Source organism: Camponotus floridanus, unplaced genomic scaffold (genome assembly GCF_003227725.1).
Source record: "Camponotus floridanus strain SB8 unplaced genomic scaffold, Cflo_v7.5 scaffold155, whole genome shotgun sequence".
NCBI classification, from domain to species: Eukaryota; Metazoa; Arthropoda; class Insecta; order Hymenoptera; family Formicidae; genus Camponotus; species Camponotus floridanus.
The window spans coordinates 150278-395756 of record NW_020229276.1 but is presented as its reverse complement, the minus strand read 5'-3'; the positions used below and the strand labels follow the sequence as shown (position 1 = coordinate 395756).

General features: G+C 30.1%; 15 protein-coding genes and 1 long non-coding RNA gene across 28 annotated transcripts; 12 read left to right on the top strand and 4 right to left on the bottom strand.

The window, feature by feature from the left end:
• Window positions 1-13846: 13846 nt before the first annotated feature.
• LOC105257020 lies at window positions 13847-17595 on the top strand. 2 transcript variants are annotated; one of them, XM_025406805.1, is made up of 5 exons: window positions 13847-14071; window positions 14473-14761; window positions 15244-15421; window positions 15495-15875; window positions 17427-17595. In XM_025406805.1, exons 2-5 carry the CDS (start codon window positions 14518-14520, stop codon window positions 17494-17496), a joined length of 873 nt encoding a protein of 290 aa, XP_025262590.1. In that variant the 5' UTR covers window positions 13847-14071; window positions 14473-14517; the 3' UTR covers window positions 17497-17595. The 2 variants fall into 2 exon arrangements, with proteins under 2 accessions (XP_025262590.1, XP_025262591.1); XM_025406806.1 differs by lacking the exon at window positions 17427-17595 and adding an exon at window positions 16075-16124.
• A 1605-nt stretch (window positions 17596-19200) lies between these two features.
• On the top strand, window positions 19201-30977 carry LOC105257021 (aminopeptidase N-like). Of its 2 annotated transcripts, none has more exons than XM_025406813.1 (12): window positions 19201-19276; window positions 20050-20548; window positions 20667-21134; window positions 21241-21424; window positions 21755-21917; window positions 23308-23389; window positions 25135-25490; window positions 27660-27937; window positions 29636-29835; window positions 30023-30343; window positions 30429-30498; window positions 30657-30977. In XM_025406813.1, exons 2-12 carry the CDS (start codon window positions 20070-20072, stop codon window positions 30804-30806), a joined length of 2751 nt encoding a protein of 916 aa, XP_025262598.1. In that variant the 5' UTR covers window positions 19201-19276; window positions 20050-20069; the 3' UTR covers window positions 30807-30977. The 2 variants fall into 2 exon arrangements, with proteins under 2 accessions (XP_025262598.1, XP_025262599.1); XM_025406814.1 differs by having other exon boundaries at window positions 30620-30659.
• Window positions 30978-33798: 2821 nt separating this feature from the next.
• LOC109610404 (aminopeptidase N-like) lies at window positions 33799-42917 on the top strand. The gene is made up of 11 exons (XM_025406812.1): window positions 33799-34290; window positions 34408-34878; window positions 34985-35168; window positions 35506-35668; window positions 36759-36840; window positions 38659-39020; window positions 40234-40511; window positions 41700-41896; window positions 42099-42404; window positions 42492-42561; window positions 42720-42917. The coding sequence occupies exons 1-11, from the start codon at window positions 33938-33940 to the stop codon at window positions 42867-42869; spliced, it is 2616 nt and encodes an 871-aa protein (XP_025262597.1). The 5' UTR covers window positions 33799-33937; the 3' UTR covers window positions 42870-42917.
• A 3381-nt stretch (window positions 42918-46298) lies between these two features.
• On the top strand, window positions 46299-56512 carry LOC105257017 (WD repeat-containing protein 20). Of its 3 annotated transcripts, XM_011267355.3 has the most exons (5): window positions 46299-47025; window positions 47630-47812; window positions 48659-50122; window positions 52957-53029; window positions 53895-56512. In XM_011267355.3, exons 1-4 carry the CDS (start codon window positions 46756-46758, stop codon window positions 53005-53007), a joined length of 1968 nt encoding a protein of 655 aa, XP_011265657.1. In that variant the 5' UTR covers window positions 46299-46755; the 3' UTR covers window positions 53008-53029; window positions 53895-56512. The 3 variants fall into 3 exon arrangements, with proteins under 3 accessions (XP_011265657.1, XP_011265656.1, XP_011265655.1); XM_011267354.3 differs by lacking the exon at window positions 52957-53029; XM_011267353.3 differs by lacking the exons at window positions 52957-53029; window positions 53895-56512 and having other exon boundaries at window positions 46300-47025; window positions 48659-51093.
• A 2163-nt stretch (window positions 56513-58675) lies between these two features.
• On the top strand, window positions 58676-61862 carry LOC105257016 (aprataxin and PNK-like factor). Of its 3 annotated transcripts, none has more exons than XM_020029303.2 (6): window positions 58676-58694; window positions 60026-60100; window positions 60343-60519; window positions 60582-60799; window positions 60871-61209; window positions 61312-61862. In XM_020029303.2, exons 2-6 carry the CDS (start codon window positions 60086-60088, stop codon window positions 61640-61642), a joined length of 1080 nt encoding a protein of 359 aa, XP_019884862.2. In that variant the 5' UTR covers window positions 58676-58694; window positions 60026-60085; the 3' UTR covers window positions 61643-61862. The 3 variants fall into 3 exon arrangements, with proteins under 3 accessions (XP_019884862.2, XP_011265654.1, XP_019884863.1); XM_011267352.3 differs by lacking the exon at window positions 58676-58694 and adding an exon at window positions 59669-59735; XM_020029304.2 differs by lacking the exon at window positions 58676-58694 and adding an exon at window positions 59682-59735 and having other exon boundaries at window positions 60337-60519; window positions 61312-61861.
• A 138-nt stretch (window positions 61863-62000) lies between these two features.
• Window positions 62001-63998, bottom strand: LOC105257015 (translin-associated protein X). Its single transcript, XM_011267351.3, has 2 exons — window positions 63838-63998; window positions 62001-62969 (listed from the first exon to the last, which is right to left on the bottom strand). Exons 1-2 carry the CDS (start codon window positions 63848-63850, stop codon window positions 62116-62118), a joined length of 867 nt encoding a protein of 288 aa, XP_011265653.1. The 5' UTR covers window positions 63851-63998; the 3' UTR covers window positions 62001-62115.
• A 19120-nt stretch (window positions 63999-83118) lies between these two features.
• LOC105258522 (integrator complex subunit 9) lies at window positions 83119-89224 on the top strand. Its single transcript, XM_011269814.3, has 11 exons — window positions 83119-83399; window positions 83856-84050; window positions 84201-84363; window positions 84438-84679; window positions 85265-85511; window positions 85936-86116; window positions 86211-86446; window positions 87623-87834; window positions 87952-88137; window positions 88295-88489; window positions 88620-89224. The coding sequence occupies exons 1-11, from the start codon at window positions 83391-83393 to the stop codon at window positions 88737-88739; spliced, it is 1986 nt and encodes a 661-aa protein (XP_011268116.1). The 5' UTR covers window positions 83119-83390; the 3' UTR covers window positions 88740-89224.
• A 97-nt stretch (window positions 89225-89321) lies between these two features.
• Window positions 89322-92633, bottom strand: LOC105258521 (FUN14 domain-containing protein 2). 4 transcript variants are annotated; one of them, XM_011269812.3, is made up of 5 exons: window positions 92357-92623; window positions 91597-91761; window positions 91307-91502; window positions 90894-91008; window positions 90410-90588 (listed from the first exon to the last, which is right to left on the bottom strand). In XM_011269812.3, the coding sequence occupies exons 1-4, from the start codon at window positions 92425-92427 to the stop codon at window positions 90931-90933; spliced, it is 510 nt and encodes a 169-aa protein (XP_011268114.1). In that variant the 5' UTR covers window positions 92428-92623; the 3' UTR covers window positions 90410-90588; window positions 90894-90930. The 4 variants fall into 4 exon arrangements, with proteins under 4 accessions (XP_011268113.1, XP_011268112.1, XP_011268114.1 ...); XM_011269811.3 differs by lacking the exon at window positions 90894-91008 and having other exon boundaries at window positions 89322-90588; window positions 92502-92633; XM_011269810.3 differs by lacking the exon at window positions 90894-91008 and having other exon boundaries at window positions 89322-90588.
• A 2044-nt stretch (window positions 92634-94677) lies between these two features.
• On the bottom strand, window positions 94678-98300 carry LOC105258525 (RCC1 and BTB domain-containing protein 1). Its single transcript, XM_011269816.3, has 11 exons — window positions 98204-98300; window positions 97560-97708; window positions 97290-97483; window positions 96602-96754; window positions 96240-96519; window positions 96043-96149; window positions 95696-95953; window positions 95324-95448; window positions 95130-95227; window positions 94921-95051; window positions 94678-94833 (listed from the first exon to the last, which is right to left on the bottom strand). The coding sequence occupies exons 2-11, from the start codon at window positions 97690-97692 to the stop codon at window positions 94693-94695; spliced, it is 1620 nt and encodes a 539-aa protein (XP_011268118.1). The 5' UTR covers window positions 97693-97708; window positions 98204-98300; the 3' UTR covers window positions 94678-94692.
• A 1030-nt stretch (window positions 98301-99330) lies between these two features.
• On the top strand, window positions 99331-176331 carry LOC105247921 (histone demethylase UTY). Of its 2 annotated transcripts, XM_025406807.1 has the most exons (13): window positions 99331-99566; window positions 100397-100653; window positions 101052-101160; window positions 159924-160102; window positions 161784-161912; window positions 166147-166330; window positions 167270-167485; window positions 168144-168302; window positions 169479-169665; window positions 169999-170316; window positions 171374-172972; window positions 174509-175102; window positions 175521-176331. In XM_025406807.1, the coding sequence occupies exons 1-13, from the start codon at window positions 99499-99501 to the stop codon at window positions 175815-175817; spliced, it is 4296 nt and encodes a 1431-aa protein (XP_025262592.1). In that variant the 5' UTR covers window positions 99331-99498; the 3' UTR covers window positions 175818-176331. The 2 variants fall into 2 exon arrangements, with proteins under 2 accessions (XP_025262592.1, XP_025262594.1); XM_025406809.1 differs by lacking the exons at window positions 99331-99566; window positions 100397-100653; window positions 101052-101160 and adding an exon at window positions 121360-122072.
• A 7568-nt stretch (window positions 176332-183899) lies between these two features.
• LOC105247922 (adenylate cyclase type 8) lies at window positions 183900-202650 on the bottom strand. Of its 3 annotated transcripts, none has more exons than XM_011252388.3 (20): window positions 202526-202650; window positions 201112-201160; window positions 199749-199996; window positions 199506-199663; window positions 199101-199290; window positions 197727-197911; window positions 197045-197243; window positions 194841-194999; window positions 194117-194346; window positions 193371-193507; window positions 192760-193081; window positions 191955-192158; window positions 191606-191703; window positions 190604-191134; window positions 188806-189141; window positions 187423-187660; window positions 186930-187056; window positions 186718-186824; window positions 184374-184637; window positions 184040-184258 (listed from the first exon to the last, which is right to left on the bottom strand). In XM_011252388.3, exons 2-20 carry the CDS (start codon window positions 201144-201146, stop codon window positions 184040-184042), a joined length of 3987 nt encoding a protein of 1328 aa, XP_011250690.1. In that variant the 5' UTR covers window positions 201147-201160; window positions 202526-202650. The 3 variants fall into 3 exon arrangements, with proteins under 3 accessions (XP_025262584.1, XP_011250690.1, XP_011250689.1); XM_011252387.3 differs by having other exon boundaries at window positions 201112-201270; window positions 202526-202619; XM_025406799.1 differs by lacking the exon at window positions 202526-202650 and having other exon boundaries at window positions 183900-184258; window positions 201112-201747.
• A 3227-nt stretch (window positions 202651-205877) lies between these two features.
• LOC105247923 (thiamine transporter 2) lies at window positions 205878-209938 on the top strand. Its single transcript, XM_011252390.3, has 7 exons — window positions 205878-206035; window positions 206220-206425; window positions 206503-206887; window positions 207106-207492; window positions 208265-208457; window positions 208551-208686; window positions 208748-209938. The coding sequence occupies exons 2-7, from the start codon at window positions 206306-206308 to the stop codon at window positions 208946-208948; spliced, it is 1422 nt and encodes a 473-aa protein (XP_011250692.1). The 5' UTR covers window positions 205878-206035; window positions 206220-206305; the 3' UTR covers window positions 208949-209938.
• Window positions 209939-213356: 3418 nt separating this feature from the next.
• LOC105247925 (serine protease inhibitor 88Ea) lies at window positions 213357-221036 on the top strand. Its single transcript, XM_011252391.3, has 4 exons — window positions 213357-213551; window positions 216958-217302; window positions 218551-218923; window positions 219878-221036. Exons 1-4 carry the CDS (start codon window positions 213414-213416, stop codon window positions 220465-220467), a joined length of 1446 nt encoding a protein of 481 aa, XP_011250693.1. The 5' UTR covers window positions 213357-213413; the 3' UTR covers window positions 220468-221036.
• Window positions 221037-224449: 3413 nt separating this feature from the next.
• Window positions 224450-229776, top strand: LOC105247926. Its single transcript, XR_888933.3, has 3 exons — window positions 224450-224618; window positions 227767-228089; window positions 229349-229776. It is a non-coding gene; the product is annotated as an uncharacterized LOC105247926 (long non-coding RNA).
• Window positions 229777-233055: 3279 nt separating this feature from the next.
• LOC105247927 (RCC1 and BTB domain-containing protein 1-like) lies at window positions 233056-236189 on the top strand. Its single transcript, XM_025406804.1, has 11 exons — window positions 233056-233142; window positions 233333-233475; window positions 233553-233740; window positions 234196-234372; window positions 234445-234682; window positions 234784-234914; window positions 234990-235241; window positions 235384-235508; window positions 235587-235687; window positions 235757-235887; window positions 235984-236189. The coding sequence occupies exons 2-11, from the start codon at window positions 233355-233357 to the stop codon at window positions 236122-236124; spliced, it is 1605 nt and encodes a 534-aa protein (XP_025262589.1). The 5' UTR covers window positions 233056-233142; window positions 233333-233354; the 3' UTR covers window positions 236125-236189.
• A 614-nt stretch (window positions 236190-236803) lies between these two features.
• Window positions 236804-243964, top strand: LOC105247928 (RCC1 and BTB domain-containing protein 2). The gene is made up of 17 exons (XM_025406811.1): window positions 236804-237017; window positions 237332-237474; window positions 237596-237800; window positions 237985-238143; window positions 238224-238476; window positions 238589-238719; window positions 238842-239099; window positions 239368-239489; window positions 239708-239717; window positions 242033-242182; window positions 242255-242510; window positions 242623-242753; window positions 242830-243081; window positions 243210-243334; window positions 243421-243521; window positions 243591-243721; window positions 243815-243964. Exons 4-17 carry the CDS (start codon window positions 238063-238065, stop codon window positions 243953-243955), a joined length of 2142 nt encoding a protein of 713 aa, XP_025262596.1. The 5' UTR covers window positions 236804-237017; window positions 237332-237474; window positions 237596-237800; window positions 237985-238062; the 3' UTR covers window positions 243956-243964.
• Window positions 243965-245479: the final 1515 nt, after the last annotated feature.

The window sequence follows — 245479 nt, the reverse complement described above, 5'->3', positions numbered from 1 at the left end:
AAATAATAATTATTGTCCGTAAAAATCACAATTATTAAATGATTATTTAATATTTTAAATCCCTATAATTTCATCGATTTTCGATTAAATTGTGTATTTAGAAAGATTGAGAAAACTTAAAGCATTGAATCGAAATATATTTAATTCTAATATTATATTCTAATATTATACAGAAATATTGTAATAAGTATCGATGATCGAGATATCACAACATAATCTTTATCCTCTTTTATGTATAACCTGTTTAAATTTTAATCGCGGTAATCAATGATTGCGATTTGATAAAGATTTATCGTTGCGATACTGTTTCATGTCGCTAATTAATTTTTAATTAATTAATTTTTATTAAAATTTATAGTAAATTATGTTTCTATACTAATTGTAATCATGTTTAGTAAAAAAATACAATATGCAAAGCGTTTCTTACCACTACTTTATTACTTGAGAGTCATCGTACGAATGATGATAAAGCGGCACCGTATAGCGCGCTACTGTTTATATTTTATATTACTAAAATCAAACATCATGTTATCGATAATTCGTTACCGAAATATTTTATATATTATAAAATATACATTAACTAAAATATTAAATTATGAAAGTATTTAATTTATTGATAGAAATTGATTATTTATCAAACAATTCACGCAGTCTTTTGTAATGCTAATATTTGCGTCTATAATTCGATTGTTTTACTTCGCGTTCTTTCATATCCCAAATTATATTTAAATTATCAAGTAGAACGATAAAGTAACGTATGAAATATATTTGTAATTCTAAATATTAAAATAATAATTATTGTCTGTAAAAATCACAATTATCGAAGTAATTATTTAATATTTTAAATCCCTATAATTTCATCGATTTTCGATTAAATTGTGTATTTAGAAAGATTGAGAAAACTTAAAGCATTGAATCGAAATATATTTAATTCTAATATTATATTCTAATATTATAGAGAATTATTGTAATAAATATCGATGATCGAAATATCACAACATAATCTTTTATACTCTTTTATGTATAACCTGCTTCAATTTTTAATCGCGGTAATCAATGATTGCGATTTGATAAAGATTTCGATTGTTGCTATACTGTTTCATGTCGCTAATTAATTTTTCGTTAAGTAATTTTTATTAAAATTTATAGTAAATTGTGTTTCCATACTAATTGTTATCAAGTTTAGTAAAAAATTATAGTATACAAAACGTTTCTTACCACTACTTTATTACTCGAGATTCGCCGTACGAATGATGATAAAGCGGCACCGTATAGCGCGCTACTGTTTATATTTTATATTGCCAAAATCAAACATCGTTATCGATAATTCGTTATCGAAATATTTTATATATTATAAAATATACATTAACGTAAAATATTAAATTATGAATATATTTAATTTATTGATTGAAATTGATTATTTATCAAACAATTCACGCAATCTTTTGTAATGTTAATTATTTGCGTCTATAATTCGATTGTCTTACTTCGCGTTCTCTCATATCCCAAATTATATTTAAATTATCAAGTAGAACGATAAAGTATCACGGACGAAATATATTTGTGATTCTAAATATTAAAATAATAATTATTGTCCTTAAAAATTTCAATTATCAAAGTGATTATTTTATATTTCAGATCCCTATAATTTAATCAATTTTCGATTAAATTGTGTATTTAATTAAGAATGATTGAACACATTTAAAGCATTGGTCGAAATATATCTAATTCTAATATTATATTCTAATATTATATAGAAATATTGTAATAAGTTTCGATGATCGAAATATTGCAACATAATCTCTTATCCTTTTTTATGTATAATCTGTTTCGATTTTTGTTCCCAGTAATGAATGATTGCGATACGATAAAGATTTATCGTTGCAATACAGTTTCATGTCGTTAATTAATTTTTAATTATTATTTATATATCCCCTTTCAATTTTTAATCGCGGTAGTAAATGATTACAATTCAATAAATATTTATCGTTGTGATACAGTTTCATTCGTTAAATAATTTTTAATTAATTAATTTTTGTTAATATTATAGTAAATTATATTTCGATACTAATCATAATCGTGTTTAGTAAAAAAAATTACAGTATACGAAACGTTCCTTACCACTACTTTATTACTCGAGAGCCACCGTGCGAATAATGACAAAGCGGTAACGTATAGCGCGCTACTGTTTATATTTCATATTGCCAAAGTCGAACGCCGCGTTATTGATAATTACGTGACATTTATTATTAATAATAGATATGCAACAATAGAATTTAATAAGTTTCATATAACGTAAATAAACGTGGAAGAAGAAAAAGAATCATTAATAAAATTATTGATCGTTTCTTCGACTGTAAAAGAAAGTATTTGAACTACTTGCGCATTTTGTGTAAATTATCAAAGGAAATATTCAAAATGAATAGAATAAACTTCGAAACCAACAATTAAATTACTAAATAAATTGCGATTTAAAATTCGCGAGAAAACGCGACGAATAAATAATTCGACAATAATCGGAATATTCGATTGCAGATGCGCGAGTTAATAATAAATTTATAAAAAATTAATATGTGTATAACACTTATCATATTACAAGTTTCATTATAATAATTAATCATTTGGCTTTACATTAAGTTTAAAAACTATATCTACAACAAATTTTATAATGGACGAGCTATAAGAAATTAGAATAAGATAAGTGAATAAGATAAATACGTGTTATAAGAATAAATTAGCATCAGATGTAATTGATACAATTTTTAATGTTCTTTTCAATAAATTAGATAAAATTACAAGAATGATCTTTTCTCGATCTTCTTTCTTTATGATTAATATACTGTAATATTTTCGCATTGGATGCAATACATTTCAAATTTATTAAAAGTTATTTAATCTATCCTAGCTCATCCATTTTAAGGCAACAGATTTATCTACAATCTCTACCGTTACCTTAAAATTAAATAAAAGTTTTTATCACTCACCATGGCATTAATGTGCAGCAGCGGAGTTATCGTTATCCGTTATTATTGTAGTTGTTAAAACTATGTCTGAAACATACAAATATAAAATTCATTTATAACAAGGCTGCGGAATTTCATATCCGGTGTGTAAAATAATAAGGCAGATAAAAACACGTATGGGAAGATTTTATAAATTTTAAAATTATTTTTTAAATAGAAATTTTCATATTTATAAAAATCTTTCTCTCTAATTTTCTCTTTAATTCCTTTAAATTATAAGAACGAATTATTATGCGTACGATTTATAACAATTAATATACAAATAATAAATATTCACCATCAGATTGCTTCGCCGATGCAAGATGCCTCTACCAGGCCTTCTCCTCCTCTCATGTTGTTGGCGCGCGATACTTTGACGACACTCCCGCACTCGCGAACGATATTTTTATATCGTTATTTTCGTTATTTTACGCGCGATACTGAACGGCACTCCCGCACTATTTCGATTAAATGCGATTGAAAATTTTATATTTGATCGCGCGATGTATATACTTAATATGTATATACCTTTAACGGCACTCCCTAATATATATATATACCTAACGCGACGCGTTGACGAAGTGCTTGCCGTCCGTGGCACGTTGACGGCACCAACGACGCGAAAGGGTACTTAGCTTCCCTTTCAGGTACCTTAAGATTTATCATAAATAGAAAAATTTAAGATAAATCTCAAGACACCATCCAAGTACTAAGCCCTCCCACCGCGACAAGGTGTACCCCATGGGAGGGTTATATTATATATAATTTTATATATAATATAATATATATAATTTGGAATTTATTTTGTATATAGTATATAAACTTAAATTTACATAACAAGACCGTAAAACAAAATCACTAGGGTGATACTGTTTATGTTGTACTATGTTGTTGTTCATTGTTGAAATATTTTAACATATTAATGTATCTCATATATCTAACATATTAATATATCGTAAGATTAAAAGATCAAAATAATTACATGTTGTCATACATAACTATTGTTTAATTAACAAAGATTTAATTAATAAAAAGAATATTTAAAACATTGATCAAAATGTAGTTAATTCTAATATTATTAAAGAAATATTATAATAAGTATCAATGAACGATAATATAATTAATTCTCCCTAATACCCTTTTACGTATCCCATGTTTCAATTTTTGATCGAAATAATGAATAATTGCGATTCGATAAAGATATCGTTTCATGTCGCTAATTAATTTCTAATTAAGTAATTTTTATTAAAATTTATAGTAAATTATGTTTCTATACTAATTGTAATCATGTTTAGTAAAAAAATTACAATATGCAAAGCGTTTCTTACCACTACTTTATTACTCGAGAGTCACCGTACGAATGATGACAAAGCGGCACCGTATAGCGCGCTACTGTTTATATTTTATATTACCAAAATCAAACATCGTTATCGATAATTCGTTACCGAAATATTTTATATATTATAAAATATACGTAAAATAAAATTAACGTAAAATATTAAATTATAAAAATATTTAATTTATTGATTAAAATTGATTATTTATCAAACAATTCACGCAGTCTTTTGTAATGCTAATTATTTGCGTCTATAATTCGATTGTCTTACTTCGCGTTCTCTCATATCCCAAATTATATTTAAATTATCAAGTAGAACGATAAAGTAACGTATGAAATATATTTGTAATTCTAAATATTAAAATAATAATTATTGTCCGTAAAAATCACAATTATCTAAATGATTATTTAATATTTTAAATCCCTATAATTTCATCGATTTTCGATTAAATTGTGTATTTAGAAAGATTGAGAAAACTTAAAGCATTGAATCGAAATATATTTAATTCTAATATTATATTCTAATATTATAGAGAATTATTGTAATAAATATCGATGATCGAAATATCACAACATAATCTTTTATACTCTTTTATGTATAACCTGCTTCAATTTTTAATCGCGGTAATCAATGATTGCGATTTGATAAAGATTTCGATCGTTGCGATACTGTTTCATGTCGTTAATTAATTTTTAATTAATTAATTTTTATTAAAATTTATAGTAAATTATGTTTCCATACTAATTGTCATCACGTTTAGTAAAAAAATTACAATATACGAAGCGTTTCTCACCACAACTATATTACTCGAAAGTCACTGTGCGAATGATGACAAAGCGGTAACGTATAGAGCGCTACTGTTTATATTTTATATTGCCAAAGTCGAACGCCGTGTTATCGATAATTTGCTAAAATATTTTATAAACTGTAAAATATACATTAACGCAGAATATTAAGTTAATGAAGTATTTTAATTTACTGATCAAAATTGATTATATATTAAACAATTTATCACGGAACCTTATGTTATGCTAATTATTTGTATCTATAATTCGATTGTTTTACTTCGCGTTCTCTCACATTCTAAATTATATTTAGATTATCAAGCAGAACGATAAAGTAACACGGACGAAATATATTTGTGATTCTAAATATTAAAATAATAATTATTATCCGTAAAAATCGCACTTATAAAAGTGATTATTTTATATTTCAGATCCCTATAATTTAATCAATTTTTGATTAAATTGTGTATTTAATTAACAATGATTGAGAAAATTTAAAGCATTGGTCGAAATATATTTAATTCTAATATTATATTCTAATATTATAAAGAAATATTGCAATAAGTATCGATGATCGAAATATCACAACATAATCACTTATCCTTTTTTATGTATAACATGTTTTAATTTTTAATCGCGGTAATGAATAATTGCGATACGATAAAGATTTATCGTTGCAATACAGTTTCATGTTGTTAATTAATTTTTAATTAATTAACATTTATTAATATTCATAGCAAATTATGTTTCAAGACTAATCATAATCGTGTTTAACAAGAAAAATTATAATATACGAAGCGTTTCTCACCACAACTTTATTACTCGAAAGTCACTGTGCGAATGATGACAAAGCGGTAACGTATAGAGCGCTACTGTTTATATTTTATATTGCCAAAGTCGAACACCGTATTATCGATAATTTGTTGAAATATTTTATAAATTGTAAAATATACATTAACGCAGAATCTTAAGTTAATGAAGTATTTTAATTTATTGATTAAAATTGATTATTTATTAAACAATTAATCACGGAGCCTTTCGTTATGCTAATTATTTGTATCTATAATTCGATTGTTTTACTTCGTGTTCTCTCACATCCTAAATTATATTTAAATTATCAAGCAGAACGATAAAGTAACACGGACGAAATATATTTGTGATTCTAAATATTAAAATAATCAAACGACTCGGTAGCGTCGCGACGCCAAGTACATAAAAAATAATTATTATCCGTAAAAATCGCACTTATAAAAGTGATTATTTTATATTTCAGATCCCTATAATTTAATCAATTTTTGATTAAATTGTGTATTTAATTAACAATGATTGAGAAAATTTAAAGCATTGGTCGAAATATAGTTAATTCTAATATTATTAAAGAAATAGTACAATAAGCATCATTGATCGATATCATAACATAATTGATTTTTTTATCCTCTTTTACGTATCCCGTGTTTCAATTTTTGTTCCCAGTAATGAATGATTGCAATACGATAAAGATTTATCATTGCAATACAGTTTCATGTCGTTAATTATTTTTTAATTAATTAACATTTATTAATATTCTGAGCAAATTATGTTTCAAGACTAATCATAATCATGTTTAACAAGAAAAATTATAATATACGAAACGTTTCTCACCACAACTTTATTACTCGAGAGTCACTGTGCGAATGATGACATAGCGGTAACGTATAGAGCGCTACTGTTTATATTTTATATTGCCAAAGTTGAACGCCGTGTTATAGATAATTTGCTGAAATATTTTATAAATTTTAAAATATACATTAATGCAGAATCTTAAGTTAATGAAATATTTTAATTTATTGATTAAAATTGATTATTTATTAAACAATTTATCACGGATCCTTTCGTTATGCTAATTATTTGTATCTATAATTCGATTGTTTTACTTCGCGTTCTCTCATATCCTAAATTATATTTAGATTATCAGGCAGAACGATAAAGTAACACGGACGAAATATATTTGTTATTCTAAATATTAAAATAATAATTATTGTCCGTAAAAATCGCAATTATCAAAATGATTATTTTATATTTCAAATCCCTATAATTTAATCAATTTTCGATTAAATTGTGTATTTAATTAACAATGATTGAGAAAATTTAAAGCATTGGTCGAAATATATTTAATTCTAATATTATATTCTAATATTATAAAGAAATATTGTAATAAGTTTCGATGATCGAAATATCGTAACATAATCTCTTATCCTCTTTTATGTATAACCTGTTTCAATTTTTAATCACACTAATGAATAATTGCGATACGATAAAGATTTCTCATTGAAGATTTATCGTTGCAATACAGTTTCATGTCGTTAATTAATTTTTAATTAATTAACATTTATGAATATTCATAGCAAATTATGTTTCAAGACTCATCATAATTGTGTTTAACAAGAAAAATTATAATATACGAAGCGTTTCTCACTACTACTTTATTACTCTAATGTCACCGTGCAACTGATAACAAAGCAGTAACGTATAAAGCGCTACTGTTTATATTTTATATTGCCAAAGTCGAACGCCTTGTTATCGATAATTCATTGTCGAAATATTTTTATATTATAAAATATACATTAGCGTGGAATATTTAATTACGCAAGTATTTTTATTTATTGAGTAAAATTGATTATTTATCATACAATTAACAAAGCTTTTGTTATGCTAATTATTTGCATCTATAATTCAATTGTTTTACTTTGTGTTCTCTCACAGTCCCCTTTTCCCAAATTATATTTAGATTGTTAAGTAAAACGATAAAGTAAAACGGATAAAATATATATGTGATTCTAAGTAATAAAATAATAAATTATTGTCCGGAAAGATCGCAACAATCTAAGTGATGATTTAATATTTTGCATCATCATTCATTCGATTCTCGATTAAATTGTATATTGTTTAATTATAACAATAAGGATTGAGAAAATTTAAAGCATTGGTCGAAATATAGTTAATTCAAGTATTGTTAAAGAAATTTTATAATAATCAATGATGGATATCATAACATAATTAAATCTTTTATCCTCTTTTACGTACCCCGTGTTTCAATTTTTATTTGCAGTAATAAATGATGCGATTCGATAAAGCTTTATCATTGTGATACAGTTTCATGTCGTTAATTAATTTTTAAATAATTAATTTTTGTTAATATTTATAGCAAATTATGTTTTAATATTAATCGTAATCGTGTTTATTAAAAAAATTATAGTATACGAAACGTTTCTTACCACTACTTTATTACTCGAAAGCCACCGTGCGAATGATGACAAAGCCGTACAGCGCGCTACTGTTTATATTTTATATTGCCAAAGTCGAACGCCGCGTTATCGATAATTTATTGCTGAAATATTTTTATATTTTATACATTATAAAATATACATACGCGGAATATTAAATTATGCAAGTATTTTAATTTATTGATTAAAATTTATTATTTATTAAACAATTTATCACTAATCTTTTCGTTATGTTAATTATTTGCATCTATAATTCGATTGTTTTACTTCGTTTTCTCTCACAATCCAAATTATATTTAGATTGTCAAGATAAAGTGACACGGATGAAATATATTTGTGACTCTAAGTATAAAATAATAATTATTGTCCGTGAAGATCGCAATCATCAAAGTGATTATTTAATATCTTAGATTCCTATCATTTAATCGATTCTCGATTAAATTGTATATTGTTTAATTATCAAGGAGAAAATTTAAAGCATTGATCGAAATATATTTAATTGTAATATTGTTAAAGAAATAATATAATAAGTATCGATGATCGGAAGATTATATTTAATTCTCTTATCCCCTTTTATATATCCTCTTTCAATTTTTAATCGCGGTAGTGAATGATTACGATTCGATAAATATTTATCGTTTTGATACAGTTTCATGTCGTTAATTCATTTTTAATTAATTAATTTTTGTTATTATTTATAGCAAATTATATTTCGATACTAATCATAATTGTGTTTAGTAAAAAAATTATAGTATACGAAGCGTTCCTTACCACTACTTTATTACTCGAGAGCCACCGTGCGAATAATGACAAAGCGGTAACGTATAGCGCGCTACTGTTTATATTTTATATTGCCAAAATCAAACATCGTTATCGATAATTCGTTACCAAAATATTTTATATATTATAAAATATACATTAACGTGAAATATTATATTATAGAAGCATTTAAAGTTATGGATTAAAATTGATTATTTATTAAACAATTTGTCACGGGGCCTTTCGTTATGCTAACTATTTGCATATATTATTCAATTGTTTTACTTCATGTTACTTCATTTTACTCCGTACGTTCCAAACATCCTTTCTTCTTTTACGTATCTTTCGTTATTTTTCTTTGTGGCATTCACTCACTCACGAAAACACGATTTAATTAATCAAATACGTGGCGCACTTTGCACGAGACTCTCAATAATTATACAAAATAATCATACGAAACTTATATACGTACTTAAATGATAAAAGAGCAACATGACCTTTACACGAGATTAAAATCATTCGCTACTTGCTACAGCAATGAGTATGCTACTGATACGCATATTATATGCTGTATAATATACGAATTATAAGAATGAAAATATTAAAATAATAAATAAAGTTGTGATAGCAGTCATTTAATTAATAATTAATTTATGTTCACATTTTAGAAAAATTTGAAGTTTAATTGTTTGATTGTAACGCAAAATATTAAATTGTAGAAGTTTTTATATTTATAGATTAATTAAATGATTATTTATTATTTAAACAATTAATTAATATACGAAACGTTTCGTATCATTATTTATTGCTTGAATATCACCGAGCAAATGATAGTAAAACTGTAATATATAAACAACGCACTACTGTTGCCAAAGTCATGATTTTATTGATAATTCGTTGTCGAAATATTTTATGTACTATAAAATACACACGCGTAGAATATGGAATTATAGAAGTATTTTAATTAATTGATTAAAATTGATTATTTATTAAACAATTTATTCATTATCCTTTATGCATAAAATATTTAAATATATTATTGTGAAGCAGTTTATGAAATATTATTATCTATGTAAAAGTGTTAAATAATATAAGAATATTTTATTATAGATATTTTAAGTATATTAAAATAAAATAATCCAGAATATTTTATATATATGTTATACTAATATAATTTAAAAACTTAAATAATTTAGATAATTTACAATGAGAGAGAGAGAGAGGGAGAGGGAGAGGGAGAGAGAGAGGGAGAGGGAAAGAGAGAGAATCGTTATTGAGAAAACATGCAATATATAATATGATCTGAATATAAATGACATATATATATAATCTGAATATAAATGATAAATATGAATGATAAATAATTTATAAACTGTTTACCGGACAATGTTGCTTAGTACGTGGCCCAGTGCTTTTTAGACTTGCTTTTCCTCTTCTTCGCTATTTTTTCGTTGCTCTCACTTTCACTCTTGAAAACAAGATTAATTAAGATTAGTTAATTAATATTAGTATACGCAAAAATCGCGAGACATTTTGCACGGCATTCCCGATCGCGTAGTAATTACAATTAAAAGTTTAGCAAGTACTAATTATAATTATCATAGCGAATTATGTATATTTTAATATTAGTCATAATTGTGTTTTATCGTTAGAGAAAAAATTTAATATTATACGAAGTATTTCGCACCTTACTCTTCGAATGTTGCCGTGTGAATGATATCAAGACCGTACCGTATGTAAACACAGCGCGTCATACGCCGCCAAGACCGACCGTGTTATTATCCATTCACTGCTGATATATTTTACGTACTTTAACATATACACGAAATGTTAAAGTGTCTAAAAGTTTTAGGTTACATGGATTAATTAAATAATATTTGTTAATTTGTTAAATGTTAAAGTGTCTAAAAGTTTTAAGTTACATGGATTAATTAAATAATATTTGTTAATTTGATGTATCGCAAATCTTTTTATTATGTTAATTATTTCGATTTATGATTCGATTGTTTTGCTGTGCGTTTTGATTCTAAATTAAATAATTAAATTTTAAATAATTGAAAAATAGAACGAGATAAAGCGTGACGGGAATTATATTTTATTCTATAAATATTATTCTATAAATATTATTAAAGTAATAATTGTTCATAAACAATATGGACCACAAATGTTTATCAAAATATCTTCGTGTATCATCATTTGTGTGATAATAATTATGTCGCGCGTATCTATTAATAGTTTTGATTATCATATTATAAAAATTACGTATATTTCTCGTAATCGAATATTCCTATTATTATCGATTTATTTATTCGCGTTTTTTCGCGAATTTTAAATCGCGATTTATTTTGTAATTTAATTGTTGATTTACATTGAAGCTTATTTTATTTTTTCGTATTTTGAATATTTCCTTTGATAATCTACACAAAATGCTCTAGTAATGCAAATATTTTCTTCTACAATCGAAGAAATGATCAATAATTTTATTAATGACTCTTTTAATCACGGTTATATATATTTACGTTACATAAAACTTATTAAATTTTATTATCGCATATCGATTATTAATGATAAATGTTGCATAATTAATCATCGCTAATCGGGCTTGTCTGGACTATATCAAAATTTTTAGTAAATTTTATATTATACGTATATTTTAGAGACATTTTCGTGTATTAAATTATTCCATGTAATAAATAAAAATTATTTTGTATTAAGTTTCAAATTATATTATTAATTAAAAAAGCATTGGTCGAAATATTATATTTATATTAATATTTAATTCTAATATTATTAAAGAAATATTATAATAAGCATCGATGATCATAATATATCTAATTCTCTTGTCCCCTTTCATGTATCTCCTGTTTTAATTTTTATTCAGTAATGAATGATTACGATTCGATAAATATTTATCGTTGCGATACAGTTTCATGTCGTTTATCAAAAGTTAATTAATTTTTAATTATTAATATTTTTAGCAAATTATGTTTCGATACTTGTCGTAATTGTGTTTAGTACAAAAATTACAATATACGAAGCGTTTCTCATCACTACTTTATTACTCGAGAGTCACCGTGCGAATGATGACAAAGCTGTAATATATCGCGCTTGCTATACGTCGCCAAGGTCAAAACATGATAATTCTCTGCCGAAATATTTTACGTACTATATATACACACGGAATTTTAAATTATAGAAATATATTTTATTTTAAATTAATTATTAAATGATTAATGTATTACGGAACCTTTTGTTATGCTAATGATTTGAATTTATTCGATTGTTTTACCGCGCTTATCAGAAGTCAAATTTTATAATATTTAGTTTTGCATTTTTTAAGATTGACTTAGAGCGAGCTAAATAAATAAATGATGTTAAGAGAAGAAAAAGAAGACACATAAATAAATAAATAAGTAATAGCGTGAAAAGAGAAAACATACTAATATTTTTATATAATAAATTATTATTAATTAAATTAAATACTATTTATATGTTTATTTATATTATTTATATTATCAAAGAGACCTGATGTTATCCTCTGAGAACATTCGTGGACATTGGCTTTGCAGTTCATGTCCACGTTTTTAATGTCCACAGAGGGAGTATCGCTTCCAGGGATCATTCAAAAGCGCGCCATGACATCTCTCAGTCTTCTCTCTGTTAATATTATACGTTTATTGAGTTAAATGAAAGAACTATTTTCATTATTGGTTTTAAATAATATTAATTTTGTGAATTTATATCGACATTTGAATCTTTTTCAGACCTAACTTTAGTTTCATGATGAACCTTAAAGGCCCTAAGAGCCCTGACACACAAAAATAAGCAGTAAGAAAATCAATAAATCGGAATTTTTACGTTTTTTTACGTTTTAATATGAGTGCTCAATCATGATTGGTCGATTTTCTTATTGCTTACATCTTAAGATCACAAAAAACGTAAACAGTGAACATAGTCAGTAAGGAAATCGATCAATCACGATTGAGCAGTAAGGCAGCCATATTAAAACGTAAGAAAATAAGAATTCCGATTGATTGATTTCCTTAAGGTGCAATTTCACGTGCTGCTAAAATAAGCAATTAAAGCGACAAATTTATCGCACGTATTCCAACGGCTATAATTTTGTAGTTTGAACTGATTCAACTACAAAGAGAGAAAAAGTGTCGCTCAATTGCTATGTAAAACATTACTGCGCTGTGCTACCCTTTTCAGGTACAAAAATTTCCGCTGTAATAATTCAGGGACAAAAATTGTCATGTGATCATTTTTGTCGCTCAAACAATCGGTTTCAGCGGTTCATGAAAAAGCACCTTTATTGACTACATTTCATGGCTCTTAGGGCCCTGGCACACAAAAATAAGTAAGCAGTAAAACGTAGTCAGTAAGAAAATCGACCAATCGGAATTCTTAAGCCGGGTCTACAATGGCCATAGCATAAGGTTGTAAGCGAAATGAACCAAATCTATTTCCTACGGATTTCGTGCGTTCTATGGCGGTCACGCGGAATCACGGAAGAATTCTGCGTTCTTAATTCTGATTGCACGTCCGCCGTAGAACATACATAGTAGCTGTAGGAAATGGATTTGGTTCATTTCGCTTACAACTTTACAACCTTATGCTATGGCCATTGTAAACCCGGCTTTACGTTTTCTTACGTTTTAATATGACTGCCTTACTACTCAATTATGATTGGTCAATTTGCTTACTGATTACGTTTCATTGCTTACGTTTTTTTGTGTGCCATGGCCTTTACTGCTAACGTATTTTTGTGTGCCAGGGTCCTGCAGCTAATGGCAGAGAACTAGACGTGAACACTTATGTCTATCGTAGTCGTGGATGTAAAGAAAGGCAAAGAAAAACGTATATGCAAGTCTGTGCAAGTTGTACAAGGCCATTGTGTGATTGCGGAAAGTGCATCGAACGATGTAAGTAATATTAATATAAATACATTAAATTACATATTTTTGAATATTTTATAAGTAAATATACTATTATTGTTATCGAGAAAAATGGTAAATACCGATGCGAACTCGGTGAAACGCATATTCCCTTCGTCTTTTGCCAACCGTAGGTTGGCAGCAGTCGGGAGTAAAAATTAAATAAAAATAACTTTATTTAAAATGATTTGTCTTCATTTTGTTTATGGAAAAAATAATTGTCAAAATAAATAAATGTTATTTTAGGTTAGCCAATATTTTTCTTTGCTATTTCAAAATACATTGGTGAAGAAAATTTTCTTAACAAATTTTTTAAATTAATTTTTTTAACAAATTTTCTTTCTATTTTTTAAAATTTGTATCTAATTCTTAATTTGTTTCTTTAACAGAAAATTTATCTTTTTTACAACCGTTACTAAGAGTAATATAAAAGAATGTCTGATCATTTAAATTACTGCAATACTATTGCTAATTTGTCAGATAAAATCAGTACAGACTGCAATAATGGTTGTGAATCTGCATCTATTGATATTGAAGAAAAGAGTGGCGATGAGCTTCTCATTGAATTATATAGAGAACGTCCATTTTTATATGATAAAAATAATACCAGTTTTAAGGATTGCTTGATGAAACAAAATGCTTGGATTGAAATATCCAAAATAATGACTCAAATTAATGGTGAGAAATAAATTTTATTTATATATGATAAATCATATAATTAATAAAATAATAATGCTAATATATACACAAATATATATACAGGGTGTCCCAGTTATCTTCCGTCATCTTTCAAAGACAGATTCCTGGGATTATCTGAAGACGATTTTTCCTCAACGAAAATGTCGAGAAGAAGAAGAAGAAGACTAATAATTTTTGAATTATAAGTGATTGGAAATAAGGAGTTTTTCGTAAACTAAGTTTTGTAGAAATAAAATATTAACAAAACCACATTCTATGATTAATTTTAAATAGACTTAATTGCAAAGATATATGATGACAAAAATCGGGAACATGCAAAAAATGATGGCTTTCATTGACATTTTCGCTGAGGAAAAATCGTCTTCAAATGATCCCAGGAATCTGTCTTTGAAAGATGACGGAAGATAAGTGGGACATCCTGTATATATATAAATTTTTTTAATTTGATACTTTCTGTTTAGGTGACATATACACTCCTTCATATTGTCAAAAAAGATGCATCTCATTAAGGGATCAATACAGCAGAGAGAAAAGAAAAGCTGAAACTGAATTGAAAAATGGAAGTGCTGCTGCTAAATCTACTCGATTTACTTTTTTTTCACAATTAGCATTTTTAGATCATGTCATTAAAAGACGAAGGTAAAATAATTTATTAGATTAATTCGATTAATTCTTTAAATATATTTACACATAACATATGTTTTATTTCCAGACGCTACACTAATTGTGCAAAATTTCATTCAAGTATTATAGTTGATGAAGATAGTACCTATGAATCACAAAGTGCTACCAATGAATCAAGCAATGAAGAAAATGAAAATGTATATAAGCAGCACGTTCATAATATTAAAAATGTTAAGAAAGAAAATGAACTACCAAAGCTGAAAAAACGAAAAGTGAATGAAACAAGGGAATTAGAACAAACATTAGTGCAAATGAATCATAGAATTTCAAATTATATGGAAACAAAGGTTTCAACAGCCGATGATGCTTTCATGGAATTTATAAAAGTGCAGTTTAAGAATATTCCAGAACAGGAAAAAAATATAAGAAGAAAAATGATTATGGATGTTCTGACTCTACCATTAGAAAAGTAATGCTTCTTTTGTTTAAAGAAATTTTTTATTCTATAGTACAATATAAACACACAGATTCTTTTCTTTCTTTCTGTGATAAGTTTGATCTCAAAGATTAAATTAGATAAAATTTAATCTACCAAAATAATTCCTAGTTTGTAAAAAATCATATAAAAATTTGTATATGTTATTTTTGTATTATATTATAATATACAGGATGTATCTGAAATGATACATTAAACTTTAGGAGCGTCTATTCTAGAGGTCAAAATAAGATTTTTTTTCTTATGAACATGGGTCCGCAAATGAACCCTCCTCCAAGCTAAAATTCGAAAATGTGTGAAATTGACCAAACACCCGCAACGCAAATTTATTTATCTCTCAAGAGAGGATGATAGGTAACGTCAAAATCTTTTTTTCTTTTTCTGAAATACAGCCAATTTTTAATTTTTTTCCCTAAACTTTAGGTGCCTCCAGTTCGGAGGGAGGTTCATTTGCGGACTTATGTTCATATGAACATTTATTCTTCTTTTTTATCCAGAAATACGCTCCTAATGACCTCCCGCGGAATCCTTATGGAAAATGATTTCGGTCAAATGTTTTGAAACTTTGCAAAAAGATAGTTCTCAACATGTACATTAAAAGTGTCCATGGGCATGAAGCTCTAAAAATTCGAGATTTTCAGCTACAGCCATCCAAAGTGGTAGATTTTTGAAGGAGTTTGAACCAATAAGGTTGACTTTTGGACCAGAACTTCGCACTTTTTTGCATATTTATATAGTTGCGGTCGAGAGCTTTCCAAAACATCCTATGAAAAGCTTTTTACGTTGGGGAAAGTGAAAGTTATAAGTCCCTCCAAGTTTAAGAAATATAGGCATGTAGGAAGCATGAGAATTATCGAGACTATCTGATTTTTTGTGTTAAGTAGACTTCCTTAATTGTGTGTGTGTGTGTGTGTGTGTTATTTTATCCTCCTCTTTTTAAGTACAATCTTGGAACTGTTAATGGCAGAATTACTTTTTTTGTTTTTTTTTTTTGCTTTTTTGTTTTTCTTGTTTTTTTTTTGTTTTTTTTGTCCAATCAATTAAGACAAGACTATGGGGTATCTTTTTTTGTAAAACCTCACCCAACTAAGATAAGCTACCGTTGCCGAACTTCGGAATATGCTGCACAAATTCAAAAATCTACTACTTTGGATGGTTGTAGCTAAAAATCTCGAATTTTTAGAGCTTTATGTCCATCGACACTTTTAATCTACATGTTGAGAACTATCTTTTTGCAAAGTTTCGAAACATTTGACCGAAAGCCATTTTCCATAAGGATTCCGCGAGGTCCTTTTTAACACATACTTTTGACTCAGCCTGTATATATATATATATATATATATATATATATATATATATATATAAAATGTAAATAGTTTGATAAGAAGAAGTTTTGTAATATTGTTTGTATATATTTTTTGCATTTGATGTTATAAGTAACGTTTAATATAATAGAATATTTGTAATGCATCTATAATTCATATAATAAATTTATATTAATTTTACAATAATTTTATTTCACAGACTCCATCAAAAAGATTGCAAATGCAATACTCTTTTCAAGAAATTGCTAATAAACACGTTTTCACATTAAATAATCAATCCATGTAAATAATTATTATAATATATAAAAAAGAAATATATTCATATTGATCATGTTCAAATTATACGTTTTGTATGTTAGTAGCGTGAGAGAAACTCAATATATACTATAGTTTTAACAAATGTAAATTGTAAATAAAAAGAATCTATATATTTCGTTTTTTTATTTTACTCTTTTATATTATATATAAACTTTTATTTTAAATAGATAATTTCTTAATTATGTTATACAATCTAAAATAAATATATTACATATATATCTAGTAATATAATATGAGCAGTAGTACATATATGCTACTGCCAATAATACTAATACTATAGTGCCATATGTATTATATATGTATATTAGTATTATTGGCAGTAGCATATATGTATAGTATTATTGACATATATATATATTTATATTTATTTATTTATTTATTTATCTACATCTACACCTTTTCGAACATAATCATGCTGCCATTCTATTTCTCCAACTTCAAAGACAAAATAATATATAATTACAATCAATTTTAATTCAGTTTATAACATTTTTTTCTAATTAAATACTTGTTGGCTATTCCACTGTTAAAAGTTGCATTAAGAAACGCAACGACTTAAATAAACACATTTCTAAAAAGAGAATATTCAATATTTTTGCAATTATTTTATTATTATTTTGTTTCCTTAAGTTAGAAAAAATGAACAATTGAAAATTACCGAAAATTTTGCTGACACTTTATTGTTATCGCGAATGCGCGACAAATCCTTGGTATGTACATTTCAACACTGTTGGATTGCATTCGAAAACTTATTTGAAGAAGAGCAGCGATTGATTGTTCAGATTAGAATAAAAGGAGCAAAGATTTCTCTGTTCTGGATCAATGAAACGTTATATATATATACTATTATATACAATATTATACTATTCGATAAGAAAATTATATATTATATACTATTATATATTATACTATTCGACGAGAAAATTTTTAAAAACAACTTCGAGGAACATCGCGAAAATAACTAAAGCATGGTCATCGATGAAAATGTGTAATTAAAGTTTAAAAGAAATCAACTTTTCCAAAACATATTTGAAAAATAGGCTATATTTTAATCGCATCATTTCTTTATAGAAAATTACGATTCTAATTTGGAAATATATGAGAGATATTCGATCATCATACGTATAATATTTATTATTACAGCATTTCGTTTAATATTAGATTTAAATAATCAGCGTATTTCTTAAATTTAATCAACAACGAGCAATAGCTAAAATCTTTTGAAGGTCATTCAGGATCGTGATCTTGATAACATATGTTCTTAGAAGTTAAATTTAATATCAAGATTAATTGAAAGTTGTTTCGAACAAGCTGTCTAAAGATAATATTCACTTTTACGAAAAAGTGCTTAAAAAGTGTCTTAATTTTTGAGTCGCCAAAAATCCTTCTTGTATACTTCTTTTATACCTAAAATGAATCTTACAAAATTTGACTTAAATCGGAGCATGATCGTTTTCAGAAGAACAGCTTATTTTTATAAATAAAAGCTATTTAATGAAAACGAAATACAAGGACTAAACAAGTACATACATATTGAGTTCTATCGATGAGTAAGATATTCCTAATGTTATGTATAACCAAGATGATATTTACATGACATATGTATCTTCTATATTTACTATCAGGTATGCTGACAACGCCGTCAGTTTATCGTAGTTTGTTGAAGTGGTAAGATTGCGATTAAATGTTCAGGATTTCGATATTAAACTTGTGACTGTTTCAATTCATAGGGTAAGGCATTAAATAAATTTTCAATAAAATATCCCTCTAACCCTTTATCTTTGAATGTGCAAAAATGTGTGTAATAACAGAAAACGCTTTTATTTTATATATATATATATATATATATATATATATATATATATGAATGACACTTTAATTTAATTTTCAAAATTAATAACTTCTTTTATACTATTTTTAAATACTTCTTATCATTTGCATATATTGCAGCTAATGGAAATGAAGATATTTAGGCGTATATGATAGCATATTTTGATCATTTTGACATATAGAAAATGTAAAATTTAAGCTAAATTTATTTTTAATATTATAAAATTACTATATGTGTAATTAATTTTATATTATAGCTCTATAAAATTATCTAAAAACATATAATATTATCCGTGTTTTATTTTTTAAATACTTTTTAAAAAGAATATCTAGAATCCGTAGGATATATTAAATTGAGTATATAATGAATGAATGGAGAATAAACGATGAAAAAATTAATTCGAAATTTTTATTAATTCAGTTAATTTTATTCGAAAAGATGTGTTTTAAGAAATACTAATATAATTCTGTTTAGAATTTTGTCCGAATTTAATTTGCAATATTTGCTATTTAATTTCCGTTTTATGTTTGTTGTTCGTAAGTTTCTTTCTTTTTTTTTAAATTAATCGAATTTTTTTAGTGCCAATTCTCTTGCACATTTTTTCATATAAAAATCAATCGATTTCGGTAACCTTCATAAATTACTTATTTTTAATAAAGAAACGTTTTTACAGATATTCAAAAGAAATTTAACATGATATTCTTAAAACTATTATTAAGAAGTTTAATATATATTGCTGCAATCGCAATAGGGGATCCTACCGATGAAGTTTCGGAAAATACGAAGAGCTATCTATCAAATTACATTTCAAAAAACGTAATGCCAATACACTATAAAGTACAATTCAAATTTATTTCTGATTTTCTTTTCGGTGAATGCGAAATCATTATTTATATTATGAACGCAACACAACACATCGGTTTTCATATACCGTTTCCGATGAGTATAATCAGATCAGATTTAAAACAAATTAACAATAATGTCCCCTATGAAGCGAAACAAGAACTAGATTCAATATATGATGACACGATTATGCTTCATTATGACGAAGTCTTATTACATGGCATATATATTCTGTATATACGATTTCATATTCCTATTGAATACGTAACAGACACTTTCGCAACTCTGCACATAGGCAGATATGAAATAGTACATAGAAACACAGAAGAGTAAGTAAAGATATTGAATTATCAAAAATAAATGGTACATTTGTGTTTTTTTGTACATTCCTCTGCTCGTAATTGTCTAAAATTAGTCATTATCTAGCATGTTGTTAAAATGTGGCAGGTGGGTAATCATAACAGGTGCCCAGACAAAGCGACAGCAAATATTGCCATTTTGGAACAAACCAGATTTAAGAATTAGTTTCGACATTTCCATAATGCATGATCAGAGATACAAAGCTTTGTCAAATATGCCAATACGAGAATCTAAATTGATGGAGGATAATATGATGTTGACATATTTTTACAAGGCTTTTTTCACTATAGATGAAGTAGTATTAATGGAATCCAGTTTTCATAGGATTAACTTGAATAGCGCAACTAGCATGTGGTGCCGATCAAAATTGATACCGTATGTAAAATTTGCATTACATGTTGCTGAAAATGTTACTATATATTTAGAAAAGTATTGGAATAATTCAAAAAAAATTCTTGAGAGTACCCTTCTTTTCACCGAGAGAAAAGTGGATCATGTCGTAATCTCTGATTTAAAAGATGAAGTTAAGCAGACTTTAGGATTCGTTTTCTACAGGTAACATACATAATTATAAAAATAGATATATTATAATCAATTTATGTAAAAAATTATATTACTATCCAAAATTTTTCCTTCATTAACAATGGATAATGGTTTTTAGAGAAGCAGATATAATTTATGATGAAGAATTAGATCTTGTCGCTTCTAAAATGAGAATTGCACGCTTAATAGCACGTGAGATGATACAAAAATATATTGGCAATCTATTGAATCCATCTTATTGGTTTCATCAAAGGTTAAACGAAGGATTTATAATGTATCTTCAAGAATATATCATTGAGGAGGTTGTCTTACTAACTCTATGAATACACAATCAAAACAATTAACAGTTTAGCAATATAGACAAATTGTTAAATATTTGTGCAAATTTTTTTATTTCTTAAATATAAAAAATGATGACAATCCAGACTTTTAAATTTCTATAAATTTGATAAATAAAATTGAATAAGAAATAAATGTTCATTTATATATTGAATATATTAAAATTATATATTATGGAAAAATTTATATATAAACTGTATTTTTAACAATAGTACATAATAATATTATTTTATATATGTAAAGTTTTTTCTTTTTCATTAATTATAATCTTGATTGTATTGAATTGCTTTTAGGCTCTGCCAAATTCCCGGATGATGGATTTGTTTATAGTTCAAGTTCAACATGAATTACTCGATCTAAACTCATATATTGCTATAAACTTCGCTGTAGAATGTAATACCTATCCTGAAAATTATTACTCTTCTCTTTCTTTTCTCTTTCTCTCTTCTGTCAAAGGTATGTATATAATATTACGTAAAGTAAATAAATGAATAACCACAAACTTTTAAATGTTAATTTCATAAAAAGTGTGGTCATGTATAAGCAAATTTATTTGTAAAATATTTAATTTATTAATATGGTAAATATTTACATATGATCAATTTCCTCTGCAACTGTTCATGACCTTGATATATGTTATAAAGGCCAAGATTTTAGCCGTCATTCGTCATTTATTAAAAAGTTATTAACGAAAATATTTTAACATGAAGATATAAATCATATGTGATTTTTAAAGATTTTTTGGTTCATAATTTTGTTTTAACACAACAAGCTATAGCTAAAATCTTCTGAAGGTTATTCAGAAAGATGATCTTTATAACATATGTCAAAATCATTAATATTTGCAGGGGTTGATCATATGTATACATTTATTCTAAATATTTTGTATAATTTTATAATAAGTAATTTTTTTAAATTATAATTATACATGTATATATCTATCTACGGCTTCAAAAAACTTATGAAGCATAATAGAATAAAACATAAGACTTTTCAATAACTGCTTAAACAGAATATATATAAAACATAAAACTTTTATCAATTTCTTACATAATTGTGTAATATTATTTTACAATATTACACAATTACTTATTATTTTTACAAATATTTAATCATTCATTATTTATCTTAGTTATTAATCTGTTATAGGTCTGTTATTTTCAAAACTTGCAAATTACATATTTTTTCTTAAAAATAACTGTGTTTTCTTTACACCAATGGATTCCTCTCATTATTTTACACATAAAAGTATTAAGATAAAATAATCAAAAATGAATACCTTATTAGATATTTTATGGTTTTTGTAAAATTAAGAAATTATTTCAAGCCTTGTAACTCGAAAAGTCATCACTCAATGAAAAAATACTTTAATTTAGTGTTATTTGAGAAAAACTACAAGAAAATACAATAAAAAATAGAGGATTCTATTAAAAAAAACAAAGTTGAACTTTATATAACCTTAGCACGTTTACTCAATGTCAAACCAATAACACCATCTTATCCCTCTTCGAACTAAACAACTTATACAAATCATAAGACTCTCCAACAAGTGCTTAAACAGAATATATGTAAAACATAAAACTTTTATCAATTCCTTATATAATTGTGTAATTTATTATTTTTACAAATATTTAATCATTCATTATTTATCTGTTATTAATCTGTTATAGGCCTGTTATAAGTTTTTTTTCGTCGAAATGTATTTCATAATCTTTTATAACTTTAATTACTTAAATTCAATTACACAAATTTTATATTTAGTTTTAATTTCAGATTCATTTCATTGCGCATTGCAATAAAGATGTATTACATATACTACATTATTTTTTTCTTTCCAACATTACAGCATCCATTATATGGCGTATGTTAGAACGAACATTACCACCTAATATATTTTTCATGGGAATTAATAAATATTTGAACAATCAGTAAGTATAATATATTGCAATGTAATAATATAGGAAAAGAAAATCGAAATATATGTGATAAGTTTAACAATACATTTCTTATTTAACGTTTATAGAACGTAGTTATGTAAAATTTTTCAAATTTACGCTATTCTTTCATATTTATGAATTTTTGTCGATTGAATTTCAGATTAAATTTTCCTTAATAAATATGATAGAGATTTTTAAATTCTAAATTATAAACAATTCAAATTGAATAATATTTTGAGAATCTAATTTTACATAAATATACTAATATAAATGAATCTTTGTAATATAAAAATTACAACTATTATTTATTTAATCTTGCGACAGATCCTCAAAGATTAATAAATAAGTAAATAAATAAATAAATAAATATATATATATATATATATATATATATATTATACATTATAAATATATACAAAGTGGTTCAAAAGTCTGGAAATGGCCAATTATTTCCAAAAATAGTAATCCTATGGGAAAATGTTTCAGACCAATGTTGTAAGATGTAAAATGATTTATTTACTGATCGTATCAGTTTGACTTTGGATGTAGTTATAACTCCTATAGGGATAGACATTTATGCACTTTAATATAATTCTGTATATACATTATAACTACATCCAAGACCAAATTGATAAGGTCAGGAAATAGATTATTTTAAACTCTTGTATATGTGTATATAAGTTACAAAGTTAAACTAAATATCTCGGAAAATATACGTTTACAGAAAAGTGTTTCCAACAAAAGTTGTAGGGTTTAAGAAGATCTATATACTGATTCTATCAGTTTGACCTTGGATGGCGTCGTCAAGGTCAGGTCAAGGTCACATTGACTTTTTTAAATGACACCCCCTACATTTGATTGCATATTCTTATAGCTTAATTCAAGAGCTTTCCAAAACACTATAATAATGTTCATTTTTATTAAGTACTTTGCGAGTTATGAGGGTTGAAATAATTTCTTAATTTTACATAAACCATAAAATATCTAGTAAACCATTCATTTTTCGATTATCTTACCTTCATACTTTTATGTACAAATTAATGAGAGGAATCAATTGGTGTAAAGAAAACACATAGTTGTTTCTAAGAAAAAATATGTAATTTGCAATTAACAATTCCATATTTTTTCTTAAAAACAACTGTATGTTTTCTTTACACCAATTGATTCCTTTCATTATTTTGTACATAAAAGTATGAAGGTAAGATAATCGAAAAATGAATGGTTTACTAGATATTTTATGATAAAATTAAAAATATTTAATATAACTCGAAAAAAAAAAAAAATTAATAGGAAATCTTAATTAACTAAAAATATCAACAAATGATTATAAAAAACAATGTATACTACTACACACCAAGGTAAATGATAGAATAGTATATGATTTTTATAATTTTTTAAAATTTTTGTATATTTTAGTATTTATTTATTTTGTAATGTATATACATATACAACAAAAGTTGTTGTATGTGTGTATATATATACATATACAACAAAAATTGTAGGATTTAAAATTGTACAATTAATTTTATATATACATATATATATATATATATATATATATATATATATGTATATAATTATATTAAAGTTTTTAAAAAAATTTCTCTATAAAAGTACATTATCTTATAAATTAAAATATGAAACTAAATTATATAAATTATGATTTTTCTTTTTCATTATGCGCTGGTCAATTTTATATAGTATTAAAATTGCCATAATGTTAAATCTTATCTTAGATTCAATGACCGTAAAGCAACAACTTCCGATCATTTGTGGAACGCTATGCAATCTATGATGATTGAATTAGATTTCAACTATAAGCTTAAAAGCATAATGGATTCGTGGGCTATGCAAAGAAGATTTCCCATATTGGACGTGATGCGAGATTATTCTAGAAATGTTGTAATTATATCGGTACAATTTAACAACACATTGGATGAGGAGCAATATTATATACCTGTTACTTATACTACGGAGTCGAACCTTAATTTTATTATAACTTGTACAAATATTTGGTTAACACCATCGGATTCAAAAATTGAATTCTTTCTTGAGAAAAATCAATGGATTATTTTCAACTTACAACAAGCAGGTAAATATTGGATGATAAATTCATGTTTTCAGTATATATATATATATATATATATATATATATATATATATATACTGAAATATATATTTTATAATATCAAATATGTTTTTAGGCAAACGTTATTTGATTTTGTATAGATTTCCTTACACATACAAATTTCTAAAAGTCTTATTCAGTATCATATTTATTATCATATATCATATGTAATATAAGTTTAAAAAGTATATTAAAAATTACACGCGCACGCGCGTGTGTGTGTGTGTGTACAAAGTGGGCAAAATAAATTATTACGAGCAGGGATGGCACTACGGTCTCGCTCCAGGTCTGAATAACAATCAATCGGGAGGAGGGGGGAGGGGTAGGATTTGATTTAAAAAAAAAATTTTTTTTACTGGTTTAATTCATGCAAGAAAAGTTTAAATAAATAACCATGGTTCAAAGAAAATGACAATATATTAATTTATCTTTTATAACACAGCAAATGTATGCATTCTAATGTTATGCTTCTTTATAAATTTATTTAATACCTCTTCAGTATCTATATCAGTCATCTCATGATAAATATTTAACATTGAAATGTCATTTAACCGATCTTGAAACATTGTGGATCTTAGGTAGTTTTTTAATCTTCTAAGTGTCGAAAATGACCGCTCGTTCGTATATGAAGATACCGGTATGGTCATTAAAAGTTTGACCAATTTTGTTGGAGGAAAATTGATAGAACTTTTGATGCGCGCAATAAAAGAGAGAGAGGAAACGAGCGCCTCTATTCTCGCTCTCTTTCTAGATGTTGGCTTCACTCAATTAGACGGCAGAACAAAGGGGATTCGGAGTCCATGTATACTATGTCCATGGATAAAGTAGAATTAAAAAAAAGTAGAATTAAAAAAAATTATCCGTTTATGATTGTCAGGTCTGGATTTCCATACCTACTCATAAGTGAGGTCTGGATTTATCCAGACCATTCCTAGCGGTAGTGCCGCCCCTGATTACGAGTTTTTATTTCCAAATATATTGTTTTCAGAGAAAAATGTTTCAAATAAAAATTGTAGTATTTCAAAGAGGATATAAGTTGATATAGGACCGTTTGTAGGTGACGATTTTCAAGCTTATTTTGAGGTCAATTTTCTTTTTTTGAATGGAAATGGGTATTTTTTATATTAGAATTTGAAAGAATTAAGATATCCATGTGTTTTGTAATGAAAGTGAGCAAAATTCGAACGTGCTGATCACACAAAATCCTTCACATTCTGGTTTTGAATTCGATTGAGAAAAGAACATATAACCTGGATTTTGTGATTTATACAGGGTGTATCTGAAATGATGCACTAAACTTTAAGAACATATTCTAGAGGTCAAAATAAGACCTTTTTTTTCTTATAAGAACTCATAAAAACTTTTTTTTCTTATGACCATGGGTTCGCAAATGAATTCTCCCTTCCGAGCTAAAATTCGAAAATGTGTGAAATTGACCAAACATCCACAACGCAAATTTATTTATCTCTCCAGAGAGAGTGACAGGTCAAAACCTTTTTTTTTTCTTTTTCTGAAATACAGCCAATTTTTAATTTTTTTCCAAATTTTAGGGGGCTCTAGCTTGGAAGGGGAGTTCATTTGCGGTCCCATGTTCATAGGAAAAAATAGGCTTATTTTAACCTCTAGAATATGCTCCGAAAGTTTAGTGCATCATTTTAGATACATCCTGTATAGATTAAGTATTAAGTTAATATTTTTGTGAGATCAGCACTTTCGCGTTTTGTTCAGTTCCATTACAAAATACAAGGATATCTTCTAAATTGATTTTAAGAAAAATTTTCAAGACTTTTTTTACAAAATTAAATGGTCGTTCAAATACTGATATAAAAAATACCCATTTCCATTTAAGAAAAGAAAGTTAACCTCGAAAGCTTGAAAACCGTTACTTACAAACGCCCCTGTATCAATTATCCTCCATTATATCCCCTTTGAAATACTGTAATTTTTGTTTGAAACATTTTTCTCTAAAAATATTTAATATTGTTGGAAATAAAAATTCGCTTTATTTTGTTCTATGTATATTCTACATATATTTAAGATAAAATCGCGCAAAATGCATATTTAAACATCTTTTTCAATATAAACCAATTTAAAAAATCTAATAATTAATGAATGTAATTTGTTTTATAACAGGATACTATCGCGTTTATTATGATACCGAGAATTGGCGAAAAATTGCGCGATACTTAAATTCTGAAGAATATGAGAATATACATGTTCTCAATCGAGCACAAATCATCGATGACGCATTTCATTTTGCAATAGAGAAAAAACTTGACTTTTCCATATTTTGGGAACTCGCTAATTATTTATCAAGAGAAAAAGAATATATAGTATGGTATCCTATGATCAAAGCATTTGAATTTTTGTCGCATTTCATTCCATTATTAGAATTTTATCCTGACTTTAAGGTAAGGCTTTAGGTAAGGTAGACAATTATTGATATTTTAAATTTATTAAGCCAATTTATGATTTAATACAATAATTTTGTAAGAGATAATTCTTTAAAAAATAGATATATGAAGTATGATCTTAAAGAAATATTTTAATTATATATTATTACTTATCTTTGTTTTTTATATATCAAAGGTCAAAAATTTAATTTCGAATGTTTATGTATATTTTCTTTTTAAATGTAATAATCACTCTCACATTTTATAAATTTTGAATTTTTCCTATTACTATTTTCTTCTAATATTAAGACCTCAGAATTTATATTACAAGTCACAATGGTATAATTTTCTTATTCAAGTTTAGAATATCATAGAATACACAGTAACAATTATCTTTATTATATTAATTTTCTTGAGGAATAGAATGTTTACAGCGAATAAAAATTTGCAAACATTTTGCAGAGAGAAACTGACTTATAATTTTATAATAATTTTATTACATTGTATATAGCTCATAATAATCCATTTATAAATATTTGTTTAAAAAAGTTGATGTTTTACTGATTTGAAATATTAAAAATCGATGTAACAGATTTAAAATGAGAAAATAATTGATCATATAAATTCATCGATCAATATATAAATAAATCTAGTATTAAGTATACAAGTCCAAATTTGATTGCGAGTCACTAGTCATTGTTTCAAGTGCAACGTGATGTATCATTAATATAATTACACCGAAATCGTCTATTTTCGAGAACAATTAGATGTACATATTTAAGGATACATTGTATGTATAATCTCAGCAAAAAGTAGCTGGAAATTAATATTGACGAATATATCCACTTTATATTTTGAGTATGAGAAATTGCGTGGAATATTACAATTTGATCATAGCTACAGTGCAGAGATTATTATTTATTGTGTTTTTACTGAAATATCCCAAATTTTGTTAATCGAAATGATTAACTTTTGGCAGAGAATTTCGCCTTGTGACAGATAGATACATGAGTAACTTCATTGAATTATATTTAATATCTTTTTAATCAGTTAGTACTTGTATAATATTATTTGACCAAATATTTCCTCCGTATCTAAACTACACTTTTGCAAATTTTAAACAAAATTCTGAATAAGAACATTATTTCATGTGTTTTTGTCATTTGAATCGTCGTGGTTATACGTTTCCCATAAAAGAAACATGTTAATTCGGTGCAAATTATCCTTATAACTTGTGAACGCTTTAGTGAATCGATTTAAAAATTGTACTGAAGATTCTAAACATATGTAAAGAATTCTGTACAATTTTCATTAAATTCTCAATATTTTGAAAATAGGTATGAAACATTCTTAAATCATTTATATGTCTACTCAATGATAAAAGGAAATACAAAAAAGTTTTTATTTCTGAAACTATTATTTTTCTTCTTATTATTGAACTTGTATCACATAACATTTGAATCACTCATATAAACTGATATATATATCGTATATTAAGAATGTAGATCCATTTAGATACAAAATATGCATAGAATTAGTTAAATAAAAGATCGACTAATTTGTTATTATAATAGTTACCACTATATAACATCATAAACTTATTAAAATTAAAAATTCTAGTATACATATACATTTACACATACATTATATTTGTACTTGTAAATAATGTGAAATAATTGAATTAAAAAAAAATATTAAATTTTTATCAAATTTTAGGAAAAGTTAAAGTTTGAATTTTTGGAACGGAATATTCAATTCTTGCCTTGGAATCTATATACAAATAGCGGCAATGATCATACTAAATGTTTAAAGCAAGAACTCGCAAAGTGGAAATGTATTATAACAAATAATACTGTGTATACAAAATGGGCTACAAATAATTTGGAATGGCATCTATTAAATCGTAAAGAAAATAAGTAATACTTTTTACAATAATACAACAATTCTTTTTACTTGATATGTAATACTTTTGTATTATTTTTATATTATGCAATTAATAAATTATTTTTCATATCTATCAGAAATAATATTTAAATCAAACACTAAAGAAACTATTAACATAATTTTGTTAAACAATCTCTACTTCTTTCCTATCTTCTGTAGACTTTTGCCTGGATGGAAGAGTTGGATATATTGTAATGGATTGAAAATGGCAGATCGTAATATATGGGAGAAAATTCTTCAGAATTACATAAAAACTGATCATATAATTTTGGAATGCTTGGCTTGCGTTAAAGATCCTGAAATTATAATCAATTATTTAGAAATAAAATTACCACAAATTTTGTATTATTATCCTTATCACTTTAAACTGATACAGCAAGATTTTAACTTAAATGCTAATATTTTTCTTTTTACTCTTGCGAGGAATATTAAGTATATGCTTAAAGATTTATTAAATAATTTCAAAAAAATAAAACACAGGTAATGATATTATTTAATAAAAATGGACTACACAAAGACGTGAAAATTTATTGAATTAATTATAAATGTATTGTTTTGTTTTCAGGGAAGTCAATGATATTGTGACTTTAATTGTTATGATTAACAATGTGTATTCCAAGGATCAGTTGGACGAGGTAAATTAATAATGAATCAAATTTCTGTACTTATTTATTAAGTTTTTATTATAAAATTTACTTTTTATTATAATATAATTATGATATTTTTTGTATAATTTTTCTAATTCTGTTTATAAAGATATTCTGCATAATAGTGCGATATTAATCTATTTTAGATAAGCAATTTTGTAAAACATGAAATTGAAGCATCAATTCCAATTTTGAACATAAGAAGCATTATTCCCGATGTTGAACACAAAATAGAAACACGCTGGTTGGAAATTAAGAAGCAGATAGAACATTTTCAATTTTTGTACTTCGATTAAAAAACTGAAGATCTATAACGCATCGAAGAAATTAATTATGCAGCATGAATGTGTTTAAGACTCGTTACACTAACATTATTTTGGCCTTAAGCGAAACTTAAATATATATCTATCTTTGTATTAATTAATTTTATATACTACTACTAGATATGCATTAAACATTTAAGATATGTAGGGAGAAAATTTAGTATTTTTACGACTTATTAATACTATTTCAATTTTTAATTCTAGCTGAGAGTGAAAGAAAAATAAATAATCATGTTTTTTTCATTTGAATGAAGTTTTTATTAATATATATAGGTTTACAATATAATAAAAGTGTGGCTGTTCTTCCGAAAAGTATCATGCTCCGATTTGAGTCCAATTTTGTAAATAAATTCCTTTTAGGTATAAAAGAAGTATACAAGATGGATTTTCGTACGAATTCTTTGCGACTCAAAAATTAAGGAACTTTTTAAGCCCTTTTTCGTAAAAGTGAATACTTTTAGACAGCTTGTTCGAAATGACTTTGCTATATACATATTGTCATGATCATATCATATTCTCTCAAACATTAGAAGCAATTAATTTTTATTTAACTCACCAAAACAAAGCTTATTATATTATTTTTATACTGCTTATTATATTATTTTTATACTGCGTTTATCATTTTAATCGCCATAATAAAAAAAATTCAGACTTTGTAATCCGCAGTTGAATATTCCGGAATTAGAAATAATATTAGATATCACTGATATCCTTGGGAATAATATTTATATATGAGGTAACTATAAGATTAAAATCCCCGTAAGATTAAAATTCCGCTCATTACTAATTTCTCGAGCATGTAAAAAATGTTAATATATGACTTCCACGTATTCTGATGTTATTTATGAATCCTAGTCCTGAATACATATACATGTAAAATCAGATATGTGAAAAGTTCGGAAACTTCACTTATTTCCGTATGTTTTATTATCTAACATGTACGTCGATTTAAAAGAGATTGCATACAAGAAAAAGAAACAAGTAATCAAATAACCTTTTTAAGCATTGCAATGAAATTTAATAATAAAAATTGTTATTTCATTAATAAATCTAGTGACACTATGGAATTTTTGATATTTTCATTTTAAAATCTTGTAGATTATTTTTGTTTACTTTCTAATAAATCTTCGAACTTTGAAATATAATTACAATCAATAATATTAACTCCCCACACTCTATTATAAAAATTTTTTCTCACTAAATACTTATTGTTAGTCGTTTCACTGATAAACTTTGCATTAAAATTGCAAAAAATTCGACAAATTAAATAAACACATTCTTTCTTAAGAAAGGGAGTATTTTATATTTTCGCAATTACTTTATATATTATTTTGTTTTCATGAGCTAGAAGGAAAAAATAAACAATTGAAAATTACCGAAAATTTTGCTGACACTTTATTGTTGGCGCGAATGCGCGAAAAATCCAGTTGTACACTGCAACACTGTTGGATTGCATTTGAAAATTTATTTGAAGCAGAATAGCGTTTGATCGTCCAAATCGAATAAAAGGAGCAGGATTTTTCTATCGTCGGATCAACGAAACGTTATTCTATTCGAAAATAAAAAGATTCTTAAAAGTAACTTTGAGGAACACCGCGAAAATAGTTAAAGCATGGTCATCAATGAGAATGTATAATTAAAGTTTGAAGGAAATCGACTTTATCAAAACATATTTAAAAGATACGCTATATTTTAATCTCATCATTTCTTTATAGAAAATTGCGATTCTAATTCGGAAATATATGAGAGATATTCCATCCTCATACGTATAGTATTTCATATTATATATTATAGTATTTCATTCAATATTAGGTTTATATAACAGGTTTATATTTCTTTAATATACTATAATAAATTGATTTATAATCAATACTTTATCTATCGATTAATAATAATTGTATATTGTCATGATAACGAATGGCATCCTCAATCTCTCCGTAGCCAATTAATTTAAAACTAACTATATGTGGAAGAAAAGATTTTCAGCCACAACAGTCAAACGATCAAAATCAATATATTAACTTGAGTAAAACTTAATGCAGTAAACAGGAAATATAACGTAAAATATTTGAAATGATATGATATAGGCAACTCTCTCTCTTCTATTTATTTTACAGTAAATTCTTAAAAAGAGATAATTCTTTATGAAAAAATTGTAATATAAAACATAAAATATATATATATTATATATATATATATATATATATATATATATAGACAGAGATGGAGAGAGAGAGAGAGAGGAAGGGAGGGAGGGGGAGAGAGAGAGAGAGAGAGTGAAAATACAACTCCTCATTTTTGGTAAATGCTTCTCTAGATAAATTATTTTTATAAATAAGAACACTATTTAATGAAAAAGGAATACAAGGATTAAACAAGTATATACTTATTGACTTCTATCGATGAGTAAGATACCTCTAACTGTTATGTATAACCAAGGTGATATTTACATAACATTCATATCTTGCATATTTACCATCATATGCCGACAACGCCGTCAGTTTATGATAGTTTGTTGAAGTGATAAGATCGTGATTGAATGTTAAGGATTTCGGTATTAAACTTGTGGCTGTTTCAATTTATAGGGTAAGGCATTAAATAAATATTCAATAAAATATCCCTCTAATAAAATGTCCCCTTTTCTTTGAATGTGCAAAAATGTGCGTAATAACTGACAACGGTTTTATTTTATTAAACGACATTTTTCTTATTCATTATATTGTTTAATACACTATACTGTTTAATACACTATATTTCATCTTTTTCTTAAATTAACCGAATTTTCTTGATGCCAATTCTCTTGCACATTTTTTCACATAAAAATCAATCGATTTGCATAATCTTCTATTTAATAAATCATTTTTTTTTGTTTTTTTTTTTTTTTTTTTTTTTTTTTTTTTTTTTTTTTTTTTTTTTTTTTTTTTTTAATATTATAGAATAATCGTTTATTACAAACAGTTTCAAAAGAAATTTAACAGATATTCTTAAAACTACTATTAAGAAGTTTAATATACATTGCTGCAATCGCAATAGCGACTCCTGTCGATGAAGTTTCGGAAAATACGAGAAGCTATCTATCAAATTACATTTTATCAGAAAACGTAATGCCAATATACTATAAAATACAATTCAAATTTACTTCTGAGCTTCTTTTCGGCGAATGCGGAATCATTATTTATATTATGGATGCAACACAACACATCGGTTTTCATATACCGTATTCGATGAGTATAATCAGATCAGATTTAAAACAAATTAACAGTGTCCCCTTCAAAGCGAAACAAGATCAAGTTTCAACAGATGATGACAAGATTATTATGCTTCATTTTGACAAAGTCTTATTACATGGCATATATATTCTGTATATACGATTTCATATTCCTATTGAATTCATAATAGATACTTTCGCAACTCTGCACATAGGCAGATATGGAAACGTACACAATAGGACAGAAGAGTAAGTAGAGGTATTGAAATATTAAAAATAAATGGTACATTTGTGCTTTTTGTACATTCCTCTGCTCGCAATTGTTTAAAATTAGTCATTATCTAGCATGTCGTTAAAATGTGACAGGTGGGTAATCATAACAGGTGCCCAGACAAAAGAACAGAAAATATTGCCATTTTGGAACAAACCAGAATTAAAAATTTGTTTCGACATTTCCATAATGCATCATCAAAGATACAAAGTTTTGTCAAATATGCCGATACGAGAATCTAAATTGATGGAAGATGATATGATGTTGACATCTTTTTACAAATCAATTTCCACTATAGATAGTTTAGTATTAATGGAATCCAGTTTTCATAGGATTACCAACTTAAATAACGCAACTAGCATGTGGTGCAGATCGAAATTAATACCACATGTAAAATTTGCACTACATGTTGCTGAAAATATTACTATATACTTAGAAAAATATTGGATTAATTTCAAAAAAATTCTTGAATGGGACCTTCTTTTTACTGAGAGAAAAGTGGATCATGTCGCAATCCCTGATTTAAAAGATGAAGTTAAGCAGACTTTAGGATTCGTTTTCTACAGGTAATATACATAATTATAAAAATAGATATATTATAATCAATTTATGTAAAAAATTATATTACTATCCAAAATTTTTCTTTCATTAATAATGGGTAATGGGTTTTAGAGAAGCAGATATAATTTATAATGAAGATCTAGATCATGTTGTTCGCAAAATGAGAATTGCACGCTTAATAGCACGTGAGATGATACAAAAATATATTGGCAATCTGTTAAATCCATCTTATTGGTTTCATCAAAGGTTAAACGAAGGATTTATAATGTATTTTCAAGAATATATCATTGAGAAGGTAGTCTTACTAACTCTACGAATATACAATCAAAACAATTAACAGTTTAGCCATGTAGACAATTAATAAATATTTGTTGCAAATCTTTTTATTTATTAAATATAAAAAATTACAATTCTGTCTTTTAAATTTCTATAAATTTGGTAAATGAATTTAATAAAAAATAAATATTTGCTTATATATTAAAATTTTTATGGAAAAATTTACATACAAATTACGTACAATTTACATACAAACTGTATTTTTAACATTAGTACATAATAACTATTTTATATATGTACCAAAAGCGTTTTCTTTTTCATTAATTATAACCTTGATTGTATTGAATTGCTTTTAGGCTCTGCCAAATTCCCGAATGACGGATTTGTTTATAGTTCAAGTTCAACATGAAATACTCGATCTAAACTCATATATTGTTATAAATTTTGCTGTACAATGTAATTCCTATCATGAACATTATTACTCTTCTCTTTGTTTTCTCTTTCTCTTTCCTGTCAAAGGTATGTATATAATATTACATAAAATAAATAATTGAATAACCATAAATTTCTAAATGTTAAAAAATGAGGTCATGTATAAATAAATTTATTGTAAAATATTTAATTTATTATGGTAAATATATGATCAACCTCCGCAACTGTTTATAACCTGAATATACATCTGGATGTTTCATCTTAATCGCCACAGGCAAATATTTTGGAAAAATATGAAAGATACGGAAAAATGTTTCGGACAAAAGTTGTTTGGTTCGAATGGGGACATAAGATAGTGTCATTGGTTTGATCTTGAGTGAACGCGCCAAGGTCATATAAAGTTCAACTTTGTTTTTTCGTATGAAGTTCAACTTTGTTTTTTTAAATGGAATCCTTTATTTTTTATTGCATATTCTTACCTCCGAGAACTTTTCAAAACTTGCAAATTACATATTTTTTCTTAAAAACAACTGTGTTTTCTTTACACCAATGGATTCCTCTCATTATTTTACACATAAAAGTATTAAGATAAAATAATCAAAAATGAATACTTTATTAGATATTTTATGGTTTTTGTAAAATTAAGAAATTATTTCAAGCCTTGTAACTCGAAAAGTCATCACTCAATGAAAAAATACTTTATTTTAGTGTTTTGAGAGAAACTACAAGAATATACAATAAAAATAGAAGATTCCATTTAAAAAAACAAAGTTGAACTCTATATAACCTTAGCACGTTTACTCAATGTCAAACCAATGACACCATCTTATGTCCCTCTTCGAACTAAACAACTTATATAAATCATAAGACTCTCCAACAAGTGCTTAAACAGAATATATGTAAAACATAAAACTTTTATCAATTCCTTATATAATTGTGTAACTTATTATTTTTACAAATATTTAATCATTCATTATTTATTTGTTATTAATCTGTTATAGGTCTGTTATAAGTTTTTTTTCGTCAAAATGTATTTCATAATCTTTCATAACTTTAGTTACTTAAATTCAATTACACAAATTTTATATTTAGTTTTAATTTCAGATTCATTTCATTGCGCATTGCAATAAAGATGTATTACATATACTACATTATTTTTTTCTTTCCAACATTACAGCATCCATTATATGGCGTATGTTAGAACGAACATTACCACCTGATATATTTTTCATGGGAATTAATAAATATTTGAACAATCAGTAAGTATAATATATTGCAATGTAATAATATAGGAAAAGAAAATCGAAATATATGTGATAAGTTTAACAATACATTTCTTATTTAATGTTTAAAGAACGTAGTTATGTAAAATTTCTCAAATTTACGCTATTATTTCATATTTATAAATTTTTGTCGATTGAATTTCAACTTAAATTTTCCTTAATAAATATGATAGAGATTTTTAAATTCTAAATTATAAACAATTCAAATTGAATAGTATTTTGAGAATCTAATTTTACATAAATATACTAATATAAATGAATCTTTGTAATATAAAAATTACAACTATTATTTATTTAATCTTGCGACAGATCCTCAAACATTAATAAGTAAGTAAATAAATAAATAAATATATATATATATACATATATATATATATATATATATATATATATATATATTATACGTTATAAATATATACAAAGTGATTCAAAAGTCTGGAAATGGCTAATTATTTTCAAAAATAATAATCCTATAAAATGTTTCGGACCAATGTTATAGGGTTTAAAATGATCTATTTACTGATCGTTTTAGTTTGACTTTGTAGTTATAACTCCTATAGGGATAGACATTTATGCACTTTGATATAATTCTGTATATACATAACTATTGTACATTTAAAACTATTGTACATCCAAGGCCAAACTGATAAGATCAATAAATAGATCATTTTAAACTTTACAACTTTTGTTGTGTGTGTGTGTGTGTGTGTGTGTGTGTGTGTGTGTGTGTGTGTATACAGGGTGTCCCACCTAGAAGTGGCCACCCTCTTTTATCTTTTAAACTAAAAGAGATAGACCATAACAAATATATATGAAATTAAATAGCTTTAACTGAGCTTTATTGTGAGTATAGTGGTTGATTACAAAATTTATCTGTATTAAAGAATGGAGAGATATGTATAATTTTTTTATATTAAATGTAGATATTTTGATATAATAAAAGTTGTAGCGCTGTTTAAAACGAATATAACGATGTATGATTTAATGTATGTTAATATTTTACATATTACGAGATTTTCCGGCTTGAAATATCGCGGACGACGTCCACCATTTTATTTTCGGCCTTGCGATATAGCCAACTTCTGACTGAGTATCATGATTAAATGACAACATGATATATGTAAACCTCTAATGCGCGAGTCAGAAGTTGGCTATATCGCAGGGCCGAAAATGAAATGGTGGACGTCGCCCGCAATATTTCAAGCCGGAAAATCTCGTATAATATGTAAAATATTTACATTAAATCATACATCGTTATATTCGTTTCAAACAGCGCTACAACTTTTATTATATCAAAATATCTACATTATTATAAAAAAATTATACATATCTCTCCGTTCTTTAATACAGATAAATTTTGTAATCAACCACTATACTCACAATAAAGTTCAGTTAAAGCCATTTAATTTCATATATATTTGTTATGGTCTATCTCTTTTAGTTTAAAAGATAAAAGGGATGGTCACTACTAGGTGGGACATCCTGTATATACATATACAACAAAAGTTGTAGAGTTTAAAATTGTATATTTAATTTTATATATATATATATATATATATATATATACATACATACATATATATATATATATATATACATACATATATATATATATATATATATATATATATGTATATATTAGATTAGTTTTTAAAAAAATTTCTCTATAAAAGTACATTATCTTACAAATTAAAATATGAAACTAAATTATATAAATTATGATTTTCTTTTTCATTATGCGCTGATCAATTTTATATAGTATTAAAATTGCCATAATGTTAAATCTTCTCTTAGATTCAATGACCGTGAAGCAACAACTTCCAATCATTTATGGAACGCTATGCAATCTACCAGGATTGAATTGGGTTTCAACTATACGCTTAATATAAAAAGCATAATGGATTCGTGGGCTATGCAGAGAGGGTTTCCCATATTGAACGTGATGCGAGATTATTCTAGAAATGTTGTAATTATATCGGTACAATTTAACAACACATTGGATGAAGAGCAATATTATATACCTGTTACTTATACTACGCAGTCGAACCCTAATTTTACTATAACTTTTACAAATAATTGGTTAACACCATCGGATTCAAAAATTAAATTCTTTCTTGAGAAAAATCAATGGATTATTTCCAACTTACAACAAGCAGGTAAATATTGGATGATGACTTTATGTTTTCAGTATATATATATATATATATATATATATATATATATGTATATATATTTTATAATTTAAATATTATATTTGTAGGCAAACCTATTATAATTGATATAATTTGATTTTGTATGAATTTTTTACACATACAAATTTCTAAAAATTATTCAGTATCATATTTATTATCATATATCATATAAAAATTACACACACACACACACACACACACACACACACACACACACCACACACACACACACACACACACACACACACATATGTATATATATACAAAGTATATATATATATATATATATATATATATATGTATATATATACAAAGTGGATAAAATAAATCATTACGAATTTTTATATCCAAATATGTTGTTTTCAACGAAAAATGTTTCAAACAAAAATTGCAGTATTTCAAAAGGGATATAAGTTGATATAGGATTTGTAGGTGCGGTTTTCAAACTCATTTTGAGGTCAATTTTCTTTTTTTAAGCGAAAATGGATATATTTTATATCAAAATTTGAAAAGCCACTTAATTTTATGTAAAAAAAAGTCTTTTGAAAATTTTTCTTAAAATCAATTTGGAAGATATCCGTGTTCTGTAATGGAACTGAACAAAACGCGAAAGTGCTGATCTCACTAAACATTAACTTAATCTATATAAATCACAAAATCCTCAAGTTATATGTTCTTCTCTTAATCAAATCAATCAAATGTTATTTTCTCAATCAAGGACCAGGATATAGAGGATTTTTTGCGATCAGCACGTTTGAATTTTGTTCACTTGCATTACAAAACACATGGATATTTTAATTATTGATTTTAAGAAAAAATGTTCAAGAAACATTTTTTACACAAAATTAAATGGTCGTTCAAATACTCATATAAAAAACCCATTTTCATTTAAGAAAAAAAAGTTAACCTCGAAAGCTTGAAAACCGTCACCTACAAATATTCCTGTATTAATTTATATCCCCTTTGAAATACTGCAATTTTTGTTTGAAAACTTTTTCTTTAAAAATATTTAATATTGTTAGAAATAAAAATTCGTAATGCTTTATTTTGTCTTATGTATATACATATATTTAAAATAAAATCGTGTAAAATGAAAACATATTTAAACATTTTTTCAGTCTATATAAACTAATTTAAAACATCTAATAATTAATGAATGTAATTTGTTTTATAACAGGATACTATCGCGTTTATTATGATACCGAGAATTGGCGAAAAATTGCCCGATACTTAAATTCTGAAGAATATAAAAATATACATGTTGTCAATCGAGCACAAATCATCAATGATGCATTTCATTTTGCGATAGAGAAAAAACTTGACTTTTCCATATTTTGGCAACTTGCTAATTATTTATCAAGGGAAAAAGATTACATAGCATGGTATCCTATGATCAAAACATTTGAATTTTTGTCGCATTTCATTCCATTATTAAAATTTTATCCTGAATTTAAGGTAAGGGTTTAGATAAGGTAGACAATTATTGATTTTTTAAATTTACTATTAATCCAATTATTTAATCCAATAATTTCATTTCGTAAGAGATAATTCTTTAAAAAATAGATATATGAAATATAATCTGAAAGAAATATTTTAATTATATATTATTACTTAGCTTTGTTTTTTATATATCAAAGGTCAGAAATATAATATATAAATAAAAGAAATATAATATATAAATGTTTATGTATACTTTTTTTTTAATGTAATAATCTCTCTCATAATTTATCAATTTTGAATTTTTCCTATTACTATTTTCTTCTAATATTAAGACTTCAGAATTTATATTACAACTCACAATGGTGTATAATTTTTATATTCAAGTTTAGGATATTATAGAATACACAATAACAATTATCTTTCTTATATTAATTTTCTTGCATAATAGAATATTTGCGGCGAATAAAATTTTTAAAAACATTTTACAGAGAGAAACTGACTTACAATAATTTTATAATCATTTTATTACATTGTATATAGTTCATAATAATCCATTTAGAATTATTTGTTTCAAAAAATTGATACTTCACAAATTTAAAATATTAAAAATCGATGTAACAGATTTAAATTAAGAAAATAATTGATCATATAAATTTATCGATCAATATATGAATGAGTAGTAAGTTGAGTGTTAGTATTAGTACTAATATTAAGTGATATAAGTAATATAAGTCTAAACTTAATTGCGAGTAACTAGTCATTGTTTCAGGTGCAACGCAATGAATCATTAATATAATTACACCAAAATCGTTTATTTTCGAGAACAATCGAATCTACATATTTAAATCATTTATATGTCTACTCAATAATAAAAGGAAATGCAAAAAAGTCTTTATTTCTCAAACTATTATTTTTCGTATAATTTTTTATATAACTTATATCACATTTGATTCACTCATATAAACTGAAAGATACATATTAAGAATGTAGATCCATTTAAATACAAAATATGTACAGAATTCAAATAAATGATCGACTAATTTGTTATTATAATTACCACTATATAAAACATCATAAACTTATTAAAATTAAAAATTCTAGTTTCTAAAAATAAATATACATTTACACATACATTATATTTGTACTTGTAAATAATATGAAACAATTGAATAAAAGAAATACTAAATTTTTATCAAATTTTAGGAAAAGTTAAAGTTTAAATTTTTGATACGGAATATTCAATTAACGGAGTGGAATTTATATGAAAATAGCGCCGATGATCATACTAAATGTTTAAAACAAGAACTCGCAAAGTGGAAATGTTTTATAGATGAAGTTTGGTGCAGAAAATGGACCATTCAGCAATTGGAATGGCACCTGTTAAATCCTAAAGAAAATAAGTAATTCTTTTTACAATACTTAATACGTGATATTTTTATATTTTTATATCATTATTTTTACATTATGCAAATAATAAATTATTTATCACATGTATTTATCATATGTGTTTATCAAAAATAATTTTCAAATCAAACATTAAAGAAATTATTAACATAATTTTATTTTTTTTTTAAATCTCTACTTCTTGCCTATTTTCTGTAGACTTTCGCCTGTATGGAAGAGATGGACATATTGTAACAGATTGAAAACGGCAGATCGTGTAACATGGGAGGAATTTTTTCAGCATTACATGAAAGAAACTGATGATATAATTTTCGAATGCCTGGCTTGCGTTGAAGATTCTGAACTTATAATTAATTATTTAGAAATAAAATTACCACAAATTTTGATAAATCCTAACCGTCCAAACGAGCAAGATTTTGCTAATATTTTTCTTTCTACTCTTGCGAGGAATACTAAGTATATGCTTAAAGATTTATTAAATAATTTCGAAAAAATAAAATACAGGTAATGATATTATTTAATAAAAATATACTACACAAAGACGTGAAAATTTATTGAATTAATTATAAATGTATTGTTTTGTTTTCATAGGGAAGTCAATGATATTGTGTCTTTAATTGTTATGATTAACAATGTGTATTCCAAGCATCAATTGGGCGAGGTAAATTAATAATGAATTCAATTTCTATACTTATTTGTTAAGTTTTTATTATAAAATTTACTTTTTATTATAATATAATTATGATATATTTTGTATAATTTTTCTAATTCTGTTTATAAAGATATTCTGCATGATAGTGCGATATTAATCTATTTTAGATAAGCAATTTTATAAAACATGAAATTGAAGCATCAATTCCAATTTTGGACATAAGAAGCATTATTCCCGATGTTGAACACAAAATAGAAATACGCTGGTTGGAAATTAAGAAGCAGATAGAATATTTTCAATTTTTGTACTTTAATTAAAAAACTGAAGATCTATAAGGTATCGATGAAGTTATTTATACAGCATGCACATTTGAGATAATATAAATTTAATGATATTAATTATCCGTATTTAAATATATATATTTAAATAACCTTCTACTATAATTTTTTATTAAATATTTAAAAAATTGTGGTTACAAATAAATATATTTAAATATATTTTATCAATTAATTTTGAATTACTTTCATTTTTGGTCTCTTTTAATAATTAATGTCGCGTAATTAATCTTCGCTAATCAATCTCGTCTGGACTATGTAAAAATTTTTAATAAATTTTATATTATACGTATATTTTGGACTTTCGTATATTTTGGATTTTTGTATAATAAATTATCCCATATAATAAATTATTCTATATTAAATTTCAAATTACATTTTATATTAAATTTGTACTATATATTTTGTTATAATTATTTTATAATTTGTATATAGCATAAAAATATTATACATAAAAATATATTAAGCATAAAAATATTATATTAAGCATAAAAATATTATGTTGGTATAAAAATTATAATAAAAATATATAAAAATAATGTTAGCTATATTAAAGTGAACATAAGAATTCTTTATATTTTATATAAAGAAAAAGACTTAAAATATTTTGCACCGTCTATATTTTTCGAGTTTTAATTATAAAAACTTCAGAAGAATCAGTGATTAATTTGACAAATTCTATACATTGTATTAATAATTAAATTTTTAAATAATTAAAAAAATGATTGATAAATAACAAAGATCAGTTTACTGCTAATTAAGAAGATTTATAAAAATACGGTTTTGTGTTTTGTAAATAAAAAGATATAAATATGACAATGAGTATAAAAAAATATTTATTTCATCTTTGAATATTACTGTATCTTTCGCAATTGAATAATTTATTTACTATCAATTTACATACATAAGTATCTAATTGTTATACAGCACTACTGGTGCTACCGGCATTTCGTGCACGTAACAAAACCAGAAATTGTGCACATTATATATTACTCTCTGAGAACATCCATGAACATTGGCTTTGTAGTTCATGTTCACGTTTTCAATGTCCATAGAGGGAGTATCGCTTTCAGGGATCACCTAAAAGCAGGCCATGATATCTCTCAGTCTTCTCTCTGGCTTCGTAATTCAAGTCCACGTTTTTATCTCTACAGAGGGCATATCGCTTTCATTGATCAAGCAAGCTTTCAGATTTCTCTCTGTACATACATACGAGTGGGTGAATTTTATTAGGAATGACAAATATGAATCGTTTGACCAATCAAGAGAGAGAAATATCTGCCTCTTTAGATCGGATCTACAACAGTAAGATATTAAACCGTAAATTATTGATCAATCACAGTTGAACGTAAGAAGAATAAGATGAATATGATTGATTAATTTCTTACTTAAAGCTTAACGCTTAAAGCTTACTACATTTATTGTAGATCCGGCCTTAATTCTGATTAGTCAATCAAAACGTTCTAAGATATTTAGGAAATCGAGGTATATACGAAAGGAAATAGCGGTATATACGAAAAACCGAAAATAATCTTTCAGAAATAGTGCGTTCGCGCAAAACATCACGTGATTGCACGCGTCGATAAGATTATAAATTGCAATATGGAATTGAATTTGCTGTAGATTCATGAGGTTAATTTCTCTGTTTGGTTTTTCGATATCGTGCACGCGTATTAAAATATCAACTGAATTAAAAGGAAAAAGTTAATTTCCGTGAAACGAAAATAACTTCGAAATCAAAAATCATTAATTTGGAAGAATAAATCTTTTAAATCTATAGTCTATATAATTATAAAAATCAATTGTTAAAAACTATCTTCTTGACAAATAAATAGATTCAATAATAAATTTAACAGTAAATCTTTAATAGTAAATTTAACAGTAAATCTTTAATAGATCTTTAATAGATCTCTAATAGGTAAACATCGTAAATCGTTAATTAATTTTAATAATAGATTTAATAATAGATTTTTCTTCAATTTCTGACTGTCTATTGTTATAATTAAAATAAATAAATAGAAAAAAAATATAAAAATATATAAAAGAAATGCAAAAATTTTTTTAATTATTTAATTCTGAAAATTAAAAATATATTAGTTTATAATAGTTTATAATTTATATTACTTTATAATAAACGAATTGTAGAAAACGAGAGAGAGAGAAAAATTCTTTTTATTCCATATTTTTCTATGATAAAAATGTCTAAGAATTGGTTCTTTACCGATGTCGGTTAAAAATTAGCTACGCTTAACTAACAATAAGATCTGTTCGATAATTATATATAAAGAGCTCTCGTGGTCATTACGGTGATCTAAAAGGCGGACAATCAGCTGAATTACAATTCAGAGTTAAACGACATTAATGAAATCCGCACTTACAATAGTATTACAACATCGTCTACCTCGCTCCATGTATATTACATAACATTTGTCTACTATGCAATTATCTTCGATAAACTAAATTCTACAATGCTCGAATTTCGCAAACTCGCGAGTTGCGATAAAAAGATTGGCGGGCATTCCTGTAGGAGAGTCAGAAGACAGGAGGAAAGAAGAGAGAGAGAGAGAGAGAGAGAGAGAGAATGAAATATAGTTCGAAAATGGGATTCGATCGAAATCTCGTGGAAACATCACAGCAAGTGGAACGAACGACAACAACGGGAAGGAAGCGGCAGGCGCGCGGGAAGCAGGAAGGAGCGGGTGAAATTAATTGACCCTTTGCTTCGCTTGTTTACAAAATATCCGGCCCCTAAGAGGGCTCGCGCGAACCGCCACGCCGTGTCGAGGCGGATGACTTGGGATGCGCGCGCATCTCGATGATACCGCGGTTCCCAGTGACGTACGAAGGGAACAGCGGTGCATTTGGTGCATGTGTCCTTACGTACAATTATTAAGTACACAGCAATTGGAAATTTAAATTAATTAAATTAATTAAAATAATTAAATTAAATTAATTAAAATAATTAAATTAATTAAATTAAATTAATTAAATTAAAATAACAAATTAAATTAATCTCGAGGCAAAGTTTCTCATATTTCTCACTGAAAATTATCCGAGAGTCCCGCTTTCTTTTTTCCTCAAAGCAACTCTTCCACGTTAAACATTTCTTACGTAGCGTAAGGCTCGATCTATTCGGATAAATTTGCATATATGCATAATGCGTCCAGATAACCGTGATTAATGATATTGATTAATCATGTCGCTGTCACGTGTTGCCAACAATTATATTATCAACATGACAGTTGATTACATGAAAGATCGATGGACTTTTCCGCGATAGGCTCTAGCATCCTCGCTCGCGAATCACGCCGACTCCGACTCCCGATCGCTCGGGGCGCCGACAACCTTGGCGCGGCCCTGACACGAGCGTGAACCGCCGCCACCGTTCGGTAAACGCACTACTACACGAAGGGAGCCTCGTAGTAGTATCTCGAGCGCCCTTAACCGCGGTTCACGCCGTGTCAAGGCGAGAAAGACGGAGCTAGTCGAGGCAGAGCCGGCAACAGACGCGTTCGACGCTTTTCTTGGACGGAACGTGGTGCCCGGGGTGGCCGCGGCGAGTCGAGCGTGACAGCAGCTCTGACAGCGGCCGGCCCTCGACGGCCGGCGGAGCCTGTCTCGCGCTCCTTCGGACGAGCGCACGGGGCGCACGAGCGAGGGGAGTCACACGACACGAGTCGCGAGACAGAGACGGAGGCGAGAGGCGGACGACGACGTAAGTCGGACGGTCGATCAGTCGGACGACACGGACGGTGGCTGCACTCGGCGAGTGCAGTAGCAGCGGAAGGCTCGGAAAGCAGCGCGGCCTACGAGCGATTCCCCCTGCGTGTCTGATGAGCTCCTCCGCCGCGCCGCTGCTGGTGGTAAGATGGCTGTGCAGCTGGACGGAGGAGGGAAGGAGGACCTGAAAACACAGTTCGTCACGCGGGAGGGTACCTACAAGCTGATGACCCTGTCGGAGTACTCGAGACCGAACCGGGTCGGCTACACCAACAGCCAGGGCAGCGCGTCCGTCAGGGTGTCCTTCGTCACGTTGCCGGACCCAGCGGATCCCACGGGCGCCCAGGGTCTCGGCGACCGAATGTGCTTCAACTTCGGCAAGGAGCTCTACGTTTACGTCTATCGCGGCGTCAAGAAGGTGAGTCGGTCAGGAGACGTCGTCCTGAGACGAGGGACCTAACCTCGAGAGTATCACCGGACTCCATCTTTGCGGTTGGCTCGTCACCACGCCTCGCGACGAGGACGTCGCGTCCTGACGAGCCTCGTAGACAGTCAACTTCGCGAGTCATGGTCGCGGTTTTTTTTTCTTTTTTTTTTTTTATTCGCGAACGAACGACGAGATGACGTCTTGACACGTCAAACACTCGAGCGACACTTCTTGGAAATGTCCCGAGTATCTTGTAATCGTACAGATAATGATTGCTGATAATATTAGCATGTTACCATAATTCTTAGTATTTAGATCATTAACTCACACATGTGTTAACGTAAAGATGGAAGATTAATAGGCGAGATTGGTTTGTTATGAAGATCTTCCTCGGGACTAAATTGTTATGTAGAGACGCAGCATTTGAATTTATTTCCTTATTTAAGTAAGAAAGTAATTTGTCACTCGTCAAGTAACTAGATATATGATAAAATGTGAAATTTTTCTATTGTCGCTGAAAAGTAAATTTTATTTTATTGCTGAGATTTAGTCCGAGATACTTAAAGTTTTAATACTCATCATTGGAATGTTTCAGGCTGTGGACTTGAACAAACCAGTAGATAAAAAATTATACAAAGGGACTAATCCAACTTGCCACAATTTTAATCAAACAACAGCGACAGCTGATAGTGCTCCATTATTGGTGGGATTTTCTACGGGGCAGATACAATTGATCGATCCGATAAAGAAGGAACTCAGCAAATTATACAATGAAGATGTACGTAGAAATAAATTTTGCATGAATCATAAATTTTTTTTATCAGACACTAGAGGAAAACTTCTCTCCTGTATTGCATTTATTAGCCAGAGAGAGAATTTTGATTTCCTGCATTATATCTACAATCTATCTTATATTGAGATAAATAATCTGATAGTTCCAACAAGAAATTCTTTATGTAACTAGTACATATATCGTTATATTTGCAGTGTGTACAAAAGCTGTCGACACTTATCCAATCTCTGTGATATGTGTACGTTATCTTATTGAAATATGATAAAATGAAAAATGAATACTAGTTCAGTCGTTAATTTCACCCATTATATCTCATAATGACAGTATTTAATATTTAATAGCACATTATCCGGGCTACTTTTTATTGGTAGAGCCATGCGCTAATTCAATTATAACTCAATCAAATAATTAAGCTCAACAAGCAACATTACATAATTTTCCGCTATCTTCTCATAACAGATGGCTTAGGTGGAACGGTTGTGCTGCCTATTTTAAATACGTTTTAATGTCAATAAATGTGTGATTCATTATTTTTGTTTGATCATTATATTTTATGAGATATATGTGTACACTTAATACTTGTCTTCTCTTGACCCTCTACCGCTCGCTGTTATTTTCTAGTTACATATTGGTTTACTGTATATCTTGAATACTATTATTTTCTTTTAATTTTTATTTTTAGTCATCAATTATTATAACTTTGAAATAATAACATAAAATGTTATTATCACTAAATTTTTTAATTTAATTTATTAATATTAACTTTATAATATGCTTTGTCTTGATACGGGAATACAATTTTCTATTCAATAAAGAATATTTATATTTCAGAGGCTGATAGACAAGAGCAAAGTGACATGCATAAAGTGGGTTCCTGGCTCGAACAATCTATTTCTGGTTTCTCACAGTTCTGGTCAACTGTATCTTTATAACGAAGAGCTGCTTTGTGGCACCACAGCGCCTCACTATCAATCATTCAAGTCAGGTGATGGATACGCCATATATACCTGCAAGACTAAATCCACCAGGAATCCGCTGTATCGGTGGGTGATAGGTGCGGAAGGTTGTTGTATAAATGAATTCGCCTTCAGCCCTTGCGGCACGAATCTAGCTGTGGTATCTCAAGATGGATTTCTGCGCGTTTTTCAATACAATACCATGGAGTTGGTCGGTTCGGCAAGAAGCTATTTTGGTGGCTTTTTGTGTGTGTGTTGGTCACCGGACGGACGTTACGTGGTGGTCGGTGGCGAGGACGATTTGGTGACCATTTGGAGCTTCCACGAGAAACGCGTCGTGGCGCGGGGACAGGGTCACCACAGTTGGGTGAGCGTGGTCGCCTTTGATCCGTATACCACGTCCTACGGCGATCACGATCCTGATTTTAGCGGCTCGGATGACGAGACGATGCCACACAGCAATCACAATCACTTCCACGAGAAGTCGCACCGTCTTTCTACGACCTCGCAAGGCGGCGGTGGCGGCCACTCGAATCGTAACTCCTGTGGCTCCGAATTGAGAATGTCGGGTGGCACATGCTACAGGCTAGGCAGTGTATCCCAAGACACTCAGCTGTGTCTATGGGACATCACGGAAGATGTATTGAGGCAACCTGTGTGCGCCAAGCAAAGATCCTCCGTAGCAGGTACTACCAGCGGTACCCTGTCGTCTTCGGGTACGTTTAATAGTGGTAACGGGACAGCGGCGACGGCGAATCATCACTCGAACTCGAATGCTAAACATAATAACTCGAATAACGTAAATTTCAAAGAGAACGCGAGTGGTAATAATGAAAATAGTAATAATAGCACGAGCACGAACGCCGCAGTGGCGACCGTGAATTCGTTGACGCAGAGGCTAGCGGGTCTTGGTTTTGGCGAGCGTAAAGGTGATAATCACAAGAGAAACTTTAGTCTCACTATGCGAGGCGGAGGCACCGGTGCGGCAGCGGCGACAACAGCGGCCAACAACAGCACGACAGTCGTGCAAAACAATGGTGGCGATAAGGCGAGCACTGGAAACTCAACGAATACGACGAATAGTAGTCTGAACAACAGTGTCGGTGGGGGTTTAGTAGGTGGAACGGGGAATAAAAAGGTTAGTTCCGTGATGGACGATCCCATGAGATTGATAGGGACCGCCTGGTGTCCCAGGTTCGACGAGTGCCCGGTCCTCGAGCCGCTGGTGTGTAAGAAGCTGGCGCACGAGAGGCTGACTGAATTAGTGTTTAGGGAAGATTGCTTCGTGACGGCGTGTCAGGACGGATACGTGTACACGTGGGCAAGACCCGGCCACATGGTAGGTCCTCTCACGATAAGCAGCACCCTGCACAGGCCATCACACCATCATAGCAACAACCCTTACACTAGTAATATCAATTCCATGCGATGTAACGACCTCTGATGTAACCCGTTATCTCCAAATCGTTATTTAGCAAGCCCATCAAGTAGAGTCTGTTAGTCTGAAAAGTTAGTCCGAATCCTGTGTACATATATATATATATATACATAGAGTTAGAATTTAGAGTGATGATCGTGATGAAAGTGGCACGGGAAAATCTTGTAATACTTTGGAAATCGTCTTCCTATCGCCTGTCGTGGTAGCGGGAGGAAGTCTCGAAGATGAACGATAGTTTTTGCTCGGAAGTATTAGAACAAAATACACATTAATGAATTCGGTATTATCTTGCCGGGTGTTTGATACGACGATCGCGTCGCTGTTATTTAAGTTTTATATACTATGATCAGTATATATATATTTTCAGTATATATATATTTAATCTTAGAAAGAGAGAGAAAAGAGAGAATCCTTATTCAGTCTGTTTAAGTCTACGACTTAAGATATACATTTGCGTTTGAGTTCTATTAGAGAGTATTGGGAGGTGCCATCAAAGAGAAAGCATTAAGAATTTTTTTAGTATTTTTCTTTAAGTTTATATTGTGTATATAGGTGGATTACAGAAGTACATGGACGGACGATACTATGAGTGAACAAAAACTTGTAGCCTAAAATATACTTGTTATTATTAGATCCTTTAGACAATTTTAGAGCGTCTTTTAGTATTATTATATATTTTTTCATATTTCTTTATAAAGTAATAAATATATCTTTCGGATAAGTTTACCTTTTATTCAGAATATTGTTTCCATTTGATTAGATAAATTCGCGATATTCTCAAATCAATTAACAAATCTACTACTTAAAATGCATGAAATTAGATATTTCAAATTAAGTAGTGTAGAACGCGCGCACACATACTATAATTTGTTTTCTTCTTTTCAGATATATTAATATATTTTTTTATTAATATTGCATTTTTGCGAAAGATACGAACAAGCTTAATTTATATATATATATATATATATATATATATATATATATATATATATTACAGGAGTAGACAAAATAATCTGAACACCTGAAAAATAAATACTAATATATTTGTTTATTAATAAGATATTGTGCCACCATTTGCTTTTAATATAGCTTCAATTCTCCTTAAAAATAAAATCATGCAATTTTTAAAATAGTCTCTAATAGAATATTGTCCCATTCTTCTATCAAATAATGCCATTTTTCAAGATGATAACGTATTCATAGCTAGAAAAGCTCAATCTTGATTTGAATAGCATCAAAATTAACTTCAACGTCTTCTCTGGCCAACACAATTACTTGATTTAAATATCATCAAATCACTATGGATAGTTTTGGAAAAGAAAATGAGAAGCAGATTTCCTCCTTCAACATCTCCGAAGCAATTGGCAAATATTTTGATAAAATAATGAGACAATATTCTACTGGAGACTATTCAAAAATTGCATGATTCTATTCCAAGGAGAATTGAAGCTTTTACAAAGGCAAATGGTGGCCCAATATCTTATTAATGAATAAATATAGTATTTATTTTTTAGGTGTTCACATTATTTTATCTACATCCTATATATATATATATATATATATATATATATATATATATATATATATATCCCATTTAGATATTATTAATCCTATTCTAATATGGCTAGTGCATGCGTTGCGAATAAAGAACAGTCACGTGTGCTTGAGGTTCATTCATAGTATAGGCTGTCGTAAATACCTGTGCCTAATGATGGTCTGGTCAAGATATATCCTCGCGATGATTATTGCAAAATTACGCGAGCTAGGATAGATATCGAATATCGATATATTTATGTTTTTGGTTTGCATCCTCGAGAGCAATGTTGTTTGAGCCTTATGAGGCCTTGTGACAGGGCAGGCCCCTTTATTGAAGAAAGCCTTCTTCCTATTTCCTGTAAAGTGTTGTTAGCTTAGCTTAGCCAAGTATAAAAAAATCAACGGACAATTACTTAGCCGAACACTGTCGTCTCAGATTAACGATACGAGATGCGAGAATCTTTTGTTGGAAACGATGAATTTTGCCTTGTTGTATAATAAAGCGAAAATTTGAATGAACGATCGCTGCTTGCTTTTCGCTTGTTGAAATTTTGTTCAATCAAGTGCAATGCAGAAGCTCCAGGGAGAAAAACAGTCGGAAAAACATACATATGTTCAGTATACATGCATATATGATACATGTAAGACGATGTCTATTCAGAGTTTGCCGTCTCGCATGTTTTCTTTTCTTTTTTTTTTTTTTTCATTATACTTTTGTCAATACTAGGTCCTGATACTAGGGCTCGAATAGTATTTCCTGGCGTTTTGCATACAGCATTTGTATCCCACACTCACCTTTTCATTCTACAGTTTTGACCAAAAGTAAGCTTCGTTAAATTGTGTTCAAGTGAACTAATATGCGAATTTTTATAAGTCAAATTTATGGCAAATATTTTATAATTCAATTATTAATTAATCTTCATTCCTATTAATTCACACGAGAGTTTGATAATACATTACAATCACATTGTTTTAATGAAAGCAGTCTTTTACGCTTTTGGCCAACGCTGTGAATGCCTAACTAATTGCGAAGTTTGCGACATAAAATTCATTCTAGCTTTTTTTATAGCGCGACTTATATGATTTCAAAAAAAAAATGGCGCGTCTTTTATAATTTTAAACGGACAATGCTTGCGCTTATTTCTCAAAGCCGACAAAGCCGATTAATTCCTTTTTCTCACTTTTGATTGATCGGAAAGATTAATGTTCTGTACCACGCTTTGGCTGATGCAAGAGAATATCGTGGATGAGACTTCCCTGAGTTATCGCATGGTACGTATGACTTATCATTTTCCGTTCTATTTTGCTTTTTTTTTTATCGCTTGATCGGACTTTGTCATTGAGTAGAATAGAATATACACGCTCGAGTCGTATTTACACACATTCTTATCGAGATATTACTCGACGACGCTTTCGAATTTTACACTATGAATTGCACTATATTTTTCTCGACGCACTTGCCAAATTTTCATTATCCCCGAAAAGTTTCCGAATTAAAATGAATATGCATAAATTATTTACAATATTTACAATACTATTTACGATATATGCATAAACTATTTACAATTTCGTTACAATTTTTCATTTACGAGAGATTTTGAAAATGTTAAAAATAGGTACGAATTTTTTATCTCTTACAATTTATAATTAAATTAAATTAATTGAATGAAATAATTGAATTAGAGAAATTCAACGATTGTCGAGGCAATGCTTGTGAATTTATATTTTCAAAATATTCAAAATTATTTGTGAAAATATAAATTCACAAGCATTATTTTGACAATCGTTGATTTTTTTAAATTCAGTTATTTAATCAATTTATTTAATTTAATTATTAAATTGTTTAATTTTTAAACTATTATTTATTTTAATTCAATTATTAAACTATTACTTATTTCAATTCAATTTATTAAATTCAATTATAAATTGATTTTTTAATTCAATTATTTATCTAATTTATTTAATTCGTTATAAAATTGGCACATGTAGAAGGAAAAAATAAGTCTAATTTATAGAATAATAACTAGCAATATTTAATGTGAAAGCTTTTCGGGAATGATGTGCGTTCACACACGTACGTGATCGGCTCAGAAGCGCGTTAATGTCAGCGAAAGGCTCACACTGTCTTTAATTTCAGCCGGGGATCGGCCAGGTCGGCGGCGCCGCTCTCCACGTGGTTAGTCCGGCGGAAGGCGGCGGTACCATAGTATAGCCAGAACCGGACATCGACGTCGGTCCACCGCTGGGTCATCAGGAGGAACCGCAGAGCTCGTCGCGGGCGACCGAGGCGCAATTTCAGCAGGCGTATGTACGCCGACGTCATTTGTACTACGTGTGGCCGAGCGAGAGTTATTCCGATACGATTTAAGTGAGCGATTGCTCGGCCAGGAAGTGGACGAATTAAAATGAAAACTCGAGGGGAATCCGTCTCTTTGAAACCGAACATCTCAGCTCTTGAAAATTAGGGATTGACCTTTAAATTCGCGAAATTTTAGTTTCGGTATATCAGCAATATTCTATAATAAAGCAAATATGCATCGATTGTGCAATAGAAACTCTAGGCCGATATTCATAGTCCGTTCTTGTATTTAAGATCATCTTAGGTAGGGTTTAAAAAATGTTATACATTAACTGAACAGAATCTTAAGTCTTTAGAATCTTGAGAATCTTAAGAATCCAAGATTAGACTTAAGGTGATTTTAAACGTAGGAATTATGAATATCGGCTTTAATCAACTGATCTTAATAGAGAATCTGCATTCCCGGTAGTTTTGTTGTCAAAACAATTTTTAACGATATTAAATCTATAACGCCCGGTTTAGAAAATCAAAAGAAACACAAGTTTACGGATTCTTATAAATTCTTTTTAATTCGCCTACATTTTACGGGCCGCAGCTTAACGTTTAAACACCCATACACATTCACACATACAGTGCTTTCGTTTTGGCAAGTCGATCTTCCGGTGCATATCATTTCTTCTTCCTCTTTCTTTCCTTTCTGTCGCGACGATGACAACGTTACGCGACCTCGCGCCTCTTTCTCCGCAAAAATCCGCGGGGTCAGGGAAGCAATCTGTGTATACATGTACATACATATACGTGTGTATATCTGATGATCGTGGCAGATGCGTTGTATCATTCCAAATAAGCGGTAAGCGTAGTATATGCATCTCAATTGGCGGGACACGTGAGTTCCTCGACGCTACCAAGAGCATTTTTCCGTGTATTTATTATGTGAAGCGTTGAAATTTATATAGACTTAAATCACAGAGAGCCAACTTTAGGACAGATCGAAAGGATAATCTAAGCTCTATATTCCACATAAAAATAACTCGTTCTAACTTGCTCATACGATGCTATGTATTGAACAATCGAACAACACGAACGTTTATAAAATATATTTAAAGAATACTCTCTCTAAACGTTTTAGATATTCTTTCACTTGGATGACCAGAAGTAGCTACGGAACATTCCTCAAATAGAATTATTTTGTTAAATGATTTTTAATTGAAAGTGTGACTTGGGTCTCTATCATTCTCAGTGCTTCATTTATCGGTTGATTATTTCGAAGGAAATATTCCGCAAGGCCGCGCGCGCGCGCGCGCGATATTAATTAGCTTTTAATTTAAACATAGAAATATACGTAGGAATTATATATTGTAATTAATAACGAAATACACGCAGCGTTAATTTATATCATTCTAGAGTACCTATTCCCGACTGCTTATTTCGATTGCTTATGTCGATTAGCTTTGATTACGAGCATTCCTGCGCAATTTCAGAGATTAAATATCTATCTGTTATCATATTTTCGGCCTTCGAATGGTCCTTTATTTTATGCCGGCACAGTAATTCGTTGCAGCACCGTTTACTCAAATTTTGCTTTGAAGACTCGATGCAAAAAACAGGCTGTAAATCAAGTTCATCATCAGAAGTTTTTATTCTCAATCGAAAAAAAACTCGTTATAATTAAACTTGAAAAACTGGAATCGCACACATGTATATTTACGGAATATAAAATAGATATAAAGAATATATTTGTTTAAACAAATAAGATATCATTTAGATTTTCCTAAGGTTTTCATTTGTTTCCAGTATTTACAGCTTTTTTTACGTCAAGGCTTCTTTAATGTTAAAAAACACCTCGCTACGTTTCGTAACATGCAACGTACGCACCGTCGCAGAAATTCTATCAAGGCACTGATATATTACACCGATAAGAGGACCGATTCTCGATAAGACTTTTTCGTTTCGATATTTTCGTTCTCGTACGACGGTGGATTATACCGTATTTCGAGGCACGACGACATGTATATTATTATTTTAGCAAATGCAAGCTCGTTAAAAGTATGCTGTGATATGTGTGCTATATGTGAGGACATTGACAAATGATGCAAGCGATGAAAGTCACTTCCAAGCACTCTGTCGTGCATCGAAAATGGACGATCGGACTTGTGACGATTACACATATAACTAATAACTGATTAGTTTCTTATTTATAGGCAACAATCGAAGCCGGCCTGCGACACCAGACTATAATTCATCTAACGATTCTGCAAGAAAAGGGACGGATGAATCTAAACGAATCGAAAGAGATTTTTTTTTTCCGTTCGTAATGATTATCTAATCTTCGCAGATTGAAATCTTTTAATTTCTTTTTATCTTTTTTCTATTCTCGTGTGACATACTTAAGCAATCGATATGCAATCTAAACTGAATCATGACGTATAAGTGGGAGAGAGAGAGAGAGAGAGAGAGAGAGAGAGTTTAATGTAATAATTTTAAGTGAAAAATCTATTTTCATTTCAAGTTTTTTTTTATTTCTTTTAATAAGAGAAATAAACATGGAAAATGATTCAACGATTTAATTTTTAATTTAGAAAAATAGGATTTTGCAAAGTAAATTTATGCCGATTCTTTTACATTCATCCTCTTTTGCGGAGAAGACCGCGATCTATAAAGTTCCTATTTCGTAAGTTAAAGGACGAGCTCGCGCCTGATTTTCCGGCCGATGATTGATTCCTGGTGGGAAAGCGTTCTCGATTCTTGCACAGGACGGATGAAAAGCTCGTCGATCAACGAGGCTAAATGGATTTTCAGATTGTATATGGTGGACTCGTGCATGATGAGTTATCATATATTTAAAATATAGATAAGAGGCTCGCGCGATTTTGTTTCTTTTTTTCAGACGTGAATTTCCTTCTAAAAATTTAATATTTTTAAGATGAAACGTATCATATTTAATTGATTTCAAATGTGATCAGCAAAACCGATTCGACAACATATACTATAATTTTTTTCGAAGCCGCAACGACGTTCTCGTCATTATATAACGAGCAGGAAATTTCTCTTCATCCGAGACGAATCGAGACGAAAATAAAACGGATAATTCCAATATTGTAAATCGCATTGTTCTATATTAAGTCACAGGTGACATTTTGCGAACAATTAAGTAATAAGTCTCTCAAACTGCTGTAACAGAAGATATGTAATTCCTTATTAGATAGTAAATTGCATGTGCAAAACAATCTTAGAAAAATATAATAATACGCATTTTTTTATAACGATATCTTGGCAAATAATCAACTATTAAAATATCAAAATATGTGTATCACTCTCCATTCGTGAAAATATTTTTTATTTAAATTGTGCTTATGCAAAAAAAAGAATTCTAAATAGCGTGGTAAAACTAATGTACTCTGATATACACAAATTACAATTGTCTTCTGTTAGAAGCACTTTGGGCAACGAAAAAATGCCTCTTTGATTTACTAGTTTGAACTCGGATCGACCAGTGTGGCTTTCTGCGGTTTGGAAGTAGAAGGACAGGTGTTCCTATATATTTTAGTGTCATATATGACACTTCCTTCGGCTTTCACGCCTACGAAACGATTTTTCGATCGGTCTAGAGTTTCGAGGTATATGAACGAATTATGTACAAACGACTTACATTGCATAACCGGTTTACGCATAATCGATTGTCTACAATTCCGCGTAAAAGCGGTAGATGCGTAATGTAAAAAGGAACAGAAGACGCGTCTCTCGATTAAGATTACGAGAACACGCTTAATTCGAATATATATATTATATATATATATATATATATATATATATATATATATATAAATAGTAGCGACTTGGTCCAGCTGATTATATACATCCTCACTCATCGATAAGTAACCGAGTCTAGCATCTCTCTGGCAGTTTTTTATGAGACCTTTCCACGGCAAAGAGCTTTATGCATCGCGTCAGATCTGTACTGTACTTTTCGGCGCATTTCTCTTTGTTTGTTTATAAGCGTGTACATTCTTTGTAATTGTAAATGAAAAAGACATTTCATTGTTAAAGCTTGCGTGTTTCTTACTCTGCATTCGATTACTTTCCCTCTTCCTAAAATTCTCTCTCTCAACGTGATTTTCTTGTAGAATCTTTTTAAAAATTCGAGATTAACAATGTTTATATAGGATTTCTTCTATTTTTTATTAAATTTAAATTTATTGTTAAACTCTAATACGTTAGAGAAAAGAGAAAATTGATTGATAGAAATTTATTTTCGTCCAAAAAATTGAAAAAAAGATAGTTTTACGTTAAAATTAAAATATTGTAATATATTTGTAGTGTATTTAAAAAATGTAAATAATATTACGTAATAATTATTTATGATTCTATAATCATAGCCAATTATGTCCGGAATGTGTGCACATGTTGACCTGTCAAAAAGCTGCAGTCTTTTTTTTTTTATATAAACTGTATGATATGTAGAAATTTTTCTGGTGATAATCTCGAAATGTCCGACTGTTTCCGCGCATATTTTAGTATATCGTGTAAAAATTCATTATGACGAAGAAGCTGCAGATAGTGCGAGTGGATAATGATTTAGTGCAAAAGGCGAATTTGCAGATCGGCAATAACATCATCGGTCGAGGCGCTGCAACAGGAGTGAGTTATATCATCTCTATGCATCGCGCATTCATCAGTTTATAAAAAAAACATTATGCAATATAATTGCATCAATTTTATCACGCAACAGATCTCAATTCTTTCATAATATTCTTGATCGATCAATTATACATAAGATATAATAATAATTGAATTTTAATGAATTCATCTGGTTTAAGATATAAAATATGATAAGATCTATCAAAGTTCTTCCTGCATTCGAATTTGAAATTAGAGAATAAACAGTATGTCAGAATTTTTTATTTGAAGACATTTAATTGCGATCGTCACAAAATGTCAACTCATTCACGGTTACGCTCTTTGATTTGACGTTTGCCTTATTGACCATTAATTATCACGAGATGCACGTGTGTATGCATCATCATTAGATTATATATTGGAGTAAATCTTGTACCATAAAAAAAAGCTAGACAGATATGTGTATTCTTGGATGGATCTCTATCTCTTTTTATACTTATCACTTGAGTTAAAAACATTATTCGTCCAATATTTAATGATAAAAAGCTGTACGAAGCTTTCAGGAAATATTTTGGTTCTATTGATTAACTCTTGAATAGTAAAAATGTGAAAAATGGTGAATTATTTATTTTCTTTTCAAAAATATTCATAAATATTCATAAAATACATACATATATGATCGATGTTTTTGACAATGATACTAAATAATATCAATTAATCAGCGAATTCTTGACAAAGATAGCGATCCATTCAATCTTTTTCTACAAATTGGATCATCCACTCTTGAAAACTCGCTCCAATATTTAATTAATAATTAAAGAACTCAATGTGCATCATATGCGCTGATAATCGACGTATTTGTTCCAATTTTTCAGCGTAGCTAACAATTTTTCTGGATATTTAAAAAATATATAGCTGGTAAAAAAAAAATTTCACCGTCTTCTAGTTGCTCTTCTAGGTTCATCTGATACGCATCTTCAATACCGTTTTATCGATGACAGTATTTGCGCGACGCAATTAATGTTTGGAAAGCGCTAAAGTCGTATCACAATTAAATTCGCAGTACGTCGATTTCTGTTTAATATTCGAACGCATACAAATTCAACTTCTAAATATTCATCAATCGATTATTTCATACAAATAGGGAAAATAGATTATTAGGAAAATGCAGAGGAATTTTGAATTAGAAAAACGCGAATGACAGACTATTGGAATAGATAACTTTTTTCATTGATAATCTTTCATGACGTATATCATCACTTAATGACATATATATATAGCACATTTCTTTATTTACTAAAGGATTAAATATTGCATATTTTTCGCCTAACAAATTCCTGTTGTTATTGCAGTGCAACGATGGCCAAGTACTTAAGCATGCTGTAACCATCAATCTGTCACCCAATGATGAGATGACAATTAGTCCGGTAAGATTTTGTGACTATCATCTATTATTTATTAGTATTTTAGTAATAGTTTTCATCATTAATTTCTACATGAATTTAATAACAAACAGTGTAACAACTATTTAATAATTTACGGTATAATAATTTTCATATGATGTAGAATTGTTTTACTGATTTATTTTATTTTTTGAAGTATAATATTGCTGTGTAATATCGAGTCAATATCATCTCAGTCTTCTATAGAGATCATTTTTCAGTATTAGGTGGTGCCATGTTATATGAAACAAGCTGGATGTACACGATGGCAATTTCTTAAATTGGGAAGCAGCGTGCCGATAAAACCAGGTGATGTCTGCTCTCTACTGCCTGATAAATGTTGGTTTAAGGTCATCTCAATGCCAGACACAATGGAAGAAAATGATCAAATATTGAAGAGAAAGGTATAATAATTATTGACTTTTGAAAAAGGAATTTTGCAAGATATTAAAACATTATATTTCAGGCTGATGAGAATTTGAGTAATGAAGTAAACAGTAAGAAAGCGTGCTTGTCATCCAATGTGGAGGTTATTATATCTCCCAATGAAACTTTGAACGATACACATAGTGATAAGAATCCATCAAATGAGCATCAGAATTCTTCCATTAATGAAAATAGCGAGCATAATGATGATAATGATGATAATGCTAGTCTAGTTTTGCAAGAAGTTAATTCTGCAAGGTATTATTTCAAAATTGAAATCAATTTCATAATAAAAACATAATTATTTACCATTTTCCCATGGATTTTAGCTCTTTAGAGAGAAGTAATATGCTTGCAACAAGTTCTAAAATTTCGACAGATACTAAAGAGATAATTGAACCTTGTGTGGCTCAACAAAATGATAAACAGAAAGCAAAAAACGTCAATTTAACAAGCGAAACTATAACAAACATTGAAGAAGGAAAGAAAATTAAATGGGATTGTGATACTCATTTCAGTGATCAAATTGAGAGTCAAGCTTCTTCAACACAAAATAATCCTGATTCGCCTGTTACTTTGCATCAGAATCAAGCTAATGGACCAAGTAATCAAGTAAATCCTGTTAGAGTTGCCAGAGAAAGATGTACGTATGGTGCTCGATGTTATCGGTAAGTGAATGTAATCCTATCTCTTGTCAAAATAATTTTCTCAAAGTACAATATAATCTGGATGTCAAAAGTATGAAGCATCTTTAATAAATTTGTTCGCAGGAAGAATCCCAACCACAGGAACAATTACAGCCATCCAGCCGATTCCGATTACGACGAGGTAGATGATCGGGAGGAGTGTCCGTACGGTATAAAGTGTTATCGTAAAAATCCTCAGCACAAGATGCAATTCAAACACACAAGGGTACCACGTCGTCGTCGAAGAGCCGCCACTCCAATGCACTCAGTAATCGTCGATACCACGTTCGAAACAGATCACTCATCCACAGAAGAGTCTGTCGACGAATCTGATTATGAACCCTCTATGTATACAGAAAGTTCGGACGATTTGGACGAAAGCAGAAGTGAGTGGGAAGACGGCACAACGGGTTGATGATAAGTGTTAATGGCCTTCTCCTGTTACCATCGATTTCTACGTCATATTTTTGAGAGCATTCAAATTATAGATGTTTCTATATATTGGTAATGCAAATATTTTATTAAGAAATATTTATTTTTATACTCGGATTGAAAGGAATATATTATGCATCTATTTGTTTAACATAAAGAAGAGTATAAAAATGTTAATAATATATCGCAATCAACGTGTGTATTTTTATATTGTGGGGAAAATGTATAATTTTATTAATCTGATGCAATTTTTGAAATAAAATTTTTCATCTAAATGTTCAACATAATTTTGTAATCACTGTGATATTGTTAATTAATTTTTAATTATATTACAATATTAAAGTAAACATTATGAATTAATTTATTTATGAATTAATTAATTAATTATTTCTATCTTGCATCAGATTAATAAGTCTGCAATAATTAAAAATAACACGTATTAAATATTTTCGCCTATTAGAACGCTTGATATCCTTCATCGTCTTCAGTGGCATATTCCTCAGCAGCCACAATAGCCACATCTGCTAGCATATGTTTTGGAATTTCTGATCCTCGCACTTTGATAGTATAACATGCATTCTCCATTTTGGTCAGGCTTTGTTTGAGCGTGAAGATTTTTTTATTCATTTCATTACTAAATGCTACGCTCGTATAGCCCAAGAAGGCCACATATATCTTTCTGACGAAGTTACATGTCTGATAGCAACTACTTATATCGCCTATCGCCAAGTTATTGATACACTTCCGCATCAATTCTCCAGTTAAGTCAGCTATTCCCAGGATATAATCCGTCGGCGTAACCATGACTTTTCTGGTGATACTCTGCTCTGTCGAATCGGTTGGAGTCGTGTGATATGTCAATGCACTTTCCAGTTTTGTACAGTCTTGCATTTCACCGTTTTGAAGGTATTCATGGAATGTGAGTGCTTCTACATATTCTTCTAGACCAGCGCGATAGGCTCTGTGGAACTGATAGGCGTCTTGACCATTCAATTCATTCGCGATATCTTTGAATAGTGTCCGGGCCATGTTATCTAATCTCGACTTGGCCGCGTCTAACACAACATTTCGTTTGCTTTCTTTGTCAATGGTGTGTAGCAAAAAAATTATTCTCTTGCTTTCGATGCCCACGTCTCGATTGATCTTGAAAATCCTCTCGTAACGATCGTGTTTAGCATCCAACTCGGCTGCGTAACCGCGAAACTGTTGCACTATGATATTGTTATCGTCTATGTTCTCCAATACTTCCTTGCCCTTGTCACCGAGATTGATTTTGTCTTTATCATGATGTCCACGATGTCTCCTTCCTCCTGAAAATCATAGTATTTTGATGAATAAAGTTGAGGTACATTTAAGAAATTAAATATAGTTGTAAATGTGTGTACAAAGAAATGTTGTTGCAACAAATACTAAAGAAAAATCAAGTCTCAAAAATATAAAGTACTGATATTCGATTACTGATATATAAATATTATTATGCTATAAATATTACTATCTATAACTATGTTATATAAAAGATAAATACTTTTCATAAAATTAATTATTTTTCAGAAAATGAGTTTTTAATACAACATTACTTAAATAACAGATATTTGTTCTGCTACTATAACAATAAAGTAATATGCATTAACATTTTTTGGAAGACTTGCAGTTTTAATCAATTACAAATAATATTTATATGATAAACAACCTTACTGTATATTTCAAATTTTAATAGTAATTTGAATTATATTGAATACATAAAAAATAAAATAGAAAATAGATTTTCTTCTTTCCTCTAAATTAATATTCAATCTTAATGTAATGATGCTAAACATTAGAATGAATAGAGATACATGAAAATATATAATATTTTTCTAATTTCGAGGCACAGATTAATTATTGTAATAATAATGTAAGAAAACTGTAAGATTCGGTGTAATAATAATATAACCTATTTTCTCTTTCAAACTCAAGAAAGAAAATTTAATTAAAATCTTAATTAATTTAAATTTAGACTTCTCTCAATCTTAAAATCCATTTGTCAAGATTTTGAAAAGTGGGTTGAGTTTATCATTAAATAAATTTGACAGTTGTCATGTCAAGCACATTCTCACGTAGGAAATTGATATTGTTTACAACAAACCGATTATGTAACATGGTACAAAATAAAATGATGTAATGTATCGATTAATTTACCTTTTCCGGACATTATGATTTCTCTTGGTAATTTCGATCAATTTGCTTGTTGACAGTGATACAGGGTACACGAGCTCACTTGCGGATCGTTGTTGGGCAACATGATGTTAGCAGACGACAGTTTGACAGTTTCAACGATCTTTGCTTTGTAACAATAGATGTCGCCACTATATTTGTTCGGTTAAAGTCACTAGATTAACAAAGTACCGCAATTTTGATCTCAATAAGATAAGATGGAGCAAAAATGTCAAGGTTCGTTCGAACGTGTGATGCGCGTAAACATAATACACGCATGTGTGTGCGCCAACAGCTCTTTTAAGAAAATACTCAGGACTGAAACAGTTTCACCAACTGGTCAATTGACGAGTTTTTTGTATCAGTGATTGGTAGAACTGTCTCATATATGAAATAGTTGAATTGAACTTTTTTGAAAAGTTTATTCGTCGTTGTCGCGATATTAACGTCCGGAATAAGTGGAATATATTCGTAAGTTATATACAATTTTATTATTAATAAATAGTTGATTGCACTCGAAATACGATACTCGATTATATGACAGGAATCAAAATTATAAATTATTACTTTGTTGCAATCTTTACGAGCAATGATTATTCTTCTATTTCTATTTCGTTTCTATCATAATATATATGTGTACACACACACACACACACATTTAGAATTCTAATATAATAAATAAATATTCTCTCTGATATCATTTGATCTAAATATAATTTGATTCAGAACGCGCAATAAAACAATCGAATAAAAATCGGATAATTAACATAACGGAAATATATATTTTTAAAGTTATATACAAGTGTATTTATATACAAGTATATCTTTAAAGACACACACACACACACACACACACACACACACACACACACACACACGCGTACACGTACACGTACACACGGATTAATTATTTATTAAACACACATCTTTAAAGTCACACACACACGTACACGTACACACGGATTAATAATTTATTAAACACACATCTTTAAAGTCACACACACACTCACACACACACGTACACGTACACACGGATTAATTATTTATTAAACGATTCATATATTTCGTGAAGTTATTTCCATTTTTATTTGCAATTATGATCTTTAATAAAGATTTCTCATCATAATAAAAAAATTTTATATTGTTTATCAAAAGTTTAAATTAGATTTAAAAGTATATTATTGCCTCTTTTCGATAATAATTGATTATTTCACTGTACTACCTATTTCGTGAATAGCTATCATTACAGAGATCGCGTAGAGTTTGACAATGCAATAAAATTAATAATAAAATTCCAATAAAATTAAATACAAATTAATTATAATAATTAAATATAAATTTATTTATAATTAACTTTTTCTACGTTGAGAAAAGTCTTCGTTTCTTTTGGAATATCTTAAAGATTCTTTTAATTAAATTTTACAAAATATATAACTATTAAATTTATAGTATTTAATATTTAGAAATAAATAGATAATATTTCATTTTTATATAGATTAAGTATACGATATTATTTATTAAAAGAACTAATATATCTTTTATGGATCTTTTTGTTAAGTTAATTATTTAGATCTACGATTCGATTGTTTTACTGCATTTCAATCCGAATTATATATTTAAATGATCGAAAAATAAAACGATAATAAAATAATAAGCAATATATATCTATTTTAAAAATAGTGTATATAAATAATAAATAATAAATAATTTTTATAAATTACTCATCGCATGTCTCTGGCTGCTTCAGGCTCTCTCCCTGCTTTCTGACTGTCCGATACTTTTCCAGATGTCCTTTTCTTTTGTTGTTTCATCCTTTGTTGTTTCCTCGTAGCAGTCACGTATTCACTCGCGAACAAACAATTATATTTCAGTTAATTATATTTCAGTCATATACAGAAACAATCGCGAGACACTTTGCACGGCACTCCCGATCGCAAAATAATCATAGGAGATACGTATTTTTATAATATTATTATTATTTTATTATTATTGCAAGAGAGGAAAAATTACAATAATTCGCTCGATTTTTAAACAAAGCCAAAATCATGCACCACTCGATTCTTACACTAATTAACTATTTCTATTTGTTGATGTATAATATATGGATAATAACGCGAATCATAAGATTAAAATATTAAAGTAATGTAAATTGATGATACAGCAATCGTTTAATTAATATGATATATATGCATGCAGTTTAGGAAAGTTTAAAACATCGGGCGAAATCGAATTTTATTCTATGCAATGTTAAAGAAATAATTATTATTCGTAAAGTTCGATAATTGGAGAATATTGCGAGAAAATTTGTAATTTTTGCCCCTTTCGCTTCAATTTTTATTTGCAATAATGAAAGATCGCGTTTCGATGAATTTATCGTCGCCACAATTTCATGTCATTTAATAATTAATTATTTGTCAATTGTAATAGTCGAATTATTATATTTCGATCTAATCGCGATCGTACTTTTAGGAAAAGAATTCGATAATACGGAGCGGTCCGTATCGCTACTTTCTCCGTTGGAATGCGCCGTGCGAATGAGGGGAGGTCGTCGCGTATGTAAACAATAGCGCGCTACGTCACAAGGTCGAATGACGTGTTAGCTCGCTACGTCACAAGGTCGCATGACGTGTTAGCTCGCTGCCGAAATATTTAACGCGTACTGTGAGAATTGTATTTATATACAAGTATATTTTTAAAGTCACACACACACACACACACACACACACACACACACACACACACACACACTCACGTACACTGAGAAAAAAAGTTGTTAACTCGACTAAATCGTTTAACTAAATTATTTTTTTTTTAATTGAAATATCGAAATATTGAAGTTAAATAAATGTCATGTTAGATTTATAATAGTTAAATATTCCAATTAAAAAGATAATAATTTAGTTAAATGGTTTAGTTAACAACTTTTTTTCTCAGTGTACACAGTTTAATTATTTATTAAACCTCACGAGATGTATTAATCGTTTAATAATATAAGTGTATTTATATCCAAGTATATTTTTAAAGTCTCACACACACACGTACATTGAGAAAAAAAAGTTTTTGTTAACTCAACTAAACCGTTTAACTAAATTATTATTTTTTAAATTAAAATATTGAAATATTTAAGTTAAATAAATGTCATGTTAGATTTATAGTTAAATATTCCAGTTAAAAAGATAATAATTTAGTTAAATGGTTTAGTTAAGTTAACAACATTTTTTCTTTTACAATTAGTCTTTTCTCTGTCTATTATTTGATTGTTTTATTACGCTTTTAGAAAGTAAAGTTCTATAATGTAACTTTTAATTTTGTATTTCATATGAAATTATTATTTTAAACATAATAATTTTCTCTCTTTGCATTCTATCATGAATAGACATTTCCAACCTTTACTAAAAAAACTAAAAATATCCCTCAATTTTTTCTCTCTTCGGACAATTTATTTACATTTATATATAATTCTCTTTATTCCTTTAAAAATGAACATCGAGAACAAGGTACACGAGTATTGTAAATGTCAAAAAATGATCGCGCGAATATTATAGTTGTGAATATATAAAAATAAATGCAATATACTATGAATTTTCTACGTTATATATTGAATCGAAATTGCACAAAAGAGAAAAAGAAGAACAAGCCTATGAATAGACATTTCCATTTTTTATTAAAAAAAAAAAAATTAAAAATATCTCTCAATTTTTTCTCTTCCTTCAGGCAAGTCTACATATATGACCAATATGATTAATTGATTCCATCTTTATATATTTATCATTATGTGCTATTAATTAAAGCCGTAAACAATATTTCAGAAATCAAAGTTGTGCGAACGTTGCGCGCAGGAATGGCCATGTGCAGAAACGAATGCGCAGTGGTTCGGCCGCCATGTTGGCGCGTGACTGCTACGTCATACGCGTCATACGGGAATCGGAGTCATACGCAGTTACACGGATCGTCGTACGTCCGCATTTTTCGCGTCTTTTAACCGTTTTTAAACGAATATCGCGAGTGAACGAGCGTCGAAAGTGTCCAAGGATGATCGCGCGACTTTTATAGTGTGTCGATGAAAACGCGCGACAGCGATTTTTGACGATATTCAGTGATGGCGTCATTGCGAAGATGGAGCGAAATTGCGTCGCGTTATTCGGGCCCTTGATGATGATTATCGGATGCGAGCGAGTATCGAGAGTGCCGAATAAAGTGTCGCGCGTTCGCGTTGATGATATCGTGTGGATTTGTGTGCATCAAGATCGGAATGGGACGTCCCGAGGCGAGCGAACTGTCCCGAGGAGGAGCGGCCTGTGGAACAGCCGGTGAGTAGATTTGATATCATATTTGCGTGATAATTTGTGCTCATTCGACGCTTATACAGCATCGCGATGTCCCGAATTACATTCGGACAAATCGGCATCATAATTCGATTCGGTGCAATTCAAATAAAGTCGATCGCGTGAAGATGGTTATGCTAGAAGCGATTTCAAATTTATTTTGTACGCGCGCGCAATGCTGCACAGCCTATCTCGTAGGGCTGCCAACTGTTAAACGAAATTTGTTTGATCTAACCTAACCTAACCTAACCTAATCTCTCAGTGGCTTTGGATATCGAATGTAAATATAAGCGTATGCTGCCTGGATTGTATCATGCTTTCAAAAATAATATTTAATTATTTCATTAGTGTATTACATTTTATTACGTAGTATATTAATCGCATTAAATGTGCGACGTACAGTTTTACACATTTTAATGAGGAGCATATAATATAATTGGTTAGGTTAGATTAAATTAAAACAAGCTGCTGTGATTCATTTAACGTAATAGGATTAATTTGACGAATGTGCAGCTATTGAAGTTATATGATATTTGTGGACACATTTTTAAAGTAATCATGAGTGTCTTATCTCATCTTGATTATATGAAATTAAAATATAAAATATTTATGTATTCCACATTAATTATTCATTACAAGTACTATATTACTTTTCTTATATCTCAATCATATTTCATTGATGAAGCTTTTCATATATCGCAGACAATATGATACTGTGTGTGCAATTTTATACAGGTAATACATGGCACAAAAATAATTTGTTCTCAAGTATTGTGCGCATTTCTCAAAAATAAATTAAATTAAATTATTTTAAGTAAGATCCAAAAATCACTACATTGCCAGGATCGTATCTTATTATAACTGCGATATTATCACCTTTTAATATGTGTGCGCAGTATTACATACATAAAATATATATATTTATTTGAAACGTACGGAAATCTTTATCTTATATTTATAATATTTATGATATAAAAGAAAATTGCAACTCTAATGAAACAGAGCGGTGGAATAATTGGTTGATACTTATCCTGGTCTACAATATTTATCCTTTTTTCATCATTAGATTTTTGGTACTTTTTTTATTATACAGATGTTATCTGTAAATATAGTACTTGTAATGTTGCTTCTGTATCACTGTAAGCACACAAAGTGATAGCATTTGCAGGTAATTATGTTATACTTATATATCATAAGAAAGAGAAAATAAAATTAAAGTTGAATACTGAATGTGCTCTAAAGTAAATCTCATCCAAATAAATAAATGCATAAATGTGCGCTCCACATTCCTCATGAAAAAAATACATAATATTAATTTTTATGTATTATTATTTTTAGATTTTTATTCTTTTAAATTCTCTAGATGCACTTTTCATTTCTCCTCTCTTTCTTTCCAACTACCAAATATAGATCTATCATTTTTAATACAGATCTGTCATTTTTAGTGTACATTATTGCAGTAAGTGGAATAAAGAGCAAATCTTTTGGCGCATTTAAAATGTACAGGAAAGTTTTATCTGATGCGTTTTTTTCAATAGAAATATCTGAAAAAAATGCATACGTCTTTTTTAATTTTAGTCTTTCTAAATAAAAATTAGAATAATAAATTTGCAAAATAATTTGCTTTAATATATTTTTATTGCAAACATGAAGCAAAGTGCTCAAGGTGCATCACTATGAAAACATCGATAGAATAAAAAGTAGATCGTATACAAAAAAATTAAAATATTTACACTACATATTTGATATAGCATTTAATCGATATGTGCAGTAATACGATAAAATCTAATTTTCTCTCGAATTTTTTCACGAAATTTAAACTACTAAGAAAATATCAAACATTCAAATTGTTCAATAGTCTTGCGAAAGAAGCAGTTCTCGCTTAAAGAATCTTTAGAAAAAAAAGTAAAAAAATTCTAAAGAAAAAAAAGGACAAAAAATTTTAAATCTCACATCGATATTTAATTTTATACTAATATTTTTAATGTAACACTTCATTTATAAAGATTTTATTTTGTGAAACGTTTATACATAAAAGTACAATGATTATACGGCTTCTTTAATCTATTGTTTCATCTTCGCATGATTTTCGTTTATAAAATATTTGTGCCTCTGGATATTTTTCTCTGGAAGCTTTATGCAATGTGTGTAACCTAAATCTGTTAACGTACAAGTATTAGAGTAACGGAATAAGTATATGTAATTTGATTAAAAATACGTTTCTTACATGAATTTTTAATTACATATTTTGTTATACTACAAATAAAAAAATTATGCTTGCGCGACGTGATTTTAACAATTTACCGACATGCATAAAATGATGACTTTACCGGCACTCGAAAAGTATTTTGACTACGTAATTCTGGCGTTTAACGCGAATGCAGATGGCGATACTAAACAGCAAAGAAAGATGGCCGCATGAGTGAAACGCGAAGCGCGAAATATTGCATTTCGTATATCGTTCTTTGCGAAAAAAATGTGTGAAAGTGTTGTACGTATTCGCGATTAACAGTTCGGGATTGATACTAATCAACGCAAGTATAATTTGTCGTGCATTGGATATCTCTTCAAACTCTGTATATGAATCGCTCTCAGTCTTGTAAAATGCAAAAGTAAATATTATAAGATTTGACTTTGGAAAAGCGCGATAAAACAATCGAATCATTCGTAATTCATATCATTAGCATAATATACTATGAATTTTTTACGTTATATATTGAATCGAAATTGCGCGAAAGAGGAAAAAAAGAACAACCCTATGAATAGACATTTCCATTCTTTACTAAAAGAAAAAGAAATTAAAAATATCTCTCAATTTTTTCTCTGTTTCTTCGGGCAAGTCTACATATATGACCAATATGATTAATTGATTCTATCTTTATATATTTATCATTATGTGCTTTCAGAAATCAAAGTTGCGCGAACGTTGAGCACAGGAATGGCCATGCGCAGAAACAAATGCGCAGTGGTTCGGCCGCCATGTTGGCGCGTGACTGCTACGTCACTGCTACGTCATACGCGTCATACGGGAATCGGAGTCACACGCAGTTACACGGATCGTCGTACATCCGCATTTTTCGCATCTTTTAACCGTTTTTAAACGAATATCGCGAGTGAACGAGCGTCGAGAGTGTCCAAAGATGATCGCGCGACTTTTATAGTGTGTCGATGGAAACGCGCAACAGCGATTTTTGACGATATTCAGTGATGGCGTCATTGGGAAGATGGAGCGAAATTGCGTCGCGTTATTCGGGCCCTTGATGATGATTATCGGATGCGAGCGAGTATCGGGAGTGCCGAATAAAGTGTCGCGCGTTCGCGTTGATGATCGTGTGGATTTGTGTGCATCAAGATCGGAATGGGACGTCCCAAGGCGAGCGAACTGTCCCGAGGAGGAGCGGCCTGTGGAACAGCCGGTGAGTAGATTTGATTTATCATATTTGCGTGATAATTTGTGCTCATTCGACGCTTATACAGCATCGCGATGTCCCGAATTACATTCGGACAAATCGGCATCATAATTCGATTCGGTACAATTCAAATAAAGTCGATCGCGTGAAGATGGTTATGCTAGAAGCGATTTCAAATTTATTTTGTACGCGCGCGCAGTACTGTACAGCCTATCTCGTAGGGCTGCCAACTGTTAAACGATAAATTTGTTTGATCTAACCTAACCTAATCTCTCAGTGGCTTTGGATATCGAATGTAAATACAAGCGTATGCTGCCAGGATTGTATCATGCTTTCAAAATAATATTTACTTATTTCATTAGTGTATTACATTTTATTACGTAGTATATTAATCGCATTAAATGTGCGACGTACAGTTTTACACATTTTAATGAGGAGCATATAATATAATTGGTTAGGTTAGATTAAATTAAAACAAGCTGCTGTGATTCATTTAACGTAATAGGATTAATTTGACGAATGTGCAGCTATTGAAGTTACATGATATTTGTGGACACATTTTTAAAGTAACCATGAGTGTCTTATCTCATCTTGATTATATGAAATTAAAATAAAAAATATTTATGTATTCCACATTAACGTTATTCATTACAAGTACTATATTACTTTTCTTATATCTCAATCATATTTCATCGATGAAGCTTTTCATATATCGCAGACAATATGATACTCTGTGTGCAATTTTACACAGGTAATACATGGCACAAAAATAATTTGTTCTCAAGTATTGTGCGCATTTCTCAAAAATAATCAAATTAAATTATGTTAAGTAGGATCCAAAAATCACTACATTGCCAGGATCGTATCTTATATATATATTATATATATAAGATATTTATATAGATTATTATATATTATAACTGCGATATTATCACCTTTTAATATGTGTGCGCAGTATTAACATACATAAAATATATAAATTTATTTGAAACGTACAGAAATCTTTATCTTATTATAATATTTATGATATAAAAGAAAATTGCAACTCTAATGAAACAGAGCGTGGAATAATGGTTGATACTTATGCTGGTCTACAATATTTATCCTTTTTTCATCATTGGATTTGTTGCTTTTTTTATTATACAGATGTTATCTGTAAATATAAGTACTTGTAATGTTGCTTCTGTATCACTGTAAGCACACAAAATGATAGCATTTGCAGGTAATTATGTTATACTTATATATCATAAGAAAGAGAAATAAAATTAANTTAAATAATAAGATCGAATTATTATGCGTACGATTTATAACAATGGATATACAAATAATAATTATTCACCATCAAGGTTGCTCCGCCGATGCAAGATGCCTCTCCCAGCCTCCTCCTCCTCTCATGTTGTTGACGCGCAACAACTTTCAACGGCACTCCCGCACTCACGAGCGATATTTTTATATCGCTATTTTTCGGTTATTTTACGCGCGATACTAAACGCGCACTCCCGCACTAATTCGGTACGTATAAAAATTTGTGTCGCGCGATCGTATATATTTAAATATATATATACTATGTCCGACACTCCCGGTTTCAGGTACGAGCGAAAATCCCATTTCATTTCGCGGAGAAATCAATTTCGAGCCAACAGGTCGGGAATGCACGATACAACGAGGCAAAGATTTAAGGCCCGAACCGGTTAAAGAAGACGAAAAACGATTGACGAATAGAGTGAAAATAAAGCTTCACCAGCTCTTGTGTTCGCCGCATTAATTATCCTATCTCATATCGAACCTGGACCCGCTAAAGCACGATTCAAGTACCCGCACGGATTGCCTATATCACTAGCGCAGTACACAAGGCTGATAACGGTAAAAGAGAGGATACCCACATTTTTTTTTAAAAGCTAACATTCAAGCAATTTAGGAAAATGGGAGGGCAACCCCTTTTACGAGGCGAAAATCGTGCCTTAGGGGAATCCACTCGACTCCTCGACAGGGTTAACAACACGCCTAGGCGTTGTGGCTTAGAGTAGACGAGCAAAAGAGAAGACCCATTGACGACCATTTCGAACAATCGATCGAGTTCTAACCGATTGGGCCAAATCAATTGACGAAGCAAGAGCGGTTCATCACTAGCCGATCGAGCGCGAAGCTCGAACCCGCGCGCCCATGTACATTTTTATCTGGACCTACGTTTCTGCGCGGCCGGCATCACCAAGTGCCACGTTGCACAAGGCGCGAAGTACGTCGCAAAGCAACGACTCGATGAAACATCCCAGTTAGTTTGGCGTCGGAAGGAGAGACTCGTTTGACAAAAACGAAATTGGGATTTTGAAAAACGCGGAAAACGCGATAAACGCAGAATACTATAACGCGAAAACGCGGTTACGAAGCGCAGCCGTCCGCGCACGTTGACGGCACCGACGACGCGAAAGGGTACTTCGCTTCCCTTCAGGCACCATAAGATTTATCGTAAATAGAAAAATTTAAAATAAATCTCAAGGCATTCATCCAAGTACTAAGCCCTCCCACCGCGACAAGGTGTACCCATGGGGAGGGTATATTATATATAATTTTTTTTATATATAATATAATATAATATAATAATTTATAATTAATAAGTTCTCTATAAAAATTAATTAAATGGAGTGAGAGTAAAAGCTCTCAAACCTTTACTCTCACTCCATTTAATAATATAATATATAATATAATATATATATATATAATTGGAATTTATTTTGAAATATAGCATATAAATTTTAAATTTGCATAATAAAAATTTTCGATTAAATTGTGTATTTAATTAACAAAAGATTGAGAAAATTTAAAGCATTTACTCAAAATATATTTAATTCTAATATTATATTCTAATATTATAAAAGAAATATTCTAATAACGATCGATGATCGAAATATCAAAACATAATCTTTTACCTCTTTTATGTATAACCTATTTCAATTTTCAATCGCGTAATCAATGATTGCGATTTTGATAAAGATTTATCGTTGCTATACCGTTTCATGTCGTATTAATTTTTATTAAAATTTATAGTAAATTTATGTTTCTATACTAATGTAATCATGTTTAGTAAAAAAATTATTAATATACAAAACGATTCTTACCACTACTTTATGTTCGAGAGTCATCGTACGAATGATGACAAAGCAGGCAACGTATGCGCGCTACTGTTTATATTTATATTGCTAAAATCAAACATCGTGTTATCGATAATTCGTTACCGAAATATTTTATATATTATAAATATACATTAACGTAAAATATTAAATTTATGAAAGTATTTAATTATTGATTAAAATTAATTATTTATCATACAATTCACGCAGTCTTTTGTTATGCTAATTATTTGCTTCTATAAATCGATTGTTTTACTTCGTGTTTCACTCACATCCCAAATTATATTTAGATTATCAAGTAGAACGATAAAATAACACGTATGAAATATATTTGTAATTCTAAATATTAAAATAATAATTATTGTCTGTAAAAATCGCAATTATCGAAGTGGATTATTTAATATTTAAAATTCCTATAATTTCATCGATTTTCGATTAAATTGTGTATTTAGAAGGATTGATAAAACTTGAAGCATCGAATCGATATATATTTAATTCTAATATTATATTCTAATATTATAAAGAAATATTGTAATAAGTATCGATGATCGAAATATCATAACATAATCTTTATCCTCTTTTATGTATAATTTGTTTTCAATTTCTAATCGCGATAATCAATGATTGCGATTTGATAAAGATTTATCGTTGCTATACTGTTTCATGTCGCTAATTAATTTTTAATAAATAATTTTTATTAAAATTTATAGTAAATTATGTTTCCATACTAATTGTAATCATGTTTAGTAAAAAAATTACAATATACAAAGCGTTTCTTACCACTACTTTATTACTCGAGAGTCACAGTATGAATGATGACAAAGCGGCACCGTATAGAGCGCTACAGTTTATATTTTATATTGCCAAAATCGTACATCGTGTCATCGATAATTCGTTACCGAAATATTTTATATATTATGAAATATACATTAACGTAAAATATTTAATTATGAAAGTATTTAATTTATTGATTAAAATTAATTATTTTTCATACAATTCACGCAGTCCTTTGTTATGCTAATTATTTGCTTCTATAAATCGATTGTTTTACTTCGCGTTCTCTCACATCCCAAATTATATTTAGATTATCAAGTAGAACCGATAAAATAACACGGATGAAATATATTTGCGATTCTAAATATTAAAATAATAATTATTGTCCTTAAAAATCGCAATTATCAAAGTGATTATTTAATATTTTAAATCCCTATAATTTCATCGATTTTCGATTAAATTGTGTATTTAGAAGGATTCAGAAAACTTAAAGCATCGAATCCATATATATTTAATTCTAATATTATATTCTAATATTATAAAGAAATATTGTAATAAGGATCGATAATCGAAATATCACAACATAATCTTTTATCCTCTTTTATGTATAACCTGTTTCAATTTTTAATCGCGATAATCAATGATTGCGATTTGATAAAGATTTATCGTTGCTATACTGTTTCATGTCGCTAATTAATTTTTATTAAAATTTATAGTAAATTATGTTTTCATACTAATTGTAATCATGTTTAGTAAAAAAATTATAATATACAAAACGATTCTTACCACTACTTTATTAATCGAGAGTCACCGTACGAATGATGACAAAGCGGCACCGTATAGCGCGCTACTGTTTATATTTTATATTGCCAAAATCGTACATCGTGTCATCGATAATTCGTTATCGAAATATTTTATATATTATAAAATATACATTAACGTAAAATATTAAATTATGAAAGTATTTAATTTATTGATTAAAATTAATTATTTTTCATACAATTCACGCAGTCTTTTGTTATGCTAATTATTTGCTTCTATAAATCGATTGTTTTACTTCATGTTCACTCACATCCCAAATTATATTTAGATTATCAAGTAGAACGATAAAATAACACGGATGAAATATATTTGCGATTCTAAATATTAAAATAATAATTATTTTCCGTAAAAATCGCAATTATCAAAGTGATTATTTAATATTTTAAATCCCTATAATTTCATCGATTATCGATTAAATTGTGTATTTAGAAGGATTCAGAAAACTTAAAGCATCGAATCGATATATATTTAATTCTAATATTATATTCTAATATTATAAAGAAATATTCTAATAAGGATCGATGATCGAAATATCACAACATAATCTTTTATCCTCTTTTATGTATAACCTGTTTCAATTTTTAATCGCGATAATCAATGATTGCGATTTGATAAAGATTTATCGTTGCTATACTGTTTCATGTCGCTAATTAATTTTTATTAAAATTTATAGTAAATTATGTTTTCATACTAATTGTAATCATGTTTAGTAAAAAAATTATAATATACAAAACGATTCTTACCACTACTTTATTAATCGAGAGTCACCGTACGAATGATGACAAAGCGGCACCGTATAGCGCGCTACTGTTTATATTTTATATTGCCAAAATCAAACATCGTGTTATCGATAATTCGTTATCGAAATATTTATATATTATAAAATATACATTAACGTAAAATATTAAATTATGAAAGTATTTAATTTATTGATTAAAATTGATTATTTATCATACAATTCACGCAGTCTTTTGTTATGCTAATTATTTGCTTCTATAAATCGATTGTTTTACTTCGCGTTCTCTCACATTCGAAATTATATTTAGATTATCAAGTAGAACGATAAAATAACACGGATGAAATATATTTGTGATTCTAAATATTAAAATAATAATTATTATTCGTAAAAATCGCATTTATCGAAGTGATTATTTAATATTTTGGATTCCTATAATTTAATCGATTTTTGATTAAATTGTGTATTTAATTAACAATGATTAAGAAAATTTAACGCATTGGTCGAAATGTAGTTAATTCTAATATTGTTAAAGAAATGTTACAATAAGCATCATTGATCGATATCATAACAAAATTAATTTTTTTAATCCTCTTTTACGTATCCCGTGTTTCAATTTTTGTTTCCAGTAATGAATGATTGCGATACGATAAAGTTTTATCGTTGCCATACAGTTTCATGTCGTTAATTAATTTTTATTAATTAACGACATGAAACTGTAAGGCAAAGATAATTAATTAACATTTATTAATATTCATAGCAAATTATGTTTCAAGACTAATCACAATCGTGTTTAACAAAAAAAATTACAATGTACGAAGCGTTTCTCACCACAACTTTATTACTCGAGAGTCACTGTGCGAATGATAACAAAGCGGTAACGTATAGAGCGATACTGTTTATATTTTGTATTTCCAAAATCGAATGCCGTATTATCGATAATTTGCTGAAATATTTTATAAATTGTAAAATATACATTAACGCAGAATATTAAGTTAATGAATTATTTTAATTTACTGATTAAAATTGATTATATATTAAACAATTTATCACGGAACCTTTCGTTATGCTAATTATTTGTATCTATAATTCGATTGTTTTACTTCGCGTTCTCTCACATCGAAATTATATTTAGATTGTCAAGTAGAAAAAGTAACACGGATGAAATATATTTGTCATTCTAAATATTAAAATAATAATTATTGTCTGTAAAAATTGCAATTATCAAAGTGATTATTTAATATTTTGGATCCCTATAATTTAATCGATTTTCGATTAAATTGTATATTGTTTTATTAATAAGGATTGAGAAAATTTAACGTATTGGTCGAAATATAGTTAATTCTAATATTGTTAAAGAAATGTTACAATAAGCATCATTGATCGATATCATAACATAATTAATTTTTTTATCCTCTTTTACGTATCCCATGTTTCAATTTTTGTTCCCAGTAATGAATGATTGCGATTCGATAAAGATTTATCATTGAGATACAATTTCATATCGTTAATTAATTTTTAATTAATTAATTTTTATTAATATTTACAGCAAATTATGTTTTAATACTAATCGTAATCGTGTTTAGTATAAAAAATACAGTATACGACGCGTTTCTTACCACTATTTCATTACTCGAGATTCACCGTGCGAATGATGACAAAGCGGTAACATATAAAGCTACTGTTTATATTTTATATTGCCAAAGTCGAATGTCATGTTATCGATAATTCGTTGCCAAAATATTTTATATATTATAAAATATACATTAACGCAGAATATTAAATTATGAAAGTATTTAATTTATTGATTAAAATTGATTATTTATCAATCAATTCACGGAGTCCTGTTATGCTAATTATTTGTATGTATAATTCCATTTTAGTTCGTGTTCTCTCACAATTTGTTGCTGAAATATTTTTATATTTTATATATTATAAAATATACATTAACGCGGAATATTAAATTATGGAAGTATTTTAATTTATTGATTAAAATTCATTATTTATTAAACAATTTTTCACGACTCTTTTCGTTATATTAATTATTTGGATCTATAATTCGATTGTTTTACTTCGTGTTTTCTCACAATCCAAATTATATTTTGATTGTCAAGAACGATAAAATAACACGGATGAAATATATTTGTGACTCTAAGTATTGAAATAATAATTATTATCCGTAAAAATCGCAATTATCGAAGTGATTATTTACTATTTTCGATCTTTATAATTTAATCGATTTTCGATTAAATTGTGTATTTAATTAAGAAGGATTGAGAAAATTTAAAGCATTGATCGAAATATATTTAAGTTTAATATTATTAAAGAAATATAATATAATAAGCATCGACGATCGAAAGATTATGTTTAATTCTCCTATCCCTTTTTATGTATTTTCTGTTTCAATTTTTAATCGCGGTAATGAATAATTACGATTCGATAAAGATTTAACTGTATCGATGTATGTTGCGATACAGTTTCATGTCGTTAATTAATCTTTAATTAATTAATTTTTGTCAATATTTATAGCAAATTATGTTTCAATACTAACTGTAATCGTGTTTAGTAAAAAAATTACAGTATACGAAGCGTTTCTTACCACTACTTTACTCGAGAGTCACCGTGCGAATAATGACAAAGCCATAATATAGCGGGCTACTGTTTATATTTTACATTGCCAAAATCGAACATCGTGTTATCGTTAAAATAAGATAATCCAGAATATTTTATATATATGTTATACTAATATAATTTAAAAACTTAAATAATTTAGATAATTTACAATGAGAGAGAGAGAGAGAGAGAGAGAGAGAGAGAGAGAGAGAGAGGGAGAGAAAGAGAGGGAGAGGGAAAGAGAGAAAATCGTTATTGAGAAAACATGCAATATATAATATGATCTGAATAAATGATATATATATATATATATATATATATATATATATAATATAATCTGAATATAAATGATAAATGTAAATGATAAATAATTTATAAACTATTTACCGGATAATGTTGGTTTAGTATGTGTCCCAGTGCTTTTTAAACTTGCTTTCCTTCTCCTTCACACATTTTTTCGTTGCACTCACTTTCACTCCTGAAAACAAGATTAATTAAGATTAGTTAATTAATATTAGTATACGCAAAAATCGCGAGACATTTTGCACGGCATTCCCGATCGCGTAGTAATTACAATTAAAAGTTTAGCAAGTACTAATTATAATTATCATAGCGAATTATGTTTTAATACTAGTCATAATTGTGTTTTATCGTTAGAGAAAAAATTTAATAATATACGAAGTATTTCGCACCTTACTCTTCGAACGTTGCCGTGTGAATGATATCAAGACCGTACATGTAAACACAGCGCGTCATACGCCGCCAAGGCCGATCGTGTTATTATCCATTCACTGCTGATATATTTTACGTACTTTAACATATACACGAAATGTTAAAGTGTCTAAAAGTTTTAGATTACATGGATTAATTAAATAATATTTGTTAATTTGATGTATCTCAAAGCTTTTTATTATGTTAATAATTTCGATTTATGATTCGATTGTTTTGCTGTGCGTTTTGATTCTAAATTAAATAATTAAATTTTAAATAATTGAAAAATAGAATGAGATAAAGCGTAGCGGGAATTATATTTTATTCTATAAATATCATTAAAGTAATAATTGTTCATAAACAATACGGACCACAAATGTTTATCAAAATATCTTCGTGTATCATCATTTGTGTGATAATAATTATGTCGCGCGCGTATCTATTGATAGTTTTGATTATCATATTATAAAAATTATACGTGTATATTTCTCGTAATCGAATATTCCTATTATTATCGATTTATTTATTCGCGTTTTCTCGCGAATTTTAAATCGCGATTTATTTTGTAATTTAATTGTTGATTTACATTGAAGCTTATTTTATTTTTTCGTATTTTGAATATTTCCTTTGATAATCTACACAAAATGCGCTAGTAATGCAAATATTTTCTTCTATAATCGAAGAAATGATCAATAATTTTATTAATGACTCTTTTAATCACGATTATATATATTTACGTTACATAAAACTTATTAAATTCTATTATCGCATATCGATTATTAATGATAAATGTTGCATAATTAATCATCGCTAATCGGGCTTGTCTGGACTATATACAAATTTTTAGTAAATTTTATATTATACGTATATTTTAGAGACATTTTCGTGTATTAAATTATTCCATGTAATAAATAAAAATTATTTTGTATTAAGTTTCAAATTATATTTTACATTCACTTTTGTATTAAACCCTGTATTGAAAGAAAATAAAAATAAAATAAAAAAAAAATTTTTCCTCGTATCTCCACAGAGGCATTTGCCAGATGAGGTTTGAGTACTCTAATGAACCTAAAAGCTATGCCGGCAGTAACGTATAATACGCCGATATTCATATATGTAAACTATTTTTATATTTAAAATAATCTTAAGTATGATCTTAGATCGCGTCTTGAGATTCCGATCAGTTAGTAAAATAGTTGTATTTTCCAACTTACTTAAGACGATCTTAAATATAAGAATGAATTATGAATGCCGGCCTTAGATAGGCCTTACCTATGCCGGACAAGGGAAAGAGTCAGACTAAGAAAGATATCAAAATATTAATATTTTTGAATAAAATGAAAGAAAAAGAGACAGTAATTGAGAAAATAGAAAAAAGACAACTACAGTGATTTGAATATCTCAAACCCTTTCTCCTCCTCTTTCTCTCTTTCTCTCTCTCTCTGAGTGATTTGAATATTTATACTCGAGAGAACAAATGTCCATAGAAAATATTTCGATAGACTCCATAGGAAGGAATAAGCATGACAAATGATGATAATCCCTATGATTTTAACACCAAGGAATATACAATAATCCAAGAACTCGAAGAAGAAAATAATTGATAATAGAAATAGATAATAGAAATGCATAATGATTGGAAATGATTAGAAATTAAAAGACAGTATAAATACAACCTATTTATTAATAGTAATACTATTTTGTAATTATATTAAATTTTATAATTTAGTACATTGTATTATATAAAATATTAAGCATAAAAATATTATGCTAGTAAGAAAATTATAATAAAAGTATATAAATAATGTTGACTATATTAGAATGGAACATATGAATTCTTTATATTTTATATAAAGGAAGAGATATTTAAAATATTTTGCGACTATATTTTTCGAATCTTAATTATAAAAACTTTAGAACAATCAGTGATTAATTTGACAAATTCTATACATGTATTAATAATTAAATAAGTAATAAATAAATAAGTAAATAATTAATAATATAATAACTTTTTTAAATAATTAAAAAAGTGATTAATAAATATCAAAGATCAGTTTATTGCTAATTAAGATTTATAGAAATAACGGTTAAACATGTTTTTATTCCACAGCAGGCATTTTGTGTTTTGTAAATAAAAATATATAAACATGGCAATGAATACAGAAAAATATTTATTTCATCTTTGAACATTGCATTGGAAGATTACAGTATCTTTCACGATTATATAATTTATTTACTATCAATCAATTTATATACATGAGTGTCTTGTTATACTCTGGTGTTACCGGCATTTCGTGCACATAGCACGGAACGAAACCAGAAATTGTGCACATGATACCCTCTGAGAACATTCATGGACATTTGCTTTGTAGTTCATGTCCACGTTTTCAATGTCATAGAGGGAGTATCGCTTTCAGGGATCACCTAAAAGCAGGCCATGATATCTCTCAGTTTTCTCTCTGATATTATATTAACCTGTGCCTAGGGTAACCAACAACGATTGGCCAATCAGAGAGTTCTGTTTTGAATTGGCCAATCAGCGACGTGGTCAATCGAGTCACTCGCGTTTTTATTGGTGAATAGTTTTTATTTCCTATTCCTATTGGCTGTTGTCTTTACACTTCTTCTGCAGCGAACCTTTTTATCGGTCTATTCTTTTCAGCTGCACTGCTGTACTAGTGCAATTAGTTAGAGTGAAAGAAAGTATGTTTGTTTCTTTCTAACTTATTGCACTAGTGCAGCAGTACAGAAAAGAACAGATTCTATGTTCTGTATTTCTCACGTCCATGGGGATCACATTAACCTAAAAGTGGATTCTGACGTCTCCTCGCTGGATTTGAAATAACTTATCGTAAAAATGGAATAAAAATCGATTCAAGACAGAAATGTATGAATTAGAAGTAGCAGACCCGCAAAAAATTCTCTGAAGAGAAAATTAATTCGAAGAAAGTCGCTTTGAAGTATATTTTTTAATCGCACATACTGGATATTCTTATGTGAATTGTGTAAATAATTCGTGATGAAACTGGTAACTATGCTTCTTTTAATATAACATTTTGTTTTAAGATATTCATTTAAGGAAAAAATATAACATTTTCATTTAAGATATCCATTTAAGGAAAAAAAAAAAAAACAGTAAACATGTTTTCGAGATGCGTAACAATTTCTTGACATAATCTTAAAATATAAGAAATATAATCTTAAATTTAAAATCGATGAGTGACATTTACAACTTATAAGCATACGATTAAAAATAAAACTGGCTTATCTACTAGTCGCTTTAATTATGTAATAAATATATCTGATTGTATTGTGGTTGACAATTTCAAACTGAAATCTCCATGTGTGTAAATTTTTGCTGAGAAAAATATTATAGAAAAATTAAGATAAACAGCAAATGATAGAAGATCAAACAGATAATGCGATATTAATATAATCTAAGTTGATATTTATAAGATTAATTAATTGAGACTTTTATATTTAGTATTGTCTATCAAGCGAGCCAACGAAGCCATGCCTGGTCTTAAGCTTCAAAGGAATAACAATGATGTTGGATTGCGGTTTAAACATGCAATCCATTTTACACTTTATGCCCTTGCCGATGGTTCCTAGTAGCAAGTTTAATTCCTTACCAACATGGTTCCCACGTGACAATCAGCAAGATTGGCAAGTCGAAGGAGTTAGTATTCAATCAGAGAAAAGCGTTTGGTGTTTGCGATATACTCTTTTATAAAATTTGCTCTTTAAGTTATTTTAAATAGTAATTAAAAATCGAAATACTTTGAAAAATAATATTAATTTATTTATTGTATTTATTTAAAAAAAAAAGGAGCTGAAGGAATGTTGCGGTAGAGTGTTTGTAGACTCAGTTCCAGAATTTTCTCCTCCTTTGGAGAAAATAATTGATTTCTCAGAGATCGATGCTATTCTAATATCCAACTACACCTGCATGCTTGCTCTACCATTTATAACGGAAGGCACAGGCTTCAAAGGTACTTAAACATAAAAAGCATAAATAAATAAATATATATAAATTATAATCTATAGAAATGATAATGATTTAAAGGTATAATATATGCCACTGAGCCGACCTTACAAATTGGACGATTTTTTATGGAAGAACTAGTGGAATTTATCGAGCAGACTCCAAAAGCGACAATGGCCAAGCATTGGAAGGAAATGTTGCATATGTTGCCACCTCCATTAGCAGATGTTATTAAACCGAAATCTTGGAGGCATATCTATTCCACATCGGCTGTGAATTCAGCACTATCTCACATTCAGATGGTCGGATATGATCAAAAGCTGGTAATTTTGATATGCCACTGATATATCTTAGTATGAAATGTCTTTTGTTGGCTGATAAAGTTCAATGAGTAGGAAAATCTAAAGTAAATTCCGGATTTTTTATTGCTGCAGACTTTACTCAATGGACTAAACTGGCAAAAACTATGAAAATAACTAATACTAAAATATATTTATATAATTTTATGCAAAAAGATATTTTTTATTAAGTCATAGCTTTAGTTATCAAATCATACTAATCATTACAATTTAAAAAAGAATAAAATCAAAATCTTTTTAGTTTAAATTAATGTGTGAAATTTTTAAAACAAAATCTTTGGAAATCTAAATGTTACTAAATTATATTTATATACAATTTTTAATTTAATAAAAATATAATTACATATTAAAAATTTTTATTAATATAGACTGATTCGCGTTTATCTTTTAACATCTTGTAACAAAAAATTAATTTATTTGTTACATCGATTCCTAATCTACTATAGATTTTACTTTGGATAAAGCTTAAATTCTAATTAAAACAAAAACTCAATTAATATTCACATGAAGTCATTTACAAACAGCGACTTACATTTGATTTATTTCCAGGATATATACGGTGCATTAACAGTTACGCCAATCAGCTCAGGTTACTGTTTAGGTAGCAGCAACTGGCTGATATCCTGTGACCATGAAAAGGTTGCTTTCGTCAGCGGCTCGTCCACGTTGACTACTCATCCGAGACCTATGGAGCAAGCTACATTGAAGCACGCCAATATGTTGATACTAACGGGTCTAACGCAAACACCGACCGCTAATCCGGATACGATGCTTGGAGAATTGTGTATGACTGTTGGTAAGATTAATCGGGGTATTTTATAAATTATCGAAATTCCTACTTTCATACTCGAACATTCGAAATCATAAAAATTGCGCAGACAATAAAAGGAAATTTTACAATATTAATCAAAAATATTGCATCACTCTAAAAAAATATAAAACAAATGCAAGTAAATAAAATTTATTTTTTTTCTCCAAGTCATATTCATAAAATTATTAAAGCATAAAATAATAATAAAATATAATTTCATAATATTTATATATATTTTTGTTCATTAAAATAATTCTCTGTATTTATAAGTGATGTAATATCTTTGATCAGTACTTTTTTTTTATTTGCATTTGCAAAGAAGTAATGTTGTCGATTTTATCGAAATATTATTATTCCATTAATTGCTCTAATAAGCTTAATTTTTTTTCTTGCGGAAAAAATTTTGTAGCTGTAACTCTCAGGGCCGGTGGATGCGTTCTGATACCTTGCTATCCTTCTGGCGTCGTGTATGATTTATTCGAATGCTTAAGCACTCATTTGGACAAATCAGGCTTCACGCAGGTTCCTCTATTTTTCATCTCACCAGTGGCAGAGACATCCTTGGCTTACTCGAATATCCTGGCCGAGTGGTATGAATAAATAAGGCTACTTAGTACACTAAGAAATTTCCGATATATTCTTCATCAACTTTTTATTCCGTTTATTATTATCCTTTACTTCTAGGCTGTCAACAAATAAGCAAAACAAAGTTTATCTTCCAGAGGAACCGTTCCCACACGCTTTCCTCGTGAAGAACGCCCGATTAAAGCATTATACATCCACGTACGCCGAGGGATTCAGCAATGACTATCGACAACCGTGCGTAGTTTTTTGCGGCCATCCCAGTCTCCGATTCGGTGATGCCGTGCACTTTGTGCAATTGTGGGGCAACAATCCCTTGCATACTGTCATTTTCACTGGTATATATACTAATATATATAGAAATTTACATGAGTTATTTAGAAAGTTAGTTAGCAAATTTGTTTCTCATCTACAATGTTATTAGATGTATAAATAAATTTTCTATTATTTGTTCTGAAAGATTCAATATTTATTAACAAATTATACATATACAGTTTAATCATGAAAGTGATCATTATTTTTCAGCATTTTCTTCCATCTTTTAAGCAAATTATAGATTCTGGATAGAAAATCTGACTTTACATGATAAATTCATCAAGTTATTTTCTTGTTTCTTCATTTCTAAATTTTCTGATAAGCAGCCAAGTTCTAGTAATGTTATCTTTGTCACTTTTATCACATAAAGTTCAACAAGACTTTTAGTCAAGTATAATTTATTTGAAACCGACGAAATAGTAATTGCAAATTGTCGCCAACGAGTAATTGTATTTGAGCGAGGAATTGGAAAGAAAATCACTTTTACAGAGAGAGGTCTCAGAAAAAATAAATTTTGTATTTAAATTTTTACATGATAATTCGGTCTCATATCGCGAAATTTATCAAAGACATTGAAACTTGACTGTGTTAATTCTTATTTGGAATATTCATTGGACATAGCGCCTTCAAATTATTTATTCCAATCGATATAGCACGTCTTGTCTGATAGAAAATTTAAAGATGTTAAAAAAATAAGAAAAAATAAGAAAATGATTTGACTGAATTGAATTGAGTTCATTGCAAATAAAAATCAAATTTTCCATCGATTCACAAGCTATAAGTTGCCTTAAAGATGGAAGTGCTGAAAAATAATAAGGATTACTTTCATGATTAAACTATAAATGTAAATTTATTACAACAAATATTGAATTCCATAAAAAATAGAATTTTATACATCTAATATATCTGAATAAAAAAAAATGTAATGCATCCGCACAATGTAGATAGTTCTATAAACATTTCTTTCTGATATATTTCAATTTATAATAAATATTTATATACATTTTTAACTTTCTAAGTATCTCCTTTTCTTTTATATTATGAATTCTGAATTCTTCTTATTTTACTCATTTTAATGCGAGAAATTGCATATTTATTTCAATAATATATTACTATTTTATTTATAATTTTTTACATTATATAATATTTAATAGCCTTTTTTTCAATCATATCTTTTTTCACATCGTATTTTATCGCAGAACCAGACTTTCCGTATTTGGATGCCCTCGCTCCGTTTCAACCGTTGGCTATGAAAGCCGTGCATTGCCCTATCGACACTTCTCTCAATTTTACCCAGGCCAATAAGCTCATACGAGATTTGAAACCGGAGCATCTAGTAATTCCAGAAGTTTATACACAACCTCCTTTAACGGCGCCGCATAGAACGGATCTAGTCATCGAACCTGTCGGAGTTTGTATTATTTTCCACTTAATGTAACAAATTATTTCGCAGTTAAAATCTTTTATTATTTATATTATAAAATTATGTGTATAAAGTACGAATGTATCAACTATCTTTCCGTTCAAGGAAAAACCTTTGATTACGTTTAAACGTGGAGAGGTGATAAAATTGCCGTTGAAGCGAAAAAAAGGTCGTGTATTTATCGAGCCGGAATTAGCTAGCAACATCATACCAAATGAAGTGCGACCCGGTTTAAGTCTCGCTTCCGTTACCGGAGAGCTCGAGGTCAAAGATAATGTATATACGATAAAGGTAATTGATGAGATAATTAATACATATAATTAATACAAGATAATTAATACACATTATAGAAAAAAAATATCAATTTGATCGAAAGGCAATATGTAATTTTACATTTATAATTCTTCAAGATGAATAACAAAGTTTCTGAAAATATGTTAAACTCCAGAATATAGAAGATAGGCAGAGCGGAAAGCGGAAGGCATCGTCAGGTTCACCTGCACCCGTCAAAGAGGAAGTATTGAAGGAGCGGAAACACGAATACGGGATTTTGGATCCACAGGAGTTGCTGCAGAAGCTCAATCAAGAGGGTTTTCAAGGCGCCAAGTTACAACACAGTCCCACTTCTACGAGTATTCATTTGGTATGATTTGGTTTTCGATACATCTTAATAGTTTTCCAAATGACCTTTTAATAAATAAACATGCGTGCACGCAAAATTGATATAAAAGGCAATTCTACATAAAATTATATGTGTTTACTCTCTCTTGTAGCAAGACGAGGACACTCTTATTCAGATTGGAGACAATTCTACACACATTTTCTGCAATGGGGATCAAAAGATTCGTAAACGCCTCAGGACTATAATAATGCAGTGTCTGAAAAGATTTTGAGACATGATAAACACTTTAGTATTTTGACATCTTATGAGACAAATGTTTTATACTGCTACATAAGTATATAATTTATTGTTTTAAAATATGTATATATTTATTTTCTTCCATTTACACTTTATTCTATTCCATATTAATCTATCAATAATTTTTATATCAAACTATTAGAGGAAGACATGATTGGTAATTTTTAAATTATAGTAGAAAAAAGCTTTCTATTATCTAAATAATGCTAAAACAAAATTTTAAGTATATTAAACGCAATATTCTATGCAGGAACTAAAATGTAAAATAATTAAATATGTACACACTTAGAAATAATTTAAAAACTTTTATATATAGATGAATTGAGTAATTGTTAAATTATTACTACGACAAACATGACTAGTAAAATGAATGATCAAATATTAAATTTGCAGCAAACATCGTTAGGTAATTTTTATTGAGATAATACATGTGTACTAAGGTATTTGTATAAGAAAGAGTATATATAAATGACGCGATAGAAATGTAGATCGATTAAATGTATAAATAACGGGAAAAGGAAAAATCGGGATTCTTTACAATAGTAAGACAAGTATATAATGTACTAACAATAGGTTTGTATCTCCTAAGATTAATTTCTTGCTGCATTCTGAACGAACAAGAAATCTCCTTATTGTATTTTATACGCACACTATACTTTTATATTCATACATATCTGTGCGAATGGCAACAGTAAACTTGACCAACATTTAAAAATTTTTTTGTAAAAATTATTTCCATTTTTGCAAAGATCACAAAATAGAATAAAATGAATAATTGCAGTGTCTATCAAATTTTAAATAAGTTGATCCTCTTTATGATCTCAGAGACGAGAAAAAATATTACTGACTTTCATTTGTTTGATGTATTAATTCTAGAGAAATTATTGATATAACAATGAGTAAAATTCACGTTATTTGTACTTATTAATAGAGTCCGGATCTTGGTACCGTTTTCCTCACTCCAAGTGCATGCTAGCGGCTGAGCGCCGCGAAAGTATCGTCAAAAAAAAAATATATATTAATATAAAATATATGTTTATTTAATATTATAATATATAATCATAATATATAAAATAATATATATTATAATGATATAATATATATTATATAAAATAATATAAAATAATATAAAATAATATAATAAATTATTATATTTTCCTTTTCTACGCGACGGTGTCCTCTTTGCTATCACTAGACTGGCATAGACGACATAGACATACTGCTTTTCGCTCAGCCGCTAGCATGCACTTGGAGTGGGGAAAACGGCACCAAAATCCGGACTCTGCTTATTAATTTTGTTCACAGATGAAGCAATCTATGTTTCGTAATGTATTTTCATTTGATATGAAAATATTAAACATAGTTATGTGTAAAATCAATTGAAAGCAATTCTAACGTACACAAGTGAGTTTTACTCATTGGCTAAAAAATAAATCTACTTATCTAGGATTAAGCGTAGTCCGCGCCACCCATTTCTTCAGTTCATTGATCTTGTTCTTCACTTCATTTATGATAGTTCTATTGTACTCGTCGACGACGTCATCGTGATCGATGATGACGACGGAGTAGTTGTCTTTTGGTGCAGCGTAAATATCAATCTTTCTCTTGGTTGCATTCAGAGTGCAGCAATTTACTACCTAGTTAGCAGTAGCGATACCAAGCGCGACTCCTGCCGCGAACGAAACTAGAAAGAAGTGAATCTCCTTTGGTTGGAAGATATCATCGTCGCCGATGAAGGCGTGATACCAGCGTCGTGTGCGGTTCTCTCCTTGTTTCAGCAATTGCTCAGCTTTGTCCAGCTTTCTATCGACGAATCTCTCGACCTGGAACGCGATAACTTTGATCAGTAAATCGGGATTTACGCTCTGGAATGGAGTCGATAACTCTTTGAACTCTATATAAATTTATAATTTTATTTTATACATTTTTATTACAATTATACAAAAATTATAGTAATATCGATATTATATAATTTTCATTGACATTAAAAGTAATATTAATATCGACTTGTTACAGATATTAAAGTCTCAATGATATTTAGACATTGTATGTTATTATTACGGTAGATAGTGTAATACTGTAATACATATTAATATGAATAATGGCAACATACTAAATGTCCGTTTACATTTTTGCATAAAACTTCAAAGTTACTGTTCATTACTTCACCAAGATAGACCGATAATGAAACCACCAAGAAAACTTGTCGCAATGAATGAGTTCTTCCTCCATAGTTTCCCTACCTGCAAATAACAAAATCACTATAATTGTGAAGAGATGCAAAGAAATATATGCAAAATGTTTCTTGGGTTTCATAAGTTATCTAATCGATGTAAGACATTTGTTAAATTTTAAAAACAAAATTATACAATTTAAAGTAATTTCTGTTCATCGAAATAATTATTGTGTCGATACATTTTCTCAAGAGAAACAAAGTTGTCAATCCTTCTTTTCTAAAAAGCTAAATAAAAAAAACAAAAAATTTTTAGTAATATCACTCAATCATAATAATTAGTGGAATTATAACAATTTGAGACTTACCTTATCCATGAATTTTGGCCCCTCGCCGGTTATCTTTTCTTCCACCTTATCCGTTATTTTTTCAGCCTTTCTTGTAATCTTGTCCCAATTAATTTTAATATAACCTTGATGTGCAGCGATTTGCAACATGATAATTCCACCACCAACTGCACAGGCTGCTATCTTTCCGACCTTCATGGTAATAAATCCAGTCACCCTAATTAATAAAATATCCATGATTAGTACAAGAAATACCTTAAACCAGATAAATGCTTTTTTTAATTTAACAAATAATTGCATATAAAATATACCATCCTGATGTGCTACCAATGATGATCTGTTTCGTCGCCGATGACTTGCTCACATCGCCCATGATCTTCTCCAAGATGGATTTCGCCTCTTTTGCGGCATCTATACTGTAGGCTTCTTTGTTCGCGTCTTCTTTATTTCTTTTAGCCGCAGGCACACTCATTTTGCTGTCGAAAAAAGGAAAGAAATTACAATTACAATAAAGAAACTTGTATTTAAATAAAGAATTGTGTAAATACATGTGTGAATTGTGTATTTTACTCCGTAATTTTTTAATTTTAAGGTACGACAGGTTACATACAAGTTTATAATATAAATTTTACTTTTTTACTCTTATAAAATTTTGCACATGGGAAAAAAAATAGATAATGTATAAAATTTTATCTATAAAAATGAAATAAAATAATGGAGTAAAATAATAAAATTGAAATAAATGGAAAAAATGGAATAAAATAAAATTTCCTCCAAGTTTCTTAGCTAATAACAATTATTTTACCAATTATCTCATGAGCAATTAAAAGGATTAAAATAGAAATTCCGTTAAAATGCGTTATTATTCGAAACGCGAATCTACGTCACAATCGCAAATATATTGATGACGACATTTCGTGTGGAATTTGCGACGAAACCTTTTCATCAAATTTTTCGATAATTTTTCATATTTTTCGCGACGAGAGAGAGACGTAAGTCGAGATTGAAAAACGGAGAAAATTTTGACAGGAGGAAGAAATGACGAACTGAAAGGAAACAAAGGACGACTACCGTTTGAGTTTTTTCATTCCTGAGCGAAAGACACTCTTGATCGGCATGATATCGAGCACTTTAGGCCGCATCACATCGCAGAGATACAGATATACTTCGATCAAAACGTACAATATTCCTCGACATTTAATCCAACGACACTCACCTCCTCGACAAAAATGCTTCTCGCAGCCAGTTAGAGGCGGCAACTCGGTCTGTCAGATCGAACGTAAAAATAATATCTTGTGATAATTTCGAGAGCAGAACGGCTCTTCGTTTATTTGCACTTCTTGCACTTTTTGCCGGATGGCAGCTGATCGACCAGGTCGCCAATTGGCCAATTCAAACTAGAACTCTTTGATTGGTCAATCGTTACTGGTTACTCAAGACATCGATTGATATAATTGGCTGTGATCAAATGGGATGCTCCCCTTTTGTCATTTCCTCTCTCTCGCGATTTAAATTTGAAATGTAGAAATATTATTTTCCTTGCAGACTAACGAGTAAACAGCATTTCTACTCTTGCCTTGTTTCCTTTGCGTTCGATTTCTTTTTGATAAAATAAAGTTTTTGATAAAATAATAGGGTAAAAAGAGATATTTATGTTGAAAATTCTCACTCAGATACAAAGGGAAATTTTCCTTAAAGAAACTGAAGGGTATATATTGTCAACGAGCTCTTTAAGAATTATTTTGTTATAACTTTTGTTTTAATTCATAATTATAATATAAGTTTTTATTCCGATTCTTTCTATATAATTATTATAGATAAAAATGATAAAAACTATGAGAATTATTCAGAAAGAAACAACATAAACATTACACATTTTTTTTCCAAAGCTCGAAAGTTAAAAGTATGTCTAAAATCAAAATATCACAAAAAATTGCTTGTTTAAGAAAGTATGATAATTTCTTAAAATTAATTTAGTTTATTTTTTTCGTAACTGTTGTATATTATTCTCGTGAAAACTATTTGTTTATTTAATTTACAAAGTTTCCTAATAGATTTTAATATTTTAACAGAATTTTGGGAAAAAATATAATCGCATTGTATATTTATTACACATTGCTATTATTAATTGAATTTTATAAGACATTTTCGGTAGCTTTATATTATAAGAGTTTATATTTTTTTATTGTTAAGATAGAAAATACTTTTTCACCGAAAATGAGAATAATTTTTACTTTATTACTGTTTTACCTATTTTTTTATATTTAATATAATTCGAAAGAAATGATCCGTTATAATCAAAAATATAAATAATAAATCAATTAATAATTTCATTATTTTTATTCTTGTATGCTACTGCAGTCTTTTTGAACTTTTACACAATTACTTGAGATGAAAGCACATAAAATTAATCCACAAATATGCATAAGAAAATGAACCAATCAATTTCCTTATGCTTATGGTTATGCAATTTTATGTACTTTCACCTTTACACACTTTTGCACAATTATACATATAAATAACATTGTTATATGCTTTTCTTATCTTCTATTTATTCTCTTCTCTTTATGTATCTCATTATGTTAGAGTTGTATCGTTAAATATTATGAAATAATGTGTTATATATTAAAAATTACGTGATAAAATTATTATCACAGACTAGTGTAACTGTGAAATATGTCACAGAGAAACCTGAGAGTGATCATGGCAGTGTTTTTCATAGAATGCTTTCTATAATTAGAAGAATCTACATGAAGTAAATAAATACTTATATGATGTTATATATATGTATAAAATATAGAGATATAAAATGAAATAAAATTTATTACTAAATGAATCTGATTATATTGAATATTTTCAATTCATATAAAAAATAAAAACGTTATAATCATTTTGATTTAATTTTAAAAAAGCGAATAAACTATATTTTAAAAGCATCAATTTTTTGTTTTGTATTAAATATTATGTCTATTATATTTCAGTTAATAAACAAAATTAATAATCTATACTACACACATACAGATATATATGTGTGTGTGTGTGTGTGTGTATATATATATATACCCAGCAAATACAGAATATTGCAGCAATATTGCGGCAATATTACAACATTGCAACAATGTTGCCGCAATGTAGCTACAATATTTTGATTTGCTGGGTATATATATATGCTTTTCATGTTATATAGATTATTAATTTTATCAATTAAAATTGAAACAAAATTTTGTTAAACATGTTTTATGTTTATATTAAATATAATAGTTTATTTCATTTTATATACTCAATTATGAAAAAAAAAAATTTATTCTACATTTACTTTAAAAAAGTAAATATATCTGTTATATCAAATTGTGAATAAAAATTCTAATTCAGAAAATTAGATTAAAAAATGATTAGATAAAAAATATCTATTTCTTAAAAGCACCAACTTTGGCTGCTTTAATTAAAAAATTGGTTTTTATATCTTCGTTTAAGTTAATAAAGTTTTCCGTTTGTACCATATCTGTTAGATGATCCAGTGCAAATTGGAAGCAGATCTCTTCTACTTCCTAAAAACATGCATATATATACATTATACTTTGACATATGTACATACATGGTATACTTTATGATAAGAAGTCATATTATAAATTCACCTGTGAATTATATTGGACTGCTTCTTTGTAAATCATGGCTACATTTGAAACAGTTATAGTTTGTTTTATCAATAATACGCAATTTTCCTTAAGATTTGTTTCACCATATGCATCAGCTAACTGTGCGAGTTCTGTAATAAATGTAACATTTATTTTAATAGTGAATTGTAACTCAAATTTAACTGAGATTTATAAAGTAATGAATTCACCTAATACTTTCTCTGAAGGCAGATTGATTATGCCAGTATATAGATATTCCAAGAAAGCTTTATATACATTGTAGGAGAATTGGTCCTGTGTGATGATACTGTTTAGAAAACATACATATGTGTCAATGTAATTAATAAAATAAATTTATGAAACTTTGAATAAAAGTATAATTGATTTTTTTATAAATATTTACTTTTGATCGTTTTCCTTCCAATTATATTTGAACATATTTCTGTAATACTGACAACGAATCATCAAAATAGCTTTATGAACATGAATAGATTGTTTCTCTACCTGTATTGTAAGATCACTTGTCGACTGCAATAGAAAATAAATAAAACCATTAGAAACATATAACTCTTTATATGTACGAATACATAATATTAATTTTTATAATATTAAATATTATAAAGTATATATCAGTAGACTTGAAGAGAGAGTATATTTGTAAGTAAATTTTGAAATTACTATTTTCTTACTTCAACATCTTGATTTTGTTCAACATTTTACAATGAGAAAAATTATATGCACAATAAGCAGAAATGAGATAGAAAACAAAACATACCGAATCATTGAACGCTTCTTCCAGACATTCCAATATATTTGATTTTCCTTTCGTATTATCATAATCAATTGAATTATTAATAATATACGACACATTATATTTGAAAATATCGCTTATGTTCGAAAGCTGTGTGATAAATGAAACCTCTTGATCAAAATATTTGCCCCATATAAAGACGTTTCCGTTTTCGTCAAAAGCGGCTCCCATATTGTATTGTGCTGCAATGTCTGACACCTTCCCTATTTTAGACATATTCACCTAAAAAAATATATATCAATTTTATCATATTTTATTTTATATCAATTTTTTTATATTTCTTGATTTCCTTATGACAATAAATGAATTACCTTGGTAGGATTCATTTCTCTTTTGCTATATAATCCAACACCCCAGGAATAGACTTCTCCTTTATCAGTGAGAGCCAATGTAAACATTGCTCCACAGACTACTTTAACTGGAAATCAAACATTAATATTAGCAATTGTTGCTGGTATCTGCATTTGCATTTAACATTTTTATAAAAATATTTTCACAAAAGTATTACCTATTTTAACATCTACCAATGAGAAGATTAAGCATGGAGATAACTTTTTCTCGTAGTGGCCCAATCCTAATCGACCACCATTCAAACCCCAGCTATACACTTTACCATTATCGGTGATTACCACATTAAACATTACACCACAGGCAATGCAGATAATTTTCTCTGTTTCGCAATTAAATTTCACCTCATATGGAAAGCCTATCGATATGGTAGCTACCCCTCGATATGATGCGCCCTCATTAAGAAATTGCTCATATTTCTCAGTTCCCCAAGTATAAATCTAAATTAATAAATTAAACAATTGTCAAACTTGTATTTTAAAATTAAGATTACTATACTGCTTTATTTGAATATTCATTTACTTTTCCATCTTTAGTTAAAGCTAAAGCATGATCGGAACTGCATGCAATGTCTATGCATTCTTCATTTATAACTTTAGTAGGCAGGTATATTTTTCTAGATGGTTTCAAATCCAATCCCAATTTACGATCTATATTGGAACCCCAAGAATATATCTATAAAAGATAATGGATCTGTTCGTTTTAACTGCACTGTTGCACTAGCGCAATAAGTTAGAAAGAGACAAACATACTTTCTTTCACTCTAACTAATTGCACTAGTGCAGCAGTGCAGCTAAAATGAACAGACCCAATGTTATTATTTTGGTGTCTTGGCATTTAATTAGTATATAAACAAAGATGTCACAAAATAAATATTTTGTATATATATTCTATTGTAGAATAAAACTGTAAAATATTAAGTAAATAATACGTGTTATTGTAAAAAGTAAATATATAATTAACAACTGTATATTATTGTCTCACTAAATATATAATGTAGAAAATTAAATATAATAATTCTCATTTTCAGTTAAATTATAATTCTTGTCAAATTATACTTTAATTCTTTGTTCAATTATACTCTGTAAACTTATCCAGATTTCTGATTACTTACACAATTTTTATATTTAATTCTATTCAAGCAATTATTTATAAGTTTAAAAAATCTCAATTAAACATTTTGATTGTAAGTTTTCAATTTCCATAATACCTTTCCCTCTTCTGTAAGTGCAAATACAGGACTACAAGAATCATAGCAGCAGAAAGTCTTTATATTTTTTCCACATAATTCTTCTATTTTTTTCGGCGGAAAAATGTCATTTTCATCATTTATCCCCAATAGACCATGTCCATTGTAGCCTAAACCATATACCATTTTGTCTTTTGTCACAATCATAGCTGCATCTAGATTAATATATTAAAACATAAATAACAATTTAACTAAGATAAGAAATAATTGCAAAGAAATAAAATTAATTACTGTCATTAAAAGCCATAATCATATGAATCTGAGAAATAAACTCTGGTTGTAGAAAGATAAAGAATTGCCACTTCTTCTCGAGATCCGATAAAGATTTATACTTGATCACACGATTTCTTTCCAAAAAACTCATTTTCTCTTGTATATTCCTGTCAACATAATGGTTTTAAGTTAATAATATTTTTTAATAACTAATTAATTATATCTTAAAACTCTTATGATTTTGTATGAATTAATGGAGCATAATATTATTATTGTAATATAGAAGTTGTTTAATAGTGATATATCTTTTTTACAAAAATAAAATAAAATAAATAACAAAGAAAAAATAAGCTTATTGTTCTCCATTGTCAATTGTTGATGAACTATTTTCTCTCTTTATTTCTTCTGAGGAAAATGATTGCTCTTTCTCGAACATCCCGAACTCGTCGCCATAGTAATGATACAATAAGTTCTTTTGCCAGTCAGCAGTTCAACTTTCTTACAAAAACAATTCTTACAAAAATGTAAATTTATATTCACAAAATGGTGATTTATATATATATTCACGTACGTTGTACTTGTATGTATATATATTCAGTTTAGAAAACAAGATATCAATTTATAAGAATGAAATTATAGGATAAAATAAAACAGTTACTTACGCTTCCAACGTGGTATATTGAGATCGTCTTTATTAATGGCAGAGCGTCCCGCGTTCCTCTTTGACCACGTTGCGATTGACTAGTTGCTATTGACAGCCAATTATATCGACCTATGCCTAGAGAGCAACGATTAACCAATCAGAGAGTCCTATTTTGAATTGGTCAATTGGCGACGTGTCAATCGGGTCCCACCCAATTGTTTCTATGCTTTGTTCCTTTGTACCTGTTGCTAGCATTGTGCAAGAGTCTCTAAACAAATGGCATCCGATCGACCAGACTGCCAATTGGCCAATTCAAAATAAAACTTTGATTGGTCAATCGTTGACGGTTACTCAAGACATAGATTGATATAATTGGCTGTGATCAGTCAAATGGAATGTTCCCCTTTTGTCTTTTCTTCTCTCTTGCTCTCGCGGTTTAAATTTGAAATGTAGAAATATTATTTTCTTTGCAGAATAACGAGTAAACAGCATTTCTATTCTTGCCTTGTTTTCTTTGCGTTCGATCTCTTTTCGATAAAATAAAGTATTAAATAATAGGGTAAAAAGAGACAGTTATTTTGAAAATTCTCACTTACATAAAAAGGGAAATTTATTTTCCTTAAAGAAACTAAAGCGTATATATTGTCAACGAGCTCTTTAAGAATTATTTTGTTATAATTTTTGTTTTAATTTATATATATATATATATATATAAATTGAATTACAAACACTTCTTAATGTAATATATAACATATTTATGTGATATATATGTTATATATATTTATTTATTTATTTCTTATCAACTTATATAGCAACCTAGTACGATACATAAAATTTGTAATTAAATTTCGATTCATAATTCTACAATAATTTTACGCTTCAATGCATAATTTGACGAGGGCAATACGAATTTTAATCTCGCCAGTGTTCAAATGACGCTTCGCGCCAGTCTTTTTACCCCCGCGCATGCGCGTCTCGAGCAGTCGCGTCCCGCGGCTATTCGGCCGCGCTCGGGCGCGCTCGGGCGCAGTCGGGCGCCGACCCTCGCGGCGAGCGGCGTAGTACACACGGTGCGTCCGTGCGCGTCGCGTCAGTTCGCGCTGTTGCCGTCGTCGTCGTCGCCGTCGCCGCCGCCGCTACTCCGTCGATATCCTCGACTCGCCGCGATGAGGTGACGGCGCCGCGCGCGCGCTACTTGGTCGACGGCGTAGATCGGGCCTCTTCCGGAGTCGTCGGGTCGTCGCGATCCTCCTTCTCGCCGGGGATGCTGTTGTGAACGTCGTCGTCACCTTCCTTCGCGAGCGCGAGTGGAAAATGGCACAGGACACCGACGATATCAATCTCACGCCGCAGGAGTTGCAGACGCTGTCGGAGCTGGACAGGTAAAAAGAAAAGCGCGACAATCTTTTTTCCCTCTCTCTCTCTGTCTATCTCTCTCTCTTTCTCTCCCCGCGATCGCATTTCCAGGATGCGATGGTTCGCGCGACATTTACGCACACGTCACACGGCCTAACCTAGAAATGCGGCGCGTTTGACAGCGCGCTCGCGTGCGCAACCTACTGACACCCTTTCCGCTTGTATCGCGCGAATACGCCGCAAAATTTTTCCCTGCGAAAGGACGAGGTTAATCTCGATCCTGATCCCGATTGGGAATCATTTATTCCCAGGGTCGCGTAGACCTTGATTAACATGAAAATTTCAGAAGTAACTTCGAATGGCAGTGTCATGTGCACTTCCTCCGATTAAAAATACTTCCGATCTATCTTTCAATTTATATTCTTTTTTTTTTTTCAAGATAAGGAATATCATTTTCAAGGAAAAAAATATTTCGCTTTGAATATTTATTAGGAAATATTTATTAGGAAATATTTATCAGAAAAAAACAAGCTTCTAGAGATAAGCATTTTAACACATTCTGAAATATTGATGATTTTTTTCAGAATTTTTGTACAATTAAAAGTATCTAAATATAATGATTTATTAATTATAATAATTATTAAAAGTATCTAAATATATAAATATAATCTTTAAGCGAAAATTCACATGTTAGTGTTAAAAGGTTTTGAAAAGATTTTAATATTCTTAAGGATTAGTGTATAAGTTATTAAAATATGCATGTCGAACATATAACTGTTAGTTTGTCAGATAGAATCTATGTGTATCGCAAATCTCATGTGTTCTGATAAAAGCAATTTTTCTTTTGTAAATGCAGTCGACAGTTTGGCTTCCTTAAGCTGAACTCTCCGGAACAGACAAAGAGGAAGGCCGTAGTTGTTCGTGCAATCAAGTACTTGGAGCGTATGCTAGTTCAAGCACAGGCAGAGAAGCAACGCAGGAAAGCGGATATTACAAAAGCGAGTTCCGATGAGTCCAAAGAGAATGAGGATGAGGATAAGGGTATAAGCATCGATCCTAAAACCTACTGCAAACTGGGACACTTTCATCTGCTTTTAGAAGATTATAACAAAGGTACAGTTTTGTGAATATTTTAGATATTGTATATTATGTCTATTAAAAATTCAGACTAAATTATGAATTGGTCGTTTGATTTAAGTTTTAAAAGAATAAAAATGTAATGGTAGAAATGTTATTGAGTGTACGAGACAGTTTTTTAATTCTTTATAAACAATAAAATATTTTTATGTAAACATAAGATGCTTTAGGATAATGGATTTTTTATATAAGTATTAATTATTGATTTAATAACAAAAAATTCATTAAATCATAGTGACAAAAAATTTCTCAAAATTAAGTTCTATAAAAATGTTTTATTTACTTTTTTTGAATTGTTGTCCTGAATTAACAATTTCTGTTTTATTGATTTTAATATGGTTTGATATAAATTGTAATAAATTTAATTGTTACAGCAATGTCAGCGTATCAGAAATTCTACTCATTGAAAGGCGACTACTGGAAGGATGCTTCGTTTCTGTATGGCCTGGGTCTTGTTTATTTCCACTTTAATGCCTTCCAGTGGTGAGTGCAAATACAATTTCTCTTTTAATTATATGTGCATTATAAGATGTACATCGCTTTTTGAATGGAATTTTGTTCTGATCATAATTCAGAGTTTAACAATAGTCATTACATGTTTATACAGAGTGATCTTACAATTTCAATTTTGATGAAAGAGATTAAATAAAATTTAGTTATTTAAATTAATTAATCAAAAATATTTATAATTAATAAAAAGTATAATATTATGTAACTATTAATTTTGGTAAAATTAATATTTACTTTTATTAAATACTCATTCTTAAATTCTTATTAATTTTTATTAATATTTTATTATTATTAAATATTTTCTATTACAGCCAAATATTAAAATGTTATATTGTATAATATTAAATTGTTAATATAAAGTATTAAAGTTGATTATTTGAAATATATGAAACTCTTTCTATATAAAGATGGAATATTAATTTTAATAAATTTGGCTCAACATCTCTCAACCAAGAAATATATCTTACTAATTAATTATAATAATTTTTAATTCTTTATTCTGCTGAATTTTATTTCATTTGTGAGAAATCTTACTTTTATTAAAAATTATTTGTATGATTTAAAATTATTTTACAAATAATACAACAAGTTATTAATAATACAATTTATTAATATAATTAGATAACAAATTGAGTTCATATTTATAGAAATTTTCTTTTTTTTTAAATTAAAATATTGTGGAGCACTCTGTATACTTGTTTCATTTTAAGAACAGAAAGTAAAGAGAATATAATTGCTAGAAAAAAGCGTTCGGTCTTATTTTCTGCGCGTAATTCTAAGCGCATTAGACCTGGTCGGATCCGCTGAGTCTTGGGAAGGGAAGGGCTAAAGGGCCCGACCGACGAACGGCAAAAATGGCGCCAGAAAAATGCTATAATCTCTCTCATGAGAGAGTTGCTCGCCTTGAGAAGGGGCCGTCGGCCCTTGCGCGATTACACACACATAGGGTTCATCGTTCTTGTTCTCTCTCCCTCTCTCTATGCATCTTCTATTTATTTTTTAATTTCGTATCGCGCGCGGCACTGTCCCTTGCCGATAACAGGCTGACGACCCTTTCAGGCGTCGATAAGCTGCGCAAATCGTCGATAAAGGATATTTTATTCTCAACGATAACAATTTCAAGTTAAACATCATTGATTTGAAATATTAATAATGTTTTATCAGGAAATAAATATTATACCATAAAATTTTGTTAAGAAATAAATATTATACTATAAAGTTATATAAATATTACACCATAAAAGATTTTTTATTGCACCATAAACGATTTTTTTTCTTTTAGTTATGGAATTCAAATATTCAATTCAAGTATTTCATAAAATTGTTTTTTATTATTATCACATGATTTTTATATGATTGTTATATTATTGTTATATAAATATAACATTATTATATAAATATTATATAAATATTATAATAATATATATTATATAAATATTATATATTTATATAATAATATAATAATTATTATATAATTATATAATATTTCAAATTATAAAATTGTAAATCCAATTCAAAATTTTTTTCCAAAAACTTTGAGAATTATTAATTTATTATTAATTATGCATTTTTCATTTATTTAATTACATATTTATTTATATAAATACTTTTTCTGCATAAAATTGTACAACATATTTTGCCACTTTTAGCGATCGAAGTATACCAAGTATCAGACTTTAGCGACCGGGGAATTGTTTTCGTCATTAGTTAGTTTCTGTACCGACAGATGTCGCCGGCGTCGCGCACTCGACGATCGAAATGCCTACGTGTCGAACGGCGAAGCTTTCATGGCGGTTTCCCAGCTCAGAGGAGGGTGGGGAGAGGTTTGGTTCGCGAGGGGTGGTGGGGAGAGGTTAGTTTTGCGCGGGGGGGCGATAATAGGCCAAATATGCACGTCTTTCTCTCTCGCGGAACCTGAAATAGAAATTGAGAGAAGTTGTCGTATGCATATAATGCTCTTTCGCCAGGGCAACGGATGTAGATTTTTAGCACAAACAAATCTCGATGGTCGAAATTCATTTAAGAATACCGCCGAATCTCTGCGATCTTATCGGATACGCGCGTTCCGGTATTTGCGATTCGCGACGGAATAATCATGGAAACAGGGCCACCGCGTATACATCGCATGTATACATGTTACATGATTGTTTACGATTCGGCGGCAGAGCAGATTTGACTGCGAAATTAAATCAAAGACTGCTCGAAAAATTTTAAATAAAAATACACGTGACGAGGAAGGTAATATATTATCCATATAAAAATGTAAATTGCGTCATATATATTTTATTTTGTTTTTCAATTTTAACATCATTAATCGAAATGTAGCAAATTTTTAATATTATATATATAATACGTATAATAAATAAAGTATGTAATATATTATATATATATATATATATATATATATATATATATATAATATTGTAATATATATGTTATATATTTATATTACAAAAATTCATTAATATTTTGATAATGATTTGCATCATTAAAGTACACACACTAAATCTTAGTAAATTTTTATAGTATTTTGATTATCCATATTATATTTTATTATATATAATATTATATATAATATTATTATTACTATATTATTGTTATTAATTATTATTATTATTATTAATATTATTATTACATATAATATATTATATATAATTTATTATATATAATATTATCTATATTATTTTTATAGTATGTTGTTAATCTAATTTCTTATATTTATATGATATAATTATAATCCAATATTTATTTATTTTATATGACGTTATTATAGAGACATATATATGTGATTTTTCTGCCTTTTTTGTCTGCCAAATTCCTCGCGAATGCCATTCGTCATGTAGAATTGTAAATTGGGTCGGCTTCGCTTTAACTACTCCTAATTGTTGACGCTAAAAATAACTCGCGATATACCCGGAAGACCACGCGGATGATACCGGACATTATTCCGCGTATATTCGTCGTATACATTTCCGCTATAATCGCAACCCGGGGGTCAAGGGTTTGTGGACTAAATCCTCCTTTTGCGTCCTTCGATAAGACAAGTGCGTTGATTTTTCTCACTTCGAAGTAATTCAATTCTTTTTCGTTAATTTAAAATAATAATATTATAAAATAATATTTTATTATTGCTACTAATATTAATATAAATATTAAAATATAAAATATTTATTATTGATTTCTTATTGATTTCTCTTGATGTCAAAATAATTTAAATATTATTAAAGCGAACGAAAATATATGATTATATTTATTATTGATTTCTTAGATGTCAAAATAATAATACAAAGGGATAATTAATCGCTATAATTATTATAAAGCACGGAAATGTTGCAATAGATCATTTTTATTCATCATTGTATTAAAATTATTTGCATTTTAATACAATTATTCATAATTGTATTAAAATTATTTGTATTTTTAATACAATTATTCACAATTATATTAAAATTATTTGCATTTTCAATACAATTATGAATTTAAATTACGTTTATTTTTTCAATTCAGAATTATTAAGGCGAACGAAAATATATAATTATAATTTTTTTAGCATGTTTTATCTTGCATTTTTATTTACTTTAATAATTTTGCATTAATATATTCTATTGATTTATCGTTAAAATAAAATATTAATATTTTATTATTTATTTCTTGGGTGCACAGAAAATAACGATGTGAGACAATCGCTATAATAATTTTAAAATTGTTTAGAAATATTGCGATAGGCAGGTCACTTGTCAAATTTTGACTCATAATTGTGTCAACATTTTTTTTAAGTTTTATCTTCTCAAAATTTTCTTATCATTCTTCTGTTTATATTTTTGTTCGCTTTAATAATTCTGCTTTAATATATTACGTTCGTGTGTTAATTCGAGCTTCAAGTTATCGTTAATTCAAGCATAACGACACAGAAAATCAGATGATTGCTCGTCAAGCAATTCCTTAATTTCAATATCTTATTGCACAATTTAATTCTCAGAGAGAGAGAAGGAGCCAAAACTCTATCAAATTTAACATATACATGTATCAAGAATGAGGTAAGATATGCGGAAATTCTGAAAAAAAGAGATGGAAAAAGCCTAAGAGCAGGGTTGCCTTGGAATTCTCGTTTCACTCGCGAGGCTGACGTTCCTTGGACATCCGGGGATAAGAAAGAATCGCGTTTTGCGGTCGACCGGGAGGTCGTCGTCGAACACGCGTAGATAGATAGATGGATAGAGATAGACACGTAGGGAGAAGAAAGAGAGAGAGAGGGAAATTGTAAAATCGATCATTCGTTCGTTTGTTCGCTCGTCTGGATGCATCTCTACGTGTCGTATCGTAAACGGACTATGGCGGACGTTTGTTCCGTTCCAGCAGCCGAAAAGCCGAACAGGACGACGTTAGCCTGGGGCTAAAATCCCCCAGTCTCTCCCTTCTTCCTCTCCCTCGTCGCGATTCTCTCCCTTTCTATGAGCACCCGGCGCGAATATTCATTCGTTGTCGGCAATCTACTCCGAAACTTTGGGCTGACTCTCGCATCACTTGAAAATTTCGAGTATTTAGGATTCATCGAGTTAATTAAAGGGCCCACCTTAACTATATTAATTTTAACTATATATAATAAGACTCCATTTTTAATTATATTTTTTTATTATATTATAAAATAATTATATTATATTATATTATATAATTATATTATAAATAATAAATAAATAATTTAATAGTTATATTATATATAATTATATAATTATATTATAAAATTGATGATTTTTATTAAGTATTTTTTTATTAAGTATTTTTTTTAAATATTAGATATTGACCTTTTTAGCTTTTTACATGTCTTTATTGATGTTTAAACAGTATCTATAGTAGTCGATATTTTTAAATTTTGGATCGATAAATATATAATTTTTTTTGCCCAATAAAAATATTTGTATGACATGTTTGAGAACAACATGTGATATCCTAGAATGATATCCTGAAATGAAAAGACTCGGTTTAGTTTTATTTCGTAAGATATTTTTGGAATATTGGACCTAATTAGAAAGGGAGAATTTAAAAGATTTTAATATTTAATATTTTTCTGATCTCCAAAAAATGACAAAATTTCAACAAAATTGAAATATCTAATTTTCAATACTATTTTGATATTATTTTTTTATTTTTAATTTTTTCTAATGAAAGTAGATCCAATGTCCCAAAAGTATTCTGTCAAATAAAATTTTACAGAGGTTTCCATTTCACACAATTATAAGAAGCAGCATGTCAAATTATATATTTTTGAATACACTGTATAGAGACTCGTATTGAACGAAAAAAGCTAAATATCCATGATTTAAAAATATTTAAATCAGTCTCTTATATTTTTCAAAAAATAAATTCCTAAAAATCATCAATTTTTTATATTGACAGGGTAGAAGCTTTTAGAGATTATTATTTATATATTTTCCTCGCGAATAGAATTATTATAGGATTATTATTTATATATTTTTCTGGGGAATAAAATTATTACAGAATTATTATTTATATATTTTAAGCGGAAACAGAATCGTGAATAGAATACACGAAATACGTGTCATCACGTGTGAATCACCTTTAGGGAGATGTTGCGTCTCGTTTTGCCGGGGGCCAAAGAGAGAATGGTAACAAATACGTGACTCGCTGGCAAAAGGGTTGCATCATGTGTGCAGCAGCGTGAGAGACGCTTTTCTTATATTTATATTTAATTTACCAGAAATTATATTTAATTAAATTTTTTCCAGAGATATATGTGTATAATTTATTTTATTAAATCACAATTTTTTTTAAATTCCAGCGCGATCTCATTACTTAAATAATTCGCTCCTTTTTTAATCTCGTCATCTCTCGATTGTGCTGTGTGATAATGGAATAATCGATCGTAACTAACGCAAATATTATTGAAATTAAATATCAGATAAAATTAATAAAAAAAATTAATTTTTTATCAAGTAGGCTTTTCATTCTCCAGTGAGAGTAATCGAGGGAATCATAGTTTTAAGCACTTATTTCATCAATCTAATCGAAATGTTATGATAATAATCGATAAGTTAACGACTTATCTTATCGCAGGAAAAATGTTAATCGTTGAGAAATAGCTCATTATTTTTGCGCGCTCGTCGATAGAAATAGTCGAATAATCGAAAGAGGGGGGAGAGAGACTAATTACCATTTCAAACGATCCCGTTACGAAGTACGGGCGACCATCGCCTACGAATGTGCATTCAATTCTCTGTCAACCCTTCCGTTGGGCTGATAGGGGGCGGACGAATACAAAGCGCAACACGCGCAATTTTATTTACGCTCGTGCTTTGTGTACGTCTGTGTGCGTGAACGTGTGCGTATACGCATCTCTTTCGGGATGGGTGGGACAAAGACCCGAGGAAAAGTGCTCTAGCGCGACACACAATAGCGAAATTCATTATCGAGGGGCCGGACCCTTTCGTCTCTCTGGTTAATCGGACGCTGCGAAGCGTCCGAAAATTTTATTTTCGCGCGTTAACCCGTCACTTTTTGTCGTAATAAAAAAGTGCAGCGTCGTCTAGCACGCCCGTTTAGCGGATACCGCAAATTTCGCTCACGTCTCGTCTCGTGTTTTCGCTCGAAATCTACCCCCTAAGTGACTTTACAGTGTACAAAAAATAATAATTCGTTCAGCTCCCTCGGAAACCTCGTAAATTTCTCTCGGTTCTCACGGTTTTTGACTCGAAAATTTTATTTCGACCAATTAGTCTCTTTTAACTTTCTAGTCACAGTGTAGTAATAAACATGCTTATTTTTCTGAAAAAATATGGAGAATCGAAAAATTCTCAAAAAGTTTTTTATGCTTGAAAAAATTAGGGAATTTTATATCAGATTTCGAGAATTTTTTAAAAAACGATTCTCTTTTTGACAATTTTGTTTTCCAAATTGTATTTATATATAAAATATGTCATGAATATATCTAAATATATCTTTATTTATATATTCAATGTCTTAAAAATATGGAATGTAAAATACCGTACTTTTTATTGTAATTTTCATTGAAAAATTAAAATATTATGCAGGTGAAAAATGTTTATCTTTCGAAAATTATTCAATTTTTTTACATTTTTAAATTAGCATTTGAAACTTAAATTAGATTTTTCCTTTTTATATTAGTGAAAAACATTAGAAATGGGATAATATAAAAAAACTTATTAAAAAGAATAGTTTCTAGAAAAAAATCTTTAAAAAATAAATTAATTAAAAATTAATTGGAATTATAATAAAATTATTTGGAATTTTTAACAAAAAACTTGGAAATTGATGAATTTTTTTTGCAATGATTTGAGTAGCATGTTCTATTAATTGCAGTCGTTATAAATGTTAAGGTTTCGTGATTTCTTGTTTGAAAATATTCTATTAAATAATATGAAAATTACAAGAGAAATTACGATCAAAAAATTAGAATAGAAATTTTTCTGTCTTGTTTCTTTTCTTTTTCTTTTTTTTTCCACGTAGATTTTTATTCATGATGCAGAACAATAGCTTCGTATTAAACGTTCGTGTTAAACGTAGTGTAATGTAGTGTAATTTATGATTCTTTTTGAAAGTCAAGTGATACTATCTGTTAGATTCGCAAAATTAGAATTAATGCAGTAAATTAAAATCTTTTAAGTCATGAAAATATGGAATTGTGTGTAACTATGTGTAATTTATAATATAATATCTTTTAAAGTTTTGCCAAGAAACACGATACCTTCATTTTACTGGACTTTTATTTTATTCACGTATTGAATTTATTAACTTTCTATTATTCGAGCCAACAGAATGTCTCTTCTATTGAAATGAGAATATTTTGCGCAATGTTTTCCTTTGAAGGTATCTCTTTTCTTCCAAACATTTGTTTGCCATCGAAAATTGAAAGCTCTAATATCTTAAGAATAAAGAATAAGGTCTTAAAAGATCGAATCTCTGGGAATTCTTACATGGCTTTATCATGGACAAAAGGACGATTTGCAACGTGAAAACAAGATTTTCGAATGTATTACGACCTTTTCTTTCTTATTTAACATGCGTAGAATTAGTTCGTAAAATCGTACTCCATCCCCCGGAAAGGAACCTCTTGTATCGCACGTGCTCGTTTCTCGCGAATCGCGCTCGATTTGCATTCGACTTTCGACGAGGTCTCTCACACGTGCTGTCGCAACCACTGCTGTCGGGTTACGACCGGGTTGTGTGCACCCTGCAGCGAGAGTGCAGAGCTAGGTGCAAGGTGCATGCGAGCTCTGACCCAGATCGCGCGGTCGATATTCCCTGGCCCAGATCCGCTTCCTGAGATTGATATTTTTTCCACGCAAGCTCGATGACGACGCACGAAATTCCGCCTAGAGATTTCTTTATTCACTATAGTCTTTCGTAGCGTTGATGAGAGCCTTCGAGAGTCCTTGATGAGAGTAAACATTGACATGGTTTTTTTTTATAATTTGGAATATTTATAAAATTTCTCACAGTAATAAATTATATATCACACTGGTTTTAGTGAGATTAAAGTAAGGTTGTGTATCCATTTCTTGGAAAAATATGAATAAATCTTCGGGAATTTTTTTCTATCTGAAAAAATTGGGGAATTTTTATGGAATTTTATTAAGAGTCAGAAAATTAAAAAAAATTCTTTTTTTATTCTTATATTACAAGCAATTGATAATCCACTGATTGGCTAGATTATGAATATTATATGTATTTAAATAATATATATAAATAATATATTCTTAATAAGTGGGAAAAATTTTAGGAGATGATTCTTTGTCGAAAATTAAGGGAGATTTTTCATATAAACATTAAAAAGTTCTAATAAAAAATTGAATAGGGATTGCTAGTTTCATCCTCTTATAACAGTACGGAAGGCTGAAAAAAATATTAATAAATAACCTTTTTACTAGTAGAAAATATCCACTTAATTTCATTTCTTTAACTTGTTCCAAATTTGAAAAAAAAAAATAAAAACCTAATTTTTATCTCCATTTTTGGAGGAATGTAATTGCACAGGGAGGAATGTAGGAATATATGTTTATATGAAAAACCCCTCTTAATTTTCGACAAAGAATCATCTCCTAAAATTTTTCGCACTTATTAAGAAACACCCTGTATATAATAATATACATACATATATATATATATATGTATATATATATATATATATATATGTATATATATATATATATATATATAATATATATAGTAATATATATTAGATATATTTATATATATTAGTAATATATATATATATATATATATATATATATATTTATATAATTATATATAATTTATATAATTTTTAGTGATATTTTAGAACTCTTCTCCCCAGAAAATGTCTAAAAAGAAATTCTCTTTACCTGAAATTTTGAACAAAAATCTCTAGAAGATCAACGATTTTTTTTTACAAAATTTCTATGAACGTGAATAAAGACAATCAATTTTTAAAGATACAGATAATATATATTTTGTTTTCATAATTTTTTATATAAGTCCAAGATAATTTTTTTTATAAATCCAAGATAATTTTTTTTATATATCCAAAATAAGATATTAATTCCAAGTGTCTGTATCGAAAGTCCATTTGTTTCGAGGGTGATAAGCGCGAGGCTTCGATTTGGCTGCGAAATGCATATCGATATACCCGGTGTACCCGATGGACGAGGACGACGAGGACGAGGATGACGGCGAGTCGGCCGTCACTTTGCGCGTCGTTCGGCGAGGTCATGGTCAGGCAGCGTGCTGAAACCGAGAGTCAACAAACTCTGACGGCGGCTCGTTGGCGAAGGAACGAACGAACGAACGAGCGAGCGAGCGAGCGAGCGACCAGCTATCCGACCGGACAGTTAACCAAACCCGCCAAACGTAACCCCCCGACTGGGGGAGCCCGGTTCCTCGGTTCCCCCATCTTCGTAGCGGATTTTGCTCCTCTCTCATTCCCTCCCCCGGGAACACGTCTATCTAAAAATAATTCTCCGAACATTATTTATAGTGTCGTCTCTCTGTTGCGTGATACGTTCCCGACAGGTTCACGATCGGCATGTGACGTAGACAATCGCTATCGATTGCCGAAAGGTCTAGGATCCTGTAAGCAATGTCAATTTCCTTTCGTAATCCTCTTTCCTTCAATTCGCGCTCTTCCTTATACGTAAAAAAATTTATATTTTCCGACACCATATCGTTTAATATTATTATTTAATAACATTGTTTTATGTTATAAGTATTAAAAATTATAAATTAAAATTTATAATAAAATTATAGTAAAAAATATAAATTAAAAATGATAAATGTTAAATATTATATAATATTATAAATATTCTAAGTATTATAATATTATAAATATATTATAGAATATATTATAAATATATTTTTATATATTATTTTATTTTTTTTTACATTATTATATTATTATATAAATTCTGCTATCATAAAATATTTTAAAGATTGCAAAAATTTATTTTATATTATTATTAAATTCTGCTATTTCATATTATTTTTATTTTATTTTTATTTTGTTATTATTAGATTGTTAACAGAATTTTTCATGATTTTAAGTTATCTAAAGAAATGTAATATGATTTATGTGTGTTATCAGACTATAAAAGATAAAAATGTTATTCATGATAATAACGTTTTGCATAAATATGATCCAGTTATGTAAATTGCCGTAACGTTTCGAGGATGTTGCAGAGAGAGAAAGAGGAGGGAAAAAGGATATCTTTGTGCAAAATTTAACATCTCATTTTTTTCTTCTATAAGCGCGAATCATTTTTATGCATTTATAGTTGGCTTTTAATAGGCCGCACTGAAGGTTTAAACGAGGTTAAGGTTGAAAAGGAGAAGAAAACGTTTGCTCATCCCCTCGGCTTAAGAAATTAGCCTCGTCGTCGGTATTGGATGAAATAAAAAATATTTTACGATATACATACAATATTCCATTGTCACATAATGACACGTCTATAAAAATCATTTTCGAATCATGGACTTTCGAATACCAGAAATATATAGGTACTTGTATTTGACTCGGGAAGTTGTCTCAAAAGCATCTCTTCTCTGATTCTGTATCGTGTATAATATCGTGTATAATGTATAATATCATTATTATTTTTCATATTATCATATATTTTATATATTATATATATTATATATTTATATATTTTATATATTATTTTATTATTATTAATTTTTTTTATTTCATTATTAAATTTAAATATTATATATATTATATATCTTATATATTATTTTATTTTATTATATTATTTTATTTATTTTATTATATTATTAAATTTTTTTATTATTGAAACCTCGTATTTTATATCATTTTATTATTATTTTATCTCATTTTTCGTCCAACTCGAGATTAGATACTTCCAAAAGAGATCAGTGCATCAGGATTCGGGAGTCTCTCTTTGACAGCTGTTTGACGTTTGAAAAAGTAAACATGCGGCGGCAGGAGATAAATAAAAGCAGTCTTGCAAAACGTCAATTTAATCGGCGGGAGGAATAGATTTCTGCAAACGCGTATCAAGAGATACACGAGAGGATGCGAGGAGGGGAGGAGATAAATGACGCATAACTGAGCCGGGCTACGCGAGTTTGTCGGCATTAAACTGTAACCCGTGACGTCGAACGACGACGACGGCGGCGGTGGCATCGGCTGCTCGCGGGACTCTCGATTCGCGTCGTCCGCGAACGTCGTGACGTCAACGCGACTGCGAGCCGAGCGTGCGCGAATCGCGCACCACGTCATTTGCGTGCCTCGCTTCCTCGGCTTCGTACCTCGCGCGCGCGCCGGAGACAGCGGCGAGTCACGTGACGTCACGGCTCGAAAGCGGGAGGGGGGAGGAGGACGACGCGGCGCGCGCGCGAAGGTGAACGACCCCGCGGACAGAGTTCAATACACCACGACGACCATACGTCGAGGAAGAGAGAGAGAGAGAGAGACAGAGAGAGATACGGAGAGTCCACGACGATGCTGACGCCGAGGACGACGACGATGACGGGATCCTCTCCGTCGTTGCGATGCTTCCCTCTGTCTTCCTTCCCGTGGAAGGATGGAGCCCTTCTCCCCCTTCTCCCCTTTTTCTCTATCTTCTCGCGGTCTTCCTCTTCGCGTTACGCGAATCGCGGGGCAATTGCGAGGCGAGATCACTTTGTAATCAAGTTTCTCTCTTCATGAAAATTATCAAGGACTTAAGAATTTAGGAGATGTTGCGATTAGAAATTCTCGCCGTAATTATCATGCGTATAAATCTGGGGCATTTTTGAAAAAACTCTATCGATTAACTTTCATTAATTGCGAGAATTTTTGTATTGACTGAAAAAAGATCTCGCGTCGTTTCTTATTGAGAGAATTTTATTTTTGTATTAAAAAAATTAATAGAAATTTCAGATAAATTTCTATAATATAATTCAATACAATATGTAATTAAATTTTTTTTAGAGAATTACGCGTAATTTTAAATTCTTGTACATATATTATTGAATATATTAATTATTCAATAAATTAAAAATTGGGAAAATTTTATTTAGGTATTAAAAGAAGTTTGATAAAAAAACCTTTAATTTATAATATTTATAATATTTTTTAATAATACACAATATATAAAAATAAATATTTAGAAAATTATATACAGTTCTAAATTTTCTTGTATATTATTAAAGATTAATTATTAAATATTAAATATTAATATAAAATATTAAATATTAATAATATTAAATATTAAATATTAATAATATTAAATATTAAATATTAATATTTTCGATTGAAATAAAATATTAATTATTGTTAAATTATAACATGTATAATTTAACAAAGTTTATACATATTATATAATTTAGCAAAGTTGTCTGGCCGAATTGATTTGAATTAAAATGGTTGATACGATTTGATATGATTTTGCGCGCGCGCTAATCTTTTTATATGCATATTATGATAAATGGTGAGAGAGTTTTATCTCTGCGTACTTATTATTCATTAAAGTAGCAGAAACATAATATTATGCAATTTATGAAAATCTGATGTATTTAAAAAGAAATCTATCATTGCAATTCTCATTAATTGCGAAAATTTTTATCTTGACTATGAATAAAAAATCTTCTGTTTTCCTCTCTCGTTTCTTGACAAAATTTTATTTATGTATTAAAAAAAATTAATAAAAAAATAATAAAAATTTCGGATAAATTTTTATTGATATAATTTCAAATAAATTTTTATAATATAATTCAATACAATAAATAATTAAATATTTAGAGAATTACACGTAATTTTAAATTCTTGTACATATATTATTGACTATATTAATTATTCAACAAATTAAAATAAAATAAAAATATTATCGCTAAATTATAATATATAATTTTCAATAATGTCTGGTTCCCGATTGATGACTTGATGGGCTTCTTATTTGCATATTATGATAATATACATGACATATTAAAAGTTTTGCCTGAGAATTCTGAAACTTTACTAGAATCTCACACAAGGAATTTCTCACGTCCCAATATTCGTCGCGATAACTTATTCGCAGTTCCTGAACGCTCGATCGATCTGCTTTTATTTCGGTGCACTTCGTCTGTTTTTCTGCATTTAGCTGAGGAAGTTAAAATTAGTCGACGCGACGCCAACGTTACATGTGGAAGTCACTGACTTCCAACGATGAACTGGCCTTTCTTCGGATAAATGCAAAAAAATTTACCTTCTCTGCGAAAGCAAATGAAAACGCGGCTTTTACGAGGAATTGGATATAATAAACAAACGTGTCCGGTTTTCCAAATAATTCAATATTGAATTTATTTAACCCGAAAAAACAAATTACATGGCAAAACAAAATTTAAAAAATTTAAATTAATTTAAATTAATCAAGTAATTCAATTATTTTGATTAAATTAATTTTTCGAGTATCATAGATGAGGTATAAAAGGAAAATTATTTACATAAAATTAATTTACCCTAAAAATGGGTTGTAAATAATTATATGCGAGGAAGAAAGAGAGAGGAGGAAGAAAGAATGGATTTATATAATATCAAATTAATTATGACAATAAATCTATTGTAATCTCATTACATTTATCCCGAGAATGAAACACTTGCTACGGCGTTAATAGTAATTTAATGATCGCAATTAACGAAGGATGGGAGAGAGAAGTGGATCTGGTATTTAATTAATCGTGATTTGCAAATTTATTATTGGAGCACAAACACAATAAGAGTCGAATTGTTGCGAGGCCCCGACTTACACGCGATCATTTCTAACGGATGACGTGAAAGTACACATGCCGGTGGCACGAGACTGCACCTTGCAAAACGAAGTGCGTGCCGTCGTCGCGACCACGTGGCTCGAACATCATGATAAGATCAGTGGGAACCCACTAGGCCAAGTTTGTTCTCGACGTCTCTCTTTTTAGGTTATCGACATAAATTTATAGCGTTAATAAGCTGTTCTTTAAAGGCGAAGTCACTTGGCTTAATTTTTTTTTTTTTTTTACGTAGCATTTCGAGGCGATATTCAACATTGAAAGGGTGAAACAAACTTTACTTGTTTGTGCAAGATAAAAATTTGTAAGTCAGTTTCATAGATAGTAAATCATTTATACATCAGTCTTACATAGGCAATTTTTATCTGTCAATTTGTAAGAGAGAGAGAGAAACTATAATTATGTACAAAAGATTAAAAGCAACTGTATAGTGCATAAGTATTGCTTACTCATTATTGAAAACATACTAAAAATAACTCCATTTATCTAAGGTCAAGCGAGTTTGTCGAGCATGCCTGTCATCGATAATTATTTGATGCTCAAGTTATTTTATAGTTTATTTTTTTTTTTCAAATTTGTTTTATTTATTCACACATATATATTTAATCAAAGTTCGAGATGTGTTCTATTTATGTAAGACTGCACTTTGCTCGTTTAAAGTTATAGTTAATATATCCAATTTGAAATTTTTTAAATTGATCGATAGTAGATTTAACATCAAAATTTCATTTCGTATAAGGAGTAACTTTTTTGCTTCCACGTGACACGATTGACTTGGATCGATTCGACTGAAAGTAATAGCGTTTCCTTTCGTAAAAGTGAGTTAGCGAATGAGCGAGTGCACTCTCGTTGGCAATGTTTCAAGGGTAAGACTTTAATCGCCAACATCTTGAACATTTATCATACAAATGTTACCTTCATTTCTGTCAATAATTACATCACTTAGAAACATTGAGAGTTCGGAAACTTAACAAATTTTAGTAAAATTTTTAGATGGAGAGATAATCTTTGTTAAAAAAAATATGTACTCTTTAAAAATGTTATTTTCCATATTCTTAGAGATGTGAGCTTTTTAAAATTATTTTTATATAATATTTCTATAAGTATATATTAAGTAAAATGTATATTAAATATAATTCTATTAGTATATTAAAATTTTAAATTATTTATAATTTATTATATATTAAATATTTATTTTTAAATACATTATAATAAAGTTTATATTTAATATTATATATAAATAATAATTAATAAATTTTTATAAAATTAATAATTGAAAATATTTATAATTTAAGAAAAGGAAAAAATATTAGGAAATTTAAATATTAATATTGTATAAGATGTGAAACTTTATATTTTAAAAATATTTATTACATCATATAAATAATATAATTAAAATGTGATAAAATTAATAATTTAAAATGTAATGCAAAAAAATTTTCATGACATTGCGATACATAATTTGCATTTTTTAATGTATATTTCACGTGATTTGCATGAAAATGAATTTTTTAACCGTGTTTGTTGTTTTAAATTTCACGAATTTCGATGTATTTTTTTTATTATATTGGCCAAATTAATTTGCTAAGAAGGCATCGTGTGATTCTTGGCATACGTAATTAAAACGATGCAGTGGTGTTAGTTGAAAATAATTTAATTCCGTCGCGAAGCCGCCGACGGCTAAAGTAAGAAAAAAGAAAGGAACAGGAGAAACGAGAGATTGCAACCGTCTCACTGTGTGTATTTTGGTAACGAAGCCCTCGGTCCGCGGAATTTCCATCTTTTCTTTCTCGAAACGCGAACGCGATGTTTCCAAGCACACATGCTTTCAAATTCTTCAAGGATTTAATTTCTTTCGGCGCGAACACATCTTTTTCATATGAATACGTTTGCATATTATAATGTTGGAAACATATTTATTTTTAGATACAACGAGGTTTTTCTATTAAAATTTCCTCGTTTTGTTTTATCCTCGTTTTGTGAACTTAGCACCTGACATTTAAAAAATTAATGTTTTTATATGGAAAATATGATTCAAGATATTTTTCATATATATTATATATTTATAAATATTTTAATATAATAAATTGTAATATATTATTATATATTTATAAATTAATTTATTTCTTTTATAAATTATTTAATTATTTAATTATAAAATAAATAATTTATTTATTTTGCAATTATTTTTTTAATTTATAAATTATTATATATTTATAAATATTTTAATATAATAAATTATATATATAACTTTAAATTTTAATATATTTATAAAAAATTATATAAAAATAATTCTTTTTCTTGATGCAAATTATAAATTTTATGACGAAACTTTGTGTTTAATAAAGAAAAAGAATGCTACGTAAAAAAAAATAATTTTTATTCAAGAGAACGCACTTTCTTTCGTCATAAAAAAATAATATCCTTTCTAAAAAATTCTTCATAAAAATTATTTCTTCATAAATTTCGCGAATAGAATTAATTCCTGTTACGACAAATGCATTATCCTATGATGTTTATTAATTTTCCCCGCAATGCGTTCGTGATGTAATCCCGACCTCTGTTATGTCGATCGGTCCGTTTAAGACTCACGCGAGACAGGTGTATTTTTTTTGTTTTGCTTGCCGTAAACGTAAATGCTCGTTATGCAAAATTCATAATATGCGTATGCGGTTCGCGCACTATTTATAGACTACGCAGGAATGTAAGTTTGGTGAGATTAGGTAAACCGTTTGCGCACTAGCGTTTTTATATAATTAACCTTCGCGGTGTTATTCGCCGCGCGGTATATTGCATTCCCGTATATTGCTCACGCGATAACCGGCTCGGATAACGGGTCCTTACGCAGCCTGTATTAATTCATCGCTCTCTCGCTATGAATTGTATCCCGATCATCGATCTCCTACAACTTTGAATTTGCATTTCCACCCCTTAGATCGAGGAGTAATAATCAGATTTTGATCAAATATCAAGGCTAAAATGATCAGGAATCTTTCGAAGAACAAGCTTTATATTGGCTTATTTTTTAATAATTATTTATGGTTTTTTGATGAAATAATACAAGTTAATGTAATAGAAAATAATGTTATTAATATATTGTATTTTTTTATACCAATTCCTCTCATTATTTTGTGGGTAAAAGTATTGAAATAAGATAAGTGAAAAATAAATAATTTTGCGAGATATTTCATTTTATATAAAATTATCAACTTAAAATATCTCGTAAATTATATATTCAATTTTTGACCAGCCTTATAATTTTTTACATGGAATATTGTAAGAAATCAATAATTAATTTTTTATATAAATTTATTTGTTTGATTTAAATATGAATAATTTTTTGAAATTTAATTAAATTTAAATAATTTATTAATTATGAATAATTGATATTTAAAATAATAATTTTAATGAAAATTAATTATAGAAAATTTATGTAATTATTAATAAGACTAAACTTAATGAAGTTCTCATGTCCATCTCGAAATCACAAAATTTTTTTGAAACGCAACATTTTTCGACGGAAGCCTTGGTTTTCGAAAAATATCAATGCACTATTTAAAATGATTCATCCTTTACAAATTATATATGCTTTATGATAATAATATGATAAATGATATATGTGCTTTCTTCCGAATAAGCGAGCAACTCGATGGTTTTATCTCCGCTTTATATCGCTAGAAAAAATTTTGAGAGTCACTGGCAGGCGAGTTTCTTCGTCGCAACAAGAGAAACGAAACCGGAAACTACCGTCGCGTGTATTTCGGTAACAGAGGTTCCGGTAACGGAGGATAGGCGGGGAGAACCGAAGAAAAGGCCGCCGCAAAATTCCAGGGCGACGGTCTCTCGCTTCTCTGCTACAGGGGTGGAATGGTGGAATTCAATATATACAGGGTGTTTCTAAAACTATGTCGGAGATTTTAAGGTCGTATTCTAAGGATTAAAATAAGAAAAAAAGCTCATATAAACATGAGTCCAAAAATGCTTTTCCTCCGAGTTATAGCCCCCTAAAGTTGAGGGAAAAAATCGAAAAATATATTGTAACTCTCAGAGACTTTTTCATAGAACGTTAAAGTTTTGCACAGCGTAATAATTAATAATGAGCTTCATTTTTATGTGGTTTTGACCATTTTTTCCCTCAACTTTAGAGGACTATAACTCGGAAGAAAAGCATTTTTGGACCCATGTTTATATGAACTTTTTCTTATTTTAATCCTTAGATACGCCCTTAAAATCTCCGACATCGTTTTAGAAACACCCTGTGTGTGTATATATATATATATATATATATATATATATATATATATATATATACACATGGTGGCAAAGAAAAGAAGAACGGCCGCGATTCGTGCGTGTCAGACGTATAATCAGACGATTATGCTTTCGTAATGATAGGCCCGAATTCCGAGTAAACCGTGGATACCTTCTTATACGCGTTCTATGGGTAGTCTATGGGAAATTTCTGACGCTCTTCAAATAAAAAAAAGAAAAAAGAATTGGCGACAGCTTCAATTGCGGTTTCAATGGTTTCGTTCCCTTTTTTGTTTTTTCGAGTCTCGATCATCTTAATAATCGAAGACGTTTAATTGTACCTTTGGCTTTTATGTAAGCATCCCAGAAACTTTTCAGAAATATTTATATTTAATTTTATTATATTTATTATATTTTATTATATTTAATTTCTACATCCTTTCTTTTTCTCCCTTTTATATTTAGCAAGTTATTATTGATCCGATCTCGAATAATGTATTATTCGGATATAATAACAACCCAAAGTATTATTATGACTTGAATTATTACATGTGAACATAATTAAATTAAATACAATATTAAATATATTTAATATTGCATTCAATAAAATGATATATATTCCATGTTTATATGAATAATTGAATGAAATTAAATCAAAACATACAGTGGAATGTTAGGGTCACATTGGATTGTTACAATGGATTGCTTACGTTCACATATTTTTCTACGACATGTAAGAAGCACGCCATTGTTTACTTAATTGTGTAGCTGTAACTGCTTGTGATGATTCTAAAGGACAAAAGGAATTTATGATTCGCATGTCGTAAAGTATCTTTATGAAAATGAATTACGTATACTTTGCGTATATTGTTAAAGTAGCTATTAAAAAAATATATATAATTATAATAATAGATAATTTATTTAATGAATGTGATTAAAATTTGTGGAAAAATATGTTCGTTTTCTCGTGCGAAATCTTCTTTTTTATTATATCATTATTCACCATTTTTATTATATCATATTCTGTATATATTTTGATTTAATTTTATTGAATTTTATATGAATTATATTCATATAAATATTCTATGTATCATTTTATTGAATACATTTATTAAATATATTTAATAATACATAATATATTATTATAAAGAAATAAATTATATATAATTTATATAATATATTTAAAAATATATATAATATTATAAATAAATAAATTAATAATACATATTATAATAATATAATATGTATTACTAATTTACTTATTTATAATAATAATAATTTTATATCATATGAAATTTCAATATATATATATATATATATATATATATATATATATATATATATAAGTACTTATTACGTGAAGAAATATGAAATATAATATAATCCTAAAGAACCGTAAAAAAGATGATGCATAAAAATACGCAAAATATAATTCTAATTATCGATATCATCAGTTTTATTCTTCTCTTACTTTTATTTATAAAACGAACGCAATTTTAAAGAATACGCAGCCATACCAGTAGCTGGATGCATCGCGTCGCATCGGATCACGAAGAGGGTGAACGCGCGTCGGGCGGTGGCTCGGCGACGAGTGTCGCGGAGCGCTGCTCTAAAACAGGGCCGTTACGCATGCGCGCTTCCTCTTCGCGCGCTCTCCCTCCCTCGAGACGCGCGGATAGGGAGAGCGGCGGGGTGGGGGGGTGCGCGCCTCCTAATCCCGAGTCGCCCTACGCGCCGCTAGTCGCACGAGAGCCTTCGACGTGTGGAGGTGTCTCCTCGCGCTCCGCGTGCGTTACCGCCGCTCGCTCGCTCGCTCTCTCTCTCTTTCTCTCTTTTTCTCCCTCCCCCCGTGTTTTCCCCGACCCCGTGCGACGACGACGACGACGCATCATCATCATCATCATCACTGCCACTAGTAATAGTAGTACAACACTGCCGAGTGCGAACGCGCGCGCGATCGCGATATATCGTGATACATACATCGCGGCGACGATCGGAGTGCACTTCACACCGCGACGAGGACGAGAGTGCTCGTTCGCGGTGTCCTCTCTCTCTCTTTCTGTTGTCGCGTGTTCTCTGTGTGTTCTCCGTGACGCTACGTAATACGCTCGCAACACTGCCGGAAGCGCGCGCTCGAGCAAACAGCCGCAAACAAACGTCGGGGGTGCCATGGGACGTCGCTGAAACGTCACGTCTCTCGAAACGACACGGCGGGTCGGGAACGGAGGAGGAGCGCAGCCAGGAACGAGCGAGGATCAGGACAGGAGGGGGACTTGTGTGTACGCTTGATCAGGAAGGAGGAGACCCCCCGAATATACTCGACGACGCGACATCGAGGTTTAAATCGTCATCGCAAGCCCCGCCGCTGGGAGATTTAAATGGTGAGTGTGCCGCGTGAAGTTGACTACGCGTCGCGTTGCAAGTTCGCTCCTCAACCGTGCGCACGACGCTCATCTCTCGCGACGCTCTTCTCCGTTTATTACCCCTGCGCTGCACCCATCGGGCCCTTCAACCCTTCTCCCTTCATTTTCCTCTGTCTCTCTCTCTCTCTCTCTCTCTCTCTCTCTCTCTCTCTCTCTCTCGCTCTCTCTCTGTCTGTCTTTTTCCTCCTCTCCTCCCCCTCTCCTTTTCCCCATCTCTTTCGAATCGGAGCGGGAATTTTTGGCCAAGTCCTCCGATCGATGCCTCGGGGACGACGCTTTCGTGTACCGCCCTCGGCTCAACGCTCGTCCTTTGACCCTTTTGCCGTGCAAGCGGCATGCGCGCAGGGCGCAACTCCTCGGAAGGGCTCGCTCGTTCGTCCTCGACGCGCCGAGGGCTCCGAAATATCCGATCTGTACTTGCCTCGTCGTTTATCGTTCGATTTTACCGCATCGCTCGAAAATGAAAGTGATACTCTTTAAATGACGTAATAAGAGAGATTCCGTAAATCCGAGATATTTAAATACGTAATATTTTAATGGATTTTATGACCATCGGAGTCGAGCTTTCAACGAAAAAATTGTATTCGTTTAAAAATTACTCGACGAATTCAAAAGTTTGAATTCTTTTATAGGTGTGTTATTGGTTTTTTTTAATTTTATTCAGCAAATTTTATTTGCCAAGGTACACGGATCATATTTTTTTTATTACTAGATTGTATCGTGAATATCGTAAACATTACCGATTTTTGGAGAAATTTGAATTTTTAAATATTTAAAACATTAAATTTACATATGTAAATATTTAAAATATTAAGTTACATATGTTAAAACATTGTGTAAACAGTATCAGAACAATCTGTTTGGACACTTACACTTTCGTGTCGCGCAAGAAATTTGGCAAATTTTTTTTGCCAAAGTGTACGGATCATATTTTTTTTATCACGAGATTTTATCGTGAATATCGTAAACACTACAGATTTTTGAGAGATTTGAATTTTTAAATATTTAAAATATTAAATTTCAGACCAATTAAATTATCGAATTAAATTTATTTCCTTTAGAAATAAATTTTATTTTATAAATTAAGTGTTAAATACATGTTTACATATTTTAAAATATTGTGTAAATAGTATCAAAAAAATCTGTTTTGACTCTTACACTTTCGTGTCACGCAAGAAATTTGGCAAATTTTTTGCCAAAGTGTACGGATCATATTTTTTTTTATCACTAGATTGTATCGTGAATATCGTAAATACTACAGATTTTTGAGAGATTTGAAATTTTAAATATTTAAAATATTAAATTTCAGATCAATTAAATTATCGAATTAAATTTATTTCCTTTAGAAATAAATTCTATTTTATAAATTATGTATTAAATATATATTTACATATTTTAAAATATTGTATAAATAGTATCAGAAAAATCTGTTTTGACTCTTACACTTTCGTGTCGCGCCAGAAATTTGGCAAATTTTTTGCCAAAGTGTACGGATCATATTTTTTTTCATTAAATTTCAGACCAATTAAATTATCGAATTAAATTTATTTCCTTTAGAAATAAATTTTATTTTATAAATTAAGTGTTAAATACACGTTTACATATTTTAAAACATTGTGTAAATAGTATTAGAAAAATCTGTTTTGACTCTTACACTTTGATGTTGCGCAAGAAGTTGCTGGGGTGAAAGAGGGTGGAAGAGCGTCCTCGGATCATGTGAACTCGTAATCGTCATCGCGTCGTGAAGGAGGCGCGACTGCAATGCACATGACGTTTTCGCGTGGAAGCAGTACTTCCGGCCATTATGCTCTCCCGTGGCCTTGATGAGGCCTTGCTCTAAATAGCGAATAAAAGCCGAAGCGCCAAAGCTCCGCGGATCTAAACGCGGCTGTAAACCTTGGCATTTGTGTATCAGATCTGTTAAGCTTTTTCATCAATTTTGACCAATTTTTCACCGAAGAGAATAAATCTCACTCCCGAATCGCGAATGGAAAATGCTCCTTGAAATTCCATTTTTTAGTACATCTTAGCATAATTATATAACAATTATATAACAATATTAAAAAAGAAATTGACGATAAGAAAATACGATAAAAATGTATCTCGAATGAAAAAGGGATCTTTGAAAATCTCGTGAAATGTCTCGTTGATAAAAATAAATTATTAGCAAGCGTGGCCTTTTCGAAAGGGCCAGTCGGAGGCGGAAATTGAAGGTGTCGAGGAAGTGATATTTTAGAGCCATTAATTATCACGGTTCGGATAAATGCAACAAGTCGCACAAGTGCTGCGAACTGTCGATAATAATACGCGAAAGGTCGAAGACTATTGATACGCCATAACTATCGGTTGATGCACGATAGAAACTGGGTCATGAGATGAATCTCTCGCGATGGACCATTATTGTCCGTTCAATTTTTAATTTTGTTGACGAGCTGACAGGAGGAGAATTAATAATAAAAGAAAATAAAAGAAAAGGAAACTAAGTAATATTCAGGTGGAGATATCGAAATTATTCCCAAGATTATTTTGAAAATCGAATTATTGATAATTTTGTATAATAATAATTTTGTAAATTTAATGAAATATTTTTAATATATATATATTTTTTTTATTCAAGATACTTTTATCCTCTGATTACTTGTTAAATTTTATTTCAAATAAAGTTATTAATCATAATTACTGTCTATTTAAATTTAATAAAGTTATTATCTTATGGATTTTTACCTTGTATAAAAAAAATTATTACCAAGCAAAAGAAGTTGCATAAAATTAATTAGAGAGATAGAAATGATATAAATTGTTTAATGCGTGTCATATTTTAAGACAACTAATCGAAAAGGATAATTGATCGAAATCAAATTAATTAAATTATTAGAATGTTTGGAAAACGATGTTTTGAAAAAATAAAAATAAAATTCTTTTTATCTTATATAAAAAAAAAATATTAACAAGCAAAAGAAGTTGCATAAAATTAATTAGAGAGATAGAAATGATAAAAATTATTTAATGCGTGTCATATTTTAAGACAACTAATCGAAAAGGATAATTGATCGAAATCAAATTAATTATATTATTAGAATGTTTGGAAAACGATGTTTTGAGGAAATAAAAACAAAGCCCTTTCCAGTCGCACAATTACAATGGCTTCGTCGGAAATTCGGTTCTCTTGTCGGTTCAATTTTTTTGTGCACATGCGAATATAAGATTATGCTTGCGACTGCAGGATCCGCGGGGGAGGAAGTGGATAGAGGGGACGGGGCGGTGGGAGTCGGCGCAGAATTTAAATTCTCGATCTCTCACGGTCGCTGACCATGGCATTCAGGCAATGCCACCTCACAGAGTGTTGTTGAACGAGTTGAAGATCACTGGCCCCCGGCTGTTTCTCGGTCAAAGCTCGGCGGAGAGCGACCGAGATCGATGACGTATATACGCATGCGAGAGAAATCATACGAGAAGAGGGGAAAAAAAAGATTAAAATTGTCAATGGGCAAGCCTCAAACTTCTTTGGAGCCGCGACAGAGTTGCATTCCAAAGGTTGTCAAGCGTAACTAGGTCTATTCAAATTTTATTCAAATTTAGCAAAGATTACTTTCTTATGGATTTTATCTTGTATAAAAAATTATTAATAGTCAAAAAAATTGCATCAAGTTAATCAGAGATAGAATTGTACATAAAATATACGTAAAATCTACTTCTTGTCGATAGTATGATCTATTCAAATTTTATTCAAATTTAGTAAAATTGTGGAGAGATCTTTCTTGTGGAGGGATTTTAGCTTGTATAAAAAAATTATTATTAATAAAAAAATTGTATTATTTCAGTTAATAAAAGAGATAGAAATGTAATACACGAAACATAATTTTCATGATGATTAAATTTATAACACTGCATACATGTATGCATTACCGATTCGAATTAATTGAATTTTTATTGTCGCTTTATTGCGTGACAATTCCATTTGGAACAATTGCTCTTTCATATAAACTCTCAATATTGTCAATTTTGTGTTACCAATTTATTTTATTATTTTTTTATCATGTATATCAAGTGGCTATCTTGTCCAAATAAATAAACATTTAACTTTTGATTAACTTTTGTATCAAGAGAAAGAAAGAGGAGGTAGTGAATGTAAAAATGATACTCGGTAACTTTTACATTAAATACTTACAATATTAAAATATTTATTTTTAATAAAATATTATTTACATTTTATATTTTTTATGAAAACATTCATTTTTAATTTACATTTAATTACTCTACGTTAAAATATTTGTCATGATAAAAAAACAATAAGATAAACATGAGAAAAAAGAGTACAAATGTTATTCAAAAATTCAAGAATCTACAGACATGGCATTATTCTTATCGATTGCCTAAAAAAAGAAGAATATTCCTGACAGATATCGTTTCTAAATCGTTAATTCAATTACGGTTATTTGTCGCTTTCGCGGTTTACGAAGATAAAAATAAGCGAACGATACGTTCGTTTTGTATTTGCATTTCTCTCGTTGGCTATAATGACAAGTTATTAATCACGATTGTATCAGATTGCGTTAAATGTATATGCGATCGGTCGGCCGGCGAGTCGATCAGCTGGCACGTGTGACACACGCGCGAATTAATATCTCCAGTGGGTTTAAGAGCGGGTAATCGCGGAAAACGACGGGGCCACTTAATCTCTCGGCGACTTTCGAAGCGTGTATCCCTCCATCGGTTGGCATTTATATCGTTTCTGTCGTTGCCCTCCCCAATTTTTTCGAATTGCGTTAACGTTGGCGGGATTTAACGGTAAAAATACGATATTGCGACACTTGTATTTACATTCTCTCTTCCTCATACGATTTTTTCCCTGTGTCAAAACTTTCTAAAAGCCATTAAAGTGAGAAACACTGGATTTTATCTAATAATTTTACAATACAAATTATTATATGTATATTCATATTTTATAGAAAAATATATTAGATAAAAGCGAAATTGCACAAAATATATTAATAAATTATTACAGGGAGTTTAACAAAAAGAAATACGAAGAAGAGAGAGAATAATAATTTTTATAATAATACTTTTTCAATATTTATAAAAAAATATAATTCCGGTTCTTGACTCATGTCGTAATTTTGAAAAATTGTAATTAAAAATGTAAAAGTTATTTGAGTGCATATGACGTAATAACAAAAAAATTGTTAAATTTATAATTGCAAATTTTTTTCAAAATTGTGCTACAATGGAACATTTTTTCGAATTCGAGATCATATTCACAAAATACACAGCGTCATGAAAAATTACAAAAAATGAATCTCTTTTTTGTATTAAAAAAATAATTTTTGTTGAATTATTATTAATATCGATAAATATTTATTTTGAGCCTTACGATGTCGCAAAGAAAGCTACAAATTTTTCTTTAAACTGTAATTTTATTTTGTATTTAATGTTTAATTTTTAAATAATTTGTAAATTTAAATTTAAATTCTTAATTAATTTTTAAATTTAAATTTAGATTTGGTTTTGCATAAATTTTTCGCCTCACGACAACGATTAATAAATAATAATAAATAATAAACAATTTGTAAATTTAAATTTAAATTTTTAAATGAATGAATTTTTAATTAATTTTTAAATTTAAATTTAGATTAATTTTCGCATAAATTTTTCGCCTCACGAAAACGATTAATAAATTGCTGTAAATAAATTGTCGCGGACTAAAAGTTCAAAGTAGACCCATGGTGAAAATTCATTGCCGTAATGCAACAAAGTCTCAAAAATTAGCAGACGTGAAATTCAAATGTCTCCAAGAGGATTTCGGAGCGGAATCCCGCGGGAGTAATTCACGCGTAAGACTAGTTTCGCGAAGAGGAGAGGGAATAGAAGGAGGAAGATGCGTCCGTTCCGCCCGAGGAGGAGAGTCGAGGATGATACAGGTACTAGAGAGAGGAGATCCGGTCGTTGACCCCTTACCAGCGAGCGTTCTCTTGTGTATGTTACGTACGCACGTACGCAGCTCGTACGCTCTTTCGTCCGGGGTTTTCGTTCGTTCGAGTTTCTTATCGCTCGTCGTCCGCTCTGAGACGCAGATAAAGATTCTCTCTTGTGATTGCATCAAGTTTTGTGCAACAGACTTGACCGTTGGATTCATTTAATTGATATCAAATATTATTAATTGATATCAAATATTATATTTATTACTTGATATCTAATAGTTTTCGTACGATTGCATGTTCAGATGACAATATTGTGAGAATGTCATACACACTATTATTAATAATAAAATATTGTCCTATAATAATAAATACTGATATCAGAGAGAGAAGGGGGGGGGGAAATAAAAATAATGTAGAATTATTATTAAATAAATAAATAGGAAATTAAATAGTAAATTAATAGTAAAATAAATAAATAGTGTAAATTAAAAATAAATAATAGTAAATTAAAAATAATAGTAAATAAATAGTAAATTAAATAAATAAATAGTAATAGATTTTCTGCATATTATCTGTAAGTAAGAATGAAAAATCACTATCTTATATAATCATAGTATTTCAATATTTTTTCTCAATGTTTAAGAAACTATTCGAGTTTCATATCTTAAAAGTGATAAAGTTTATCTAAAATAAATTCTCTTTAAAAGAAATGTTTGTCGAGGAAAAAGGAAATATTTGAAGAAGATAATTAATGGTGAAAAATGATAGAGAGAAGATATGTTTGATGATGTTTCTTCAAATACTGATATGAAATGATAATTAGCAAAAATTAAATTTTTGTACAAAATATTTTGATCAGAGAACTTTAAAATAACATTTTATTATTATGCATCATCAATCTGCTTTAGCTCTCGAAAGTTATATCGAGGTGGATTTGATCAATTTAATGTTGGAAATTGTATATCTGATTACTTTGTTGATTAAATTAATGTATAACATCAATAATATATGTTAGGCATTAAATTTATATTGAATTTATTGTTAGTGCAAATTTATATAATATTATATAAATGAGTGAACGGATGAATAAATATTATAATATTTACAATATATATAATATATTACATTTGCGAGTCGTAAAAAATATTTCTCTGCAGAAACAGAATTTATTGTTTATTTAATTTCTAAATTTTATGTAATTTAAAAGGGCCATTTATCGATTTTTCGCCAAGGATAAATAAATATTACGATGTTTACACATACAATATATAATACGATAAAATAATAAACTACATTTGCGAATCCGGGGAAAATATTTCTCTGCAGAAATGAAGAATTTATTATTTATTTAATTAATTTTTTTTTCGTTCATAAATTCCTACGTAAAGAGGAAACCAGCGGTCCTCCTCCTGATCACAAATCCTTCATTATTTCCAGATAAAAAGGATATTTGGAGTTACGGGGTCACCCTGTATATTTACCGTGAGCTCAGCAGGCCGTATAGTTTACCGCTAAGCGGCAACAATCCTTCAGTTCTCTCACGAATAAAAACACCGGGCCTGCTTAGTTAGTGTTATTCGCTTACTTTGAGCGCGTCGATGCCGCTTTCAGCCGATTTTATCTCGATTCTCTCTCTCGCTCCCATCGACTTTTCCCGTTGGCGAACACGCGTTTTTCGCGCGGGCTCTTCCAGCCATTTCCGGCAGGTACGTGGAATCCTCCTCACGCTCACATCAGTCGCTGACTTACAGTTAACTTAACTTCCTGCGACCCCCGCCATTCTGTCCGTTCGCGCGAGGCTGCTCCGCGGATGAGCACCGTGAAACACCCCCGCCCTTCTCGAGGAGACTCGCAAGAACTCGAAGGAACTTCGAGAAAAGACACATTGAAGTAAACGAGTGCATCGCACATAAAATTTCATAAGCACGTAAAACGTAAACGTAAAAAAATCGACCAATCACGGTCGAGTATTGGCCCCTCCAAGGGGCTCTTATGTGAAAAAAATTAATTATATAAAATTATCGATAATTTCTCCAAGTCATAGTTATCACACATAAAATTCCATAAGTACGTAAAACATAAGCGTAAAAAAATCGACCAATCAGGGTCGAGTATTGGTCCCTCCATTATGTGAAAAAAAATTAATTATATAAAATGATCGATAATTAATTATGTGAAAAAAAAATTAATTATATAAAATTGTCGATAATTTCTCTTCTTCAAGTCATGGCTATCACACATAAAATTCCATAAGCACGTAAAACGTAAGCGTCAAAAAATCGACCAATTTCATAAAATTAATTTTTTTTCACATAATTAATGCCCACATAATTAATTATCGACAATTTTATATAATTAATTTTTTTTCACACAACTAATGCCCACATAATTAATTATCGACAATTTTATATAATTAATTTTTTTTTCACATAATAGCCCCTTGGAGAGGCCAATACTCGACCGTGGTCAATTTTCTTACGCTTACGTTTTACGTGCTTATGGAATTTTATGTGTGATAGTCATGACTTGAAGAAAATATCGACAATTTTATATAATTAATTTTTTTTCACATAATTAATTTGTCGCTTATCTTTTATTCCCGACGTACCCTCCTCCTTCCTCTCGCATTCTTGGCGGAATCTAGAAGTGGAACGGTCGAAAGTGAATCTCGGTGCTTTCGCGCATGACCCTGTCTATTTCGCTGTCGCTCACCATGGGATCCCGAGGGGGAGGAGGAGGAGGAGGGGGAGAGGGCTGCTGGTGCCGGAGGAGAGAATCGGTCGGGGCCCTCGCCGGGGCCCCGAAAACTGGTTCTCCGCGTCGGGGCTCTCGTGAGGGCCCTGGCACGCATTCGGTAGAGACGACGCCGACGCGCTATTTCACGTCTATCGGCGCTTGCCGGGGCCCTAAGGCCCCGGGACCGATGGGCCGGAATCGCGCGCACGCGTTTCGTAGACTTAGATTTAGAAGTGAATTTTCGTGCCGAGTCCCCGTCTGGGTCCTCCCCCCCCTACCCCTCTCCCCGGGATACCATCCCTGGGCCCTTTCTTTCTCTCTCTCTCTCTCTCTCCCTCCCTCCCTCCCCTCTCGCGTCCCCTTCGCTCGCCTTCCTCTCGCTTTCTCTCTTCTGCGTGCGACAGGCCCACGAGAGTGACCCTGAAAGTTCAACAGCCCTCCCTCGAATGGCGCCCTTCCCCCCCTCCTCCTCCCCTCTTGGTCTGCTGCACTCTCTTGGATTCTCCCGCTTCTCTTCTTCTCTTTCTCTTTCTCTTTCTCTCCGTTTTCCCTCTTCGCTCCGCGCTCTCTTCTTCTCCCTCGCCACCCCCTCGCCGTTGTGTCCCTTCTTCCCTTTGTGTTGCGCGCTGAAACCTAACTTTGCTTAGGTCGTTCGTCGCGTCGATGCACCGCGTTGCGACTCTTTCGCGTTTAGTAAAGTTTTACCCGGAGATTATATAGGGTAAAGAGAGTTTTCAGAGTAAGAGGAATATAGCTCATCAGGGGGAGAAACGATGCACGGGGTCAGTCGATTATTAGCGGCGTCGATTACTTTGACATTTTTACCTCGCAATCTGGAAGAGTGAATTTTATTCAAATTATACAGGGTGTTTCTCGATAATATTTGTGCGAAAAATTTTAGGAGATGATTCTTTGCCGAGAATTAAGGGAGATTTTTCATATAAAAAGTTAAAAGGTTAAAAGATTCTAATAAAAAATTGAATAGGGGTTGCTAGTTTCATCCCCTTACAACAATGCGGGAGGTTGAAAAAAATATTAATTTTAGAAGATGATTCTTTGTCGAAAATTAAGGGGGACTTTTTATATAAAAAGTTAAAAGGTTAAAAGGTTCTAGTAAAAAATTGAATTAATAAATAACCCCTTTTTACTAGTAGAAAATATCCATCTAATTTCATTTCTTTAACTCGCTCCAAATTTGAGAAAAAAATAAAAATTTAATTTTCACCCCCATTTTTGGAAGAGTGTGTAAGGAAGGGATGTAAGAGTATATGTTTATATGAAAAACCCTCCTTAATTTTCGACAAAGAATCATCTCCTAAAATTTTTCGCGCTTATTAAGAAACATCCTGTATAACGTAGTTTTTTTATGCGCAAAAATATTTTTAGATATTATCTATATGTATCTCGTGGATGCTGAATCTGCATATTGATTTTTCTTAAATTCGGAATCTAATTATTTCTACATATATTATTTCTTAATCCGTTGTCTATCAATTAAATTTCTATATTTTTAGAAATTTATAATAATTTGCATTTTTTATAAAATTCAAACTTACGAATAGGACAACGATTCTGATCTGCGACGAGATGTAAGACGCAGAAACGAGTAACCGGTTTACCTGTTTCGAGGCAAAAGCTCGGGCCTTAATTGAGAGCGAAGCCGAGTCCTCGGAAGAGAGGATCTCTTTCTAAAGTGAAGTTCAGAAACATCCATCTCTCATTCGCTCGCGAGTCAATTTCCGAGCCATCCTCGTCGTCGTTCCTAGAGCTGGTTTGGAATACCAGATGTTCACCACCAGCTCGCATTTCGAGTACACCCGGTAGAAACCTCGGCTGGTTCGATAATACTCGTCTGATCGATATTCCCCGCGCTCTGCACGAGCGTTGCGTCTAAATTCGGAATGAGAGAGAGAGATTCGTCCTGCTCGGAAGCAGGGATCGAAACCGTTATAATACCAGCGAGGAATTTTCGATGGCATAGATAAAATGGCGGCGAAGAACCTGTCCACAACAAAGAAAGAATCCATCGATTACGCGGTCAATAAATAAAAGAGGAATCAATTTTTCCCCTCGATAATTGCACCAATTGAGTCGTTATCAAGAATGAGGATAATGCTAGCTGTAAAAATGAAACTAAGCAAAGTTGCGGACGCATTTTTCGATCTCCCTTGCTAAAGTTTGCCAATCGATGCAAGCGATCTTGCGTCATCGCGCGAGACTGTGCGCTTGTTTTTCCTGCAAGCGCAGCGAATTTTAACTGATCGCCTTTAGAAAAAGGAAAAAATAAATTTTTAAAACCGAGTGTACAAATATAGACGTTGCTCTTTTGGATTGTTATCTATGAAATGTTGATTAATTAATTTTTCAAAATAAAATGAATTGGAGGAAAAATAATCATGGGATCTTTAAAAAATACTTTAGCGATTTTCTTTCTTATAAAATCGAATTATTCTTCAATTTCTTGTATGTATTTCATGTAAATAAATAAATATATATATATATATATATATATATATATATATATAAAATACATTTCTATTTTTTTACATGAAATTTAAGAATAATTAGATTTTATAGGAAAGAAAATCTACTAAATTAAAATATTCTTTAGAGATCTCATGTGATTATTTTTTTTCGTATACATTTTACTTTGACAAATTAATTAATCAATATTTCATATATATAAATATCCATAATAAATAAAAATAAATTATATAAATATCATATATATTACAAATTATATATACGTAAGATATAATATATATAACATAAATATAACAGCATCTCTCATTTAGATTTTAAAATTTGGATCTTCACGCAGTCGGATCACATTTTTATCTTCTAGATTTTGCAACTTGTGCAAATTTCGCTTTTGCAAAAACACCTCTTCCTCCCTCCCTCTCTTCATCCTTTCATCCCTTCCTCTCCCCTTCTCCTTCTCTCTTTCTTTCTCTCTCTCCCTTTCTTTCTCTCTTTCTCTCTCTCTCTCGTGGGGGACATTTCAACAAGGCCGCAGACTCTCTTCCTGCTTCGCCTGGTTCCTCTTGTCAGCTGATGATCTCGCACACACATATGTACATGTATATACATATATATGTGTATGTGCATATATATTACACACACACATATACAGATACATACATATATATATATATATATATATATATATATATATATATATATATCGATCGCGCTTTATATACGCGCGATATGTACAATTATGTACTTGAAGGCCTCGTCCTTCGCTTATGCGGGCACTCGACGCATGCATCGCACGCACACGCACACGCACACGCACACGCACACATGTATTATATACACGCGCACATACGGAACCTGGTGCATTGCCGCATTCTGCGAACGTCGCGTTGCACATGCAACACGAGTCGCGGCGACGCGTAATCAGCGCTTACGTCACCTTTGTATGCCCCATGCGTGCGTGCGTGCGTGCGTGCATGCGTGCGCGCGCTTCATTGTTCTCTGTATATCTTCCAGAGAGCGCGTCCGCTATTTAGCTATACGGGGTGTTCGAAAAACGTTGTAATAGAATGATTTTTAGCGAAGTCGAAGTCGATTTTTCGTCTAAAAATAATAACGCTATAATTTTAATAAAATTATTATACAAATATAATTTAATAAAAATTATTATTATTATTTTAATAATTTTATTTTATTAATAATTTTAATTTGATTTTATTATTTATCATAATAAAATTATTTTTTTATTATAATAAATAATAATAATAATTATTATTTTATTATTAATTATTATTTTTTAAAATTATTATTTATTATAATAATTTTTATTATAATAAAATTATTAAAATATTATTAAAATAAAGGAGATCTGTAAGCCTTCGTGAAGACGCGCGAGTGCATCGTTTCCACGTGCCATCTTTGCATTGTCTCTCTTGCTTTTCGCTCGATAATGATTACGCGCGCTTTGCTCGTCCTTAGCTAAGCCACGTATGTATAAAACATACCACACGTGGAACGACGATAATAATACCGCTTCGCATTCGTCGCGTTCGCTCCAATAACGGACGTCGTCGAGCTCGATCAATCCATTGACTGACTGACTGACTGCCATTCGCGAACACGTCGCTGACAATGGAGCCAAAGAGAAGAGTTCTTACACTAGCATGTGAGATTTGTTCTCTGCCTCTGAGAGGATGCACAAGTATCGGATCGTCACATGTGAAACGTTAAACTCTCTTCGAAAGTTTGTTTTGTAGGACGTTGATTCTAAAAATCTATTCTCTTCATCTTTGACTCACAATATATAAGAAGGACCTCTGATATCTTGCGGTATTTATCATATTTTTCATGATTATCTTTAATCAAGTCTTTCTTCTTCTAGGGAAAAATTTCTTAGAGGAATAAAACCTGAGCTTTTTTGTAAATATGATTAATTTAAATTTAGCGACATTTATTATTAGATATATTAAAAATTATTAATTAATATTAATTATTAAATTTTTTAATTTCATTATTAAATAAATTATTAATTTTTTAAATTTAATTATTAAATTAAAATTATTATTTATTAAATGTTTTAAATTTAACTGATTTATTATTTAAAAGTAGAATTTCTTACAATCATCCCCATCCTTTTATGAATATAAATATTTTATAAATTAAAACCTAATCATTGTATTTTTTTATTTTATTATATCTTTTTTGAAAAAATTTTATGGGGATTTTTATAATTAAAATGATACCAAGACAGAAAGTCATTTATATAATTTTCAGTTTGTGTGTGTGTGTGTGATGGATAATAAAAATAGTTCGAATCATATCGTGTTTGATCGTAATTTGCTACAAAATTCTGACTAATTTAGTGAAATTATTTTCAAAGAAAAATAAATTAAAAATATAAGAACTTCAGAGAGAGTCTTTCTTATGATGTTAGTAAAAAATATGAAGAAAATAATATTATATTTTAAGAAAATGAAACAAAATTCTATTTAAAATAGAAACATTTTTTTTTCATCTCGGTTGCCAACGGCAACTATGAATCGTTCGCGAAAAGAAAAGCATATTTACTCCTCGATGCATGGTAATTGCGGTGCGTGTCTCGAAGGTCGAAAGCGTCTTCGTCGTCGTCGTCAATTCAAGTACGACATGGTATTTGTAATGCCCAGTAACGGCTAATGCGCCGACCATGGTTACCACAACGATTAGTAAATACCATTAATGTTTGATGGTTTGTGAACTTAACCATAAATACCATTAATGTTTGATGGTTTGCACGGATAGAGTATGTTAATCCATTTCGATCTCGAGTAAGGGCTAAGAACAACGAATGCTGTGGCTGAAAGGAAGCACATAGGAGAAAGATGCACTTTCCAATCGTGATTTTTACCTATCCCAACAAACACTCCAGACCGAATACTTCAAACATTATGTGTATATTATTATATTATAAGATAATATAAATATTAAATTTGATATAATACATAAAAAACAAATTATATATATATTATATATATATATATATATATTATATATATAAATTATATTATATAATAATTATATAACTATTAATTATAAAATAATTTAATTATAATAATTAATATTATAAAATAATTTAATTATAATAATTAATTATAATATTATAAAATAGCATAAAAAATAAATTTGATATAATATATAAAAAAACATAAATTCTACATATTATATATTATATAAATTATATAATAATTATATAAATCATGTTATATAATAATTATATAACTTATATATATTATATATTTTTTATGAAGCATTTTTTTTTATCTATGCAGAGTCCAGCTAACAAAGAACGTTCAACCATTTCTGAACCATTTAACCGGTTATACACGTGCGCGCTGCATAATCGATAGTACGGTAAAAAAAAAGTACATATATACACGCAATTGAAATCGATCTCTGGTGCGTATAATCCACGTTTGTCGACGTGAGGCCGACAGGAAGGAGGAAGAGGTATTATACTTCCGTGAAGGCGATCACGTATTTACACGAAGGACAGTTCTCGGAATTTCCGTGCGAAGGGTTGCGAATACTCCCCTCCGATCGAAACGAACAAGTCGTTTATCGAATCACCCTCTATCGTTGAATGTAGCCTCCCCCTTCGAGATTCAGTCTGGATTTAGCGATCAGGCGGACGCGAAATTTCGCCGATTTTTTATCATTATATGAAGAAGAAAATATTTATCGGTTCTTTTATACTTTTCTTAAAATGGGAAGTGATTTTTGTAATTTTTTTGTGTTAAAAATCTACAAGTGGAAAAGATTGTAAATCAAATTTATTTTTTTAGTTAAATAAATTTGGAAAAGATACCTGCAAAATTTTTCAAATCTATTTTAAATTAAAAATGTTTCAAATCTATTTTCGAACGCTATTTTAAATTAAAAATTTTTATTTAAAATTTTATTTTGCATATGCATATCAAGTTTTGTATATTTATTTTTTTTTCCACACTGTGACTTTAGAATTTATAAATTTTTTTAATGACGTGTAATGTTCGACTTTAAAAATATATAAAAAATTTAATAATGCGACACCAAATTTTTCTGCAATTTTACAAATTTATCATAAAATTTGCGATCGAAATTCGAAGAAACTGAAAGATATTTTCATAAAGAAATTATGTATTTTAACATGAGTATCAGAAGATTTTCCCTTTATAAGGACATTTGATAAAAAAACTGAAACTTTTACAATAGGACATTTCATACGCAACGATAACAATAAATTAGACGCTTCAATTTTCAAGTTAGTTGTTTAAAGGCCTCTTCTCCTTCCACAGACTTTAATCGCGAAAACACGATGTATAATTTATCAATTGGCATATCAGGAGCGGCAGACGGTTATCTATCGAGGTATCCTTTCTCTCTGTTCGTCGATATCTTTGACGATGACGACAGTCGTACAATCGTGACGGAGGTAGGCGAGGCAGGGAAAGCCCTTCCCCTTTTCTTCCTCCCGTAATTTCCCTCCGTGGAGTCAATTCGCGATTCCATTCAATTCCCCTCTTCCCCCCACCCTCCGCTCTCTCTCTCTCTCTCGCTATCTCTCTTCACTCTTGTCTGTCGCTATCTGTCCGTTGCAGGCCGATGCAACGGTACTCGTCGCGTCGCATGCGATACGATGCTTCGGCGACCGACGATAATGCATCGTCGCGTCGCTTGTCGCGGTTCGCAACCTTGAAAGAATCTCGGCACGCATCGATTCTCGCAGCGCGAAACAATGATGTTCGACGACGAAGGCGAGGAGACGTGGAGAAAATTTCAAATTCGAAACTCGAATTTTTGAGTTAATTCTGTCGAGCAAAGGAATTTTGTCTTTGTTGGAGTTTCATTTGGATCCATAATTTTACATGCGTCTTGTTATCTAATGTCGTATCTTTTATTTGAATACAAATATTGTGTTAATTTTATCGATCAGTTGTCATTTATCGATTATTTGCGTTCAATTTCGAAGATACTTCGATTTAATTCTCAATAATTTGTAGCAATATATTGGGTGTCCCAGACTTCACGAATCAGCCGTTAATGGTAGATTTCTGAGATCATTTGGAAACGAAAATCTTGATACCAAAATGTTGAGGAAGATGTAGTTTCGGCGCTACAAGAGATTAAAGATTACCAATCGGCGCGTTACGTTCTCTTGAGTTCAAGATGCATCAAGGGGCCCGTGTACAGCGCGATAACATCGATATCGATAGAGGGATCAATATAAAGTAAAAAATAGGATTCTGCAGTGAGCGCGATTGGGTCTTCGATGCGACAGTAGTCAGTAGTTTGAACATTTTTATGAAGTCTTCCTCGACATTTTGGTATTAGAATTTTCGTCTCCAAATAATCTCAGGAATCTCCTATTAACGGCTGATTCGTTAAGCCTGGGACACCCTATATAAAATAATTTTTAAATTCTTTATATAATATTGTAGTTAATTTTACATCAAGTTTTATATTTGTTGCTTATGTATAATATATTATAATTATAATATATTATATTTAATTTTATTGCATGAAGAAGTATTTTTCAAAGATAATTTTACATTTGATTTTTAATTATTCAACAATTGTAGTAATATATAAAATAATTTTCAAATTCCTTTTATACAATATTATATGTATTATTATGTTATATATAAGATTCCTTGCATAATATAAAAGTTGAAATATCTTGTATTTTTAAATATCCAATTTTACATTGCGTTTTAAACTCCTGTCGCAGCGATCGCAATTTTCTCTCCGCCGATCGAGGGGGAGGGTGGTGATTTTTTCCGGCTCGCGACCACGAAGGGGTGAACACCCTCCCTCGCCCTCTTCTTCGAGGCTGTTCGCCTCCCTCGGTGTCGTCAGGCGTTAAAGCCGATATGACGTTCTGAGTATTGACCCGTTTATCCGCCACCTTTCGTGCGAAAAACGCTGTTTTTTGCGAGCCCAGAACTCGGTCATCCTCTCGATAATATTTTAATTTCATTTTAATCAATCCCAATTTCGATCGACCTAATTTTAATTATCTTTTCAGCTTTAAATAAACGCGGCGGATCGCGAGACTCGGAATTGCAGATAATTCCTGAAATAAATCCGCTTCCGCCGAAAAAAAAAAGAAGGAAAAAAGACGAGCGAATCTCTGCCGTCGTGAAATATCGTGTAAACGCGAAACGAGAGAGAAGTGACCGCGTTTCTCGCGTCGAAAGTGCAGCCGCAACGCGAACTTGCACATCCGCCAGGAATTTGTCCGCGTGATGCGCGAAAATCGATGATTCCCTGCCAGTTGTGTCTCTCCCCGCGCCTCCCTGCATCCCCTTTCCCTTCGCTTCTCTCTCTCTCTTTCTCTCTCTCTCTCTCTTTCTCTCTCTCTCTCCTCTCTTCTTGCAACCCCACCGATGGGTTGTATACTCTCACTTCTCCCTTCTACCGGGTGAGCAAGTTGGCCTAGGTTAGGTTGTGTGCTCTCGCGTACAGGATTCTGCGACACGATGCCGTTGTTGGACCTCTCTACACGCAATAGTTTGTTATCTCAGTCGTCTGAGAGAGGGGTGGGGGAGGGAAGAAAGTGGCGAGATAGTTAAGGGGGTTTAAAAATATAAAGAGATATTAATAAAATTAAATAAATAATAATAAAGTTATAGAAATTATTTTCTATCAAAATCATTTAAGAATAATTTCTATAAAATCGTCATTCCTCAAGAATTTGACAATTTTACCCCAACTTGAAGATTAATTGCCGATCAATTGAAAATCAAAAGTAAAAATTTTTAATTTCTATTATTAATTTATTATTAATTTTTTGATTTTTATAGAAAATAATTTCGATAATTTTATTATTATTTATTTAATTTCTTATTAATATTTCTTTATATTTTTTATTATGAAAAAAATCCGAATAAATTTCTTTTTTTTTTTTCAATCTATGGTTTAATTAAATTTAACAAAAATTAAATTGCAACGCAAGAACGGAAAAATTAGCCTTAATAACAAGGGAGCTTGGAATAGTTTTGTAGAAGGATCCTTACGGGCGAATACAAGGGGTCGAGAAGAAGAGGGGAGGAGGGGGGGAGCGACCGATAAAAAATTAGAAGGCCACCTACATTTTTAAATCTTTTGTTGTTCGTGGATGCGTTTTATAGGCGAGATTTCGTGCGTGCCCTCGTCCCCCTCAGCGGGCTCGCAGAATATTTTATTCTAACAGGGGGACAGAGAGGGAGGGAAGAAGGAGGAGGAACGGCCGCGACAAGGACGATGGAGAGGACCAGAATTCGTCCTGCGAATTAAATCGGTTTTATTTTCCCTCTTCCCTTCATTCAGTCAAGACAAAAGATCGTAGCGAAAATTAATACTTGAATAATATTGATTTAATATTTTTGCACTTCTCACAGAATTGGAAAGAGATCTGGAAAGAAAATTTCGCGAGTAAAAGAAAAAAGAGATAAGATAAAATGAAAATTCAATTAACCGCAGCGAAAATAAACTTTAAATATGATATACTTATATAGATTTTTTTATGACGCTTTAAATTTGCAAATTGATAACAGTATCGTAATTTGATATAAAAGTGATTTGTTATTTTTATTTTTTATCGTTTTTTTTTTTAAGATTCCAATTATATTTTTTATATAACTCTACAATATATTTTTAAATTATTGGTACAATTAAAATCGCTTCTTTTTTTATATTGATGATTAAGAGGATCGAGAAATAAAGCGAGGATTTCAAAACAAAGAAAAATAAATACTATTTATCGAGGATTTGCTTAGAATTTTTCAATTAAGATGAATCAATATTGTATCAATATTACATATTTCTATTTATCATTCAAGAAAAAGTAGAAGTTCAAGAGGATTAGATCGATGTAAAAAACAAGTTGAGAGAAGATGGGCACGCGAGCGGCATAAATATATTTTATTTTAAACAGCTTCTTTTCGTTTTACTCACCCCCTAAGTAAAACAACACCGAGATCTCTTCCATATATATTTATCGTTTTAAGGAAAAAATATGATATTAAAAAGATAAAATCGAACAGTAGTTTGAATAGTAGAGGAGAAATAGATTTTGGGAAAATTACCAAGTAAGATAAGTATTAGATCGAGGGGCAGATTGACGATTCAAAGATCCTAGGTAACATTTAGACTACGTTGTTAACCCCAGGTGTAGCTCCGGGGCTTTTGAAAGGTACAAAGGGGACTCGATCGACCATGTGAATCCGCTTTCGAGCCGATCCAAGATCGGTTAGAGGGATTCTGATCGCAGCCGGAGAAGAGAGAGAAAGCCCCGTGGGGGCGAGAGGAGGGAGGGAAAGAGGAGAGAGCGAGCGAAAAAGGTGGAAGCCAACAAAAACTTAACTAGAGGTCCATTTTGTGAAGGGAGCCTTTCGAGAAGATCGTAGGGAACGAAAGGGAACGGCTGTTTCGCTGCCGGAAGGACGCCTTCAAAGATGTATTGTCTGCTGGGAGGAAAGAGACCGAGATGGAAAATGCGTGTCGAGTGCGGCCGATGGGAAAAACTGCCGAACGCCGATCGTGACCACCTGCCTCACCCCCACGATTTCTTTTCTCTTCTTTCGATAAAACTAGATTAAGGGGAGGATTGAATAAATTTTGTAAAGATATCTCAAAAATTATTATAGATGCGTGATATTGCAATGATAAAAAGATATTTGAGCGATCGAGATCGAAAATGAAATGTATGATGTGAGATAAAATCAAAATTTTTAGGGAATTATAAAATGACATGAAAAAATCCCTCTCTTTTCTTGATATTTTGATATTTATTATTACTCGAAAGAAAGAGATTAAAATATATTAAAAGTATTCTCAAGATAAGTGTGACATGAGATAATATCGAGATAAAAAATAAGACATGAAAAGATTGCAAGCTTTTTATTTGAAGGGAATTAAAATGCGAAAAAAATAAAATCGAAAGTGATTAAAAATGTTTAAAATTAAATTAAAGATGCTGTACGCGATGCACATGAAAATTGCAATGAAAAAAATTCTTGAATTAAAATATGACTTAAAATATCAAAAAAAATTCTTCAATTAAAATATAATGGATTAAAAATATAATGAATGAAAATATAATGAATTAAAATATAACAAAAATTCTTGAATTAAAATATGATTTAAAATATCAAACAAAGTTCTTGAATTAAAATATAATGAATTAAAAATATAATGAATAAAAATATAATGAATTAAAATATAAAAAAAATTCTTGAATTGAAATATGACTTAAAATATCAAAAAAAATTCTTGAATTAAAACACAATGAATTAAAAATATAATGAATAAAAATATAATGAATTAAAATATCAAAAAAAATTCTTGAACTGAAATATATATGAAAATTCTGAATTAAAGTATATTAGAGACATCCAAGAGAGGAAAAAAAAAAGAATTTCGAAATGATGTGAGAATCGATGTAATTTCGAGGCACACTTTCTTCGGCCCTCGAAGGTCCACGTACGACACGCACAAAAGTTTCGTAAGCTCGCATCAACAACATCGACGTGCATCATCCTCCAGCTGGTAAACAGCTGCCCACATCCTGTCTCGGCCGCTTCCTGCGTCCCGCTCTCTCACCTTCGCCTTTCTTCCACCTTTTCTCTCTCCTATTCTCCTTCCTTCCTCCGTCCTCCCCCTGCCCTCTCGTCGTCGTCGTCGACCGACCGCGAGATGCCATACGGGATACCCGGAGAGAGTGGGACCAAGATGGTGGACAGGTGCATTCCCGACTTGCCGCGCTTGTGGCACGCGTCCTCCCTCCTTCCCTCTCTCTCTCTCTCTCTCTCTCCTCTCCTTCCCCCCGTTAAATTTAAACGCTGCGAGATACTTTATTACCGCCGTGTGTGTAAAAGCGCAAAAGAAACCGACGAGCTGTGCATATATTACGATGATAAATTGATTTCGATTTCGGGTCGTGTCGCATATGAGACGTACCGAGGCCATAATTTTTGAGGAAATAGAGACATACATGCATGAAGAGAGACAGACAGAGAGAGGGAGAGAGAAATTTAATATAATTTTTCGCATTTTTCGATGTGGAAAATTTCACACCTCTATCTCATTTCTTCACCTTTTTGAGAAGAAAAGAAAATGTGCAGGATTTACTCCATGAAAAAAAAAACATGAAAAATCTGAAATTTCTTTTGCACTTGAAAAAATCAGGGAATTCGGAATTTTATTGAGGATTTCAAAAAATTAAAAAAAATTCTCTCTCTGACTTTTATTTTTCTCTTATATTGTAAGTAGTCGAACTATCATAACTCACGCTTTATTCGCAGGGTGTTTCTTAATAAGTGCGAAAAATTTTAGGAGATTTCTTGTCTAAAATTAAGGGGAGTTTTTCATATAAACATATACTTTTACATCCCTTACTGTGGAGTTACACTCTTCCATAAATGAGGGTGGAAATTGGGTTTTTATTTTTTTCTCAAATTTGGAACGAATTAAAGAAATGAAATTAGGTGGATATTTTTTACCAGTAAAAAGATTATTTGTTAATATTTTTTTCAGCCTCCCGTATTGTTATAAGGGGATGAAACTAGCAGCCCCTATTCAATTCTTTATTAGAACTTTTTAATGTGAAAAGTCTCCCTTAATTTTCAACAAAGAATCATCTCCTAAAATTTTTCGCACTTATTAAAAAGCACCCTGTATATTTAATATCTTAATAAAATATTACATACATATGATACATATTCTTTTTTATAATTTTTAATTATAAAAAAAAATGAGAAATGTTTTAAAAGCTATTCAAGATATTTGCAAATCTATCAAAACCAAACCTTGAAACTTAAATCTGTGTTTTTCCTTTGAGTATGAGTGGAAAACATTAGAAAAGTCATATGATAAAAAAAACTTATCTTAGAAAATTGCACCAAAAATCTTTAAAATATTTATAATTAATAAATTATTAATAATTAATTAATAAATTATAATTAATTAATATTCTCTTTAGCTGGAACTTTTTGAACAAAGATAATGAGAAATCAGGCAAGTTATTTATGAAGATATCCCGAAGTAGGCCTCGCTGCATTTGAGACAACAGAGATTCACGTCGTTTGCTCATTAGAAATACACACAGGGAATATTCAAAGCGGAATATTCACATTATATACATTCTCCTTATCCTTTGTGTATCGTGATCTAAGACGTAGACACGATGAACGTGTCGGTTCACTTGAGGAGAACGAGACGTGGTCAAGTCTTTTATCACATTTGGAAACGTAATTCCACGGACATGATGGCTCTACAATCGGAATACGTTATTAAGGGGCATCACCTGCCCCGGGTATATCTTGGCAAACACTAGAGCCTCCTCGGAACAAAGTTCCGTTCGCTTCTCTTGCGAGAGGGACGCGAATGATGCGAATGAATTCATACGAATCTCTAAATATAATTATTGCATCGTCACTCGTGTATGCATCTTAATGATTCACGCGATTGCATTACGCGATAATGAAACTCAATTGTGGATATTACATTGTAATCGCATTACGCGATTATCGATTGTATTTATACTTCGTTAATTAACGAGGGCGAGAAGAGAAAATTACCGTCGATGTGCAGAATATAACAGTCATGCAGGAGGATATTTAAATAATGAATTTTGCGGATCAAATCGATGAGTACTTTATTATTTTTTTATTCCATTTTTTCATAAAAAATATCGAGGTGAAAAGAAGAAATGTTGTATTTATGATCCTGAAATCTGTAATCGAGTCTTCGTCAAAAATACAAGTTTTGAAGTCGTATGTGAAATAACTTGTGTCATAACTTTTTTATTTTTTTATTTTTTTTTTTCAACTTTTTCACATATGTAACTTTATATTGTACATTTTTTATTTTTTTTTTCAACTTTTTCACATACGTAACTTTATATTGTACATTTTTTATTTTACGTATATGACACATTGAAATAGTGATGAAGAAAGGAATAAAAAAGTTACGATATTTCATATGATTTTGAAAATTTAATTGCATATCACAGAATCACAAATGCAATTTTTTCTTTTTCTCATTTTTAATTCATCATATTGATAACTATAGCTCGAATAAAAAAATGGTAAAGAATTTTTCGATTCGGTTTAACTAGAATTAACTGTTTAAATATTTTCCCGCATGATTGTTATACCCTTTTTTTATTCTTATATTGCAAGCAATTGATAATCCACTGATTGGCTAAATTATGAATATTATATGTATTTAAATAATATATATTATATATAAAGTTTTTATATATACAGGGTGTTTCTTAATAAGTGAGAAAAATTTTAGAAGATGATTCTTTTTGTCGAGAATTAAGAGGGGTTTTTCATATAAACGTTAAATCTAATAAAAAATTGAATAAGGGTTGCTAGTTTGATCCCCTTATAACAATACGAGAGGCTGAAAAAAAATATTAATAAATAATCTTTTTACTAGTAGAAAATATCCACCTAATTTCATTTCTTTAACTTGTTCTAAATTTGTGAAAAAAAATAAAACCATAATTTTTATCCTCATTTTTGGAGGATTGTAACTCAACAGGCAGGGATGTAGGAATATATATTCATAAAATTTGTCGCACTTATTAAGAAACACCCTATATATGAATATGATATTGTGATAAATGATATGCGCGAAATTAAATTAATCGCATGTGCATGTGTGCGTCGGACAATAAAATTCCCGCGATACTCAGGTGAGTCGCTTTTTCCTTATTAATATCTGCGAGATATTCCGCGTATCGATGTATCCACATATCGCATTAATGGACGTCGTGCACGCACGTATGCACGCACGCACGAACGCACGTATGCACGCGAACGGGACGTATCGATCACCTGTTTACACGGCGCGGAGCCCTTTCGTTCAATTTAAGCCTCGGCGAAAGACGCCACCAGTTGCACAGGAAGTATGCACGTGCTTGTCGTAAAGGTGCATCCGCAGAGTCGCGACTGTGGAACATTAACGGTTTTTATCTTTTCCGTGACACGGCTATTCATCGAGAAAGTCGCATGGTCGCTTGTATTTTTCTGCATAATATTTATGTTCATTTTTATTTAATAATGTTTATATTTTTTATTTTTTATTTATTAAATAAAAATAATAAACATAAATATTATACAGAAAAATATTTATGAAAGCTATTTAGTTTTTCTTCAATTCTTCATTTTCAAATTTGCAACTTAAATGGCTTTTTATTTTTCTTTTATATGAATGAAAATTATTAGAAAATGCATACAATAAAAAAATTTATCTCAGAAAGCATTCAGAAAATCTGTAAAAAATTCTATACTTGAATTTTAAACAAAAGATTTAATAAAACATCAAGGAATTTTCAGGGGATTTTTTTACAAAATTTCGCTCTCTTCTCTGGTAAATAAATATTTTTATTTCTTCAAAGAAACACATAATACACAGATTTGTGCTTTGTGTGTATAGAAAACGTATCGATGTTTATAAAGTATTCTTTCGACTGAGATAAAAAGATATTCTATTCCGTGTTTTATTTGGAAAGATAAAAATTTGTATTTGAACAATAAGGTACTTTATATTTCAAGAAAAACAATTCGAAAAATTGAACAATCTTTCTCTTTAGATTTTTCGAATAATCGAAACATCTACTTTTGATCAGTGTTCAATAAAAATATTTATATAATAACTTTCTAAAATAATATTCTAATTTGCTAGGTACTTAACTTTGATTGCAACAAAATTAATGCGATAAAATACATAATATGATGAATAAAACAGTCTTAGTTTTGTAACTTCAATTATAAATTTCTCAAAATTTTGACAAATCAAAGCAATTTGAAAGTCGGAAATGTATTTAGGATAAAAAAACTAATAGGGAAATAGTTATTCTTTCATTCTTTTTTTTATTGAATTGTGCATAATGTGAGGAGATAAATACAGGCATAATTATTTATTTAAATAATAATGATAATTAAATAATAATGATAATATTATAATAAGGATAATGAAGATACAATAATTAAATATAAATATAATAATAATTATATAATAATAAAATTAATTATATTATTTTATAATAATATAATAATAATATAACAATAATATAATAATAATATAATAATAATATAATAATAATATAATAATAATATAATAATTTAATATTATTATTATCATATTAATCTATGATCTTTTCTATTTTTTAAAATTTTTATTAAAATTTTTATTAATTTGAAACATACTTTTATAATTTTTTTTCCTTTCTTTTTTTTTGAAACACCATGTATTTATTAACTCGTTATTATTTATAAATAATAAAGATTATTAGAACTTTATTTGCGATATTAATAAGATATCTCTCCGAGATGGTTAAGAATTGATTCTGATTGAAAACTTTCGAGGCAATCAGTGGAGGCGAAAGGTCGCTACCTCGAAATTCGGTATCGCGATGCGATCGAGGGCAATGGCGACGTTTAAACAGTTTAGCGATGCACGATTCTATCGTCTTCGCCGATCTTTTTCGACGGTGCATAATGTATGCACGTATAGTATAATGTATTGTAATACAAATGCGAGTGAGCGATTTTCCGCTTCTCGGTTCCTTCCACGAAATCCGATTTTATCGGGTAGCTATGAATTTTATCATCGTATCGGATCGTTGCATACGAAATTTCGTACTGTTTTGATTTGATACCTCATATATAAAGTATATAAGACGTCATTTGATAACGAAATATCGCGTATCACGTTAAAGAGAGATACGATATTTTTACAAAGTTATATTTATTTAAGTGTCTAGTCCCTGAAAAAACATGGAGAACTTGGAGTTCTCAGGGATTTTTTTGTGTGCTTTGAAAAATCAAGAGATTCTCATGGAATTTTATTGGAACTCGGAGAATTTTAAAAAATAGTTCTCTCTTTGATAATTTTTTTTCGTTAGACTTAGAATTTTGAATAAGGGTACGTGGAAGATGAGGGAATTTTTTTACAAGATTTGAATAGGTATATATCCTATATTTATCTTCCTTCTCTTTTCGGATTGTGATAAATTATTTTCAATTTTTAAACTCTCCCTTCAATTTAAATAAAATGAAAGAAAATGTATTCTCTCTTTTTTTCTTCAAATATTATTTCGTATGTTTTTAATTACATATATGTTTTCTCATGTTTTAAAAATCGCTTATAATCATCGATATAAATTATATATATATATATATATATATATATATATATATATATATATATATATATATATATGATAGCAATATCGTTGCAAGACAAATGTATCGTAAAAATGAACAGAAACGCACCGAAGCATTTACAAGCATATGCAATATCAATGCATAATTAATTTGCTTAATTGTGTGCGACACGTGTGCCTGTGTTTTTTTTTATCCTTCCAACGCTCTGTATCAGACGATCGAGATAATGTTTATTTGGTCAGTTTAAGAGGTGGATTAACGAGATTAGAAGGGAGAAAGGAGAGAAAGAGAGAGAGGAAAAAAAAGAGAGAATGGTCAAAGAACTATCGCTTCGCCGATGGACACCTTGTCCAGCAAGATTTAGTCGCACCGCATGTTGCGTACCACGTGGTACACACACCTGCATGACGCGTGCGATGAGATGCATCTGTCACTGCTGTTGCATACATTTGTTTTTTTTTTATTGAGAGATATATAAAAATAACCTCTTTAATTTTTTAATATATTTTGGTTGCTTTTTTAATAGAAATTTTTCAGGTTTAATTTCCACAATTGAAAATTGCAAAAAAAATCGATATCTAATACTTACAAATAAAATCTCTACATTTAAATAAAAAAATAAATATCTCTACTATTTAAATAAAAAAATTAATATAATTATATTATCACTATAATATAATTATAATATAACTATAATATAACTATAAGTATATAAGATGTAGAGATATTAGTTACAAAATTTTATTATTGTAGAAATATCAAATAGTTTTCAATTTAATTAAATTTTTGCCATAATTTCATATTTATTAACGTCGAAAAAAATGGCATTCAAATTCACGAATAAATATCGATATGCAGATACCGCTAAAGATTTTTCAACTTTGAACCTTGTCGCTCCACGTAATCTCTGAGGAAAGCAAAACGCCGAAGTAATCTACATCTATACCTGAACTATATCGACGTGTATTAACTACACAAGCTATACTCGTGCGAGGCCTTCGACTCTCCTCGTCTTGTACCGCGTCACGTCGTAGGAGATAATAACTTCTAGCCGCGAATTCTCTCGTAGCCTTGCCTAAGTAGGCTATGCACACGGACTTCACTTATCTATCCGCGCACGCGCGCGCAACGAGTGACGTTTCCAATTTTTTTTTTCTCTCTCTCTCTCTCTCTCGACGCTTCCAGGTCTATTTTAAGCGAGATAGCGCCGCGGATTCGGGTCATGAACCGATTGGCGTTCCCGTAGCGAGAAAATTAGTCCGCGCGATCCGTTATGTAACTTTACATCCATTGTCCATCACTCGACTCTAGACTCTCTCTTCCTCTCTTTCTCTCTCTCTCTTTCTCTTTCTCTCGATGTGCAATAGTGGGAGGTACCGTTGCATATGTTGCATCGCGTGGCGAGAGTGAGCGAGAGCGAACGAGAGCGAGAGAGAGCGAGAGAGAGAGAGAGAGAGAGAGAGAGAGAGAGAGAGAGAGAGAGAGAGAGAATTTCCAGCCGCAGCAATGGCAGGACAATACGCTATTGCGAGACTCTCGGCTCGTCCTCTGTCGCAATTTATGACTCGCAGTCTTAGATACCGTTGCTCTAATTCATCATCGAAGTATCTTTGATCGAGACGTTCAATTCGATAAATTCATTCTTGTGATGGCAATTTATTTTTCAACAACAAGATAAGAGAGTTTAATGTTATGAGTAAAATGTATAATTTTAGAATACAAGGATAAAAAAATTAACTTTCTGAAATATTATTTTATGAAAAATGTTGTAAAAAAATTAATTTTCTGAAATATTATTTTATAAAAAATGTAAAAAAATTAATTTTCTGAAATATTATTTTTTATAAAAAATATTGTAAAAAGAATTAATCTTCTTCACGAGAAAAATGATGAAGATTTTTATCATCTTATCATGTGGGACCTCTCCTCTCTCTTTCGAAATTTTTCATTCATTTCTTTTTGGACCGGTCGAAATGTATTTTTTCGATGTGATATGTAATTTGACAGAGTTAACAAAGGCTTTGTTTACCGGGTGCACGCGATGATTCATTGCAAAAGGAGCGGGCCTGCTTCTTGTTGCTGTCGAAGGTCGAATTGTCGCAACCGTCTTGTCGTTTGCGGTTCGAAAACACTCGTGGCAGCAAGTCGCGAGTCCATCGCGCACCTGGATCCTCCTGATGTACAGGTGCATCCGCGAGACGAGGCAACATGCACGTGTGTGCCCGCTTTATGGTGACATCGCGAATAGAGAAAACACCGGTTGTGTCTCGTCGACACATTTCTTTGAACAGAAATTTATCCGATTAAAACGATCTAATAACGCAATCTTAATAAATTCATTCTTGTGATGCCAATTTATTTTTAGACAACAAGACAAGAGGGTTTGATGTTACGAGTAAAATGTATAATTTTAGAATACAAGGATAAAAGAATTAATTTTCTGAAATATCATTTTATAAAAAATCTTATAAAAAGAATTAATTTTCTGAAATATTATTTTCTAAAAAATTTTATTTAAAAAAATTAATTTTCTGAAGTGTTATTTTCAAAATTATTTCAAAATGTTTGCTTGACTGGAATCAAATTCATGCTGAAAATCTTCCTCCTTTTTTTTCGGGAATTTTTACCATGAATTTGATTCCAGTCAAGCAAACATTTTGAAATAATTTTGAAAATAACACTTCAGAAAATTAAATTAAATCTTTTTATAGGTTTTTTTTATAAGATTTTTTATAAAAAATACTTCAGAAAATCTTTTAGAAAGCAAACATTTTTAAATAATTTTGAAAATAACAGTTCAGAAAATTAAATTAAATCTTTTCATAGGTTTTTTTTATAAAATAATATTTTAGAAAATTAATTTTTTGATTCTTGTATTCTAATGAGATCCTTGTATTTTAATGAGGAAAAAATAAACACTAGTTTCCTGACCGAACTGTGGTAAGATATTATTAGGATTCATAGTTTTGCGACTGTCTTACCACGCGAGAGCCTCTACGCGAGAGATGCAGATGTAATTGCGAAGAGAGAGAGAGAGAGAAAGAGAGAGAGGAAAAGAGGGAGAAATGCGCGCGTGGGAGTGAGACGACATCGAGAGCGCGATGTGGGTCACTAGGAAATTGTTAGTCGTCGTCTGTTAGTCGTTCCGACAGCCTTCCTATGCACGACTGCCAGCTGCGTGGGCGTCGTAATCCCACGGCGGGTGGGCTTAGTCCAGGACCTGGGAAGGATGTCTCAGGATCATTCACCCCGCATTAATTTATTTACGCATCATTAGTCTCTTTTCTTTGTTCGGTATTTCTCTCGAAACACGCATTGAAAAAATGTATATACAATATTAATCCATCACATTATAAAGTCAGATTATTTTATTGTTAGATTATATATGTTGTATATGTGCCTCTCAGATTCATAATATAAATATCTATAGAATTCTATTATTTAATTAGAATTTTTAAATTTAAATTAATTAATTAATTTTAAATTTTCATTGTTTAATTAATTAATTATATTATTTAATTATCATTACTATAGTTTTATACATCCTTAAATAACGATAGATATAGCAAGTTTTTTGTCCTCTAATTCTATTTTGAATTCTATTTTAGTAAAATTATTATTTTTTTCTAGATTAATCTGAATGATTAATCTAGAAAAAAATTAATTATTTATTTTGATACGAAATTATAAAAATAGGACTTTGCGTAGGTTAAAATTGAAATTTTTTAATTAATTCACATTTGATTTCCCCGGAATTATTCCTAACATCATTCTTGTGGAATAATTAATAGTTAATTAATTCGTAGGATACCAAATTAATGCGTGTCTGACGCGTGTCCGAGTCACGGTGAAGGTGCGTGCGTGATCAAGATAGCGAAATTGTATAATAAGGAAGTCATTAAGAACGATTACATTTTTCGGAACGGTTTTCTCCGTGAACGAGAGATTTATTCGATATGTGTTCGTTTAATAAGATTTCTCTCAAAGGATGCTCCTGTCAGATATTATTGAAAGTTTACATAAAGATGGAGAACATGAGACGCTTCTCAGGAATTTTTTTTTTCTCTTAGTCATACTAAGAATTGCATAAACAGAACGTTAACTCGATACAGATATGCAGATTTAATTATTCTTTAAATTAATGTTTTTATAAAAAATGTGCCTGTACATTTTTAATTATGATAAAGATATTTTTATATTATATTTTTATACTATATTTTTATTATATTGTTGGCACAATGTATTAATTTCACTTTTAGCAATAATAAATTATCTGCTGCAAGTACTAATTATTCTTTAATGATGTTACCGTATATTTCGCAATTTTAATAAGCTTAAATTAGAGTTTGCTGGCAAAATCCAGTAAGTGAAAAAACCTATGGTAAATTCCGGCTTTTACCATCTCGGATTTTATCCGGTGGAATAAACTAGCAAAAAATATAAAAGTAATTAATATATGTATAATATTAAATTATATTTATTTTGTTTAACATTAAAATATATAAATTTATTTTTAAGATTTATACTTTAATTAATAAATTAATAAATTATTAATATATATATATATTTAATTAATAATTATTAATAAATTATACTAATCATGATAGTTTAAATCGTTATAATAATAACTCTTTTATAAATTTAAATTAATTGACATTTTAAAAATTTTATTATAATTTTATTATAATTTTTAATTTAATAAAAAATATGTAATAATAGTAGAATTAGAAATATTTATCGATATAGATTTGATTCGAGTTTATCTTTCAACATCTTCTAACAAGAAATTAATTTATTTGCTACATCCTAATCTAGGATTTTATTTTGAGTAGAGCTTAAATTAGAAGACTCTTAATTAATGAATATCGTTTTCTATTTATTTTAATATTTTTAATAGAAAAGATCAATTTTTTGAAGTTTTTTTTTCGGGAAATATCGGTTTTTATTGCTTTGAATTTTATCCACAAAGTTCTGTCAATTCTGGCTTGAATTAAAAGACGTCGAAGTAGATTAAATCTAATTAAATTTTCGTAAGATAGAAAAATGATGTTACAAGAAAAAAATATACAAGAAGTGTTTTATTAAGAACGATTTGTCCGCTGAAACTCGAGAGGAATCTCTCGTCCTCCCTCGTTAATCGGTAGCAGCGGAAATCGCCGATAAGGCGTTAAACTAACCTCTGTTAAGCCAGGACCAAATTAGCAAAATCAAATCAAACCTATCACATTATTTAGTACCTATTTTGTATTAATTTATAGCAACAATAATAATTTTGTACTCTGTGCAGTTTCGAAAGAAATCATGACACTGCCATCTTAATATTAAATCAGCAAGACCACAATAAAAAAAGAACAAAAAAAAGAAAATCAAGTACAGAAATATAACGGACTAATTTGTACCATTAATAATAATTTTGTAACTTGTGTAATTTCGAAAAAAAACCATAACACTGCTACCTTAATATTAAGCCAGCAGGACCACAATAAAAAAAGAAAAGAAAAAAAGAAAATCAAATACAGAAATACACTAGACTGAATTTGAACGGACTGAAATTCAGTCCGTTATTTCTGTACTTGATTTTCTTTTTTTGTTGTTTTTTTTTTATTGTGGTTCTGCTGACTTAATATTAAAGTGACAGTGTCATGATTTTTTTCGAAATTGCACAGGATACAAAATTATTATTAGCGATAGAAATTAGTACAAAATAAATACTAAATAATGTAAATAGGTTTGATTTTGCTAATTTGGTCCTGTTAGCTTAGCAGAGGTGTTAAACTAACGCGCTCGTACTCGCGTGCGATTAATTTATGAGGTGTTAAACGGCCGACCGGCCGGCTCAGAAGGGTGCATTTTAATGCACCCTTTACGTCCGACGTGTAATGCAACGCGACGCGTCGCGACGCCCGGCGTCGTTTCTCGTGCTCAGGAAATTGGAAGTGTTGCGCGGCGATAATGAGAAGGTCCCCGAGATCGTCCTTAACGATACCGCGCGCACCCTGCCATCGCACGTCACCCCTAACGACTCCATTTACGCCCCCCCCCCTCCCCGCGGCCCGTTCCGGCCGCGTTTCGCGCGGAATCTCGCGCGTTTATGGGGCGCACTTTCGCCACGCGAAACTGCAATCTGGGTTATCTGGGTTTGTTTTTTTTTTTTTTTTTTTTTTCTTTTTTCACGTTACGCTTATACAGCAGAGCGTGACCGAGCGAAGAGACTAATCTCGGATGAATTTTATTGAGAAAGAGTTTCGAAAAAATTAATTGAAATATCGATCATAACGAAATTATGTAGAATTGTATCTCGAGATATGTATCTCTTGATTGTTGTTCAGTATTCTACCGACATTAGTTACTAGTAGGAGTTTATTTATTATTTCGACTTAATAGATTTTTGATTAATTTTGAAATTAGAAAATTGTTATATTTATTATTATTTTAATTTATTTGTCATGAATTTTATTATTTTATCAATTGTATTTACAGTTTCATATTCCTTACGAATATATTATGTTTATTTCAGAGAATTAAAAGGAATGAGATTAAATAATATTAAAGAAAATAGGTAAATAAAAAATATTTCAATTTAATAAATATTTCAATTTAATAAATATTTCAATTTAAAAATATTTCAATAATTATTTTATTAATAATGAGAATTTTGGGGGGTTCCATATTTTTTTGAATTTTTAAAGATATCTTAATCTTACCATAAAAAGCTTTTATTTTTTTTTAGTTTTTGTTTTATTATTTTTTTTTATTTTTTTAAATTTAATTTAATTTAATTTTTTTATTTGTTATTTTTTTTAAATACTACAGTATCTTGTAAGTTTAAATAAGTAGAATTAAATGATCTAATTCGTAATAGATTCCTTATTAAACTGAATATTTTATTAATCCTGTCAACACAACAAATTCTTTTGAGGGCTGAAAATCCTAACATATTTAACTTAAACTAATCACTATTGTGAGAATTGAGTGAATAATTGGATACTGATTTTTGCTATTCTCTCTTCCTCCGATGCCTCGCATATAGTTGATAGCATTATAGTTTCTTGCGAAACGGGCGAGTCACTGACATTTCTCTTCCTGCTCGCGTCGGGAGTGACTCATTGTCGAAGACAACGAACCCCGAAAGGAAACGAGGCGAGTGAATGAAGCGATGAATGGACCTTCTTATGAATGAATTTACTACCGCTCTCTGCTTCCCCCTCCCTCCCCCCTCTCTCTTTTTCATATAGATGACGTGATGGTAATCGATTTTTTTTCTCATGTTTTTACTACTTCTCGTTAAATCATCGCTTATCTCCGGACGCCTCTCGTGGTAGAAACAGGATCTCTCGATCAGAAGGATGTCATTTGTATTTTACGAAGCCAGTTATTTCAAATTGATCGAGAAACGTGTCACGAAAGTGAAAATCGACTTGACCGAAGAGAATCTGTCAGATATTAAAAGAACTCTGTTTTTTGGGACACTCTGTATATAAGAGAGTCTTATTTAGATGTTGATGTTACCAACAACATATTCCTTGTTGAAAAATAGGCACCTTCTTTTTTACTTGAAAGAATTTCCAAAAATCACTTTCGTGTCGATGCAATTTCACACACATTTATTATTTTTATTTAATTTTAATTATTATTTTTAAATGAAATTTTCATTTAAAATGAAACACTTTGTTTCTTCCTAGAAATTTTATTTCAATCGATAATTTTTCTTGGCTCTGATATAAAATAGATGTTAGTGTCTAAAAATAATTTCGAAAATTTTTATGAAGAAATGCACCATTCAAAAAATGATAAATCTTGAAAATAAAATTTCCAGAAATTATTCATATCAAGAAGAAGATGCTCCTTTCTTGACAATATTATTATTGGTCTGTATTCTATTTATACGAGGAACACCCTGTATCTCGAGACAATTGCACGTGTATTATTCATACGTAAATTACGACATTTTCCTCCGGGGATATTTTTCGAGAGTCAACTTCTCTCTCTCTGGCTCTTTGTTTCTGCAATGATAACTTGCGTTCCTCGTCGATCGGCATTTTTACCTTGCCGCTTTATTCTAGCGAGAATTGCAGCTCGCATTCGGTGAAAGGCAGGCGGCTCAGCTGTTGCGGGCATTTATCAAGCCCGCGCGGTTAAACGCGACGTTACACAGAGAGCCACGGAGATAATCGTAAGCGTTACGTCGCTCGTGTTTCATAACCGCCTCGCTTAGGATAGGAAAAGTGTGCCGTAACCCCGCGCTGTGAAAAGTGTGTCGCGCACATGCACACTGCGATGGATATATATACATGTTTAATGCCGCATACACACACACACACACAGGCCACGCGCGTTTCGACGCCGGATACACTAAAATTGGAACGATATGGGAAAGATTAGCGTTTTACTCCCTCTGCTTTTCCTTTATGAAAATGATACCTGAAAAAAGCCACGTATCTTCAAATGAAAGGGTAAAAAGAACTGATAATAATTGAATTATTAATTGAAAATAATTAAAATGATGATTTATTTTTTTATATTTTATTGATTGATTTATTTTTTATTTTTTTATATTTTATTGATCGATTTATTTTTTACTTTTTTATATTTTATTGATTGATTTATTTTTTACTTTCTTATATTTTATTGATTGATTAATTTTTTATTTTTTTTACATTTTATTGATTGATTAATTTTTTATGTTTTTATTTATTTGTTTAATTTTGATAATTTATTAATTTATTTTTCTTCTCTGAAAAATCGTATGGACAAAGAGAGCCGAGGGAAAGTATGGGAGAACAAAATATTAACGAGGGATGATGGAACGGAAATAATAGAGACTTGAAAAAGGGATTGCGGAAGGGACGGAGAAATCCGGTTATAACCTGTGACCTATATGTAACCGTCACACGGCCGTCGTTTAACGGGAACGAAAGTGACGTCTTGACGACGGACGCTGCTCTCGCCTTCTGCCGGGCTGCGAGCTGACATTGGCTCCCGTCCAGCCTCTCTCGATGCTCCGAATAAATTGGCGATCGAAAGTAACCCCTTGGAGAAAAATTAAATGTTTTATTTTCATAGCATCTCGGAATATTTTACGAAAATGATGACGGCTCAATGATTCTCAAAATTATTAGAGACAGTTTTTGTTTCGAGAAAATTTTTTTTGATTGCGTGCATTTTATTTTTCCTCAAACGAGGGGAAAATTAGAAATAACTTTTCGTTCTGAAAAAAATTTTTTTTCTTTTTTTTTTGTTTTTTTCCGAATAGAGAAAATTAGAAATAGCTTCTCGTCCTGAGAAATTTGTTTCCAGTTGTGTATTTTATTTTTCCCGGACGGGGAAAATTAGAAACAGCTTTTCGTTCGGAGAAATTTGTTTTTGCATTTTATTTTCGCTCAAAAGGGAAAATATAAAATTTTTTCTGTATATTATATATTACACACATACTATTACTACATTACTAATATCTATTTTTCTCGGATTAATATACAGGGTGTATCTTAAGAAGCTCCCACTAAGCAAATAGCGTTATTCCTGATTAAAAAGTCGAAAAGTCTTGAACCATTTTTTTCCATAATGCTTAATAAAGTAATTAATGAGTAAAGTCGCACCAATAAAAAGACAACCTCGTTATCAACATGTGAAGATTTGGATAAGCAAAAAAATAAACTGTTTTGTGTTAATTTTTAAACAATTCATCTTTTCAGAAATCTTTTTAATACTTAAATCTGATTAATTATTTAATAAATCTTGGAAAAAAAAATGGTTCAGGACTTTTCGACTCAGTTTTTGTCGTCTTTGAAAATTGCACGTAATCACCGTCTTTTGGAGAAGGAGAAAATATCATTCGAAGACAACTCTTGAAAATAAGAGTCTTCAATCGTAGATTGTACATTTCTCAAAGGGGCTCGCAGTATTATGGTCATCGTCTGGTCGCTACGATATGTGTTATTATTCGTTTCCGGCTTTCCATGTGCATCGGCGCGATCGATCGACGCGTATCGATCGCACGGTTCGCGATATGTCGCTCTCGTAACAATTGCTACGCGCGCGCGCGCGCGCGCCGCTCCCCCTGTTCTTTATTTTTGTTCGCGGGGCCCCGTGGTCGCGTGACAGACGTTATGTACTAACCACTTCCTGCGCGTTCACCTTTGCCACATTGCGTGCATGCGGACAGGAAGGTTACGGGAAGCAAGGAATGATGAAGAGGCAATCTTGTCTCGATGATCGCGACACAATATAATATCGTAGAATAAATATATTTGTGTCTAGAAAGAATTAATATTTGCGCCTGAGAAGCTAGATATATGTTTTATTATTTTTTAAATTTTTTATTGAACGATAAAAATAGACAGAAGCTCTAATAAAATAATTTTTTACAATATAATATCGTAGAATAAATATATTTCTGTCTAGAAAGAATTAATATTTGCGCCTGAAAAGCTAGATATATGTTTTATTATTTTTTTAATTTTTTATTGAACGATAAAAATAGACAGAAGCTCTAATAAAATAATTTTTTACAATATAATATCGTAGAATAAATATATTTCTGTCTAGAAAGAATTAATATTTGCGCCTGAGAAGCTAGATATATGTTTTATTATTTTTTTAATTTTTTATTGAACGATAAAAATAAACAGAAGCTCTAATAAAATAATTTTTTACAATATAATATCGTAGAATAAATATAGTTCTGTCTAGAAAGAATTAATATTTGCGCCTGAGAAGCTAGATATATGTTTTATAATTTTTTTAATTTTTTATTGAATGATAAAAATAGACAGAAGCTCTAATAAAATAATTTTTTACAATATAATATCGTAGAATAAATATAGTTCTGTCTAGAAAGAATTAATATTTGCGCCTGAGAAGCTAGATATATGTTTTATAATTTTTTTAATTTTTTATTGAACGATAAAAATAGACAGAAGCTCTAATAAAATAATTTTTTATTCTAATTTATGTAGAAAAAATGTTTCTTAATGGTAGGGAAATTTTTTAATATATTTTAAATATTTAAATATTAGAGATATATTATAAATATGTACGTCTATCTACTATGTTTACATATTCAATGTCTTAAAACATTAAATATAATATATAAGCTTTATTGTAATCTATAGTGATAAAAAAAATGAAAATTTATGCAAATGAAAAATATTTACTTTACGAAAGCTATTCAAATTTTTTCAATACATTTGCGAATCTAGGACTCGAAACTTAAATGTTTCTGCATTTTTCTTTATGTAAACAAAGTGCATACAATAAAAAAATTTATTTTATTTATAAAATATATAAAATTATATTTATATAAAATTTATATTTATATAATTTTATATAATTTATATTTATATAAAAAATTTATCTTACTTTATTATATTTATTTTATTTTAGAAAGTTGCGCCAAGAAATATTCTCTTGTTTTGAAATTTTGAAGAAAAATATCTGGAATGTCAGAAAATTTCTCTACAAGATGGAAAATAACGTTTTCGCTCCGTTGCGTGTTTCAGGGCCGTGAAAGCGTTCCAGCAGGTGCTATGGGTGGAACCAGGATTCCCGCGGGCCTGCGAGGTTCACCTACGGCTTGGCTTGATGCTGAAGGTCCACGCTGAGTTCGACGCCGCCTTGAAGCACCTGACCCTCGCCCTGATCGACGCCACCACACCTGCTTCCTTTTCCAAGCTCGAGAGTAAGTGGCAAGTTTACTTCCTCGCATTGCGAGAAACCCGGAAAAAATGCGCACCCTATTTACATCGTAGTTCCCGTCGACAACATCCATCCCTCGTTTCGCTCGCTCACTTAACTTCCTCCACGAACTTGACCGCCTTTTCTCGATGCTCGCATCGTTCTCGTTTCCCAGTTTTATCAGCTCGCCACAGTTCTATCTTTAGTTATGTACAATTTTCTTTTACTTTTAATTTTAGAAAAAATTTTTAATAGAAAAGTTTATTTTACAAATATTGTCTAAAAGTATTATATTGTTTCAAAAATTTTTCAGTAAAAAAATTTACTTTAGGAATATCATATAAAAATACATTATTTTAAAGCATTTTCAGTAGAAGAGAATTATTTTAAAAAATATTACATAAAAATATTGAACTATTTTTTTAAGATTTTCAATAGAAATTTATTTTGATTGATTAGGTGTAATATATTTTTACATGATGCCTAATCCAGGCGTATAAGTGTGTGCGATCATCTTTTTTATTTTTTATACTAAAGAAGATTATGACATTTAAAATCCAAGTTTAATGATTTGAATTGAACTATAATATTATGATCATAATTATATAATTCATGGAAGCTAAATTGAAGAACAAAGATTTTATTTTTTTAGCGATATGAATATCTAATAAAAATTACAATAGCATTTCCTGAATCGATTACGGGATTTATTTAGATAGAATTTATTCACGAATCGGACTTTGAAATTTTCCTCATGATTATATACATAAGCGACTTATTTGCGACTAGTTTTCCTTAAGAATTAATCAACAACATATTATTAATTAATTATTAATCATTCAAATTAATTAATCAAAAATATCGTGAATATTTCTTATATTTTTTATTTATTATTTTATTTATTTATTATTTTATTTACTATATTTTTTATTTTACTCTTATATTTCTTAATTAATGGCGATATAACAATTAATGAGTTTCATATATTTCGTAACGTGAAATTTCAAGTAGGAAAGAAATTAAATTTTCGAGTGAAAAGTGGATTAAAAAAATTATTTTTATTTAATATTAAACGACCAACATTTTGTGTCAATAATTTATATTAAAACAATATTATATTTAAATTTTTATAAACAATATAATTATATTAATAATTAATAAGTCTTGAATATTAATTTAATGAATATTAATTTAACGACGATTTTATTTTTCCAAGAAAAGATTGACTCCGGAAATCCGTCATTGAGATTGCAATCAGAACTTCCTTTTTCTATCTCGTATACGTCACATATGAAACCTAGAATTCCTAGGCGGAAGTTTTTCGCGAAGATGAATCAGGATGACTGTTACTGATTCATGACTCCGAATCGCAAACTTCCCACTTAATGATTCGATGATTCGTCCAGGAGTCACTCTTCTCTCTCTTTCGGATACCGAGAATTTTGCGCAGGAATGTACGATATAATTTCCTATCGGAAGTCGCGCTTTTTTAAATAGCCAGCCGTACTTCGATGCTTCTGACATACAGGAAGTTTGGAATTCCTTTTTCCCAATCTCTCCTCTCCAAATCTAGCCGATAAAACTTGCCTTCTACAGATATAACATGTCTTTCTGATTAGTAGACTGGTGAAAGAACATATCAGGGAACTTTGTTTCTTACTCGTTTCTTACCTTGTGTGTTGTAGTAAAATTCCATATTGCTCACTTGTACGAGGTTCAGGGCAAGTATCGCTTAGCCAAAGAGCACTACGAAGTCCTGTTGAAGGAGAAGGTACTGCCATCGCATCTCAAGGCTGATATCTGTCGTCAACTGGGTAAGTCCGTTCTGTCTACTAATTACTCTGAGAGTGCGATTTTATCTAGAATTGCACAAGATAAGACTCAAAACAAGATAATATTCATAAAAATATTGTTTTGATATTAATACATATTTTTGAGAACTTAAATTTTATCTTGGTCCTTGAAGCTTTGTAACAAAAATATTGTCTTGTCTTGTCTCAACTTGGTTAATTTTTATTTGATATTAAATGATGATTGATTAAATAATTTAATATAATATTTAATATAATATTATATTAAATATTTAATATAATATAATATTTAATATAATATTATATTAATATTTGATATAATCTTTATCAAGAGACAGTTGTATATAATAATACTAAAATGCTCACACAAAATCAGAGAATCAGATGCATATGTTGTACGCAAAGTTTTGTGTTGACTAAATAATTGTGTAAAATTGTATATTGTTTATTTGTTATTTTTTTTATTGTGTTATCAATTGCTCCTAAATTTGTGAATATAAATCTTTTTATTTATTAAATAAAATTGTTTAAATTCTGACGTAAATAATAAAAACATGACGCAAATAATCAATTTGCAAATGCTTTTAATTTAATGAAAATATTTACAGAAAATAAAGCTAGAAGAGAGATTATATTTACTAAAACATTCAAAGTTTATCTCTATATTTTTCATAAAACTTAAAAATTGTCGGTATCACTCGATATCCTTATTAAAAAAAAAAGAAAAGATTGACTTGCTAGAACGACATATCCTGTATAAATAGTCAAGAAAAGGGAAAAACGAAAGATATCGCGATTGGGAAACACACTTTAAAGATTCCGACACATTTTAACTTTAGGAGAGAGTGTGCAAATATTTGATATATAAATATTTAAGATATTATGGAGAAAGAGAAGAATATGAAACAAAAATATTATTTTCGGAAAATTCTATTTGAAAGTCGTTTCCAAATAATCTCAGGAATCTCCTATTAACAGCTGATTCGTTAAGTCTGGGACAGTCTGGGACCCTATATAAAATAATTTTTAAATTCTTTATATAATATTGTATTTAATTTAACAGTTTTATATTTTTTTGTTTATGTATAATATATTATAATTATAATATGTTATATTTAATTTTATTGTATGAAGAAGTATTTTTCAAAGATAATTTTACATTTGATTTTTAATTATTCAACAATTGTAGTAATATATAAAATAATTTTCAAATTCCTTTTATACAATATTATATGTATTATTATGTTATATATAAGATTCCTTGCATTAATATTTTGGAAGATCCCGATTATACTCTAATTCTAGAGGGACACTCTAGCGTATCGCAATTCGGCATCTAGTCTACGCACAGTCTAAAACAGGAGAGAGAGATAGATAGATAGATAGATAGATAGAGAGAAAGAGAGACAGAGAGAGAGAGGAAGAAAGGGAGAGAGAGGGACATAGGGCAGGTGCGAGGGAAACGGAGGATAGTTTTCCCACAATCTAACCGGAGTCGCTCCCTCTCTCTCCATCCCATTCACGGCGCGGCCTCTCCTTCCCTCTCTGTCCCTCGTTCATTCACTCTCCCTTCCCCGGATTGCCTCTCCGTCTCATCCCCGGCCCACCCTAACCCGGAATAAATCAATACACGTGTCTGCAGACTACTTGGCAGAGTGCAGCCGGCACGCCAAGAGAGGAACCGACCGAATTCGAGCGAGACTGAAGATTCGACGACCCGAGAGAAAAACTCCCTTGCTCCGAGGCCTCGTCGTGGGGGTGACACCTCTCGCCTTTTATTCGTCGCGACAGTAAAGATGCCTAAAATATCTCCTTCCGATACTTAAAATGCTTCTTCAGGGACAAAAGGATCCCGTCTAATGAGAATTTTTCACGTCCTCGGACACCGCATTGTCCTTTCAAACGTGTCAACAACGGTGACTCATATGCTTTCCTATTTTTTTCCCTTCGGAGCGGATCGTCTCTCGGTGAAAGTCGCACGTCTCGTATCTCCCGGGGGGTTGTGTCTTCTTGAGGACGTGATCGGGCAAGCGTTGCGAACGGGACTCGTACTTTACGACTTATGTTTATGGCTCCTTGCCTGAATGATCGTTCTGATCGCGATCGACCGGTTTTGTTACCCTTTTTTTTTTAAATCTCATTCTTCCATCCTTTGGGAAAAATAAGAAAGGGCAAATATTTCTCGTTGGCTGAATAATAAATTTCGCGAAGTCATCATTCATTAATTGCGATTAATTAAATGCGTGAAAAATTTTGTATGCGATGAAAGATTTTTCTTAGTAAAACCCACAACTTTCGGAAACTCGGAAAATCGGTGGAAGATTTCTCGGAGAAAATGGGCTTTAAATCGAAAGGTCTAATTTGAGATTCTCGAGGGCTCATCCGAAACCAGCTGAGCTCACAAGCTAAGGGCAAAGCGAATTAGATATAGGCCTTTACAGATGGGACAGGTATTCCAGGTGACTAAATGAAACTAAGGGTAAACGAACGACCGACAGTTATTAACCTTGCGAATAGGAGAAACGAATGGAAAGGGAAAGATGGGAATAGTTTGAGAAGAGAGAGAAAGAGAGAGAGAAAGAATTCTGGCTTGAAATATATGTTTAATAAAAGGAAAATGAGTTTAAAAACTTTAGTGTTTTTCATAAAGTTCGACGTCGAAAAAAATCATTGATTCAAAATTTCTATTTATTAAAATGTCCTTCGACTTCTTTTTTACTTAGAAAGATAATTTTCAAGAATGTAATATAATACCAATTGTAATTTATAAATTTATAAAATTTTATATAGATTAATATATATATAATAATATAAATTTATTTGAAACAGAATTTGACCAGGGGAACCTATAACGATTTTTTTACTGATCTAATAATTTTTATTAAGAATTTGAATTGATATTAAAAATACTCTCTCCTTAATTGATAAAATAAAATAATTATTAAAATAATTATGAAAATAATTATTAAAATAATTATTAAAAATAATTATTAAAAATAAGTTTAAATACATAATTATGTTAATTATGTTAATGTTGATCGATCAGGCGAATGAATTGACTCGAACGGTTTCCACGTGGCTTTCCCCGCCACGTGTTCGCACATTTACGTATTTATCGGGAAAAACAACTTCTCGTGACGCGTCGCTTTTCCCACGACGATTAATTCGTCGAGTATCAACAGGTAAACACGCGTTGCAATCGAAGTAGTTATCATAAATTGACGTCATTATCGCGTGGAAATATAATTTTTTTATTATAATTTTTATTACATTTATATTTATTATTACATTTATTATTTTTTATTACATTTACAACATATTATAATTTTAATAATTATAATAATTATAATATTATATAAAGAGAAGAGAATTTCGAATTTATAAATTTATTTATAAGAATTATTTATAAATTTATTTTATTTATAAGAAATTTATTTATTTATAAGAAATATTATATATTTATTAATATGTAATATTTCTTATATATTCTTTTTAATATATTTCTTCATATTCTTTTTTTTAATATTGTTTTTGTTCATATTTTTTTAATCAATATATAATAAAAGAAACTAGAGTTCTTATATTTTTAATTTATCTTTTTTTAAAAATAATTTTAATGAAATAATGAGACTTTTGTGATAAATCATCAAACACAACATTGTTCGAATAATTTTTAATTAGATGCAAAACAAACATTTTTTTAATGCATCTACTTGAAAATTATCCAAATTATGTTACATGTGATATCATTTTAATCGCAAAAAATTTATTAATTTATTAAAATTAAATTTCGAAAAAAATAAATTAAGATTGTACGTGAGCTTTAGTTTTCTTGTATTAAAATAGTGCCTCAAGCACATTTAAAAAAATTACAAACTGCATTTTTGTATTGTATGAAAAGACTGGAAATTCGCATTAAATGCAGTCTGTGAATATAAATGTCGCCAAAGATGCTTAAAAAAATTACCCCTTTCGACGAGAAGGCGAAACTCTTGTTGTACATGTTAGTTGTTTTTTCACGTTTCTACGCCTATGTTTATAGAGGGGTAACACGAGACAGTCCCCCTAGAGAAGGGACAGAAGCGCGATTGCCAGAGCTATCCCTAGGCTGTACCTGCGAAAATCTATCGAGTATAGCTCACTAGCTTCTCGTCTAGCGTCGAGATAACACCTCGGTGCGGTGCTCTAGGAGGAAAGCGGAATAGCGCGTGTGTATGAATCACGTTGTCGTTTGCAGGATGGATGTACCATGTGGTTGACTGTACGGTGCTGGGCATAACCAGACAGCAGAAGCAGACGATAGCTATCCACTGTCTTCACAAGTCCATCGAGGCTGAACCTAAGAGTGGACAGAGCCTCTACCTCTTGGGTCGTTGTCTGGCTGCCTCCGGAAAGGTTCACGATGCGTTTATCGCGTACAGGTAATACAAGCATATAAAATAGGATAAGTAAGGAGAGTAAAAGAAAAACTGGGAATAATATAATATAAAATGATATTTTGCAATGAATAACTTTAGTAAATTATGATTTATAAATTATATGTATAGATGGATTTATATATATAAGCCATTTTTAATGTTAAATATTGAAAGGTTTATTTTAGATAAAAGAAATGAGTTGAATTTTCGAGAAATAATTTGTTTCAAGAGTTTTGAAGAAAATGAAACTAATATATAAATTTTTATACGATTTTTATATTTGTACTTGTTATTTTATTTCTTTTATTTCCATATTTTTATTTAAATAATTTTTAAATTTTATTTAATATATTTTTCCTAAAATAATTAATTAATAATTAATTTAATAAATTAAATTTTATATACATTTAAATATATAAACATCATATCATAGAATATTCTAAATAGTTTATTTATTTAGAGTATAATATTGAATATATGAAAATAATTTAATTATTTTTATATAATATAGTAATTTTTATTGATGAAAATTTATATATTATTTATATATTGTATTAAGTAAATAAAAGGAGATTTTATTATTTATTAAATTCAAAGTTCAATTTAATTTATTTCAATAAAATAAAATAAAGATATAGAAAAGAGAGAAATAATAAATATTTGCATATTAAATTAATATTATATCTATTTAATATTATAATATCTATTTAATATATAATTGATACAATATGTAAAAATTTAAAAATATATATATAATTTGAAGTAATTTTTTTCATGATCATTAACTTATAAAGATGCTTAAATATTGACGTTTTAGATAAAAAATATATATGAAGCTAATGAGAAATTAGGGTTCGTTATTAGCTTCTTCTTAGACTTTTCTAACTACATTCATACAAAATGCTTGTTTCTTTTATCATGATTTGAAAATGTTCTCGGCAGGAATTCCGTCGAAAAATCGGAAGGCAATGCAGACACATGGTGCAGCATAGGCGTTCTGTATCAGCAGCAGAATCAGCCTATGGATGCACTACAAGCCTACATATGCGCTGTACAGCTAGACAAGACCCATTCGGCCGCTTGGACTAATCTAGGGATATTGTACGAAAGCGTTAGCCAACCGAAAGACGCTCTGGCTTGTTACGTCAACGCATCCAGGTAAATTGCATGTCATGCATCAATGTAACGCGAGTTAGATAGATTATATTTAAAATAAGAGCACGTTTATTATGAAATTAAATTATTATTAAGTTAAAATTAAAATTATTTCTTATAAATTAAACAGAGCTTCTTATAATATATTTCAATGTCCTTCTTTTTTTTCGACAACTTAAGAGGCCAAATATGATAAATTGCTTAAACGTATAAAATGAATATATTATGATATTAAATGAACTATTTAATTATTTCATTTCTTTTCAACACTGATGAAAACTTGTTATAATTTAGTTTATTAAGTAGTAGTAATTAGTTTATTAATTATTATTGTTAAAATTAAATTTAAAAGAAAAAGAAAAGAAATATGTGATTTTTAATCAGAAAATAAAAATCTCAATTATTATAATTGTTACACGCTCTATCTCTGTAGGTAAATTTCTAGCATGTTGATTAATCATTTTATTTACTCGTCATATCATGCGTGCATTTTTACGCTCCATGATATATCAGTGTATTTCTAGCTCAGAGATCGGCACGTGGTTGTAAGTTGAAGGCTAGATTTATGTTCCGCGACGCGATTTAAAAAATTCACAAGTCGACGAACGATTGGGTTATTAGGTCAATTTGAGATAAGAGAGTCGTCCTTCTGGTTTTACAGGGGAAACAGCAACGCAGCGAATTGCACGGGTCCACTGATGGGCCTGGGTGGCGTCAAGTCCGGTGGCAACAACCCGATGAACCCGTCCCTCCAACAGCGCATCAACTTTCTGCAAAGTCACCTAAGTCAAGCACCACCAATGCCTTCTGTCGCTACCAAGTGAGTCGAAAAAAAATCAATTTATATTACAATGTTACGACACGATTCTCCGTTTACACTCAATCATATTAACCCCTCGCATTCCACTTGTAATAATCCTCGGATAGATAAATTATAGACGATAATTATTTTTTGAATTTAATTATTTTTTTCAATTTTAATTCAATTTTATTTTTAAAATCTTATCTTTTTTAAATATTAATCCTCCGATGCAAATCTCATTTTTAATAATCCTCTAACAATGGAATCATTGCAGGCTGCAAATTTTATTTGTTGAATTTTATTCTTTTTATTTATTTATTTATTTTATTTTTTGAATTTTATTTTTATTTAAATTTAATTTTATGATTTTATAATTTTCGAATTTTTTCGGAATAATAAGGGACTCGATTACGCAACATTAACGTATTGAAATACAAAATAACGTGTCGAAATTAATTGGGATTACAAAAGATTGAATTTTCATCTCGCATTTCATATTTCGCAAAAACCATTAAAATTCTCTAAGAGTCTATTTTTGTGAAGAAAAAAATATCTATTAACTATAAATATAATAAAACGAAGAACAAGGAAAAACACATATAAAATTGGCCGCTTTATATCGATATTTTTATAAATAGACTTTTCTTATAATGTATTCTAAAGTCTTTCTTTTTTTCACGTTATAAAAGGTCAAATATAATATTATAAATATGATCAACGGCTTAAACATATAAGAATTATTCATATTCGATCAAAATAATATTTTCTCGTTTTCTGAATATAAGAAACATTGAGTTTTTTCAACATGTAAAGAGTTTGTTTTGATATCGAAAATTATGATCGATATAAAATGACATTTCATAAATATTGTGCTGAAAATATTTATTTTTGGAGCACTCGTTCTACAACAATAACAGGGAAAAGTCATACGAGCAGCATGATTATTATTCCGTTTCGCAAACAAGAAACCGCGTCAATCTAATAAAAATCACCGAACAGTTAAAAACGTTTCGCGTCTATCAAATATATCACACGGTCGATACGGAAAAGACATATCATGTATTTTTATACCACACTCTCTACTTTTAGCTTCAATCGTATTTTTGGAATTTTAGAAACTTTCAAAGCTTTGGTGTATTTATACTTTTTTATTAGTTATCAAGCCATTATCCTAATTTTCATCTCTATTTACAGGAAGCGGCATTTGCCGTCGATCGAGGACGCTTGGAATCTGCCGATCAGTGCGGAGATCACTAGCCGGCAGCAGCAGCAACAGCAACAACAACAACCTGGCGGACCTTCGTACAAATATGGCACCACACCTACTGGTCCGCCTCCGCCTTATCCTCAAGCTCAAGTACAGAACCCCAAGCGATTTAAGGTAGAGGTCTTATCTGATCATATAATCTAATATTCGGTTTACTATAGGAAATCTCAAAATTATTTGCAAGAGGAATTTATGAATGAATGATCAAAAGTGAAGATATACAAATATCCCACTTATGAAGTCTCCCTCAATATTTTGGTATTAAGATTTTCATTTCCAAATGATCTCAGGAATCTACCATTAACGGCTGATTCATTAAGTCTGGGACACCCTGTATAAGGAAGATAACGTTAGAAGCTAAATAAAGATGTATAAAGAAAATATTAGGGCTGATTGGGTATCTCATGCTTGTATTGAAGATTAATGAATTTTTTTTTGCGTCAATAGACCGACGAGGCGATATCAGCCGCACCGCAGCAACGACCACCACCGTACTGTGGTCTATCGTCGCAGCAACTCCAAATGCTGCAGTTCCTGCAGCAAAATCACGGCAGTCTGACGCAGCAGCAACAGGCCTTGCTCGTCCAGCTGCAGCAACAGTACCGTGCGATGCAGCAGCATCAACACATTAGGCTGCAACAGCAAGCGGCGCAGCGGACCCTAAGGCCAGGACAGCCCGGTCATCCCACGGCCTATGGCGGTCACCCTCAGAATCTCGGCCAGTCGTCGGGTGTCATCAAGAACTATGGGATACCGCAACAACCGGTAAATGTCGGATAATATTCATTCTTATGCCGCTAATCTAGCCTTCTCGCATGCTGGAGAGAAAGTCTTAGACTCTGCGGAAATTTTTGTCATGACAAGTTCTGATTCTTTTAATTTTTTTATGTAAACATGTCACGTTAAAGTCAATGCAGGGTGTTTCAGACCAGTACCACCAATTTAAAAACTAGAGAAGTGGTTATTTCGAAAAAGTAAAAATATTTTCTTTATAAATCGGGTATCGCTCTATCGAATGGTGATATTTTCAACTTCTGGTTCCGGCCGGAAATAGGCGATTCAGACCGGAAGTGCATTTTTTAAAATGGAACCCCCTATTTTTCATCGCATATTCTTGTAGCTTACTTCGAGAGCTTTCCAAAACACTATAATAAATTATTTTTCCATCAAGTACTTTTCGAGTTATGAGGCTTGAAATCATTTCTTAATTTTACATAAACCATAAAATATCTTGTAAAACGTTCATTTTTCGATTATGTTATCTTAATACTTTTATGTACAAAATAATGAGAGGAATCAATTGGTGTAATGAAAACATACAGTTGTTTTTAAGAAAAAATATGGAATTGGTAATTGCAAATTATATATTTTTTCTTAGAAACAACTATGTGTTTTCTTTACACCAATTGATTCCTCTCATTATTTTGTACATAAAAGTATTAAAATAAAATAATCGAAAAATGAATATTTTACAAGATATTTTATGGTTTATGTAAAATTAAGAAATTATTTCAAGCCTTATAACTCAAAAAGTATTTCAGAGAAAAATAATTTATTATAATATTTTGGAAAACTCTCGAGGTAAGCTACAAGAATATGCAATGAAAAATAGGGAATTCCATTAAAAAAATTCAATTGACCTTGCCCTGATCTTGGCGACGCCATTCACTGTCAAATAGATATTACAGTTAAATACATCTTTTTAATCCTTACAACTTTTGTCTAAAGCATTTTGTCCTAAAATGCATTCTATACGAGATATTCGACTGTATCCAGACTTTTGATCTACCCTGTATATCATTTAATTTCGATCGGCGTTCAGTTGCAGGGAGGTACGGTGGCACTGCAGACAGGCTTCTCGGACACCAACGTTGGTTACAATACAGCGGCGACCGGGAACACTACGCAGTCACCAGGCATGCCTTACAAATCTGCCTCCGACCCCACTTATCCGCCTCAGAGGCAACAAATCGCAGGCGGCCCTCAATATGGCGGTCAGTACCAGCAGCAGCCGAATCAGTACGCTGCTCAGGGTTACACGCAAATCTCTTCGGTGACCGGCGGCTATCCGGAAAGTTCCGCTGCGGCCGTGGTAAATAAGGACAATCTGGACATGACGGATCAGGAGTTGCAGGCGCTGTTATCACAGAAGGACATTGCTACGTCGCTGGCGGAGGATCTCCTTAAGCACTTTGGCTCTGATGGTCTAGACACCGTCGTGAAGGAGGAGCCATTGAGTAGCGGCGTCAATGACAACGGTACACTGAGCTCCGGTCCATTCTCGCCATCGAATCTCGAGGAAAACGCGGCGGACAAAGCGAAGGAGATCAAGCTGGAAAAGCCTGAGGAAGCTTCTTGCCAACCAACGCAGCCGAAATCGACGGCGGAAGTTGTGACGACGACACCCGTGACGACAGTCGCAACGACGACTACGGTAGCAGCAGTCAAGTGTGAGACGACAGCGACGACGACGGTGAAGAGTGAAACGACAATGTCGTCGTTGTCCTCGAGTACAACGACGACGACGATGTCGGCGATGACAAACAAGAGCGAAGCTGCTGTCAACATTTCCAAGGCAGAGACACCGACAACAATGAATTTGAAGCTCGAGTCGTTGTGCGAGTCACAACCGGAGCAAGAGCTTAGTATTGAAATGGATGCGAGGATGATAATCGAGGCGTGCAAGGGTCAGGGATTAAACGGAGTGCCGAATTGCTCGATATTGAGCGATCGTTCGCCACCACCGGCTCCGCCAGACCCGCCCAATCAACGACTGACGAAGGAACAATTGTTGCCGCCTACGCCGAGCGTTTATCTGGAGAACAAGAAGGACGCGTTCAGCCCGCAGCTACAAGAATTCTGTCTCAAGCATCCAATCGCTGCGATACGCGGCCTCGCGGCAGCGCTCAAGCTTGACTTGGGCCTGTTCTCGACTAAGACCTTAGTGGAAGCGAATCCAGATCACGGTATCGAGGTGAGGACGCAGATGCAGCAGACCAGCGAGGAGAATTGGGATCCTACGCTCAACAAGAAGGTCTGGAATTGCATCAGTCATCGTAGCCATACGACAATCGCCAAGTATGCGCAGTACCAGGCGTCGAGCTTTCAAGAGAGCCTGAGAGAAGAGAAGGTGCAAGGCGGTGGAATACACGTCTCCAACCTGTCAGATTCGGACTCAAAGGACAGCACTGGTCAAACGGTCAGACGCAAGAAGAATACTTTTGGCTTGGCCGGTCGACCAGGAACCAAGATGCTGCGCTTTGGCACCAACGTGGATCTGTCAGACGAGCGAAAATGGAAACCGCAGTTGCACGAGCTAATGAAGTTACCGGCTTTCGCTAGAGTGGTATCGGCCGGCAATATGCTTAGCCATGTCGGCCATGTCATCTTGGGGATGAATACGGTGCAGTTATACATGAAGGTAAAATAATTAGAAGAATTAGAAAAATGTATAATTTTTTCAAAAGAGGTAAGGCAGTGATTTCCAGTCTTTTTCTGGCTGATGTTTCTCTTTAAAAGAAATATTTCATCAGTACCCCTTTCGATAAAGATAGAAATGAGAGAAAAAATTATTAGTAAGGGTTGCGACTTGCGTATATTTTCATAAAGTTGTCGCTTGTTCGAAAAACTGATTTTATTCTAGAGCTACGTGAAGATTAATTATATTATAGTAAATTATTTGATGATTATTGAATTAATTGTTAATTATTAATTTAATATTATTAATTTAATTAATATTGTTAATTTATTAATTTAATTGTTTACTAAATTATCAAAATATTTAGGTTAAAAATATTTGAACTTCAAATAGCTGCACTGTAAATATAATCACTTCCTCCCCCCTCATTTTAGGAATCACTGACGTAGAGTACACTGGAATCTCAAAATAGTAAATCATCGATCATTTTAATCAATTATAAACCAGGGACATGGATTGAACATTTATCTGTAAATTATAATATCTACATCTTTGTATAAACAATGTAAATTATATCATCTATGTCAATATTGAGTAATCCTTGTGATAACTTTTTAACGGGGAATATTGTGAGAAATATATTTATATAGACAAATTAGGGTAGTTCTATTTAAAAGAACTAAGTTAATCTTCACATCTATCCAAACTAATATTTCTACCTTTTTTCTCTCTTGAAACAACCTTTGTTTGAAGCATTTGTTTCTATGATAAAAAATAAAAATTTTTTTTGAAGGAGGAATAAATTAAAATGAGACACTTTATATAAAGAATGCAATATTCTTTTTCGAGGTGTTATTATATATTATTGAGAGGTTCCAGTATATTTTCTGCATAGCAATTTGAAGAATATTTTGAACAAATGAAGAGTTTAAGGGAAGAATAGATCTAGTCACTTGGTGTCACACTTTTACAATAGGGCAGTTTTTAAATATTAATAGTTAGGGATTTGATCCAAATAAATAAAAAATTAAATCAAAATTGACACATGTGAGTAAAATTACATAAATAACGCCCGTTATTTTTGTAATTTTAAGCTTGAAATAACCCAACAATTAATAAGAAGAAAGTGTTGTTTCTTTGCTGTAACTCTTATGTACCTATTTTGATTTAATTTTTCATTTTTTAAAGATCTGCGTACTTTTTTAAGTGAGTTCTGATAATATGACAGAGCTTGAAGTAATTTTGATCAGCAATAATTATTACATAATTTTACTAGTAACTTAATCTGTATTTTTACAAAATACACAAATAAAAAATTCCTCTGTTGGTGTGACTTAAACACATTCTTCCCTCGTACGCACATTCTTTCATCGTTTCTTCCTTCGAGTAAGTTTTTTCTTTATTTTTATGATAAGATAATCTAACATTATTTCATCAGACCTACAACATTCCAGTGCTATTTCGAAAAGACGAATAATGGATTTGGTACGTTCGTGTCTTGTATTCTTCAAACATATTAAGCTTTGTACTTCTTTTCAGGTACCAGGCAGCAGGACACCCGGCCACCAGGAGAACAATAATTTTTGTTCGATCAACATCAACATCGGACCAGGCGATTGCGAATGGTTCGCGGTACCGGACGCCTACTGGGGCATGATATGCTCGCTCTGCGAGCGCAACGGCATCAGTTACTTGCACGGCAGCTGGTGGCCGAACCTGGACGACCTGTACGAGGAGAACATCCCGGTGTACAGGTTTCTCCAACGACCGGGCGACCTCGTGTGGGTGAATGCTGGTTGCGTGCACTGGGTGCAAGCAGTCGGCTGGTGCAACAACATCGCGTGGAACGTCGGACCGCTCACCGCCAGACAGTATCAGCTTGCAATTGAGCGCTACGAATGGAATAAATTGCAGGCCTTTAAATCGATCGTGCCCATGGTGCATCTCTCGTGGAACCTGGCGCGCAACATCAAGGTATCGGATCCGCGGCTGTTCGAGCTCATCAAGAACTGCTTGCTGCGGACAATACGACAGTGTTGCTTGATACTAGAGTTTGTGAAGAGCAAGGGGGTGGAAGTGCGTTTCCACGGCCGGGGCAAGAATGAGGCTTCGCATTATTGCGGTCAATGCGAGGCATGTCTTTCTTTCTTATAAATGTTTCAGTAAAACAATTTTCGTAGAAATTTATTATCACACAGAAGACATATAGAATTCTACACACATTTCATTCTATGAAATTTCATTCTATGAAAGTAAAGAAAATAGATATCTGATATCTGATATCTCCTGAGATGTCGAAACTATTTTCTTTTCTAGAAAACAAGCGTTGAAAAACAAATTTAGTTTATTTCATTTTTTTAATATAATATTTATTAATAAATAATATATATACAAAAGAATATATTATATATTCTTTTTTATATATATTATTTATTATATTTTTTTTTCATTTTTAATATATAATATTTTAATATATAATCTAATATTTTAATATATAATATTTTAATATATCATTTAATATATATTTTAATATATATTTTATTCTTTGCAGATCGAGGTGTTCAATATTCTATTTATCCGCGAGCAAGAGAAACGTCACGTAGTGCATTGCATGGATTGCGCGCGTAAGCAATCTCCATCGTTGGAAGGATTCGTCTGCCTCGAGGAGTATCGCATGCGCGACTTAATGGATGTCTACGACGGATTCACTTTACACATGCCGCAGGTTACCGCCACCACCTCCGCCACCACTCCCTCATCGTCGTCATCATCGTCGTCATCGGCGGCAGCGGCGGCGGCGGCGGCGATGTCGACTATGTCGCAGGCACAGCTCGGCCAGTCCTCCTGAGGTTACATGCAACACAGATATTTAGACTTTCTCGGCACGCTGCAACAGTAGTGATCACCACCATCCGGGAAATGCGGATTCTTCCCGGATGGTTATTGCTACTAGCGTTATTCCTTGCAGGTAACGAGAGGACATTTGTTGCGATAAGCATCATTATCAGTGTACCTGAGAGCTACTCGAAACGAACCGGGACCGGCTCCTTGAAAGCTCCTCATAGGCGATCGTCTACGAATGTTCCAAATGAAACAGGCAGAGCATGACATTAATTTCGATTTTAGAAAAAGGCAAGGATTTAGTAAAAATTATGGAATCTTCAGACCACCCGTTTAAAAACTAGAGAAGTGATTATTTAAAAAAAGTAAAAACATTTTCTTTATAAATCGCGTGCCGCTCTATCGAATGGTGATATTTTCAACTTCTGGCTCCGGTCGGAAATAGGCAATTCAGACCGGAAGTGCATTTTTTTATATGGAACCCCCTATTTTTCATTACATATTCTTGTAGCTTACCTCGAGAGCTTTCCAAAACACTATAATAAATTGTTTTTCCATGAAGTACTTTTCGAGTTATGAGGCTTGAAATCATTTCTTAATTTTAAAATAATTTCTTAATCATAAACTATAAAATATCTTGTAAAATATTCATTTTTCGATTATCTTACCTTAATACTTTTATGTACAAAATAATGAGAGGAATCAATTGTTGGATTCAAGAAAAAATATGGGATTGTTAATTGCAAATTACATATTTTTTCTTAAAAACAACTATGTGTTTTTTTTACGCCAATTGATTCCTCTCGTTATTTTGTACATAAAAGTATTAAGACAAGATAATCGAAAAATGAATATTTTACAAGATATTTTATGGTTTATGTAAAATTAAGAATGATTTCAAGCCTCATAACTCGAAAAGCATTCCATGGAAAAATAATTTATTATAGTGTTTTGGAAAGTTCTCGAGGTAAGGTACAAGAATATGCAATGAAAAATGTGGTCTGAAACACCCCGTAAACAATGTCTCTTGATAAAAAAACTTTTTCTAAAATCGACACTTGAAATATTATAGGTCATGCGTTGCCTCGTCATAATAATTGTATATTTTTGCCTCAATCTGTGTACGATATGACGTTTAAGCTGTCATTCCGTGACAGTGAGTCTTGCATGAGCCGATCCTGGGGAAGAAAGAGAGAAGGAGAGAAAAGTCCTCGAGGCGATCGCTCATTAGTTAGCGTTGTTTGTACAAATCTAGTTGGCTTATATCTTTAAAAAGAAAGAAGAAGAGGAAAAGTCGCCGTTCAATTTATTCTCTGTAAATATGCGACGGCGATCACATGATTTTCTTCTTTACATAGCTCTTGGGTATCGACTTGGAGAAGACTGTTCCCGACTGTCGGAGGATGTAAAATAGCGTGTAATAATCGCCCCGCGGCATCGTCATGCGATCGTTTCCGTTTTGGTACGTTGGACGCTTTCTTTCATCAGACTCCTTATCATCATATAATTAATTATCGTGAAGAATTTCTCTTTAGAATCGGTTGACTTACAAGACTTGGCGATAACGTGATTCACTGCCACTTACGAAGACGCTAGGAGAAAGAGAGATTAGCCGTTTATTAAGTGTATTATACAGTGTAGAATTGCGTAAGGGAATGAACGATCGCTCGTCGTTAATTGATCGTTGTTAGGAAAATATGCGTATGAAGGCAAGCTACTGCCACTACGTGGAACTGCTCAAACTATTTATACATTTTTGTATACAAATCGACGTGGAGGGTCTTGAAAAAGCAAAAAAAAAATGAAGAAAATTAGCGAGGGTGTCGTTAGGGCGTGGAATGATGTCTACTGCCAACTAACACACGTTATCTCCCAATTGACATGAGAAAGGAATTTTTGATTTCTCGCCGTGTAAAATTTCAATCTTCCCTGCATAAGCACTTTCGATCTCCAGGAGGGGACTGTCGATTGATTGTCGTTGATTGTCAAAGTTAATAAACGGAGAAATAAAAGAAATTGGAAACACAAAGGATGGATCTGACGAAACAAAGCAGAATAGTGAAGTCTGAGGCTCCAAAGCGTTGTCAAATTTTCGAATTTTCCCACATTGTTCTCGCATTGTTCTAATGAGTTAGCTAACTTTTGTAAAGCTTTGATCCCCCGTAGAAATTCTATTCTCCCGATGAGGGCTTAAAATGCTTGCGTTGACGGGATCCTTAAGATTTAACAAGACCAAAAAAAAAATATGCGCGCAGGGCGATGATACGCGAGAGGTTTTTCGCCAAGAGTCGAAGAGAGAGAGATACGCCAGCAGGAGAGGAAGAGCTTCTGTTCATCAGGTTATAACTTTAAGAGAACAAACGTACCTTTTCACTCACAGTCTCGTCAATTGATCGCGGCGTTCGTAGTCGACAACGTGCCAGACCGCCACCTTGTATATTAACGTTCGATTCGGAGGAATTTAAGGATTAAGAGCGACTCATCTGTCCTATTCGTCATCAGACGTCCAACCCAAAAACGCGAAAATCAGGTTGAATTGAACGCTTCGGGTTCTCTTCGTGGCTTTATAGATATCGAGGGGCAAAAAATTGCTTTGAAGAAGCTAATTCCTTGAAGAAGCTGCAAACAGTGTTCACTTAATTCAAGGGGCAGCGAAGAGGACCAATTCGTGACGGATATGGATTCGCTTTTAACTTTCAACTCCTCGATCCTCCAGGCCCCAATAAGTCGCGCAGGGAAAGAGGGGGGACAAAAAGAGAAAAGAAAAAGTGGAGGATGTATTTTTGAATATCTAGAAGCGCCTAGTTCCATCGAGTGAGTAGTTTGGAGAGAAAATAACTGCCGCGTTCTCTTCTATTTTCCGTACATTAAATGCCTCGACATTCGCTAAATTGACATATCAGTGTCTCGTTTTATGTATCAAGGACTTGTATTATTATTATCATTTTTTTTTTCTAAGAATAGAGATCGAGTTTTCAAATTGAGACGTCCGAAGGAGATGATTCAGCAATGATCTTCTGGCGAATGTTGGGCATCTGTACGTGTGTTAAACTTAGCGTACGGTCAAAGACGATCACGCGCGACGCTTCCGGACGAAGTGTGTAAAAAAAGGAAGGGGGGAGGGATGAAATACACGAGACAGGGTCTCCGCCATAGAAGAGTGCAGAGGGAGGAGGGACGGTAAATAATTTCGTTTTTCACATTTTAGATCAAGAACGTTATATGATCTCAACTTTGCACGATTGCCGGTGGAAAAGGAAAGTGATCCATGCATATATATATATATTATCGTATTATATTATCTCGCCGGCAGCCGCAAGTTTCGAACTGACTCGACATCCTTCGATTAATCATTAATTCGTAAATTATACATACACACACACACACACATACACACATATGTATACACGGGATGAATCACTAGAAAAAACTGTCTTTTCTAAGATCTCTTAAAAAATATTGGTTTTATACAAAAAATATATTTAAAACGAAGATGAAATAATTTTGAAAAAGTTATCTTTTGATTGTCTTCTTTTTTTAGATAAAGGTGGTAAAAGGTTTTAAAAATCATCTTTATTTTTTTAAATAGAGTCACTCTGATTTGTTTATACATCAATTCCTTGCAATATTTATCACTCTAAATAAAATAAAATAGAAATAAAGATAACTGAAATGTAATCTTTTCAAAATTATTTCATTTTTGTTTTAAATGTTTTTGTAATATTAATACTTGCGAGGGGATTTTAGAAGTCTATTTTTTAGTGATTTACTGTGTGTAAACATATTATAAATATATAAATATATGAATATAAATAAATAAAGAAATAAATATAAATAGGTAAAATATAATGTAAAGGATAAGGATGTTAGGCAAATTTATAAGAATGTAGAGAACTCCTTCGAGAGCGAGAGCTCCTTTGTAGTTGAAGAAAAACGAAAGCATTCGTTTGTGTCGTGCGTTTGTTCGATATTTTTGTAAATTAATACAAAATTAAGGCGATTATAATCCACCCGATTGGAAAAACTTGAGAGCCCCTTTAATCGTGTTCTTTATATAGGGTGTCTACTTTTTAGAAAAACATGGGAAACCTGGAACTCTCAGGGAATTCTCTTTTGTATCTGAAAAAGTCAGGGAATTCTTATGGAACTTTATTGAATTCGAGGAGTTCTTTAAAAAAAATTCTCCCTTCGATAATTTTGCTCTTGTAACTAGCTAGTGAATTATGGGAAAGTTTACAATACATTACAAATATAATATCTATCTCTGTTTATATATTTAATGTCTCTACAAAATATTGAACATGCAATACAAGTATTTTATTGCAATTTTTAATGATAAAAAGTGAAAAATGTTTATCTTACGAAAACTATTCAGTACATTTACAAATCTAGCACTTGAGACTTAAATGTTTCTCCTTTACATAAGTGACATCGCATACAAGAAAGAAATTTATTTTAGAAAATTGCATCAAAAAATCTTCAAAGTATTCTTTTTATCTGGAATTTCGAATAGAAATGCTTGAATAGAAAAATCAGGAAATTTTTCTGTAGAGTGTTTGAGTAGACACCTCTTGTCATAAAAGTCTTTCTTCGAGTTTAATTCTTTCGTCGATAAAAATTGGTAAAAGAGATTCGCAAGAAGAAATAACACACGTCTGCAAAATTTTACTTTTTTTCTATAATCTGGGAAAAAAAGTAGTTTCCTGAAATCAAATCCGCAAGCAAAATTATACATTGTGCTTGCAGTACAAGATTCTTTTTATATTTTCATGTTAAAATACAATATTCAAGCAATATTCAAATTAAAAAAAAATGTGAAATACAAAAATGTAGAAAAATCATTTTTCAGAAATGTAGAAAAATCATTTTTGAAGAGCTTTAACTTCATTTTCCTCATAAATTTGACTTGATAGGACATTTTTACTTACGGATTCGATTTCGAAAAATCATAGGAAATTGCCTTTCTTTTCCAGACCAAACCAAAATCATGCAGATCTGCGTAATCGGATGCGTACAAACGAATTTGAGCGTTCTCGACAAACATAAAGATAAGGACGATCATTGATCCTTCATGAACTGTAATATAATGTAATTTAAAAAAAATCTGAAAAAGTTTCGAGAAGAGCGAGAAATTTCTTCTTTTCCCTAAAAAATTAACTTTGTATCCATGAAGGATTAATGAAATTGTTCATACAAAAGGACAGAGAATGCGTGAAAACATATTTTCGCTATAAACCGTGCTACTACTATTATTATTACTACTATTACTACTACTACTACTACTATTGATAATTTAAATTGTACACCCTAAAAGAACCGAGATATGAAAAAGAACTATGCAGACCAGACGAGAATTTATTTTTGATCCGTGAAATATAATATATAGGGAAGTCATATTTTTCTCATCAATCCAAGCCGTACATATATGTACACATATACATATACACACACATACATTTGTATATATACGGATAAACCTGTATAAAAAGCGTAGCGTTAATTAGACATATATATAGAGCGAGCCATTAATATAGCTAGCAATCGTACGAGTATATATGTGTATAGATTTTGAAAAAGAATGGCTGAAACACTACTACTACTACTACTACTACTACGTCGCTATGTAAGCTATGTGTATTTCTTAACGACAGAACAACAACAACAAAGTGAAAACGTTCACTGCCAAATTGTGATAAGCGTGAGAAATCCCACCTTTAAGCCAGGAGCGTTTTCTTGACTTCTGATCGCATTGACCAATCGTTTCCGCCCTCTTCCCCCTTTCCCTTCGCAATCTCCATCCCCCTCCTCTTTCCCTCATATTCTGTAATAATAATAAATAGTTACCGCGCATCCAATCCGATCATAGTCATCTATTTTTCCTTAAATGACGAAGCTAGAGAGATAATAATTTAGATAAAGACAGGAGAGAGAAGAAGTTAGTCTCGACCAATGCAGCTAGAAACGAAGGAAAATCGCTCCCCTATTTTAAGGGCCGTAAATTTAAATGGCCGTATTTTAAAACGACAGACAGATATTGTAGAATGAAGCGATATTTTTAACGGGGCACGTTTTATCGTCGAGAAAAGAAAAAGATGTAAATGAGAGAAGGAGAGCGAGAGGGAGTGAAAGAGAGAAAGAGAGAGAGAGAGACGGGCGTGAAAAGATAAAAAGAGAGAGAAAGAATCATCCGGACCGCCTTTTTAACGCTCTTCTAATTGTATGTTCATTACGTGTACAGTGCCTTTGTATCTTAAAAGAGACAAGTTCTCCCTTCTCTCGTTCCGTAAAAAGCGATCGAGCCTCGCGCGGGCAAAATTTTCCGAGCATCCCCCCCTCCTCCTCTTCGATGAGAAAATAATCTCTAACCAATCCCAAAAAGGATGTGATTATAATATAAGGAATTTCAATCGATTGTTTATTTTTATTTGTTATAGCTTTTGCTAGATTGATGAATATTTTAAAATTTTATGATATTGATTAGGGGACGAAATATATTATTGAATATTATAATTGTATAATTATTGATTTTAATTAAAATTAATAACGATTTTGTTGCATTTTATTAAATTAATTAAAAATTGTAATTAATAATTTTATTATTTATATCGTTAAATGCTGAGAATACGTTTTATTCTATGTATTTTTTTTTAAGAGGAAAATAGGACTGGCCGCCCAAAGTGTCGAGGAAACCTGAGTTTCTCTCCTTGACAGCGTTAAAAAAAAAAATGTAACGAATGCAATTGAAATTCCTGCTTCTCGTTGGAATCGAAATTCTTTCTGCGAAGGGTGCGAAATTTTGTCTACACGAGAGAGAAGGGGGACGCGCACGGTCCTTCCTACGTGTCGTGACGTTCTTCTAGGTTCGTAATTGTAATGAATTGTCTAATGATTAATATGTAAAATTAGATTAATTATTCGCGAGTATGTTGTAAAAGTCGTGTACAGTCGAATCGACGGATTTGAAATCCATCGATTCGAAAGAGAGAGAAAGAGAGAGAGAGAGAGAGAGAGAGAAAGAGTGGTGGCGTCCCGTGGTCACCTCCCCCCCTTGTGTAGTTAGCCTTATTATAATTATCATTATTGCCATTATTATCATGGATTATTATTACAATTATAAATATTGATTATAAATATTGTGTTTACCGTAATAATGTAATATACGAGGTTACACGGAGAGCTCCCCCTCCCGAGGTGTTGTATATTTTTCCAATCACAATAATAATTCCTTTCATCGTTACAGAGCGAAGTGAGTGACGCTACTCTCATTCTGTGATAAAATGAAGCGACCGACAATTTATATGTCAATTTTAATTAATTATTATTAATTTCCTCATTTTAGATTAATAGCGATTATTAGTTGGAATCACTTTTCTGTGTAATAAGCGGAAGAAGTTTCAATTAAAGTAAGCTGTAATCAAGGAAAGGCGTGTGTAACTCATCTTTATATAAGATGGATTATTTATTGTAAGTGTGCTATATACATTCAACATCTTGTGGCAAAAAATGACACTGGAAATGAAATTGGACGAAAAAATATCCCTCTTCGTCATCTGAATATCCAGACACGTTGTCTCGTTGGGTCGCTGCAAAAGCAGTCGTCTTCGTTTCTCTCGATTGATCTCTCGCACTTTATCATTAAAATTATAGATAAAATTTTATTTATTTTTTTTCATCGACATTTTTCTAGAGATCCCAGCAAATACCAAATAACAATAATTTATAATTTATATAATTGTTAGTTTTCGACTCAACAATATAACTAATATAACTGTTATGTAACAGTTATATTGTTGAGTGGGAAATTACAACTATATATAATATTAATATTATAGTTTTAATATTATATATAATATTCATATTAATATTATTGTTAATATTATTATTATTAATATTATTATTAATATATTAATATTATTATTAATATATTAATATTATTATTATTATTAATATATTAATATTATTATTAATATTATTAATATTAATAATATTATTAATATTATTAATATATTAATATTATTATTAATATTATTAATATTAATATTATATATATAATATTAATATTAAAACTATATATAATATTAATGTTATAACAATTATATAACTGTTATTTGATGTTTGCTGAGATATATAGTCCTTCATCATCGCAGATTCGCGTTCTCCATTATTATATATGAAGACGGATCTTTTGCATCAATCTAACAGCGAAACTTTTCGATCAAAATCGTCGATCTACGTCCTTCGCAGAGCCTGTTTCCTGATTTGCTTGCGACGCGCTTGAACCACCCCGTAGACGACCGCGGCGAGGCTGCGACAGGTACTCCTATGCCTGGGGGTGCCCTCTGCTTGCAGGGTTGCCTTGCCCAGCACAAAGTACGTCTCCATCGTGCCCTTCCCTTTCACCTCGATTAGCCCGCGTTTCTGCGTCTGGTAACCCCTCGACTCCAAAAACTGCGCACACACAATGAATTAATGATCGATGATTCATTTATTATTTATTCATCTAGGCCAACTGCTAATCGCCAGTTTTGCTGATAAACCCTTGCTCTGGATTTATTGTCCTTACCCTGGCGATGTCGTGAGGGACTTGGATCTTTCCCATCACGCCGGTGGAGTCCATCCTGGAAGCCTCGTTGACGGTGTTGCCCCAGATATCGAAGACCGGCTTGCGGGCCCCGATCACGCCACCCACGAGGGGTCCGCAACTGATGCCCACTCGCAGATCGAAGTTGTTAAACGAGTGAACGTTGACGTCCTCGAGACGGTGGCGCATAGCGACCGCATAATCCACCAGACTGCACAGGTGTTCCATGTCATCGCCGCAGTTATCCTGCCATTTATGCGAATTTTAACTCTTTGCAAACTTGAGTTCTTTCAGAAATTGAATCCTCTAACATCAGGATCAATCTTAGAATTGATGATGTTCTGACCCAACAAACACCAAATAACAGTTATATAACTGTTAGTTATAATTTTCCACTTGACAACATAATTGTTACATGTTATATAATAGTTACAATTAACTAGAAATTACAACTAATAATTATATATGTTATTTATAATTATTAATAATAATGTTACTTGGTGTTTGCTGGGAATAAAATTTAGCAAAAGAATGATTTTGATATAAATTGAGTCAAATAATTTATGCAAGGCAGGGTTTATTTTGAAAAATTATCTAGGAGGAGGAGAGAATATTTGAGATCAAAGAATTAATAAAAAAATGATTCTTATATATCCGATAATTAAAGATAATATTTTTATAATTAATTAAAGATAATATTTCCCTAACAGCACACATCTCCAAAAGATGTCCAGAGATCATCGAGGGGACATCCAGAGGACATAAAATATTCTTTGGCTATCCTCTAGATATTCTATGGATGTTTTTTTGACATTTTAGGGTAATTATTGTATTGTTATATCATGTAGAAATATTTGATATCATTACATTATGATATTCTGACCCAGCAAACACCAAAAATAATAGTTACATAACATGTAACAATTATATTGTTGAGTGGGAAATTACAACTAACAATTATATAAATGTTACTTGGTGTTTGTTGGGAATAAAAATTTAACAAAAAAAATGATTTTGATAAATATCAATTGAATCAAATAATTTATACAAGGCAGGGTTTAGTTTGAAAAATTATCTAGAAGGAGGAGAGAATTTTTAAAATCAAAGAATTAATAAAAAATGATTCTTATATATCCTATAATTAAAGATAATATTTCTATAATTAATTAGAAATAATATTTCCCTAACAACACACATCTTCAAAAGATGTCCAGAGATCATCGAGGGGACATCCAGAGGACATAAAATATCCTTTGGCTGTCCTCCAGATATTCTAAGAACGTTTTTTGGCATGTTAGGATAATTATTGTATTGTTATATCATGTAGAAATATTTGATATCATTACATTATGATATTCTGACCCAGCAAACACTAAAAATAATAGTTACATAACATGTAACAATTATATTGTTGAGTGGGAAATTACAACTAACAATTATGTAAATGTTACTTGGTGTTTGTTGGGAATAAAAATTTAACAAAAAAAATGATTTTGATAAATATCAATTGAATCAAATAATTTATACAAGGCAGGGTTTAGTTTGAAAAATTATCTAGAAGGAGGAGAGAATTTTTAAAATCAAAGAATTAATAAAAAATGATTCTTATATATCCTATAATTAAAGATAATATTTCTATAATTAATTAGAAATAATATTTCCCTAACAACACACATCTTCAAAAGATGTCCAGAGATCATCGAGGGGACATCCAGAGGACATAAAATATCCTTTGGCTGTCCTCCAGATATTCTAAGAACGTTTTTTGGCATGTTAGGATAATTATTGTATTGTTATATCATGTAGAAATATTTGATATCATTACATTATGATATTCTGACCCAGCAAACACTAAAAATAATAGTTACATAACATGTAACAATTATATTGTTGAGTGGGAAATTACAACTAACAATTATATAAATGTTACTTGGTGTTTGTTGGGAATAAAAATTTAACAAAAAAAATGATTTTGATAAATATCAATTGAATCAAATAATTTATACAAGGCAGGGTTTAGTTTGAAAAATTATCTAGATGGAGGAGAGAATTTTTAAAATCAAAGAATTAATAAAAAATGATTCTTATATATCCTATAATTAAAGATAATATTTCTATAATTAATTAGAAATAATATTTTTATAATTAATTAAAGATAATATTTCCCTAACAACACACATCTTCAAAAGATGTCCAGAGATCATCGAGGGGACATCCAGAGGACATAAAATATCCTTTGGCTGTCCTCCAGATATTCTAAGAACGTTTTTTGGCATGTTAGGATAATTGTATTGTTATATCATGTAGAAATATTTGATAGCATTACAGTTTGGCTGGGGTTTAGTCCCGATGCGGCCATATAAGTCGCACCGACCGTCTTTATCTTCTCGATGCACTGAAACGCCGTCTCATCCAGTAGCTCGTCGAAATCAGCTGTTAAATAAATTATACGTCGATTACAATCGAAGACGTAAATTTCATATATTTATTGCGATTTATAAAATGGCCTGATTTTATAAAATCTAAGGATCACCGTACCAATGATTTCATTAAGCAAGCGAATGCACTCCATTCCCTTGTTGACGTCCTCAGAATAGAATTCTGTAAAGTTTGGCACGCTGGCGAACATCACGCCGACCTTGTCTCGCGATTGTGAGTAGAGTTCCTGGATTAATAAAATTAATAATAGAGCTAACAGCTATACAGAGTGGTTTAAAAGTCTGGAAACAGTCAATTATCTCCTTTTCTCTCCAATTAGCTTCTTTGTAAAAACATGATTGATTACAGAATCTATCATTAAAAGGACATTCTGAAGGCGACACCCTCGTCTCTATCTAAAATGACTCTTTCTTTATTTTTCTAACACAAATAGCTTTTGTAAACAGCCATCCTGCTCAATAGAATTAAGTTTGAATCATTTAATTTGATGTATATTTGTCTATCTCTTTTAGTTTAGATAAGATAAAAGAGGATAGCCACTTTAGATGGGATCCCGGATATCAAACAGTGTGAGATGACGAATTTCTCTTACTTCCGGCGCGCGATCTGCCGTGAGAAAGTGATGTGCCACGTGATCTGGAAGGATGTTTTTCAGGAGTTGCATATTGTTGTGTCGCGATTCGATCATATCGCTCAACTCCCTCTCAGCTTGCTGCTTCCAGAGGAAGTCGAGTCGCGAAGTCACCTCCACCAATCTACCGTGATACGTGACCATCACGAGGAAGACTGTCAGGAAGGTCAGCATCTGAGCCGGCAGGGATATCGCCGATCTAGAAGAGGGATTAAAGTTATTAATGAAGTTTTATAAAGCACATGTCAAGGTTCTATTATTATTGATTTTAAATTGATAAATTAAATTGATTAAATTCTGTTGATTCCCAGCAAACACTAAATAACAGTTATACTGGGTGTTAAAAAAGTCTGGACACGATCGAAATCTCGATAAGAAAGAATTTTATTAGAAAGTGTTTCAGACAAAAGTTGTATGGCTTCGAGGGGGACATAATATGGTACCATTGGTTTGACTATGAAGAGTTATTTGAAAATCACATGAAGATCATCTTCAATTTCTTAAATGGAATTCCCTATTTTTTATTCCATATGTAGTTTATCTCGAGGGCTTTCCAAAACATTATAATAAAGTATTTTTCCATCAAGTACTTTTTGAGTTATAAGGCTTGAAATAATTTCTTAATTTTACATAAACCATAAAATATCTTGTAAAACGTTCATTTTTCGATTATCTTACCTTAATACTTTTATGTACAAAATAATGAGAGGAATCGATTGATATAAAGAAAACGTGTAGTTATTTTTGAGAAAAAATATGGAATTGTTAATTGCAAATTATATATTTTTTCTTAGAAACAACTATGTGTTTTCTTTACACCAATTGATTCCTCTCATTATTTTGTACATAAAAGTATTAAGGTAAGATAATCGAAAAATGAATATTTTACAAGATATTTTACAGTTTATGTAAAATTAAGAAACGATCAAGCCTCATAATTCGGAAAGTACTTAATAAAAACTAACTTAATTATAGTGTTTTGGAAAGCCCTCGAGATAAACTACAAGAATATGAAATAAAAAATAAGGAATTCCATTTAAGAAATTAACGGTGATCTTCATGTAACTTTCAAATAACTCTTCAAGATCAAATCATTGCCACCCTCTGATGGCCCTTTTCAAGTCATACAACTTTTGTCTGAAACACTTTCTAGTAAAACTCTTCCTTGTCGAGATATTCGACCGTGTCTAGACTTTTTTAACAGCCAGTATAACTGTTAGTTGTAATTTCCCACTCAAGAATATAACATATTATGTAACAGTTATATTGTTGAGTGGGAAATTACAATTAACAGTTCCATAAATGTTACTTAGGATTTGCTGGGTTAAGTTTAAGCCGACTTACGCGTGTCTCTCCCCCTCGGTAAACATGTCTTTGCACACGATGAGGATCAGCACTGCGTACGCCAGGACGATTGCCGCGGCCAACGCCGTCTTTATCAGATAGTATAGCTTCAGGGCTGAGGCGAGCGCGATCAGGCATAAGATCCAAGTGAACACAATGTATTCCGGTCGAATACAGTCAGCCTCCTGGAACTCGTCGAGATTGTTAAGATCAAACGGGTGGGTTTGATTCTCATCGTCGGCAATGGAGAGAATCTTTCTCTGGGTTTCACGCTTGCGTGCGACTCGTCTGTAATGTCGGCTCCCAGCTTCCGGTTTCTCATAGTGTTGCTCGTATCTGAAATAACAATGATAAAAAACAAACCCAGCAAGCACCAAATAACATCTGTATAACTGTTAGTTGTAATTTCTTACTCAATGATATAATTGTTATATGTTATATAACAGTTACATAATAAAGAAAAAATTAAATAAAAGTGGCTTGAAAGATAAGTATCTAAGAAAAAATTAAATAAAGGAGGCAGATAACCACAGGCATTGATGTACGATGCAAATCATAGACAAATAGATTAAATCATCAAAGTCATAATAATAATATTCAAGAGAAAATTGTAATATAAATCGTATATAAATTATACAAAAATAAGCACTTTTTTTTCTTTGCTTCAAAACCAAAAAAAGACTTGATAAAATTATAAAAACCAAAATGTCGAGAACGCATAATTTGCCAGCATGATATTAAAGAAAAAATTGAATAAAAGTGGCTTGAAAGATAAGTATCTAGGAAAAAATTAAATAAAGAAGGCAGATAACCACAGGCATTGATGTACGATGCAAATCATAGACAAGTAGATTAAATCATCAAAGTCATAATAATAATATTCAAGAGAAAATTGTAATATAAATCGTATATAAATTATACAAAAATAAGCACTTTTTTTTCTTTGCTTCAGAACCAAAAAAAGACTTGATAAAATTATAAAAACCAAAATGTCGAGAACGCATAATTTGCCAGCATGATATTAAAGAAAAAATTGAATAAAAGTGGCTTGAAAGATAAGTATCTAGGAAAAAATTAAATAAAGAAGGCAGATAACCACAGGCATTGATGTACGATGCAAATCATAGACAAGTAGATTAAATCATCAAAGTCATAATAATAATATTCAAGAGAAAATTGTAATATAAATCGTATATAAATTATACAAAAATAAGCACTTTTTTTTCTTTGCTTCAGAACCAAAAAAAGACTTGATAAAATTATAAAAACCAAAATGTCGAGAACGCATAATTTGCCAGCATGATATTAAAGAAAAAATTAAATAAAAGTGGCTTGAAAGATAAGTATCTAAGAAAAAATTAAATAAAGAAGGCAGATAACTACAGACATTGATGTACGATGCAAATCATAGACAAGTAGATTAAATTATCAAAGTCATAATAATAATATTCATTGTAAAATAAATTGTATATAAATTATAATTTTCTCTTGAATATTATTATGACTTTGATGATTTAATTTACTTGTCTATGATTTGCATCGTACATTAACGCCTGTGGTTATCTGCCTTGTTTATTTAATTTTTTCCTAGATAATTACATAACAGTTAATAACAGATACATAACATATATTGTTGAGTGAAAAATTATAACAGTTATATAACTGTTATTTGATGTTTGCTGAGAAATATCGCATAACGTTACAAGAGAAGTCATAGTATCTTGGGGCCGAATATCCTTCAACGACAGATAAATAGATAAATAGATGAATAAATCGGCTCAGTCGCCATAAAACCGACCTGTAGAACCGGAAGAACTCTCGCCTGCTTCTTCCGGTTTCCCTGCCGTTCACCACTCGCGTTAGTTTCAACTCGATATTGCTGGAACCCCCCTCCACGGTATTGTTCTCCGCAGAGGGGACGGGCTTTCGTTCCTCGGGCTCGTCGCTCAGGGCGGCCTCCAAAAACGTCAGGATGAAGTGATCCCGGCCCGATCTCGAGGTAGTCGTCGCGATCAACTTCTCCGGCGACGGAATTAAGGCAGCCGAGGTCGTCGTCAGAGGTGTTTGCTGCTGGCGCTCGAGCACCATTATTTCCGGATAAGGGCGTATCGCGATGGGGCACGTCAGGACGCCGATGACGGACGTCAACGCCATCAGACTGATGACGCCGCAGATGAAGATGGTGCGGTGCTTCTTGTTGTGCACCAGCATGGACGAGGTGTGCTGCAGGTACGTCGGCATGCCCTTGAACTCCTCCGCCATCACCAGGATCGACGACGCCACCAGGATCACGGTGGTCACCAGCAGAGAGATCAGAAGAATCATGCAGCTGCGATAATGATTCGAGATGAAGAATCACATTAATATTATCCCAGCAAACACTAAGTAACAGTTATATAACTTAGTTATTATTTCCTACTCAACAATATAACTGTTATATAACTGTTATGTGTTAAATAACAATTATATTGTTGAGTGGGAAATTATAACTAACAATTATATAAATGTTACTTGATGTTTGTTGGGATGTAATACTGTTATGATGCATAAATTATTTCTTAGTTTATGAAATATATTTTAATTTATTTTTTTTTTTGTATCGACAGGAATTTAAATTTATATAATACACAAAGCTGTCGTACTTTATTTAAGGATTTAATCTCTATTTCTGAGAGTAAAAAAATTAATTCTTTTTTTACATTTTCCAAATTTTTTAAATACTCTTCAAGAAAAATCTGAAAATCAATTTTTCATATTGTTAAAGTAAAAAATTCTCTTAAATTCAACTTCATTTACTCACTCTGACAAGATTATAGCTTGGCAAATGGCGATAAAGAGCCATATAACGAAGCAGCAAATCATGTTGGACTTGAACATATCCTCTCGCAATTGGTCAAACTACGACATAATTAATTAATTAATATATGTAATATAAAATAATTAATTAATATATGGAATATCTCATACACTTTTTTCCTTTTTCTCAATATGAAAATTATTGATGCTTTATTAAAAAAGTATCAATTTTAAATCGGTTCAAGAATCCATTAAAATAATATATGCTTTGTTTGGAACACAACTTGTATAATTTTCTTTTTATTAATTCAAGGACACTTTAGTAGATAAAATTAATGCAATTGATTGTTCACCTTGGATTCCAAGCTTTCGTCATTATAACGCAAAGTCCATGTATTTATGTTGGCCAATCTCATGCGTTTGTTACTGGCGGTCTCGATAGCGTTCTTCTTCTCGAATGTCGTCGAAGTCGCCTTGTGACTCGGTTTGGCCGGTTGACCGTTTTCCTCCTCAAGGTATTCGGACTCCAAATTACTCATCGACGTAGCTGTATTCAACTGCGATCGCAAAATAAATAAAAAAAGTATTAATAATACCTAATTTATAAATTTAATTTAATTTTTAATTTTAAATTTATTAATTTAATTTTTCATTTTAAACTTATTAATTTAATTTTCAATTTTCAATTTATTAATTTCATTAATTTAATTTATTAATTTAATTTTTAATTTATAAATTTTTTTCTTAATTTATAAATTTTTAATAAAGATCTAATTTTTACTAATTTCATTAGTAAAGTAGTGCACAACATTGTGTGTATGTATGTACATAAATTAATTAACATTTGATTGCATTTGATTTGATTCGATTAATTCAGCCAAATTAAAAAATGTTGAAGGCATAAATTTGTCTGATTATTTCATTATTCAAAAATTTATATTAATATACATATATTTAACTAATATATATATGTAAAATTAATAAAAGATGATAAGATAATTTAATAAAATCAATTAATTAACGATATATTAATTAACAATAATGAAAAAAAAAACTAAAATTTTTCTTGTGTAGATTTGTAAAATTACAATTGAATTTCTTTATACGACATCATATATTGTATCAAAAATTTAATTTAAAATTGAAATCAACGCTCACATTCTCGAATGGGATTTCAGGCGTCCAATCGACCCCGATATCGTCGTCCACAGCGGAATTCGGAGCCGCGTTGCTATTCGCGGCATGTGGATTGTTTATCTTGAAGCTCTTCTTGTTCTTGCTCGCGGCGATCTCTTCCTCCGACCAGACCTTCGGCTTGGACGAGTGTCGTCGTCTAGACTTGAGGGGTTCCACCTGTTTGATGAGGTACGTCACGACGTTCCTATCCTTGAGATAATTGTCCCGCTCGCTACCGTACCCGGGTTCCACCTCGTAAACGTCGTTTAGGCACTTGAGCGTGTCGGCAGAAATGTGTACCCTCCTATAACGAGAAATTTCGTTATTAGAATTTATGAATCTCGAAAGCTTTCGAAAATTCGTGGGCTTAAAAATTTTTTTTGGAAAATTTTGATAAAATTGAAAATGAAATACTGAAAATTAAGAATCTATAAAAGTACATCGTTGATTGCTCGTATGATGAAATTATACTCAAGGAAAAGTAAGGCTTATTCGAGTTGCTTGCTTAATATCCCCAACCCCATATAATTAACTTTATAATATTATTATTGACGCTTTTAATTAATATAATGAAATTTTTGTTTTTCATATACCCTGGTATCCCTCCGCTCTCAAGATGGTTCGCAAGCGTGACATCATACGACCACACGTCGAACTGCCATTTTCGCAGGCCCAAGACTCCGCACAGCACCGATCCGCTGTGGATTCCTATCCTCATATTCAGGTCCACCTGAAAAGAAATGTGCATTGGAAAGATGAAAAAAAATTCGAGACAACATTTTAAAAATATAATATAATTCTTTCATTTTTAAGGTAATTTTTTTATAGGGTACATTCAGTTTATTTGGAAATACTGACTCTCAAATTTGAATTCTCTCGTTTTATTTGCATTGCAAGATACCTAAAAATCTTGCAACTGCAGCAATAAATTAAAAAAAATTTAAATTAAAAAATTAACTGAAGTAAATAAATAATCAACAAATATGATATCGCATGTTTTGCATACTTAATTAATCTAAATGATAGAGATTAAATTTGTATCTGAACTGTTAGTGAAATTTCGAAAGGACATTTTTCTACGGAGTCTTTATTAAGATTTGTTATAAAGGTTGATTGTGAAAAATTGTTTCTCACAAAAATCATTCTAGCTGTAGAAAGTGATATTTATCCAATAATTAATATTTGACAATGGGATAAATTTGTCAGAAGATATAATTAGAATTTGCTTCTACAAATTTCACATATTACAAATAATTCTAGCAAATACAAAAAACTTTTGTTGTGACAACAATTTGAAATCTACATCGGCAAAATTTTTTCAAGTGTGAAGCGCCAGTACCTTCAGGGTGAATCTCACGTCCCGTATCGCCTTAATCATGTGCAGGCCCATCTCTACGCAACAATGGGCGTGATCGCTCCTGGCGATCGGCAGGCCGGAGATGCAGTAGTAACAATCGCCGAGGAGTTTTATCCGCAGACAATGGTTCTCCGCTGAGAGCTTGTCGAAGCGAGCGAAGAGATCATTTAACACCTTGACTAGCTCCTGGGCGCTGCACTGACTCGCGAGAGCTTGGATAAAATTAAAATGGAATGACATTTATTATTATTATATTTATTGGTTTTATTTATTATATCTATTATTTTAATTTATTATTTTTATTATTTATTATTTTATTATTTTTATTTATTTATTTTATTTATTTTTTATTTATTTTATTTATTATTTTTATTTCTTTTATTATTTTTATTATTATTATTTATTAATAGGGATATTTATAATTTATTATTTAACTTGTATAATTTAATTACTTTATTAATTACTTTATAAAAATATTTAAAAAATGCATGTTCCGTATTCTTGGATGTAGACGCATAAGAGATTTTTCAGTGAAAATGTCAAGGAGGAATATTGTTATTATTATTATGAAATCGCCACAATTCTCTGTTCGTTACATTCTCTCCGACCATATTTTTTGTTTTATTTTTTGTTTTATTTTCAGTGAAATTGAAAATATAAAAAAAAAATAATATCTCTCTACGAGAGAAATTTTTCCCAACCGTACCCGTGAATCCCTTGATGTCGGCAAACAGGATACTGACGTTCTCATAGCGATGGATGTATATTCGATGGAATTGATTCGGCGTGAAGGATATCGTCCCCCCACGAGCCGTTTCGCGAGCGATGTCGCGGATCATCTCTTTGGCGACGAAATCAGGCAATACTGCAATCAAGTAAGAATTATAAAATTAATTGTTTAGATTTTCTTATTTTAATTAAGATACAAAAAACTGTATTTTATATCTATGGATATAAAAACTCACAAAAAGGAAATTGGCGATTTTCTTTTTGATTTTTTAATTATTTAAGCCGAGTCTCTAATTATTGGATATAAAAACATAAATATTTTCTAAATTTGGAAATAATTGAAGCAAAAGAAAATTGTCTAAAACTTACAGTTTATTAAGAAATATTCTTAATTCAAAAAATAAGTTTTATTTAAAAAGAATCAACTTGACATCTTGAATATGCAACTTCAATGAATATCTTATTATAACAGATATATTTATTCACATATTATTGTTTTATTTAATTTGCATAGTAATAATCACTTTATAAAATTATAAAAAATATGTTAAAAAAATATTTTTTTATGCAGATGTGTAAGAGAAACTTCTTTCTTTTTTTGAAAATGTCGAAGAAGAATATTATTATTATTATAAATCGCACAGTTCTGCCTTTTCGTTAAATGTTTATTCATCTAATTTTTGACTACCAAAAAAAATGGATAAAGTCTTATTTTAAAATGAGAAACAAAAGCTATTCAGCTATTTATTACATTAGATATGCGTACATTTATACGATATTAAGATATAAAAGAACTTTATCTGTGGATATAAAAAACAAGCATATAAATTATTTCTAAATTTTAAATTTTAAAAATAATGTAAAAGAAAATTGTTTATCATTTGTAGCTTATTATAAGAGACTTAATTTAAAAAACACTTTATTTAAAAAGAATCAACTTTGACATCTTAAATATAACTTTAGTTGATACTGTTTTATAAGATATTTATATAATTTATTATTTATGTTATTATTTTGTTTAATTTATAAAAATCGCTTTGTATAAAAATAAAAAAATATATTCCTTATTCTTTAATGTAAACATGCAAGAGATTTCTCAACGAAAGTGACGAGGAAGAATATTATTATTATTGCAAATCAATTCTCTCTTCGTTAAATTCTCTCTTCATCTACGTAATTTTCGCCTGTCATAGAAAAGAAAAATGGGCGAAGAAACCCGCTTTAAATTGCGAGACAGACATTAAGTGTTTTTCACGTCTCGAGTTTAGTGCCCCTTTTCCCGAAAAGGAAAATTCAATTTCCAACTTATAACTTTGTGTAACTAAGGGGGTCCGTCATATTATATCAATTCAGCAGAGAGAACACAAACAAATTGTACGACGAGAATTACGAGCAATAGTGGGTCAGAGTTGATATTTATGTAATCCCGGCGTAATGTGTACTCGACGACGACGGTGTGTATTTTCGTCTAGGCTACGAGGAGCAGCGGATCGATATATCGGGTGGGATCTCAGCGGAGGATAAACGCCGACGTAACGCAAAAGGCTATCGGAAAAACGTGCGTCCAATCGGCGCAATCGGCCGAGAGAGTGTCTAGTGACCCTTTTTGACACTCGGCCGAGCAAATTATGCATGGACGAGCGGCGCCCGCAATCCCCCGCGACCCCCCGCGACCCCCCGCGTGTTACAATAAATATGCACGTAAATACACCAGCCTAGTTACGATCTCTCCCCCTCGGATGGCATCTCGAGAGAGGAGCCCTCGAGTTGCGAATACTTGGATTGTTTCTATAGTTTCTAGCTCTATGAGTGTCCACTTGTCAAAAGCCACCCTTGCCTCCACCGAGAATTTTATTTAAGTATCTACCTCTTAATCGCACGTTTCTTGTCGAAGTGTCTTTTAGATTAATTATTAGATCCATTAGATACATAGTTTTCTTATTGATTTGTTGAAGAAGATATGTTGAAGAGAATGCGTTCTCGTGGAAGAGAACAAGATTATCAGTCTGAATAGTTGAGAAATATTTATTATGATCCTAAAAGAAATTTTAGAACATGTGAGGAATATAAAATATAATTTAATTTAATGAAATTTAATAAAATAAGTATATAAATATAATTTAATAAAATAAAAAAAATAAAAATAAGGTGCAGAATCTCTCGAATTTTTTGCTTCTTTACCCGAGAGCAACAGCTTCTCCTGCCGATTGTTCTCATTCTGCGTGCGCTGCCGCGTCTCTGTGGAACGATGGGTCTCGAGGAAAGCTTGTCGTTGTCCCCGGTCTGTCAGGTATTTGGTGTACATGCCAACCAGGTTCACAGCCAGGTAGAGCAACACGTTCGTCGTCAGCATGCGAACGATGCACGTGACGTCATGCAGCTGCGAGAAATATTTCAAGATCATTCAATTTAATTTCGAGTACTTTATTGATGAATAATAATTGCAATTAAATATACGGAAAAATTAAAATTGATTATATATCATATTTATATTATGTAATATTGTATTTACAATTTTATTACAATACTATATTTGCAGTATTACACTCTAATGTTGCTTTAATTTTAGAATTTTTTTAATGGATTAATTATAAGAAAATTAATATTAAGAAAATTTAATGTTTAAAGATTAAATATATGTGAAAAATATATGTGACAAAAATCGAGAAGAAAGATTATTTTTTTATATATTATTATACATTATTATTATTTATTATATAAAAGATTATTTCATAATAAATCTCGTAATAAAATTTTCGTCTTTTGATTAAAAAATTTCGGTTTTCAATTTAAATATTTTCGAAGATGGATTGGAATTTTAAGGAATTTAAAGGAATTTTAAGAGATCTCCAAGTTTTCTCACATATGTGGAGTTCCGCAGAAGACTTATGCCAGCCACCACCATGTGTGTTAGCGCCGTTCCATAGCCGGCAAGGACGCACCATCGTAACGGCAGGGGTAGCATCGCGTATGGTGCATATACGACGAAGAGAATGTACCACATGAGCCGCTGCTGCGTGGTGAAATTCAGACCGGCACCTATGAAACCTGTGAGAGAAAAAAAAGAAAGAAGAGCGAGATCAGGATGTCTCTTTAAATCTTGTTTCTTTTCAGAAAAATTTCCTGATTTTTCAGAAATTTCTCTGTTCAAAATTCCAGGTAAAAAGAAGTTTCAGTTTTAGAACTTTTTTATTAATCAATTAATCGTAAGGAAATTAATAATTTAATAATTTGGTTTCAGATTAAATATATTTTGAAGATTCTTTTAGTGCAACTTTTTAAAATGAGTTTTTTTATTATATGTATTTTCTAATGTTTTTCATGCATACGAAAGAAAAACATAGAGCTTCTCAAATTTAAATGTTAGATTATATAAATATACTGAAAGAAATGAATAACTTTCGTAAAATAAACATTTTCACATACATAATATTTTAATAATTTTATCGCTAAAAATTACAATAAAAAAATACGTACATATTTAATATTTCGTGTTAAGACATTAGATATATACATAAAAATAAACATATATTTATATATACATATTTTAAATACACATAATTTACTTAGTTTGTCAGTTGATTAAATGTAAGAGCAAAATGATCAAAAAGAAAATTTTTTTAAAAATTTCCTAAATTTTAAAATTAAATTCTCTAATTTTTCCAGATATAAAAAAATGAAAATTTTAAGTATTTTCATAAATAGACACCCTAGAGATATGATACCATTCAGGATGTTGAATTTTCATTTTTTTATTTCATGGCATGTCCGATCGAGGATGAGGGATGCGCAATATTTCGGAGATTATTTTCGCGTCCACAGAATCTGAACCGGTTTCGGTCTCTGGCTTTGGTCCACGCTTCGGCGAGCAACCGTCAGTCTGATTTTAGCTGATCAGTAGAGCAAGACCGCCATTCGATTCAATGACTATGGATTCAATAGAATCGAAATATTGACAATCCCGAGTGAAAAACTATTGGAATAGTGTGAAAACAAGGGAGGGAAAATGAAGCTTTAGTTTATTATCTTTTATTATATATAGAAAAAAGAAAGAAGTTTCAATCCCTTTCCAGGGAAAATTTTTAAATCGATAATTTTATCGAAGGATAGAAAAGTGATGCGAAGAGGGGAAGGGCCGCTTCCGATATTTCCAAATCGAGTAATTATAATTCCGTCAAGTATATAATTACGGGGATCGATAGGTCGGAATGAAACGCACGAGTCGCGTGGGCCTCACCTTGGGAGTTTATTAATAACCAAGTGAATATCGAGGCCCAGTACAGATGATTGCTGGAAAAGCAACGCCACCAGCCGAGCACACACACCACCAGATTCGCAGCCATGCAACACGCGGCCCATGACAAGCCCTCGATGAGGCCTCCGTTACTTGGGTCCCGTTGCCAGAGCCAAATCGCTGTTAACGTGATCTAAAGAATCAAAATAAAAAGAAAAGAATTTATCTGATAGAATCAATATACGATTTTATTTAATTACATAATTTATTTATTAATTATTAATTAATTAATTAATTAATAATTTTTTTATACCCAGCAAAATGTTACCCAAGTAATATTTATATAACTGTTATTTGGTGTTTGCTGGGATATTTATTTATTTATTTTTTTTAATTGCTTTTACTCACTTTCAGGCCGAGGTCCACGATGTTCAGCGTAATCAGAGATTTCTGCCTCTGTCGGTTTGAATAGAGAAGATAGGATGTCTCCAGTTGCTTGTTGTGAAAGCTGTTGGTCAGCGAGGGTAAGAATATTCCCTTGTACAACGTTCCCTTCTTGAAGACATCTGAAACGCAACAGTAGCTTCTAAAATCGAGATAGATGACAATGACTTTGAGATTGGCGAGAATTTCCCGGAGAAGCTTTCGTACCGCGTTGGGTCTGAGCTTCCTCATCGGGAACATCCTCTCCCTCGCCGGCAGCTCCTTCCGATTCCGCTTCCGCATCCTCAATATTTTCGTCGGCCGCTTGATCGTCCTCCTTGACCTCGGCGACGATCTCAGGATCCGCGTTCGACTTCCGATCTTCCCACGCCGCTAGTCCTTCCCGGCCCAGTCTCTCGGAGGTAAGTTTCTTCACCGCCTTGATCCATAATTGTTTCCTCGGCGAAATGCTCGACCTGGTTAATTAACAAATGACAATTGAATTGGGCAACAATAATGATTGGGCAGCGTGAAATTTGTCGAAAATTATTCATCTTGTCAAATATTCCGTGCATTTTTTCTCTCTCGTTGTTAAACAAAATGTCAGTGAAAAAGTCATTGATTAAAGCAATATTTATCGAAGATCAATAAGTATTTTACTGATTTCACTTGAGAGTGTTTTATATGGCCATTTAATTTAAATAGATTGAACAATGAAATTTATACTTGTAAAAAATTCGTGGAATCTTTAAAAGATTTTGATAATCTTGATCTAAGGAGATCTTGATAATAAATAATAAAAATGAATTATCCCTTGCAAAAGAATTCTTTTTATATCTTAAAATAATTTTTAATCATTATTTCTATAATATTATTAATATTTTTATTAATATTAATATTAATATTAATATTAATATTAATATTAATATTAATATTAATATTAATAAGAATTCTTTATCTAATATTAATATTAATATTAATAAGAATTCTTTTTATATTTTAAAAGAATTTTTTTAAAATATTCTGATCAAAAATGCAACAATAATATTATTAAAAATAATGATCAAATTAATTCTATATAATACAAAAAATATTGTATTAATAATATTAATGAATAATATTATTAATACAATAATAATATTATTAATACAATATTTTTTGTATTATAGAATTAATTTGATAATTATTTTTAATAATATTATTGTTGCATTTTTTATTAGAATATTTTTAAAAAATTCTTTTAAAATATAAAAAGAATTCTTAATATGAATATTAATGAAAATATTAATAATATTAATAGAAATAATGATTAGTAATAATGATTAAAATATATACGCAACAAAAATATATTATTAATGGTTAATGATTAATAAAAATATTATTATTAATAATATTATAAAAAATAATGATTAAAATAATTTTATATATATACAATAAAAAATATATTATTAAAAATAATGATAAAAGTAATTTTTGTATGGCTGAATCTTTAAGAGGACGAGATGTTTTTTTATTAAAATTAAAAATATCTTTATTCTTTTTCAGATCGAACAAATTTCACAGTTGACGTACATGATTGGCAATCACTCACTCGTTGATGCTCGTGACATCGCTGTCCAGCATCATGCTCCAGGTCTGTTCTGTAATCATTATCTCCCCGATGATCCGCGGATCACGACTGACCGCTTACGTTGTGATCGTCAGTAAGGCAACAAGTGCCTTAGTGTCATCCGGCATTGTTCACAGACACCTTGAATGAAAACTGACTGCGAGGAAGCGACGATTGCTCGCACCACGGCGACGTTTTTCGAGGCGAGAAACGTCGTTTCTCGAGAGAAAACGGAGAGAAAACGGCCGATGAGACCGGGAGAATCACTCAGAGAGAATCACGAATCAGCGATTGATCCACGATCGCGATACGTTCGATACTTGACAGGATCCTTGGCTTGGATCCGCGCGCTTTTTACGAGATCGGCGAGATGCGAGAGGCGTCTGGTCGAAGTGTCATGTCTTTTTCCTTTCTCTTCGGCGTATCGGGTCGTGACGAAAACGCCTCCACGGGGACGCCTACGTGTTCCCTTTTTCCCTCTAACACTTTTAAGTGTTCCTTTAATCGTTCCAATGTTGCCGACTTTTTCGATATTCGAATAAAACACGCGAGATCTAGCGAAAGGAAGCGACATTGCAAGGAGGACAAAACAAAAGAAATGTTTCTCGACAGTTTTAGACTTTATTTATTGAAACTTTTTATTTATTTATCTATATTTTAATTTAAATTAAAATTTCAAAATTATAAATATAATACTTAGCATCATATTATACGATATATTATATTAATATCTGTATAAAATATAATATATAAATAACAAAATAATAATAATATATAATATATATAACGTATAAAAGAAAATCAATAAGTGGACATAAAATAATTAATATGGAAAATAAAATCTTGCAGAAAAAGATTATGTAATCTTTCGTCGAGAGAAGGTGTTGTTTGAAGAAGCTTTATAGATTTATTTTCCAGGTCATTAGGGATTAATTACACGGTAGCCTTTAATCGTCAATAATGTCCATCATCATTTCTGGGATGCTTTCCTTTTCGCCAGATAACTCGTATCTCGTCAATATTTTTCGCCAAGATTTTCCTCGCTGTTTCTTTGTTTCCACCTCGTTATTTTCGTCACGACACGACGCGCATCTTATTCGGATGAAAAAACGAGATATTTAATCACGAAGAGTAAGTTACAAGAGGCACACATATTCGATATTCGTTTATCGAAATTTTGCGACACCAAAAAGCCACGATTCTAATCATCTCATAAATATAATTTGTAAAAGAATTATATGATTTACGAATTTTTTAATAATCGCGAACAAGAAGCTATTATCGTGTAGGAAAAATGAAACTTTCAGACGATTATATATCTCGTTGCAGCCATTTCAATGAAATAGAAGAGTCATTTTATTGCTTGAATTTGAGAGCTCGATTACGAGCGGCTTACCTTAATCGTGGATCCTCGGCAATGGGAACAATAGCTCCTTCTTGCTGCGTCCTGGCATCGAGTCCGAGGAGTCGCGGGAACTCGAAAATCGCGCGCGCGCGCTTCTCCTGACGAGCGGAATCTACGAGGTGTCCGCGAAGTTCAACTCGCGTCCCCCATCGTCGTCGACTCATCCCCCTCTCGTTAGATCCAACGATCCAGCGGAGGGGCGTAACCGGCACCTCAGAATAGCAATGCTATCATTATTGCGGGTTGAAAGATGCGTATAATTAAAAGTTTCAACCATCTTGGATTTACATATTATTCTGTTAATAATAAATATAATGAGAAAAAAGGCGATCTGCTTGATGGTTGAGACATATCAAAAAGAGAAAGAGAGAGAGAGAGAGAGAGAGAGAGAGAGAGAGAGAGAGAAAATATGTTTGATCGACCGTCGAGTTGCACTACTGAAAAATATCCGTGCGCATTTATCGTTGATTCGTACCACGAGTTTGATTAAAAATACACGTTGGCATTCATATAGCATATTTTATTGAAATTAAAGATTTTGATTTTGATTAATTATTGGGATATATTATTAAGAAATGAAAAAAGACCATTTTATTCTCAATATTGACTTGCATTACTTGTATTATTTGTACTAAACTTATATGTAACGTCCATGTTTTGCTACAAATTTTGAAATCACGAAAAATTATTCTTGTCACCAGTTATTGCGCAAACTTGTTGCTTCTACATTATGAGGATTATTTTAATATCGTTTACTTCCGGACTATTATTTTATTTTTGCGTTGTTATTTTATTATTTTATTTTTTTGTGCGGCTATTTTATTATTTTGCGATTGCATAACCATGTAATTTTGCGAGAAAATGAAAGATAGAAAATATGTAAAGCAAAACATCCAAAAAAAGATGTTATTAATATTAATATCAATATTATCAATATTAATATTAATATCATTATTATCAATATTAATCAATATTAATATTGATTTAATATAAAATGTATAATATTAATTTGATATATTATATAATATATTACAATATATATTACAATATATATTAAATTATATAAACATTTTATAATATATTAGAATGTATATTTAACATAATAAAATATTCAAATAATTTTTATTATGATATATATAATATAATATAAAAATATTCAAGATTATAAAAACAATTTTGAAAACGATTTGATTTTTCAAAACCAACGTGTACTGATACAAACGTGATTCTCATTTATCGCAATGCAAATTCATCAGCATTAAAAGACTGATATTCAACGAAATAAAATTTAATTATAGCACAATGGTTGACTTATAACTTTAAGACAATATTTTATGCTCTAAGTCTTTGTTTTGGGTAACGAACTATACTGTATGTGTAAGTATTAAATGTGTATAAATTTGCAAGAAATAAATTTATTATATGCATGTAAACACATGAAAGTAACAATTTTACTGTTTGTTTTACGTTTACTAATAATAGATAAATATTTTATGAATATTACGTTTATGTTAAACATGCAAAAAAGACTAATGAAATATTATTTTAAAGTTATAATGCCATTCTGCTAAGGTTCCAAATTCTAAATATAAGAACTATAAATATCAGTCTATTTCTTTTTTTTCTTCTTTTTCTTCTTCTTCTTTTTTTCTATTGGTAATAAAGACTCGACAAGATAATTTTCATTCAGTTTATACGACGAAAGAAAAATCTGAGATGGACCATGTCGCTGTTTTTCATGGTTTTTTCTATATGTACACTAGCGGTGCATATATACATTTTACATTGCCTGGAACTACATGATTATTTATTGGTTTCGATGCCATGATAAAACAGTTGATTTATATCTGCAATTTTTAGATCAGAAATACATCCCACACATAGATGTAATTAATTTTATTAGCTGCGCGATTTTTTATTTAATCATATATATTAAAAACATTCCAGCAAACACTAAGTAACATTTATACAGGGTGTTCCATTTTAACTTTGCCATCGAAATATCTCGTCTAAACGAAAAAGTCTAAAAGATACTAAAAAATGTTTCAAACAAAAGCTGTAGGATTTCTGATGGGACATCTGATGGTGACTTTAACTTTGACCTAGCGGTCGAATTTAGTAGTCATTTAAAGGTCAACTTAATTTTTTTAAATGGAACCCCCTATTTTTTATTACATATTCGTGTAGCTCATCTCGAGAGCTTTCCAAAACATTATAATTAAGTTAGTTTTCATTAAGTATTTTCCGAGTTAAAAGGCTTGAAATAATTTCTTAATTTTACATAAACCGTAAAATATCTTGTAAAATATTCATTTTTCGATTATCTTATCTGGATTCTTTTATGTACAAAATAATGAGAGGAATCAATTGGTGGTTCAAAGAAAACACATAGTTGTTTCGAAGAAAAAATATGTAATTTGCAATTAACAATTACATATTTTTTTTTAAACAGCTATATGTTTTCTTTACACCAATTGATTCTCATTATTTTGTACATACAAGGTTATAACTAACAGTTATATAACTGTTATTTGGTGTTTGCTGGGACGTATGTGTGAGATATATTATTTTCGCGATAGAGACAGAAAAAATAAACAAATTATTATATTCTTTAATAAAAAATATACTTATATATACTCTTTAATGAATTGCATTTTATTTCATGAAACTATTCTTAAAGAGAAGACAATTTTTCAGATTGAACAATATTTTTTATGTTTAAAAAGATTTTAAAAAACAATGTTATTTTTCAAACTTACATAATTTTCTAATATTATGTGACTTTTCAAATTATGTGATTTAAAAAAAAATTTTTTTTAAATAACATTGTTTTTTAAAATCTTTATAAATATAAAAAATATTGCTCAATTTGAAAAATTATCTTCTTTTAAGAATAGTTTCATGAAATAAAATACAATTCATTAAAGAGTATATAAGTATATTTTTTATTAAAAAATATAATAATTTGTTTATTTTTTCTGTCTTTATCGTGAAAATATTATTTTCAAACTTACATAATTTTCTAATATTATATTGCTTTTCAAATTATGTGATTTTTTTTTTTAAATAATATTAGACATAATATTAGAAAATTATGTAAATTTGAAAAATAACATTGTTTTTTAAAATCTTTTAAAACATAAAAAATATTGTTCAATCTGAACTCTCACATAATTTGAAAAATTACATAATATTAAACAATCCGTTATGTGATTTCGTTATGTAATTTCTGCATGATTTGGTGACATGATTTTTTTTAGTAGACTTTTTAAAGGCGCTGCATCGAAGCACGCGTCAGAAGATAATCACGTGGTCGTCTGCGCATGCGCATGAATTTTTCATCGCTTCATCAGTCGCTGGCGCGAGGAGGAAAGGACAGTAGAGCGCACGAGTGTGCGACGAACGTTGATTAGGAGAGGTTAAACGTTGTGCGATACCGGAAAATATGCAGAACATTTGATTACGAGAGATTGTGTTTCGTCATCGATAACTAAATACTAGGTATGGAGAACAATTTGACAGGAAGCAGGAGTAAAATAAATCTGACACTTTATTAAACAATAAAGCATATTTTATTTCTGTTTTAACAGTTCTTTAAAGAAATATAATTAAAAGAAATCATTTATTTTCAAATCATTTTTTTTTTTAATACTGACTAAGTATCTGAAATTTACTTCTTTTGCAGGGATGCAAGGCTGAGAGAGCTTCCTTAAATTTGATGTAAAGACTACGATTCCCTCTCATCAAGTAAAAAACAATTATTGACACAACATGCATTGGGTCAAAATATCATGTATTCTCTGTATGTTTGGATGCTTCAAGGACTTCCGACCTTCTGAACCTTTTGTGACTGATTATCTGACTGACTGGAAACATTTCAACCCCGAGGAAGTGAGTTTTTAGAATATTCAGTGTACGATTGAATGTTTGCTTAACAGTTAAAATAATGTCATTGATACATCTTTCAGGTGAACCGAGACATTTTTCCTGTTTCTACCTACAGCTACTTAGCAACATTAATAATTGTGTTCTTGGTCACGGATTTTGTCAGATACAAGCCTGTCATCATACTCTGCGGCCTCTCCGGCATTATCACATTTTTCATGATAGTATTTGGGGAAACGATACTGACATTTCAGATCCTCGAGTTCTTTTACGGCCTATATTTATCCACAGAGGTGGCATATTACACTTACATATATGCTAAAGTTGATAAAAGCCACTATCAGGAAGTGACAAGCCACACTAAAGCAGCTATATTATTTGGTCGCAGCATGTCAGCCATTGTAGCGCAGTTAACAACCTCTTTCAGTCTATTGAACTATCACCAGCTCAATTATCTTACTATTTCAGGTATATATAATAGACAGAATTAGAAAAGTTCAATGTAAATTTAGTTTTCGGAGTCTCCAAACTGTGACATACTCAATCATAATTTCCATAAAATTCTTTGTAGAGCAATAATTATATATATTAATTTGTGAAGTTTTAAAATTTATGAAATTAATTTATAAAATTTATAAAATTAATTTATAAAATTCATTATTATTTATAATTGTGTACTTCTTCAGCCAACATCTTTGCGACGATCTGGGCGTTCTTCCTACCTTCTGTGAAGCAGTCGATGTATTTCCATCGTGCCAGCATCTCCGACGACGAGCAGAGCAAAGAATCGTTCGATTATCAATCGAATGAGCCACCCAAATATCGCTGTATTGATATATATACATCAAAAATGCCATTACTTCGCAAGATCAAGAATGCGTATGCACTGCTGTGGAAACATTTCTTGCAGGCTTATACCGATTATCGCGTGGTCAAATGGTCGATCTGGTGGGCTCTGGCTACTTGCGGATACCTGCAGATCATCAGTTATATACAACTGTTGTGGCAGGATGCAGTGACGAAGGGTGATATGATTTACAACGGCGCGGTGGATTTTCTTTATGCGCTCATAGGTGAGAAAAGGAGAGATTATTTATCTCTGAAATGTCTTTTTAATTTGAAATTTAAATTTAAAATTTTTAATTTAAAATCGAACCGAAAAATTAGGATGAAAAATTCTGAATAATTGTTCGTCGAGCTTGAGATAAATTGCACAGCAATTTTAAAATAAGCGATCCAATATAATGCATGACTTGCATTTGAATATCATTATATCGTCGTTGATGTTGATTTTAAGTTATCTCATGTCATTAACTTTGCTTTCCTATCATATTATAGATATCTGCATGAGATAAACTTAATGAAGATTACGCCGATAGTTTGAAACTGATAAGCAGCTTTTGATAGACAATTATTCTCAATTGTTCCAATGTTACAAATTATAAGAACCGTAAATATATAAATCTAGATAAGAATATACAAAAAGAAGTAAATTTGTTGATGCAATTAACAAATTACATAAAATACTCTATTAGAAAAATGTTTCATTTATTAATTTTAAATTGCTTTGTTTTCAGAAATTAAATTTAATAAGAAAAATATTACATTTATCAATAAAACGCAGATCATCGACATTAAATGTGAAATGATCTTTTACCTTTTCACTTTACTTTTTTACTTTTTTAAATAATATTTTATCAAAGTTGACCGAGTGATAAGATTATAGGAAATGCGATTAAATAGATACACACAACTTTTTCAAAATTTTTTATTTTATATATTTTTTTAAATTTTCATTATATATTTTTTTTATTTTTATATATATATATTTTTTATTTTCATCAGGTGCAGGGATCGTATTTTGTGTGGGAAAGATGAAGTTAAACTGGAGCTTAATAGGAGACGTCACATTATCCATATTTTCGTTCCTAGAAGGCACCATATTGGTGGTGGCCTCTTACAATTACAATATCTGGTTCCTGTACGTTGGCTATATCATATTCGGCGTAATTTATCACACTATGGTTACTGTTGCAAGGTAAAAGCATCAGATAAGATAAATTTCCATTTCAACAAGGATACAAAGAAGAATTCATAAATATTCATAAATATTCGTTTCATATATTTTTAGCTTCGAAGTTGCCAAGTATATATCCGAGGATAGTTACGGCCTGATATTCGGAATTAACATGTTTTTCGCGCTATTAGTGCAGAGTCTGCTCACGTTCGTGGTCGTCAACAAGCTGACGCTGAGTATTCGGCAGCAGGTGAGACATTCATGCGGTAAAATGACGCTTTATTTGTGAGATTATTTGCGTTTTTTTTCAGTTTTTCGTCTACGGTAATTACTTTGTGGTCTTGGCTGTGATATACTTTTTGATGGGTGTCCTCAATCTCGTGCAACATTATCGAAGTGGCAAAGTTTTCCGTCTGTGGATTAACGATGATGATAACTCTCTGCCCACGACGCGAAACACGAGTAGCTCGAGTGACGTGATATCGTCCAAGACGAAGCACAATGGTAGCTGATGATGCAAATGCATCTTAGCAATCATATTGATAACTTGAATTACATACGTTTTTTATAGCTTAAAAGGAGAGAGAAAGAGAGAAAGAAAGAGAATAGGAGAATTCTATAGTTCTTTATTTGTTGAATGATTTTACACGTTATGATTTTTTTATAAAATATTTTTATTATCTATACAATCATGTGCGCGACGTTTTTCGCTACGCATTATTATTTCTGAGAATTTTAGAAAGATGTATTACTGTTGCACATATCGTATACATAGTGTACATGTATATATATGCAGTATTAAATCGTTATGTAGATATTTTTAAAACATCGAATTTAATGTTTTATTATAGTCAGATTGTTATAGTCAATTGTTTTCTTCTCGTTTAATTTCAATTTTATCGGAGAAACAATAATAAGCTAATGTATCAATTTAGTGTTATTATTTCCTGATGAAAAACGGATAAACCATTGGTATTTATGCAGTCTGATGCATTTATCAAGTGAGCTTCTTGTACAAAAAGATGAAATAATATCGTCTGAAGCATCTCTGGATTTTTAGAAAATCATACCTGAATGTAGTGATACCTGAATATAATTTGTAGTGATTAGTTTTATAATGTTGAATAGAAATCTGACATTCGAATAAAATTATTTTCGAATTGCGAGTATTCGTCATCCTGTTTTTTCGTTTATCTCCTTGGAGATAATAGCTTTCATACAACCCAGGTAGCAAGATGACGTCTCCAGACGTCTTAATCACGTACAATGACGTCATTAAAACGTTATTAAGATGTCATTTAACGTCACTCTGCTACCTGGGAAGAGTGATCGTTTCATTTCAAAAATACGAAACGATCAATAAAGCTATTTGAAAGCAGGGTAGTTCTGTTCGGTTTATCAAGTTTATAATCTTCGGATCAGATATTCGAAAAGAGATTCGAGAGGCGCGTGTTTTCTAATCAAAATTTATTTTCAATTTATTCGAACTTTATATCTCTCACGATATTAATAAAATCTGATTCGAGATATTATCAACTTGATTATTTAATTTTATAATGATTATTTATAATGATTATATAAATTAAAATTAAAAATTGACTGAAAGTAATAACAATTATTAAGTGATAAAATTAGCAAGAAAGATTATCAAGGTGCGGTAATTAAAGTTTAAATAAAGGAAGAGAAAACAAAACTTTTTTTCTTTTATTTATTGATTTAATGTGTATTGATATGTGTATATTTTATATAATATATTTAATGTATGTATTATAACGAAGAAGAGTATTTATAACTTAATTATTTTAATAGATGACACAAAATTAAAGACATTTTTTATTATATTATATTATTAGAGCTAATATTTTTATCATATCAAAAAAATTCATTGATTTTAATATTGAAAAATTAACTGAAATTAATTGAATTATATTAGAGAATTATACTAGATACTAGAGAATTATATTGAATTAATTTTAAAAGATTTTAAAAGATTTTTAAAAAGTTTTTTAAAGAATTTTAAAAGATTTCAGTTAAAGTTAAAGTTTTAGAGGAAAAATTGAGGAGATTATTTATATTAAATTACAATTAATACAATATTATTTAATTTTTTTTATTAAATTATTGAATCCGACGTTTTAATGGAAATCCTTTATCGTAATTAATTTTGTTAAATTTTTCCTGTATCGAATTCCTATTAAGAAATCATGCCTTTGTTGATATTTAATCAAATTGCCAGAGCTGCCAAAGCAAGGATCATTCCTCGGATTTTCCGAAATTCTTCTGCAATGCATTATGTCGTTATTCAATTTATATGAATGGATGTCTTTTTAGCTTATTTCTCTTCGACGCAAAGGCTGCGGTCCATTATGGATGATTCGACTGGGATTTTCCCACATTTGCTCCGAAAAAGTATAAGCATGCGTACGCATGTAAAGATATGCATTAACGAGTATGCTTGCATAAATGCGAGATTATATTTAACTATTATATAGATAAAAGAGAAAAAATCTTACGAGTAAAGAGAAAAAAATTATGACTCGAATTATTGAACATTATGTATTTAGTTTTAATTAATCAAATTAAGTATTATAAACGATAAAGATTGCGATTCTCTTTAAGTAATTTTCTAAATCATGACATATAAAATCAATGAGAATTCATATCGGTGTAATCGATATATTCTATTATAAGAACTTGTTATCCTGTCAATAGTCTTATCATCAGAAAGTTCTTTGATAAATCGGTGGACTTGCGGATGAGATTTCATCTCAGATAATTTATTTGCAGGTAAGATAAAAGAATACTCAATGTATGTCGAGAAATATTTTATTACATTTCTTATAAGTTAATGCAGTTTAATATTGAATTTGAATAAAGCAAATAAAGTTTTCTAATGATAATTAATATTTCGATAATTTTCCTTTCATTTAGATGAAGAATTGAATTCTTTTAATAATATGAATACTTTTTTTTATTGAAATTATGTGTATTATTTAACAGTTTTTATATAAATTATTTAATTTATTTAAAAATCTTTATTATTATTATTAAACAATTATTTAATTCATAATAATATTCTTTTTTCTCTAAATGCTATAATTATTCTAAAATTTATGTAAATTAAATTTATGTTTAAAATTTATCGTAAATAAGAATGTATAATAATTGTATATAAGAATATAATTTTAAAATGTATATATTTTTTTCTTCCTAAATTATTATAAGAAAAAAATTAATAATTTTATCAGATCTAATTTTACTTTATTAACATGATGTTCTGACATTTCTATTAATTTTGTTATAAATAATCTATTTTATACATAAAGAATTTTTTTATTAAAGACAGAATTTATGATTTATTGGAAATTTTGTTTGTTAACTTAATAATAAAGACGCAATCAATAACAATAAAGATACAATCAATTATAATTGTCACGTTACAATTAATTATAATATCATACAGAAAATTTATGATACATTTTGTCAATATGAATATATGTTTATATGAATAATTATCACGATAATTTTTATTCCCATGAAAAACGCAAGAAAAACTGGAAATAATTCTTCTAATATAAAATATAGCGGCGTCGAGATCAGGAGCTTCAAGCGTACCATTTAATTGTTCATTAAGCTATTTGACCTGTCAATCTTGACTCATCCTTGTAGATGGATGGAGAAATACACGAGTGAAAAATATATATTTGATAAGATCGAGATGAAATTTATGCCAGATTGATTTTGTATGAATTTGCCACATATAAATTTGTTATATTTGTTTTATATTTGTTTTATATTTGTTTTATATTTGTTTTATATTTGTTATATTTTTAATATTTGTTTTAGATAAGAGAAGGGAATCTTTGAAAAATTTCGGGCTAATTTTTTATTAAACGGATTTATGCATAAATTTTTTATTAAATAGATTTATGCACAAACGAAGTTGAATTTTTTCAAGAAGATGAATTTTTCGAAATGTAATTATTTTCCACACAAAAGTAAAACGTGCAAACAATAATGAATGTAAGATCATTGACAGAGACAACACGGATTTTCTAGTAATAAAGTTGATGATTATGACTGGGCATTTCCAAGAGACGAGGAATGATTGTTCCTCACAAGAAGTATTTATGTACATATACTTAAACGCATTCAAGGTCGAATTGATAGAGCTTTGGGTAAATGAAAATCAGAAGGAGATTTCTCATATAAATGCCAAATAATTTTTAACCCTTAGCACAGGTATATTTTTTTCTTAATTTACTAATGTTACTTAATTAGTAGATAATTAATTTAATCAATATACACATATTATGTATAAATTATATAACATATATCTACATTTTATATATTTTAAATTGTAAAAATATGATAAATGAAATACATTTATTATATATAAAATTTACAAATATATATTTGTTAAAAGAGAGAAAATGATTTTTTAAATAGATATTGATTAAAATTGAAGACAACTAAGAAGATATAACTTTTACTATAACTTATGAGTAAAACTTTATTTTTGAAATATTTTATTATTATTGTAATAATATTTTTTCAGATTACTATAAAATCTAAAGGATTCCATGGGATTTCTGTTGAGGATTTAATAAGAAAATTTGAAATAAATCGTCAATTAGTTTTTCTCCAAAGAAATTACAATTTAATTTCGTTTTCTTAATAATTTTATCATTAATATTTTTTTCGCTAATTAAGAACAATATTTATTATTATTTCGCAATATCTTAGACGTAGATTAAATATGATGAATCTTCTGTGAGATTGTTCCTTTTTTTACATTTTTTAAAAAGAGAAACAAGATTAGCTTTTGCATAAAATTTATTCGAGTACAACTTTTTTTCAGGCACTTCTCGATTGGATCCGATCCTGGACATTGCTTGTCGTGTACCTCGTGACGTTCTTCAAAAACGTGACAAAGTGGGAAAAGAGTGGGGCCACTTCAGACATTCTCTTCTCTTTATGGTCGCTCGCAACCTTCAGTCCTGCTTCTTCTCGATCGAGACTCGGACGTGCTGTAATAATCGATCAACGAATATCATCGCTGATCTCCCAATCGCTGGAATTTCGAGAAAGTGCCCAACCATGTCGTTCTTCACGGTGAGTGCCACTGTATCGTCTGTTCCACTCGCGTTTTCTCCACTTCGTTACGTTTCAATCCGTCAAAGGGGCAAGATGATTTTCGAAAAATTCTTCGATAAAAGATAGAATATTGTTCGCGTTGTCGGAAAGACGTTAATGTTGTTGTATTTCTTTGAGAAATGACATCTTGACCTCTGTTGCTCCAATATAAGTTCAACCGCGATAAGTCTTATCGAAAGACTGAGAATGTTTTTGCCTCTTCGTATTAATTTCTAAATTGATTGAAAATATATTTTATTGTATTTAAAAAGGAAATATTTTTTTAATTAGAATACTCGGCTTTCGTGTCTAACAATTTTTGGAAATCTTATCCTTAGAAAAAAATCAAAGCTTATAGATTTTTTATTTAATAATAAGTTTATAGATATAAGTTTAGATTTATATAAGATAAAGTTTGTAAATTTCTTTAATATAAATAATAAATAAATAATAATAAATAATAATAAATTTTAAATCCACTATTAGTTATCATATATATTTTATTTTATGCAAAATCGATTGTAAAGTCAATCGAAGATTCCATAAATAAAAAATTCGTAGCGATAATTCAGTGTGTGTGTGTGTATGTGTGTGTGTGTGTGTGTGTGTGTGTGTATGTGTGTATGTGTAAAAAATAACTTCCTCGAGTCTTAACAATCATGCCTAAGCATTGAATAATTTCTATCTCGTTTTATCTGAAGCGGTGTCAAATCGAAATTGATGTAATAAAGATATTCACAACGCATTAATACTTTGTATGTATTTATTGTGAGACATCGGACAATTTTTTTATTATAAACAGGTAGTGATATCACAGAATCCACTAACAGTTATCCGTAAATATTGATGTATATGTTTAATAAATATATAAATTTATATAAAATATTTATAATAAATAAATATATTTATAATAAATATCTTTATTTAACAAATATATTTTTAATAAATAAATTTAAAATAAATACCGATGTATATATTTAACGCCAAATGTGATTGTTAATTTCACGTGGACGTTATTCCTTACAAAATAATAAAAGAATTTCAACTCATTAACTGCAATTATTCTTTATCTATTATGCTCGTGGCTTTTGATGAGTTAATTAGACTACATTTATAGCTATTTTATACAATTTTTGCGTCTTGAAATGCTTGTGGAGAAAAAGAGAGAGAGAGAGAGAGAGAGAGAGAGAGAGAGAGAGAGAGAGAGAGAGAGAGAGAGAGAGCTACTCTTAATTCTCACGGAATTCCCCATTCATAAGTTTTTAATAAGTGATTAATCGAGCTATTTAATCATTCGTAAAAAAAAACGAAAAAAGTAGCTTCCAAGAATGAAATAGGCAAGAACTACGTCGTAAGCTTGTCATGAATTGTACATGATACGTGATCATCATATAAATAAGGAGGATATACGAACAAAGAATTCACTAGCGATTCCCGCGATATTTTAATTTAGATCTCATAAAAAAAATCAACTTTTAATTCTCTCAAATTTTTACTTGAAATTTCTAGTTTGAATTTTTTAATTTTAATTCATAATTATCTCTATTTTAATTTTAAGTCGAGCTCGTTAATTTTAATTCAAACGGATTTTTTTCGGATTCCACGTTTCACTTTTAATTCACTCAAGCTTGTTTTCATTCTGGTTTTAATTTTATTTTTAATTTCAACACGATCGATATCTAATACACACATGATGCGATTATGATTGATAATAATATTATTTATGTAGCCACAAGAATTTCATATATGATTATAAAATTTCCAAAAAATTGTTCTAATAAAAAATTATCAAATTTGAACGTGCTTATGATTTGTTGTTATAATATTGATAACGACATATTGCTTGTAAGCAATGTTCTGAAAAAAACGTGTAACAAACTGTAAAGAAAAGACAAATATGCAAAGATTAATTTTATCCACTTGCTTGAAATGTTTCAAATAATTTATAAAGGACGAAAATGACTAAACTTTAGATGTATTTTCATTATTTAATTTGAAACCAAATTTGAATTCTGTTAATAGAATTTCAATATTTTGTCATTTTTAATCCTAATTTCAATTAATTTTTATTCTGATTATTCTATTGAATGATTTCAATTCTAATTTAAATTTTTAATTTTTATTTTGAGGGACGATTTTTATTCTGACTTTAATCCTAGTTTCCAACTGTATCGAGGAAGTGAAGAAAATTTTTACGATGGCCACGCTATCGTGCCATCAGTAATTACGCTACATACCGTTGCTATTAATTGTCAAGCAGAGATTTCACGCTATCTAGATGCAATTGCGACGATTCTATCTTTATTCGAAAATGCCACCTTCGACACGTTAATTTCAACCAAGAAAGCCGGATGCCCTATGATGATGTCACATACAGCGCTGGCTACTTTCTCTCGTTTCCTAGCCCCCGATTTCCGATCCGGCTGCAATTTCGCCATACGCATTGTGCAGGGCCGAGAGCACCGCCCTGAGGAAGGAAGTTGTGAAGGGGATTCGCGTGCAGTTGCATCACTTTTCGAATAATAGAGAACATGTACCGGATGAATCGTGATATGCAATCGCGTGAAAAAGGATGAGATGTTATATAATTCTGTCGTTTATTTTTAAAAAATTCAGATGTAAATTTAAGTCCTTGAAAATTTGAGTCCTTGTTCTCTGAATAATTAGGCTGTATTCGGATCGAAAGGATTATCCATCCAGTCGCGATCGGTCTCTCGATACATAATGATTGCGGGATACGTGTTCTAAAAATCCGCATAAATCAGAGACTACTGTTGCGTGGGAAATTGTGTTGCAAAGTATCGAAAAAAAAATATTGTATATTTATAGATGGCCCACATTTTTTCCCAGTGTGTCTCGCGTTTTGCATCGAACGTACGATTCCACGTCTGCTTTCTCTGCCGAGCGAGAAAGTTTTTTTCCTCACGAACGCCAATACTTGAGGGAACGATGTCAGCTTCGCGTGGAATATCTTTAATTTTTCGACAACAGACGAGCTCGATAAATATAGCGATCGAATAAAAGATAAATCGTGAAAATCGAAAAAATCATAAAAATCCAACGCAATATTTTTATCAATAATATTCTTTCATTAATATTTCATCGAAATATATTTTTATGTATAGTAAATAATATATTTGTAAGATCCGAAAATATTTAAACGTCTCGAAGGAAAATTGAGAAACGCAGAGAAAAACAAAGCGTTTATCAATATATTGATATTATTATTTATGATAATATTAGTAATGTAATAGTTATACATATAATAAAATTATATTTTAATTTATAATTAATTATATAATAAAATTATATAAAATATCTTACGTTAAAATATTTTAACTTTTTAATAACATTAATTTTTTACACCTTTTTTCCTGTCTTCTAGGCGATGCTGTCGCTGTCGCTGGCAATCGGCATGATTTCAGCGCAATGTCTGACGGGGAACGACGTTCCTACGATGATGGACCCGATGTCCAAGATATCGCTGACAAACGCCCGTATCGACTTCGCGCTGGACAGTCTGAAGAAAGCAGCGCTGATAGAGTCGAAGGATAATATCTTCTTCAGCCCGCACAGCATCCATCAGGCTCTGAGCTTAGCGTACTTCGGGGCCCGTGGCACAACCGAGAGCTCCCTTAAACAGGCTCTTCGTATTCCCGAACAGCTGTCAAAAGTCGACATGCAACGTTTTTACGCTTACGAAAAATTCCTCAATCAGCCACGTTCCCAGGTGAGCAATTCCAGCAAATTCTATCAGATTGCGTAATCATTCGCCATGCGATTTACTTCGCCCGAGGTATGTCAAGGCGAATCGCGCGCGATTTATCGTTACATCAACACCTCCGGATCCCCAAGGTTCTAATAAAATATATGGCAGAAGTCCTTGGACGACTTTAAGATCCTGTCGTTGCGGCGAAATGTCCTTAATCGGGTAAAATTGAAAGATGTGAGCTTTTCGCCTTGGAAACTATAAAAATTAGACTGTTATTATAAAATTGAGCAATCGTGAAAAAAAAATTAATTATGGATACATAGTATGTGGAATTAATAAATAAATAAATAATTCGAGGATAAAATAACTTAACAGTTTTAGAGTAATACACTTCCAAAAATTTATCATCTCTTAAAAATTAAAAGTTCTATTAGTGAAAGGAGATTTTACTTTATATTTATTTTCTTAAGAATTAAAAATATTCTTAATAAAGTTTTAAATATACAAAAAGAAATGTTCCTAGATGACTTCATGACTTTATCGTTTCATTGCGACGAAATGTTTTAATCCTTAATTTTAATAAAATTAAAGATTCTATATCAATTGAATTAATACTGAATATTCAGTTATTCAGATATAATTTTTATGTCCAATAAATATAAATATAAATTAATTAAAAATATTATAGATTTTAAAATTAATATATACAGACAAAGATAAATAATATAAAATAATTACAATTTAAAATAATAAAAATTATATATTATATTATCTTTAACTGTATAAATTAATATTTTTTTAAACTACTGAATTTTAATTATTATATATAATTAATATATCATTATTAAATTAAAAATTAATTAAATTAAAGAAATAAACTGAATAATATAAAATTCTCACTTAAGAAGCTATGAAATTTATATTGTTATAATGTGTAGCTAAATAGATATTGAGATATATCATATAGACTGATTTAATTGCGAATTACTTGAATATAAATAAATAATTTGAATGTGAAATATACTTCACAATTTTAGAGAAGAAAATAACACAGTTCTAGATATTCATCATATTTCGAAAATTAACAGTCCTATTTATGCGAAATATATATTTACTCGATTTTATTTATTATCTTGAGATCAAAAATATTCTTTAATTATGTCAATAGACACGAGTGATATAAATTTCAAGCTTTTAGCAAGACTCATTTCTTTGAGAAATTTCTTACGTCAACAATTTTCTCATCCCTAATGTTTTTTGTTACAGAACGAATCCACGGATTATGAGTATAAAGTCGCCAACAAATTTTGGATCACAAATTCTAGGAAGCTACGCGATTGCATGTTCGATTTCTTCGGTGATCAAATGCAAGTGACCGATTTCCGTACAAATCCCGCCGAGGTGAGGACTCGCATCAACGATTGGGTCAGCAATATGACAAAAGGTCATATTCGTGATCTCTTGCCACCCAATAGCATCAGCGGGGATACGGATCTGGTTCTGGCAAATGCGGCGTATTTTAAAGGCCTATGGGCTCAGCGCTTCGATCCTAAGAATTCCAAGCGCGATATCTTCTACGTTTCCGGCACACAAAACTCTGTTATCACCTTTATGCGTCAGAAAGGAAACTTTAATCATGGTAAGAAAATTCACTTCATGCTATTTACTTCATGCTATTCACTTCATTCTGATTTGCCTATATTCTTAAGTCTTAATAATCTGAATAATATATCTTTAAAAATAATATATCCTCCTGAATGATACGAATCTTAATAATCTAATTTTTTAAACATTAATTAATTTTTTTATAAAAAGGAATAGCAACAATGCAATTTAAGATATGGTATTATAAAAAATCTTTATTATGATTTATTTGAATAGACAAAAGCGCCTTTTCGCGTTTGTACCTGTCGCGAAATATTATTCTTTCCATTGGAAAGGTGTTTCCATTCTTTTATTTCATTTGATTAATTTTAATCTTCTTGAGAATCTTTATGATTTAAACAAATATTAAATTTGTTTTAAATTCTTCTTTAATTATAATGAGATTTTACCCGTTTCCAAATCATATAAAGAAATAATTTAACTAACTTAATTAAAGTAAATTACTAACAAAATTTAATATTTTTGTAGGAATATTAAATCTTAAATTACAATTTAAATAATTAACATTTAATATTTAATATTTTTTAAATTCTTCAAGAAATAAAAACGTTTCAACAAAATTGCAATATCTAATTTTAAAATAACACGATTTTGTTTTTCAATTTTTTTCTAATGAAATTAGGATTATGTCCCAAAAATATACTGTGAAATAAAATTAATCTATGTTTATTATTTCAAATAATTACAGCACGTCATTAAATCATATATTTTTAAATATATTGTGTCTTATTGAGAAAAAAAGCAAAGTGTTCCAAATTTAAAAATATTTACGTACCATTTCAAAATCAATACACACTTGTGTAAAATGATCAATTTCTAATATACTTAAAAAAAAATCCTAAAAATTTTTCAATTCTTCATATCACTAGAATAAATTCTTAATTTATATCATTTCTTAAAATACTAAGCGCAATCTTTTTCTTTCCAGTCGTCTCGGAGGAATTAGGCGTGTACATTTTGGAGCTACCTTACAAGGGTAACGACATATCGATGTTCGTATTATTGCCCCCGTTCTCCAACGCGCGAGCCCTTTCTCAGGACTCGGAGCCGCAGGATGGCATTCGTCAGCTGGTGGAGCGATTGGCTACCGAGAAGGGTTCCCGAGAGCTCCGTCAGCTTCTCGATGATGGGATGCCACCGCGGGAAGTCGAAGTAAACCTGCCACGCTTCGAACTCGAACGAGAGCTGCAGCTAAATCAACTGTTGTACGCTCTGGGCGCTGGAGAACTGCTGTCACCCGGAGCAGCAGATTTGCGCGGCTTTGTCGCCGATGGCGAGTCGAGCCTACATCTTGGCGATGCCATTCATCGAGCGCGCATTGAAGTCACTGAGGAAGGAACCACTGCGGCCGCGGCCACCGCGATCTTCACCTTCCGCTCCAGCCGACCCACCGAGCCCGCTATCTTCAACGCCAATCATCCATTCGTCTACCTGATCTACGACAAGCGTGATCATATTGTCCTCTTCGCCGGGATTTTCCGTTCTCCAGCGAACTCGCTTGCTTCCGGTGCCGTTTAAACGGGAAGATTCCCGTCATCGAAAGATAGACAAAGTTCAAAGGACGACTCGGCAGAGAATCGTTGCGTCAAATCTTTTTTCTCGTAGTCGATTGACTCAACTCTGGACAGAGTACTCGTTTGATTATGTGTGTTGATATTGTTAAGTGCTTTCTTTTAATGACCAGAGTCCCGATTCTTGAATGCATTCGTAAAATATACGCAAATTCCATTTTTGTGAGAAATTTATAAGTTAATTGGCTAGAAACCATGTGCCAAGTTAATCAACTTACAACTTGCATGTAAGAGCAGAATTTATGGATATATTTCTCTTGCAAATGAATTCAAGAATCGAATCTCAGAGATCGTTCGAATACTTTGAATGTTTCTGTTGGCTTTTGAATCTGCGATCTTTCGAGAAACAAAGATCTTCTTCCGATCTTTTCCCGAGAGGAGTCTGTTGCATGAATCTCATTAATTTATTCTCGTATTTAGATTTTATGTTCTACGACATCTTATTGTGTTATAGGTAGGCGAAAACACGAGTGTATATAATAAAAATCAACGTTAATACAATCTTTCAATATTGAATGAATTTTGATATAATCGAAATCATGCGGTTATTGACATTAGACTGAAACATTAGTTCTACAAACTTTCCTTCCTTCTCGAATTCAAAATTGCATAACGACGAATAATGATGCATTCTAAATCGAAGGAAATGTTGTAGAAATATTAAAATTACACTGCGGAGATTTATGTAATAAGAAAAAATAAAAATATAATTAAACATACGTGTAAAAGTTATGTGCATACATTTTTTTAAATCATATTAACGTTACTATAATAATACTCATTTTACTATAATAATAACGTTATCTATAATATTTATTTTAATATTGCGATTCCTTGAAAAATTATTATTGATTGAAAAATTTATATTGATATAATATTAATTGAAAAGTTATTTAATATTGATTATATAGTCGATGACATGTTTACTTTAGAGCCGAATCATATCTTTTACAAAAATATCAATATAGCGTATATAAAATACATATTTAATACAGCATATAAATAATTTTGAGCTTGGCTTACATATTTACTCAGGAAGATTCTGAATATTTCCATTAATCTGTTCGAAATTGAATTCAATTAAATTTTATTACTACTGTTTCGCTAAAGGAGAGATTTACGAATTAAAGGTAAAATATTTACATCTAGTCAAGATATATGTCAACGAATAGATCGCAATATGTTAAAATGCATATTTTCAAAATAAGGAAATTTATTTAAAACAAGATTATTCTCTTTCTCTCCCTCTCTCTCTCTTTCTTTATTTATATCTCTCTACCTATTTATCTATCTATCTATCTATTCTATCTGTCTAATTATTTATCTATATTTTTATTCATATTATCGCATTTTTCTTTTTCTTTAATTCTTTTTTTTTCTTCTTGTTCATATATTTATTTATTGTGAGAATGTAAAATCAAAATAACGAACACGAAATAGCGCGTGTACTCTTATGTACATTTTTTTGACTTTGTATTCTCACTACAAATATATAAATAAAAAGGAGAAATAGAATAGGAAATTCCTCGCATATGTACGTGTCACGTATCTTATATATACTATTTTTAAATCTTTAACGTTATCTTTTAACAACATTATCATATTAATAATATTAAGATCGCTGATTTCTTCATTGCGTCATTATTGGGGGAATACAAATGAAGAACAATAAGTTTGATTTCTCATTTTATCTATCAGTAAAGTTCGATTTTCCTTTTTTAAATTCTCTTTTTCTGTAAAGAATATACATATTGTTACATTTATATCAAAATAATATCACGTCTATCTATTAATATGAAATCGAAATTAACAGAATGACATAAAAAATATTTAAGATAAAATAAATTTGTTGTAAAATAACTAATATTATTTGACATTAATATTACTCACTGATATTATTATGGGCAGAAATGAACAAAGAGTGGAAAGGATGTATCTGCAAAGCTACGAAATATAGATACCTAGATATGAAAAATGGCAAAAAATGTGTTACTCGTTGTGGAAGGAGAATTTACATCACAAATAGATATGATTATGGCATTTGACGTTAGTAATAATCTATTCTTATTAATTCATTTATAAAATTATTATTTAATAATTAATTTTGTTTTTATATTATTTATGTTGAAATAATAAAGGAAAATCTCAATGTATCAAATGTAGCCCTTTGTTTTGCAATGGCAACCGAATGTAATGCAGAGGTAACTAGAATTTATAATATCTATAATTTTTATATTTTTCATAATGTGCTAATTGCAATTTATTTATATGTACGCATATATGTGCATGTAATGTTGTAGTATCTGGTGGAATATTGCATTCAATTTTCATCGTATCAGATGTCTAATATAATGAAATCGGATACTTTGGTCAAGTAAAGAACTGCTATTTGATTTTTTAATGAGAATAAACGACGCTGGTAATTTTACATACAGAAAGTGTTCTTGTTGAAGCAGTGTTATTTGTTGAAGAATTTTAGATAACAGAAATGTACAAAGGACGAAGTTTGCAAGTTCCGATTCAATTACGATGCAAAAATTATATATATGCAATGCTAAGCAATACGCGAACGCCACGTAAATATACATAAAAGCAGGGTACATATACAGAATCAGTCTAATAAATAGTTCATCACATTTTTTTTTCAAAAATCGTTGGAGATGGAAAAAGATCAAAATTGAAAAAGATAGGGATACGTACTTTAATGACCATGAGGAATATTGAATGTGCTTTTCCATATTATCATATTACCAACTATAATATCCTCCTTTTTAATAATATTGTAAACAATGACATTTGTAAAAACCTTAAGCCTAACTCCACAAATGTCAATAATTGCCCTATACTCTATAGAATATTAATAATCTATAGAGTATAACGTCAGGGGACATAAGAAGGGAGGAGAATGAGGAGCATTGGGGCGGCTACATCATCGAAATAAATATTTCTGCCTCAATGGACTTGAACCTGAAACCTTTTATATAGCAGGCACCTTGCCATCTCAGCCACATGCCGCCCCATAACAGTAAGTTTCATTTCTTATTTTGACAGTACAGTTTGATTTTTTAAAATTCTTTTTTTCCGTAAAGAATATATGTCATTACTGAACAATTATATCAAAATAATATCTATTAACATGGAATCAAAATGACATAAAAAATACTTAAGATAAAATTAATTTGTTGCAAAATGATTAATATTATTTGATATTGATAGAAAAGAGGAAGAGCGATATTTGCAAAGCTATAATAAAGATGCTAATAATAAAGATGCAATCAATTACAATAAAGATACAATCAATTATAATCGCTACGTTACAATTAATTATAATATCATACTGAAAATTTATGATATATTTCAATTTATATAAAAACAATTTATATGAATAATTATTATCACGGCAATTTTTATTTCCTTTATAGACGTTATATAGACGTTGATTAAAATTGAAGATAATTGTAAGAAAATATAACTTGTATTATAACTTATGTGAGAAAAACTTGATTTCTGAAATATTATTATTGTAATAATATATTTGTATATTACTATAAACCATTTAAAAGATTCCATGGAATATCCATTAAGAATTTAATAAGAAATTTTGAAATAAATCGACAATTAATTTTTCTCCAAAAAAAATTACATTTTTCGGCAATTTAATTTTGTTTTCTTAATAATTTTTAAATTAATAGCTTCTTTTTGCTAATTAAAAAACACAATTTTTATGATTATATCATGCGTATTATCTTACACATTATTACTTCACGCAATATCTTAGACGTAGATTAAACTCGATGAATCTTTTATGTTAGCTTTTGCATAAAATTCAAGTAAAATTTAATTTCTGGCGCTTCTCGATTGAATCCGATCCTGGACATTGCTTGTTGTGTACGTCGTGACGTTCTTCAAACGTGACAAAGTGGGAAAAGAGTGGGGCCACTTCAGACATTCTCTTCTTTTAATGGTCGCAGCCTTCAGTCCTTCTTCTTCTTGATCGAGACTCGGACGTGCTGTAATAATCGATCAACGAATATCATCGTTGTGATCTCTCAATTCACTGGAATTTCGAGGAAGTGCCCAACCATATCGTTCTTCACAGTGAGTGCCACTGTATCGTCTGTTCCACTCGCGTTTTTTCTACTTCATTCCATCAAAGAGACAAAATGATTTTCGAAATTCGATAGAATATTGTTCGCGTTGTTGGGAACCGCTTTTTAAAGATGTCAATGTTGTTGCATTTCCTTGAAGAATGACCTCCTGACTATTGCTCCAATACAAGTTCAATCCCGATAAATCTTATTGAAAGATTGAGAATATTTTTGCCTCTTCGTCTTAATTTCTAAATTGATTGAAAATGTGTTTTATCGTATTTGAAAAAGAAATATTTTTAATTAAAATAGTCGGTTCTCATGTCCAAAAATTTTTGGAAATATCTTCCTTAGAAAAAAGACAAAGCTTATAGATTTTTTATTATAATAATAAGTTTATTATAATAATAAGTTTATAAACTTAGATTCATATAAGATAAAGTTTATAGATTTCTTTAATAGAATAAATTTTAAATCCACTATTAGTTCATACGTATTTTATTTTGATGTAAAAATCGACTGTAAAATCAATCGAAGATTCCATAAATAAAACATTCGTAGTGATAATTCAGTGTGTGAAAAATAACTTCCTCGTGTTTCAACAATCATGCCTAAGCATTGATTATTTCTATCTCGTTTTATCTGAAGCAATGTCATATTGGAATTTATGTAATAAAGATATTCACAACATATTAATATCATACATGTGTTTATTGTGAAACATCGGACAGTTTTTTATTATAAACACGCGGTGATATCATCAGAGAATAGAATTCCTTAACAGCTACTCGTAAATATTACCGATGTAAATATATTTAACATCAAATGTGATTGTAATTTCACGTGAACGTTATTCGTTAATCCCTAAGTTAATAATAGAAGAATTTCAATTCATTAACATTACAATTTTTCTGTTATGATTGTGATGAGTTAATCAAATTTTTAAATGTTTCTGTAGAGAAAAAGAGAGAGAGAGAGAGCTACTGTTGATTTTCGATGGCATTGCCCATTCATAAATTTTTTAATAAGTAATTAATTAATCGAGCTATTTAATCGTTCGTAAAAAAAAAGAAAAATTTGCTTCCAAGAATGAAACAGGCAAAAACTACTTCGTGAGCAAGCTTGTCATGAATTGTACATGATACGTGATCATCATATAAACAAAAAGGATATACAAACGAGGAATTCGGTAGCGATTCCCGCGATATTTTAATTTAGATCTCATAAAAAAAATCAACTTTTAATTCTCTCAAATTTTTACTTGACATTTCTAGTTTGAATTTTTTAATTTTAATTCATAATTATCTCTATTTTAAGTCGAGCTCGTTAATTTTAATTCAAACGGATTTTTTTCGGATTCCACGTTTCACTTTTAATTCACTCAAGCTTGTTTTCATTCTGGTTTTAATTCTATTTTTAATTTCAACACGATCGATATCTAATACACACAAGATGCGATCATGATTGATAATAATATTATTTATATATCCACAAGAATTTCATATATGATTATAAAATTTCTAAAAAAATTGTTCTAATAAATTTTATCAAATTTGAACGATTTGTTGTTATAAAATTAATGATAACGACATATTGCTTGTAAGCAAATTCTGAGAAAAACGTGTGACAAACTAAAGAAAAGACAAATATACAAAGATTAATTTTATCCAATTGCTTGAAATGTTTTAAATAATTTATAAAAAACGAAAATGACTAAACTTTCGATGAATTTTCATTATTTAATTTAAAACCAAATTTGAATTCAAACTGTTAATAGAATTTCAATTTTTTCTTATTTTTAATCCCAATTTCAATTAATTTTTCTTCTGATTCTATCGAATGATTTCAATTCTAATTTAAATTTCTAATTTTAATTGTGAGGGACGATTTTTATTCTGACTTTAATCCTAGCTCCCAACTTTATCGAGAAAGTGAAGAAAATTTTTACGATGGCCACGCTATCGTGCCGTCAGTAATTACGCTACATACCGTTGCTATTAATTGTCAAGCAGAAATTTCACGCTGCCTAGATGCAATTGCGACGATTCTATCTTTATTCGAAAATGCCACCTTCGTCACGCGTTAATTTCAGCCAAGAAAGCCGGATGCCCTATGATGATCACATACAGTGCTAGCTACTTTCTCTCGTTTCCTAGCCCCCGATTTCCGATCCGGCCGCAATTTCGCCATACGCATTGTGCAGGGCTGAGAGTACTGTCTTGAAGAAGGAAGTTGTAAAGGGGATTCGCGTGCAGTTGCATCACTTTTCGAATAATAGAGAAAATATACCGGATGAATCGTGATATACAATTGCGAAGAGAGAAGAGATATATAATTCTATCATTTATTTTTAGAAAATTCAGATATAAATCGGAAATTTAAGTCCTTGAAGATTTGAGTAAATTTTCTCTGAATTATTAGATTGTATTCGGATCGAAAAGATTATGCATCCAGTCGCAATCGGTTTCTCGATACATAATAATTGTGATACGCATGATCTAAAAATCCTCATAAATCAGAGACCACTGTTGCGTGCGAAACTGTGCTGCAAAGTATCGGAAAAAAATTATATATATATGTAGTCTACATTTTTTGTATATTTATATGTGGACCACATATTTTTCTAGGCTGTCTCGTGTTTTGCATCAAACGATTCCACGTCCGCTTTCTCTGCCGAGCGAGAAAGTCTTTTCCTCTCAAATACGAATACTTAAACGAGAGAATAATGTGAGCTTTATTTGCACGGAATTCCTTAATTTCTCGACAACAGACGTGTTCAATAAATAAATAGCGGTCGAATAAGAAATAAATCGTAAAAATAAAAAAAATTAACATATCTAATATACATATATTTTTGTCTATAATTTTTCTTCATTCATTTTCCCAAAATCGAAACATATATTTATGTAGGAAATAATATATTTGCAAAATTAGAAAGCTTATATGTTGCGAAAGAAAATTGAGAAACACGGAGACAACAAAGTGATTAAACATACTGATATTATTATTTATAATAATATTATTTATATACTGATATTATTATTTATAATAATATTATTTATATATAATAAAATTATATAAAACATCTTATGTTAAAATATTCTAAACATTTTGACTTTTTAATAGTCATTTCTTACACTATTTTTCCTGTTTTTCAGGTGACACTGTTGCTGTCGCGGGCAATCAGCATGATTTCAGCGCAACGTCTAACGGAAAACGATGTTTCTACGATGATGGACCCGACGTCCAAGATGTCGCTGAAAGACGCCTGCTTCGACTTTGCGCTGGACAGCTCTAATTGAGTCGAAGGATAATATCTTCTTGAGCTTACATAACATCTATGAGCTTAGCGTATTTCACGGCCCGTGGCACAACCGAGAGCTCCTTTAAACGGGCCCTTCGTATTTTCGAATAGTTGTCCAATGTTGACGTGCAATGTTGTTGCGCTTTCGAAAAATCGCTCAATCGGTTGCGTTCCCAGGTGAGCAATTCCAGCAGATTCTGTCAAATTGCGTAATCGTCCACCGCGCGAGGTGAAATCAAGACGAATCGCACGCGATTTATCGTTATATCAATATCTCCGGATCCCCGAGATTGTAATTAAATATATGGCAGGAGTCCTTGGACGATTTTAGAATGTGTCATTGCGACAAAATGTCCTTAATCGGACACAACAAAATTGAATAATGTGAGCTTTTTGCTTAGGCAAACTACAAAAATTAGATAGACTATTATTGTAAAATTAAGATATCGTGGATTGAATTAATTATGAATATATTGTATGTGAAATTAATAAATAATTAAATAAATAATTCGAGGATAAAATAATTTAATAGTTTTAGAGTAATACACTTTCAAAAATTTATCATCTCTTGAAAATTAAAAATTCTATTTGTGAAAAGAGATTTTACTTTATATTTATTTTCTTAAAAATTAAAAATATTCTTAAAGTTTTAAATATACAAAAAGAAGTGTCCCTAGATGACTTCACGACTTTATCGTTTTGCGACGAAATGTTTTAATTCTTAATTTTAATATTATAAAATAAAAGATTCTATATTAATTGAATTAAAACTGAATATTAGTTATTCAGATATAATCCTTAAGTCCAATAAATATGAACTAATTAAAAATGTTATAGACTTTAAAATTAATATATACAGACAAAGATAAATAATAAAAATTAATTACAATTTAAAATAATAAAAATTATATATTACATTATCTTTAACTTTATAAATTAATATTTTTTTTAACTACTTAACTTAAATTATTTATTACATATAATTATTATATATAATTAATATATCATTATTAAATTAAAAATTAATTAAATTAAAGAAATAAACTGAATAATATAAAATTCTCACTTAAGAAGCTATGAAATTTGTTTTGTTGTAATGTATATCTAAAGAGAGATCGAGATATATCGTATAGACTGATTTAATTGCGAATTACTTGAATATAAAATAAATAAATAATTTGAATGCGAAATATACTTCACAATTTTAGAGAAGAAAGTAACACAGTTCTAGATTTTCTAGATATTTATCTTTCGAAAATTAACAGTCCTATTTATGCAAATACTCGATTTTATTTATTATCTTGAAACCAAAAATATTCTTTAATTATGTCAATAAACTCGAGTGATATAAATGTCAAGCTTTTAGCAACACTCATTTCTTTGAGAAATTTCTTACATGAACAATTTTCTTATCCCTAATGTTTTTTTTGTTACAGATAAACGAATCCACGGATTATGAGTACAAAGTCGTCAATAAATTTTAAATCACAAATTCTAGGAAGCTACGCGATTGCATGTTCGATTTCTAGATCGAACGAGAGCTGCAGCTGATTTAGTTTAGAGAATATAAAATCAACTGTTATACGCTCTGAATGCCGGGGAACTGCTGTCACCCGGAGCAGCTGATTTGCGCGGCTTTGTCGCTGACTTTGGCAAGCCGAGCCTACATCTCGGCGATGCCATTCATCGAGCGCGCATTGAAGTCACTGAGGAAGGAACCACTGCGGCCGCGGCCACCGCGATCTTCACCTTTCGCTCCAGCCGACCCACCGAGCTCGCCATCTTCAACGCCAATCATCCATTCATCTACCTGATCTACGACAAGCATGATCGTACCGTTCTCTTCACCAGGATTTTCGGTTCTCCAGCGAATTCGCTCGCTTCCGGTGCCGTTTAAACGGGAAGATTCCCGGCCTCGAAAGGTGAACAAAGTTCAAAGGGCGACTCGGCAGGGAATCGCTGCGTCAAATCTTTTTTCTCGTAGTCGATTGACTCAACTCTGGACAGAGTACTCGTTTGATCGTATGTGTTGATGTTGTTAAGTGATTTCTGTTAATGACCAAAGTCCCGATTCTTGAATTCATTCGCAAGATATACGCAAATTCTATTTTTGCGAGAAATGTATAAGTTAACTGGCTAGAAGCCATGTGTCAAGTCAATCAACTTACACCTTGCATGTAAGAGCAGAATTTATGGATATATTTCTCTTGCGAATGAATTTAAGAATTGAATCTCAGAGATCGTTCGAATACTTTGAATGTTTCTGTTGGCTTTTGAATCTGCGATCTTTCGAGAAACAAAGATCTTCTTTCGATCTTTTCCCGAGAGGAGTCTGTTGCATGAATCTCATTAATTTATTCTCGTATTTGTATTTTATATTTTACAACATCTTATTGTGTTATAGGTAGGCGAAAACACGAGTGTATATAATAAAAATCCACGATAATACAATCTTTTAATATTGAATGAATTTTGGTGTAATCGAAATCGTGCGGTTATTGACATTAAACTAAAACATTAGTTCTACATTAGTTCTACATTAGTTCTAACTTTCCTTCCTTCTCGAAATTGTGAACGACGAATAATGATGCATTCTAAATCGAAAGAGATGGTGTAGAAATATTAAAATTACACTGCGAAGATTTATGTAATAAGAGAAAATAAAAATATAATTAAACATACGTGAATTCAATTGAATTTTATTACTAGTATCGCTAAAAAAGGTAAGATATTTACATCTAGTCAAGATATATGTCAACGAATAGATCGCAATATGTTAAAATGCATATTCTCAAAATAAGGAAATTTATTTAAAACAAAATTATTCTCTCTCTCCCCCCCCCCCCTCTTTCTTTAGCTATCTATTTACCTATCTATCTATTTTATCTGTCTAATTACCTATCTATATTTTTATTCATATTATCGCATTTTTCTTTTTCTTTAATTCTCTTTCTTTTTGTTCATATTTTTATTTATTGTGAGAATATAAAATCAAAATAACGGACGTGAAATAGCGCGTGCGCTCTTATGTGTGTTTTTTTTGACTTTGTATTCTCACGACAAATATATAAATAAAAAGGAGAAATAGAATAGGAAATTCCTCGCATATGTACGGTGTAATACTTATTACGTCTTATATATACCATTTTAAAATTTTTAACGTTATCTTTTAACAACGTTATCATGTTTAGAACGTTAAGATCGCTGACTTCTTTATTGCGTCATTATTGGAGGGATACAAATGCAGAACATTAAGTTTGATTTCTCATTTTATCTATCAATAAAATTCGATTCTCGTTTTTAAATTCTCTTTTTCTGTAAAAAATATATATTGTTACATTTATATCAAAATAATATCACGGCTATCTATTAATGTGAAATCGAAATTAACGGAATGACATAAAAATATTTAAGATAAAATAAATTTGTTGTTAAATAATTAATATTATTTGACATTAATATTACTAATTGATATTATTATGGGAAGAAATGAACCAAGCAAGAAAAGGACGTATTCGCAATATCCTATGGACTATGAATACCTAGAAAAATGGCAAATATGTTACTTAGAAGAAGAATTTATGTCAAAAATAAATATCATAATGGTATTTGACTCTGGTAATAATCTATTCTTATTAATTGATTTGTAAAATTATTATTTAATTATTAATTTTGTTTTTATATTATTTATGTTTATCAACTAGATTCAGCTTTAATAAAGATGACTAATAATATGGTATATGGAGTTGGAAAAAATTGTAATGGGAGATTGGGATTACCAATTAAAGACCAGTACGTAAAACCCGTAAAAGTGGAGGCATTATGTGAAACAAATGTAATATCGTTTCACTCTAGTCGTGATGAAGTATGTTTCTACGCACTTACAGAAGAAGGAAAGGTTACAAATCATGTTTTACAAGCTCAACCATATCCAGTAGGAAAATTGGAAAAGGAGAACGTTATTCATATTGATTGTGGTATGTCGTTCATAATGGCACTTACCAATATAATCCGCCACAGCGAATGGTAATGCCTAAAAATTTGAACGAGAACAAGGCCTATGCATATATTTTACTTGGCGCATTTACCAAGATATATAGATTCTCATTTTTGAGAATTCTATAAAAACCTCTTTATCCTCCTGAAGAGACCTAGATGAGAACAATATCGGGGCGAAAGTCGCTGAATCGGGAATCGAACCCGAGTCTTTCGCTTGCCGGGCGACTGCTCTTACCACTGAGCTATTCAGCCCCACACCGATATCACTCTCGTCTATTTATTTATAACTGTGGAAAATGAAACGCGATCTTTTCAGTTATGCGTGAATTAAACTAAATCGAAAGGAATTAGGCTCGTTATGTATTAAACAACAAAATAAGAAAACTAGCGTCTCCGAGCCACAGCGGATGGTAATGCCTAAAAATTCTTTAATTATACGCGAAAATTTAAACGAGAACGAGGCATATGCATATATTTTACTTTATGCATTTACCAAGATATAGTTAGCCAGTTTTCTTGTCGTGTTGTTAAATATTTTAACTTAATTTTCATAAACGTCCATTTAATGATTAATGTACATTTATTTTTAATACATATATAATTTTTAAATACATATAATCTTATTTCACCCTCTATCTTTCTCTAAAGGCATAGTTAGAAGAAGACAAAGAGTGAGTTAATCGGCCGATTAAGTTTAACCGGAAATGGTGAAACCAGAGTACTTCCCTCTCAATCAGAGTACAAAATATTATTGCGTATGATCTTTTTTTCATTTTGGTAATATTTATTATTGGAGTAACATACACATATATATTTTAAAATACTTTTATTAAAATTATTAAAAAATTAAATTTTATGTGAAATAAAATAAGCATTTTAATTTTATATATATTATACACGCATATACATATATATTACTTTATAATATATGCTAAAGTGAAAAAAGATCACGCGCTGTTAATAATATGTAATAAAAATTAATAAATGTATGATATGTTTCGTACTTTTGAGATTCACAATTATGGATCTAGCACGGACATGAACCAATCGGTCGTTTTACCGTGGCAGCGAAAAGTGGATCCGGCCACGTAGTACCGCCGGTTGTAAAATTGATCCAGTTAGCGCCACTTTATGGCGGGAAAAAAGCGTTCCCTGAAAAAGGGCAGCATGACCCTTCTCAGTCTTCTCTCTGCTGACAGTGAACACAGCCAAGAAATATTCACGAAGAGCAGTAAGTTTGATTTTTTATTTTATGTATCAGAAAGTTTGACATTTTGTTTTTATTCTTTTTTTTCTCTAAAGCTAAAGGATATATGTCATTACTAAACAATTATGTAAAAATAATATTACATATGTCTTTTAATCACACGTACTTAAAATTAATTTATTGTAAAATAATTAATATTACTTGATATTGGTAGAAATAAACAAAGAAAAGAAAGGATGTATTCGCAAAGCTATCCTGCCACCTGTAGATATTCGGATCTTAAAAAGTGGCAAGTTTTTTACCTCCTGGATAACGAAATAACCTCACAAATTCATATGTTTATGGGATTTGACAATGGTAATTTTTTACTATTCTTATTATTCTTATTATTTCTTTTGCAGAATTGTTATTTATGTTTTGATATATTAAACTAGATTCAGCTCTAATTATGACTAAGAATGGAATGGTATATAGCTTGGGTACGAATTACGATGGTGAATTGGGATTAGATAAGGATTACATCCAACTAAAAGAAATGAAAACATTATGTAAGATAAATATAAAAACCTTTTACTGCAGTATTGATGCAAAATCTATCTTTGCAGTTACGGAGGAAGGAGAGGTATGGTAAAATATATATTAGTTAAGATATTTCTCAATTGAATTTTAAAGAAACAAATGATTAAACTGAATAAATATGATTTTTGCATTCATGGATTAAATGAATTAAATTTGTGTATGAATGTAATAAATGAATGTATAAGTATTATAATTTAACACAAAAGGATATGAATTACTATATTTAATTTCTTACACTTTATATATTTACAAGCCATTATTTAGTCATTAATATATTTTATGTATTTATCTTTATAATAATGCATGTATTTATATATTATTTTACTATTTTTAATTTCAATGTATTCATATTTTAATATTTTTAATTTCAATGCATTCATATTTTACAACAGGTATCTTATTTGTAATATGATTTCTAAAAAGATATAAAAAAAATTTTCTTATATAATTAATTTTTTTACAATAATTTTTTTTAAATATAAGTAATATTTTTTGAAGGTGTATTCCTGGGGCTCTAATGAAAACTGTAGATTGGGAAGACCAGAATTGGAAGTGAAAACAAAAATATACATGCCTGCTCAAATAAATAGTTTAAGTACTAGGTTAACTGGGGAACACATTACAGATATTGCATGCAACAATTACATTTGTCTTGCTTTGACAGACAGTGGAAAAGTAAATAATAACTAAAGTATAGAAATTATGATAGTTTTTGGTTTATTTGTTGAATAATTGTTTATAATTTAGATATATACTTGGGGGAACATTAAGTATAGTTCAAGCTATTATGACATTGTAAGTACACCATATCAAGTAAATTTCGATATTATTCATATTGCTTGTGGTTCGTCTTTCGCCATGGCACTTAACAAAGATGGTAAATTGTATAGTTGGGGCCTAAATAATTATGGTCAATTAGGAATAAACTCAACAAAAGAGAACTATGATCCATGTTTAATCACTTCATTAATACATGTCACAATAGGTAATATTTATTTTTAATATTGTTGTGACATTCATAAAAATGTTAAGCACAATTCTATAAATGTCAACAATAATTGCTGATTAATGATATTGATGTTTCAGTTAAAGTAGTTTGTGGATTGGAACATTCATTGGCGCTCAATTCTGAAGGAAAAATCTATTCGTGGGGTAGTAACAGTAAAGGACAGTTAGGACATGGTAAAAAGACAGAACGGGAAATAAAACCTGTTATGGTAATCCGTTAAATTTATCTAATCGTGATAAATAAAATGAAAAATAGACAAAAAATTTTAAACATATATTGTTAGTTGTGTGCGCCTATAATGGGAAAGATATCCGACATTGCCGCTCAAGATGATAAAAGTGTCGCCATTAACAAGATTGGACATGTCTATGTATGGGGTCATCGTGTTTGTTACCAAATAATTTGGGAGCCTGTTAGAACCCAATATTCCAACATCTATGACATATTCAGATATAAAATACCATACATCATTCATGATAGTACAAACGAAAAATCAAACATATTGGAATACCTGAGAGCAGCATTCAACGATCTTGTACGTTTCATTTTCTATCTCATATCTTTTTCCATACGCAATGCTTTCATTAAGATTTAATATTGTATGCAATCATAAAAAATAAATTATAAACAAAATTATATAAACAAAATTTTATTTCTATTTTTCTATGTTGATGTAGTCGACAAGCGATCTTACGATAAAAATTGGGGAACAACTTCTCTACGTTCACAAAAGTATTCTGAAAATTCGTTGTGAATACTTTAGAAAAATGTTCCAAAATAATTGGGCAGAAAATAATCAAAGGTAAGAAGCTAATTATATTTTTATTCAAAGTTTTTTAAATTTATTTTGTTCCATACATATGTTTACATATGTTTATAGTATCATTGAGCACGATCAATTCTCCTACAATGTGTATAAAGCTTTCTTGAAATATTTATATACCGATGTGGTCGATCACTTAACTTTGGAGGAAATATTCGGTGAGTTTTAATAAAATATTAAATTGAATTCCTCTTGTAATTCGTGATTAATGCAATAATTTCTTACAGAACTCTTAAAGTTATGTGATGAGTATAATGAGACAAAGCTTGAAGAAAAATGCATTGAAATAATAGGAGAAAATATTACTGTGTCAAATGTAGCTTTTTGTTATGCAAAAGCAATTGAAAATAATGTAAAGGTGATTTATAATTTATAATATCATTTTTATAATTTTTATAATTCGTTAAACGTAATTTATTTATATGTACGTATGTAATAATACATGTAATTTTAGGATTTAGAGGAATTTTGCTTTCAATTTGCGTTGAGTCAGATGACTGATGTGATACTATCGGAAACTTTCACCGATTTAAATGAAAGTCTGAAACTTGATTTTATGATTAAAGCAGCCAAAGCTGGTGCCTATAAAACATAAATTGTTCATTTTAATATTATAAATTTCAGAAGAGAATTATAATGGAGTTTTTTTAAAATTATGTTTGAATATAACAGATTTAATGAGCAAAAAAAAATTTTATTTTATCCTTACAGTAGGTTAGTAATTAGATGATATAGGATATCATGATTTACAATTATATAATGTTATTCCTTAATAAAAAATGAATCAAAGAAGTCTTTATCACATAATAACGCTAAGCAATACGCGAACGCCACGTAAATATATAACATAAAAGCAGTGGGTACATATACAGAATCAGTCTAATAAATAGTTCATCACATTTTTTTTCAAAAATCGTTGGAGATGGAAAAAGATCAAAATTGAAAAAGATATGGATACATACTTTAGTCACCATGAGGAATATTGAATGTGCTTTTCCATATTATCATATTACCAACTATGATATCCTCCTTTTGAATTAGAAGCATTAGTTTTGAGTTATTCCATAGATAATATTCAGTGTCCTTAATTACTTTTGTATCAGAACATTTTTTCCGAAAAATCGATTCGTTGCCGAGATACATACAAAATTAAAAAACGAAATAAAACTTTGAATCTGATGGGTGTTTAGAAATATTGATTGGGGAAGAAATAGTAAAGTGACTCTCTGGTTGAGTTTCACCCGGAAATGGTGAAACTCAACCAGAGAGTCACTTTACTATTTCTTCCCCACTCTACTATTTTTTCCCATCACCCCGGGGGTTGCTAGGAGTATTTTCGAGTGCAGTCATAGAAGTTTGTGGGTGTGATTATAACATGTCTTTTTCTTGAAATCTTTAACGTTATCCTTTATTCATATTAACAATGTTAAACATGTTATCCTCGCTGATTTCTTTATGGCGTCATTGCGTCAATATTAATGAAGAAGAGTAAGTTTGATTTTTCATTTTATCTATCATATCAATAAAGCTCGTTTTTCTTTTTTTAAACTCTCTTTTTCTATACAGAATATATATTGTTAGAATTATATCATGCATATCTATTAACGTGGAATCGAAATTAAGAATGACAAAAAATACTTAAGATAAAATTAATTTGTTGTAAAATAATTAATATTACACACTTGACAATATGGCTTGGGTATCAATTACAATGATTAATTGGGAATAGATAAGGATTACATTCAACCAGAAAAAGTAGAAACATTGACATTAATATTATTAATTGATATTATTATTTGCAGAAATAAACAAGAAAAGGAAAGTATGTATTCGCAAAGCTATCCTACGAACTGTACAGGCCTACATGTCGAAGAATGGGAAATGTGTTGCTTGTTGGAAGCAGAATTTACATCACAAATACATATGATTATGGCATTTGGCACTCGTAATTATCTTATTAGTTTTATTAATTCATCTGTAAAATTATGTGTTTTTATTTTATTGTTATATGTTATTATATGTTATTTTATTATTTATATTTTTATATTATTTTTTTTTTATATTAGAGTCAGCTTTAATAAAGAATAAGGATGATATGGTATATAGTATGGGTGTCAATGTTCATGGTATATTGGGATTATCAGAGAATCTTGCTAATGACAGAAAACCAGAAAAACCAGAAAAAGTAGATGCATTGTGTGTAAAAATATAAAAACCTTTTATAGTAGTACTGATGCAAAATGTATCTTTGCACTTACGGAAGAGGGAGAGGTATGATAAAATATATATTACAATTAAAATATTCTCAATTGAAATAGTTAAAAATGATTAATAGGAAAATATAATTTTTTTATTCTTGGAATTAAATGAGTAGTGAGCGAAAACATTTTTCCTATATAACTAATTTTTTTTAATAACTAATAATTTTTTCAAATATAAGTAATATTTTTTGAAGGTATATTCCTGGGGTTATAATGACAACTGTAGATTGGGAAAATTGGATTCACTTGCAACCACATACCTTCCTGCTAAAATGGATAGTTTAAGAGGGAAACGCATTATAGATATTGCAAGCAACAATTACAATTCTCTTGCTTTGACAGACAGCGGAAAAGTAAATAATAATCAAAGTATAGAAATTAATGATATCTTAATGATGTCTTAATTTGTTGAACAATTCTTTTTAATTTATAGATATATGTCTGGGGAAGCGTTAACTTTACAAAGAAAAGCTTACCAGATCAATGTCAAGTGAACCCATGTCAAGTGACAGGATTGAAAAAGATGAAAATTATTCAGATTGCTTGTGATATGTCGTTCGTAATGGCACTTACCAATGATGGTAAATTGTATAGTTGGGGTACAAACACTTATGGCCAATTAGGGATAAGCTCAGAAAACGACTTGTATCCATGTTTAATAACTTCATTGGAAAATGTCCACATAGGTAATATTTGTTTTTAATTACGTTGTTATGACGTTTGGAAAAATGTTAAGCGCAGCATTCAATAAATACCAACAATAATTTTTAACTAATGATTATATCTGTCATGTTTCAGATAAAATAGTTTGTGGATCGGAGCATTCATTGGCTCTCACTTCCAAGGGACATATATACTCATGGGGTAGTAACCACGAAGGACAGTTAGGATACGATAGAGAATGTTCCGTAAAAAAGGAACCTACTAAGGTAATCGTTTAACTTAATTAATCATAATTTTCTCTCTATTTTTCATTTCCTTTATCATGATTTATTTAATCACGATAAAGGAAATGAAAAATAGAGAGAAAATTAAAACATATGTCGTTTAGTTGAAATGGACTGCAAATGGAAAAACAATGGGAATTATATCCGACATTGCCGCTCAACATAAAGTGAGTGCAGCCGTCAACAAGCTCGGAAGTGTATATGTATGGGGTCATTCTCACTTGCTTATTTGGAAACCTATTAGAATTGAATGTTCGAATATACATAACATATTCAAATATGAAATGCCACACATCATTTATCATGGTATAAGAGAAAGATCAAACTTATTGAAACATCTGGAAACAATATTCGATGATCAGGTATATCTTCCGTTTTCTGTCACGCATCTTTTTATTCTACATGCAACTTTTGTCTTCATAAGATATAAAACAAAATAATTCAAAATATTAAGAAGAGAAAGAAAAAAGAGAAAAGGAACTGTTTAATTGAATAAATATTATAAACTTTTAAACAGCATGTCTTCTTTTCGACTTTATTCGATAAATGCTCATATTAATATTTAATATTATATGCAATTATAAGAAACAAATTAAAAATTATTTTTGTCCTTTTTTTTTGTCGATGCAGTCGACGAGCGATTTTACAATAGAAGTCGAGGGAAAACATATTCACGTTCATAAAGCTATTCTGATTCGTTGTGATTATTTTAAAAACATGCTTCAACATGATTGGAGAGAAGCTAGGGAAAAGTAAGAAAGTTAAATATATTTTTATTCAGAGTTATATGTAAATATACATATATATATATATATATATATATATATATATATATATGTAATAAGAAATTTAAAAAACTTTCTTTATGTTTCATAATAATACCGTTAAATGCAATGACTTCCCTTACAATGTATATAAAGTTTTCTTGAAATATTTTTATACTGATGTGGTCGATCATTTATCTTTGGAGGAGACATTCGGTAAGTTTAAATAATGCTAAAATGAATTATTAATTCGCGATTAATGCAATGGTTTGTTACAGAACTTTTAAAATTGTGTAATAAATATACTGAGAAAACTCTTGAGATAAAGTGCATGCAAATGATAGAGAAAAATATCAATGTGTCAAATGTAGTCCTTTGTTTTGCAAAAGCAACCGAATGTAATGCAGAGGTGACTATTATAATTTATAATATCATTTTTATAATGTTTATAATTCGCTAATTACTATTTATTTATATGTACGCACATATGTGCATGTAATTGTAGTATCTGGTGGAATATTGTGTTCAATTTTCATCGGGTCAGATGTCTGATATAATAAAATCGGGAACTTTGATCAACTTAAGTAAAGGACTGCTACTTGATTTTATATGGAAAACAACCGACGCTTGGGAGCCTTGATTAAATGGTTGTTGAAAATTAAAAATTACAGCAGAGAAATATATAATAGTATAGAAATATATAATAATAGTTATGTATTGTAATTTATGAATTACATAACGTTATTCCTTAGTGAAAAATGAGTCAAAAATATCTTTACTACTTTATTATTTATCTAGCTGAACATTTTTTTCAGAAATTTTTTATTTTTACATCAAAGTAATGAAGATTTTATAACAATAAGTATACATTAAGCCATAAGCCATATACATTTAGTATTTGAAATAAGCTATATATAACGTTTAAGGTAAACCATATAGATTAGTATTTAAAATAAAAATTAAGCAAAAATATATAGGAAGTTGTAATAATGCGATATATTTTGAAATAGAACCACGATAAAAGTGAAGTAATAAAAACATGAAAAAATTTTATAAAACAATAATGAAGTAATATTATATTTGCAAGTGTACAATCATGAATTTTAATAATAATACAATTTATAATTATGCCATTAATATGTTTTTATTCTATTTGTAAAAAAACTTTTCCTTCCTTTATTCTATTATTCATTAAGAAATGAATCAGCATGAAATGTCAAAAAATATTTTTATATATTTAATATGAAATGTTTTTCACATTAAATAAAATAATTAGTATTAAATAATTAGTAATAAAAAAATTAATTATTCTTTGTTACCTTTCACGGAACAAGGAAAACATATTGGATATATCCAGAAGCACAATCGCTCACTGAGCAGCTAAGGACTAAGTAGGAATTAAATGTCTTCTTCTTTTTAATAAGTTGGGGCGGGGGGAGAGAGAGAGAGAGAGAGAGAGAGAGAGAGAGAGAGACAGTCACTGCCATGGTTACCTATTAAATCCGCGTATGTTCAATTGTTGAGTTCATTTTTGCTGACAGTGAACACAGCCAAGAAATATTCACGAAGAGCAGTAAGTTTGATTTTTTATTTTATGTATCAGAAAGTTTGACATTTTGTTTTTATTCTTTTTTTTCTCTAAAGCTAAAGGGTATATGTCATTACTAAACAATTATGTAAAAATAATTTTACATATGTCTTTTAATCACACGTACTTAAAATTAATTTATTGTAAAATAATTAATAATACTTATAATAATACTTAAAATTAATTTATTGTAAAATAATTAATATTACTTGATATTGGCAGAAATAAACAAAGAAAAGAAAGGATGTATTCGCAAAGCTATCCTGCCACCTGTAGATATTCGGTTCTTAAAAAGTGGGAAAACTTTTACTTCCTGGATAAAGAATTTGTCTCACAAATTGATATGATTATGGCATTTGAAGGTGGTAATTTTTTACTATTCTTATTATTCTTATTATTTCTTTTGCAGAATTGTTATTTGTGTTTTGATATATTAAACTAGATTCAGCTCTAATTATGACTAAGGATGGAATGGTATATAGCTTCGGTACCAATTACGATGATGGATTGGGATTAGATAATGATTATTTCCAACCAGAAGAAATAAAAACATTATATAAGAAAAATATAAACACCTTTTGCTGCAGTATTGATGCAAAAACTATCTTTGCAGTTACGGTGGAAGGAGGGGTATGGTAAAATATATATTATAGTTAAAATATTTTCAATTGAAGTTTAGACATACTTAAAAATGTCTATAAATAAATATATTTTATATATTTATTTTTATAAGAAATGCATTTATATTTTTTATTCTTTTATTTTTTTTTAATTTCATTCATATTTCATATTTCTGCATTCATATTTCATATTTCATAATAAACCTTATTCATGATAAAGTTAAAAAGATATAAATAAATTTTTCTTACATGACTAATTTTTTTTTACTACAATATAATATAACTTTTTTTTTAATATAAGTAATATTTTTTGAAATAACAAGATATATAGATTGGAAAAAGCATTGAGAAACATATGCGTAACGTACACGCCGTTTAAAATGGATGTGAAGGATCGATTTAATTTCAAATTACAGATCAGACATATTGTATGCAACAGTTACATTTGTCTTGCTTTGACATTCGATGGAGAAGTAAATAATAACTGAAGTATAGAAATTATGGTAGTTTTTGGTTTATTTGTTGAATAAGTGTTTATAATTTAGATATATACTTGGGGAGACATTAAGAATAGATCAAGAATTTATTACGGTACACCAAATCGAGTACAAATCGAATACAAAATGGAAAAGGAGATTGTCCATATTGCTTGTGGTTCATCTTTCGTCATGGCACTTAGCAAAGATGGTAAATTGTATAGTTGGGGCGTAAATGTTTATGGCCAATTAGGAATAAACTCAACAGGGGACCATCCATGTGACGATCCATGTTTAATCACTTCATTGAGAGATGTCACAATAGGTAATATTTATATTTTAATATTGTTGTGACGTTCATAAAAATGTTAGCACAATGTAAGCACAATTCTATAAATGTCAACAATAATTGCTGATTAATGGTATTGATGTTTCAGTTAAAGTAGTTTGTGGATTGGAGCATTCATTGGCGCTCAATTCTGAGGGAAAAATCTATTCGTGGGGTAGTAACAGTAAAGGACAGTTAGGACATGGTAAAAAGACAGAACGGGAAATAAAACCTGTTATGGTAATCCGTTTAATTTATCTAATCGTGATAAATAAAATGAAAAATAGAAAAAAAAATTTTAAACATATATTGTTAGTTGTATGTGCCTGTAATGGGACAGATATCCGACATTGCCGCTCAAGATGATAAAAGTGTCGCCATTAACAAGATTGGACATGTCTATGTATGGGGTCATCCTTTTTGTTACCAAATAATTTGGAAGCCTGTTAGAACCCAATATTCCAACATATATGACATATTCAAATATAAAATACCACACATCATTCATGATAGTACAAACGAAAAATCAAACATATTGGAATACCTGAGAGCAGCATTCAACGATCTTGTACGTTTCATTTTCTATCTCATATCTTTTTCCATACGCAATGCTTTCATTAAGATTTAATATTGTATGCAATCATAAAAAATAAATTATAAACAAAATTTTATTTCTATTTTTCTATGTTGATGTAGTCGACAAGCGATCTTACGATAAAAATTGGGGAACAACTTCTCTACGTTCACAGAACTATTCTGAAAATTCGTTGTGAGTACTTTAGAAAACTGTTCCAAAATAATTGGGCAGAAAATAATCAAAGGTAAGAAGCTAATTATATTTTTATTCAAAGTTTTTTAAATTTATTTTGTTCCATACATATAAACATATGTTTACATATGTTCATAATATCATTGAGCACGATCAATTCTCCTACAATGTGTATAAAGCTTTCTTGAAATATTTATATACCGATATGGTCGATTACTTAACTTTGGAGGAATCATTCGGTGAGTTTTAATAAAATATTAAATTGAATTCCTCTTGTAATTCGTGATTAATGCAATAATTTCTTACAGAACTCTTAGAGTTATGTGATGAGTATAATGAGACAAAGCTTGAAGAAAAATGCATTGAAATAATAAGCGAAAATATTACTGTGTCAAATGTAGCTCTTTGTTATGCAAAAGCAATTGAAAATAATGTAAAGGTGATTTATAATTTATATCATTTTTATAATTTTTATAATTCGTTAAACGTAATTTATTTATATGTACGTATGTAATAATGCATATAATTTTAGGGTTTAGAGGAATTTTGCTTTCAATTTGCATTGAGTCAGATGACTGATGTGATACTATCGGAAACTTTCACCGAATTAAATGAAAGTCTGAAACTTGATTTTATGATTAAAGCAGCCAAAGTTGGTGCCTATAAAACATAAATTGTTCATTTTAATATTATAAATTTCAGAAGATAATTATAATGGAGTTTTTTTAAAATTATGTTTGAATATAACAGAGCAAAAAAAAATTTTATTTTATCCTTACAGTAGGTTAGTAATTAGGTGATATAGGGTATCATGATTTACGATTATATAATGTTATTCCTTAATAAAAAATGAATCAAAGAAGTCTTTCTCACATTATTATTTATCCATTTAAAATAAATATTTCTTTTAGAAATTTTGTATATTTATATTGAAGTTACAAAGATATTTTAAGTTTTAACATGTTTTGCTTCATATACATTTAAAATTAAATAAAAATAATATTCATAATAATGCAATATATTTTCAAATAAAATGTAATAAAGAAAAGAAGCATTAAAAAAAAATTTTATAAACACACAATAATGAAGTAATATTATATTTGCAAATTATACAGTTATGAATTTTAATGCAGAATTTTAATGAATTTTAATTTATTAATGCAGTTTATAATTATTATGCCATTCATATTTTTTTATTCTATCTATAAAGAAATTTCCTGTTTCACTTTCATTTTATTATTTATTAAGAAATGAGTCAGCAACAGATGAGATGTAAAAAAATTATTTTCATATATTTAATATAAATATAAAATATTCTTATAAAATATAAAATATTCTTTTTTATATTACATAAATATTTCACAAACTTACACTAAAAAATATTTAGAGCTTGACGTATATATTTACTCAGGAGAACTCTGGATATTCCCGTTTGAATTTAAATTGAAATGAATTTTATTGCTATTATATCGAAAAAGAGATTTTAGGTGGAATTCAAGGTAAAATTACATGTAGTGAAGATATATCAACAAATCGTGCTCGTTATATGTCAAAATCTCGAATTCTTCAATGATTTGAAAAGACTGCTTTGTCAGTAAAATAATTTTTATCTTCAGTTTATAAAAAAGAGCAGTTTTCTCTCGACATTGTTTAAGTTATTCTATCATAATTTCTATCTAGGATGATGAATAAGTCAGAAATCAGTGTTATTTGTCGAAAAATTTTAAATAACAAAGATGTACGAAGGACGAAGTTCGCAAATTACAAAGGACACATGTACAAAGGACGAAGTTGCAAGTTGTACAGTTAGAAATTTTAATAATAATCGTTTATAATTATTATGCTTATCGTCAATAATTATTACATTGGTATTTTTTCTTATTTTTTATCTATAAAACACTTTTTTCTGTTTATTCTATTATTCATTAAGAAATAAATCAGCAAAAGATAAGATCAAAATATATCAAAAAAGAGCCTAATTTCTTTTACATTTCATATAAAAATATATTTAATATAAGATATTCTAATTTCTTTTACATTTAATATAAAAATATATTTAATATAAGATATTCTAATTTCTTTTACATTTAATATAAAAATATATTTAATATAAGATATTTTTTTTTTTACGTTAAACTACAATCTTATATTTTTAAGAGCAAAGAAAATAATAATCTATTCAGTGTATCTTCCTCTT

Excerpts from the sequence above, each read along its gene's own strand:
- LOC105247921 (XM_025406807.1), top strand. The coding sequence starts at position 99,499 with ATGGCACAGGACACCGACGATATCAATCTCACGCCGCAGGAGTTGCAG. Across the intron at positions 99,567-100,396 it reads ACGCTGTCGGAGCTGGACAG|TCGACAGTTTGGCTTCCTTA; the intron begins GTAAAAAGAAAA and ends TTGTAAATGCAG. Across the intron at positions 170,317-171,373 it reads ATGGGATACCGCAACAACCG|TTGCAGGGAGGTACGGTGGC; the intron begins GTAAATGTCGGA and ends ATCGGCGTTCAG.
- LOC105257021 (XM_025406813.1), top strand. The coding sequence starts at position 20,070 with ATGATATTCTTAAAACTATTATTAAGAAGTTTAATATATATTGCTGCA. Across the intron at positions 25,491-27,659 it reads TTTCAACTTACAACAAGCAG|GATACTATCGCGTTTATTAT; the intron begins GTAAATATTGGA and ends GTTTTATAACAG. Across the intron at positions 30,499-30,656 it reads CCAAGGATCAGTTGGACGAG|ATAAGCAATTTTGTAAAACA; the intron begins GTAAATTAATAA and ends AATCTATTTTAG.
- LOC105247923 (XM_011252390.3), top strand. The coding sequence starts at position 206,306 with ATGCATTGGGTCAAAATATCATGTATTCTCTGTATGTTTGGATGCTTC. Across the intron at positions 206,888-207,105 it reads CAATTATCTTACTATTTCAG|CCAACATCTTTGCGACGATC; the intron begins GTATATATAATA and ends GTACTTCTTCAG. Across the intron at positions 208,687-208,747 it reads CGCTGAGTATTCGGCAGCAG|TTTTTCGTCTACGGTAATTA; the intron begins GTGAGACATTCA and ends GTTTTTTTTCAG.
- LOC105257020 (XM_025406805.1), top strand. The coding sequence starts at position 14,518 with ATGTCTGATCATTTAAATTACTGCAATACTATTGCTAATTTGTCAGAT. Across the intron at positions 14,762-15,243 it reads AATAATGACTCAAATTAATG|GTGACATATACACTCCTTCA; the intron begins GTGAGAAATAAA and ends CTTTCTGTTTAG. Across the intron at positions 15,876-17,426 it reads CTGACTCTACCATTAGAAAA|ACTCCATCAAAAAGATTGCA; the intron begins GTAATGCTTCTT and ends TTTATTTCACAG.
- LOC105257016 (XM_020029303.2), top strand. Across the intron at positions 60,520-60,581 it reads ATCAAATATTGAAGAGAAAG|GCTGATGAGAATTTGAGTAA; the intron begins GTATAATAATTA and ends ATTATATTTCAG. Across the intron at positions 60,800-60,870 it reads CAAGAAGTTAATTCTGCAAG|CTCTTTAGAGAGAAGTAATA; the intron begins GTATTATTTCAA and ends CATGGATTTTAG.
- LOC105258521 (XM_011269810.3), bottom strand. The coding sequence starts at position 92,427 with ATGCGGCCTAAAGTGCTCGATATCATGCCGATCAAGAGTGTCTTTCGC. Across the intron at positions 91,762-92,356 it reads GGAATGAAAAAACTCAAACG|CAAAATGAGTGTGCCTGCGG; the intron begins GTAGTCGTCCTT and ends TTTTTTCGACAG. Across the intron at positions 90,589-91,306 it reads GGCCAAAATTCATGGATAAG|GTCGAGAGATTCGTCGATAG; the intron begins GTAAGTCTCAAA and ends ATCGCGTTCCAG.
- LOC105258522 (XM_011269814.3), top strand. Across the intron at positions 86,117-86,210 it reads TCGAATATCCTGGCCGAGTG|GCTGTCAACAAATAAGCAAA; the intron begins GTATGAATAAAT and ends CTTTACTTCTAG. Across the intron at positions 88,490-88,619 it reads CTTCTACGAGTATTCATTTG|CAAGACGAGGACACTCTTAT; the intron begins GTATGATTTGGT and ends TCTCTCTTGTAG.
- LOC105247925 (XM_011252391.3), top strand. The coding sequence starts at position 213,414 with ATGGTCGCTCGCAACCTTCAGTCCTGCTTCTTCTCGATCGAGACTCGG. Across the intron at positions 217,303-218,550 it reads TCAATCAGCCACGTTCCCAG|AACGAATCCACGGATTATGA; the intron begins GTGAGCAATTCC and ends TTTTTGTTACAG. Across the intron at positions 218,924-219,877 it reads GAAAGGAAACTTTAATCATG|TCGTCTCGGAGGAATTAGGC; the intron begins GTAAGAAAATTC and ends TTTTCTTTCCAG.
- LOC105257017 (XM_011267353.3), top strand. The coding sequence starts at position 46,756 with ATGGCTGTGCAGCTGGACGGAGGAGGGAAGGAGGACCTGAAAACACAG. Across the intron at positions 47,026-47,629 it reads TCTATCGCGGCGTCAAGAAG|GCTGTGGACTTGAACAAACC; the intron begins GTGAGTCGGTCA and ends GGAATGTTTCAG. Across the intron at positions 47,813-48,658 it reads GCAAATTATACAATGAAGAT|AGGCTGATAGACAAGAGCAA; the intron begins GTACGTAGAAAT and ends TTTATATTTCAG.
- LOC105247928 (XM_025406811.1), top strand. The coding sequence starts at position 238,063 with ATGGATAGTTTAAGAGGGAAACGCATTATAGATATTGCAAGCAACAAT. Across the intron at positions 242,511-242,622 it reads ATTGAGAGATGTCACAATAG|TTAAAGTAGTTTGTGGATTG; the intron begins GTAATATTTATA and ends TTGATGTTTCAG. Across the intron at positions 243,335-243,420 it reads TGGGCAGAAAATAATCAAAG|TATCATTGAGCACGATCAAT; the intron begins GTAAGAAGCTAA and ends ATATGTTCATAA.
- LOC109610404 (XM_025406812.1), top strand. The coding sequence starts at position 33,938 with ATGCCAATATACTATAAAATACAATTCAAATTTACTTCTGAGCTTCTT. Across the intron at positions 34,879-34,984 it reads TTAGGATTCGTTTTCTACAG|AGAAGCAGATATAATTTATA; the intron begins GTAATATACATA and ends AATGGGTTTTAG. Across the intron at positions 40,512-41,699 it reads AATTTTATCCTGAATTTAAG|GAAAAGTTAAAGTTTAAATT; the intron begins GTAAGGGTTTAG and ends ATCAAATTTTAG.
- LOC105247927 (XM_025406804.1), top strand. The coding sequence starts at position 233,355 with ATGTATTCGCAAAGCTATCCTGCCACCTGTAGATATTCGGATCTTAAA. Across the intron at positions 233,741-234,195 it reads CAGTTACGGAGGAAGGAGAG|GTGTATTCCTGGGGCTCTAA; the intron begins GTATGGTAAAAT and ends TATTTTTTGAAG. Across the intron at positions 235,509-235,586 it reads TGGGCAGAAAATAATCAAAG|TATCATTGAGCACGATCAAT; the intron begins GTAAGAAGCTAA and ends ATATGTTTATAG.
- LOC105258525 (XM_011269816.3), bottom strand. The coding sequence starts at position 97,692 with ATGAGTTTTTTGGAAAGAAATCGTGTGATCAAGTATAAATCTTTATCG. Across the intron at positions 97,484-97,559 it reads GATTATGGCTTTTAATGACA|ATGCAGCTATGATTGTGACA; the intron begins GTAATTAATTTT and ends ATATTAATCTAG. Across the intron at positions 94,834-94,920 it reads CAGTCCAATATAATTCACAG|GAAGTAGAAGAGATCTGCTT; the intron begins GTGAATTTATAA and ends GCATGTTTTTAG.
- LOC105247922 (XM_011252387.3), bottom strand. The coding sequence starts at position 201,170 with ATGATTACAGAACAGACCTGGAGCATGATGCTGGACAGCGATGTCACG. Across the intron at positions 192,159-192,759 it reads CTGAAATCCCATTCGAGAAT|TTGAATACAGCTACGTCGAT; the intron begins GTGAGCGTTGAT and ends TTGCGATCGCAG. Across the intron at positions 184,259-184,373 it reads TCCCTCACGACATCGCCAGG|TTTTTGGAGTCGAGGGGTTA; the intron begins GTAAGGACAATA and ends GTGTGTGCGCAG.